Source organism: Triturus cristatus, chromosome 5_2 (genome assembly GCF_964204655.1).
Source record: "Triturus cristatus chromosome 5_2, aTriCri1.1, whole genome shotgun sequence".
Lineage (NCBI taxonomy): Eukaryota > Metazoa > Chordata > Amphibia > Caudata > Salamandridae > Triturus > Triturus cristatus.
The window spans coordinates 737,416,623-737,704,980 of record NC_140588.1 but is presented as its reverse complement, the minus strand read 5'-3'; the positions used below and the strand labels follow the sequence as shown (position 1 = coordinate 737,704,980).

Genomic DNA, 288,358 nt, shown 5'->3' with positions numbered 1-288,358 from the left:
GGATCCAAGATGCAGAAAGGCTGCGATGCGAGATCCTGCATCATACTTGAAGATCTCATCGAAAGTGGATTGTGATGCAAAGTCCGGCATTGAAGATGTGTCGTGCAGTCGGGGTGATGCGTAAGTTCAGAGGAGCTACGAAGGTGTGATGCGAAGTCCAGTGCCATCATCGAGGCTGCTGTCAACCAGGAATGCGAGGGCCTAGACTGAGGGTGCATTTTGCAATGGAGGTTCCGATGAGGGTTACGATGCAAGTCTTTGCAACATGGAAGACCCACACAGCAGCAGCGATGTGTCTGTTCTACTCTGGGTTGTGCAGCACAGCAGAGGAGCTGCATCAGTTCCGCTGGGTCCACAGTGGCTGGCATAACATCGTAGGCACACTTCCAAGGATCCAGGACTGGCATGGCACCACTTGTCAGGGTAGACTCACGGATGGCAGAGTCCAGGTGCTGGGGTCAAGGTAGTAGGAGCTTTCTGTCCCTAAGGCTCAAATCAGGAGACCAGCCAACTAGCCCTTGGAGTCACACTGGGCTCCTGGGTTCAGCAGATGCAGGTCCAGTCATTCTCACTCCGGCAGGATGGCAGCAGGCAGCAGGCAGCAGGCAGCAGGTCAGTACAGAAGGGCAGCAGTCCTTGAAAGCAGCAGTCCAACAGAGGGGCAGTCCTTACAGAAGCACAGCAATCCTTCTTCCTGGCAGAGTATCCACTGGTCCAGAAGTGTACTGAAGAGTTGGTGTCTCAGGTCTAAAATGGATACGCAGTTGTGCCTTTGAAGTGTTGAGAAGCTTCTAGAGAGGAGCGCTAGGTGGCGCTAGTCAAGATGGCCGCCCCTCTGTGAGGCTCCTGATGCCTGACCCCTCGCATCCGGCCTTTCTCCGTGCCCCGCTGTCCTAGCAGCGATCCGGAGGTCTCTATTTGCAGAGGGACCGAGGCACCACACTCGGTGCGACTTTCGGCTGTTTCCTTGCTCCCCGGGCCGAGCTCTGCTGACCTTGGTTACGAGGCTGTTGGGGACGCGACAGGCTGGTTCCGCGGCTGGCTGGCCATTGCGGGACCCAGGAAGGCTGCCTGTTGAGATGCCTGCTTGACCACTGCCCCAACACTGCCCCAACCATTGGTGAACCGGCAGGGTGCTGTTTCCGGAGCCGTGGGGTCCCCCCTGGACCTGCGGAGGCCCACGACGACGACGGCCGGGAGCGGGTGATCTGAGCCTGCGTGGGCTGCGCTGGGACCGGCTCCTGTGTCTCTTCGTGCCGCCGCTGCGGACCTGTACCGGCGGTGACCGGGCGGCGGCCCTTTGGAGAGCCGTGTGGTGGGATCCACTGCGGGGAGCGGCGGAGCCCAGCTGCCACAGGCCTCCGCAGCCGGCGTGGGAACCCATTCCTGTCTGTGGCCTCAGATCCCCTCCCCCCCTGCCACTGCCGGTGGGGACCCGCCGCGGATGTGCAGACGGCGCTCCTTTCTCTTCCCCCCCCAGCTGTTGACCGGACCCGGGGGCATCTGCCAGCTGGCCTGCTGCATCGGGCGCACCAGTGGACCTACGGTGAGGGGCTGCGGTGAGTGTGCCGGGACTGTGCCTGGGCTGAGGACGCCTGCAGGGTGGTCCGCGCCGGAGCTGCTCTGGTGAGGTGAAGGGGCGGCCCGGCCCGGAGCGGGACGGTGGTGTCTCCGGCGGCTTCCTGGCCTCCCCCCGCCGGGGGACGGCGGTGCCTTTGCTCTCCCTTTCTTCTGGCCCCTCCAGTCCCTGGCCTCCCGCCGGCCGGTCGATTGGCGGAGGGGCGTGGCTGGCCACCAATTTGCCTTGTTGAGCCCGGACGCTGGCGTACTCATCCCGAGCGCCATCATGGGCAAGGACAGGGGCGCCAAGTCGAAGACCACGTCCCACCAGACCACAATCGACCTCTTTACGACCCCGGACCCCCCGGGCAAGGGCGATGAGACGGCATCAGCTGCTAGCACAGACCTCGCCGCCATCCTGCAGGCCATCAACGCCTCCCGCGCGTCCCTGGAGGGGATGGTTGGGGAGGTGAAGGTGGACGTCGTGCTCTTGCGACAGGACCTCCGCAACGCCACAGCCCGTATCACGGAGGCGGAATCCCGTATTTCGACGGCGGAGGATGACATCCGGCAGCTCCAAGACCAAGTCAGGGAGCTCACGACCCACTCTCAGGAGCTGCATCGACGGGCGGAAGATGCTGAAAACCGGGCCCGCCGCAATAACCTCCGCCTGGTGGGCTTTCCGGAGGGGGTCGAGTCTGGTCGCACCGACGACTTTCTGGAGAAGTGGTTCAAATCTCGGATGCCGGTGGCCAGCTTGTCCACCTGGTTTGTGGTGGAGAGGGCGCACCGGTCGTTGGCGGCCAGGCCCCCGGTGGGGCCCCCCCGCGCCCCTTCATCTTGCGGATCCTCAACTTTAGAGACAGGGACGCTATCCTGAAGGAAGCGCGGTTGCAAGCCCCCCTGGCCTTTAACAACCACCCCATCATGGTCTTCCCGGACTACACCCGAGAGGTCCAGGAGCAGCACCGTTCGTACATGGAGGTGAAACACAAGATGCGCTCCTTGGGCCTCAGCTACCAACTCCAGTTCCCGGTGCGCCTCCACGTCATCTTCCAGGGCAAGACATTATTATTTGACACTCCCCGGGCGGCGTGGACCTGGCTCACCCAGGAACGGCCGTTGCGCCAGCCCGGGCGGGTGTCGCCAACCCAGCGGCCCTCGGCTCAGGACACAGCTCGACTCCCGCGCCCACGACGCAGGCGGCGCACGCAGTCCCGGTGACCCCGCGGCGGGGCGGCGACGGGGCCTCGATCCGTGAGTATGTCGGGGAGGAGACCAGGGGACTCATCCGCCTCATCTGGGACTTCTTCACAGGCGGCTGGGGGCTCTCGCCTCCGCTCATCGCCTTTGCCTGACCCATCTCCGACCCCCCTCCCCCTGCACATAGACCTCTCCGACCTCTCCCGCAGCCCAGCCATTTGACGTGACTTTTCGTTGTCCTCTGTCTCGGCGGAGGGTTCGAAGGCCTGGTCCCGCTGCAAGGGCCTCAATCTCAGACTTGGCCTCAGCGGCTTTCCGCTCTGGTGTAGTTACCTAGGACAGCACCATTCCATCCGTACTTCAGGAGGGGTCCACCACGCTCTTTACACCTGAGCGCCTCTGCTTGGGGCTTTGTAGTAGTTTGTTGAAGTTAGGGCGACAGATGCTTCTGTTTTCGAAGTGTAGGGTGGGGGGTCGGGAGGGGGGTCTTGTCGGTTGTTCCTCCTAGGGAGGGTGTTCCTTTTAGTTCAGGTTTGTTTTTTCTTGGGCCCATCACACAACAGCTTCTTGGGAGCGCCACTGCGCGGCTTCCCCCTGACACTCACATGCGCTCCACCCGCGCCCGCGCCCGCTCTCTGCCGGCCTTCCTTGGTTCCCCCTAATAGGTCATTCATGCTCCCCGGGGTGCTTCTATGCACCTTGTCCCTTCCCCGCGCGTCCCTGCTGCTCGGTGTCCCGCCGGCGCCCCCCTGGGTGTCTCGCCCCGCTGCGATTCCCACCCACTGTTCCCATGGAAGACTTAGCCCCCAAGGCTCAGCTGCGCATCCTATCCTGGAATGTTAACGGCCTGCTGGATCGGCTTAAACGCGCTGCGGTCCTTAAGAACGCCCAGCGAATGGGGGCCGATGTGCTCCTGCTTCAGGAAACCCATCTTCTCGGTGAGAGGTGTCTCTTTTTAGCCCGCTATGGGTATGACCGGGTGTGGCACTCTGGCTTTTCTCGTGGCTCCCGCGGGGTGGCCGCCCTGTTGCGCCGCTCCCTCCCCTTTGTCCTCACATGGGTGATCCACGACCCTCAGGGAACCAGGCTTGCTGTTTGCGGCACACTCGACGGTAGGCCGACCAGCTTCCTGTCGTTCTATGCGCCACCCTCCGGATTGTCGCAGGCGTTATCCCACGTGGATTCTCTGTTGGATGCCTTCCCGTTGGGCGATCTCGTGCTTGGGGGGGACTTTAACGCTGTCTTGGCCCCTCAGCTGGACTCTTCGGGTCCGGTGTCGGACTCCCGTGCGGCGCGGGCGAGGCAACTGGCGGGCTGGGCCGAGGCCCGGGCCCTCTGCGACGCCTGGAGGACCTGGCACCCTCACGCGTGCCAGTACACCCACACCTCGGCCGCTCACCGCTCTCATGCGCGTATTGACATGATTTTTGTCCCCCCTGCCGCCTGTGGGGGCATCCAAGATATCTGTATCCTCCCCAGGGGGATTTTGGAGCACTCTCCGGTCTTCCTGGGTCTGGGCCCTCCGCCTCACACGGCCCGGCTGATGTGGCGCTTTAACGCTTAGTTCCTCCAGGATAGGATGCTTCGTAAGGCAGTGGGCACGGAGCTTACCCAGTACTTCTGCACCAACGTGGGATCGGTCTCCTCGGCGGGCACCCTGTGGGAGGCCTGCAAGGCGACCATCAGAGGCGCGGCTAAGGCGCACGTGGTGCGACACCGCCAGACGCGGCTGTGGCAGCTCACTGCCTGTGAGGCCCGGGCGCTGCGGTTGGAACGGTCTCTCGCTGAGCTCGATGATCCGGCTGTGGACCGGCAGCTGCAGCTCCTTCGTGAGGAGATTCGGCAGCGCTCCCTTGAGGCGGCCAAGCTTCTCTGGCAGTCTTCGCTGGCACGGGTGTACGGCTGGGGTGACAAAAACGGTGCGCTGTTGCACCGCCTGGCCACCTATCCTAGGACATCACGCATCATTCCGGCGATCACCGATTCCGAGGGCGTGCTCCATTCCTCTTCCGTGGAAATAGCGGCTGCTTTCGCCCAATTCTATTCCCAGCTCTACTGGGCTCGGGCACCGGATCTTTTTCTGGCCACTCTGCTCGCGTCCAGTGACGTGCACCTCGCTCGGCTTCGACCGGACGAATGGGAGGGCCTGGAAACTCCCATTTCCCTTGAGGAAATTGGGGACGCGATAGGGCGTACGTCCGCGGGGAAGACCCCGGGACCCGACGGCCTCCCCCAGGAATTCTATGCCGCATATAGGGACAGCCTGGTCCCGCGGCTGCGGGACCACTATGCAGAGGCGATCGAGAAGGGCTCTTTCCCCTTAGAAGCGGACTTGGCCACCATTGTGGTTTTGCCTAAATCTACGCCGCCGTCCACCGACAGAGCAGATTACCGACCGATTTCGCTTATTAACACTGATGTGAAGCTTTACGCGGCGATCCTGGCCCAGCGGCTTCGGCCCTTTTTGTCGACTCTGGTCCATCCGGACCAATGCGGCTTCATGCCAGCGCGGGGCACTCGCCGCTGTATTCGCCGCCTCCACGTGGCCCTGGCTCACCGCCACCGCCTGACTCCATACCTCGCCCTCCTCCTTGCCGACTTCGAAAAGGCTTTCGACTCGGTGGGGTGGCCATAACTATTTGACGTCCTGGCCCATATGGGTTTCGGCCCTAAGTTCATGGGGATGGTGCGGGTCCTGTATGCCCGCCCCCGTGCCAGGGTCTTGGTTAACGGAGCGCTGTCGAGGCCTTTTCGGATCGTCCGGGGGACGCGGCAGGGGTGCCCGCTGTCACCCCTTCTCTTCGCGCTCACGATGGTGCCCCTCGCGGCCCTGATCAGAAGTGGCCACCTCCTTCAAGGCTGGGAATGGCCTGGCATCGAGGCTGATAAAATCGCCGTCTACGCGGACGACGTCCTGCTGTATCTTGGTGACCCGGCGCGTTCTGGACCTCGCGCATTGTCCATCCTGGGTCGTTTTGGCCGGGCGTCTGGTCTGTCCCTGAATTCGAGGAAGTTGGTTTTGGTTCCCTTGCACCCCTCCCGGGACTGTTTTGATTGGCAGGAGACCATCCCCCTCCGCCGGTTGTCCTTTAAATATTTGGGCATCTGGGTCTCCCTCCTCCCGGAGCTGAGCTGGGCGCTCAACGTGACCCCCCTGGTCAAGAAAGCTAAGGCAGACTTGGCGAGATGGCACCAGCAGCCCCTCAACCCGCTGGGGCGGGTGGCCCTCTACAAGATGATGATTCTCCCCCGGTTCCTGTATGTGCTGCAAAATACCCCCCTTTCCTTTCCGCGGCCTTGGTTTCGTGAACTAGATGGGATGGCGACGAGATTTCTCTGGGGGGTGGGAGGCCCAGGTTGGCTCTGTCGACATGTCGCCTGCCCACCTTCAATGGGGGCCTGGGCATGTCTAATCTCTACCTCTATTATCTAGCCACCCGCCTCCTGGTCATTCACGACTGGTTTGGGGGGGGATGGTCCGACCCGGCCTATAGGGTGGAACTTGGGGAGCTGGGCTTCTCCGGCGTTCAGGACCATCTGTATGGCGCCCCCATCCCTGCCTCTTGCCCGGATATCACCAAAGCTATATTCCTGGCCTGGCGAGCGGCGCTCCGTCACACCCGATGGACTGGGAGGCTGACCCGGGTCACTCCTCTGTGGCACGGGACATGGCTGCGGGAGGTCGCGGATCTGGAGGGCTTTAACTCTTGGGACCTACTCGGTATTTCCCAGCTGGGAGACGTTTGGCGGGGGGGCGAATGTGTTCTTATTCAGAGCTGCAGGAGCGCTTCTCCCTCCACACCTCCCAATTCTACCGCTACCTCCAATTGCGACACGCCATACGCACACACACCCCGCTGGACGTCCGGCTGCCGGACCACAGTCCCACGGAGGCTCACGTCATGCTGGGCAATTTAGGGAGGGGGGGCATCTCCAGGATTTATCGCTCCCTTGTCAATTGCACCCCCACATCCCTGGAGGGCCTTAAGGAACGATGGGAGGGCTGGGTGGGGCCCCTGGATGAGGCTGATTGGCGGGACGCCCTTATGGCTCCCCGCTTAGTGACGGCCTCCGCCAAACTGCGGCTTATCCAGGTTTACTACCTTCACACTGCTTATCTTACGCCGGCCCGCCTCCACCAAGCGGGCCTCTCCACTGACGCGACCTGTCCCCGCTGTGGCTCTGAGCCGGCTGATTTCCTTCACATGGTGTGGTCTTGCGCGGAGTTGGAGGGATACTGGAGGGGCGTCGAGTCTGAACTTACGGAGGTCCTGGGGTGGGAGGTGCCACATGAACCTAAACACTCCCTACTGGGCATCACTGATGGCTTAGATGGCACACGCCCGGAACAGCTGTTCCTCACGACTGCTTTAATGGTGGCCAAACGAGACATTGCAGCGGCATGGAAACAGCCGCAGCCGCCCAGCTTAGCTAAATGGGGCGCAGGGGTGGACTGGTGTGCGGCGCAGGAACGGACTCTTTACCAGGCGCGGGGCTGCCCCAAGAAATATCGAAAGGTCTGGGGGAAATGGCTGGGCAACGTACCTTCATAGGGCGACTTGGCGGTTGGGGGAGGGTTTCGGGGAGAGAGTGGATTTGTGGTGCTCCTTCTAATGTATTACTGTGTGGTGGTGGTTCACAGGGTCCAAAAGTTTTCTCTGTTGTGTTGTCTAAAACAATAAAAACTTGTTTATCAAAAAAAAGAAGCTTCTAGAGACATGCCTTTGAAATGCACATGTGTCCTGTCTTCCCTATCCTGGCTCCAGACTAAGTACAGGGGATATGCAGCCCTTAGTGTAGAGATAGAACACAGCCTATTCAAGTGTAAGTGGGGCTGTGCCCAGCTTCTCCCTTCCATCCTGCCAACGATGGCCCATTCAGACACACCTAAGCTCCCTTTTGAGTGTGGCTGTCTAGGAGGAATACACAAAGCCCAAATGTCAACTACACCCAGAGACAGGCTGCAGGCACCAAATGGCTAAAGCAGGAAAATGCAAACTTTCTAAGAGTGACATTTTCAATATTGATATTTAAAATCCGACTTCACTATTAGTTAGGATTTTTAATTATGATTCCAAAGACATCAAACGATTCCAAAGACACCAAACATGAATTGGTCACCTGCTCCCATTTAGAAATTACAGGCAATTAAAGGTAATAGGATAACTCCAGTGTTGACCTATGGGAGAGGTAGACCTTGCAATAATGAAAAACACATTTAAGAGTTGTAACTATCAGAGCAGGTATGTGTCCTTCTTTTTAAATACACTGCAGTCTGCCCTTTGGGATGTCCAGGGCCTACCCTAGGTGTGACTTATATGTATTAAAAAGGACGTTCTTCTGATATGGATTGCATTTCATCCCCATTTTAGTTTTCCTTTCGAACTTAGCATCTTTTTGAGATGGTGGTTTGAACATGTTTTTCACTAACACGACAAAATGCCATGTGTGCCTTTATTATGGTTAGACATTGTTGTCATCTCATCTGCACTGTTAGTTTCAGAGACACATACTAGAACACAATGTTCTTGCTTTATTGTGTGCTCGTCAGAGATGACTCTTTTACCCAGACTAAGTAAAGATATTTTCTGTGTCGTTGGCAGAATGAGATATGGCTGATGTTTTATTATTCAAATAGCGTCTGTTTTGAATTCGGTGAGAGGAGCTTCACACTGGAGTTGTCATGGAAGCTGCTGAGATCTATGAATGAGAGGCAACTCTGCAGGGCCTGACATTCATCCTAAGAAGAAAGATAGCTGTGCAGGCAGATGTGTGTAGGCTTGCACACCCAGTTGGAGTGCATTTGTTAATGCACTGAGGCCAGCTTTCTGAGACATTACACCAAAGTATGCGGTTAGATCATTCCAACTGGGTCTACCAGAAGGGTACTCCCACCATGCTCTCACTAGTGGGGGAAGATTAGTGACAGATAGAAGTAATTTTAGGAACAATTAACATGGTTGAATTGTTTGTATTTTTCATCATTTTAATAATGCATATAACAATGATGAGTCTCATCTGGCTAATAATCTCAATACTTACAAGAATTAGATCTTTTCAATAAACATTTTAAAATGTATTATTGTCTCTTCTGTTTGTGAAACCTTGGGCATGCAAAAGTGTTAAACAAAAGGGTTAGATCTGTTTCTAGGAATTCCTTGGAAATAAGAGTGGTCATGTTTGAGGTTGCTGACAGCATCTATAACTTTGGAGGTTTAGGAGTTTAGATGCGGTACTGCAAACTAGCCGAACCAACATTTACAGGTGATATAAGAAGACTCAGTACTTGTAATATGAAGTTTTGTTCCTTCAATCCACTTTTTTAATAAATTTGTCGGAACTGTGTAACATGGCACCACCAACGTTTTAGGTTTGGTACCTATTTAATGGTCTCCTGAGTAGTTTCCTGAGTGTGCTCAAGGGTCCTTTATTGCTTTTATATGGAGACGTCCATAGAAATGAGGGTTTATCCTCCTCAGGTTTATAGGAAGCACCTATTTATTTCTGTAGGTTGATCAAGCTTTATCTTTTAAAAGGATAGTCCCCTATAGTATTTCCTTCATTTGGATTCAATTTATTAATCTGACAGCGTAGCCAGTGATCATTGCTGTTAATTGTACACTAGCAGTAACTAATCATTTAAATAGATACAGGCTCGCCAATGGCGGTGGAGCTATTTCCTTCATGAGTGAGGCTCATGAAGCATAAAATGTGATTTTTTTTATATTCCTCGGTTACTTTTCCTGCAGTCAATGCAAATTCACAAATATTTCACACATATACAGAAGCTGCAGCTCCAGCCTCATATAGACCTTATGTATATTTAGAAATCCCGTAACCATTCCTGGAGCATCACAATTGTTTCCAAGTCACCCTCCCACATACCCATTGGAATGTAAGATTGGGCCCTCTCAGTAATGACGCAGTGACCTGGATGGTCTTAGCAGGCTACAGGCCATTTCCGAATGCTAATCATTTAACACAGCCAAAAATGGTTGCTCTTATAAATCATTTGGATAGGCTGTATCGACATATAATGCAGTTTGTAATTCATACATTAAATACTGCCCAGGCAAGGATTCCTCAAGCTGGACAGGCGCATCAAGCTGTGTGTTGGAAATGGATATTATTGGTAAGATCCCAGCCAAACATGATGGAATTGCATTTTGGATAGCACCAAAAACAAATTAGCTTGTGGCTTTTTTTTTCCAATGCGGTACCTCAAGATAAGTTTTGAATTCACTTTGTGTCTTACACTTGGTAGGGTTCCCCTAGTTGAGGAGTGTAGTACATGGGAAACAGTATGTGCTTGCATCCACACTCCAATGCACGTTGCCAAATCCTTAAGCATTCACTGAATGCACTCCAGGCTGGGGACTTCTTGGAGGAGATGCTGCAGCCAAGCTCTTTTAACCTGTTCCTTTCAGGAATTCCACTCCTTAATCCTTTTTGAAGCAAGTATAAGTCCTCGGTCTGTAGTTCCAAGTGTGCAAACATGAGAAGTCCTTCAGGGTGCAGACCATGGTTCCAGCAGGAGAACACTTCTTCTGGTAGTTTCAGGCAGCAATTTCAAATTCAGAACTGAGTTGCTCTGCAGGTCTCACCTATTAATTCAATGATCTGTGGCGACAAGCCTGGGAGCACCCCTGTCAAATGAGGTGTAGGATTTCACCCAAAAGCATGACCGCTTCCTTCAAAGTGTGGCGTCTTCTTGTTCCACAAAGCACTGCACTACCAAAATCCGACATCAAGTGGGCCTCTCCAGCAGGCTGAATTTGCAGCGGCTTCATCGGCTGTTGGCTTTGTACATATACTCTGTCATGCTGGATCTTAGGCCTAGTACATAATCCAGTACATTGTCCTTAGCTTCCTTGAGAGGCTTTTCCCAAGACTCTTTCACCAGGCACAATGGCCCTCTTACAAGGTGCCCAAACAATAATTCATAGGGGCTAAAGTCAAGCCCCGTTTTGTGGAACCTCCCTGTAGGCAAACAGTAGGCATGGGAGCAGAATATCCCATCTCCTCCTGAGTTTGTCAAACAACCCATTGATCATTACCTTAAGGGTCTGATTGAACCTTTCCACCATACCATAAGTAGGGGAGGATATAGGGTGGTGAACTTATAAGTAACACCACATTCTTCCTACATCTCCTTCAGAAAGCTAGCCATGAAAGGTGTGCCTCTATCTGAAACCCTCTTTTGTCAAACCCACTCTGGTGAACACACCAAGTAGGGCCCTAGCCACCGAAGGGGCAGTGATTTCCCTGAGGGAGTTTGCTTCAGGTGACATGGTCCACTACCGTCAAGTATACTTGTTCCCTGATGCATTTGGGGGGCCTAGGGGACCAACAATGTTTACCACCACTCTTTCAAAAGGAGTTGCAACTCTAGCAGTGGTATTTAGGGTTTTTCCCCTGCCTTGCCACTGGCCTGACAGATTGCACAGGAGCTACAGAACTCTTTTACTTTGGCAGGCATGTTGGGCCAATAGAAAGGGTGAACCAACTGTTTCCAAGTCTTATTCTGACTGAAATGACCTGCCAAGAGGATATCATGACTTAAGGTGAGGAGGAATTGAACTCCATCCTCCCAGTAGACTCTGTGGAATATACTGTCACCTCCTTCCTCTTACTTTGAGGCAGTCTGCCTCAAGCTCTCAAGGGTGGGACACTCTCTCTACCCCTGACAAAGCTCCTCTCTATAGGGTCCACCAGGTCCTGTCAATTCTGCCAAATCTGCCAGATCTCGCAGGGATGGAATCCCTACCTCAGAGATCAGATCCTCCCACTCAGGGTCAGATTCCTCTTGCACCTCTGGAGGTCCTTCAGGTGGTCACCAGGCCCATTGCCCTTTTCCTTATCATTGGATGTTTGGCCCATTGTTCCAGGGTCCAAGTGTCCAATATTTCCCTGGATAGTCTGGGACCTGGTCACAATCACAGCCCATACCCTTCAGGGAGATCCAGAATCCTTGAAGGGACCATTCTCTCCACCACTGACCATTCAGATGCTTCAAGATCATTTCCCAATAGATACTCTACTGGAAGTGCAGGAGACACAACTACCTTCTTAGGGCCTGTCACACCTCCTCATTCCAAACTCACCATTGCCATGGGATGGAGTTTGCCTCTGCTGTCTGCATACACACCAGGTATGATCTGCTCTGGAGAAACCAGTTTCTCTGTGATCATAGTTATACTGGCTCCTGTATCTCTCAGAGCCTCAACCTCAGTTTGATTAATTTAAGACCTCAGCCTGTACCTCTCCAAGGTGGACAGGGCTGCAATTTCCACCCCACCCAAGGACACTAAGGTTGTCTCTGTCAACCCCTTCCTCACCTCTGGGACAATTGCCACCCACACACCTACACTGACAATCCCCTGTGACTGCCTACCATTGGGGGGGCTTCTTTGTGTAGACAGCATCTCCATACTTGAGCTCTGGCTGATTACGGTCATAGCACTTCCCCACCTTTGAGGGATCAAAGTTCCTACTACGCTTTCCCTGATACCCCCTCCCCTTGAAGTTGGATTGCCCTCCCTTCTTGCGCAGGTGTTTATGGGTCTTGTGAGGACTCTTTCTGTTTTTGACTTGCTTTCTGAATTCTGAAACAACAATCTAACAAACTAGCCAAATCCTCACTCCTAACATCGAAATCACAGCTGAGAATTTTCCTCATTTTTCACAACTGAAACGAACTCCCTCTAACTCAAGCTTAATGCGGTGGCAAGTAACTCAGTCACCCCAAAGAGCATGCAAGATGATAATTCTGCACTACATGAGCTACCACTGCCCAAGAATAACTCTCACTGGTCTACTTTCAAACTATACCATCTTAATGACATCACCAATATTCTAGCGACCACCAAACTCAACAACCACTTCAATAACCCTGCCCCTAAAATTGCCTACCCCCACCTCTACCATACCATCGCACCTCTCTGGACCAAAATCATCAATGCTTCGCTAGCACAAGGTCACATCCCGGATTGCCTGGAGACGGGACAAATCACCCCCATCCTAAAAAAACCTACAGCTAACACCTCCGACCCCAACAACTTCCGACCAATAACCAACATTTCCATGCTAGCTAAAGACTTAGAAAAATGTGTTCAACAACAACTGAACCAACACATCTCGAACTTCAATCTACTGAACATCCACCAATCGGGTTTCAGACCTGGTCATAGCACAGAAACAGCCATCCTGCTCATAGTAGACGATGCCCTTCAAGCTCTTGACCCCAACGAAACCTGCCTGCTAGTCCTACTTGACCTCTGATCAGCCTTTGATATGGTCAATCATGACAAACGTCTAAGAAAACTAGAATACAGGATGGGTTTATCTGGGAAAGTCCTTCAATGGTTCAAATCCTTCCTGGAAAACAGAACACTGTCGTACATGGTCAACAAAAATCTTTCCGCTGCCTCACCTAACCTACTAGGAGTTCCACAAGGCTCTAGCCTATCCCCCACGCTATTCAACCTTTATGTCGAACAACTTACCGACCTACTACAGCAGGCGAACATCTCCTTGCACATGTACGCGGACGACACCCAACTGTACATCAAGATCTCCTCTATCGAAGAGATAAAGACAATGAATCTAGCTCTCGAAAAGACCGTCCAATGGCTAACGACCAACTTCCTCAAGTTAAACTCACAAAAAACTTGATTTCTTCTGTTTTCCCCAGCTAATAACTCCACGGTGACAAATGAGTGGATCAAAATGATCACTGCTCTGAACTGCACACCGACTCTGGTGGACTCCACCATATCACTTGGAATCACACTGGATAAGAACCTTAACATGCAAAGTCATATCAACTTGTTGGATAAAAATGCCCACTTCCACCTCAGCTACCTCAGAAAAATGAAGCCATTCGTCAAGAACTCGGACCTCAAAACTGCAGTTCAGTCCTTAGTTATCTAGAGGCTGGAATACGGATGTACCACCCTCTCAGGACTTCCCAAAATATTAACTGCCCCTCTAAAAGTCTGTCTCAAGGCTGCAGCAAGACTCATAACAGGATCCAGGAAATACGACCACATATCACCACACCTGAAGGTACTCAACTGGCTACCCTATGAAGCTCGAATCCACCTAAAGATGGCCTGTATCACTCACAAGGTGCTACACCACAACACCCCCAGTACCTAGCCCAAAAACGTACCTTATAGGGAGGAAACAGACACTCTGGGAGTGCAGACAATCTACTTCTGAAACCCTCATGTTTCAACAAGACCAAAACCTCCAACAGAGCTACCTCCGGAGCAGCGCCAAGAATATGGAACTCGCTTCCGCCATACATCAGAAAAATCTCCCCTACGCCTCTCTTCAAAAAGGAAGCAAAATCATTCTTCATGAGCAAATTCCTACCTTAAATCTGCACAATCACGAACCCAGCTATTCAACCTCCTAATTACATCTACTTTCGAGTCAATGAGACTGCGAAGCTAAGACCTACACAAACTCGAACTTGTTTTTATTGCTCAGAATAATGCAAAATGCTGCTATACACCCGAACCCTTTTTACTATATGCTGTTACTTTTATGCTTCGTTTTGGTTTACAATGTGTTTTCACTAATTGTTTTCACCTTGCTCTGTGTGTTAAGCGCTCTGATACCCTACCCTGGGTCTGGTTCGCGCTATAGAAAACTCTAAAAATAAAATAAAATAAAAAATAAAATAAATAAATTCCCATGGGCTTTCTCCTGGGGGGGACCTGTCCTCCATTCTTCTGGTCACCCCCTTGTCATGATTGCAAACCCGGGTTCTTAACAACTCATCAGTTAGCTTCCCCAGCCCTCTGGGGCTAGTCAGCTTAGAGTCCACTAGGTACTGGTGTAACTTCCCTTGTACACAATGAGTCAGGATGTGCTATTTCAGGAATAAATTGTACAGCCACTCATAAATCCGTACCTGTTTACCCCTAATCCAGACCTCAAGTGCCTTCACTGAGATGTCCACAAGTCCATCCAGAACTGTGTGTCAACTTTCTGAGTGTCCCTGAACTTCACACTGTACTGCTGTTGGGTTAGAACAAATCTCTTGACTAAACATTTCCTCAGGTGGGGATAGGATTTGACCTCATCCTCCTGTATGCTCAGGTGCCTCTCCCTCCAAGCTACTGGGATCAGTTCACACAAGAGTGAACCCTAATACTTGGAGTGGACCCCCTTCATCTCAAGGGCCCTTTCAAATATAGACAGCCATTTGTCAATGACGTCCCCCTCTCCATACATGGGAACTATTTCCATGGGCAGCTAACCTACCACCCCTGGACATCTCAATATCTTCTTCATTTTTGCTGCCATCATTTCTTTTGCTTTCACCTTCTTCTCCCGCTTCTCTCTTCATAGTCGCAGCTTCTTCTTCTCTAAAGCTATGGATGCTAACTGAGCTTCAAGTAGTCTCTTAGCAAAGAACAGCTCTGGTTCTGGTGTGTGGGAGCCTCACCTTCCACCATTAGCTGAGAGTATAAACCTGGTGCTAGAAGAAATGGATAAGGTTGTTAGAGGGGTCATTGTCCCCCTCCCATCACTCTCTGGAGCTATCTATGCCCAGGCCTTAAGGGACCTAATCAACTATGACTTCCTAACCTTGTTACTTTTAGTGCTTTGTGGGTCAAATTCAAATTTGTATTTTATTGTTTTAAACCTCATCACAATATAAAAATACAGGCCCGATTCACAGAACCAACTTAAGACAAAATCCTAAACTTACTACCATTTTCGTATTCACAGTATGCACTTACTCATTTTGGTATTCACAGAAGACACTTACTCACTTCTGTATTCACAGAAGTTAGGAGTCCTAAGTTTAGGACTCCTAAATGCCTTCTGTGAATACCGAAAGTCTTAAAATTAGGATTTTTCTCAGTTTAGGAGTCCTAAAGTTAGGACTCCTAACTTTACTACTACTAAATTGAGAAAAATCCTAATTTTAAGACTTTCGGTATTCACAGTAGACATTTAGGAGTCCTAAAGTTAGGAGTCCTAACTATACTACTACTAAACTGAGAAAAATCCTAATTTTAAGACTTTCGGTATTCACAGAAGGCATTTAGGAGACCTAAAGTTAGGACTCCTAACTTCTGTGAATACCGAAATGAGTAAGTGCCTTCTGTGAATACCAAAATGAGTAAGTGCCTTCTGTAAATACCAAAATGGTAGTAAGTTTAGGATTTTGTCTTAAGTTAGTTCTGTGAATCGGGCCCACAGTATATACAGATAATAGAATTATTCATAGATTTGACATCTTTAACCCCTTGTGTGCCCTTGACGGAACCACGCCGTCATGAGCCACGGGCGGCGTGTCCTCATGACGGCGTGGTTCCGTCATGGAGCGGCCGCTCCTCCCACGCGGCTGAAATTCCCCGCCTGTGCGGGCGAATTAGAGAGTGGGCGGAGTCGTGACGGAACCACGCCGTCATGAGCACAGCTCGCCCGTGACTCATGACGGCGCGGTTCCGTCATGAGCACCGCGCCACCGTGCTGCCCCCAACCCCCCCCCCAGCGCTGCGGCGGAATTCGTGCCGCAGCGAAGGGGTTAAAACAGTTATAAAAATGATTTGAAAAATGTAAACAAATTATAGCATACAAATTCATCTCGTGGGACTCTTATTAGCTCGATCAGATATTAGTTCTAAAATATATTGAAAATGGCTACGAGCTTCAACCAGGAGTTTATTTGGACAAACATAAAAAAACATGCACCATATCATAAACACCTCATCGACACAGTTCACAAGAGCCCGATTTATCGAATGTGACACACCAGTTTTTGGTTAAGTCTTTTAATGGTAGAGTCCTTCATCGCGGCATCAAAATGCAATGCCTGACTTTATGTTCTTATGTAAATCTCAAATATTTTGGACTCACATTATATTCCATACTAGCTATATACAGCTTATAAAGGGATATATGTGAGCAATGTGCCTTATCAGAGTCAAAACTCAATCAAGTGGTAGATTTTTTTCAGGAAAAACTTCAAAATTACTGGTGACCAAGACTGGAGGAGTTTAATGGAGCATTGAAAAAACTCCAAAACAGTCTAGATTTTCTTTAAAAGTGTTTTACCCTGAACCAGCCTTAAAAGTTTCCTGGCTTCAAAGCGCTCTCAGTGAGCCTTCAGGTGCTTGAAGCAGATTATAAACCCATCTGATAAGGTTTGCTAAAGCTCTTGAATATGCACTGACTATTGCTAATTCTAGTTGTAGTACTTGAACTGGTATAACTTGTCCTGTGGAAGTGATCTTGCACAGTAATTTCCCTTCTCTGAGATTTAAAATACCCCACCTTTTTATGGGAATGTGCTCTAACGAGTAGATGATTAAAATAGGGGTTATCTTAGTGCATTAAATTTCAAAGGAGGGCTGTAAATTGCCGCCTCCCCGAAGATAGGTAGAGTCTTTTTTTTGCACTAAGGTGAGCTACAGCTTGTAATTCGATACGTTGGAAGGGAGGAGCAGTTCCAAGTGACTGAGAAAATACTCTACCCAGGTAGGTGTATGTTGATACTACCTCAACTGCCTTTCCTCCAAACTTCCAAGTGAAGAATCTGTTATTTCTTCCTCCTCTAAATGGTAATATTTTCGTTTTTGAAATGTTTCCTTTTAAAAAACTGTTTTCTGAATATCGAAAAAGAGCTTCCATGTTGCGCTGAAGACCAATTGGAGTGAGGTCATAAATGACCATGTCATCAGCGTACATTATTAAATGGATTGTTTTAGATGATTTAGATGTTTGAGTCCTTTGTCCCCTCCTGTCTGGACTCTACACCATGTTGATGTTTTGAGGGCTACTATTAGTGTTTCTGGGATTCTGCACATACACAGACCTATGTGCAGGAAACCAGGACCTTAGTGTGTAGTGGTGTACCAAAATACCCACCTCGGTGCCCAGAACCCCAATCCGACAAGCAATAGTCTCTCATACGTTCTCTGTGCTACAGTGAAGCTACCAATGATTAGACATCCTAGAACATGCTACTCTGTCCCTCTCAGGATACGTGGGAACAAGAACACTCTTTCGTTCAAACTCTTGTACTTGTCCACAACATGAGGAAATAGAGCCAAGGAATAGTTTAAAATGTTTATTTAAACTAATGTGCTCTATAATGCTGTACACGCGCCAATACTAGCAACAATATGCATAAGATCAAACAAATCAGCATTGTTACAATTCCATATAGAACAAAAGGGGAAATCATATAATAATGATGGTGAGAACAGGACTATAGCGCCTTGTCACCCTCCCCGTGCTAGAAGCTAGTTTATTATATTTATAGAAGACCTCCAGGCTTTGTCAGGGGGACTTCATACCTCCGAGTTCAGATGCAGGAATTTACATCTCTGGACAAGCACAGCTCTTCTATTCTGGAAAGCGATTCTCCAAGTGTGTTAACATGTATGCAATGCAATATTAAAAGCACCAGATTTCCAGGTTTGCAGCTGTGTTTTATGTTATGGCTAGGGACGTGAGACTGACCAAAGCAAATCAACAGATCTCATTGTTTTTCGCCTTTGAACACGCTGTACAGACGAAGAGCAGAGTGTTCAACTAGATATGTGAAATGCAGACAGTTCTCATGTGAAAGTGAGCAGGCAAAGTGTTTACGAGAAATGTGGCCTGTAGTAACATGAGCATAAGCGGCAAAATGGCGGCCAAGCATATCTAACTTATGCTAACTTAGCAATGTCCGCAGGTGTGTCCATATCCTCAATTCATTAGCCTCACCAAGGTTGCCAGGACTCCCATATTCGCTAATTTTCTCCACAGGGTGGGCCTATCCATCTTATCAAAAGCTGTACAAAAGTCGAGAAAAAGACTATAGACTACCTGAGAATTACTGATCACATATTTATTGATTATAGTTTGCAGAATTGAATGTTTTCGGTCACTGAATGGTTTTGATGGAAAACTGCTTGACCATGGGGATTGCTCTCCTAGACGTGGGCCAGTCATTTAGATGGTCTAAGACGCTGGCAGCAAAGATCTTCCCTGTAACATCTAGGAGGGCAATTTGGCTAAAGTTACTTGGAGAGAGGCGGGAGCCTTTTTTCAGAAGATAAACCACAATACTTCCTAACCAAGAACTTGTAATATGGCCAGTTTTGTAGCAATAGGTGAAAGGGGGGAGGGCAGAAATTGACTCCATCCTTCTATATTGCTCTTTAAGACCTTTACGGGGCTCCTGTCTTGGCCCATTGCTACAGTAGCTCTCGCTTTCCTTATATAATAGATGATTAGCTTTTCTGTACTCGTAACGGGCTCTAGAAATATAGGAGTCTATATTGCCGGGGATCACCGTGTTAGTTCCGTACAATTCAGATAGGTAATCTACCCATTCCTTTTGTGGGACTGGTGCTGCAATTGGTGGTGATTTTACTTCCACTTGCTTTTTCAATTATACCCCAGAAGGCCTTACCGTTTTTTGCAAAACTGCCTCTTGTAGGTCCACCCAATTTCTGTCCATAATAGCTCTGTTATCTTTTCCATTTTTTCTTCAGGACAGAGATTTCTTACTTCCTGATCTGTGAGAATTGAATGGACTGGAGTCTAAATAGCTTGTTTAGCTTACCGGAGAAAGGTTTAGCTGAGGTGTCCTTCTTCCTTAAAGGACTATTTTTGGTGAGGACTGTCTTTCTCTGCAAAGCATGAAGTACGGAGGTATGGGTACTTTCAAAATGGAAAACTGGGTTGCCTCCTTTATTAATTTGTTTAGACAGTTGGGAGTCTATGGTTCTGTTGATTTCTTTATTGATAAAGATCTGATTCTCACTATTCCAGATAATTCAACCTTGTTTTTATTGTATTAATACGTCTTCTATTCCATTTGATAGAGAACATGAGGATATAATTTGTAAACTAAGTTCTAGCTCAAGAAAAAATGCGTGATCACTGCTTTGTACAAATTGTGTGGAAAAGTGGCAAAACGTATTGTATAAGTCATAGCTGCTGATAACATAGTCCAATATATCCCAGTCAGGCCTTGCTGTATATAAGATCCAGGCACATCGCCTTCCGTCTACCATTCAAGATTATTCCATTAATTCCATTGGTTAGTTCCAGCAGCATCTTCCCTTGTTTGTTGGCCTTGATAGAAACTGGCAGAACAGAAGTTGGTATGGAGCAAGAGTCTTCAAGCTCTGAGTTCCGGTATACTTTTAACAGGGCATTGGAGATTTTCACATTAAAATCTCCCATAAAAAGCACTTGCGCATTACTGCTAGTTTTTAGTATAGTTTCTATTTGTATGAATATATTTATGAGCAATACATTTTGTTCGGGCCGGGTGGAACATAAACAATGAACAGAAATAGTGATTTAGCTGCACAGGCTCTTTTGTCTTGATATGTTAACTTAAAACATTGCACATTGGGACCGGAGAGATGGATTATTTCAAAATCCCACCTCAAATCCTCCAGTAGTAGAATAGACAAGCCTCCCTTTGCATGGCCTTGTCTCACCCTTGTGGTCGGGATATTGAAGACAAAATAATTTTTGTAATCACATTATTCTAGCATCCATGTCTCTTGAGGGCATACTATTGCGAGATGATTACTCAGAAGACAGGATAGTTTTCTTGGGTTCAGTCCAGGAATGTTTCACGAAAACTGAGCTTTGCAATTCTGTTTTTGTTACGAATCAGGTTGCTTGAAAGCCATGACCATGGATTGTCATTTTGATTGTTAGTTATTTAATTTGCATTGTGGTTTCATATCCGTTTTAATCCATCATCAAGGCTTATTGCTAATTTATCAGGTAAATATTCTTTTTACCGAAACTGAATTTCATACGGAATCTTTAAAATAAAGTAAAATAGCTCAGAATAACAAGAGGCAGAATCCGTGGTATAAGAGGTTTTCTAAATGGGCTTTATTCCATCCAAAATGGCCGACTCGAGTCGCGGCCTTCAGGTTCCGTCACCACGAGGGTTCAGGAAGTGAAGTACAATACTTTATTGACAAGAAGTAACTTTTATAGGTCATACATTTACAATGAAACAAGTGCAAAAAGGCGTAACAATTGATAAGATAAATTAACATGGTGATACGTAATTGAAACTAGGCGTAATAAGGAGCAAAAAGAAACATGATTGGCTCTGATTATCTTACATAGGTGGATCTATACGATAATACTTAACATGGATGCGTGCGCAGCAGCATGACGTGTGATTGACGTGCAACTAGGGGGTGAAGGGGACTTGACATTTAGCTCTACATGTGGAGACGAGAAGTCTAGGGGGTCATGTCAACCTAATCCCAAATCATATCTAACATCCTATGTTTAGAGAACTATGTTATCCACAAGGAAGGACTCTCGGACAGAATCTATTCTATACTAACAGTATGTGCGTGTACAAGCGTCTAAGTGTCTATATGAGAAGCGAGGGGCAGAAAACTTTCCATGGCAACAGGGCTATGAATCACTTGCAGGAGGACGGAAAGGCTGAGTCCTTTGCTTGTGAGTTAAAGGAAATGTTTACCTAAATCACTAGACAGGAATGCATCGGCTGAAGAGCAAAATAGATAATTCGAAGGTGAAATACAGCTTCTTGGCAGGCAGGCGAAAACTGGCCGAGGCAGGCACCGTTAGCTGCACAGGGAGTAGGACAAAGTTCATGGATACAGATGCGAGCTCAAGCTGAAACTGTCAGAGACAGAGAGCAGGGAAAGGCTTTGAGGAAAGAATCGGGCCTACTTGCCTGAACTGTAAAAATGGAGTACCTTAGCCATATAAAGTCGGTGGCTTTTCATACTTAGGAATTGAATATCCAGCCCATTGATGGCGGATCTGACAGAGAACATGTCGACGGTAGACACACATATGTTTGCGTCTTGGAAACTGGAACTGGAGGGAACATACATGTACTTGTGACATGCACATAGAATCGTTGGGGTCCAAGATAGGGGACATAACTGATCAGGAAAATCCACATTTCCACATTCCCTCCTTGTCCCCTACTTGCCCTTCAAGAGATATCAATCTTCATTATTCCATCGATTTGCTCATGGAGCATCATTTCTTCTTCCTTCTTTTTCCGGCATTTTGAACGAGAACTTTGATATGGAATGCATGATGTGGCACACAGACCACAAATCGCTGGTCCACATTGCAGGCATAAACAACAACTGAAGAGCATAAGAAGGCCAATACCTAGGAAGGATAGAACTCTCCATCCCCAGGCTGATATCACACTCCAAAACCACCCGGACCACGTCCAAGTGCCTGGATTCTCGTGTATCTGGCTTACAATCTTATGAAGGCGTGTTATAGCTTTATATACAGATGGCGAATTTTCTGGTATGAATATGCAGCAGCTGGATCCGATTACCCTGCAAGCTCCGCCCCTATCGGCCAGGATGACGTCAAGGACAAGACGATTCTGGAGAACAACAATTCTCATCACTGATTGTTCCTCTGTCAGATTGCCTAGGGCGGCTATAGTCTCGTTTACTACAGCTTCAAGAGTCTTGGTGAGTCTGCGTATCAGCTTACTATTTGATATTGTACCTATATAGGGAAAGATACCTTTATTGAAATCTACATACTTGTCCCATGCCGTCTCAGTATAATCGACAACTGGGAGATCTCTACGCTCTCTTTTGTGTACTAAATGAACATTTCGATAATAATCAGGGGGAGCTAGGAAAACAGGTGGCAAAAGGAATGCTATGTAACAGGTACCATCCCAATCTAGAGGCAGACGCATATATGCCGTCTGACCACATATAAAGTAAGAATGGCGAGAAGCTCTAAATGAAGATTTCCCTTGATCACTATATTCTACTGTAGTAACGCATTTGCTATGGCCCATGTGTATGGAACCAACTTTTCTCACACATAATTCACCCTTAACTGGAAATACTGACATAGTGGGCAGAATTAATTCAACTTCGGATTTGACGTTCAAAATCATGAGGTTAGGCGTAAAATTACCTAATTTATACACTTCATTTTCTAAATCAGTTCCTGTTCTACTGGGGTGACCCTCCTTATTAGGGTGACAGACTTTGAATAAAACTAGATTCAGATTTCCCCATATCCAATGTTGTTGATAAACTGCTGTGTCTGGGTCTATGGAATTTAGTAAACTAAACCATGCTCCACAGGAGCCATTGTGTGTGAACGGATGTGGAAAGAGAGGCAGAACTCCTTTGTTATTCTGATAGGGAGGGAGTCGGCCACACACCCAACAATTGGTGGCATTACTAGTCTGATGGGAATGATGTAACATACTAATGAAGGTGTTATTGCGCAGCGCAAGTCTATAAGATAATTCATGTGGCGGTAGGTCACTAAAAGAATGTTCAGCAATAATATTATAAACATGTCTAGAAATAGGATGATATATGTGCAAAATCACACTCGTAATGATTATTAAAATACTTAATAAAAACAGAATTAATAATGTCCTCACACAATAGCTACGCAGTGATTTACAATACGCCTGTCGTTTCAACATTTCTCTGGTATTTTCTCTACTCAGGTCCAAGGGATACATGTCAGAGACAATTCAACCGCTTCACCTTGGAGAGGACTTAAACAATCAAATTGCTCGACTGTTTGGGCCTAAGTTTTAATTTATAGTTCTGAGAGTCATTCCTTTCAACAAAGGGAAGTTTTGAATCAGTCTGTGAGGGAGTGCAGGGCACAGTGTCTATATCCGAGGATAGTCCATGAAATTTCTTAACGTGACTGGAATGTATCCATCCTTTGCGGCCCTCCACTTTCACGGCTGTTCTTGTGGTCAGCAGGACTAGCTTCGGTGCTTTCCACCTGGGCTCCAATTGGGTTTTCCGATCGAAATTCCTCACAAACACCAGATCCCCCGGAGCAACGTCATGGGGTTTCACCTCAGTGTTGTCAGGAAAAGCTGCAGCTACCTGTGAACGACAAGATTGTAGTGCAGACATCAAGGAAGCCAGGTAATCTGTCAGCATATTACAATTAACATCAGTTATTTTACGTGGTACAGGCGTCCCCCACATATTTGGTGGCCTTCCGAAGATCACCTCATACGGGGATAGCCCTGTTCGAGAGTGTGCTACCATTCTTATGTAAAATAGTGCAACTGGTAAGGCTACTATCCAGTCAACACCTTTCTCCTTACATATTTTAGACAATCTGATTTTCAAAATTTGATTATGTCGTTCCACGAGACCTGCTGCCTCGGGGTGTCGGACACAGTGGAACTTCCACTGATATCCCAACAAAAGTGAGACATGTTTCATTAATTCGGATGAGAAAGGCTGGCCGTTATCTGAATATACAACACGTGGTAGCCCGTACCGTGGGAAGAATTCTCGAACTAACTGTTTGGCAGTAGTCGGGGCCGTGTAATCTGATACTGGGTACGCCTCAGTCCATCGGGAGAGAGCGCAGACAACTACAAGAACATATTTGAATCCTCGACATCGTTCCATCTGGATATAATCCATTTGGAGCACTTCAAAAGGATGATCAGGAGTCTGGAATCCACCCTGTTCTACGGGAACACTTTTTCCCGGGTTGAACTGACAACATATCATACAGGTACGGACCTTTTGTTTAGCTGCTGCTCGTAAATGTTTATTGAACCAAATGTGTTGAATGCTATCTAGCATAGCTTTTTCTCCTAGATGCGCCGGGCTGTGAATTGTAGCTATAATGGCTTGGACCATAGAGTCAGGAAGAAACCATACAGATTTCTCCTTCGTCATCCATCCCTGATCTGTCTGGATCCCTCCTAGTTCAGTCCATTTCTTTAATTCTTCTGCAGTAGCATGTGTCTGTATGTCAATTACGTCAAGTGCGGGATCCTTAATTGTCATACACTGTGTTGGTGTCTGAACTATTGGCTTTGTCATGTCTAATGTGCGATTCTGAGCAGTCTGTTTAGCTGTTCTGTCAGCTAAATCATTGCCTTGAGAAATGATATCAGTAACCTTCGTGTGTGCTTTACATTTCATAATCGATATAGCAGTGGGTAGATGTATTGCGTCTAACAAGGCATGAATGAGGGGTCCGTGCTGAATGTGGGCACCATGGGAGGTTAAATAACCTCTCTCTCGCCACAGTACGCCGAAGTCGTGTACAACTCCAAATGCATAACGTGAGTCAGTGTATACATTAACTTTCTTATTTGTGGCTTGAATACAGGCTTGTGTTAGAGCAATAAGTTCTGCTGCTTGGGCTGACAAAGTATCTATACAATTTGTCTCAATAACTTCAGTGTCTGTTGTGACTGCATACGCGGCCACTAAATCTCCTGTACTTGTTCTCATGCACGATCCGTCTACATACAACGTCAGGTCTGGATCTAACAATGGAACGTCTGTCAAGTCTTGTCTAGGTTTCGTCTTTATTTCAATGATCTCAACACAATCATGAGCTAGTGGGTCTGTTCCAATTACAGGTAATAGTGTAGCAGGATTCAATGTATTACACCGTCGGATCTCTATGTGTGGTTGAAACAATGTCAGTTCATAACCGGTAAGTCTTGCTATGGTCAAGTGTTGTGTTTGTGTTCGGTTCACAAGAACCTCTACTGCATGTGGTACTTGTACTGTCAATGGATGTCCTAATACTATGGCATCGCTTTGTCTGATTGCTAAAGCTGTCGCCGCCACTGATTTCAGGCATGCAGGCAAAGCCTGAGCTACGGGATCTAATGTACTGGAAAAATAAGCACATGGCTTGCGTGATCCTGCTTGATCCTGAGTGAGTACTGACAAGGCAGTACCTTCACGTTCTGTAACAAAAAGTGTAAAATGTTTGCTATAACATGGTGTTGCTAAAACAGGTGCTTGACATAAAGCTTCCTTTAGGCTTTCAAAAGCTTGTGTATGTTCCTGAGTCCAAGGGAGAACAGTCGATGTGGCTGCCTCCTGTGTGGTTAACTGAATGAGTGGTTTTGCTAGAAATGCGTACTGAGGGATCCACTGCCTACAATATGAAGTGAGGCCTATAAAAGCCCGCACTTCCTTTTGTGTCTGGGGTATTGACATGTTAGCAATTAACTGAATGCGGTCGGGTGTAAGCTGCCTTCCCTCCTTGGACAGCGAGTGACCAAGATAAATAACTCGCTGGACACAGAATTGCAGCTTAGAAGGAGACACCTTGTGCCCCTTGTCGGCTAGAAAATGTAAAACTGTCAGAGAAGCCCTTTCACATTCAGGTTCGCTTCTCGCGGTGATCAGCAGATCATCGACATATTGAAGCAGTGCAGTATTGACTGGCATGTGGATACTGTCAAGTTCTCGTTTCAGTGCTTGGCTGTAGATGCTGGGGCTTTCTGTGAATCCTTGGGGAGCGCGTGAGAATTTAAAGCTGCGCCCATTTAAACTGAATCCGAACAAATATTGGCTTTCCGGATCTATTGGGACGCTGAAAAAAGCATTCTTGAGATCAATTACAGTAAAGAATGTTGCTTCGGAATCAATTGCTGTCAATAATGATGATATATCAGGGACCACAGGAAATTGTGGTACAATGCACTTGTTTAGTTCACGCAAATCAATAACCAATCGGTATACTGGTGGGGCAGTAGGATCAGTTCGTTTAAGAATCGGAATTATCGGTGAATTACATACATTGGAGTCTGTTTCTACAACTACTCCCTGGGCAATTAGCTCATCAATGATTTTCAGCAAAGCCACTACAGCATCATGCGGTAACTTGTATTGTCGCATTCGTGGTAGTACCACTCCTGCTTTCAATGTGACTCGGTATGGTGTAATGTTCATGCAGCCAACATCCGTAGGGCCTTGTGCCCATAGATGTACTGGTAAAGTCTGTAGTCGGGGATCCATGTCCCTAGACACATAGTGACCTTTAAAATCACGTAGAAACAACCTTACTCCTTCCGGAGAACAACATATTATGGCTCCTAGTGCTTTCAGAGTTTTAATTCCTAACAGATTTTCTGGGCATGATTTAGTAAGCAATAAATCTGTAGTTCGTGTCAAAGGTCCTATCGTAAGTGGGAGAGGCTGTGATACTTCATTAACAATAGGTTTTCCTGAAAAACCAAGGGAGACATTTTGAGAGCCTGAGAGGGGTGCCCCTGGAACTTCACTACGTTTTATAGTTGTTCGACTTGCCCCTGTATCGAGTAAGAATTTTCTATCTTGACCTAACAATTCACTATGTACATACGGTCCTTCTTGATCTACAGGAATCTCGATGAGCGGTAAGTCAACTTCCCTCTCTAGGCTTGTTCATGCGTAACGCTGATACTCAGGATATTCATATTGTGCAGTCTGATACATTTGTCGTGTTGTGGTTTGTGTGGCAGTAGCAGGCAACGGTGGTGCAGCTGGCACAAACTGTATGGGCTGCTGTGAGGCTGGCATGGACTGTTGCTGAACTGGCATGGACTGTCCATGCTGCATAGCTCCTTGTTCATTCTGATCTTGTCTAACTAATCGTGGTCTCTCTTTTGCAATACCTGTAGCTATATTACGTTTCAGGACTGGACAATCGTGTACATAATGGCCTAGTTGCTTACAGTAATTGCAGGTTCCTTTTACAGGAGCTGCAGAATCACCAGAATGTGTCACACCCTTTTTGTGACCCTCTGCTGGTACTGTCTGAGAAACTAGCATTTTCATTTTTGTATCCTTCATGCGTCTATGCTCGTGTTCTTGTTCATCCCTAATTCTATTGTGATGATACTGTAACATTTGTAGCATTTGTGACGGAGTGTTACTTTGCCAGGTACTCTCGAATTTCAATATTCTATTCTTCACTGGAGGCAATGCATTTTCCACTAATTTTGTCACAAATAAATGTGGATATGAGTCACTACTTGCTTTTATACCACTGTTTATACCAAAACATTTTTCAAATCGAGCATAATAATCGCTTGTGTCTTCATCTTGCTTTTGTTTGCAGGCTGTGATTGCACCCCAATCTTCCTTTTTTGTAGTTAATAGACGTGGCAGTACCTGTACTAGTAAACCTGGTAACAGTTTAACTTTATCCCCGAGCCCTGAACCTGCAGTTCGGGCCCTTTCTTCCTCTGCTAATGCTGTCCAGTCTATCTTTTGGTCTCCCACTTCCCACTCTTTTTCTTTCAGTTTTTCATAGATGCCAGCAGGCAAAAGCACCTTTAATATCGTCATAATATCAGGAAAGGTGTACTCTCCCAATAGTAACATGTCTTTAATTTCTCGGTGGAAACCCGCTGGGTCTTTGTCATGACTAGGTACTACTTTCTTCATTTCTAATAATTCCATTTTTGATATGGGTGTGTAAACAAATACACGGTGAAACTCATTGTCTTCGCCTTTTATTGGGTGCACTTCTCGTAAAGGATTTTGTCTATCCATATAGTACGGCGTTCTTTCTCTGTGGGGCAGCGAGAGAGAATCCGGATTTACAAAAAGGACATACTGTTTACGTGACACTAATATCTCTTTAATTAGCTTGTTACTAGAACCTCTCCATCTGTTCGTGAGTAGTTCCGTTAATATATCAGGTAAAGGACCAGGGTCAGCATGTTGGCTCTTATATAATATAAGGAGTTGCTGAATCATATAGATTCCAGCTAAACGTTGTTCGTCTGCACTGAGATTAAAAAACGTGTGTGCTACGGTCTCATCACCGTATTTTTCAGGACTGTCAATCCAGTGAACAGCTGATCTGGCTAATTCTTGCTCATCCATGGAATCGAGGAGGTGGTAACCCCTTCGTTCTCGTAGTATTCTATCTGCGGCTTGAAACAAATGTTCAGGAGACTTCAGATTTATTACAGGCGTCGGATACGTTCTGCTATTATTTGGGCATACAGAGTGTATGGGATCAGAAAAACATCTAGCATTATCACAGGATCTTCCTCTGCCTACATAGGCTATGGTCTCTGACTGTCTTGCGGAATTCCCTGATTCGGACACTTCATCTTGCTCGAACTCGTCTGTTCCCAATCTTTCTTCATGAATACGCTCTATTTCTCTACGTATTTTTCGGCACATGGCTATTATACAATTTTGCTTATCGTGTCTCCCTTCTGATATATTCTGGCTCCATCTTGTAAGAATAAGCATTGCATTCGGGTCTACCCCCGGACGGTCTTGATTTCTGATCACACAGTTTATGAGGAAACGTAACAGTTCCCCCTGTATCTCTACTTTCTGGAATTCCATAGCTCTGTTAATACATCCTGGATCTCGTCCTGTTTGAACAAAATGGTATATGTTATCTAGATGCGTAGTCATTCCTGGTAACCTTGCTAAATACTCTGCGGCTCGCCTGATGCGTAATGATGCCAGGACCATTTCGTCCTCTTTACCAACCACCGGGTCATATCTACAATTTACAAGGAGTTCCTTAAGCGTACGTTCACTTACGAATTTAGGTGTACGTGAATGCGCTGATTCTTGAAAGACAAGTTTATTTATTCTGGGTGGTGTAAAGGTATTGCTAGCACCTCCCGTGGCCCCATCTGGGGCATCGGGTGTGAATGGGTTCGTTGAACGTGACACAGCAACTATGGGTGTCGATACCACTGTAGAATCGACTGCGGGGACAGATGTGCTTGCCGAAGCTTGTATCGGGACTTGCTGTGGCACGGGGTCGGATACCTGATCCTGACGTTGAACCCCTCCGCCAGACGGTCTATGTAGTGTGGCGTTAGCATACTCGGGAGCTGTGTCGTCTAGATATGAGGAAAGAAAAACATCTACTGCGGTTCTGGGATGCCCTTTTTGATGTACCTTAATTGGAAATAACGGGGGTGGCAAGTCTTTTGGCATCCCTGGAACAGCCTTTGGTAGTCCTTCGGCTAGAAGGGGATACATACCATTCATAAGAGCATTTCTTTGTCTATCTACTTGTTCTGACTTCACTCGGATACCTTCCTCAATTAATAGATTTTCTTGAACTTTATTTGAACTTTCTTTACTCCTCTCTTCTTGTCTACGTGCTTTTTCTGTACGTCTATGAGATTCTTTACGCCATAACTCAACAGCGTCTTTCTGTGACTGTCTGACCTTTCTTTTCCATAACTCTTCCTCCACTTTCATGATGCACTCTGCATCCCAGGTTCCCGCTGCGGGCCACCTTTGACTTTCCGGCAATCCCTTGGTATAATCTACCCATAGATCAAGAAACAATATGGCATCTAAGCCATGCTTGTGGTACATAAAATGCCCTGGAGTGTCCCTAGGAGGAATAGGAACTGCTTCTTCAAGCACCCCTTTTCTGGTAGTAATCTGTCTTAACTTCGAGAAGAGCGGCATATTGACAACTGATCTGATACTTACTCTTGAATTCACTTAATACGAAAAGCACAATAATGAACAGCGAACAAAGAACAATCATTCATACCACAATATGCAAGACATTTGAACACTTTAAACATTGAACATTAAACATTTTAACAATAACCGACAATGATGACAGTCTGCCTAACTAATCACCACGCTGAATTCTTGACAATAACTGAATACTTCGGAATACTTGATATACTGCTAAACAGTACATATACACTGCTAAACAGTGCAGACCGGATTTGTGTACCCAAATCCGTCTTGACCGGCACAACCTATGTGCGCGTCAACACGCCTCCTCGGCGATGGTACTCACCGAGTAGCTCCTTGAAACGGAAGGCCTCAGAGAATGGACAGGACTCGATGACTGCGGACAGCGGACCCTCTGGACATCGGGATTTCGGAAAACCTGGTGGGCTTCTGTATACCTCGGATCTTGCTCTCTCAGCTAGGCTCTGGTCGGGATACTTCGCACTTCTCACCGCCTCGTCTGGGTTGATCGCAGCCTCAGTCGCCCCCGCTTGACCGGAGGGAGCTTACAGGAAATCCTGCTGGTACGCGTTTATGGTCCGTCCAGCTGTGGCAGGAGACCGGGCCTGCAACGCACCGCCGGCGCGTGAGATGAGAAAGTGTCCCTGTTCGGGCGCCATTATGTGGTAAATATTCTTTTTACCGAAACTGAATTTCATACGGAATCTTTAAAATAAAGTAAAATAGCTCAGAATAACAAGAGGCAGAATCCGTGGTATAAGAGGTTTTCTAAATGGGCTTTATTCCATCCAAAATGGCCGACTCGAGTCGCGGCCTTCAGGTTCCGTCACCACGAGGGTTCAGGAAGTGAAGTACAATACTTTATTGACAAGAAGTAACTTTTATAGGTCATACATTTACAATGAAACAAGTGCAAAAAGGCGTAACAATTGATAAGATAAATTAACATAGTGATACGTAATTGAAACTAGGCGTAATAAGGAGCAAAAAGAAACATGATTGGCTCTGATTATCTTACATAGGTGGATCTATACGATAATACTTAACATGGATGCGTGCGCAGCAGCATGACGTGTGATTGACGTGCAACTAGGGGGTGAAGGGGACTTGACATTTAGCTCTACATGTGGAGACGAGAAGTCTAGGGGGTCATGTCAACCTAATCCCAAATCATATCTAACATCCTATGTTTAGAGAACTATGTTATCCACAAGGAAGGACTCTCGGACAGAATCTATTCTATACTAACAGTATGTGCGTGTACAAGCGTCTAAGTGTCTATATGAGAAGCGAGGGGCAGAAAACTTTCCATGGCAACAGGGCTATGAATCACTTGCAGGAGGACGGAAAGGCTGAGTCCTTTGCTTGTGAGTTAAAGGAAATGTTTACCTAAATCACTAGACAGGAATGCATCGGCTGAAGAGCAAAATAGATAATTCGAAGGTGAAATACAGCTTCTTGGCAGGCAGGCGAAAACTGGCCGAGGCAGGCACCGTTAGCTGCACAGGGAGTAGGACAAAGTTCATGGATACAGATGCGAGCTCAAGCTGAAACTGTCAGAGACAGAGAGCAGGGAAAGGCTTTGAGGAAAGAATCGGGCCTACTTGCCTGAACTGTAAAAATGGAGTACCTTAGCCATATAAAGTCGGTGGCTTTTCATACTTAGGAATTGAATATCCAGCCCATTGATGGCGGATCTGACAGAGAACATGTCGACGGTAGACACACATATGTTTGCGTCTTGGAAACTGGAACTGGAGGGAACATACATGTACTTGTGACATGCACATAGAATCGTTGGGGTCCAAGATAGGGGACATAACTGATCAGGAAAATCCACATTTCCACAACTTGATTACCCTCCCTTTTGTAACTTGCTACTTTAGTTTGGTGGTTTACCTTAAGTTTTCCCATATTTGGTCTACGTGACGCTATCGGGGGATTATTGCTTATGCCTACTCAATCAAACCTGTTTTTATGTAGATTTTTACTTTCTTGAAGAATTAAAGATGGAATCATGTTTGACCAGAATTCCATTCTTGCAGAAGTTGGATCATGATTATCAGGAAATGTGACCAGCTTTATTTCTGAAGAGGTAACGGGACTGTAGAGAGTGAAACTTATGTAATTAATTTAAGATCTTTTGTCGATTTAAAGGGTCTTGACCTGAGGCGAAGAGATCTGTTATCTCAAGTATGATATAAGAGTTTTGGGTCCCATTTAAGTCTTTTGCCTCAATACATTTACAATATTGATGAGCAATGACAGCTCTTGATTAGCTTAGTGCTTTTAAACTCTGGTGTAAAAGGATTTAGATTGGGCAAGAGGGAATTTAATCCTCAGTCTTGGACGGACGCTAGACTGGGTAATTTTTCTGCTACATTGATCTTTTCATCTTTTAGTCAATCTTTAGTGGAGGGATCATATTCTGCAAATCTTATTGTGCAGGAATTTTTCTTTGCAATTCTTCGATTAGCTCTACTCTTTCTCTTAGTAGTAATTGATTTTGTGTAGTAGTAGTTTGTAGTAGATCTCTTTCAGTTTTCTGTCCTCTGATTAAACCCGCCACTAGCCGCTTCGAAGTTGAAGGAACCATTATAGATTTTTCTAATTATAAAGACTTCTTTTTGAAGCAAAAAATCAAATAACCAGGTAGGACTTTTGTAGCGTTTTTTTTGTCTGTGTTTTGGTCTTCTTCTCTTGTTGGTTCCATAAATATTTTCCGAAGAGAGTAGACTATCTCTATATTTACCCTTTTCTTTTTTCCATCCCCGGTGCGTTTTTTAATTTGATGATAATTGAAATTTTTGGGAATGGAACATCCATTCTCTCAATGCCTTGAGTTGTTGGTTGATTTGGCTCCTCCCTTATTTTCGGACTAAGTCTGGGGCCTTTCATTGGTAAAATTATTTTGATGGTCCATCAGATACTGCAATGTTGTCGTTTACTTTTCCAAAAGATGGTCAGTATTAATCGTAGTTTTTTCAAGCAATGAAAGAATTGATTCAAGTATCTTTTGCAGAATAAATAATGCATCAGAAATAATTTCTTGCTTATTACTGGAGTGAGCAGGGGACAGTAGTAGAGAATCTGGTGAGTCGGATCGATTTTTTTCTATATTTGATGGATTACTTGGACCACTATAAAACAATTTGAGCATCTCTTTAGAAAACTTAACTTCACTTGTGTGCGGAAACTGGCTCATATATTAAGTCGGGTAATGTATAGTCTAGGCCAGGGTTTCATTTTTCAGAGACCAGTGAAAATTGCAGGATTGGATCTTTCATAGCAGATGGAACTGGCTGGTTGTTCCCTACATTAGCTTCCATCTGTATCTCCTGTCTTGAGGCCTCATTTTCTCCAGCATCATTTTTTTCAATTTGTTTGGCTCTTCCTGCTATTGTTATTCTATTTGTAGCTACTGCTGAAGGAGGCAGAAACAATTCAGGGATTGTATGAGATCCTGAAAGAGCGACTATATGTGCTGATCTCAGTTTGCTATCCTCCGAGATTGTGCTGCTCCTAGTCTCTTCATAAATATTGTACGGTCTCTCCGTTTTTTAAATGCCATCATTATGGACAACTATATTTATATAGGTATAGGTAAATTAATCCACCTGCCAATGTTTACTTCAATGTCCAAGACCGACTTGATAAAGCGCTGTAGGATGAGAGGGTGTGGATGAAAGCAAGGTGATATAGGAGGTACTGACATCTGCCACACAAGCCCCACCCCATCTTGCTGGAGCCGCTTTCACTCAGCCAGGCTCTACCCAATGCGATACAGTTTATCGATCCCCCCTACAATATCTCTAGTATTGTACTTACAGTTGAACTTGCTTTCCTCTTTCTCTATTTATATTGTCGGAGGCCTCTAAGTTCTTTGTCAGCTGTTATCAGAATCCTTTACCATCAAAAAAGTAGAGCATTCCTTTAAAACAGTACTGGGAATGTTGACACAGGAGGGTTGGCTGCTAAGGCAAAGTTTACAGTTGCGAGGACTGGCCTAGTGCTCTCCAGCAGAGAACAGGATGTCAGGCTCCAAGCCCTCCTCAGGCAGACCATGCAGGAGAAATCCTAGCCACACAACCACCTCCAGGGCTCCCACCACCATATCGCACTTCTAGGGCGCCAGCTTCCGCACCACGTTATCCAGCTCTCCAACCAGCCACTGTGGCAGGAGCGGATCCTCCACTCCCCTCCAGCCTGCCGGGAGGCACAGGCAGACACAGCCAAGCAGATACTGGTGGAAGCACTCAGTCTCCTACGGGTCTGGGAGATAGGGTGACTCAAGCAGCACAGCACTCTGGCCCTGGTGTTCTCCAACTCCAGGCCTGGTCAAGACCCGTGACCCAATCTCGCCTTCGGCCCCAGCCCAGAGAACACTCTGCATCCGCTGCACTCAACCGGTCAGCGGGTCAGCTGGGTGGGCCATTCAGCACAGTCGGTCGTTCCCTGCGTGGCCTGTACCGCTCCCTCCCACTTCAGCTACAGCCGACTCGGCTACAGATTCCATCTGCTGCAAAGTGGGATCAAGCAGCGGTGAGTGGCCTCTTCAACGGCCGAGATGGAAAGCAACCAGCAATCCTCCAGTAGCGATGAACAGGACGTCAGCACGTCAGCCCAAAGTGGGATGATCCAGACACAACATACCCGTGATTATTGTTCTTGGGGAACAAGAATATGCCACACTTTGGAGGAAGTGGTCATGCCTCAGGGTGGCACCTTGCATCCCATTGGCCAGGGGTGCCCCCCTGCTTGACATCCAGGAACACTAAGTAAATATGGAAACGTTGTCAAGCAACTCAGATATGTTGCCTGAAAACAACAAGAAGAAGGACTGTCCTGCTAAAACCGTTATCTGCAACCAAAAATGTGCACGATGAAGGACTGCACCTGCTGCGCAATCTGGTACTACAGACCTATGAACTTCACTAGGAATAAGGAGTGAACTTCCTGCAAGCTACAGGTTAACAGGGCCCTTCTGCATCATCCCGACCAAGAAGTCAACATCCTGGAGTAGGCCCAATGGACTTTTAAGGATTGGACCAGGTGCATAGTGGGAATTGTGGTCCCAACATCCCAAGGACCATCTCAGAGATTTTAGATCCTTGGATTGGTGTTTTGAATACGTTGAACCCACAAGACGAACTTCAGAAAGAAGTTCCAGAGGTTTGAAGAAGTTTGGAGCAACTTTTGGAAAAAGCTCCATAAGGTGACCGACCCGACGTCGAGTGTCAAGCCAACAATGTTGAACTACGACCTGGCCTGTACTTCAGGCTCATCCCACTGAAAGTTCCGGAGCTCAAGACTTCCAGGACTTGATGAGGGCTCATGCTGGACCAAGCCAACAAAGCCTCTGCAAATCTGGCCTGCTGGAGAGGCCAGCTCAACGTCAAGATAAAATCCTCCAGAACAGTTTCTGAGTGAGAAAGTAAAATTTTGACCGAGGCCGCTCGCCTAGTGTATCCAACCAGGGCTCCATCGCGGTTGGCCTCAAACTTTGACTTTGTCCCGGTCAAGCGCGACCTGATGTCCCAATTTGGCGCTATTGGTTTTAAAACACTAAAAAGGGTTTAATTCTTTAAATATACATATCTCCGGTTCCCTACATTGAATTATTGTTGTTTTGATGTCTATTTGTTCTTAAAAATATAACCTATTTTATATATTGGTGTTGAACATTTATTGTGTTTTGTGTCTTACTTATTTAATGAATTGATGTTTTTAAATGCTTTGCCCGCCTGTCTCCTAAGTTAAGCCTGTTTGCTCATTGCCAGCTACTATGGCTTGATTAGGGAATCATTTATTGAGACCTTGGCTGAACCTTTTATTGTTTTTGTGGCCTTATTACTAGTGGTAGGTCCGTACTTACCACTACTAATAAACCACTTTCCAACAATGTCCCACAATGAGGCCAACTGAAATGGAACTACCATAAATCCTTCTGTGCTGTGAACGTATGATACAGTATTTTGGACAATCAGTGCTACTGGAACTGAATGAACACTAGTCTCCGTCCTTCCGGCCGATATGGTTTCAGAGAGTACAGCCTGTGTACACTGTCTATGATGCTCATTCAAGTGTGAACTCGACTTATGCCTTGCTACGTAATTGTTGCAGTCTCCAGATATAGATATGCTTGTGCATCCTTTGTGATTGCATCGGCTGTATTGTCAAATGATGCTTCTTCCTTTGCTGCAAGATGCCTACTATGAGGCACCTTAGCTAATGCCAGATGCTCCTTCAACTTTAGGTGTCCTGGCATCTGGATTTCTCTTCTGATGCTGCACTCCCGGCACTATCACCTTGGCCTGAAGGGGCTTGTGAAGACTAACTTTGCTACTGGGATATTGATGTTTTTGACTCTATCGATTTGGTGTCTGCGGATGCAGGTTCCCTCCTGGGCCCTAACAACACTCTGGACATGGATGTTGTGTACACTTTGGAGATACCGTCCTCCACTTTGGATGCCCTCTAGACTGAAAGATTGGCCTGTTTTTTGTAGTATATGTGTTTTTTTAATTGCCGTTTTTATGAGCTGTGAGTCTGATTATGCTGTTCAGGTATTCATATAACATGCAAGGCTCATTACACAAACTTAATGCTATTGCTATTTTTTTATATAGTCGTATTCTTCTGACCACAGGGGGGTGTTCTGTGGATTACATTTTGTCTCCATTTTAGTTTTCCCTTCAAATTTAGAATCTTTTTTGAGATGGTGGTTTGAACATGTTTTTCACTAACACAACAAAATGCCATGAATGCAAATATTAAGGTTAGACATTCTTGTCCTATACTCTGCACTATTAGTTTCAGGGACACATTCTAGAACGCAATGTTCTTGCTTTATTTTATGCTTGTAGAAGATCACTCTTTTATCCAGACTAAGTAAAGATTTTTTACTGTATCTCAGGCAGAATGAGATATGTCAGTGTTTTATTATTTAAACAGCGTTGGTTTAGAATTTCAGTGAGAGACACTTCACACTGGAGTTATCAGGGAAACTGCAGAGAGATATGAAAAAGAAGTAGCTCAGAGGCCCTGACATTCATCCTCAGAAGGTAGGTAGAAGCACAGGCAGATGTGTGTAGACTTTCACACTCAAGGGCTTATTTACAACCCCTTTGTGCCTTCAGTGTGTCACTTTTAATATGGGAAAAAGTGATACATTGGCAGTGCAAGGGGCTTGCAAATAAGCCTCACAGACGGGGTGCATTTATTAATGCACTGAGGCCAGCTTCGGGAGACATTACACCAAGGTATTGAGTTATATAATTCCAACTAGGTCTGGCAGAAGGATATTTCCACCATGCTCTTGCAAGTGGTGAGGTATTAGTGATAGATAGGTGTAATATTAGGAACAATTAACATTGCTGAATTGTTTGCATTTTTCACCATTCTAACTGATAGGCTTATAACAATGATGTGTCTCATCTGTCTAATAATCACAGTTCATGTTTTACTTATAAGAATTAGATCTTTTCAAGAAACATTTGAAAATGCATTATTGTCTTTTCTCTTTGTGAAACCTTGGGCATGCAAAAGTGATAAACGAAAGGGTTAGATCTTTTTCCACAAATTCCTTGGGGAGAAGTGTGGTCATTTTCGAGGTTGCCGACAGCATCCATAACTCTGGAGATTTAGGAGTGCAGATGCGGTACTTTGAGCTAGTCGAACCAACACTTATGGTATGTTATGTTATGTTATAGTGACTTTTAGAGTGCAAACAATTACCCCTAGGTGTCAAGGCGCTAGCTCTCAATAAGAAAACATGAAACCTTATCCTTGATTCCTAAGCTAGGAAAGAGCCAAGCTTTTGATACTTTCCTGGACATAAACAGATTAGCGATGGTCCTGATGTGTAGAGGTAGTTGGTCCAGTCTTTTTCAGTTGAAACCATTAAGCCTCTTCCTCCCCAATTGGTTAATTTTAACCTGGAACCACCAATTTCTGAGCACCAAAGGACTGTAGGTTTCTTCCTGAGCTTCCTCGGTGGGGAAGTGAAAGATTGCCTCAAAAGATCTAGGCCAGCTCCATGAAGAGCCTTGTGGGTGAGATAGAGAGAGACTTGAATTTGATGTTTTGCTAAACAGCAGCCAATGTAAATTCTTAATGGCTTGCGAAACCGATTTATCTTTGGGAATGCCTGACCTAGTGCAGTTATCACAGCTTTTTGAGTGTTTGAAGGGATGAAAGGAAAGATCTTTTTAAGAATCCTTAGGGCGAGGAAAGCAGAGATCCTGACTGCATTGATCTGCAAACTAAATGTCAATTGGTTGTCCATTGCCACTCCAAAATTCTTTACCTTGCTTACTGGAGAAGGCAGGGTGGCCAATTCTGAAGGAGGCCACAGGTAAGGGTTGTTTACGAAAAATACAACCTCTGTTTTACAAGAATTGAGTTTCAAACAATTTCGGTTCATCCATTTTCCAATTGCCTCTATACAACCCTGGAACAAATGTACTCCAGCATAATTATTGGGAGAGGACATAGGAACCACAATTTGGATATCATCGGCATACAATGTAAGATCCAGCCCAAATGGTCTTATCAGTGCTGCCAAAGGTTTAACATAAACATTAATAAAGTGGGGATGAGTGCAGATCCCTGCAGAACCACACATGGCAAACAGAAAGGACTGGACAAAAAAGTGTCCAGGGCCACCACTTGTTTTCTTCATACAGAAATGATCTTAGCAGTTTTAAAGCCGAGCCCTCGATAACAACAGTCCGGAGACTGTAGAGCAAGATCTTGTGAACATCCATATCTAAGACTGCCAAAAAATCAAAGTGTACAAGCGCTGCACTGCAGCCACCATCTACAACCAATCTAATTTCTTCTGTGGTTTTAAGCAAAGCTGTTCTGGTACTGTGACCACTTCTAAACCCAAATAGGGTGGTATCAAATAACTGGTTGTCAAGTAGAAACTGTGCTAGTTGCTAGTTCACTGACTTTTCTATGACCTTTGCAGGTAGAGGTAGTCTTAAAATAGGCAGGTAGTTGTTTGGTTCATTAGGATTTAGGTTTAACTTTTTGAGAAGGGGATGACTTGATACTTCCTTCCATGGAGTGGGAAAGTGACCTGATTCAAATATTAAATTAAAGATAAGTAGCTACAGTTTCAACAGCTAACTTGAGGACTTTTGGAGGACTAGGGTCCATAGGCAAACCTGATTTAGTGGCTAAAATATTTGTGGTCGGTGCTGTACTGAAAGAGGACAAAAGTTGGTATGTGTAGGGCCTTCCTTAAGAACGACATAATGAGCTGGACCTGCCTGACTGATGATCATATTTTGATCAAACTTATTAAAGATCTGAACAACTTTGTCCAAAAAGAAGCTGGCAATAGTATTGCAGAAGACCTATTTATTGTTGGCAGATTATTCCTTGGGACTGAGACCAGATTAAAAACAACCTGGAAGAGCTCTTCTATTTTTTGAGTGAAATAGATGATCTTTTTCTTAACCCCTTCAGCGCGGCGCGGATTACCGCACCGTGCTGAAGGTTCTATTGAGCGGGCGGGGCCGTGACGGAGCGGTTCCGTCATGCGCACAGCGCAACCGACGCGCATGACGGAACCGCTCCGTCATGCGCATTGAAGGGGTTAAGCATAAGTGCTTTGTAGTTACCCAAGAATTTCTTGTATTTCTCTTTTTCTTCCTTATTATAATCTTTCCTCCTTAGTCTCTCTTGTCTTCTACAGGTTTGCTTCTGAAACCTGAGTTCTCAGAGAACCAGGGGGCTGAGGGCTTTCCTCTCCGAGAATGCAAAGTTCTAAGGGGCACGACAATGGATTAAGCTGAATGGACCCAATCTGTGTATTTCAACGTGGAATCCTCCATGTTTTCAGAGAATAAAGGCAGTGTTTCTACTAGTGTGTGGTTGAATAGGTCTGCTTTTATATTGTTCCAAGCAGAAGATATAAGGGATTGACATTTGGGTTTGTCAGGATAATTTTTCGATTTTAACATAATAGTGAACATGACTGCATGATGATCGGTCCAGTCTAGTGGTAGAGAATCTTTCATAACCACTTGAGGGTTATTAGTAAACAACCTAACAAGTGTATTTCCTGCTGTGTGAGAGGGATCATTGACTAATTGAGACAGGCCAAAGCCCTCTAGAGTCTCAGTGAGGGCCACTGTGTCAGTGTTTTCAGTATTTTATAGATGAAAATTGAAACCCCCAAGAACAGTGATGCCCCTTGAAGTTAGACCTTCCTCTAGAAGAGAGCCAATATTTTGTATAAAAATATTCCTACGTCCAGGGGGGTGATAGATTAAAATGCCACTGAAGTCTTGTGTTTTCGAAAGTTCGATATTGAATTTAAAGGCCTTACACTCTGTGAGGAACACTTGTTCAATGACACCTAACAGAGTGTCCTTAAGGACCATAGCCATTGCACCACCACGTTTCAGTGGCCTATCCACTAAATGTAAAACAAAATTAAGAGGGGTTGCTGCCACTAAATCGGGACCAGACACTTGTTCGGCCCAAGTCTCAGTGTCCCATGCTATATCAAGCTTGTACCTATCCATGAAATTGACAAACTGAAAATGATGCTTTATTAGTGACCTCACATTTAAGAGTGCCCTCCTAATGTTGTTAATTGAGGTGGCAGGGGTTTTAATGAGATTGGGGCAAGTATCGTTTTTACAATTGCATACAATCAAAGTTAGGGTGTCACCACATTTGGGGCAGACAAGTGTTTTTACCTGAGCATTACAGTAGGGATCAATGCTTAGACACCCCTGGATCTTACCTTTGATGTTTAGCGCAAGTTGTGGGTCGATGATGGGGGACCAAATGGGCAGGGGGGCTGGCACTGAGCATGGGCCGAGCATTGACGGGTGCTGACGGACTTGCTTTAGGCACGCTAGTGGCATGGACGGTCTTCCTGCCTCATTAAATCCCCCTCAGGACAAGGTGGGCATGGATGAAATGCCTGCACTTTGCAGCACGATGAAATATAAACAGGTGGGAGAAAGCAAGAATTAACCAGGGTCCAGCAACCCCATTTATCCACTCACCAGGCTCCCCTGCGAGGAATAAATACTGGTAAAATAAACTTAAGTTAAGGCAAAATAAATGGAGAAATGTAGAAATGTAAACATAAAACAATAAAAAAGGTTAAAGACCCTTCTAAGGTGGTCCCCAAGCATGAAGCATGCGAGTACAAGGAAATCAAAATGGGCTGTCAATGTGCTCACCAGATCTGCATGGGTGTGCATCCTACCTCATAAAATCCCCCATGGGACAAAGTGGGCATGGCCAAAATGCCCGCACTTTGCCTTGTATTATGAAGTTTTGTTGATCTAATCCACAGTTCTACTAAATTTGTAGGAACCGGGTAACAGTTTGAGCCCGGCAAAAAAAGAATTTTGCCAGGTTGAAATAGCAGCTTAAAACTTCACACACAGGCTGCAGTGGCAGGCCTGAGACATGGTGAAAGTGCTAATTAAGTGGGTTGAAAAAAAAGTGTTGCAAGCCCATTAGGTGCATTTAATTTACACGTCCTGGGCACAAGTAGTGCCACTTTACAAGGAACTTGCAAGTAAATGAAATATGCCAATTGGGTATATGTCAAGTCTACGATCTTTTAAGGAGAAAGCACAAGCACTTTAGCACTAGCTAGCAGTGGTAAATTTTGTGTAGTCCTAACGTCAGCAAAAACAAGGTCAACAAAACAGGAGTTCTGACGACAAAATATTAGGGGGTAATCCACGTCAAGGATGCCAAGTTTAACAGTATCCAGATACTAAGGACTCCAGAAAAGTAGTTGCAGACACAGATATCTAAAGTCTAGAACTATAGGAAAAGGAAAGAGGAAGTTAGTTGTGGAACATATAACCAGAGAAAGTTTGTTCCAGTCGTGGATGCAAGCTATGAAACGGAATGGCCACCTGACCAGGAAATACGGATATAGGGCTGTGGGCCAGAGCCAACATGGAGAATCAGAGGTTTCTAACTGATCTATGAAAAGATATTCTGTTACAAAAGTAAAAAAGGACCTGCAGCATAGATAGCTTTGTGAGAGTGGCATAGGAGTTTAAATATAGATGAATTATGCATAGATAGCCAGTGTAGAGACTGGAGGACCAGAGCCAAGGGAGAGAAGAAGGGCAAGTTAAGCACCAGATCTGCCACATTGTTTTGAAGTTGTTTCAATAGGGATTTGCAATGCCCATTTAAAGAGCATTGCCATAATCCAACATACTTGCTCGGGTGACAGTTTTGTGAAGGAAATCCATTGAAATATTTTGCGCAGTATGTGCAGGATCCCATGGCAGGTTCTGCAGACTGTGGTTACTTGATCTTTCATAGAAACAGAATTGTCAATGATAATCCCCAGTTTCCTAGCCTTGTTACTGGGTGGGTGAAGGAGAAGAGCCAAGATCCATAGGCCACCAATCCGAGCTCCAAATATTGTTAGCGGTACCAAAAAGAAGAACCTCTGCCTTATCTCCATTAAGCTTCAGACAGTTGTTTTTCATCCAACTAGCAATCTTGCGCATGCAATCCAGAAACCTGAGTCTCTTCTCTTTAATGTTCTCCAAAATGAAGATAATAAGCTGAGTGTCAACAGCATAATATACGATTTCAAAGCCACACATTCTTATATATGTGGTCAGTGATGTCGTATAAACTTTGAAAAGGGTTGGGTTCAGGGAGGACCCTTGAGCGGCTCCTTATATATAGAAACTGGGTCAGATTTGAAGAGGGGACGATGGATGGATTGAGTTCTGTCAGTAATAAAAGCCTGAAACCACTGCAAGGCCTTATTATGGATATCTATATCATGCATGCTTTGGATAAGTAATGCATGCAACACAGTGTCCAATTATCTAGCAGAGTGAGTGCCTCTGGTCTGCTCTTATTCAAGTTGCACCTGATATCATCAGTGGCTGCAGGCAATGCAGTTTCAGCGCTGTGACAAGCCCTGAAGCCACACTGAGAGGGATCCATAAGATTGTTACACTCTAGATAGGATGACAACTGAACATCAATAATCGCCACCCCCCTCCCTACACGAGTCAGCTAACTTCCGAGTAAAAGCACACAAAGTAAAGCACACACACAATAAAAATAACCCTTTCCTAGCTTTCTTCCTAAAATAGAATGCAGGATACAACAAGGTTCTGACAGGCTTGCTTGATGCATGGTTTTGAATCAGATAGTTTCCTTATTGAAAAGTTAATTATAAAAAGTTTCATTTCTTTACATTGAGGGATTTTTAATTCTTTTGGGCTTCTTCAATTCTATTAGCCTGTTACATCACAAGATCTTTGTAGCATGCATGTATTCCACTAACCTGTCATGTTTTCTTGTAATACTTGATCTTATCCTTTTTTCCCGAAAGCTCAGGAGATGAACTCTAGGTTACAGCCGAACATCTTGGCTCTGTACTTCCAGATGGAACCAAGTGACTCAAGGCTCAAGCACACAATGAAAAAAGCTGCACAGATGTGATGAGACTTCTTTCTAAACTGGATCCAGATGCTTCAGACACTGTTAGTTTCTTCTCTCTTTCCCCAGAAGCTGAAGCCAAGCATCTGCACTGTGCCTCGACATGGCTTTGAAAAACTTGACCCAGTCACACTTCCATGGAATAGAGGAGACACAGAGTTGGTGTGTCATGACAGATGACATGGGTGGTTGCCTAACCTTTTTAGTGCTCTGGTTGAGACATTCACGTCTTCTGTAGCACCTCTGTACATCCAAACACTAAAGGCAGAAAATCTCTCTGGTGCTTGATCCGTAGGGATTTTCTTTTTTTTACCCAAAACGCATCCTGCAAGGGAAGAACGTGTCCAACAGCCTGAGATTTTTTTTTTTTTGCTGTGATGCACAACGTGCCATGCACACTGGCATCACAACTGGGAAAACTAAGAGCGAGTGATCGCCCCTTTCCAATAAAACTTCTTCTCGGTTGATCCCTGCTAGGGGATCTCAGCAGAGATTGGGAGGTTTATCCTCAAACGTCTCATCCCAGAGGTGCAAAAAGTCCACTAGACACTAGGCACTTTTTTCTAACGAAAGGAATAGAGTGTGGACCAGTCACTCCTGGCATCAGGACGTTCCCCCTTCCCTAAAGGGCAAAACGTGTTTTTTTAACCCCAGGAGTCAGAATGGGAGACATCAACTGCAATTTCGCTATAATTTGACCTCCCCAGATGGAGGAGGCAGAAAACCACTAAAATACCAGACAGAATGGGGCAGATTTGCAAGCCCTTTGTGCCGCCATTGCATCACTTTATTTGACTCAACGGCGGCGCAAACAATGCGCCCTATTTACAACGTAATGCATCTAGGGAGGTGCATCACGTTGTAAAGTTCTGCGTCACATTATACCTGCGTCAGGTATAATGTTTGCAGGGGGGAGTTCCTACGCAGGAAAGCCTCATAAAAATGACGCAGTGAAATCTACAAGATTTCACTGCGTCACTTTTAGGACGCCACTGCGTCAAAACCTTACGCCTGCTTGAAGCAGGGGTAAGGAGTGATGCAGTGTAGTGGGAATAGGCCACAAAATGCATTGCTGGAGTTGCGTCATGCTTGCGACACAACTCCAGCAATGCGTGACTTTTGCCCCAACAGATGCGTCAGAATTTCTGACGCATCTGTCAATCCTTCCGCCATGGTGCACCGTATTGTAAATACGGCGCATCTATGGTGGCGCAAGTATTTTTTAGGGTGGCGCAAGGAAAGTGACGCATCTCTATAGATGCCTTACTTTCTTGTAAATCTGCCCCAATGTTTTTAGAAAAATAGGGTGGAGGGCCAGACCTTCCTGCCGTTAGGCCATACTCCCACACCTAAAGCCCCAAGAAAGCCCACTAGATATCAATATAGATTTTGTTTAAAGGCTGGCCTGTCCTGGCATTGGTATGTGTCCCCCACCCCAAAACTCCAACAGCCTTTCTGCCTCAGTGGCATATTGTGGGATTCCCCCCCCCCCCCCCCCCAATGTGTACTCCTCATGGAGCCAAAAGCCTGCTAGATATCAGAGATTAAAAACTAAAATAAGAGGTAGCATCCACTCTTTCCTTGCATTAGGCCATGACCCTATACCTAAAATCCCAAGAGTCTTTCTGCTTCCCCCTTTGAGGGTAGATTGGGGAATTTACTTATAATCTGACCTTCCCTAGGGACAGAAAGGTCATTAGATACCATGGATATTTTGAAAAGAAATAATTTTAAAAAAAGAATGGAGTGAGATCTGGCTCTTCTTAGCATTGGGCCATATGCCCACACCTAAAGCCCCAACAGTCTTTCTGCCCCCTAAGGAGCAGATTGTGGTATTTACCCCCCAGTTGCCACTCCCCAAGATGCACAAAGCCCACTAGATACCAAGGACAGATTTTTTTTAAAGAAAGTAAAAAAGATTGGGAGCCGTCTCATTCAGTCATCAGGAAGTACCAACCACCCCAACAACCCCAAATGTGTTTATGTCCCCCTTGGGTGGTTGATTGGGGCATTTACCCCAGTATACTATCCTGGTGTGACAGAAAAATCACTATAAAACAGGGCAAGACTTACAACAACAAAATGAATTGCTGGTCAGCCTATCCTACCTTTTTGGCAAATCCCTCATCCCTAAAGCCACAACTGTCTTCCTATCCTCTCTAGGGGGAAACTGGTGGATTTTCCCCCAGTCCGCCCTCCAAAGCCCACAGGATACCATTAATATAGTCTTCTTAAACATAATGAAGTGGAGGATTTGTCTTTCCCCATGCATTTCTAAAGCCCAAAAGGTCGATCTACCACCACTCTGAGGCAGCTTGGGGGAATCTAATCACAATCTGACCTCTCTGGGGTGGCATAAAGCACATAAGACATTAGGGGCTCTATTGCAGAATATGTCCTTGGGGTACACTGGGCATTTTCATATGTTCCTTGAACCTCCACCTTTTCGAGGCACGTAATTGTGAATGTTGGTAATGTGGTAGCACACATCACTGCATGATCATTAGGGGTGTGCCCTCATTTGCATAGAGGCCTGGCCCAATGAAAATGAGGGAACACTTTGACTTTGCACTTGTGCCATATTACAGAACAATTGATGGACCGAATGCAGAACAATGTCATACATTCACCCCAGTACAGAGATCTGGGCCTAAATCCATCGTTTTTTTGCTGACCATTCCATTCCAGTTTGTATCCAGCCATATGCAAATCAGTCTTGACCCTGCGCCCAATGGGAACAGTCCAGCCCGAACTGCCAGGCCAGGTCCTCCCTGGACTGGAAACAAGCATCCTAGGACCGGTTTTGGGCTTTCAGCAGAGTCAAAAAACTCTTGAGAGGCACACTAACTGGGGACTATTCACAAATGTAATTTACCTGTGAAAATGTACTCATGTGTAAATGTACTACTGCCCTTAGTAGATACTTTTGTGCTATTCACAGTTTCAGAGTGTAAGGTTATTCTTAGGTGCAGATTTACATGTCATCACCACATAGTAAACCCTATCACACCAGGATTTATGAGTGTAAAGTTACTACTCATACCTTTTCACACATAGGTTGTAGCATTCACCACTATGATGAAGATGCCCCAATGGAAATGTGTAGGGAAAACTATTAAAATGTATTATTCATTAAAAATATTTTAAATATTTTAACATTAAATATTAATGTAAAATTATTTTATATACCTATTTTCAATCTAGAATGAATAAAACAATGTTTTGAACCACATTAACTTCAATTGTGGAGGGCGTGGCTACGAGCGTCAAGATGGCGGTCACACCTTAGGTGTGCTCCGGACCCCTCCATCATCCGCTCAGCTATCCTCTGCCATCGGGACCGCATGACATCTTGTGCACTGTACCTGGCTGCCTGGGGACCTTGGGAGCGCCGTCGGGGGCGCTGGGCGCCGTCTTGTGACCGTGGGGGCTGCCCTGGACTCTGGCATCCGACGCGCAGTTCCCCCAAGATGGCGGCGGCGGCCGCCGTGATGATCACAGCGCTGCTTTGATGCATGTTTCCATGTAGCGGGACTTGCCGGACCGGTGGAGGATTGGCGGCGTCTGGCGACCGGTGGTGCCCGTGGCCTGTCTGCGCCCTGTGCCTGCTTGCTGTGGCCCTTCCGGACCAGCGTGCGGGGGATCGCTCCTGCCGGTGCTGCCCTGGTGCTCCTGCCGGCACTGCGGATCTGCTGGCTTTGGTGGCTCGCGGCTCCCTCTGTCAGCGCTGCGTGCGGCCGTGGGTGAGGCCCCCCCTGCTGTCCCCTGAGGCCCAGATTGGCGCTGCAGATTCCGTGGGCCCCGTCGCTGGCACGGCCCGCTGTGGCGGGGGGCCCTGGTTGGATCTGGGCCTGACTTGGCGGTGCTGGTGCAGTGGGATTCTGCTGGATTTGGATCTGCACTTCATTATGTCTCTATTGCTCCTCGGTACCCTGACAGACATCACTAGTGCCGCGGGCTTCCGCCTGCAGCGCTCGCTGTTGGAGCAGTATTCCTGAACTGCCCTGGCGATATTTACTTGTGTTGTGGGCGGCAGCCTGCTGAAGACATCCTCCCCAGTCACCCCCTGGGCCTTGCCAGCCTCCATTGGACTTGTGGACCCTCCTCAGCTTTGAGGCCCTCTGGGAGTGGTGGGTTTAGTGACATTCATGTGGATGTGGCCTACACACAGCCTGATCAGCCCTGCTGAGCCCTGGGCCCTAGCAGCTGCTGCGGGTGCTGGTGGCTGCCGGTTGGTGGTCTACGATGGGCGGAGTGTCCCTGCGAGCTGGCCTGGAGGTAAGGAGTGGGGGCGCAGTGGCGTCTGGGCTGGGGTGAGGATTTGGCCGTCAATCGGGTGGCAGGCAGGGTATGGGACCCCTACTCCTCCCCCTCCTACCTCCACTCCTGACACGCCTCCTACGACCGGGCGCTCTCGTCCTGTGGGGCGGTGGCGGCGGCGAAGCCTGTTGGACCTCCCCTCTCTGGGCTTGGGGTGTGGAAGGAATTGCTCGGCCGCCACTTCAGGCGGTGGTCACCCCCTAATCTGGCATGGTGGCTTGATGACTCCCTGGGGGCACCGAACATAGCTTTGTGTGGCAGCACCTGTGTTGCCTCCTAATCCTTTCCTTAGGCCCGCCCCGGGTCGTTGATCAGTGCTGCACTCCTGGGATCTTCTGCCTGCACCAACACAGCTGTGAGCAACGTAAAGGCCTGTCAGCCTGAGCAACGTAAGCACCTGCCCCCTCGAGCCGTAGCTCGCAATGTAAGGAGGAGATCACCGTGTCCGAGCGCTGAGCCCCTGTGACCCCCGCCGGGTTGTAGAGACTCCTGTGAAGACCTGAAGTGCCCTGGTTCGCTGCATCCGGACGAAGCTAACAGCGTGCTGCGCTGCGACATCGCCCCCAGGCTGCCCCTCCTGCTTCCCCCTTCGCTGGTGGTCTGAGGAGTCTGAGAAGTGCCCCCACGAAGCATCATCGTCCACGGAGTAGCCGGGACCAGGACGCGACGTGGGACACTCGTGGAAGACGTCTGCGAGCCCCCGTGAACATTGCCCCCAAGAACTGAAGGTATTTGTGCATTGTGCACCGTGGTACGACCCGTACCTGCTTTAGTACGAGCCGTACCGGCTCTGCCGTCCTTGTGCGGTGCGTCCCTGCCTCTGTACGGTCCGTACAGTGTAGAATCCATTGCCGGCGCTCACGCGGGAAGCGTGAGGTTTGGCAAGGGGCGTCCTGAACGTGTACGATGCGTACCAACGAAGGTACGGTCCGTACGGTTCACGTCCGTAGTACGCGTGCTCACGTGAGAAGTGTGGGAAACGGCAAGCGTACTCGTGCTCACGCGAGAAGCGTGAGAAACGGCAAGACACCTCCAAAACCTTGTAAAAAGCGTACTGAAGGCGCTACGAAGCGCACCGAACCTCTAAAGAAGCTACTCTGAGTAGAATCCTGCCATTTTAAGAACTGTGGACTGCCTACAAGCATTAAGAGTAACTGGAACCTTATTTGAAGTGATAGACTGTATTTTTGAAATCCTGCCTGAAGAAATCTTTTATATAAAGAACTCTATTTTGATATAAATACAACCTTGTGTCTTTGTGTGGTGGGGTGGTGATTATTGTGTGGGACAACTTGAATGCTTAACCTAATGCCCTCTGGAAATCTAGCCTGACTGCTCGCGCCACGTTACCTAGAGGGTGAGCAGGGGTTATTTTTAAAGAGGTAATCCTACGCCCTGACTTAGAGGAAAGGGTCCCTGCTTGTCGCAAGTGCATACCTGCGCTAACCAGAGACCCCGGATTCTAACAGACAGGATGGCGTTGAGGTCTTTGAAGTTGAGCACCCGCATTATGAATGGGCGGGAAGGTGCACCCGGCGCCGGTCTAGGGGCCAAAGACTGGTGGGCCCGCTCGATAGCGAATGAGGGAGAGAGAGAGTCCCCCGGGATCCACGACCGCAGCCATCTCTCCAGGAAGTCCACCGCGCGGCCTTGCTCTGCCCCCTCCGGAAAGCCCACCAGGCGGAGGTTATTGCGTCGGGATCTGTTTTCAGCATACTTCGCCTGACGGTGCAGCTCCAGAGTGTGCGACTGGAAGCGGGCCACCTGCCCTTTAAGTTGCTGAACATCATCCTCCACAGCGGAAATCCGGGTCTCAGTTTCTTTAATCCGAGCCGTGATGTTTCGGAGATCATGTCGGATAAGAGTCTACTCGCACCTCTGTGTTCTTACCCTCCACCGACGTCTGTGAGGCATGGATGGCCTGAAGGATGGTGGCCAAGTCCGCGGATGGAGGAGGTGCCTGATCAGTCACAGCTCCGGATGCCCCCACCTCCAAGGTGGTGAAGCGGTCCATTTTCATCTGGGTGGCAGGGGTCCTCACCAACCTGTCTGTCCTGCCCATGGCGAGCCCAGGAAATCACTGACTCGAAGACCCCACCCGCAGTTCCCACAATGGGAAGGTGACAGACCCACACGTGTGGGCCGGGGCTTAGCCTGAGCAAACAGCAGGCAGGAATACTCGGCCTGGATCAAGAAGCCACTGCCCGAAGAGTGCAGCCAAAGTAGAGGGAGAAGAAAGGAGCGAGGCAGCGGTCCAGAGCCACATGCCGATCCACCCCCCCAAGGCCACCAGACAGTCCGCCGGGGTGGCCACACAAAGCATCTGTAAAGGATCCGGGGTCGCAGCGGGTCCAGCTGCCTATGGAGAGCAGGTAGCCTTCAATAGTGAAAAACGAAAATGGCTGTAATTCACTATTAAGACCTGCCACACACATCAGGGCATGTCCTACCTTATGCCTACAATGCACCCTGCCCATGGGCCTACCAGAGGGGTGGCTAATATGTAGTTAAGGGAAGGTTTAGGGACTGGCAAGTGGGTGCACTTGCGCAGTCAGCACGACAGTACCAGACTGCACGCAGGCTCTGCAGTGGCAGACCCTAGACACATTTTACTAGGCCGCTTCTGTGGGTGGCACAACCAGTGCTGCAAGCCCACCAGCAGCATTTGTATTTACAAGCCCTGGCACTCCTGGTGCACTTTACTAGGGGCTGATAGTAAACCAAATAAGCCAAACATGGACACCAATCAATGTATACATTTTACCATAGGGAGAGCATATGCACCTTAGCACAGATCAGCAGTGGTAAGATGCCCAGAGTCATAAAGCAGCCAACACCAGGTCAGAAAAAATACAGGAGGAAGGCAAAAAGTTTAGGGATTACCCTGCAAAAAGTGCCAAGTCCAACACTGTCTGAAGCTCGCAAAAAACAGCGGTTACGCTATGAGAACGGTGCAATCATGATCTTCCCAGACTACACTCGCGAGGTCCAGGGCCAGCGCCGCTCCTTTGGGGAGGTCAAGCAAAAGCTCAGGGCACTTAACATCCAGTATCGGCTTCTCTTCCCAACCTGTCTGAGGGTGGTGTTCGCGAACAAGACGCTGTTCTTTGACAACCCGACGGACGCCTGGACCTGGGCAACAGAGGAGCGCCCCCTGTGTGCTGAGGACCGGGCCCTGGGCTTGGACGGAGCAGAGAATGGACCTGGCCGCCTGGCTCCCTTCACTCCTCAACCTCAGTGTAACCGTTCCCGCAGATGCCGTGGACAGAGGAGGGCCCACTCGGACTCCCCGCCGGACCATTCGCGGCGGCCCACATTGCTCTCTGAGGGACCATCGGCCGAGAGGCACGCTGACTCTTCCGGCCATTTGGGTGGCAGTGGTGCTTCACCTGGACCCTCGGTGATTGACCTCCCGGAATCAGACCTCTCCCGTAGCCCGATGCTCCTGAGGGACACTGCCTGAACTGGTCTCTGCCCGCCGGGTCTGGCTCCGTAGCCGGAGATGGTGCTTTAGCTCAGGAATTTCTTTCCTTCCCGATGGACTCTTAAACACACATCCGGACATGAGGAGGGGTCCTCCACGCTTCCCCAGTCCCAAGCGTTTTAGTTTGGTTGTTCACCTATTGGTGTTGTTAGGGCGACAGATGCTTCCGTTCTCGAAGTGTAGGGTGGGGGGTGGGAGAAGGGTTGGGGTGGGACCGTTGTCCCATGTTTTGTTATTGTTTCCTATTTTATTGCTGCACCAACACTCACGCGACACTCGGTTTTACCCCTATATGGGTCCACAAACCACGATCGGTCCCACACCACTCTTTTGCACCTACTCCGGGCCCCACACTTGCCGTCGGATGTTCAGGGACCGACGAGCCACTGCAACGACCTCCAACCCCCATGATTGCCCCACATCTCCGAAGGCAGCCCTCCATATTTTATCATGGAATGTTAATGGCCTGCTGGACCGTCACAAACAAACGGCCGTACTGCGTTATCCACAGCGCCTCAATGTAGGAGTACTTCTGCTTCAGGAGACACACCTGATGGGGAACCATTGCCCCTTCCTAGTACGATACGGCTATGATAGGGTTTGGCACTCGGGCTTCGCTCGAGGTTCTTGTGGCGTGGCCATAATATTGAAACGCACTCTGCCCTTTGTACTTATACAAGTTATTCATGACCCGCAGGGCACGTTTGTGATTATTTGTAGTATAATGGGGGGCACTCCCCTTAACCTTGTGTCCTTGTACTCACCCCCCTCGATGCTCGCCACGACACTCAAACAATCCACAGCTCTGTTGCCCACCCTCCCCCTGGGGTCCACGGTTATTGGGGGTGATTTTAACGCGGTCTCCACCCTGCTTCTCGACACGACAGGTCCCCCATCTACCTCCAGGCTGGCGCAAGCGAAACAACTAACACACTGGGCTGAATCCCTGGGCCTTTGTGATGCTTGGCCAATCTGGCACCCACATGCTAAACAGTTCACGCACACCTCCGCCACACACCACACGCAGGCATGCATAGATGCCATTTTCATTCTGTCTGCGGACTGCACCACGATCCAAGACGTCCGAATACTCCCGAGAGGTATTTCCGACCACTCCCCGCTGCTCCTTAGTACAGGGGATCCTCCTCCTTACTCGCGCCCAGTATGGTGGTTGAATGATTGGTTCCTTCAAGATAAGGATTTCAAGAAATGGTGGGCTTGTAACTGAAGCAACACTTCGCCAACAACGTGGGGTCGGTGTCTTCCCCGGGTACCCTGTGGGAGGCGGGCAAGGCCACTATTCGTGGATATGCCAAGGGCCACATCTAACGTCAGCGGCAGGCCCAACTGCTGCAAATTACTTCACTGGAGGCACAAGCATTGCGCCTTGAGCAATCCCCCTCTACCGATGGGATGCAGCTCATGTGCGGCGCCTCGCGAGCATTCGAACTGAAATTAAGCAGCTCTCGTTGGAGGCTGCCAAGCTCTTGTGGAGATCTTCAGTGGCCAGAGTTTATGGCTGGGGTGATAAAAACGGCTCAATCCTCCATAGGCTCGCCACATATCCCAGAGCGAACCGCATTATCCCAGAAGTGCTGGATCAAGAAGGGTCGATGCAATGGTCCCCGGTGGCTATGGAGGGAGCTTTCGCAGCCTTCTATCACCACCTTTATGCCAAACGAACCCCGGTACAGTCACTCGGCGAGCTTATGGACTCCGGAGGTGCCCACCTCCCTCAGCTGGATTCCACTGCTCAAGCCGATCTTGACCGCCCAATCTCCCATGACGAGATTAATGAGACTATTAATTACACCTCGTCGGGTAAGACTCCTGGCCCAGATGGCCTCCGCCAGGAATACTACACAGCATACCGTGAAGCCCTTGTGCCTCTCCGACTTGCATGCCGAAGCATTAGAGAAAGGTTCCTTCCCGCCCAAGACGGATATGGCCACCATCGTGGTCCTCCCGAAGTCACAACCGCCATCTCCCCACTGCGCTGACTACCGTCCCATCTCCCTTATTAACACGGACGTTAAACTGTACGCCGCGATCCTTACCCAGCGGTTGAAGCCTTACCTTACCAGATTGGTCCACCACGACCAGTGTGGATTCATGCCTCAGCGAGGCACCAGACACTGCCTCCGGCGGCTGCACCTGGCCCTGGCTCACCCCCAGGTGCTTTCCCCTTACTTGGCGCTCCTTCTCATCGATTTTGAGAAGGCGTTTGACTCCGTGGACTGGACGTACCTCGACGATGTGCTAGCTGCGATGGGTTTCGGCCCTCACTTCCGCCAGCTGGTAGGGGTTCTGTATGCCCGGCCTCAAGTGCGCGTCTTGGTCAATGGGGTTCTCTCCGAATCTTTCCCCATTCAAAGGGGGACGAGGCAGGGATGCCCCCTCTCGCCCCTTCTCTTCGCCTTGGCGATGGAGCCTCTAGCAACCTTGATTCGGTCTGAGCATCTTGTTCGGGGTTGGGAATGGCCGAACTCCGAAGTGGACAAGATCGCTCTCTACGTGGACGATGTCCTGCTCTTTTTAACTGAACCAGCCCAATCAGGTCCCCATTGTCTCCAGATCCTGCACTCTTTCGGGCAAACCTCCGGCCTCCGAGTGAATCCTAATAAGTCGGTCCTGGTCCCACTCCACCTCTCCAGAGAATGCTACGACTGGCAGTCCACGATACTGCTTCGGCGTCAGTCTTTTAAGTACCTTGGGATCTGGGTTGCTCTCCTCCCAGAACTGGGCTGGTCCCTCAATGTCACCCCGCTCGTGAGAAAAGCTAAGGCGGACCTCCACAGATGGCGGACACTACCCCTGAACCCCTTGGGGATGGTCACCTTATTTAAAATGATGATTCTTCCCGGGTTTCTTTACGTCCTTCAAAACACCCCTTTCTGCTTCCCACAGGCATGGTTTCGGAAGCTAGACACTATGGCTGGCGTTAAACACTTGTCGGATTCCATCATTCGATGGGGGCATGGGGATGACACATTTATACCTATACTACTTGGCGACTCGTCTACTGATCATACACGACTGATCCAACGGGGGCTGGTCTGACCCGGCCTATAGGCTTGAGCTAAATGAGCTCGGCCTGCTCCGAGTCCAAGCCCTAATGTACGGGGAATCCATCCCATCCACCTTGCCGGACGTCACGCGCTCCGTGCTCCTGGCCTGGCGGGCTGCCCTGAGACATACTCAGTGGACGCACAAACTCACCCACCACACGCCTCTATGGCATGGTACATGGCTCAGGGAGGTCAGTGGGCTACAGGGGTTTAGAACTTGGGATCTAATAGGGATCTCACAACTCAGTGATGTGTGGGCAAGCACTCATATGTGCTCTTTTGCAGACCTTCAGTCCCGGTATTCCCTGCACCCATCACAATTTTATAAATACCTACAACTGAGAAACGCCCTCCATGCACACATACCGGACGATACCAGGATCCCTGCACACAGCCCCCCTGAAGCACAAATCATGCTAGGCAATTTGGGGAGGGGGTTATTTCCCGCATTTACCGGTCATTGGTCAACCACACCCCGACCTCACTAGACCGATTTAAGGACCAATGGGTGGAGTGGGTAGGCCCGCTGGACGATGTGGATTGGCATGACGCCCTCATGTCACCCAAGATGGTCACCTCTTCCGCTAAACTCCGCTTGATCCAACTATACTATTTGCACGCGGCTTACTTAATCCCGAAGGGCCTACATCGAGCCAGCTTCTCCCCGTCCGCCTCGCGTGCGAGATGTGGTCAGGATCCGGCTGACTTCTTTCACATGGTGTGGACGTGTCCGCAACTAGTTCAGTTCTGGGGCACGATCGAAAGTGAAGTGACCGAGGTCCTGGGGTGGGAGGTTCCTCACAATCCACGTCACTCCCTTCTCAGGATTACAGATGGACTAGACGGGTCCAGAAATGAGAAACTGTTTTGTAACACAGCCATGGTTGTGGCCAAGCGGGACATGGCCGCATCCTGGAAGCTTCCCACGCCACCAGGTTCCGAGAAATGGCGAAGGGATGTGGATTGGTGCGCGGCACAAGAAAAACCTATGTATGAGGTGCGGGGTGTCCTAAGAAATACCAGAGGGTGTGGGGCAAATGGCTGGGTGCCGTGGTGCAGCTTATACTCTATACACGCTGCTTGTACTCAACGCTGTAAGGTGGGGTTTGAAAGCAATGTCTTTGCTTTGTTAAGTGCCTCATGTCACTGTTGGTGCTTGTGAGAAGTTGGCCTGATATATGATGTCACTAGTTCTAGTGTACACCTTGTATCAGTCCAAACAACCCTTATGGTGATTGGTTGTAAAGTCAACCTTATAGACCAGCTATCCTAGTGGTAGCATGGACAATAGCAGTCTTAGGCTAAACTCTGTATGGCATGTGAAGCCAGCTGTTATACCATTTGCAATCCCTTGAATACCAAATGAAAGGACACCACAACAGATATATATAAAAAAAAATGTATTTATTCTAGTCAAAATACCCTCAGCACTCTTTATGAGTTTCGAGGTAAGTACCACACAGTCTTATTTAAGCATACATAAGTCACACAGGTAAGTAATACAGTTAGGCCCTAGGGGCCACGCAAACCATATACTAAGTAAGTGGTATAAGGACCACTGTCACGAACACAGGTTAGGCCTAGGCCTAGGGAATCGCTGGGGCTACACTATACTACCAGTTACTAGGCAGTGGGAGGCCCACGGGATTCAGGTGCAGAGTGAAAACACTCACGCGTAATGCGTTAAAGTCGATAGAAATAGTGATGTTTAGAAATAAAGAGTTTTAGGACACTTCGAAAAGAGCTAGGAGTTAGAGACTTGGAACCTAGACCCTAGGATAGTCAATACCCTTGTGAGCACCGCAGTACTCAGTTTACCTAGCCCACGGGCTGCGGGTACATAGGTGTGAACTTGCGTTGGGTTTCGTCGTCGACTCCTATAGATGCCTGAAGAAAAGGTGCTGACAGGCAGTCAGTGAAGAGTGTCCGGTGGATTCCAAGGTTGGAATCAAGAAGGAGGGTACCTGCAAGCAGAGGGGACAGAGTCTAGGTCATCAGCCAGGAGCCGGGAAGGAACCAGGAAGGAACCAGGCGATGTCGTGAAGATGCATGTGAAGAGGTGAAGCTTGTCACAGCAGCCACGGGTACCAGGAGGTGTCAAGGACAACCAGAACCAGGAGGCGAGCTGTCCCATGAGGGCTCTTGCTGTTGGCGGCGTCGTTGTCGAGTTCCGACCCAACAAGCCTTGGCAAGCGCAACCCACGCAGGATGAAGGATTCGCTTCTGTTGCAGACCAGGAAGGCCTGAGGTGTTTCTCCTTCACAGGGAAGCAAGGGCCAGTCTGGAGGAGCCAAACCAGTGGTGGAAAGTTAAGGGTTTGTCGTCACTGAGGCTACTAGCCAACGGGCCAGTAACCGGACATACGCATCGAGCAGGGAAATACAGAACAGCCCCACGCAGAACTCGTGGAGTGTGGAGGGCTGATCTTCGGTGCAGATGGTGCTTGGGGTTAGTGCTTCTCAATCCCCAGAGCAAAACTTCGAGGATGCCTCAGAAGCTGCGCTGGAAGCTAGTAGCCAATTTTCCCAGGTAGCCGGTCCCACGTCTCTCGTCGCCTCCACGGATCTCAGCTTTGCTGTGGATGTGGATCAGGGTCGGAGAAGTCTGGAAGTCAAGGTGCTGGTTGGGCTCTGCAGTCGGTTCCTCGTAGAACTTGGGCAAAGCAAATGGCAGGTTGCTTGATGGTGCCTGTTTGCACAGGGTGGCCACTCCTTGGCCACAAGGGAGATTCTTCAGTCTTCTTCCGTAGTCGAATGTCGAAGGTCCAGAGTTTCTGTTCAAGTTGCAGTTTTTCAGGATAATCCAAAGTCCTAGGGACTCAGCTCCCACTCTTATACTAATCTGGGGGGCTGGGTTACCTGCTAGGTCCCTCCTATGGGTGGGACCAGGGAGGGGGGTGGTTACCCCCTTCCCTTTGTCCAGTTTTGCGCCAGGACTGGGGCTGGAGTGCCCCAGCAGTGGTTTGAACCGGACTATGCATGGGACACCTTGTGTGCCCCAGGCAGTGTCTCGTTTCTTTCATCCCTCCCTGCCCCAATACACTAAGTCCTGTCTAGGGTGGTGCTAGCACCTCCCAAGGCAGGAAACCTATTGTCCAAGCCTCCCTCGCTGGAAGGACTCCCAGCAGCAGGAGGTCACACTTGTGTCTGTGGCCGCAGCATCCATTTTGTGATGCTGGGGCTCTGGTTAACTTTAACCGGGTAGTAGGTCTTCAACATGTCTTCTCCCTCTAGAAGGGGGGAATACTATCCTCATCGCCAGAAATGGTGTGGGGGTAGTATTCCAAAGTGTTAGACACCTTACACGACATGTTTTGATAAAGCCAAACCATAGTTACCATAACCGCGAGGATTATAAGGCACTTTAAGAGTATATGGTAGGCGATATCATAGAACAGCTAGAAGGACATGGTTCCGAAACCTGCAGACAGGCTCAGCTCATGCTAGAGCACCATCTCACATGTTACCAAGCACTCTGCCTTCAAGATTGTTAAGGCCTGCCATAGGAGTGACTGAAAGGTTACCCATGTGTCTATATATAAGGTAGGTATAGGAATACTATACCTAAGCAAGGGTTGATTACACAACCTTGCCCCAGCTGAGTGATAAGCCAGTTGTGTCATGATGGAAGGCCAGCCAGGGGTGGCATAATACATGCTGCAGCCCCTGGTAGGCCTAGGGTACACCCATGCCCTGGGTACCAAAGGTACACTGTACAGGGCCCTATAGGGTGATCCTTACCAATTGGGTTATGTACCTAAAGTACATAGTGTGAATTTAGAGAGAGAACAGCTGGGCTGTGGGTCTGATCAGCAGGCCCACAGCCGCATCTAAGTCGAAAACCAGTGAAGCAAAAGCAAAAAGTGGGGGTGACCATAGGAAGCAGACCCTACTCTCCTACACAACCCCCCCCCCCCAAAAAAACTTAGGGGCATTAAACTAACCTTGAACAGTTGAGTCTTCATGTTCTAAGTGGAAATATCTGGAGAGTCCATCTGCATTGGTATGGTCAGTCCCAGGTCTATGTTCCACTGTGAAGACCATCCCCTGTAGGGAAATGGACCACCTAAGAAGTTTGGGATTTTCACCCTTCATCTGATTTAGTCACAAGAGGGGCTTAAGGTCTGTCTGAATCTTGAAGTGAGTGCCAAACAGGTATGGCCTCAGCTTCTTCAGGGCCCAAACCACAGCAAAGGCCTCCCTCTCAATAGCTGACCAACGTTTCTCTCTAGGGGTCAGCCTTCTACTAATAAAAGAAATGGGCTGGTCTTGACCATGTATATTTAGTTGTGAAAGAACAGCTCCCACACCCAACTCAGAAGCATCTGTCTGGACAATGAACTCTTTGGAGTAGTCTGGATTTTTCAGAATAGGTGCAGCGCACATGGCCCGCTTCAGGTCATCAAATGCCTTCTGACAGCTTACTGCCCACTGAACTTTCTTTGGCATCTTCTTAGAGGTCAAGTCATTAAGTGGTGTCACAATGGACCCATAGTTCTTAACAAACTTTCTGTAGTACCCAGTCAGGCCCAAGAAAGCTCTGACCTGTGTCTGGGTAATTGGAGGAGTCCAGTTCTTTATGGTCTGGATCTTGCTCTCCAGTGGGTGAACCTGACCCCCACCTACTAGGTGGCCCAGGTACACAACCTTGCTCTGCCCTATCTGGCACTTAGTGGCCTTGATATTGAGGCCTGCGTTTTGCAGGGCCTCTAAAACATTCCTCAGGTGGACCAGGTGATCCTTCCAGGTGGAGCTAAAGACAGCAATATCATCAAGATAAGCTGCACAGTAGTCATCCAGGTCTGTAAGGATTTGATTCACCAACCTTTGGAAAGTGGCAGGTGCATTCTTCAAACCAAAGGGCATTACCACAAATTGATAATGTCCTCCTGGGGTTGAGAAAGCAGTTTTGGCCTTTGCACTCTCAGCTAGTCTGATTTGCCAGTAGCCTTCTGTCAGGTCAAATGTACTCAAAAACTTGGCAGCTGCCAATCTGTCAATGAGCTTATCTGCCCTAGGTATTGGGTGGGCATCGGTCCTGGTGACAGCATTGAGACCTCTGTAATCCACGCAAAACCTCATCTCTCTCTTACCATCTTGGGTGTGAGGTTTTGGCACAAGAACTACAGGACTAGCCCAAGGGCTCTCTGAAGGTTCAATGACTTCCAGCTCCAACATCTTTTGTACCTCAATCTTTATGCAGTCCCTGACATGGTCAGGTTGCCTGTAGATTTTACTCTTCACAGGCAGACAGTCACCAGTGTCCACCTCATGGGTGCACCAGTTTGTCTGACTTGGGGTCAGTGAGAACATATGTCTATAGGCCTGCAGAACTTCTCTGCAGTCCTGTTGCTGATGGTTAGTGAGGCTGTCAGAAAAGACCACACCATCAACTGAACCATCATCAGGGTTCTGAGTCAGCAGGTCTGGGAGAGGGTCACTCTCTTCCTCCTGCCCCTCATCTGTAGCCATGAGTAAGCCCATGTCTGCCCTGTCAACATATGCCTTTAACCTGTTGACATGAAGCACCCTGTGGGGGCTTCTGGGAGTCCCAAGGTCCACCAAGTAGGTGACTTCTCCCTTCTATTCAACAATAGTGTGGGGTCCAGACCATTTGTCCTGGAGTGCTGCTGGGGCCACTGGCTCCAACACCCACACTTTCTGTCCTGGCTGGTACACAGTCAGCACAGCCTTTTGGTCATGCCAAGCTTTTTGGAGTTCTTGGCTTGCCTCAAGGTTTTTAGAAGCCTGCGTCATATACTCTGCCATCCTGGAGCGGAGGCCAAGTACATAATCCACTATATCTAGTTTGGGTGTTCTGAGAGACACAGGGGTCCCCTTAGAGGATGCCCAAACAAAAGCTCAAAAGGGCTGTAGCCAACCCCTTTTTGTGGGACCTCTCTGTAAGCAAACAGAAGGCAGGGTAAAAGGATGTCCCATCTTCGCCTAAGCTTGTCTGGTAAACCTTTTATCATCCCTTTTTTGGGTCTTGTAGAACCTTTCAACAAGCCCATTGCATTGTGGGTGATAGGGGGTAGTGAATTTGTAGTTTACACCACACTCCTTCCACATTGCAGTTAAATATCCTGACATGAAGTTGGCACCTCTGTCAGAGACAACCTCCTTTGGAAAACCCACTCTGGAGAATACTCCAAGTAGGGCCCTTGCCACAACAGGAGCTGTTGTGGTCCTCAGGGGTATGGCTTCTGGGTGCCTGGTGGCATGGTCCACTATCACCAGTATGAATCTGTGCCCAGATGCTGTTTGGGGGTCCATTGGTCCAACAATGTCTATCCCCACTCTCTCAAAGGGGACCCCCACCACAGGTAGTGGTATGAGGGGGGCCTTTTGTGGTGCCACCTGATTTGCCACTGGCTTGGCAGGTGACACAGGAGCAACAAAACTCCTTGGTGTCTTCTGACATGTGAGGCCAGTGAAAGTGAGGGACAAGTCTGTCCCAAGTCTTATTCTGGCCTAAGTGTCCTGCAGAGGGGAATATCATGGGCCAAGGTAAGAAGGAAGCCTCTGAAACTCAATGGTATGACCAACCTCCTAGACGCACCAGGCTTGGGGTCTCTAGCCTCTGAGTACAGTAGCCCTTCATCCCAATACACTCTATGGGTACCTTGAGCATTCCCTGCAGCCTCAGCAGCAGCCTGCTGTCTGAGGGGTTCAAGAGAAGGACAGTCTAATTGGGCCTGCCTCAGATCTGCCCTTGAAGTTCCCCCTGTCCCAAGAAACTCAACCTGGTCAGGTTCCATTTCTTCTAGGACAGTTCCTTCAGGGCTCTCAGAATCATCCTCCTGTGAGGGCTGACTCTCTACCTGAGGCAGGGGGGAAGGCACAGCCTTAACCCTACTGCTCTTTCTCTTGGGTTGTGTCTTGTCCCAGGATCCAGCACTTGTTCAGTGTTGCACTTTTTGGCCTGTGACCTAGTCACAGCAAGGACATGTGCATCTATTCCCAGCATTTCTGCATGGGTCCTATACTCCACTTCAGCCCAAACTGAAGTTTCAAGGTCATTTCCCAACAGACAATATACAGGAAGGTCTGAACTCACCACAACTTTCTTGAGGCCAGTTACCCCTCCCCAGGAGAAGTTAACAATTGCCACACTATGGGAGGTAGTAGCATTGCTAGCATTGGTCACTAGGTAATTCTCACCTAGCATGATCTGTCCAGGGCCCACAAAGGCAGGTGTCACCATTGTGACACTAGCACCTGTGTCCCTGTAGGCCTGAGCCATTCTATTGTTGATTAAAGGAGTCTGTCTGTACTTGCCCAGGTTACTGGTACCCACAGTAGAGGACAAAGCTATGTCCCCATCACAGATCAGAACAGCCTGAGTGGGTATTCTGACTAGGCCAGAATCCACTTCAGTTCCCAGGGTTAACCCTATTACACCCTTTTGCTGGGAACCACCACTTACAGCTGGACTAGGGGGTACAGTTGCCTTAGGGGCAGTGGTGGCTGGGGGCTTGTCCTTTTTGGTGCATTCACTATACCAATGGGAATTGGACTTACAATAGTTACACCAAGGTTTCTTTTGGCCATCTTTCTTTTTATCCTTTTTGGGACCACCCTCCCCCTGAGCCTTTTGGGGGCCTGGTGAAGACTTCTGGTCTTTTGATTTCTGCTCATTACCCTTCTGGTCTGCCTTTTTCTGATCACCGGCCTGGTTCTGGTTTCTCTGCTTAACTCTAGTCCTGACCCACCTATCTGCCTTCTTTCCCAATTCCTGGGAAGAAGTTAGGTCAGAGTCAATCAAGTGTTGATGTAGTAACTGGTTTTGACAGTTGTTAAGGATTTGTTCTCTCATTATCAAATTATACAATCCTGTATAGTCCTTAACCTTACTACCCAATAACCAGCCTTCCAAAGCCTTAGTGGCACAATCTACAAAGTCAGTCCAGTCCTGAGTCTGTGTCTTCTGGATATCCCTGAACAACAACCTGTATTGTTCAGTGGTTAGGCCAAACCCATCAATCAGAACACTCTTCAGGACAGTGTAATTGTCAGCATCCTCATCACTAACTGTGAGGAGCTTGTCTCTACCTTTCTCAGAGAAGGAGAGCCACAAGATAGCTGCCCACTGACTTTGGGGTACCTGCTGTACTTTGCAAGCCCTCTCCAAAGCAGTTATCCATTTGTGGATGTCATCCCCATACTTGTAGGAAGGGACAATCTTGCTCAGGTTTCTATTGTCATAGGTCCTGTCTCTATCCTTAGGGATAGTGCTGCCACCAGTGGGTTCTAACCCACTTAACTTTTGCTCTCTGGCCAGAGCAAGTCTCTCTTTGGCAAGGGCAAGTTCTTCCCTTTCAATCCTCAGATTGACTTCCCTCATTCTGGCCTGATGCTCTTTTCTCTGTGGAGAAGTCATTTCCCTGTGAGAAGAGGCATTGGAGCTATTAGAGACATGGGAGTGGATGGATTCCCTGGAAGGGGATCTTCCTCTCCTGCTTCTCTGGTCAAGTCCACTTGAGGGTCTGAATGTGGGGACCTCATTCAGACTCCCATGTAGGCTTAAGTTAGCCTGGCTAAGTCTCCTAACTTGGACCTGGCTGTCTACCTCATCTTCTGAAGTCCCTGCTGACTCATCTTGATCAGTATTGTGAGGGGAGTCTTCTGTAGAGGGCAGACCCTCATTGGTACCTAAGGTACCATCCGGGAGGCTCTCTGAGCATCATACTCTTCTAAGATCTCCACTAGATAAATGAGGGTAGGGTTTGAACCCTGTTTTAACTTTCTGGAGGTACACAATTGTCTCATTTCCTGAAAAGTTAGGGTATCATATCTAGAGGGTATCTTTCTAGGATATCCCCCTCCTGAGAGAGAATCATCTTGATCTCCTCTCAGAGACACAATCTAGTGAGGGTGTGGTGTGTGCACCTACCTACACTAGTTGTATCTACTAAAACCTCTCTAGTAGTTGTAGTCAGGGTGTGCTATCCCCTTCAACCTACAACAACTAGGTTCAGTAGAACTTAAGTATTTATAAGCTATGTTATATGTACCTGACAAATATCCTTGTGATCTTTCAATTTGATATCTCAATATTGCAATGGTATCACAACAGCAAGCTCAGATCCCAACCGCTGCCACCAATGTGAGAAGTTGGCCTGATATATGATGTCACTAGTTCTAGTGTACACCTTGTATCAGTCCAAACAACCCTTATGGTGATTGGTTGTAAAGTCAACCTTATAGACCAGCTATCCTAGTGGTAGCATGGACAAGAGCAGTCTTAGGCTAAACTCTGTATGGCATGTGAAGCCAGCTGTTATACCATTTGCAATCCCTTGAATACCAAATGAAAGGACACCACAACAGATATATATAAAAATAGAATGTATTTATTCTAGTCAAAATACCCTCAGCACTCTTTATGAGATTCGAGGTAAGTACAACACAGTCTTATTTAAGCATACATAAGTCACACAGGTAAGTAATACAGATAGGCCCTAGGGGCCACGCAAACCATATACTAAGTAAGTGGTATATGGACCAATGTCACGAACACAGGTTACGCCTAGGCCTAGGGAATCGCTGGGGCTACACTATACTACCAGTTACTAGGCAGTGAGAGGCCCACGGGACTCAGGTGCAGAGTGGAGACACTCACGTGTAATGCGTTAAAGTCGATAGAAATAGTGATGTTTAGAAATAAAGAGTTTTAGGACACTTCGGAAAGTGCTAGGAGTTAGAGACTTGGAAATAAGACCCTAGGATAGTCAATACCCTTGTGAGCACCGGAGTACTCAGTTTACCTAGCCCATGGGCTGCGGGTGCATAGGTGTGAATTTGCGTCGGGTTTCGTCGTCGACTCCTATGGATGCCTGAAGAAAAGGTGCTGACAGGCAGTCAGTGAAGAGTGTCCGGTGGATTCCAAGGTTGGAATCAAGAAGGAGGGTACCTGCAAGCAGAGGGGACAGAGTCTAGGTCACTAGCCAGGAGCCGGGAAGGAACCAGGAAGGTACCAGGCGATGTCGTGAAGATGCAGGTGAAGAGGTGAAGCTTGTCGCAGCAGCCACGGGTACCAGGAGGCGTCGAGGACAACCAGAACCAGGAGATGAGCTGTCCCATGAGGGCTCTTGCTGTTGGCAGCGTCGTTGTCGAGTTCGGACCCAACAAGCCTTGGCAAGCCCAACCCACACAGGATGAAGGATTCGCTTCTGTTGCAGACCAGGAAGGCCTGAGGTGCTTCTCCTTCGCAGGGAAGCAAGGGCCAGTCTGGAGGAGCCAAACCAGTGGTGGAAAGTTAAGGGTTCGTCGTCACTGAGGCTACTAGCCAACGGGCCAGTAACCGGACAGACGCGTCGAGCAGGGATATGCAGAAGGGCCCCACGCACAACTCGTGGAGTGTGGAGGGCTGATCTTCGGTGCAGATGGTGCTCGGGGCTGGGGCTTCTCAATCCCCAGAGCACAACTTCGAGGATGCCTCAGAAGCTGCGCTGGAAGCTAGTAGCCAAATGTCCTAGGTAGCCGGTCCCACATCTCTCGTCCCCTCCACGTATCTCAGCTTTGCTGTGGATGTGGATCAGGGTTGGAGAAGTCTGGAAGTCAAGGCGCTGGTTGGGCTCTGCAGTCGGTTCCTCGTAGAACTTGGGCAAAGCAAATGGCAGGTCGCTTGATGGTGCCTGTTTGCACAGGGTGGCCACTCCTTGGCCACAAGGGAGATTCTTCAGTCTTCTTCCATAGTCGAATGTCGAAGGTCCAGAGTTTCTGTTCAAGTTGCAGTTTTTCAGGATAATCCAAAGTCCTAGGGACTCAGCTCCCACTCTTATACTAATCTGGGGGGCTGGGTTACCTGCTAGGTCCCTCCTATGGGTGGGACCAGGGAGGGGGGTGGTTACACCCCCTTCCCTTTGTCCAGTTTCACGCCAGGACTGGGGCTGGAGTGCCCCAGCACCGGTTTGAACCGGACTATGCATGGGACACCTTGTGTGCCCCAGGCAGTGTCTTCGTTTCTTTCATCCCTCCCTGCCCCAATACACTAAGTCCTGTCTAGGGTGGTGCTAGCACCTCCCAAGGCAGGAAACCTATTGTCCAAGCCTCCCTCGCTGGAAGGACTCCCAGCAGCAGGAGGTCAGACTTGTGTCTGTGGCAGCAGCATCCATTTTGTGATGCTGGGGCTCTGGTTAACTTTAACCGGGTAGTAGGTCTTCAACATGTCTTCTCCCTCTAGAAGGGGGGAATACTATCCTCATCGCCAGAAATGGTGTGGGGTTAGTATTCCAAAGTGTTAGACACCTTACACAACATGTTTTGATAAAGCCAAACCATAGTTACCATAACCGCGAGAATGATAAGGCACTTTAAGAGTATATGGTAGGCGATATCATAGAACAGCTAGAAGGACATGGTTCCGAAAGCTGCAGACAGGCTCAGCTCATGCTAGAGCACCATCTCACATGTTACCAAGCACTCTGCCTTCAGGATTGTTAAGGCCTGCCATAGGAGTGACTGAAAGGTTACCTATGTGTCTATATATAAGGTAGGTAAAGGAATACTATACCTAAGCAAGGGGTGATTACACGACCTTGTCCCAGCTGAGTGATCAGCCAGTTGTGTCATGATGGAAGGCCAACCAGGGGTGGCATAATACATGCTGCAGCCCCTGGTAGGCCTAGGGTACACCCATGCCCTGGGTACCTAAGGTACACTGTACAGGGCCCTATAGGGTGATCCTTACCAATCGGGTTATGTACCTAAAGTACATAGTGTGAATTTAGAGAGAGAACAGCTGGGCTGTGGGTCTGATCAGCAGGCCCACAGCCACATCTAAGTCGAAAACCAGTGAAGCAAAAGCAAAAAGTGGGGGTGACCATAGGAAGCAGACCCTACTCTCCTACAGTTCTATTCATTGTCGTGTTGCTGGTTCTTTGAAAAACAATAAAATTGTTTATCAAAAAAACTTCAATTGTATCACATAAATAGTTCATTTAAATATATTTATTTAATTTTTAAATATTATTTCTTAAAGAATAATACAAATATCGCACCTACCATAATAGTTTTGTTTCTAATTACTAAATATTACAATTTGTTACAAGTTATGTATAGACTTAATTTAAAATATTATTTTATTAATTTTACATTTTTTAACAAAAGTTAACAGTAAAAGAAATTACAATATTTATTTAAAAAATCGAAATAGTTGTATTTATTTAACATTTCCTATGGATTGCTATTTTAAGTCCCTACCTCCATTGTTTTGCATGGGAGAGTGTTGCAGTAACTGTAAGTGGTCATGTGTTCTGCTGGTTTTACTCTAAGATTGAGCTGGACAACATATTCTTCTCTTTTGGTATTTTAACTTTAGAAGAAGTGTCATTTGTGCATAACAATGTGTTTTCTCTTTTGTAAGTGGTATTTGAATTTGCATGACCTTCCCTACCCCCTCCTTACATCTCCCTAAAACGCTTCGATATAGATGTGAGTATTTTTCATTTTCCAGCTACTCCCCATCTCCCTCCCACATTTACTGCTAAACCATGGACCAATGAGTGCAGTGATGTGGCAGAAAAAATATGGGTGGTGGAGGTCTCTACATGTAGGTTACCGAATAGCATTATGTAGCACATGAACACTGGTACTTCGGTAGACCTCCTCACATACTACAAATTTCAGTTCATGAATATGTCTCACACAGAATATGCACCACACAGAGATGGTGCACAGTCAATGAAGGCCCCAAGGATGCCTGTTGGGAGAGGGCATGGGAGCTGCAGGCACAGCATCTTCCTCTTCCAAGAGAGGCTGGTCCACCTTCAGTGAATGACAGGGCTGTGGTCTACACTTGCAGCATGTGGTTCAGTAATGTGTTCTCATCAGTACTGGAGCGAACAGTCTGTAATAGGATGTGCTGTCACCGGTCGGCACCGGGAGCACCTATTAGAAGCTGTACCATAGCACAAAGGGGGCCCAGCATCCAATGTGTAATGAAGGCATAAGAATTATACATCAGTTTTAATTATTAATAAAGCCCATTAAAAATATGTTTGTTTCTGCAGGTGGAAATGTACTTTTTAATGGGAACTTCAGAAAATGAATTACGATTTTACATAATATATTTCTATTAATGTAAGATTTATATAAAAATGTAATTTATTGTTTTGTAGCATTTTTTCTTATTTTGGATTTTAATTAAAATAAATATTTTTTACATTTCTTTCCGAGTTATTTAAGCTTTTTTATTTTTCTGTAAACTTTACCAAGCAGAGAGCTCCACCCCAACTGTGGAGTCTCCCTATGATAAAGTATAGGGAAAATGTAAAAATGTATTTAACTCGAAAATAAATATTAAAATCATTTGTATATTAAATAATAATGTAAATTCATTTTATATAATCATTTTATGTGTAGAACAAAATTAAAAATGATGAAGAACTGTTAACATAATTCTGAAATAAATCTTGAATGGATGGAAATATATTATATTAAAATTATTTTCCAACATTTAGGTTATATTTAATATGCATTAATAGTTATTAAAATTGATGAATAGTATTAATTAGAATTAATGTAGTGAAATTTTAATGAGAATTATTGTCAAGTCAGTTTTGTAATCAAAATAGGGTATTTAAATATGTTATGATAAATACTAATGATGTACTATTTTATGTATTTTTAACATGAAATCATATTTATTTGTATTTTAACTATTTAACATTATTTCCCATGGGGCTTCATTTTAATAAGGTTCCTCCATTATTTTGTATGGGACGGTGTTGCAGTACCAGTGGTTCTCATGTATGGTTCTGGACTTACTACTGTTCTTTTAAAAGTAACTTAACTCTGATTATGTGAATAAGCATCAAGTAGTAAACATACCCAAAGGTGTAAATTATTGATCAAAAGTGTAAATTACCATTCCGAATCAAACCCTACATATCTCTGACACAGGAAGAGTCAGGTGGATGTAATGGTGTATTACTTTTGTGGTTTGAAAATCCGGCCAAAGAGCAAAGAGCTCTATTTTTTTCATACTTACTTTCATTTGTTTTTTAATTCAACAATTATTTTCTTTGGGAAAACCATGAGCAATGTATACCAATGACTGCTTGCTGAATTCTGAATTCTGTCAACTGTTCCAGATTTCCAGGCTCAACTATGTTTTTTCCCCCACATACTGTAGCTAGGAAAAACCACAAAAAGTGGCAATATTAACTACCACTAAGAAATTTGTAAAATTGCTGTAGTAAAAATGTTTTCAAATGTGATTTTCCCGAAAGCTGGGAGGAGGATAAATCTGTTCTTGATGCTATTTCTTTAGAGTAGAAAACAAAAAAAAATCACTTTCTTGCACCACACTTTAAAAAAAAAGAAAAAATGTTTGCTACATTTTGGCTATTTCCCTCCAGGGGATTCCACAATCCAAGGGTACCTTTAGAATCAGTGCATAACTGTTGCCAGTTGTTTCAGGGTGAACCCACCATCACTCATTTTTGGGGACTGGCACTTACTTTTCGTCATCAGACTGTGACCCACAGCATGAGAGAGAAAAACACAAAAGGAGGAAAAGAGAAGGAAGAGGAAGATGGGAAAACAGTGACAAAGAGAGAAATTAGGGATGAAAAAGATCCTGCAGGAGTGAAATAAAGGGGCAATGCATGTAGGGTGGTGGAAGAAAGAGGTACGAGGTGGATTCAAGATTATGCAACCTTTATAATCGGCAATCCAAACATCAGTGCTCAATTTCTAAAATAATAAATGCCAGGGCCCTGACCAGGAGGCAACTGCAGATTGCACCACCCATTGCCCCTGTAATCGCTGCTAAAACAACTACTAACCATTTCTCTCGCGTGGAAGTGCGACAGTTCAGATTATTTCAGGTCCCCAAAGCTAAATGAATGGCTGCGGAGGCAGGTGTTAGTCATTTTTAATGTATGTTGTATTCATAAACAACCGTTGTTCTGCTTATCTCTAAATTAGATGAGACCCGCCACCATGTAGCAGACTGTCTGTCATAAGTGCGGTGTTGACAATTAAGTCCTGATACTGAGCACCCGAAACTAATTAAGTGCTGGTGCCTAGCCCCAGGAAACCACGGCTCAAATTAAGCACTGCTCAACATTTATCTAAGAAAAAGTTTGGTCACCTGCACTTATTATTTTACAAATTAAGCACCTGTTTAGAGTCCCCAAAATGTGGAAACATACATTGGAGAAGCTAATAGATCGGGCCAGGAACTACTTTGTGTGTTAATGTGCTCCTTGTGAAAGAGAATTCCAACACTGTGAAGTTTTCCAATGGCTGAAGTGGGTTGAACCATTGTCCTATGCTGTATGCGGCAGTGGGTGGAATTAAAATGTGATTGATACAACAGTAGACCAAAGGATCAGGAGGGCTGGCTAAAAACCCCTATAAGTAAATATACTATACATATAATTTTAACAAAAATCAAAAGGCTTCACTAATGCCTGGTCTAGTAAAGGTCACACAATTAGACTCTATGTCTTTTGTGGTAAAAGGTTATGAAGGCTTAAGCTCAAATTGCCATAAATATCAAAAAGGGCGAGCACCGAGGGATGGGGAGAGGGGTTGAGCCTCAGCACTTAAGGGGGTCAAATACATTGTCACTGAGCCAGTAATACTGTGAAAACTAGACAAATGCTTGTAGTAAAATGCTGGCAGCTTTAGGAAAACATTGGCGGGGGAGTTTCAGGTCTCTGCGAGAGGGGATCCCGTGTGTTCTACGGACACCAAATCCTGCAAACGACACCGGCGCGATCTTAATCTTCGGCTCCGAGTCATAATAATCTTTCTTAACGAGCTACAACCAGCAGGCATTGTTCTAAAATTAGAATTGTTATCTTCCCGTGGGTCCATTTCTCATGCTGAGATATGGAACGCGTAGTTGACCAAAAACTCTCCGACTGAACCACTGAGGGCTCTGGAAAAAGGAAATGCGAGCTCGGTGCATTGCCATTTGTTCAGTTCAGCGCTGCAGTCAAGGTCCATTCGCGGCAGAGCGCAGGCAAGAGGGCGTTGCCTGGAAACCGGCGCGCGGCAGCCAGCGCTCCTCATCTGAGGACGGGTGCCCCCAAGGTTCGGCATTGACGCTCGAGACTGAAGTGGGTGTGAAGGAAGCGTGTTTGGATGTAATCCAAGTGGAGCAGGAACCACCAGGTAAGAACTTACACTGTGTAAAGGCAGTTCCTTGCACGTGCTTGCCTTGAGAAGTTTCGACTAACGGATGCTGCAGCCTGCAACTAAGCAGTCCGTTCCCGTCGGGGTGTCCGTCCTTATTTATACACAGTAATATTCGTGTTTAAGAAAGTGAATGCGTTTCCTTTGAAATTCTTTGTGGTGCTGCATTTATTTATACTCTGCAGGGTCAACCCAGATAGTAAGAAACTGTGTATTGTCCTGTGAGATTCTAAAGCTCAGTCCGTAACATTTGCTGGACAATAGTACATTTAGAAATAGCCTGAGGTCAAAATATGTTCAGCAAAAGATACACAAACAATGCAGAAGCTGTTTTATTGTGTGAAATGGGTTTAGTAGCAAAGATAAGAGCTGTATTTAACCACAGTCACTTCCCTAGACCAGATAAGAATGATATCAGCGTTGTGGAGACAATTGAAATCTGAACATTTAGGATAATGGTTACACAGTATAAACATTATCATACATAAAAATACGCCTTTCTGGTGTAATTTACACTAGAAAAGCGTATTTTTTTTAGTGACAGTGAGGCTCATTGAGAGAAAGAAACAAACAAACAAACAAACAAAGAAAAAGAAAGAAAAATGTACGAACATTAAATAAGTACCGGAGAACACAAGAAACAGAAACAGAAAAATCGCGAACAGGAATAGAGAAGAGTTCAGAGGATCAAAGGGTGAGAAAGAGAGACGGAAAGAGAGAGGGCAGGAGGCAAGGGACACACTAAAAAAGAGAGGGAACGAACCGAGTAAAATTGCGACAGAGCAAGGGTCAAAGAGAAAGGTAGATTGCGAATGAGAGAGAGATTAAGAAGAGGAAGTGGGAAGTAGTAACGCATGTGCTACTTGAACAGCTGCTGAAATATGTTTATGAAAATGGCATGCAGTCTTCAGAATGAGGAACTGCGACTGCCCAGAAGGCAACGTTTCCTATAAATCCGAATGCCAACTAAGTATTCTGCCTGTAAATGTATCTGTTAGAGGTCCACGTGCAATTTAGTATGCTCTGTGCACTCAGTACATACCCATTTTAAGTGCACACGTTTCCTGTCTGCAGACAGTGGCTGACTGAGCTCCCCTGTGGTTACACGCACCACACCGAAGAGCACGAATACAACAGCCACTCAAAGCAGCGAATAACAGATGCCAACATGCGCTTGAAGGGAAGTGCGTTTCATTTCAGCATAGACTACAGCAATTTCCTTTTAAAGCACTCTAAAAAGTGTAACCTTTTTTTTTATCATTAAAGGGTTTAGTAATTTAGAAATATTTATTCCTTCTTATTCCCTGCATTCGAAAATAAGGTATTTTTCAATTTCTATTTGTTTATGTTGTTCCATTACCGCCCAACATGCTGCCAATCCATTGCCTAATTCAGTAACTTGCGTTCCTGCCAGGCCCAAGTTCATAAAATGTAAGTGGGCAGGGCGCTCATTTCTGTAGGGAGTGCCTGACCAGGCCACAGGAAGTTGCACCAATAACCCTAGCCTAGGCCTGACAGTAAAAGTGCTGGGTCTGTTTCATAGACTAACAATGTGTGGATTCACCCAGGGAACAAAAACGTATATTTTTTTTATAAATCCTTCTGTATGAAATGGTGTTTTTAGTTCATGTCTCATGTTCTTGAATTTGATTTTAAACCTTGAAGATACGCTTTTATAAAGTTCAGTGATAGATCAGTGTTTGACCTGTTGGTTGAAAATTCCTATTCTGGCAGGGTCATTCTAAATCCATTGAATGGAGCTCCAGCTTATATTGGGTAACACTTGTTATTGTTACAAAAGAATGAGTCACGGTTTCTGCTGTGATTACAACAAAGGTGTCTCCCTCAACCCATTAACAGTCGATGAAAAATATCTACAAATCACTGTTATGAGAGATTTCCCGCAGAATGTGCACCTTTCCAAGGTCCGTAAGCTAGGGCATGCTGCAGGGCCTGCTGCTTGTCAACTTTGGGTAAGGTTTAAAAAAAAAAAAAAGCTTTGCATGGGTTGCAATCTGCGATGCTAAACACTTGACAAGTTTTGCGGTTCTTTGTGGTAGTGAACCTGTTTCTAATGCATCTCAGAAAATGAGACGTGATTGGTTGAACTGCTGCTCCCTGGTGGCAGCCAGGACTGCAATTTCCCTCTAGAGTTCTTGATGAAATGTGGTGCAATTTAGGAAGTGCTGCTCATTGCAGTGGGCAGCTCTTCGCTAGGGGCATAGCTGCAGGAGGGTCGACCTGCTATGTTTGTGTGGGTTTTTCTTGTGCAGATTTTACACAGAGGTTTTATACCTTGTTCAGTTTTTGGACCAGGAATTCAAATATATTGTAGTGACTGGTTTACCAAAAAAGTAGTAAATCCAGACCCATAGAAATATTCCTTTTATAGAAGCAATTTTACTACTTTTTGGAATTCACAAACATTGACAGTAGTAGCTATGCCAGTCTTAGGTTTCCAGGCACACTGCCGGGAATCACACCCTCAAAAGGTGATGGGACAAGCGCTTGCAAATAGTCCAACCACTGGCAATCACTCAGGGTGGCATTCTGAACTATCGATTTCTTGCCTACTGTGCCACACTAAATAGAAGGACTGGTTTAGGGTTTGTTAGACTGAGTAAAGGCAGACAGGGTGGCTGAGAACTCACGTCTGCCACCCTACCTTTTATTCTGCCTGCAAAATTTAGAGATGCCTCTGCAGACATCTGTATGCATGGGAAGGAAGTTCCTTCATGGCGGACCGCTCTGTCAAACATGACGGAAGGCTTTCCATCTTTCTAAAGTTTGATTTTTTTTACCTCTCCTACTCTGTTGGTCTGTCAGAAGAAGGTTTCCACAGGCAGAGTACATTTTACTCTGTCAGTGTAAAAGATGCTGTCTGCCAGACTCAAAATCGGGTAGGTGAACCTTGAGTTTGGTGAACAGGATACTGGTGACCTGCCCACCAAACAAAAAATCAGCCCCAGAGTCCCTCTTAATGGAAATCAGTACTGATCCTGCTCCTCATGGGAGCAGTCCACCCTGAAGCTTAGTCATCTTACCCATTCACCTTGTGGGCTGCTACTTTTTTGTTGAGAACTTTGAGATTCACACCCCAAACCTCACTAACTAAGATACGCTCCTGCTCCCCTGCTCTGTGTAGGTGAAGGATGGTCTTCACATGGAACAATGCAGCAGTGTTGTTTTCTGTGACACTCTGCAAAAGGATGATCCTCCATGCATGGGCTAGCTATCTGGTTTCATGATACCATCTTTGGGTGTAAGTTGAGTGGCAAAACTTCACAATGGGCAAATGACACAGCTTTTCTCACACCAACTTAACACAGAAGCATAGGTGTAAATATTAGACAGCGTCTTATGTAGAAAAGATGGAAGTTAAAATGATGCACACTTCTCTGCCCTACTATGAGCTTAGGTGGATACAACCAGAGTGTTTAAAAGCACATTGTGAGGCCACATTGTAAGTGTGATGACAGCAACACAGTCTACAAAAAGAGACGGGTGGTGCAATCCACTTGTGACCACCTCCACTTGTGTGCTTCACTTGTGTCCGAGGTTAGTTGACTGATACATTAAGTGAGATGTACTGTGTCCTGTTGGGCATTAGAATCTAGTAAAATCTACCGATTTACAACAAACTTTCCCGTTTTGATAATCCACTGCAGACAACACACAGCCCAAGGGAGCCCTCAAGGAAGGGATTCCAATCCACACTCGAAGCTGGGAAGACAAACATTAAATGAGCCAAGGACCCATATTTTAAGGCACTGAATTACAGATTCTTGAACCGACCTTAGGCATTTTACAAGGCCTGAGACAAGTCTATCTTGGTCCTCTTACTATGGTCTTTTCATAAAACATCAGATCAGGCAGAAGATGGCTGTCTCTGAACACACATGAAATCCGAGTTCCCAATCATCCTGATGAAAGTTCCAGGATTACATTGTCTGTGTTCGCACTGCTCTCTATGGCTCGCTCACACAAACCCACTTTCCCTTCAAAATCAGCAGTGTTCCAGGCAGACCTAATACCCCCATTAGTTTTTTAACGTTCAGACCAATGGTTCGACATAGTTTACATATCCAGTTCTTCATGGCACAACCGAGTATTCCCTGACAGCCTTGAAAAGGGTCCAGTTACTTCTCTACTGAAACAAGTCACAGCAGGCCCAGAAGACCATAACAGATACTGCTGAAACACTGACCAGGTCCTGTGAATTTGTATTGAAGGCACATTTTCTCCCAACTCACAAACTACTCATTGAAAATCAACCGCCCAGGGAAGTGTCACTCTTCCTTTCATCCACGGTGCAGCTCTGAGAAATGCTTGATGGGCATTCTGGACAACATCCTACAAATCCTGGACTGTGGGGAAGGTTCTCTCCTCGCCCTATCTTTCTATATGTTGTTTGACCCATCAAACCACACAACACTCATCAATATCATAAAAGATCTATTGGGCTTTGATGGTGCAATGCCCAAATGCTTTGCCCAATTCTGCAAACTAGAGCCCAAAAAGCAAAGATCGTGAACTTCCCACCCACCCTACACCACTGCCGCATGGAGTTCCTCTAGGATCCAATCCATATACCACATGCTCATGCATATTTATGTCGATCAGCTTGGCAATTTGATTGATTACAAAGGCATTTCATTCTATCCATTTGTAGAAAAAAGCAGTGATATTTCAGTCTCTGCATAACAAGATACTGTTCGCTTCTCCAAATGCAGGGCAACTGTTCAGAGCTGAATGTCCACTGCTAATTAAAGCTGGACCAGCAGACAAGCATTCTCTCTTTTCTTTTAAGCTCATTGTTCTGTACCCTACCGATGGAAGGTCTGGATTTCAGTTATCACCTGTTTAGCTGCCATTTTGTTCCAGCACAGTCCTTCCTATTGAAAGATTTGCTTACGTTACAATTTACTGTGATAAGCAATACACACAATGTACATGCACAGTATTTTTTTCATAATGCATGTCACTGTGTGAGTCACTTTATTCCTGATATTTATAGTCACGTATAATTCCCGCCTCCAGTACATTGGCCAAGACACTTGTCTTAGTAATGCTGTATTCTCCTATCTGAGCAAAGGGCCTCTTTCTTTAAGGGAGGGAGGACATCCTGGACTGCTCTTTTTCAAGGATGGCAGCTTCTTTAGAGAGAGACTTTTTAGAGTTCTTAAGGCTGAAAGGAGAGGGCAAGATCTTAAATGTGGGCTCAGCAAATTCCAAAGGTGTGCCTCTTTGCACAACTAGCGGGCTCTGCCTTTATGCTTTTTCCTCATGATTCTGGTCTGCTGATTTGTTATGGTTTGACTGGACGTGAGTTTCAGCTTTTGGGAGAGTGAGTAATATTCCAACTTTTGAAGATATCAAGGACATTCTGCCCACTGTTATCTATAGAAGGGATGCAGAACTGTTCAAGATTTTTTATTGTTTGTTTCACAGGGTGCCTATGGACAGCCTACAGGAGATACATATCCCAAATTTGAAAATAATTTAACTTTCCTGTTCTGGACTTGTGAGAGTTGTATTAGAGCCATATATAAAATGTTACAGTAGTTTAGATAGGACAGAACCATTGACATTATGAATTCAGTAACATTGTTGGACATAAGCTACAGAAGTACCTTCCCGCAGCTGGATTTGTGTCTCTACTTGACAACAGGTGATGTCTGAATGAAAGGCAATGCTCACGATTGTAAGCATGACCATCACAAATAAAGTCATGTCATGGAATGTAGGCAGTCTTATTTTATGGCATTCCTGTTCATCTCCTTTAGAATCAGAATGGTGTTTTTGACCATGTGTATGCACTTAGTACCAAACGTAGCTTATTTGTAAACTTATACTATGTTGGATGATCTGGGAATTTAGGAAACAGGAGTTTAAGAGATTTTCCCATGATCCAACGATTGCATCAAGGGTGGAAACCAGAATTGGAATCCTAGATTCCAATTTCCACAATGAGCAAGTGAGTCACTAGATGACATCTGCTCGAGTAGTATTTCATATCAATTTAACCAACCTCTGACGGAGGAAAGGCTGTGTCAACTCTTTTCAGCTCTCCCCCCTTGACTCTCCTGTCTCTGAAAGGGCTATCTCACCAGTTCTATGGCTGAAAATAATTTCAGTGCGAGGCGGTTTAGTGCTAGTGTCCAACCAGGTTCTGCTGCCCTGGATACCTTTTATCACTTCAACTCAAAATATACTCTCATCGTGTGATGAAATGACAATTCATTCACGTAGACAGCATGATTAATATCCGACATCTAGATGAACCTTTGGTACACATGATTAGGTAATAGTTCATTCAGCTTTGAGAAATGATTCTAGATGTTGTATTCATTCCTTAAATAGGCAAATGCACATTCACACTGATCTGTTAAACACTATTGGCATGCACAGGCCTTGTCTGGACAACTTGCGCAATTGGTAAGCACGTACACTAGTTGAAATGTAGTGCCACATTGATATGATTGTACAGATTATTTGAACACCAATTTTTTGTTTGAGTTCTATCTCGTTTCTATAAATGAAAAAAAGGCAAGGAGGGGGTGTTTCAGAAAACGGCAGAGTGAAAGAAGAGAACATGACACCTCTGTGGAAAGTTTGTGTCATAACTGTTGCTCGGGGTGTGAAGTGAAACTAGCGTGATGAACTGTGGAACAGGACCTGGGGAAAGGCCACTCTCGGCAAGGCCTATCTTTCACTCACACTTAACGCGACATAGTGGTTTACCACAAGTATTCCAAAACGGCGAAGAACAATTGTTGTCGCATCTGTATTTATTGCCGAGGTACAAGCTTTCTGCTTCATGTGTTTTTCTACTGGTTGAAATTGTGATTAACCCCTTTTCTTCCACCTGTGAAAATATAGGTGGAAAAGAGTGTGGTAAATGTGAAGTGAAGAACCATTGACAAAGCTAACAAGACTGGCATGTTTTAGCTGCATGTGTTTTTTGTTGTACTGGACATACGTTGATTGTAATATGTTTTCATGCACCGAAATCACAGATGCAGGGACTCATGCATAAAGACATTACTTAGATCTAAATGACATAATGCAGACACACATACATAAACACACATACATATGCACAAAGACACAACACAGAGTACACCCAAACACACACGACATCAGACAGCATAGATGTGCTTGATGAGAGTCGATTATTGACACACGGAAATGTTGGATGGATGTAATTAGGAGTAACAGTAACATAAGGCGAAAGTTGAAATATGTAGGAATAAATAGAAGTAGATAGGACTGAGCAGGAATAAGTAGGTGTAACAATATAGGATGATAAATATGTAGGCTTATGTAGATGGAGGAGTATGAGTACACATAAGTAGAATAACTAAAGTATGTAGATGTACAAATAGGAGTATGAGTAAATAGCTAGCAGGCAGAATACGTAGAAGTGAGATCAAGAGGCAAAAGAAAATCAAATATACTTAAGTAGGAGTAAGAGTTGAAATAAGGGTAAGAAGTAATTAGTAGGTATGAGAAACAGAACTGGATGGTACTGAGGTGCCTAGGTAGGTGTATAAATATGTAGGAGTAAGCAGGTGTAAACATATGATTAGATGTCTATTGTAGCAATTAGGGATAAATAGCTAGAAGTAAGGATTCTAAATGAATAAGATTAAGAGTCAATAGGGGAAATAACAGATACAAGTTGGAGTGAAAGTGGTACTAAGTATTAGAGCAAGTGGCACTAGATGTAAGAGAAAAGGAGAAGGTAGAAATAGGTAGGAGTAGGTAGGAATATGAGTATGTAGTTGTAGGTGGGCATAGGAGTAAGAGTAGACATATAACTGAGTAAATTAGTAGCATATGTTAGGAGTTGGTAGAAGTAATTAAGAGTAGGAGTAAATAAAGTAAAAGTAGGCTAGGAGTAAGGAGTAGTTAGTAGGAGTACGGAAGAGTGCTTAGGGGCAAGTATTTATTTCCATTTTTGTGTGTTTCACTTAGTTACCTGAGGTATCAAATATCTATGGAATGGAATGTATAAGCTATATAATAATACTGAGCATTATTTTTACATAAAAGTATCTGATTTTCATCAAAGCAATGAAAAATGTTAGTGAGAAATTGGTTTGTTTGTGACTGGGGTGTTTTAGTCCTGCTCAAGCAACAGCTGCAATCTCTGTCAAGGTGAATCAGAAAAAGTCACCAAATCATCCTGTGCTTAACCTACTGGTAGCTTGGCAAAAGCAACCAGGCTTAATTTAGAGGCATTCTGTGGATTATTCAGCACACAAACAGTAATAAAGTAAAAATACAACACAAGAAAAATCCCACACGAATTGAGAAAAATGGAGTAGATATTAATATATTATTTGACACCTAAAAGACAAATATCCAGTCATTAGAACCGGAGTTATTAATTTTTAAAGTTTAAGATAAAAACTAGCCCCTAAAAGTTCAAAGCACCAACCGCAGACATCTATGCCCATAAGACTGGGTCAAAGTCGAAAACTATCACTGACAGCGAAGAAGCGCGGATCAGATACAAAGAGTGGTATGGTCTCTGTTAGAAATGGGGATCTCTAGTTGGCACAGGTAGGTACCTTTGTCCAAATAGGGACTCTTGCTTCTAGTCAGGATAAGGGGGATACACACTTTAGATAACCCCTGCTCACCCCCTGGGTAGCTTGGCACAAGCAGACAGGCTCATCCCAAAGGCAATGTGTAAAGTACTTTTACTCAAAACACACTATAATACAGTGATAGCACCACAAATGGACACCACACCAGTTTAGAAACATAAAGTATCTTTAATCTAAACTCAACAAGACCAAAACAACAAAAATCCAACATACATGTAATAAGAATATACATTTTCAAAAGTTTCAAGTAACTCGGTCCATAGAAAATATGGATGCGTGATTCTACTCAAAGTACCTGTAAATGCGTCAAAATTCACACGGCCAAACAGCTGCAGAGAAGGGAAGCATCGAGAAACAAGGAGATGCGCCAGTTCCTAAGTCCTTGGGGAGGCCATGAGACAGTTCTGCTGCACACATGAGAAGTGATGCGTCAAATCTGTACTGTAGGGGAAAGTGATGGTTCAGGTCCGCGGGTGATGCGTCGGGAAAACGTGGCGCACAGGTGTGATGCACGGAAATCTGGAATATGTTGGTGATCGATGCGGCGGTAGCAAGCGACGCGCCATCAGTCTCTTCAGCCACGATCCCACGATGCGTTGGTTCTTGCAGCCACGACAGGCGCTGCATCGTCTCTGCAGCTGCGCAGCGGTACGTGGAGATTCTTCTTGCACGGCGGTGCTGCGTTAGGAAAAACAGCAGTAAGAAAGGTGATGTGTCGATTTTCTCAGCTCTTCAGGTTTCTTCCAGCTCCCAACAGCAGGAACAATCTCCAGAGGCCCCAAACTGGAATAGGCACCTCCTGGCAGGTCAGAACTCTCAGCAGCAGAGTTCAGGGGAGCTGGCTTGTGAAGTCCTTGTGTCTCTGAGACTTCAGAACAGGAGGAACAGCAACTGCAGGCCAACCCCACACAGCACAAAGTAAAGTGCAGTACTCCTCCTCACAGCTCTTCAGCTCTTCTCCTTGGCAAAGGTTCCTCTTAACTCCAGAAGTGATCTAATGTTCTGGGGTTTAAGGTCTATTACTTATACCCCATTTTGTCATTGTTATCTTTGTGCAAGTGTCTCTGAGCCCAGTCCAAAGTAGTTCTGTTCTCACAGGAGGTGGAGACAGCATTGTTCAAGGGAGACAGACCCTATGCAGGTGCAAGGAAAACTTCTCCAACCTACTCTAAATGCAGCCAGGCCCCATTCAGCTCAGCTCTAAGTCATCCAGGAAGGGCCAGGCACACCTCAACCCCCCAGCGACTGTCTACAGTGAATGAACATCCCCAGCCCCTGTCACTCTAAAACCAGACAGTCAATCCACAAACAGGCAGAGGCACACAGAAAGGTTAAACAAGAAAAGGCCTACTTTATAAAAGTGGCATTTTCAAACACACAATTTAAAAACCATCTTTACTAAAAGATGTGTTATTAAATTCTGAGTTCAGAGAGCCCAAACTTTATTTCTCTATATTTTCTCAATGTGAAGTTACACCTGTAAGATTTTACAAAGTATCTCCCATTCTATCCTATGAGGCAGATAGCCTTTGAATAGTGAAAAACGATATTGTCAGTAATGTCACACATGGCAATCTGAAACCTTGGCAGCTATGAAGCACAGGTCTTGCTTCAGATTTGCTGAATTCCTTTTCCTAATAGTGCGCGGCTGATTGGGGGCCTTTGAGATAGTATTCATGTTCATTGCAGCACCCGTGTGCAAAACAGTTATTAATTTGGGGGTGGATTTTAATCAGTTTACCACGAGGACCACGAATCTCACTGTCCTCTGTCCTTAACTTTCCCCTTCCCTTTCTGTTTAAATAAAACGTTATTTACAAAGGCTTTAACATTTGTATAACTCTACAAATTGTAACGATAAGCAACACCATGGTGGGGATGGTTTTGATCTCGGTAGATATCTTCTTCCAGGGCTTAATATCTTGCACCCCTCCCACTGAGGCGGTATTTCCGATACTAAAACAGGTTACTTTTGTAATTGCATTTGGAAACAACTCTGCATTTTGGCTAGAGAATGCTGCTCTCAAAGTTAACTTTATGATATTGATGCTTTTTGTTCATTTGGCTCCAAAGTGTAGCAGAACACTTTACAGAGAACATTTTCTTCTGTTAGCACAGACTGAAGGGCTACCATTTTGTTTGAAGCAAAATCTTGTCTTCGGGCCTTGCCAGCGTGAAAATCACATGCTTGACTGCAGCAAACCATTTCACCCGCAATACAGATAGAGATTGTTAAATAAAAATCACACAAAGATCTCTTTTGTTTAAATGCCTCTTGCTACCACAGTCCTACAACTCGCTCACAATGTTAGTCATTTTTATCATTGTTATTCAACTCAGTGGTACTGATTTTAATCAACTCAGATGATGAGCTGAGCTGGCCACAGCAAGATTCAAACCTGTGATCTTCTGGTAGCTCTCGGGTTAGCCCAGCAGAAATATCAATTCAGTGAGCTGCCTTAACTTAATCTTAACTGTATCTGCTGTCTAAGTGTATCTGCTGGCTAAATAGCAAAAGGGGTTATTGCACCTGCTGTAGAGATTTACATTGAGTCGGCCTTTCTCAGGATTTAATAATGTAAAAAAAGCTCAGGTGGAAAATGCACCTGCTACACATATGTGTCAAAGACCTTCTGGTCGCAATTTTTAAAATTCAGGAAATAACTTTGGTGTTTAATTTGTGTTCATCAGTGCACCTCATACAACTCATAGATCACCGATGGAGCTCTGGAAAAAATGGCTCAGTGGGTTGAGGTTCATAACTTTGTTTAAGAAGCCCCATAGTCATCTTGTAGTCACAAGTTGTAATACTGATATATAGTTCTGTAGGTTAAGTTCTTCCTCCAGAAGCATATAAGCTGTGTGTAATAAGTTTCAATCTCTACGAGGCTAACAAACTGTTTTAAAAAAAAACTGATTTAAAATGTGCCATTTACTGCACCAAACTAACACAAGCTATTAAAAGGCAAAAATCATAAAATATATCTTGCAGCAATTTCTGCTATCTGTCCATACTCTTTTGGTATTATCACGTATTTTCTTCACTTTGCCTTTTAAAATTGTTTTACAAAGTATAATGTTTTCATATCTTGGTTAACCTCTTGGCAAACATGAAATGATATGGCAGAGAACATCTTCCTTTACCTTGTTGAATCAGATGTAAGGTCTGGCATTGTCCAGTTGTGTTGGCTGCGGGATTTCAACCACTGCAAGATGGTGGTAGCTATTTGGGGCACAATTCATATATAAACCATGCTCAGGCTTTGTCAACTTGCTTTGCCGACTCTTCCCTAGTAAGTAAAGACTCTCATTTGAGCTTCCACTTGCTGAAAATCCACAAACTCTGGCTGTTCAGTAATTTGGCCTCAAAAGGAGGTGCTCTACTGCAGCTTCAACTACTGTGAGAGGGTGCTAGCTATTTTGCGTACAATTCAATTGTAAACCATGCTGGTGGTTTGCCAACTTTCTTTGCCTACTATTTAACAAGTGCAAAAACTAACATAGTTGCTGATTAATTAATTTGTTGTTCTATATACACATTTACACTGTTTGGATAATAAAGATAATAAAGAGACCTGTAGTAAACTGAACAGAGTCTTTGGAAATCCTTTGAACATTGCCGCCCGCTGGTCGTTAGACAAATTAACTATTGCACAAACAGAATGCTGTATCCAGGCTCTGGTGAACATGTGAACCATCACACTGTCAGAGAGTGCCATAATTAGGCATCAGTGTACAAGTCAGCCACCCTGTCATGATATCTATGTTATTTGTTTACATAGGGAAGATCTATTGCAGGAATGCCAATTACTATGAATACTTGTACTGCCATAATTATGCATCTTAGGGCCATATGTATCAAGCCTTTTTACAGTTTGCAAACGGGCAGGTTCTCAAAATCAGCCCGTTTGCAAATTGGAAAAAGCCTTTTGGGATGTATCATCCCAAAAGGCCATCATAAAATAGAGAATTGCAAAATTTGCGATTCTCTATTTTGCGAATGCAATTAAGGATTTGCAAATTGCGATTCCTTAAATGCAATTCTGGAAGCACCAGAAATTTGCTATTTGGCCTTAAGGAATTGCAAATTACCACCAACTTCAAGTTGGTGGTAATTTGCAATTTTCTTTAAAAAAGCAAATTTTTTAAAAGTGCCATATGTCGCACATACATGCCCTTAGGGCATGTATGTGCGCAAAATGTGCACACATGCATATTTCAGGGGTGTAACAGGGTGTCCTTTTAACACCCTTGCAACCTTGAAATTGCATTCTCAATTTACGATTCTCTAATTGGTAAGCGCAAATTGAGAATGTCTTCCCATTCATTCCTTTGGGCCTCCTAGCCCATAGGAATGAATGGGAAGGTATTCCTTATTTGCGAATCTCAATTTGCGATTTGCAAATAAGGAATATGTAGGATTCGCAAAATATTTAGCAAATCCTACATACATTGCATTTTCCGATTCTCTAATTGAGATTCGCTAAAAATCGCAATTTGAAAATCGCAAAACTCTTTTTTGATACATATGGCCCTTAGTACTTATACTCAAATAGTGACTGTGTCCCTAGAATCTCAACCCCTGAGAGTGAGGAGTAAAACTTGAACCAAAAATGACATACTGACAGCCACAAGGTGGATATTCTTAGTGACATCTGTTGCAAGCAGGCCATTTGTGCTTTAGTGCCTTCCTATTTTCACTGTAGTACAGAGGTGATCCCCTGTGGATATGTAGTACACCTCAGGTTCACTATCAGACTCACATCACAACCCAATTTTCCAGTTATGACTCAAAACTACGTCATACCGTTACAGCATATAGGACTACTAAGTTCCCTTTTCTCTCCCCAATCCAAATGTGCTTGTTTCTATGCAAATGTATTGGAATATGGTTGTTGGGAACCATGTCGCTCTGACACTATTACGGCACAAGGTTAGTGGTTGTCCCCTCGCTTTCCTAGCAGCAGCTCCTCACCTGAAGTTGAATTCCAGGGATACTGCATTCTGTACTGCGTAAAATGTGTTTTCTTCTGTACACTTTTGCTTTTGGAACCTGTGACTTGCCCTACAAAGCCAAATTCTGATGACCAGTGGGAGATTTCCTGTCCAATGGAGTGCTCAGTTCCTGAAAGAATTATGTGCTGCAATCCTTTTCCTAATAGTGGGCGGCTGCAGTGGTGATTGTTGTCCTTTGAGATAGTATTCATGTTAATTGCAGTGCACTTGGGCGCTGCAATTAACATGAATACTATCTCAAAGGCCAACAATCAGCACCACAGCTGTGCACTATTAAGAAAAGAAATGCAGAGTCAACAAACACAACGTGTACTTTCAGAATCCTCTGAAAGCACACGTCGTGCTTTAGATGTGCTGCATTTCTTTTCTTAATAGTGGGCGGCTGCGGTGCTGATTGTTGGCCTTTGAGATAGTATTCATGATAATTGCAGCGCCCGTGTGCACTGCAATTAACATGAATACTACCTCAAAGGCCAACAATCAGCACTGCAGCCGCCCACTATTAAGAAAAGGAATGCAGCAAGTGCAGGTGCCACTTGAAATGACCGTTTTTCGTGCCGCTCGCATTTTAAAAGCGGTGGTGGTAATGGTCTCAGGATGTGCTTTGTGTGTTATGTGCGCACAAAAAAATGGGACACAACGTGCTTCTCGCGAATTCAGTGCGCGGGCGCGCGCACGCGCACCTTATTGGGAACAGTGATCAGGACATGTCACACACATCAGTACATGTCCTACCTTTCACAGACACTGCACCCTGCCAATGGGGGTACCTTGGACCTACCATAGGGGTGCCTTACATGTAAGAGAAAGGAAGGTTAAGGCCTGGCAAGTAGGTGCACTTGCCAGGTCGACATGGCAAGTTAAAACTGCGTGCAGACACTTCAGTGGCAGATCTGATATACCTTTTCAGGGCTACTCATGTGGGTGGCACAATCAGTGCTTCAGACCCACTATTAGTATTTGATTTACAGGCCCTGGCACACTTAGTGCACTTTACTAGTGACTTACCAGTAAATCAAATATGCCAATCAGGGAGAACCAATTGTAATAACAATTTACGCAGGAAGCACTTGCACTTTGACAGCAGTGGCAGAGTGCCCGAAGCATCTAAGCCAGCAAAAACGAAATCCAGCACAGCATCAAAAATACAGGAGGTAGAGGCAAAAAGTCAGGGGAAACCATGCGAAAGATGCCAAGTCTAACAGTACCGGTCAGCGCTTACCTCTGGAAGTAAAAGAAGTTTTTTCAAAAATGTTCTGCAAAGGTAAAGTTCCGCAGGGCAAGGCTGCAGGCGGTGTCCGAGGAGGAAGTATCGTTGTCTAGGAGCTGCTGGACTAAGTTGTGGTGTAGATTTCTATGCTCATCTCTTTTATGGAAGTTAAAAATCCCCAGCGGAATGAGGCAGGAGGATTTAGTAGATGAGCAATCCATGAGACCGCAAGCCCATTTGGCAAAGATTGCTCAACAGGATTTGCTCCTGAGCAGAAGAACGTAGCAGGAGGTGCTGCGAAGTCACGCTGACTGGCGATGCTCCTTGGACAGACAGACGAGCAGGTTGGTCCCAGTCTTCCCTCAGTTCTCAGAGCAGTGTTAGCCAAAAACCTTCTAAGTCCCAAATTGTTTCTGAGCATATTTAGCACCACCGCCAAGGGTCCAGGATAGGAACGGCATAATTTGGGGGGTCAGCAGTATCTCTTGCTGGATCCAGGTGCTTGTTGAAGATGCAGGGAGCCTTTTCTGTCCTTGAGACTCTGAGCAAGTGGCCAGCAAATTAGCTGTTGGATTCACTCTGGTAGGTCAGGCTGCAGGTGATGAAGCAGGGCTCAACCAGCAGAGCAGGTCTCTGAGGGTTCAACACAGGCTCCAGGCAGCAAAGCAGTCCTGTGGAATACACAGCAGGCCACAGCAGCAAGAAGTCTTCGAAGAGCCATTCCACAGGTCCAGAAAGTGAACTGAACAGTGGGTCTGACTGTACCCTTTTTATACATGGTGCCTCCTTTGAAGTAAGAGAAGTATCTAGGTAATTTCCTTTGAAGTACTTGAAGCATCCTGACTCTCCTGACCTGGCTCCAAGCTGGCTAAACAATGCATGGGTGACAAGTCCTTTGTGTGAAGGCAGACCATAGCCTATTCAGTTGCAAGTGGGGCTGCGCCCAGCTCCGCCGCCCTATCCTGCAAGTTGATGGCCCATCCAGGCCCTCCGAATCCCTCTATTGTGTGGCTTTATGAGAGGAATAAACATAGTCTTAGGAAGAAAGTCCGATGCGGTCCATGTAATGTTCGGCATTGAACATTTTCTTTCTAAGACCATCACAGATATTCAAGTAGCTGATGTTGGTGCCCTATACGGCTCCTGCATAACATGTGACTGTCTTGCTTAATACAGCAACATTTAGGATATAGTGAAATAGGTGTATACTCTCAGGCCCTACATTTAGAGCCTTGAGAAAGCCCCGGTCTACGCGTCAAGTAGGGGAAGAAAAATGTGTTGGATGTTTTCTCAGAGCTTGTGATTCTTACTAAAAGAATTTCATTGAATTGAGGACACAGGCAAAAAATTAAGAAACGTAATGCACTACTCCAGGATCATGGACTTGTTTTATATATTGAAACTATAACAACATACTTGATAATATTCTAGCTCTGTCCTTGTCTCCTCCTGTGGACCAAATAGTTTAGGGCAGGAAAATGGCAACTTTTTAAAAGTGGCATTTTTCAAAATTGTAACTTAAAATCTGACTTTACCATTAAAGAGAATTTTTAACTACAATTTCTCAGACACCAAACTTTAAATGCTTACCTGTTCCTAATCAAAGCTTAGCACTTATTAAACGTAATAAGGCAATGCAGAGAGAGGTAGGCCTCACAGTATTCAAAAGCAAATGTAGTGTTTTTTCACTACCAGGACATGTAAAACCTAAAAGTACAAGCCCAACCTTTTAATTGCAATGCACCCTGGCCTATAGCATACCTTGGGCCTACCTTATGGGTGACTTACATGCAATAAAAGGGGAGTTTAAGGCTTAACAAGTGGATTATATTGCAAAGTTGAATTGTCAGTGCAGATCTACATCTTCATGCTGCAAGTGCAGGCCTGGGACATTTTTTGAAGGGCTACTTAAGTGGGTAGCACAATAAGTTCTTCAGGCTCACTAGTAGCATTTAATTTACAGGCCCTGGGTATATGGTATAACACTCTACAAGGGCCTTATATGTTAATTATATAATTAAATATGCCAATCAGGTGTAAGCCAACTTTACGATGTTTAGAGGAGAGAGCACACACATGTTAGCACTGGTTACCAGTGGTAAAGTACATGGAATCCTAATGGCAACAAAAACAAATTTCCACCAAAAAGTGCAGGGTAAAAGTTAAAATTCTGGGGGAAGACCATCTAAGGCTGACATGCCTAACAATTTTAAAGAACAAATTAAATGCAGAACGAAACAGTCAATGGCAATTCATACTAAAACAGAAAAAAGAATACTTATATTGAATAATTAAGCAACCGACGATTTGGTAATTGTTCATTGCTTGCATTGAAAAAATCTTCCCAGTACCTTTAAATGGTTGTTTGTCCATGATTCCATTACTCATGATTTCATTAAATGGCAACAGAACGCTACACATGTATAATTATTGGTACATGCTCAAACTTGTTTTCAATAATAGAGATAAAAAATGTCATCACTCTGCAGATCCCAATTCTGTTAAGCAACGGTATGGCAATTAGGTACAACTCAGGCTTTTACCAAGACAGGTTTTCTCATAAATACTTAAGATAATATTGCAAACAATCATCAGAAACACATGAATATTGCAAGAACATCTCAGGGATCATATTTTAAGGAGCAGCACAATATGGTTTTTAGAATGCACAAGAAGAGAACATTTGGTGTTCCTAACAGTTTACTGGAGTTTTACAGATGATAACATTCTGCTATTTCATCACATTTGGCTGCTGTGCAGTGCATCACAATACCTATACAGGCAGGCAAAACAATCAGATGGGCTGGCACATATTCAGCATACCAGCCTCTGAGGACAAAGTGCCCCCTTTCAACAAACCTCATGGAGGAGGTCAAACAATAGTCTGAAAAGCCACTCAGTGAAAAACAAACGATAAAGGGACTCTTTTCCTTTACAGAACATGGGGAGCCATACCACAAAGCAAAAACAGCTGAAAGCCCTTGGACTTTCTCCACTTGTACCAGTGCACCACCCATCCCAATGATTGGTTAGCGTATATCAGCTTATGTATGTGTGCAGGAAGGGATTCAACGAGAGAGACTACTTTTCGACACCCATCAGTGCAAACAGAAAATGTGAGCAACCACTCAGCCAAACAAGTCATTTGCTGAAAACAGCTGCCCCAAAGCCCCTTTCTTTATGTGTATGTTCTTATTCTATTCCTGTAATGTGTGCCGTGTGCTGGGTGTTTTTTTATGTGGAATCTAAAGCTTTCTGTAGCCCGAACTACTTGAGACTGTGTATGATAAATTCAATAATTGAGAGTAGGTCTCTGGGCCCTTTTGGGCATTCTTCTAATGAAACTCTCCACTCTCTAAGGCACCATTGTAAGTATATTCCAGATTGCTGACTGGTGACACGTTGGTCCTTCCATACATTTGCTGCTTTGAGTAAGAAGAAGCAGTTACCCGTTTACTCTTGCTGCCTCTATTATTTTTAGTTACTTGTTTTAAGTACTGGGACTTCAGGGCATCTTTCCCTAATGTCTTCTATTTTCTTTCCTTCATCACCTGTTTTAGGAAACTTGTGATTTATGGCCATATTACGATGGCGGGCGATGGTCCCGCCAGGCCAATTAGGATGCGCCCGCCACACTAGCGGGCGCTTCCTCGACTTTAACATTGCGGCGGGCGGTGCTGTAAGCAGCACCCGCCGCAATGTTAAAGCCCATGTTGTGCATTGCCATGTGCATGGCAATGATGGGGAGTACCATAGGTACCCCCCAGTGCAGCCTAACCCCCGGGGGCCGCAATGGTCTGCCACAGTGATTTCCTGCATGCCTTTCCATGGTGGAATCTCTGCCATGGAAAGGCATTCCACCGCAGGCATCATAATATGGATGGCGGTGCCTGCAAGGCACCGCCACCATATTGTGTGCCTTTTCAGCCCGGCCGGCAATCCGACTGGCAGAAAAGCGGCGGACGGTCTTTCCATCTGCCGCGGTGTCCCTCGCCATACTAATATGGTGGGGGTGAAACAGGAACATTTGGTGGGCGGATTGCCACCACCAGGCCAACGGTGGCCACAGCTGCCCCGGCAGTGGTGTTCCGCCAGAGATCCTAATAGGCCCCTTAGTAGCTCACTGCTGAAGTGACCATTGAACAGGAATTTTGGAAATTATTTATACCTTGGTAAAGCCTACATCCTTGCAGCTTTTCTATAGCATTGTTTCCAGCGTCGTTACCATGAGATGAAGAAATGTCTATTGCCACTTTATTTCATCATTCATCCACAAGGTGGAAAGGTACTGCCGATCTACCTTTGACTGCGCAGAGCATTGCCAACTTTCAGCATATCATTTCTGGATATGTCATGACCAGTCAACTTCTATAATGACACTGTAGGCTTTCTGAGGTCTCAGTAGCAGGGACTACCGGAACTGCCGGAGGCCATCTCTCTCCCATGTAGTATTTGGAGAGATTTAATCCCCACATTTCGGCACTAAAAATTACTGTAAAAATTGTTGTTGAATCTTGCTACACCCTCATTTAATCTCCCTGCTCCCTTAGTGGCCTCCGCTACATGTATGATCATGTTGGATGAAGAAGAACTAGAATTATATTTAATTTGTGTGCATGGACATTTAGGTGCCCCAGGGCCATTTATATGGTCTTATACATGTTCAATCAGCTACATGTGTTTCAGATATAAATTGTAAGCAAAGTTACTGAATTATTTACCTTTACACTAAAGTTTGGTAGAAAACAAAAAGTGAAATTGGATCCTGAGGGTGCTTTGAAATGATTGTTAAGCACCCACAGATATAACATGTTAAATAATGTAAGTGATTCAGCAGTGTCCACATGACTGAGATTGCTATAAAATGTGTTTCACTGACTGTATAACTCAAACTCTTGGTAACCACTTACACTTTATATGACTCTGTTGATGAGTTGAGGATGAGATAGGCAAGAAAAGTATTAGTTGCAGCAGGTGACCACAAAATGAAACTTCTTAAGATTTCTGAGGAAGTAGGTCAGATAATGGCCACTCTATGAGTTCAATTAAATCAATGCAGAATAGACATTGGAGATAATGTGTTTGCAATTCCTCTTTTAAAAAGACACACTACACGGTTTAGTTCCACAAAATTATTGTACGATAGTGCAACAATGATTGACTAAAACCAGGTGCCAAGCAAAGTATTTTAGTTATTCATCAATTTCTTCATTACGGTTCACTGACAAAATATCGATGTCAAACATATAGATGTCAAAAATATAGATGAGAAAATATAGAATGCAAGAATATTGACTACCTATACTTAAATAGGTGAGTACAAAAATAACAGAAAAAAATATTGATGTTAAAAATATAGTTGTACAAAATATCGATTTTTAGATGTATATATAAAATAAAATCATAAATATTAAGGGGCCGATTCCGATCCTGTAAAACCCGGGTACGAATGGTCGTATGGAGCGTATACTCCATACGACTGGTACCTGGGAAATCCATCTTACAAACCAGCAAGTACGATTCGTACAGAAATACCATTTCCGTACGAATCGTACAAAACTACGTGCGGCGAAAAAATACCCACAATTCCCATCCGGGACATCGAATACGTGATGTCCGGACGGAGTAAGGCAGCGTTTTACGGACCAGCAAGTACGATTCGTGCCTACGACACTCCGTACGGCTAATATTTTACGGCAGCCAAAAACTCCCGGGAAATTGAGGACGACGCGAAGAAGGAGCACCGGTACGCGACGGACAGCCATGGACCCCATCCTGCGTGTCATCCCGGCCCTCCTAGCCTACGACCTGGTGCACCGAAACCGCTGCGCACGCCGCAGAAGGTCAGAACAACAGAGCGTGGGTACGGTCCATACCATGCGTACCCCTACATCACCACTACAATGGTAGGACGGACCATACCCACGCTCTGAGGCCGTGGGTACGGTCCGTCCCACCATTGTAGTGGTGATGTAGGGGTACGCGTGGTACGGACCGTACCCACGCCCTCATAGCGTGGGTACGGTCCGTACCACACGTACCCCTACATCACCACTACAATGGTGGGACGGACCATACCCATGGCCTCAGAGCATGGGTACGGGTCCGTACCACGCGTACCCCTTCATCACCACTACAATGGTGGGATGGACCGTACCCACGGCCTCAGAGCGTGGGTACGGTCCGTACCACGCATACCCCTACATCACCACTACAATGGTGGGACGGACCGTACCCATGCTCTGAGGGTGGGTACGGTCCGTACCAACATTGTAGTGGTGATCTAGGGGTACGCGTGGTACAGACCGTACCCACGGCCTCAGAGCGGGGGTACGGGTCCGTATCAAGCGTACCCCTACATCACCACTACAATGGTGGGACGGACCGTACCCACGCCCTCAGAGCGTTGGTACGGTCCGTACCACCATTGCAGTGGTGATGTAGGGGTACGTGTGGTACGGACCGTACCCAACCGATGAATGCGGGGGTACGGACCGCATCACCCGTACCCCTAGGTCACCAGTACATTTGTGAGACAAGGCGTACACGCGCCACAAATGTTGGTTTAGGGCCTGGTGCAGCATATAACCAGAACATTGGGGGGGTGTATGGCCAGGAAAGCAGTGTACTGCACCAAGGGTGCGGGTGGGTGAGTGGGTGGCTGCCTAGGATTCCCAGCAATGGACAAAGACATGTGAGGTGTGGGTGCAGAGGAATACCAGCAGTGGACAGAGACATGTGAGTGGTGGGTGCCTATCACTCCCATCAGTGGACAGAGACATGTGAGGGGTGGGTGCAGAGTACTCCCAGCAGTGGACAGAGACATGGGGGTGGATGTAGAGGACTCCCAGCAGTGGACAGAGACATGGGGGTGGGTGCAGAGGACTCCCAGCAGTGGACAGAGACATGGGGGTGGGTGCAGAGGACTCCCAGCAGTGGACAGAGACATTGGGGTGGGTGCAGAGGACTCCCAGCAGTGGACAGAGACATGGGGGTGGGTGCAGAGGACTCCCAGCAGTGGACAGAGACATGGGGGTGGGTGCAGAGGACTCCCAGCAGTGGACAGAGACATGGGGGTGGATGCAGAGTACTCCCATCAGTGGACAGAGACATGTGAGGGGTGGGTGCCTATCACTCCCAGCAGTGAACAGAGACATGTGAGGGGTGGGTGCCTATCACTCCCAGCAGTGGACAGAGACATGTGAGGGGTGGGTGCAGAGGACTCCCAGCAGTGGACAGAGACATGTGAGGGGTGGGTGCAGAGGACTCCCAGCAGTGGACAGAGACATGGGGGTGGGTGCAGAGGACTCCCAGCAGTGGATAGAGACATGGGGGTGGATGCAGAGTACTCCCATCAGTGGACAGAGAAATGTGAGGGGTGGGTGCCTATCACTCCCAGCAGTGGACAGAGACATGTGAGGGGTGGGTGCAGAGGACTCCCAGCAGTGGACAGAGACATGGGGGTGGGTGCAGAGGACTCCCAGCAGTGGATAGAGGCATGGGGGTGGATGCAGAGGACTCCCAGCAGTGGACAGAGAAATGTGAGGTGTGGGTGCAGAGGAATACCAGCAGTGGACAGAGACATGTGAGGGGTGGGTGCAGAGTACTCCCAGCAGTGGACAGAGACATGTGAGGGGTGGGTGCAGAGGACTCCCAGCAGTGGACAGAGACATGGGGGTGGGTGCAGAGGACTCCCAGCAGTGGACAGAGACATGGGGTGGGTGCAGAGGACTCCCAGCAGTGGACAGAGACATGTGAGGGGTGGGTGCCTATCACTCCCAGCAGTGGACAGAGACATGGGGTGTGTACATCATTATCAGATGACCACAACTCCATGGGTGAATGTACGCATCCGTAATTTGCGACTATGTCGAAAGTGCAATAACAACACATCACTGACAGCAGTGTCCCACTCCCATGAGGATGGATGTCTTTCCCCCACTGCATGACATACCACATGTGGGTGTGAGGACAAAGGACACATGCATACCCACCCCTGGCGGATGCAGTACAATACACACACAGAGATCATGCCACAAGACTGTATAGTCATGTCAATGCCTACTAAACTATGAGAGCCAAAGGGAACACACACTGTCACGCACATCCCAGGACTGATAGGAATGTACAGGTGCTGGAACAGCCACCAAGATGTTGTCTCTCATGGAAGGAATAGGGTGGAGTTCCCACAGATACAATGCCCACAATCGTCAGTCAGGTGCCCAAATACCCTGCAGAACAAGTACCATATGTGTGCTAGGCTGGGATTACACACGTGCATAGTGCGGAAAAGGGAGAATTACTCCCTGAAGGCATGGCAACATACTCAATACACAAGTACAGCGACTAGCAAGGATGGCACAGACGATGCAGCCGGAGACATTGCTGAGCAGGCATGGCCATAGTTGAAGGGATCCGTCACCAACAAAGGGAATGTATACACAGGTCAGCACAACAATTGTGCAACTCCCTGCAGGGAAGATGTCAGGTGCCACGGAGGGAGGGACACATCTTGGTACAATGTCTCAAAAACACAAATAACACACACAACCAAAGATCCTTTGCAGAGACCTTGTGATGGCACGCAGATCCCATGGCCCACCTCCTGACCATCAGACTCGAACCTTTGCCCGAAACATAACACATTACCACAACCCCAACTCCTGGAGCACTAGCACCAACATCAATACCTGAAATGCAATAGTGTGCAAAGTCAAAAGAAAAGGCTTTAATCAGCATAAGAAAAAAATTGTATCAACAACACTATATACAAAGGCCAATGGCCAGTCCAGAATAGAAGTCCTTGGGGGGACACATGGGCACGCGTCTCCCCTAGCTTGCCTGCACATTAGAACCCTCAGGTTCATCGACTGGGGGGAGCATCATGTGGGGAAGGACCAGGCACCGCAGGGACAGGAGGTGGAAGGGTAGGTGTGGTGGGTGCAGGGCTGGACGCCTCCACCACAGGGGGTGGGGCAGCGCCAAAGGTGGAGGTGAGCTCGGTGCTGAACACTTCTGCCAGGTCCAGAGTATCCCCTGCACCGGAAGAAACCATAGGCACAAAGGAGGGGGTGGGGTCAGAGGGATGGGGTCGGAGGGATGGGGTGCAGCGCTACTGGGGGAGGGGGTGGACGGGGGGGATCAACTCCCCTAACCGGGGAGCACCTTGCCCGTTTGCGGGCTGGTGAGCCAGTGGGGCTGAGGCCCTGCACAGCCAAGTAGCTCTCCTTGTCTGACTGTGTGGCAGGGGAGACAAGGGGAGTGTCTTTGGAAGGACTGGGTAGTGAGGCATGCGGACTCAGATTGTGGCTGCGTGTATGCCTGTGTGCCCCAGACCCAGTGGGTGTGCCTTTATCAGCCTGAGTATGCGTGCCAGGAAGTGTGTGCTTGCCCATACGTGTTTGTGTGCTGCCTGTGTCTGGTGGGGTGCGTGCTTGGGAATGTCTGGGTGTGCATGGGACAGGCATGGGAGTGGGAAGTGTGGATGGTGCAGGCGTAGGGGGGGGACGAAGCGCTGCAGGAGACTCACTGCTGCCGTCAGTGAAGAGTCCATAAACCTCAGCAACATCCTTTGGTCAGACATCGCTGCTGACATGCCCTCCATGAACAACACCATCTGTTTCAGCAGTCTGGTATGGCCATGGAGGACATTCAGCATCGATGTCTGGCCAACCTGCAACTGCCGCTGAATGTCCACAGACTCTGCAGTGAGGGCAGCAGGGGGGACAGGGGCAGGGGGTGCGGTGCCTGGCACGAAAGAGACACGGTGGTGCCCTGCATGGACAGAAGGGACCGGAGCAACTGGGAGGGCGGTGATGGGAATGGAGGAGGCGGTGACAGATGTTGTACTGCTGCCAGGTGTTGTAGCAGCCTCCGCCCCCTCGAGGAGTTCAGCCTCAGATCCGTCAGTGTTGTAGTCAGTGTCGCCACCAGACAGGTCCTCCGCCTGACTCCCCTCGCCCTCCGTGCCACTTGCTCCCGCAGACTCCCCAGCAGTGGTGGCACCGGTGCTGGATCCCTCCTCAAGGTCCGTGCAGGTGTCTCCCTCGGTGTCCTCCGATGATGCTGTGGGCAAGGTGAAGATACAGAAAATAATCAGTCACCTGTATACATCTGACACATGAGTCCAAACAAAATAGGTCACAGTGCATATCAGGAAAAGCATCATGAGTAACATCTACATTACTCCGCACATATGTAAGCCCTGCACTCCCCAGTTGGTTGACCCACCATGCCACTTGGAAACAAGGAAAATTAGGACACAACAGCAAATGACTTGATATCGAATTATACTGAGAAGCTAGTGTCTGGGAACAGTTGAGCACAGCAATACTATGAAGGCATGCCACCTCTTGTTTACTGTGAACGAAACAGTATTGGTGCACCCAAGGCTATATAACAGACCGCAATGCTGAAGGTGTCCCGCCAATCAGAGACCTGTGAGTACTTTGGAAACCCAAACGAAATACATTGTGATCCCTTGGGTATCACAACGCTTCACACAATCTACATGTTTAGAATGTGTGAATGTGCCACTTTGTGAACAGAACACACATGTGCCTGTATAAAAGAAGTCACACAAGGAGGCGCACACAAAACTACATTTACACAGTCATTGTAGGAGCTGCCAGCCTTATTCAAATTTACCACTGTTAGAAAGAAATGGGGTTTCAGTAAGTACATAGACATGGCCCCACGGCGGTCTGGATGACTTGACACTCGTAAGTTGGTATCAGCAACAACTAAGGACTTACCCAAATGCCACCACACTGTGGGAACATGGATATGTATTACTTTTAAAAAAGTGTTATTCGAACTGTGCCTTTCTTTAATATGTGCCAGCGTGTCCCCTGAAAGTGTAAAGGTGGTTTCTTGTGCACTTCCGTGGGAGACATCTGTCATGCAGGCACATTATTGTCCTACACAACAAAACATCAAAGTCAAGCATTGAAAACATGAAGACATGTTGACAAGTGTAGTGAGGGCCAGGGTACAAGACTTCTTTACTAACAACTTGAATCATGCCACCTGTCACATGGCCATCCGTACCATGATGACACAGTTGCCAACACATCTGACCCACTGTCTGTCATGTGGAGTGGCACACATGTCCAAACACAGGACAATGCATAAGATAATGGGCCTGCAATTGTGTCGGAATAAGGAGCACCTGCAGTGAGGAGACACACTCATGGCAAGCAAGAATGTCCACACAGATGTAACCACACAAAGAACAAACTACGTAGCATCTGGACCACACACTGGTGCCAAAAATGGATGAGCAGGAATCATGTATTTTAACTTTTGACACATGCAGCAAAGCACAAAATTTAAACCCTGCACAACATGACTGGGTCACTGCATGTTGAGTGTCTGTCCAGACAATTATGTTATGTTATGTTAAGAAAACTTATATAGCGCGCAGCTACCCGAAGGTGTCCCGGCGCTTGCTACAGTCCTCATAAAGTTAAAACTAAGAGAGTTAGAACAACCATGCTTTTAGCGCCTTCCTGAAAATAAATACGTCATTACAGTTTCTTAAGCCAACAGGAAGTTTGTTCCAGGCCTTAGCTGCCCCAACGAAAAAGCTTCTGCCTCCCCATCTGACTCTCTTAGAGGTGGGCACAACAGTGAGTTTGGCTCCAAATGAGCGTAAAGATCTTCCAGGCACATACCATTGAAATTGTCACATCAAATGGAGCCGACCTATATCATGGAGTGCTCGAAAAACCAAACACAGAGATTTAAAAAGTATTTGTTTTTTTACTGGCAGCCAGTCTAGTTTTTTGATTGTACTGGAGATGGAAGCGAATTTTGGAATCCCCGTAAGCAACCTGGCTGCTGCGTTCTGGAGCATCTGAAGTTTTTGAACGCTGCGTTCATGAATGTAAAGGCTGTTGCAGTAATCAAGTCTTGACATAATCAGGGCCGAGACCACTGTCTGCTTGCGATCTGCCGGCAATAGGGGCAGAACTTTCCTCAAGGTCCTGAGAGTATACGAGGTGGAAGAGACCACGGTGTTTACTTGATCATGCATATCAAGGTGTTCATCCAGCACCACCCCCAAATTCTTAACTTTCCTGGAGGGTGCTGGGAGAGTACCCATGGCCTCAGGCCAACAACCAGGTCACACACAGGTCATACCTGGCAAGGAGCCATAAGGTTTGGACATGTAGGCCTTGCCCGTACAAACCCCCCATACCTGACACAATGTGATTGAGACAGATCAAGAAGTTACACCTCTTAATCTGGGTTTACTCAAATGTGCATCAAGAAATCCCAAATGTACTCCACATCTCCTCGTGAGGCTGCCAACACATATTTGTGACAAACAACCATCAACAGATAGTTGTACATAGTCACACAGGCACTGCCCAGTGTGAGGATGCACAAGCCAAATGGGGTCACCCTGTCCAGTGGACACATGTAGCACACTTTACATTAATACAAATGAGGCCAGGGAACAATGCCACAGAGGCCAACCTATGCTGAACACACAGAGAATGGGCACAGTGTTGGATTCACACATGAATCAGAGGCAAGGGTGTCTCAGGGGACTGTAGTGGGCACACTGCTCCATGGTCCTGGAATAATCTGACTGTAACATGAGCAAATGTCCCGGCACTATGCATATCTCCCACTCATGCACATCATGTCTGAGGCCACAACATCGGTCCTGCATGCTGCAAGTCTATTAATTGGAATCCTCACACTCCTATGTTGAGACTCAGCATCAGTGCCAACAAATATGGACCCCCAAATGACTGAACAGGACAGGGCACAGGCAAGGTACCAACACATGTCACAGACCACCCCTACACATGATGCAGAAAGCAATGTGCACGTGGATTAACTGGCAGCCTAGATGACCATGTGCAATAGTGTTTACACACAGACCAGGGAACACATGTCAAGGAGGGGAAGAGAGGAAGAACATCACCGGTTGACTTGGGGGAAAAGGATATGCACTGCACATATAAACTCTGGCAGTGTATCCAGGCGACTGAGCACTTCCAAAAGCTGGTGACACACAACAAACACACATGTACCTACCCCCTTGCTGCTGCTGCTGTTTCTCCTGTAACGGCCCATCCATCTCAGGGAAGACCACCGCCAGGAAACGCTTCATCTGGTGGGTCAGGTGTCGGCGCCCGCCGCGGCGGTGTGGAGGTGAGTCCTCCAGCAGGACCCGGGCGATCCTCCGGGTCCAGCACCGGATGTCCTGCCACTGTTTTCTCACTTGTGCTAGGCGCCGACTGCGACCCTCCACCGATCTCACGGCCCTGACGGCCTGCTTCCAGATCTCCCCCTTGGCGCAGGCAGTTACCTGTGAGGATGACAAAGTGAGACAACATCACTACACCTGCTCCATGTCAGAGAGACACACATTTGAACATCTTTGAAATGTTGAACAGGGCATAGGATGCTGCCAAGGAATTGCATCTTAGTCATATGGACATTGGCCTCTGTGGAAGCCCTAATGCACTACATGGCATGTAAAGTACACAGGTGGCATGAGGGGTGCGACACACTCCATGAACATGGCACACACTGTGCATCACAAGAGACACCAGGCTGATGGACTGCACCTCCAAGCAGTTAAATGCCCCAGGCCACTGACGCAACCTCAGCAGAGTACACAGACACACACAGACACAGATCAATCACATGCCATTGGCAACAGCGGATACAAACCTCACTCTGCACATGTGCCACTTGCCTGTGGGGTGTCACAGGTGTGGGGCTAGCTCAGCAAGTCAGACACACAGCACGGCTTACTTCTCACATCAGATGGGTAGAGCTGTTGCCTCCTCCATGCAGCTGTGGTGCAACACTTCACATAGACACTCACCAACATGACAAGGAACATTCACACACATCAATGTCCAGGGGGCGTACACATCACTTGGACATTCTCACCACAGCTCCACTCAACTCACACACATCTGTGGGAACAGTCACCTGTCACACCAGGGGGACCACTGAATCACCTCAGGACAATAGACAAAAAATGCCACAAAGGATTAGCCAGGCTGAATGTGTCATGCACTATGCAGTGAATGTCACAGTAAGCACAATGCAAGTGAGGAGTGCACACATGAACTACATCATGCTCTGCATGGGAGACATAAGCCATTCCCCCCCCCCCCCGGGACCCACTCTAAACAACATTGCATGTCTGTCACACCTCGACACAATGCCATAAGTGACAGTCACAAAAAAGGTGCCCAGTCAAAGCTAGTAGAGTCAGCACTCACCTGCTCCCCTGGTCTCCCATACAGGCTGGGGTACTGTGGGAGTATGACATCCAGCAATGCCTCATTCTCCTCCTGGGTGAATGGCTGGGCCCTCTCCACAGACCTTGACATGGTGCCAGAGGAAGCACGGACAGCAGCAGTGTTGTCGACAGGAAACTTGTGCAGGCAAGTGCCCTCTCATGGGCTCTGGCTGACTTATATCTGTCTTGCTGAGGGGCATTCATTTGGAGGAGTACATAGTGATTGGTCAGATTCATTCGCATCTTACGTTTACTCCAATCCCTTTCCACATACACCAGCGACAGCATTTGCATCGTTCAAAATGTCAGAATCATGTCAAGTCAACAACCACTTTGAAACATTGTATTTTGTGGCCAACTGACTTTTCCAGGCCACCTGATGGAAAATGTGAACAGAAAACTCTGTATCCATGACAACCAGCATCCATTTAGTGCCTAATACTTGTCCCTTATGTGTTCCCTATGTAATTTTCAAATCCACACACAGGTACGGTGCGTTTCACACGTACCCCTATGGCACCAGTTGCACAGTGCCTTTGACACGTACGTGTAGGCACTGGTAGTACACGTACGTGTAGGCACTGGTACTACACATACCCGTACGTGTACTACCAGTGCCTACCCGTACGTGTACTCACAGTGCCAACATGTACGTGTCCGCAATGGTAGTACATGTACCCGTACGTGTACTACCAGTGCCTACCCGTACGTGTACTCACAGTGCCTACACGTACGTGTCCGCAATGGTAGTATACGTACCCGTACGTGTACTCACAGTGCCTACACGTATGTGTCCACAATGGTAGTACACGTACCCGAATGTGTACTACCAGTGCCTACACGTACGTGTCCGCAATGGTAGTACACGTACCCGTACGTGTACTCACAGTGCCTACACGTACGTGTAGGCACTGTGAGTACACGTACGGGTAGGCACTGGTAGTACACGTACGGGTACGTGTACTACCATTGCGGACACGTACGTGTAGGCACTGTGAGTACACGTACATGTAGGCACTGGTAGTACACGCACCCGTACGTGTACTCACAGTGCCTACACATACGGGTCCGCAATGGTATTACAAGTACCCGTACGTGTACTCACAGTGCCTACACGTATGTGTAGGCACTGTGAGTACACGTACGGGTAGGCACTGTGAGTACACGTATGGGTACGTGTACTACCATTGTGGACACATACGTGTAGGCACTGTGAGTACACGTATGGGTACATGTACCACCATTGCGGACACGTACGTGTAGGCACTGTGAGTAAACGTGCGGGTAGGAACTGGTAGTACAAGTATGGGTACGTGTACTGCCATTGCGGACACGTACGTGTAGGCACTGTGAGTACATGTACGGGTAGGCACTGGTAGTACACGTACGGGTACGTGTACTACCATTGCGGACACGTACGTGTAGGCACTGTGAGTACACGTACGGGTACGTGTACTACCATTGCAGATACGTACATGTAGGCACTGTGAATACACGTACGTGTAGGCACTGTGAGTACACGTACAGGTACGTGTACTACCATTGCGGACACGTACGTGTAGGCACTGTGAGTACATGTACGTGTAGGCACTGGTAGTACACGTACGAGTGTACGGTCCGTACCACGAGTGCTCCTACGGGCACACAACTCTAGTGATACGGACCGTACACACGCCCTCAGAGCGTGTCTACGGTGCGTTTCACACGCTCACACTGTTGATAGGATGCCCACACGAAAGGAATGGAGGTCTCAGACCCGCAGCAGGATGTACATCAAGTCATTGTCATTGCTGTCCTACATGTGCAGGGCCTAGGTGTGTCAGGCAGTGATATTGCACATGTCTCCTCATGTATTTGCACAATTGATGTGTGATGACCTGTGTACACATGTCATGTGTGATGGGGCACTATGTGGCCCACTTCCCCTTCACACTTTGCACATGTGTGCATGTAGTACAAACGTGTCACGCACAGCATCACTGGTATGGCACAGTCACCACCACCCGCAACTGTCCCCTGATGCCAGGGACACTGACAACTTACATTTAACGACCAGCGTGCACCGATGTGACTATGTCATGTGTGTGTCATGTGTTCCCATGAGCTTGCTGTTGGTGTCCCGTCCACTGCATCTGCTGTTCCTGCATCCAACATGTGTCTGTGTCTAGATGGGTATGGCACACATCTCCGCACACCATGCCACATGTGGATTTCCACATAACGTGTGTCTGTATGCATCGAACTTGATATTTTGACATGAGGACATATCTGCGTTGTCTCAATGTCTGTGTTTTCTGTTTTCACGTGTACCCCTTCATCGCAATGTGTGTGATCTGTACATTTGACCTACCATGTGATCTGTGCGTCTAGCTTGCCGTCAGCTGTCTGTATGAGATGACATCCTTAAAATGCTGAAATGTGGATGTATGTCACTCTTGTGATTTCTCTGGCTATTCACTGACACTGGCCCACAGCTCATTTCAGGGCATGTCATGTACACTTGCCAATCAACGGGTGTAGCTGGCTTTTCATAGGAGTATCACCTGGCTGGCATACGTGTCCTGGATGTATTGCACAGACCAGACTCTGTATTTAGCAGATGTGTATTAGCAGTTGAGCATGTGCTCAGTTCATTGACATTGATGTTGTTATGTTCTCACTCTTCGTTATTTATTCACAATTTCTGCAGGGCACCGCCTGTCCCCAGACCAATGCCAGACTTGGGTGCCATGAGGGAACGTAACTGCATACGCCGTTACAGATTCACCCAACAGTTGATTGAGGACCTGACAAACAGGCTGGCACCGCACCTCCAACCGCAACACAGTTATCCAACTGCGCTGACCCCCAAGATGAAGGTGATGGCAGCCCTACATTTTTTTGCCACAGGTACGTTTCAATTCACCATAGCTGATGTTGGTGGCATGTCCTAGACGATGTTCAGCCGTGTCCTGCATGATGTTTTGGCAGCCATGTTGGAGCACCTGGATGAATTCATCCATTTTCCGACTCCTGAGGAGTTGACAGGTGTCAAGGGAGATTTCTATGCCCTGGGAGTGATGCCCCATGTCATTGGGTCCATTGATGGGACACATGTGGCTTTTGTACCACCACAGGCACAGGAGGTCGCCTATCGCAACCGTAAACATTACCCCTCTATAAATGCCCTTGTGGTGTGTCTTGCCAACATGCTAATTTCCCATGTCTGTGCACGTTTCCAGGGTCAGCACACGATGCCTACATCATAAGGCGTAGCAGGGTGCCAGAAATGATGCTGCGGCTGCACAACGAACGAGCATGTCTTGTTGGTGGGTATACTCTGTTTGTCCTGTGTTTTGCGGTATCTTTGTATCTTACGGCATCTCCTGACCCACTTTTTTCCATGTTGTTTCCATGTAGGTGAATCTGGCTATCCCAACATGCCATGGCTGATGACGCCTCTCTGCAACCCCAGATCAGCAGCAGAACACCGTTACAACGATGCACACGGGCAGACCAGGCGAGTGATTGAGAGGACGTTTGGCCTCCTGAAGAGCCGATTCCGGTGCCTTCACAAGACAGGCGGGTCCCTCCCATATGCACCGGTGAAGGTCTGCAAAATCTTCCTCGTGTGCTGCATGCTGCACAACATGGCAGTGGAGAAGGCAGTGCCACTCATCCTGGAGCAGCATGAGCAGGTACATCCACCCGTGGAGGATGAAGGTCTTGGTCACGAGGCAAGTGAGGAGGAGGAGGATATCCGGAGTCAGCTCATACGCAACTTCTTCTCATAATGCTGAGTCACTGGGTCTGAGTGTGCACGCTTGGAGCCTTGTGTGGCATGTGTTGCAATGTGTGTGTCCAGCTGACTGTATGCTAAGTGACTTAGATGTGTGTTCTGATGTGTCACTCGAGTGATGATGTCATTCCAATCATTTTAGCTGTGACCCTAATTTTTATATTCGCATGGTGACAACATTATTCCTGTAGAGTAAATGACCATGTATGCGGATTACAATCTTTTAGCTGACTGCTTGTGTGTCTGTCATCCACAGGTTCTTGCACATGTTGTCTGGTCGTGTCATCATTGGCCTCCTGCTATTCCTCATGAGTATTGCAACGTGTGCTGAATCAGCGTTCCATGCACGGACATGTGGAAAAGTCATTTTGGGTGAGGATTGCAGCAAGGCATTTTGGGGTTGTTAGGTGTTTGGAATGTGTGGGGACTGCTCCTGTGCATGTTGGGTTACCATGCATACATGTCGACTCACCATGGGGCACATGACATGTAGCATGACTCCCATGAATTGATAGTCTACCTTCGTGACAGTCATCTCTAATGGTTAGTGGATTCTGATGAAGGCATCAATGTGTGTATAACTTCCCTCAGAAACATATGGGATGCTACGGGTGGACATGGTGTGGGACATCCCCATAACAGCCTCTATGGGGAATTGCAGCCTCTCCGTGTGCAGAAGGGGGTGTTTGGCTCATCCCCTTAACTTGTGTGCCAGGTCATTAGGATTTACTAAATCTGTGTTGTGAAGGGGGTGTCCAGTGTAGGTCCCACATGTTTAGCAAAATGACCTGTGTGTCTGTTCATATTGATGCTTTTCCCTTAGTGTGAGCCTGAGTAATAAAGGGGTTCCTCACCCTCCAAGGTGCCTCATCTCTGTCAATGCAGGTTTCTTGCCACTTTGCATGCGGCATCTCTGGCATAGTTTATAAACACAAGTATGAGAGGCAACACAAAACCAAAAGTATTGTATGGTTTCAAAGTGAAAACTGAATGCTGAGTCCACACAGCGGTTGAGTATTTTCATATGTTCTTTATTCCAAAATTCGGTGCAACCAAATCCGCAGCCAACGCGTTTCGCCTAAACATGGGCTTCTTCAAGGCAAGGTTAATAGAACGTAAGCACACGTAAAAAAATTCACATAGTAGTGTGACGAAAACAGCTGGACCCAGTATTGTGTCTTACTAGGTGATTAACCAGTGAGTATTGTAAGTCCGTTTGATGTGTAACTTCAAAGATGTACAATGCGAGGCTCTGACTGATCAGATCCAAGTATTCTATTGTCTTTTTCTGCATCCGAGCAACAAACTCCTGATTTCTTTCGTGGGCCACAAATCACTAGAGAAGCCCCTTATTCAAGGACGAAAATGAAAGCGTGTTGAAGAGCTAGGAGTGGTCCCGGCAGACCTGAAACAGCGAGAAAGACAGCTGTATGCTATGCAGCACAGATCCGTCCTCTCCCCTTTCTTCCGTCTTGCCTCTATATAACTTTGCAGCGCCCTCTCTAAGGTCTACGTGCTTCCACGATTTTATATACTGGGTCCAGCTGTTTTCGTCACACTACTATGTGAATTTTTTTACGTGTGCTTACGTTCTATTAACCTTGCCTTGAAGAAGCCCATGTTTGGGCGAAACGCGTTGGCTGCGGATGTGGTTGCACCAAATTTTGGAATAAAGAACATATGAAAATACTCAACCGCTGTGTGGACTCAGCATTCAGTTTTCACTTTGAAACCATACAATACTTTTGGTTTTGTGTTGCCTCTCATACTTGTGTATATATGTTATATTTATGGTCATCTAAGCAGCTGGCCATTTGAGGTGGGCAATACTCTCACTACTGCTAAGTGACAAGTCCAGGCTGTGCACTCATTTATAACCTTGCTGCTTTATCTTATAACTGTCTATCTCTGGCATAGTTGTCAAAGATTGTGCATATGAGTCTGTGTGTAGTTTGGCTACATGCATGCAGGTCTTCATGGGTCAGAATCTCTATTGTGCATGAAGTCCATGGTTGTGTATGTATTTGGGCATGTTGGTCCCCACGACGGGCCGTCAACGCCTTCTAAGGGTGTGTCTCCTGTGCGCGGCTCGGCCTTCTGTATCCTGATCCTGTGACACTCATCTTTGGTGATTGTGCATCCATTTTCTCTGGGTGTTCCATGGGTAACCGGACACTCCTTCCTTTACTTACGCCTGTTGCATTTGTCCTTTCTGACATCCTTGTCTTTGTGTGCTACTTTTGGCATAGTTTCAAGGACATACCACCTGCTGCTGCGGCCCCTGCAGCAAGGGCCCACAAAGTGGTGGGATTCCGCAACACACATGCCTCAAAGATGCTCCTCCCTGCCTACCTCCAGCCATTCATTTGGCTGTCATCACCTTGTCTGTGCCACTGTTGGGTACACGCGGTGCCAAAGGCAGGACCGTCAGCACATGCAACGTGCATATTGCATGACCCTCATGTCCATGCATGACCCACATCACACTACAGTCTGAGGTTGTAGCCACCCTCCAAGCAATGTCTATCCGAAACTCAACCGCCTGCTCTCAGCCATACCCTAAGCGCACACATGACACCTTTGCATGCTGAGTGTGCAACTCCAACTGCCTACACAGCGCTGCCTCTCCTTCCAGGCCCTGTCACACCAACCAGATCATGTCCCTCCTGCTCCACACCGGCTCCGTACACCAGCAAGGCCATGGGAGTGGGACTCAGGCCTTCAGCATGTGGTATAGTGGCGTCATCTGGCACATGGCCCAGGGCTCATCTCTCAGCGTGTCAATCTTCAATGTGTCCAGGACCCCCCTCTCCACCATCACATGCGCACACAACCTCATCATCATGTCGTATGCCATTGACACCCAGGTGCTCCTCACCCTCACCAAAGACCCAGCCATTGCCAGTTCCAACGTTCAAGAAGGCATGAGGTCCGTGGATGAATGGCTGAACATCAGCCACCTGAGGCTGAACTTGTACAGGACTGAGGTAAGCATCGGAGGATTGTCCCCTTACAGCTGGCTCAACTCCTTGTGTCCCACCCGCAGGGGCCCTACACAAGCACCCAGTGGCCACGCACACAAGATGTTGTGCATCAGGGTTTTGTCACTCACATTTGCCATGCAAATCACCATCATCTGTACCTCATGCTGCAGCACCCTCTGCATGATGCACATGATCCTCTGATAGATCCACTCCAAGGAAAGACAGACCATCCCCCAGGTCCACGACACCAGCCGTGTCAACTACTGCCCCGCCCTCTACGGAGCAAGTACATCCTAACTCACGGGAAAATTGTCCACATCCAGGGTGCATCTGCACAACTCAGCTTCAACATCCCGCGGCCCATCAAAATCACCGTCCACCTGAGATAGCTGCAAGGGATCACTGTGTGCTGCAGGATGACCTTCACACTCCTCACACACACTCAGGAGGCAGTCAACAACCCCAAAGCCCAATACCAACCGTGTACGTGTGTCATCCAAGACCCCGTTGGCCCAACTCAATGCATCCGAACTTGGCCTGGCCACCATTCTTCACATCCACAACACTCCAGCATGAAGGAGATGGTTCTCCCACCTGGCTAAACATACCTGGGACTCACTCCCCGGGAACCTTCACATGAGCCATGACCTGTGGGCCTTCATCATCGTCTTCCTGATTGGTGTGTGTGCACAGTACTTCAAACCCCCCTCAGTAGCTTGAGGCCATCACGGGTGAGTATTGGGCTCCCAGGCTGTTTTGGATGATACATTGTGACCCATGTGTGTCCTGTACCGGACTCAGATCCCAGGGTATGGATGGCTGGAGTTAGTTCAACACTCAGGCATAGTTTGACATTAACACACACGTATGTTGAGGACTAATGCAAAATGACGGCAACATCTCATGACAAAAAAATAGTTTTATTCTTGGTGGGGATGAGTGTTTTGGTAGATGACATAAGGTGCTCTAACGGGTGCATAGAATCCAAAGTTCACAGGGGGAGATGCTATCCTTGGCATTTGAAGGCATCAGAGTCAAGACCACAGTGTTGGTCATCATTGGTCAGACTGTGACCAGCAAGTCCATGTGGCAGAGAATGTCAGTGAATGATGTGCTGCTGTTGCGCATGAAGGCCAGGTGCCAGTCCAGGTGACCTGGGAGATGTGGATGGTCCGCTGCCTCTCACGGTCTTTTTCGTGGACGACCCACCTTCCTCCGGGGACCCTTAGATGCAGGCCTTGACGTTGTTTGGGACGCTCCATCGGACGAACCCCCCTCCCTGTGGCTGGTGCTGGGCTGCGCCTGGTGTCACAGGGAGGGTTGCCCATGTTGTCGGCGATCCGACGGAGTGAATGGCTTATGTCCCTTTGCACCGCCACGAGCTCAGCCAGTCTTGCCTCCATCCGTCCTTGGTGTTGTTGTTGACTGGCGTGTTGCTCGGCCTTCTGATTCTTAATGTCTGTGAGGGTCGCCACTACCTGACTGATGGCCCTGGTGTCACGCCGGTATGCCTCCATGATGTTGCGGACGTGTGACATACCGGTCCCTTCAGCTGGCTGGTCAGGTTCTCGCCTCCGCCTGCCTCCACTCCCACCACCACTGCCCACACGGGCCTGGCCTGCCGTTGTGGGCACATCGGGTCTACGGGACCCCTGAGGGATGGCAGTGTCGGTGTTGTCTGCCTCCTCCTGGGTGCCCGGCGAACCTTGTCCCTCCAGGTCAGACTGGCTCAGATGTTCAGTGTGGGCAGGGCTCCTGGGTGTCTCCTGGGATGTGGCAGGAATGGTGGTGGTGGATGGCCCAGATGTACCTGAAGCAGTCAGTCAGTCAGTCAATACTTTATTTCGGCTTTATAGCCATAAAAGCCAATATAACAATAAACAAACATTTACATACAAAGCCATAATATACAATTACATACAATAGACAAAAAGTGATTTTATCTCCATGATTAAGCAATACCAATTAAGATATAAATAAGAGTATTAATTTAATTAAAAAAACCACATTTTTTAAAATGAATAATACTATAAAACTGAGGTAGACTAGATAGTATAATACTGTAAAACAAGAGTAATCCATAATTTCTTCCCTCTGCTATTACAGTTTATAGCCAAGGCGTTTCCTAATAGTGTGTACATGAAATAGAAATCTACTTACACCAAACACCATCAATTGAGAGGAGTTAGATTTTAGTATGCGCTCCGCTACTTTGTATGACCCGACCCCCATGTTTTTGCAAAGGGGTTTGATCCAGCAGAGCCTCGGTTTCGTATAAGCCGGACAAAAGAAGAGTATATGGGCAACGTCTTCCCTTGCCCCTAGGCAGCACATAGTGCACACATCCGAACCATTTTCCCCAACCCACCTACTTGTATAAGTGCTGATCAATAATACCCCATACCTGAATTGTAAATAAAGTGATTTTGCTAGTGGAGGAGCAATCTCATCCATAAATTCTTCAAAATTAGGTATATATTTTATATCTAGGAATTTCTGGGTCAGTGTGCCAATCATAGATCCAAGGATTAGCTCACCATTAACGTAAGACCAGAAATTATCCTTAAGAATTTTTTGGGAAAACCGGGTCATATTGTAGGGCTCCTCCCAAAAATGTGAAAGCCCTGAAGCAGGTGCTGCAGGGGCTTGGATACCAGATGGGCCAGGTGGGTTGGGGTCATCCACGGAGTGTTGTGAGGTGTCGCTGCCGGTGGGATCAGGTTCCTCCCGAGCCTGGGACTGTGGTTCTTCTCCCCCATTGTAGGGGGAAAATCCATGACGTTGCCCTGTGTGTGAGAGAGAGACAATGTTAATGCGACATCCATGTTTCACACATATTCTATTTGCCACAGTTCCTCAAGGTAGTTGTATGTGCCTAGCATTCACATCAATGTTCACTTGTGGATGGGTATGTTGCAGGGGACTGATTGAAATGTTCTCCATGGTGTTTGACATGTCGAATTTGGCCTTGGATGCTTCTTTGGCTGTGGCTTGATCTTGTTGTGTCACATGTCCATTGTGAGAGTGGGTAACTCCATTGGCTGCCCCGTGGGTGTGTGCTTGTGTAAGGGGTGAGTGATCATCCCTCAGCCCGACGCTGTTCAACATCCACATGGCCCCCCTCACACAAGTGGCCCGCCCCCACCACCTCAAAACCATCTCCTACGCCGACGACACCCAGCTCATCCTCTCCCTCACCTAGGACCCTCACACCACCAAAAAATACATCCACAAGGGCTGAGGTCCATCGCCGACTGGATGCGGAGCGGCCATCTGAAACCGAACTCAGACAAGACGGCGGTCCTCATCCTGGGACACACACCCGCAGCCTGGGATGACTCCTGGTGGCCGATCGCTCTGGGGACAGCACCAACACCCACCCACCACGCACGCAACCTAGGATTGATCCTCGCATCCTCCCTCTCCATGTCCAAGCATGTCAACGCCATCTCCTCCTGCTACGACACCCTACGCACACTCCGCCGAATCGACTGGTGGATCCCGACCGAAACAAGTAGAACAGTGACACAGGCCCTCGTCAGCAGCTGACTGGACTACGGCAATGCACTCTACGCAGGACTCCCATCCAAACACCAACGGCGGATACAATGCTTCCAAAAGGCCTCCACACGACTGATCGACAACCCCCCCCCGCCACATCACCCCCCTCCTGAGTGACCTGCACTGGCTCCACATTGACAAGAGGATCACCTTCAAGCTCCTCACCCACTCACACAAGGCACTCCACAACACCGGACAAGCCTACCTGAACATCAGACTCAGCTTCTACAACCCCACCCGCCAGCTCCGCTCCGGCAGCCTCGCCCTCGCAGCTATCCCCCGCATCCAACATACGACCGCCTGCGGGAGATCCTTCTCCTACCTCGCCGCCAAGACCTGGAACACCCTCCCAACCCATCTACGACTGACCCAAGACCTACTTGCCTTCAGATGACTCCTCAAGATCTGGCTCTTCGAGCAGTAGTGGAAGCCCCCCATCAGCACCTTGAGACCCTCACAGGTAAGTAGCGCGCCTTACAAGTACCCTGATTTATTGTTGATTGAATGACGGGGCCTGCTGGTGGGTGTAGTGGGATTTGGCAGTGGGTCTCCCAGGTGATGTATCTGTCCCCCCATGGAGCATGCTGCCATGTCAGTGAGTGTGAGTTCCTGTCCTAGATATCTGAGCTGGTTGTGTTTGTGTTAGATTTTGCAGTTGTCACAGGAGGGCCTTGTGCTGGCTGCAGCAGGGCCAAGTGTCAGCTACCTTGTCAGTACTTTGCCAGTCCCTGTGCATTGCGCATGGTGCATGGGTATGTACCTGGGCCATATGGGCTGAGGGCAATGGTGTCTGTTTCTGAGTTGTACAATTTATTTAGTGATCCCCACCCTCCCAGCATCCCGGACATCCAGTCTTGGGTTTGTGGTTTGTGTAGGCTGGGACATGGCATGGCCTTGCTTTGTGAATGGGGCATACACATGTTAGTGGCATGAGCGTTGTTTTTGAGTGTGGTTGTGTCCGGTGAGGGCTTGGGGGTAGGTGTGTGCATTTGTTGTAGTTGGGGTGTGGATGCCATTAGCCCCATGTTACGTAAGTGTTCTCACCAGGCTCGGCAACTCCTTCGACTCCGTGTACTCCCACCGGCGGAAGCAGGGAACATCACCTTCTCCTCTCAGGGATGGTAATGTACCGGTCTGCGGGGCAGCCCACCTCCTATGATGTTACTCTGGGCGTAGTCCTTGTTCATTTTGCTCTTGACTGCCCTGCGCAGATCGTACCACCTGGCTTGGCATTCATTCCTGGTCCTTCTGATGGGCGCAACAGCATTCACCCGATCGACGATCCTCTGCCACAGGCGTGATTTTTCAGCTATGCTGGACTGTCTGACCAATGTTCCAAAGAGCTGTGGCTCGACTCTGATTACTTCGTTGACAAGGATGTCCAGCTCCTCCCTTGTGAACTTTGGATTCTTGTCTGTGGGCATGGTGTGGGTTGTGGGTGTGGATGGTTGTGGGTGTGTGGGTGTGAAAGTGTAGGTGTGTGTGTGAATGTGTAGAGGGGGTATGTGTGAAGGAGGTTGTGTGATGGTGTGTAAGTTAAGGTGTATGGGTGCAGTTGTTTGTGTGTGGTGGGGTACGGTGGCGGGGTACGGTGCATAGAAGTAAGGGGCTGGGGGACGGTGGTGGGGTACGGTGCGTACAAGTTAGGGGCTGGGGTAGGGTGGTGGGGTACGGTGCGTACATGTACGGGGCTGGGGTACGGGGCTGGGGTACGGTGGTGGGGTACGGTGCGTACACGTACGGGGCTGGGGTACAGTGCGGACATGGGGGGGTACGGGGCAGACATGTGGGAGGGAGGGGGGGACTGTACGACTCATATCCCGGGCACAAGTTTATCCGGATACGAGTGGTACGGCGTTCGATCCGTACGGAGCCTTTCCCATGCGCTTGTGTTTTTGGACGGCCGGTACGGATCGTACTTGGGCGCTCGGACTTCCCTTTTACAATTTGTATGTAAAAATGTCCGGGGACGTGTCGTAGACTTGTCCCGAAGTCATTCGTATGGATTTTTCACGTACAAATCGTACTTCGCCGTTTGTACGGGACTTGTACGATTCGTATGTAAAAAAATACGGATGCGAGTTGGACGGTAATTTTTTTTGACGGATCGGAATCGGCACCTAAGTGTATTAAATAATATGTCTTTTTAAACAAAGTAGATTTACTATACATCTTAACAAATATAACAAATAAACTTAATTAAGAATTAAACACACATATATAATAATAAAAATATATATATATTTATTTATAAACAATTACTAAACTATTAATTTTAATTAATTTTGAAATTATATAAAAATGTACAAATATATATACAAATAACATAAAATCTATTTTTTTTAAAACATTCTATTATAAATTAAAACATTAAGCTATTTAAAAATCTTTAAACTTAAATCTTAAATTCACCACTACAGTCAGTGCAACAGTAGGGAAAGTGTTAGATAGTGGAGGGGTAAAAATTACTATTCCCACTCCAATTAGTGCAACAGTAGTGAAAGTATTGGATAGCATAGGGGTAAAGCTTACTTTTCCCACTCCAGTTAGTGCAACAGTAGGGAAAGTGTTAGATAGCTGAGGAAGAAAATTTACTATTTCCACTCTAGTCAGTGCAACAGTAGGGAAAGTGTTAGATAGCGGAGGGGTAAAAATTACTATTCCTACTCCAGTAGGAGCAACTGTAGGGAAAGTGTTGGATATCAGAGGAATAAAATTTACTATTCCCACTCCAGTGAGTAGAATAGTAGGGAAAGTCTTCAACAGCAGAGGGGTAAAACTTACTATTCCCACTCCAGTTAGTTTAACAGTAGGGAAAGTGTTGAATAGTAGAGGGGTAAAAAATACTATTCCCACTCCAATTAGTGCAACAGTAGGGAAAGTGTTGGATAGCGGAGGGGTAAAACTTACTATTCCCACTCCAGTGAGTGTAACAGTAGGGAAAGTGTTGGATTGCATAGTAATAATTTTCAAACAAATAAATAGCTTTAATTAGAAATTATTTGGAAACAAAAACATTAAAACATTATCACATAAATTACCTTTTTTTAATTTCCTACCCTATAACACCACCTATTTCACAACCCACATCTAAATTGAAAAAAAAATGTACTTACATAATTAACATAATTAATTACCAAGAAAGAAATATTATAAATTAAAAAACAAATTAAAACTGTTAAAAATTAATAAAGTTCCCAAACTTTACTCCTATAACCCCGACAAACCACAGCTAAAATTAAACTATAAAAAATTGAATTACACAATTAAAACTTATTTCCAATTAAATAACTAATAGTATTTAACAACTAATTATAAAGTAAGTAAAATTAATTTACTCCGCACCCTTTACCCCTATAAAAGTAAAACCCACACACAAAAAAATATAAACAATTACCCTAATTAAATATCAATTATTTAATTAATATTAATGATCAACTAATTATTGATTAAAAAACATAAATTACTTCCCACCCTTTACCCCTACAAACTCCACAACCAACACCTAAAATTTAATTACACAATTTCCATATTTAATTTACAATTAATTGATTAATACTAATTAACACATTTGTATTAATTAATTAAAAATAAATTACTTCCCACACTTTAGCCCTACAAACATCACAACACACACCTTAAAAAATTACACATGCACCATAATTAATTAGCAATTAATATTGATTAACAACCAAGTAAAATTAATAATAAATTACTTCCCACTATTAACGCAAAAAAACTCAATTAAATAAATATGAATAAATAAAAAATAATTATCAATTTTTTCAAATAAATTACTTCCCACCCTATTCCCCTATAAACCCACAACCTGCTACAGAACTAAAAAATGCAAAATTTAATTAAAATACAATTGATAGCTACTAAAAGTTTACCACATATATTAAAAAACATAAACAATTGTTATACAAAAAACATATATTACATACATTTAAAATATATACTAAAATACATACCACTAATTGAAAAATCGATATTTTAAACAACTATATTTTCCAAACGATATAACTGACTCCTATATTTTTAAACAACGATATTTCTTTCCTTAAAATCGATATTCTTGACCATGATATTCTTGCTGTCGACATTTCCAACTCGATATTCTGTCTGCACTCCCTTCATTACATTGAGGTTGAAAAGGGATGTTTATTACTCAGTGAAAGAGAATCTGTATCAATGAATGTAAAGTAGAGAAGAAGATACACAAGGCACTTTGACTGAGTATTCTAGAGTTACACATTACTTCATTGATGGAAGAATGTGAAAGATAACATTTTTCAGATTTTCCAAGAAAGATTAATAGCTGTTTGCATTCCACAGTGAATTTTTGTTGTTTGAGAAATGTGCAAAACATTAGGGGTTCTCCATTCAGGTGTAAGTAGAAATTTGTAAACTGGACACACACACAGATTATGATTTTGCAAGTGTTCCCCAAGCATTCCTTCCTCATGGGGCAAAATGTTTGTGAGTCTATATTATATTTTTAATGGCCATTTGGATGGTATTCCAAGACCTAGTAGTACTTCTTGAAAAGGAATTCTTTAACATTTAATAGTCTAAAAGGCTGGTATTACCAGAAGAAAAACTCCGCAGGTGAACTACTGAGAATCTGCCTTGAAATTGTGGCTCCCCAACTCATGAGTTGGTATATGCTTTTAGGTTGAAGCTATTCTCCAAGGGTCATCAGCAGATAATTGGTAGGGGATATTATAGTGATTTAGAATCAAGGCAAGACGTTTTGTGTATATATTTAATACAGTAGGAGGGAGAGTTTAAATTTGTGACACCTCTTGTTAAAGCCTAGCAAGGTTGAGCAATTGTGTAATGTTATGCATTGGCATTAGTTTTCCGTGTATGATGAGAACCGGCTGCATACTGTGATATTCAGCCCCATTTTCTACTTGAGAATTTTATAGAGGGTAGAGTGATTCACTGTGTTGAATCCTGCGGTTAGGTCAAGGAGGATGAGTAAGCAATGTGTCATACCTATTTAAATGAGGATCGTAGTAACACTATTCTAACTGCGCAGTGTTTTTGATAGTGGAGTAGGTTTCCACAGCAGACAAAACCAAGCATAACTGCTCAATTCGTTTTTTGATGCACTTGCTAAAAAAGCACCTAAACATACAACAACGACCAGTCACTGCAGTACAATGGTCCTCACAGAGGAGGTGCTTATCTGCTTTTGTCAGGTTTTGTGGAGACTGAGGACAGGTCTAGTGGGTTAAACACACACACACACACGCGCACACCCAGACGTGCTCACACACACACAAAGCACACAGCATTTAATTTTTGTGACTCGCCTAACACATGCATTTGTACATTAAGAAAAGAATGTATGAGTAACTGCAAGAAGAGTCTGCCTGACAAAATTCCTATGAATGGGATAAAATTGGAAAGGTTTGGTGATGAAAGTATTTGAAATGATTCCTGTTATGCAAGTAAATGACATGAACAATTTGAAAGGCACACTGTAAAAAATTGGAATTAAATATGTTGTGAAGTATTTTTTTCAAATATTTCTGAATAAAATGTATACAAAACAAACTTGATGTGGATGCCACAACAAAGTAAACCTAAAACATTATTTTTTGAATGCATAAATACCAATTAAAGACAATCTACATGTTGTAAAATCACCATTTTTGGGGTAAGTGTTAGAAATGGGGGTCTCTAGTTGGCAATGGCTGGCCACTGTCCAAGTAGGGACCCTTCTTCCTAAGTCAGAGTAAGAGGGCTACACCCTTTGATAACCCCTGCTCAACCCTGTGGTAACGTAGCACGAGCAGCTAGGCTTATCTCAGAGGCAGTGTGTGAAGCATTTATGACCATACACAGTAACACAGTGAAGAACACTACAAAGGGACACCACACAAGTAGTTATAAAAAATAAGTATCTTTATATATAGACTTAACACAAGACCAATAACGATAAAAAGCCACAATACTGTAAAATAGGATTACTCTCCAAATGCTGCAAAAATAGTTCAAAGTGTGCAAGGAGGAGTTCAGTTCAAAGCAGTGGTCTCTGTGACCCTTTTACTTACAAAGTACCTGGATTTCGTAGCAAAACCAACAAAATGTCGCAAAGAAGCTGTAGCGATGATTTTCTGCATGCGAGGCCAGCGATGCGATGAATCCTTGCCGCGAGGGAGGAGACGATGTGCCGATCTGCTGATGCATGCGGGGACAAGGCGACAAACTTCTGCACGCTAGGCCGTTGATGCGATGACTCATTGCTGTGACGGAGGAGACTAGGCGACGATCCTGTTGCATGTGCGATTGGGTTGCGATGCGAAGAAATGGCCCTCCGCGAGGGAGCGACGATCCTGATGTGATGCGATGAAAATGGCAGACACCCGGCGTCCGCGCTGCGATGTCGTGATGCGATGATCTCAATGCGATGATCTGTGGGGTTAGCGAGCACTTGGCAGCCCGCAATCGTGCGATGCGATGATCTTTGGATTTAGCGAGCCCTTGGCAGCCCGCAAACGTGCGATGTGATGATCTTTGGTTGCGAGCACTCAGCGGCAGCAGCAAGATGATTTTCCAGTGCGCTTTCAGCTGCGGCGGCTCGCAAACGTGCGTTAGCGCTGATTTCAACACTCTCTTCTCCATAGTAGAACTAGAGGCCCTGGAACTCACAGGAGCCTCACCTGCAGATAGAAATCCTCGCTGGGACGAATCAGGAGGCTGGTGGTGAAGTCTGATGTGCCTGAGACTTCAACAGGAGGCTAGCTCTCTCCTAGCCCCAAACCAGCGCTGCAGGCCCACCAGCAGCATTTGGTTTACCAGCCCTGGGCACACACAGGCCACGCTACTAGGGACTAACAGGTAAACCAAATAAGCCAATCATGGATATACCAATTCACATGTCATATTTACACAGGGAGTATTCGTGCTATGGCACTGAATGGCAGTAGCACAGCGCCCAGAGCATCTACCACCAGCAAAAACAGAGGAGACAACAGCGAAAAATGGAAGGGAGACCCACGCCAACGGTGCCAGGTCTAACACTAAGATTTTAGCCTTGAATATGCCTCAGTTCCCCGATGTTCGTGTCTGTGGCCCCATTCTGCCAGCATCGTCATCCCACTTCTCTATACTGAGAGAATTGTATAGATACTAAAAGTATAACCTAGCTGTCCTTGCTAAAGTAAACACTGCATTTCACATAAATGTATCCCAGCAAAAAAACATTTCTGTAAATAAATATTGTACTAGTTCAGGTCACACAGGAATATATGAATCTGTGTTCAGAAAAGTAACCTTTTCTAAGATGTGAAAACAGAAGAGAGCAGCTTAATAATCAAAAGCAGATGGAAAATATAAACAAGCATTTGCCACGCAAATTGGTCTTGCATTTGCTAGAGTTTGAGCTATTGGCATTGCAAATTACAATGTTACTAAGTTTGTGGCATGCTGGCCTGGGTCGGATTTTGTGGAGGCACCAGTAGTGGCACTGTCGTTCTAGAAGACATCCTCTGACAACTTGGAAAAAACTTGTATCGGGAGCAGAAGAAATAAATAATCTGTGAAAGAAATACTGCATTATATGCCGGTGGCCTCAGGTGTTCTTGGGTAGAGCGAGGTTGAAATGAAAGACAAGGAGGGGTTGCATAATGGGCCTGGGTATATTAGCGGAGGAGTTCTGGAATGTGGAAGCAGGTGAGTGGACTGTAAGAATTAGTGGTCAGGGTGGACCAGTGGGTCAGGAGGTTATTTGAAAGGGGAGGGGCAAGATGTGCGGTCCCTTCATTACATTGAGGTTGAAAAGGGATGTTTATTACTCAGTGAAAGAGAAGCTGTATCGATGGATGTAAAGTAGAGAAGAAGATACACAAGGCACTTTGACTGAGTATTCTAGAGTTACACATTACTTCATTGATGGAAGAATGTGAAAGATAACATTTTTCAGATTTTCCAAGAAAGATTAATAGCTGTTTGCATTCCACAGTGAATTTTTGTTGTTTGAGAAATGTGCAAAACATTAGGGGTTCTCCATTCAGGTGTAAGTAGAAATTTGTAAACTGGACACACACACAGATTATGATTTTGCAAGTGTTCCCCAAGCATTCCTTCCTCATGGGGCAAAATGTTTGTGAGTCTATATCATATTTTTAATGGCCATTTGGATGGTATTCCAAGACCTAGTAGCACTTCTTGAAAAGGAATTCTTTAACATTTAATAGTCTAAAAGGCTGGTATTACCAGAAGAAGAACTCCGCAGGTGAACTACTGAGAATCTGCCTTGAAATTGTGGCTCCCCAACTCATGAGTTGGTATATGCTTTTAGGATGAAGCTATTCTCCAAGGGTCATCAGCAGATAATTGGTAGGGGATATTATAGTGATTTAGAATCAAGGCAAGAAGTTTTGTGCATATATTTAATACAGTAGGAGGGAGAGTTTAAATGTGTGACACCTCTTGTTAAAGCCTAGCAAGGTTGAGCAATTGTGTAATGTTATGCATTGGCATTAGTTTTCCGTGTATGATGAGAACCAGCTGCATACTGTGATATTCAGCCCCATTTTCTACTTGAGAATTTTATAGAGGGTAGAGTGATTCACTGTGTTGAATCCTGCGGTTAGGTCAAGGAGGATGAGTAAGCAATGTGTCATACCTATTTATATGAGGATCGTAGTAACACTATTCTAACTGCGCAGTGTTTTTGATAGTGGAGTAGGTTTTTACAGCAGACAAAACCAAGCAATTAGTTTTTTTGATGCACTTGCTAAAAAAGCACCTAAACATACAACAACGACCAGTCACTGCAGTACAATGGTCCTCACAGAGGAGGTGCTTATCTGCTTTTGTCAGGTTTTGTGGAGACTGAGGACAGGTCTAGTGGGTTAAACACACACACACGCGCACACCCAGACGTGCTCACACACACACAAAGCCGAAGAGAGCAGCTTAATAATCAAAAGCAGATGGAAAATGTAAACAAGCATTTGCCACGCAAATTGGTCTCGCATTTGCTAGAGTTTGAGCTATTGGCATTGTAAATTACAATGTTACTGAGTTTGTGGCATGCTGGCCTGGGTCGGATTTTGTGGAGGCACCAGTAGTGGCACTGTCGTTCTAGAAGACATCCTCTGACAACTTGGAAAAAACTTGTATAGGGAGCAGAAGAAATAAATAATCTGTGAAAGAAATACTGCATTATATGCCGGTGGCCTCAGGTGTTCTTGGGTAGAGCGAGGTTGAAATGAAAGACAAGGAGGGGTTGCATAATGGGCCTGGGTATATTAGCGGAGGAGTTCTGGAATGTGGAAGCAGGTGAGTGGACTGTAAGAATTAGTGGTCAGGGTGGACCAGTGGGTCAGGAGGTTATTTGAAAGGGGAGGGGCAAGATGTGCGGTCGATGGATATAGACACACACACACACACTATTTTTCTTAGGATTTGTGACCTTGTACAGTGTATAGTCTACAGCAGTAACACAAAGGGGCCGATTCCGATCCTGGAGAAACCGGGTACGAATCGTCGGACGGAGCGTTTTCTCCGTCCGACTCGTACCCGGGAAAAAGACCGTACAAACATGCAAGTACGATTCGTACGGAAACATCATTTCCGTACGAATCGTACAAAACACCGACCGACACAAAAATACATCCGAATGTGATCCGGGACAGCGCATACGCGACATGCGGACGGAGTTAGGCAACTTTTTACGTACCAGCAAGTACGATTCGTACCGACAGCACACCGGACGGCAATATTTTTACGGCACCCAAAAAGTGCCGGAAAAGCTAAGTACGCCGCGAAGCGGGAGGAAAAGGGGGCCCGGTACGTGCCGAACACCCCCCAGCCCCCCCACGGATGTATGCGCCGGACCCCCACCCGTGTATGTACGGTGCGGACCCCCACCCGTGTATGTACGGAGCGTACCCCCACCCCCGTATGTATGGAGCGTACCCCCACCCCTGTATGTACGGTGCGGACCCCCACCCCCGTATGTACAATGCGGACCCCCAGCGCGTAGCGCTGGGGTTCCGCACCGTACATACGGGGGTGGGGGTACGCTCCGTACATACACGGGTGGGGGTCCGCACCGTACATACGGGGGTGGGGGTACGCTCCGTACAAACACGGGTGGGGGTCCGCACCGTACATACGGGGGTGGGGGTATGCTCCGTACATACGGGGGCGAGGGTCCAGTGCGTACATCCGCGGGGGGGCTGGGGGTCCGGCACGTACATCCGCGGGGGGCTGGGGGTCCGGCGCGTACATCCGCGGGGGGCTGGGGGTCCGGCGTGTACATCCGCAGGGGGCTGGGGGTCCGGCGCGTACATCCGCGGGGGGCTGGGGGTCCGGCGCGTACATCCGCGGGGGGCTGGGGGTCCAGCGCGTACATCCTTGGGGGACTGGGGGGGTGTTTGGCGCGTATGCGGGCACATGTTTGGACGTCTCCATGGTTGCTATGGAGGTTCGCTCCGTACGGTGTTTTTAATATACGGTTGTACATTCGGACGGACGGGACGGATAGTACTTGCGCGTTCGGACTTCAGTTTCCCGATCCGTACGTGAAACTGTCTGGGGACGTATCGGACACTTTTTCCGACCCGAGGACGTGTCGGGGAATTTTCCCAATGCGATTCGTATGGAGTTTTTTACATACGAATCGTACTTGCCAGTTTGTACGGGACTTGTACGATTCGTACGTAAAAAAATCCGGATACGATTCGTACGGGGAATATTTTAAACGGATCGGAATCGGCCCCAAAGTTATGAATTACAGAACATGAGAAATCTGAGGTGCTAGTAGTGGACTCCAAAACCATAGCACTGAAAAACTATTTTTTGAACAAGACATCTGCTTCACATTCAGGGTAATGTGAAAGTTAATCACTGTAATGTGGTCAATGAAATGAGTTCTGTGGCATATGCTTCAATGACTCCAGGCCAGAAGAATAAATAGGCCTCAGGAGATAGTTCGGTACACCTTCTATTTGCATAAAATAATCCCAAGAGATATCACACGACCAAACTGCACTACTGGTTAGAGTGCAACAGACCTGCAACCTAATCAACACACTTTGCACTCATAAAAGGTGTGGTCACTCATTTCTAGACCCATAAACCCCTATGACTCGACACCTCTTGTACCACAAACCTCTAGGGCTATAAGCAGTGATTGTTAATCATCACTTCTTATTTAATATCTACAACTGGCTGAGCATTTGGCCTCCTCTACATCATAGCCACAATTTAAGATTTGCACTTGACAACTAACTAACTCGCACTGAAGCACACAGCCACTTTAATAAATCTGTATGTTTAAGGGGCACAACGATGTCATTGTTGGAGCAAAGAAGTATGACCACATTTCATTGGAGACCCCATGGAACAGCAACCTATCTCACCAAAGAACCTAAGGCCACAATCAACTCCATTAGAAACACAGAGAGCTGAAAAAGCATTCCTTCATCAGGTGTCCTCATTGATGCAAACCATCATCCCCCATAATGTAAGGGGGGGCGACTCCGCTCCCTTTAGCCATAGGGGCATCGAAGGTCAATTTAATTGTACTTTGAAAGACTCCCTTCTGCACGCCATTGGCGCTTCTTTTTCTAACTGAAAACATTGTACTCAGTTTACATACAACTGCATCGTGGCCTCGGTGTGGGGAGCTTAAACCCCCAGGAAACGAGCTCCTTGCGAGCAGCAATGGTTCCGGAGAGGGATATCTGTTGAAGCTCGTTAAATGAAACGGGAAATGCCCATCTTTCACCATTTCCCCCTTAGGTGATAACAACGCGTGAAGGGGAAGCTGATGCGACTCGATGCTGGTTACAAACATCAGCAGGAAACAAAAATATTAACTTCGAACACATTTTTTTTATACACTAAAACAGATGATTTCTTTTTCTTAAATCTACCAAGTCCTAGCCTTTTGTTTGAAAGTACGGTCGCTACGCTTTTGTGTGTGAAAATGTTTAAATAAAGTAAAATTCTGTTAACGTTTCGCTCACTGAGTAAGGAGGCTACCTAGTTCCTTTGCATACGATTTTATAATAAACATGATTAAATATTTACAAATGCATTTATTTTTTCAACTAGAGTTATTTTTGAAGCCACGTACTTTCACTGCTTTAAATTCAGACAGCAAGTAGGTGAAGGTATGGTTTAGACATGAACACCCTGTACACTTACGGCCTAATTTTCCACGAGTAACTAGATACTCCAGTCCATCTTTTTTTCTTTGAATACTGGTAATTGTTGTCATGAGTTTACAATGGAATCATCAAGGCTAGAAGTCCCAGAAAGTATAGAAAAACCCTGGAGTGGAGCAGCTCGTCACGTGTGGACCTGGCACCTCTATAGAGGAGGATATGCTCACTAACTGAAAGGCAAGTTTACCAGAGACACGGAATTCCTGTCCCAGTTTCCAAACGAACCGTGAGATAGAACCTTAGCCCAAACTCCACCTGCATAAAATGACACTGCCCAGAATACACCAGTGACCTTGGCACTGGGTGGGGCCTATTACGACTTTTTGGCAGAGCGGTGCAAACTGCCACACCACCGCTCCATCAAAGGTCACGCTGTCCTCTCACCAGATTACGACTTGTAAATAGAACGCTTAACGGGAAATCAGAAGCCCGACGGATGAAGCACTGGTCACAAGCCAGCATGTGTAACTTGCACTCCAATTTGTTGGCGACCTGGACTTCATTTTGCAGTGTGCCAGATGTACTCTTCATTCATATAGAAAATGTGGATTCTCAGTAGGTCGCAAAACCTCCTGCCTAATGAATTTTGACTAGGCAGGATGCATTCTACGGCCCCCTGTGAATGCCTGCAAAAACAGGGATAGAAGCCGGTAAGGACAGCAGACCTCACTCTCTGTGTTTGCATTCATTTCAAATGAGCAATTTTTATAAAAGCAGCCCTTTTGCTAAATACTTGTGGGCTCCTTTGAAACAAGCCTTGGAAAATACAATAGGTTTCGCCTATGTGATTAATAAAAAGTTATTTTTTGTTGGTAAGTTTTAACTAGGTGAGTAGTTGTGATATGTAAGTTACTGAAACTGCGTTAGAGTGCTAGGCCTTTTTATTGAGCAAGGCAATATATTGTGCAGTAACTGGTGGTAATATAAAGCTGGGATATTAGGTGAAGGGCGGAGGATTTAACAAAATTGAAATACAGCCTGTTAGACCTGGCTTGTTCAGCAGGTTTATCCCTAGACTTTTTGCTTTTTGGCCTCCTGTTTTGGACCCTGTTTTTGTTGGTTTTATGACTCTGGGCACTTTACCACTGCTGATCTGTGCTAAAGTGCATATGCTCTCCCTGTAAATTGTTTATGGTTTGGTGATTACATGATTGTCATATTTGATTTACTGGTAAGTCGCTAGTACAGTGCACTGTGTGTGTCCAGAGCATGTAAATCAAACGCTGCAATTGGGCCTGCAGCACTGATTGTGCCGCCCACATGAGCAGCCTGTAACTGTAAATGTATGTCAGATCTGACACTGCAGTGTCTGTGCGCAGTTTAGTACTGCTGTGTCGACCTGGCAAGTGCACCCACTTGCCAGGCCCTAACCTTCCCTTTTCTTACATGTGAGTCACCTCTGTGGGCAGGGTGCAGTGTTTGTGAAAGGTAGGACATGCCCTAATGTTTGTGGCATGTCCTGATAGTGAAATACTGCCAATTTGTTTTTCACTATTGAAGGGCTATCTGTCCCATTAGATGGAATGGGAGTTTATTTATAACATCTTATAAATATAACTTCCCATTAGAACACGATAGAAAGATTTAGTTTAGTATGCCTGAACTCAGAATATAAAAATGCATCTTTTAGTGAATTTGATTTTTATATTGAGTGTTTGAAAATACCACTTTTAGAAAGTGGGTATTTTTTTGCTTAGCCATCTTGTGTGCCTCTGGTGGTTTGTGGATTGACTGTCTGGCTTTTGAATGACAGGGGCTGGGGATGTGCATTCTCTCAGACAGCCACTGGGGCGGGTTGATGTGTGTCCTGCCTCTCCTGGATGAGTCAGGGCTGAGTCAGGGATGAGTCAGAGCTGGGCAGGGCTGAATAGACCTGGGCTGCATTTAGAGTAGGGGGTGGAGAACTCTTTCACACCTGAATGGGCCTTGTCTGCATTGGACAATTTTGTCTCCAGTGTTCAAAGGATTTTGTATTATAAAAAGAGGGGCCCAGACCCAGACTTTTAGATCATTCTGGGAATGAAGAGGAACATTTGCCAATGTGAAGAGCTGTAGAAACTGAGGAGTACTGCCCCTTTGCTCGTGCTGTCTAGGGTTGGCCTGCAGTGGCTGTTTCTGCAAAGGAAAGGAGAAAGTACTTTACTATGTGCTGTGTCCCCTGCTTGAGGAAGCTCTCCAAGGGCTTGAAAGAAGAGCTTGCCTCCTTTTCTGAAGTCTCTGGGACACAGAAACTTTACCATCAGCTCCCCTGAACTCCCTTGCTGGGAGTTCTGATCTGCTAAGAGGTGCCAGCTGCTGTTTGGGAACTCTGGAGGCTGTTTGCCACTGGGAGCTGGCAAAGTAACACAACTTCGAGAATCACAATGCATCCGCACCTTTTTCCGGTGCATGGCCGAAGAAATCGTTGGAGCGCCTGCCGCGGTTAGAGAAATCACTGCATGCCGAATCCCGTGCACTGATCTCTGAAGTCTAAGATCACCGAACCAATTTCAACGCAGGCCGTCCTATGCAGCTACAAGAACCAATGCATTGTGGGATTGACGCATCCCCAATCCTCACACATCGCATCTGGGTACCAGGCCTGCAAGAACACCGAGGTCGTAGTAGGAAACCGACACATCACCGCCCCGCGTGGCAGTAAGGCACCAACACATCCCCCCTGAAGTAAGGAACCGATGCATCACCTTCCCTGTGACAGTTTTTGTTTGTGTGCGCGATGCATCCAAGGTACTTTGTGTGAAAAGTGTTGCATCTGCAATTTGCTTTGAACAGAACTATTTTTATCTTTTAAGAGTCATATTTTGATTACTGTATTGTGGGTTTTTGTCAATATGGTCTTGTTTGGTTTAGATAAAGATTGCTTATTTTTCTAAAGTGGTGTGGTGTCAATTTGTAGTGTTTTCACTATATTACTCTATGTGTTCACAAATTCATTACACACTGCCTCTGAGATAAGCCTGTCTGCTCGTGCCAAGCTACCAAGGGAGGGGGTGAGCAGGGGTTATTTTAGAAGTGTATCCACCTTACCCTGACAAGGAAGAAGGGTCACTAATTCTACTTGGACAAAGGTGCAAACCCTTGTCAACAAGAGACCCCCATTTCTGACACAGCCCACAGCATTTTCCAAATACAAATGTGAGAAACATGTTTTAGTATGGTTGCGATTTAGGGGGTGGAAAGGGGCATCGTATAAGCTATGAGAACAGGAGTTAAATGGCATGGGAGCAACAAATAAAAAATCATACATCTCACAAGCACAATTGAAATGTGTGCTGACATGGGGAGATTACATTAAAAGCATTGAACAAACCAAAAAATGCAGCCGAATATAAGAAAAAAGGCCAATGACGCAGTCAGCATTGACTGCGTTACAGCGGTTTTTTTTTAGCCATGATGCACAGAAGCTCAACTTCTGTGCAACATGTAAGAATTTTGGTACGCCTGTTTTTTTGCCTTCACATTCAAGAAATCAGCTACTGATGTGCATACTGTTAGTCATAGTTTTCACTTTCAGATTAGCTGCAGGTAGTAGGGGGAGAAGCATTGTGGAAAGGCAGGGCATTGCTGGCAACAGGCAACCAACCCCTGTACCTAAATATTGGTGCTTGTAGGATCGTAGTTTGTTTCACGAGTCCTGTATTACATGGCTTATGGAGACTGATATTAAACAAGTGGGTAGCACAATATGCACTTCTCTGAGGACTCATAATAAGGCAATGTGGAGAAAAATTGCAAGGTCAAGTGCCTTTTGCATCAGGGGACAAGCAGCCCTCCAATTAAGTATTGTCAGAAAGGTGTAGTTTGAGTGATTTGATGTGGTGAGTGAGGAGCACACATGTGGACGACTTACTCATTCCACATACCAGCACTCGAGGAGCCATATGGCCTGGTACTCCCCGAGTCCCCTATTTACCTTTTGTACCTACAGCTCTTGTACGGATGGGGTTTCCCTCCCTCCTTCTGTGTGCCACCACATATGTATCTAGTGCGAAAAGTGTAACACCACAAGGTGCACAGGTATTGTATGATATGACCTAGGCATCTAAATGCCCGAAAGCGCCTAAGCGCAGGTACCGTCGACACGAAACACAGACATCCACCGCATAAGTGTTTGGGCACAAGGGCGCTGAGGAACCGTGTGACACAATAACTAATAGTATAAGTGTATGAGCGCAAAGAGGGTGATAAACCCCAGGCAAATAAAGCTTGCTTGCCCAAGCACAAAGGGCGCTTAGGTACCGTGTGACATGAGCCGACCACACTAAATGCCTAAGCGTTCAGGCCCAAAGGTGCCGAGATACTGTGTGATACAGTACATAAGTGATCATGAGTGTATGCGCACAAGAGGTGCATAGGTACTGTGTGACATGGCTATTTTGACGACAGACTCCTAATTCATATGTGTAACAGCGTCCGCGCGCCAATTGCATTCCTGACGGTGTGACCACGAGGCCCACGCTTTAACAAGCAGGGATATGTTCGCACTCGCAAGGCTTTGTTTGTGGAACTACAAGAATAGCTGGTAATAATACCGTATATATACCTTGCTAGCTAACCCAAAGCAGGCCTGTTTTGTAAAACTTTAAGTTGACATCAGACTTTCACTTCTGATTGCTTTGGCATAGCCTTAGTTCCCTTACATAAGGAACATTGCATGTGACTTTCAATGAGAGTGCCTAGCATAGTGCCCTTTCCACTGGGTGTGGAACCCTGAAAATCGTATTACTAATTAACAGCGCCTAGCATAGCGCCAGTTGCATTCACCTGTGGGACATTGAAATCAGACTTTCAATTCTGACCGCTTAGCCTAGCCTCGGTTCCATTACATAAGGAACATTGCATGTGACTTCCAAATGAGAGCGCCTAGCATAGCGCCTATTTGCATTAAGTGTGGGACATTGGAAAATCATTTCGCCAATTCAGCGCGCCTAGCATAGCACCAGTTGCATTCACCTGAGGAACATTGGACATCAGACTATCAATTCTGACCGCTTAGTATAGCCTCAGTTCCATTACATAAGAAACATTGGATGACGAACATGGAAATCAGATTTTTAGAGAGATTTAGGAAGCGCTAAGCATAGTACCAGTTTCTTTACATGAGGAACCCTGGCAAAGCACTATCGAATGAGAGCGCTCAGCGTACTATCAATTACATTACCTGCGGAATATTAAAATCAGACTTTCAAAAGAGAGCGCTTAGCGTAGCCCCAGTTGCGTTGTCTGCTGAACATTGTAAAACTGGCCATGACAGGCTGGGGTCCACTCGCGCCCAATGCAGACTGGAGCCAGATCACAAGATCTGCGCCGAATCGCACAGTGTGCCTTCTGACTGCTACCTTGCACCTTACTATTTGACCAGTAAATACAACCTCAGTAACATTGGAGACAGACAACTTGGCCACAAAAAGGAAACTCAGCTTGCTATGCATCATTATCAGTGATTTATTAGCCCTGGAAATGAGCCGATACACTCAAATACTATTTCGTAACACCTGAGAGTAACTCATAATGAAAATAAGGGAATTAGAATTTCACCCGGCGAACTTCTTATAAATGTTGCAAGAACAAACACCTTTCTCTGCAGCATGTTCATACTGGGCTCTCGCAAGACACCCACAGGGGATAGAAAGGAACACAGCCTTTAATCCATCAGGTTGGCAGTTATTCACGGACATCGGGTGAGGGAAAGCAGATCGAACATTAATCTGCATTAAAAACATATCCGGCAGACTTACATGATGTGTGCTTTGCACAGATTCAATAATAGCAAACAAAAGGGGGGGTGTATGTATGGCCACTAATATCACTGTATGTCCCCTGCCAAACCACTGTTAGACTATCCATAAGTTGACCTTATTGCTTGTTGATAAAGTCCCTATTTCAAAAACACTCCAACCGAGTGTTACACAAAAATGTCACTGACCCGTTGTGTACTAATGTTATGCGCACATCATTGGCATCCGCAGGCTGAGCACTACTGTGATGCGCTACCCCAGCACACATATGAACAGTACTGTATGTTGACAACCCAGCTGGCCTTCACATGCCAGCCCCCATTATTTCTATCCCATACACTGCCCTTGAGGGTACCTGGAACCTACCTTATGGGGTCTTATATGTAAGGAAAAGGAAGGCGTGGGCATATGCACTATTAGCAATTTCCAGTGGTGGTAAAGTGGCCCAAACCTATAGCCAATCGAAATAGGGTCAGGAAATGTGGGGCAAAGCAGTACATCACATATGCCACTCATGGTAAACCAACCATTGTCACAGTTCATATAGAGGGCAGATGCACTATTAGTACTGATCAGTAGTGGTAAGTTGGCCAAAACCTATAACCAACAGAAACGGGGTTAGAAAAATATGGGGCGAAGTAGACGATTCACAAGCATCCTCTCCTAGGTTCTTGTTTGGCTAGTCAGTATCACCCCAATGGCATTACACCTACCAGAAAGACTTCTTGCAATACTGGTCGACTAGCGCTGTGTCCTCATACCGGAGTTAGAGCAGTGACATCACCTACACACAGCGCTTGTTTTAACTATAGCACCAACGTCACACGAGCAGCTCCTTGAAGCTATGCCCGCAACTGTTTCTCACCCCATTAGTATGCAGCAGACTTTGTTGGTGTAGTGCATGGCTAATGCTGTGTCACCACAAACCTGCCGCCAGACTCAGGCCAAATGGTATTTCATTTACAAAATGCCAGAAACAAGATGACTGAGTGTATCAAACTGCATGAACTTGTGCATGTTGTTACCCACTTATCCCTTGAGGGTCTAGACTCCAGTATCCTCAAGTTGTGAAAGGGATATAAATTATATTTTACTACGTTTTGAAGTGGAGTCATTATAAAACGTAATCGGAACGCACTAGCAATCCGCTACTGTCGTCAAATCAGTGTAACGATTAAACAAATAAATGCGAGGTACGCGTGAGTTTTTATTTCAGCGTGAACTCGCTCAGAAGACTACGACTTATGTTTCTAATAAAAATCACCCAAACATGCACAGATGCCAGCATAGCAGGACGTATAACGCATTCACGCGCACACAAGCCAGTACCAGCACAGGCATTTATGCCTCTCCCAGTCACTAACCGTGAATTTGCAAACGTCGCTTTAAGTTGCGAAAAGGTTTTGACACAAGACAAAAAGGTTGCATGCTTGCAGGGGAAACAACCACCTCGAGGCAGAACTGCCTCCAACTGTCCTTCCTGAATGTAAGCCTTTGTGTCAAATACTATTAAAACTGATGTATTTCAAACAATTTTCTTTTCTAGTATTGGGAGAAAGGAGAGAGCAGGTTGAACCTGCCACTGAGTGCCTGTTTCTCTCCGTACCTCTGATGCCTCCCGCCACCTGCCAATTTCATTGTGAACAAGAGCACCGATCTTGGCGGGATTAGGAAAGATCGCAGAGATGAGCCGTTGACCTCAGCTGAGATGAGGCATGTGCGGAGTCTACTGCAATCAGGGGACACTTACAAAGGCAACAAGGCTTAGCCTTTGAATGCTCGAATACCACTATAACCACTAATAACCAACAGACGTACAGGAAACCATGCCCACAAATCGAGCAATGCATACACGACTCAGACCTAGCCACTTTTACGGTAGGGCGTACCGGATGATGTGTACCATGGAAGCACCTGACCGTCTGTGCCATGCGACACCTGCCCTAACCCTAAATCTCCCCAGAAGTTTATCTTGCATCTCCAGGATTGTTAAAAATATGCATTTTCTCATTACGAGCTTCCACAACGCTGTTCGCACGGACTTCCGATCAGTCTGTGTGCATGCTTCTGCCTTCCATACATTGGCTGCAAAAGTCAATTTCCAGGCAAATTAAATCTAAGCGGGCAGGCAGGACAGCACTACCGCATATGCATCTGATCTGTACGGCTGATCGTACAGCCTTCAGCTGCCAATGGAATAAATAGCACACAAGGCGCCACCCATGGGATCTATTAATCAGTAAGCGGTCCTTTTTGGTACAGTGAGAACAAGCTTCTATGGATGTTATGATGCCTCTATGAAACGGAGACATGTCCATGTGTGTGCCTTCCATGCGACCAGTAAATCACCTAATATTCCATACCCGCGTGTCGTTCTTCGTTTCTCCATTTTACGTGTCAATTAAGAAGTTTGCTTGAATCTAACATATTCCGTCCTTCACTATCTGATGAACCATTACTTGAAGACACAAATATTACCGATTAAACGTTAGTCGCAGACCAGACTAATCTAAGAACCAACAGTACAGACAGCGTGCATGTACTTACGTTGCCAAGCAAGCAATGCAGTTGAACACATGACTCGATGCACACTCTAAACACCTTCAATGCCCACCTGCCCCAAAAACAATGCACGCATTCCTATTCAAACCTGCATGCTTCAGCACCAAGCATTCAACACAGTTAGCAATCTCGCCGGCTCCCTGACCCTGCTGCGCGAGACACACAAGCTGATCGCTCCACCCCAGTGCACTTAACTTGCTCAATTCCACTTTGCAAAAAATCTGTCTTCCTTCAACTCGGTCAGTCCCGCATCACCGCCGATCCATGTACGCTCATGCCGCTCGCGACACGATCGGTGAAATCACATCACGACACCGCACCTGTAAAGACAGAACGAAAACAAATTACGGGCCGCCGGCGGCCCGGGTGCTGTGCCTGCGGGGAGCAAAGAACAAGAGACTGTTCTGCTCCCCGCTGCCCCCTTTTAAGGGGAGGCATGGGCCAGGCCGGACTAAACCGGTCATAACCCCAAAGTTGGGCGCCCTAGTGAAGCGGAAGCACTAAAGTGCTTCCGGTTCACGCCCCTTTGTACACCGCCTATGGGATCCTCCTAGCCCCCGGGGACCAGTGCGACCGTCATATTAGTGGCGCGTGCTATTCTAGCGCTCGGCATTGCCCAGAGACTAAGGGAAAAGCTTCCCATAATATTGTTTGCTGTAACACATAATATTTCTAAAGCACATGGAATAATCCAGGCAGTATCTGCTTCAGGTTTATCTTAAATATCTTCTCAAGAATTCAACAACTCTTATTCAAATGACTGCAACCATTCCAAAGTGAAGACGATGTTTGTTATGTCCCCGCTCTTTATGATCCCTCCTAGTGCTGCCTGCTATCATTCCTGACATCACATATGGGCAGGGGCGGCTGGTGGAATTTGAAACTGGTGGGGTGTATGCAGAACGAATCAACTTACGCGAACGAGCGAGCCCGACGGCAATCAGGTGGGTGCGGGATTCTCCCCCCTGCGAAGATTTTTTTTTTTAAATTGGCATCTTTTTGGTGCGATTTTCAGCGCTATTTCTGTGATAAATGGACTAAAAATTCAGTTCTTCTAGGCACTAATAAAAGAAAACTCATACATTATTTCAGAGAATTTCTGGGTTGCCAAGCAAGTCTGACTTCTGACGAGGGCTAGGGTACTAAGCAAGACTGCTTTGGCTCTACCCTTTCCAATAGAAAACACTAGTTAGCGATGTGAACAAGTTCAATGGACAAATCTGGGGTCTAGGGAGACTCCCTCTCCTGAGAAAGAAATGTAAAAAAGATTGGCAAATGGTGCATTTTAAAGCAAATGAATGCAGTGATAAAGCAAGGCTTATTAAGCAGTGGGAACGTATAGTCTTGAAATATTAAACATATTAAAAACTGCCCGTATCTTCTTGCATTAATTTGTTCAACAGTTACTGTAATATGTAAATTGTTCTGCATGACAACAACTTTAGCCCTTTAAAATGTATGCTTGCCCAGTGTCTTGCACTGCATGCAGCATTAACTTTGGAAAAATATGCTCTAACCAGACTTCGGGAAGCACCCACAGCTGCTGACTGTAAGCAGTCATATAGAAATATGTGCAGACAGGTCTTTAAGAAAGATGAAAAAAGTGGGTGCTCCCTATAAAGGAACATGCCAAATACATTTCTGTGATTCCCATAGTGTGCCATCAGACTGGTATTTTGGTTTCTCTCTGAGATGTAATGTTATCCACATAAATGGCACAGCAACTGACATACACCTAAAGCCTGTCAGTATGATTGGCTTTGTCACTGGGCGTTAGCTGTTTAAGATAAATGAGTAACAACAATGATTTCTTATAAATAATTAACATTGAAAATGTTTAAATTCTGAAATTCTGAAATAGTGAGTCTGTGGATTAAATAGCATTGAGGCCTGTGGAAGGAGTTTTGGCCTTCAATTATGTGTGCTTTATGTTAGATATATATCTTCTTTTTCTCTGCATATCTTGTCCATCTGCACATTTTCAACCCCCTCTCTTTCCTCTTCAGCATCCTCTTTTCACTCTTCCCCGAATGCCCTTCCTCACATCTCTGTCACTTCACAACCCCCAACATGCACTGCACTCCCTCAAATATAAGCACTTTAATTTCTCTTACTTTTGACTTATAAATATTTTGACATCAGTTTACCCCCTTCACACACATTTCCACAGAATTTCAGTTGCAAATGGAATACACAAATATTGTTCTGTGTGCTCTGCAGAGGCCAACCCACTGACAGGCACTTTGTTTGGCATTAGCCTTATCGCCTGTGTGCTCAATCAAAGCCCCTCATAAACACCTGACATGGCTCAAGCCTCAAAGTATGCACAGAAAAAAATACAGATAAACAACAACATTATAAAATAGCTAACTCGTGGGGAATGCAAGATCAAGTAAACATGTAATTTAAAAGCATGCACACACTTAGGTTACACTTTACCCTCTGTATAATTTCTATTGTCAATCTCTTTTCGGTTGCAAGTTACTTTCCACGCAGCTGTTACCGGAGCCATCATAAACAGCACGAGGGCTCTTTAAACCAGTGGCCTCTTCTCCAACAGTGTCTGCTCTGAATATTGCACACAATTAAGCCCAGCTGCATTACGGTTCAACAACTGTTTGTATTAAAAAAATGTGTCATAATGCAATGAAAATCAAAAACAAATCTAAACATGGGGAAGTAAACTCCCGCTGTATTATTATTTTCATTTTTGTTACGAAGTAGTGTTCATTAAGTTTTCGGCGCTGCGATGTCTGGAGAGAGGTGACATGGCGGATAAAAGCAGGCCTGTGCAGACCCTGCAGCACTAAGATGCTCCTCACAGACTGAAACCAAACATACTTTTCTGTGCTCTTTATGGCAGATTATGAAGTAAACAGAAAAACTCACTCCAGGCGAAAGCGTCAGTATCTCCACAGGCCCTTGCCCCGGCCTTGGAGTCAAAATTGCACCAGGCACAGCAGCTCGTACTCCTTAAGTGCTAACTAAACCCATTTAGTATTTTAGAAGTCTGTCACTCTGCGTGATGGAGCACGTGTCTTCGCAGCACTTGGCTTCGGGTGCCCTTTCTTTTCACGATTGCGAAATAAAGACAACAAAACAACACCTTTTTTAACTGGGACAATTAACAATATCCAGACTTTCTTTCTCCCCAGAAAGTTGCTGCTAAAATTACAGCCTCTTCCCCACACCCCCCTTAAACCATGCAGGCTCAGACAGTGGCATCTTGGAGACCACAAAGGGAGGCAGCAAATGAAGAGAACATGTTACTAATACATATGCCTCTCTCCTCTTTTTAGCCTCTCTCCTCTGTTTTCGCTCTTCTTCTCCCACCTCATTACTGTCTGCTCTATTCCCTCTCCTTCCCCCTCCGCTTTATCCCCTGTGTTCTCTCTGTCGCCCTTCTATGCCTCCTTTCTGTGTCCTCCTTATAGCGTTCATCTTCTCTCTCCTCTCTTTGCACTTTCTCTCCTCTTTTTCCTCTTCTCCTTCCTCTGTCTGTTTTCTATCTCGCTCCACTCCCTATCCTGTGCTTTTTCTGTCCTCCATTCACTGCCCCCCCCCACGTCCCACTCCCTTGGCCTCCCCATCACCCGAGTTACAAATGATCTGTATTATCTGTCTGTTCTCTATCTCTCTCCACTCCCTATCCTGTGCTTTTTCTGTCCTCCATTCACTGTCCCCCCCCACGTCCCACTCCCTCAGCCTCCCCATCACCCGAGTTACAAATGATCTGTATTATCTTCTATTTCGAATGATGGAGAATAACATTGAAATTAATTTGCCTCTCCGAGAAGGCCTTCACTACCTATCTAAGAGACACCCAGTGAGCTCCCAGAAGCCGAACTTCAGCTCGAAGCACCTCGTTTCAAAGTCTCTCTTTCCCATCTCTCTAGCGCTACAGCAACTGTATGGAACTGTCTGCCTTTCGAAACCACTAGTAACTGAAATCTTCTCACATTTGTGAAACACCTAAAACGTCACGCTTCCACCCAGGCGGGCAACTAGAGCCAAATTTCGGGGGGGGGGCTGAAAAAGATTTCGGGGGGGGGGGGGGGGGCTAAGTCTTCCAGCCATAGGCAGAGTGTCTGTAAGAAGGGGCGAAAACACAACAAAAGCCTCATTAACGTGTAAATGGTCTTTTAAAGGCCCGTGAAGTACTCAGGTGCGGCTGCAATTAGACGGACCCCAGCCCGCGAGGCTGTCTCAGCCCGGCTGACACACATGACGGGGGGGGGCTGAAGCCCGGTGAGCCCAATGGGTGTTGCGCGCCTGCTTCCACCTCTTCATGAACTAGCGCCTCTTCTCTTCTCTCTAGCGCTTAACCCCTTTCTACCCTTGTACGTTGATATGCGATGCCCCTATTGCAAGGTTCTGCAAAAGAGTTTCCTCACTTCTGTCTTTTTGTTAATTAAATCAAAAAAGTTCCTAATAATCTTGTGGTGCTGAAGCGCTACATAAACAGTTACACAAATAAATAAAAAGGAAAGTATGAGACATACATTTGATTTTTACATGATAAATGGTAATTGTGGTAGGAACGTGCATTCAAGCTCACTCTATCTGTATAGCTCCTTGATGCCTGAATCAGTCGCGGCTTGCAATACTCGGAGGTGGGGGGGGGAGTCGGGTGGGGGTCGCGCGGGGGAGTTTAAAATAAAAATAAATCCATGGCCGGGGTCCTGCGTTGGGGGCTGCTTGGCGCCTTCTGTTCTGCTCTGTCCTGGGCCGGTCCCGCGCTTTTAGCTCTTATGCGCCCCGAGGATTATCTTTGCCAAGCGTAGAACATTTTGCTCTTGGGTTGGCATCAAGGCAGTAGCAAAGAAGAAAAGTTGTCTATCTCAGTGGCAGGGCCCATCCAGGCATGACGGTATTTCTAGAGGGGGGAGGGGGGGATAATCCGAGGCCTGCTGTCTGTTGATTTGCTCAGCAGATTTAGTTAACACGCACACATTGTTATGCCTCCCAATCACAGTGCTCAGAAGTCCCCCGCGTAAAAGAGTCCACGCGTGATTGTGGACACCTCTGTAGTGCACACTGAACAGAAGCCTTTTACACCCACTGACCTGGGCAACAGAGTGCATGGATGCCCGTAGCTTTCCTCTGCTGCACGCACTATATTTCGTTTCTTTTCTTTAATGTCCAACATCGGATTAAGAGAACTAACATGACCGCCCGCGCCTTCTGAACAACAGCCCTTAGGCTGCACGGTGTCTCTGGCAGCCAATCCTGGCGCTGCATTAGCAGTGCCAGGATTGGCAAGGGCACGGAGACGCCTCGCCCATTCGAGACCGGGGGTTGCTGCATGAAGCAACCCTCGGCCTCTCGGGTCCCGACTCCCCTCTCGCTCTCTCCTGGTTCTTATGAGGTGGCTGTAGTGCGCATATTCCGGCTGGTCATAGCCCAAAATCGAGCATGCGCACTAGCGCTGCTGTCCGTCACCCTCCGTGCTGCCCAAGCCAGCCCCCCCCCCCCTTCAGCACCGATTGAATGCCTGCCTCAGCCTGAGCAGAGCGACTCGTGACTCAGACTCGCAAGTACTTTAAAGTATTTATGCACCACCCCTGCATATGGATGCCCCTGTCGTCTGAATAACAACACACCATTTGTGACAGCGGGTGGAGGGGAGGATGGTGATAGGGGGATGAGTCAAGCAAGGATATGGCAGAAGTACTTTAAACACATGCACTGTTATGTAGTGCAAAAAGAATAATTGATGGATGGAATGCCGAACAATTTACAACAATCCCCTCCGGTACAGAGATCTGTGCCTAAATCCATCGTTTTTTTGCTCACCATTCCAGTTTGGACCCACCCATATGCAAATCAGTCTTGATCGTTCTCCTCATGGGAACAGCCCAGCCCGAACTTCCAGGCCATGTCCTCCTTGGACTGGAAACAAGTATGCTGGGACAGGCTTTGGGATATCATCACTCATCAGCCAGGCTATCTTGACTCCAGTGGCGTGGTGAGCACGGGACCCACATCTGGGCATACCCATCCCACTCGAGGTAAAAACTACAAAAAGAGCAATTGATGGATGGAATGCTGAACAATGTAAAATATTCACCCCCAGTCACAGATCTTGGTTTAATCCATTTTTGCTCAACACACCACCCTAGTTTGGACCCAGCCATATGCATATGTTCGGGCCGGACTGTTCCCATGGGTACCAGGGTCAAGACTGATTTGCATATAGCTGGGTCAAAACTGGGGTGGCATGTTGAGCAAAACAGCAAAAAAGATTTATATTAAATGCAATAGATTTCACAAGCACAGTGTAAGCTCTGTGCAGGCGAAACCTATAAATATCACTTTCAAATAATGACTTAGGGCCTCATGTAGGTAAATAAATTTTACCGGTTCTTAAATACCGAGCCGTACCGAATCGGTAAATTAGAATCGGTAAGTTATATGTAGGTAAAAATTCGGTAACAGTTACCGATTCGGTAACATTCGGTAATCACGAATCGGAATTCACCGAATCGGTAAATACCGAGGTGGTATTTACCGAATCGGAAAATACCGAGGTGGTATTTACCGAATCGGAAAATACCGAGGTGGTATTTACCGAATCGGAAAATACCGAATCGGTATGTACGGATTCGGTAAATAAAATCACATGACTTGACGAAACAGCTAATCCTGTGCAACGACAGCCCACCCAACCAGGAAGTGCCCACACCCAGGCAGGTGTACATAATTAGCCGAAGTGGCCACACCCAGGCAGGTGTACATAATTAGCCGACCCTGGAGAGGCTTGGAGTGCAGAGGAGAGGCAGGGAGCCGTTGCATGTGCGAGCGGGTAAACGAACAGCATGTCCAGCCAGAGAACACAGAAAGACGGAGGGGAAAGGAGGAGGAAGCTGAAATTTAGCCCCAAGGAACTCCAGGTGCTGGTGGAGGAGGTGGTGAAGCAGCACCAGAAGCTGTTTGGAAGGCAATCCCTGCAAGTGCCTGAGGCGGAAAAGCGCAACATATGGCTGGCCATCCAGGCGCAGGTCAATGCTGTGGGAGTGACCCACAGGGACATTGAGGTCCTCAAAAAGCGCTGGTATGACCTGAGGATTGTAACCAAGAGGAAGATGGGCGACATCCAGAGGGAGGCCAGCCAGACCGGAGGTGGAACCAACAGGGCACCTGCCCTCACCGAACTGGAGGAGCTGGTGGCGGCCACAATCCAGCAGGAGAGCGTCGTGGGTCTTGGGGACGCCGACAGCTCTGCCAGAGCCGCAACACACCAAGGTAAGACGAAAGCACAGCAATGTAGCCCCCCCTACCCCTATCCCACATCCCCCATTGTGAAACGAGAATCACACTGCAGTCCACACGTGTCAGTGCAGACAGGCAATGCATTCCGGGAGATGTAGTCAGGGCAACACTAACCATGACGTAAATGTTACAGGGCAACAAGGCATGTCACGCACTCGAGGCACAAGGAGACAGAGGACATATTGGAATGTGAAATGTTTTATTGTGACGCTTGCAATGCAGCCCTTCGGGGACACTGAGCCAATGTTGTATTTCTGTCCACAGATGTGACATCATGCAGGACAGGGCATGCTGCAGGAGAGACGGCACACCGGCCACAAGTATCACCTCTAGCCAGCACAAGTACAGACCAGGGAGCAGGCCCACTGGCAGCCGCACCACCAACGCAGCCAGCCTCGCCGCACCCAGAGCCAGCATCACCTCACCGAGAGCCAGCATCACCACAACCAGAGCCAGCATCACCACAACCAGAGCCAGCATCGCCACTCATGTTCGAATCACCGGCCACATCTCCGCTTGCAGGTGTGAGAATGAGGAGGCGTCCAGCAGCCAGGCTACGAGCCTTAGACACCTCGTCAGACGACAGCATGGGCCCAGAAGACCGCACCGGGCCCCAGGAAGGGAGCCATGCCACTGTGCCCCACACCTCACAGGCAGCACAGACGGGAGCAAGAGGGCGCCGCAGGTCGCGTGTCCAGAGTCCACCAGCACCCACTGACGGCCATGGTGTCTTCTTGGGTCTCGAGGGCCAAATGTTGAAGCAACAGCGCCTGCAATCAAAGGCAGTCATGTCAGTCCAGAGGCACATGCGGGTGATGAGGACAACATTAGTCAACATGGACAGTAACAGTAGCGGCATGGCTGCGGGCATTCGGGACATGTCCCAGTCAATCCAGCAGTTGTGCAGCAAATTAGATGCTGACATCGAAGCACGGCGCCGGGAACGCCAGAGAAGGGACACTACCAGCAGGGCACTCAACCGTCTGGAAACTGCGACTTCTCTACTGTGCCGGCGCTCTGTGACGATGCAGGAGGGCCTAACACAGTGCTGCAGCGACCTGTCTCGGGGGATGGTGCAGGTGACAAGTGCACTAGGGGTGCTATTGACTAGTCAGGCGTCGACAACTGCTGCAGGGGATGCTGCGGAGAGCATCGACACCAGCAGCAGCATCACACCCCCCGTCCCAGAAGCACGCAGGAGCAGCAGGCGGCTTGGGGTTGGCTCTAGTGAGGATGCACAGGCCGTGCAATCCACCACTGCAGCGCATATGCGCAAACATTGATGTGGCCCTGCTAAGCCACTTCCCATTGGGTGACGTAACCCTGGACATACTCCTTGTATAGATGGTATATTGCCTGATTGGCCTGTTCATGTGTTCATGGCGTGGTGCCACATTAAAACTACGTCAGTACTTCTCACAACTCGCTGTGTCCCCTCACTTACTCAGAAATAGTTGCATGTGATCTCTGCCCGTCTCTCTCTCCCATCGATTGCAGTTGGCACTCTAGCTGCGTTGCCCTCTGGCTGGCCTGACTCATCCTCGTTGTCCTCAAAATATGTTAGTTCCACATCTGTACCTTTTTTCGTGGCAAGGTTGTGCAGCATTGCACAAGTGGCAATAATCTTGCAGCAGGTGATGGGTTTGTACTGGCGTGCGCCTCCGCTCTTGTGCAGGCAGCGGAACCTGCTCTTCAGTAGTCCAAACGTGCGCTCCACCACATTGCGTGTTGTTTTATGTGCCACGTTGTATCGTCTCTCACTCTGGGTTGCTGGGTGTAGGTAGGGAGTGAGGATGAATGACCGGCATGCATATGCACTGTCGCCTGGATGAGTAAGAGGGAACCATCAGTAACATGCCTCTATACACTATGATTTGCAGGTTTCAAGGGGCGTCACTGTTACTTACCTAGCAGGTATCCCTCTCCGAATTCTCCGGCACTCAGTCGTGTGTAGATCCCACTATTCTGGAAGATGTAAGAGTCGTGGGTGCTCCCAGGAAACTTTGCAACAATATCTGTGATGATGTTCCCTGCATCACAGATCACCTGCACATTGATGGAGTGGGTGGACTTCCTGTTCCTGTAGATGTGCTCTGTATCAGCTGGTGGACAGATTGGGATGTGTGTACCATCAATACAGCCGATGACATGGGGGAACTGTGCCATGTGATAAAAGTCTGTTTTTGTTTTCTGCAGTGCAGCCTGTGTGTTTGGGAAGCTTATGTAGTGGTGCATTCTCTGCATCATGGCATCCAGGAACTTCCTGAAGAAACGTGACAGGCAACTCTGGGATACCCCACCCACCGCAGCTATCACCACCTGATAACTGCCGGATGCCAACAGATGTAGGCTGCAGAGCACCTGCACATGTGGGGGTATGGCGTGCGCCCTTCTTATTGGCTGGTCCAGGAGTGGGTGAAGGTCCCTGATTAAGTCCATGATGGTTTCGGGGTGTAGCCTGTACCTCTCATGTATCTCTGCATCAGTCAGCTGGAATAGTGTGATGCGCTGTCTGTAGATTTGTTCCTCCCGTCGCCACACCCTCAGTCCTGCTGCCTGTAGACGTAGGCGCCTTGCAATGACGTACATGGCGGCCATGTTGTCCACGCTGTTGCATTTTGGGTTTGCCTATATGCATTGTTGATGGTTACCACCTGCTTTCACTCCGTGTTAATTACCGACTCTTATTTACCGATTTTCCTGGATTTCTTAATTACCGAGTGCTCCTACATGTCATTTTAAATTTTACCACTTCATATTTACCACTTCATGTTTACCGAATCGTTAATTATGTATTCGGTAAATCTGATTCGGTATTTTGGAATTCGGTAAATATGAATCGGTATTTACCGCCTCATATTTACCGACAAGTGGTTTTTGGACTCCTACATCTCACTTGTCTGAATACCGGTCGGTAACGGCATATTTACCGAAAATCGGCCGTTACCGACCGGTATTTGGCTACCTACATGAGGCCCTTAGGGAGGAGCAGTCAGGCATCCTCCAGCTCCTTCCTGATCCTCTGAGGCTGCCTGACACTATGCTTAAATGGGAATCTGTCCCAGGACTGCTTCTCCTTTGCAAATCACCACCCCAACTCAGACAACTGAGCAATGGTTTGCAACTGCAATTGCAGTCACAAGCCATTGATTCATAGAAAATAGCGGGTGTGCGTCCATTTATAATCCTCCTATTTGTGATTTAGAAGTTTTGCAAAAGTTACTTTGCAAGACAGAAAGCCTTATCCAACTCACTCCGTAACTTTTGTATATTCCTAAACACGCTTGCGATCACAAAGCTTGTAATTTTTGAAAATTGGAGCCATTGCAAAAAAACTTTGGATATCGGGCACCTAGTTACTAAACACAAGAGTATTTGTGTTTCTTAATTTGTTTCTCTGTGTGTATTTGTGCGTATGTGTATTCTCACACACTATATAACCAAAGAGCTCTTGGAACCGACATCTTCCATGACAGCAAAGGGAAGAGTTGTGCTTTGAAATGGATATTGGAGTGCAACCAATTTTATTCAAATGAATTCTTCATAGAAAAGGAGGTAAAAGCCGTATGTACTATTTGTTCTTTCAGCTGTAAAACATTTGGGCCTCATGTAGGAAGCCAAATACCGGTCGGTAACGGCCGATTTTCGGTAATTATACCGTTACCGACCGGTATTTTGGCTTTTGAGATGTAGGGGGAGAATTTCATGATTCGGTATTTACCGAATCGGTAAAATTACCGAATCGGTAATATTACCGATTCGGTAAATTTACAGATTCAGTAAATACCGAATCATGAAATGAGATGTAGGGGGAGTGTGTGGTGGGTGTGGGGATTCGTTATTTACCACCAACTAAAGGTTGGTGGTAAATGACGAATAGGTGAAAAAAAGCATTTTTGTGCACGTTTAAGTGTGCAATGTGGCAGACATACATGCCCTTAGGGCATGTATGTGCGCCACATGTGCACACATGGCCGAATCAGGGGTGCAACAGGGTGTCAATGTGACACCCTGCCACCCTTGCATGTGCTCCCCCATTACCGAATCGGTATTTACCGATTCGGTAATGAGGCATACCTTCCCATCAATGGGAAGGTATGCCTCATTACCGAATCGGTAAATACCGATTCGGTAATTACCGAATTTTTCCGATTCGGTAATATTTACCGACTCATTACCTACATTGCATTTACCACTTGATAAATACCGAATCGGTATGATTCGGTATTTATGAAGTGGTAAATGCCAGGCCACCTACATAAGGCCCATAATGTGCACAGTTATAGGCTTTCTACCTCAAGAACCAGAGGAATCATCTACTAAAGGTACATTAAGATGATGCCTCAAAGAAACACTACTCTTTGTAAAACAAAATAACATCAGCAATGCCCTCAATTGCAGTTGGATTCGAACAAAGGGGGTGGTACCTACCATAACACTAAACCTCTAAGTGACAGACATCTTCCACTTTAGGAATGTCATGTCACATGCTACATTGGGGGAAAGTGGTCCAGGGGACTGCTGCATGCTCCACACTGGCTGTTTTCATAATGTCAATTTTTTTATATAGTGTGCTGCTGTGTCTACATTCTTCAAATGTGAATGACGTTATTGAGATTTGCTGTCTCTCGTATGACTTCAATCTATATTAGCAGTCCTTCAGTAGGATTTGCAGTGGAAATCCTGCCTTATTAATATGTATACGACTGGTTGAAGCTTTGTCAATAATATGGAATGATCAGGGCTGGATTAAGCCCTTTAGATGCCCTAAGCAATGAGAAGATTGTGGTGCCCCATAAATATGTAATTCAAAATATAAACAATAATAAACGTTAAAATAAAATTGAGTTTTTCGAAATGAAAACAACTTACAGTAATATGAAAAATAATGTTAGTTTTTGTATACTTTCACTTTATTTATAGTTTCAGCTGCAGTTTTGCACCAAAAGTAATTCGGCAATGGGAAATTTCTGTGGTGCTCTCCCTTCCCTTAATCCCCTAAACACGTGCGTATTTTGCTTAATGTACAATCCAGCCCTGTGAAAGATGAGCTTGAGCTGCAACAGATTAGCGCAGCCTTTGCAGCTCAAAATAAGTATTTGATTGGCAAGTAATTACTGTATAAAAACAGCCATTGCTATAGTACATCAGTATTATAGTACATAGTTACATTTAATATTATGACTTTGTCCAAATCTTTTCATCCTTGGTATTCTGTCTGAGGGATTTCAAACTTAGAGTCCAATTTACAAAGAGTTTGGTATGAGTAGGCGTGACTAACACATAGTGCTTGTGGCTCCTTGCTGAGTTCCAAGAGTACATGCATGAGTATTTTCTAGCCCAGGCTTAATCCTAGCTTATTGAAGGAAAAACAGAAGGTGATGGGTGTAATGCTTCTAATCACTTTTTGCCATTGGTAATTACTTGGCTGTTCCTTTGGTAATTATTCAAATTCATCCATTTCGACCACAATGCTACTCTATACAGAGAACGGCCATTTTATGCTCAAGTATGAATAATGCAGCCCTAAATTTCAGATCAAGTCCCAGTTGCGGCCGGCATGACTCTCGGGTAGGGGGACATGGGGGGGGGGGTACCAAGGGGAGGGGTTTAATTTAATCATTAAAACAAAAATTAACCTACCCCTCCACCTGCCTGGTCCCGCGTCTTCTCTGCTCTTGTTCTCCTGCCTCTGACAGGAATAGGAAGCAGAAGCCGGCAGCCAGGCTCCCTTTCCTAAGCCAATCACAATGCTGCAAGCAGCGTTGTGATTGGTCGGGATGCCACCCAGCCAGGTGCTTATGGGGAGGCCAAGTTCTCCATGCAGGCTGCATTGCAGCCTGCATGGAGAAGGGCAGAGTACGCATGACTGGTTTAGGTGGCCTCAGGGGGCAGACCAAACAGTCTTTGCGCACTCGGGAGTGTGCAGGCACACCACTCCTCCCCTGCCCTGCCCATAGAGCAGGCCCGACCGCCCTCCCGCAACCAAACATAAAATGGTAATTACTCAAAGTTATTACCATTTTATGTTTCTGCTTCTCGCACTGCGAGAAAGCAGTGGGGTGACACTCCTCTGTTCTACTGGAGGAGCCGCCCCTGTCAAGTCCTTTCGAGACATAAAAACAAAAACTCATACTGGTTTCAGCCTGCTTGGATCTCATCAGTGATGCATATCTTGAGTCCTATGGTCCTATGGGCACGTCGCCCATGTCTGTGTGCACTCTTTGCGTTCTGTCATACTGAGGGGTATTCTGAGGCATGAAACCAATAAGAGCAGGAGAAAGGACAGGTAAAGAAGAGAGTGAAGCAAGATTGTTGAGTTTGTTGTTTATTTAACCGTTTCCCCGATTTTCGCTAATTAAGAGCATGTGCTTAGAGTTCCCATCACTCTCTATGGGTGGAGGTTTGGGTATTAGCACTGGAATCCACTAAATGTATCCTGGAGCTCAGAAGTATGCCTAATTACTACAAAAGTAAGTCACGACAAAATATTTTGTATCCATTCCTTTATCTCAAGTTTGAACCAATGAGAAGTCTTTCTAAAAATCCCACTTCCCCACTTACATGCTTTAAGATTTTGCATTGTTATGCTTGGAGTTTTTTCTATAATTTATGTTAGTTTCATTTTTGAGTCTTTTAGTACACTTTTATTAATTTGAGAAGGCAACATGGAAAGAATACTTCAGTGCAGTGTGGACAGAAACATTTTGATGTATTCTGTCCTTCCTCGGAAAGCTGAATAAAATAGTGACTTGATTTCATCCACTTAAATTATATTGCCATATTGGTCCAGATGATAGGAGGAGTCATACATTTCACCATGCATGGCTAAAGCACATAGGTGATCAGCATTTATGACTGAGAAGTTGATTACCAAATTCATCCAACCCAGCTGTACATATCTTATGAACATTGAAACATGAACGTATAACTATATAGTACCTGATTCACAAATAGTTTTCGATGAGTAGATACTTGGCCTATTTCTGTAATTCATGGGAACAGCAGGAGTGCTACAAAAATAAATGGCATCAAAATCTTTGTGAAGCAGAACCCCAGTATTCTCTGATATTCCTGGCATACTCTATGGGTGGTAGGCTTCCGCATTGAGGACCTCGTTTCCAAGTAACCGATGCATTGCTGCGTTAAAGCAGAGATGCACCAGTTTACTTGTGCCTACAGCAGAAACCCTTGCGCCACCATAGATGCACCGTATTTACACAATGGTGCACCATGGTGCAGGGTTCTTTGGCGCATTGCTGGAGTTGGTAGGAAAACTAACAGAACTCCAGCGGTGTCACAATACAGGGGCGATGCATCCATTTTCACGGACGCATCACCTATGGAATGGGGACCAATGTGTTAGGGCATGAATAGGTGACAAAGTCACCTGGCGCTCAAACATATTGGTCCTGGATGTGACGCATACAAGTGGGCATAGTGCCCACCTGTATGTGACATCATCACGTAATGTCACAAATTGTGACTTTACATGCACATACCTACCTTCTGTGGCCCAGTGACCTTGTGACTTGATTGCATATTGCAATCAAGTCACTTCAGCTGGTGGTGGTCCCTTGGGCATCCCTACACCTGGGTTTAGTAGGCGTAGGGATTGTGATGCCTTGGCAGCGCAGCAGCACGGAAGAAAAAAAAGTGGTAAATACCAATGCATCATGTTTTTGGTAGGCGTTACCATTGGAATGCCTACCTTGCATAAAATAAATCCTAACCTGCTGCAGCCGATTTCGACACAGGTTGTCACCGCTGGAATCTTTAAAAAAAGTGACACATTTGCATCCATTAAAATATGGAGCAAATAAAGTGCTGCCGTTGCGTAAAAAAAAGTGACACAATGGCGGCGTAAGGGGGCGCAGGGAGTTACAAATTGAGTTTTGAGGAGATAGTAACATTTAAGATGTAATTTTTTGTTCCCTAAATTTCATTATGGAAATGTTTCAATAAAATTAATTTCCTTCTTTCACATAAATTGGAACTTGTATACATGTGCCTTTTTGTATTGCCACCATTTAACGGATATAGGAGTTTGGTACTTTTTATGCAAAGTCTCATTTAACATATGGAAACATTTTATGAATTGGGAATATTTGTATGGGTGCTGTCAATGACAGAGCTTGGAAACATGTCAACATTAAACATTAAGGTGCCGATTCCGATCCGGGAAAATGTTTTTGCGTACGACTCGTATCCGTATATTTTCACGTACGAATCGTACAAGTACCGTACAAACTGCGAAGTACGATTCGTACGTGAAAAATACATATGAATTGCGTCGGGAAAATGGTCCGAGAGGGAGCCGTAAATTTTTACGTCCGAATAGCGTCGGGAAAAGTGTCCGATAGGGAGCCGGACATTTTTACGTGCAAATCGTAAAACAGAAGTCCGAGCGCGCAAGTATGATCCGTACCGCCTGTCCGAATACACCACCGCATGTAAAAGGCCCCGTACGGAGCAAACGCTGTAGCACACATGTACACGGGTAAACTTGTGCCGGGATACGAGTCGTACAGCCCCCCCTCACCCCGCACATGTCAGCACCGTACCCCCGTATGTCAGCACCGTATCCCCCCTCTGCACCATACCCCAGCCCCGCACCTGTACGCGCCGCACCCCAGGCCCGTCTCCCAGCCCCGCACCTGTACGCCCTGTACCCCAGGACCGTACCCCAGCCCCCCGGTATGTACGCGCCGTACCCCCAGCCCCCTGTATATACGCGCCGTACCCCCACCCATGTATGTACGTGCTGTACCCCCACCCCTGTATGTACACGCCGTACCCCCAGCCCCCCGTATGTACGTGGCGTACCCCAGCCCCCTGTATGTACGCGCCGTACCCCCAGCGCATAGCGCTGGGGGTACGGAGCATACATACGGGGGTGGGGGTACGGCACGTACATACGGGGGTGGGGGTACGGCGCATATATACCGGGGCTGGGGGTACGGCGCGTACATACGGGGGTGGGGGTACGGCACACACATGCGGGCCCTCTTTTCCTCGTGCATCACGGCGTACTTAGCTTTTCCGGCACTTTTTGGCTCCCGTAATAATATAGCTGTGCGGAGTGCTCTGGGTACGAATCGTACTTGCTGGTCCGTAAAACGCTGCCTGACTCCATGCGGATGTCGCGTACGCGCTGTCCAGGATCGGAATTGTATTATTTTTTAGCCGCACGGTGTTTTTTACGATTCGTACGGAAAAGTTATTTCTGTACGAATCGTACTTGCTGGTTTGTACGGTGGAATTCCCGGGTACGAGTCGTACGGAGAAACCGCTCCGTACGACCATTTGTACCCGGGTTTTACAGGATCGGAATCGGTACCTAAATGTAGTATCTAACCATTGGACCAATAGATTTTAGCCTGCTTTTTCTAAGTTGTCCTAATTATTGTTTTGGAGAAGGTATAGCAGCCTGTACATCTGCAATACGTATTATTAGGTCAATTAATACTGCTGTTCATTGTGAAACATGAATATTTGCTGAATACCAAATGGTGCTGCAGATTTGTTTATTTAACTTCATACAAAAAATGAGTGTTGAAATAGGTTATTCCTTGATCACTGATGCAGACAGTTTAGCCGCTATTGTGATTCCTCTTCTGGCAGATGCCACAGGAAAGGTTAGAACTTGGAATTCAAAATATACCTCAAAAAAAGCTTTGATAGTACATTCAATGGCTTCGCTGTGCCATGTTAACTAACTAGGCTGCTTAGAGTTTGGTAACATTTTGAGCACCCCAACACTCACAGAGAGTTATAACAGAAATTCATGGTCTATTTTTACGAAAAGTGTTGCACCGCTGGGGTTAAACAGTGATGTGACACTTTTCAGTGCACCATCCTTGCAACACCATGGATGCACGGTATTTACTGTACGACGCTCTATATTGCAAGGATTTACAGATACGTCAGGAATCCTTCCATATCTGTTGGCGCAAAAATGGCGCACTGCTGGAGTGTGTCTGGAAACAGAAGCAACTCCTGCAATGTGTCGTTTGACATGGGGCAAAGCTTTTCCTAGACTCACTCGACTGCCGCTGCTGAACCATGCGGTTTAAAAAAAACAAAAAAAAGGCAAACCAATTAGCAGCGGCATTCGAGTGCGCCCAGGAAAAGCCTTGGGTGTTTGGAGAAAAAAATTATTTACGCTGCTGCCCGGCCACGATGGATTGCACCATCTCGAATGAAAGGAGAGGCTCCGGTGGGAACGGCTCCACACCAGTGATGCAGCACAGCTGTTGGGGTGTAATGAAACCAATGACTCCTCTGGTGCCCTACTATAGGAAAGTACTATTGTTACAGAGAATATCTGCAGAGCCCACTGAGGGTTTGTGATGCTCATATTGGACTATACATTCAAGCAACGCCCTTTACGGGAGGGGATATCAACAGCATGCTGAGCGCGTTGTGAGACATTAAAAAAATAGCTTTTTGAAAAAGAGGTTGTTACCTCAAAATGTGTCACACCACAAGAATAAAAGAACCGGAGGAATCCTTGGTTTACCAAATTAAAAAAAACAAAAACGCATGGTTTAGCAGCGGCAGTTGAGTGCATCCAGGAAAAGCCTTGGGTGTTTGGAGAAAAAAATTATTTACGTGCCTGTCCCCTGACAGTGTTTGTCTTTGCTTTAATAAAGCACGCTACTGAAAAGAATTGGGGCTCGGCGCAATCTTTGTACCAAGAGGGATTGATTGTTGTCTGGATATATATATATATATATATATATATATATATATATACATACATACATACATACATACATATATATATATATATATATATATATATATATATATATATATATATATATATATATAGTCATCACATTCATGCAAGTGCTTAATTTGTATAAAAAATATAAGCTCCAGGTCCCCAAATTCTCCTTACGAGAGCACGGCTTGTTGCCACTGCTGGGGTCTGTCGGGGTTGCCCACTTCTTCAATCACTCAATTAAATAGTATTTGTATAGTGCTGCAAATCACCAGTGAGTGTATCCAGGCTCTAGGTTGCAGGTCTCAGTCAAAATTCCAGGCCATGAGTCACTTCCGGAATTCCGTCAATAAGGATGATGTTCGGAGGTGGAGGGTAAGGCCTTTCCAGGACTTGGTGTCGAGGTAGGAGAAGGAACGGCCTTCAGCAGATGAGTGGTGTCTGTGCGAGGGCAGCTGAGTGAAGGTCTGTGGATGGTTGGTGGAAGATTAGGTGGTGGTTGATATATGCTGGTCCTAGGTTGTGGAGGGGTTTTTAGGCATGTATAAATATCTTGAATTGACATATTTTCTGACGGAGAGCCAGTGGAGGTTCCTAAGGTGTGAGGTGATGTGGATCAATTTGCCATTTGGGCAAGTCGAGAATGAGTCTGGCCACTGAGTTCTGTATTGTCTTCAGTCTCCTCATGAGTTCGGTGGTGGTCCCTGCATACAGTGTGTTGCCACAATCCAGATGGCTGGTGACTAAGGCTTGATCGTGCCGGAGGGGAGCTATCTATAGATTCTTTGGAGCATGTGGAGTGTCATGTAGGTGTTAAAGAGAGTGGGGCTGAGGGATGAACCTTGAGAGATGCTGCTGATGATGCTCTTGGGTTCTGAGGTGAAAGGAGGAAGGCAGATTCTCCGAGTTCATCCTGTGAGGAATGATGCAATCCATATGAGGGTGTCTCCCTGGACCCGATGTGGTGCAGTCTCTTGATGAGTGTGTGGTGAAATATGGTGTCAAAGTCTGCGGAGAGGTTGAGCAGGATCAGGGCCGCCTTTTCTTCTCTGTCGAGGAGAAGGCAGATGTCATCAGTGGTGGCAATCAGAAGGGTCTCTGTGCTGTGGTTGGAGTGTAAACTGTATTGGGAGGCGTTGAGAAGGTTGTTTCTCTCCAGGTGTTCGGGCTTGAGGACTTTGGCGAAGAAAGGGAGCAGCGAGATGGAGTGGTAGTTCTGGATCCACGACTGATGCTCCTACTATGGAGTTGAGAAGAAATATAAATGTAAAAGCAGCCAGGTTGGAAAGAAAGAGACAAAGTGAAGGAGTGAGTTATTAAGTGACAAACTGCAGGACGAAGTGTTCAAGGCTCAGTAGGGCCACATGGCTATAGAGGAGGCTTCCTGGAATCACAGGACCATAAACTCAGCAAGAGGCATAATGGAGGAAGATGTTTTACAGGACGTTTGGCAAAATTGCACCACACTAAATGTGAATTTTTCCTGATTGAGATTGTACAGATACAAATGAAGGCATGTCTCGGGGGCCCATACAAAAGACCTTTATGCTAAGAGGCCATAACATTCAACACACTAGACTTCTGCAACCAGGGAGCACTTGGAGTAGTTCACTAGTACATATTCTTTTTAAGTACTGCACCGTCACTTTATTGCTAGCCCACAACTTCCTGCAAAGCTCAGAAAAAATGCACCAAGCACGAAGGGCTGACCAGTCTTTTTGCCCTTTAAGGCGGTGAATCCAGCTGACTCTGGGGTTGGCAGTCCACACACGGCTACAAAAGGAGATGCAGTGCACTCTTTACTCTGACCCGACTCAGCTGCCATCACAGGGGAGCAGGCAGCCTAGGAGCCAGCGGATGGCACTTGTTCTCTTTAAGTTCTGCACTTTTCTGCTAGCCCTTAAGGCTCTGTGGGGTTTCAAAGAAAGACCCAGAGTGCTGACACAGAGCGTACATCAGAGCATCAACATCAATGGCACAAAGCACTACACGAGTGCTGCAGGGCCATTAGTCCACTTTCCAGAATGACTAGGGAACAGGATAAAGAACTCTGACTATTTCTATTTTTTATACGAAAAAAATGAGAGAGCAAGGGAAATTCGGGTGCGTCCGTATCCCCAGTATAATGTTAGACTAGACAAATGTGGACGAACCCACTATGTTGGTATGGTACAATCACTATGGTGGTTAGTACATGGACCCATTACCCCTCACACACCAACCTGGTTGGTGTCATGCTTCATCACTGGGGTCCCAACCGGGTGGTCGAATGCCCCCCGGTTGTGCTACGACACCTGATTACAGCAGAGCTGGTGTGGTGTGAATGTGTGATGTGACATGAATTATTCTTAAAAATATCTCTGAGAGTCCTTGCCTGTAAACTTTATTAGTGGCGGCTCAGGATATGGTTAAAAAATGTGTAGTGCAACTAGTCGGAAATTGTTGTCCTTAGTTGACTATGTGAGTGGTCTACATGTTTCAGCCTGCGAAAAAGAATATGGTAGGGGATTTCTTCAGGACAGGTTAGTGAGGCTATTGAGTGGCAAAGTGGAAAGTGCCACGTGAATAAAAGAGAAATCCCTACACACACGCTAAGGTGTGTGGCCTAAGTGTCGACGTACTTACAGACACTTGTAAAAACCTGTGGGAGAAGAAAAGACAAGATAAGACATACATGTACATATTACTTTAAGCAACATAAAATGCAATTTCACGTAGGTGCTATAGTCATTGTCTGGATGACTAACACAGTGATTGTACCCTTTGCCTTGATGAAGTGGGGCATGCTGCATGCGCATAGTGACTTGCAGCATATAATGATCGCCCCTGGCTTATCGTGGCAAAGAAGCTGAAGAACTTAATGTGAGGTCCTGTAGGTTACTAGGCTCGATGTGGAGAGCAAACGCGGTTTGTGACATATAATCACGCTTCATGCTATAACGAGCCGGCTGTGGCCACTGTGGAAGGTGGTCATGTGGCGCGCTGTGTGGGTATTAGCCACACATGTGGGTGTGCCATGCATTGTCTGGAATCAGTAACAGGCACACGTGAATTTAAACATCAAAAAATGGCTTGACCAAAAACACACCTTACTCTTCACTATTGACACTCACCTTTTTTCACTTTTTAGTTATAGGTGGTGAGACTGGTGGTATGTTGACATTTTTGGTTTATAAATTGATGCACCATGACATTTTTTGACTATCAATGAGGAGTACATATGTGAGAGGGTTAGAAAGTATGGGAAACCCCTCCAGTGTCAATAGTGAAGAGTAAGGTGTGTTTTTGGTCAGGCCATTTTTTGATGTTTATGCGTTGAGTGAGGGGCGGCCTGTCCTTTTCTTTCCCCCTGTAGCTCCTTGTTTTGATGAACACGTGAATTTAACACAGGTGGTCATGTGGCGTGCTGTGCAATTTAAAAAATAATTAAAAACAGTGGGCTAGCAACGCATTTGTTGGAGAGCATATTTACACTATGTTAAGGTTTTGGGCAGCTGACCGAGGCTCGGGAGGGGTCTCATCCAATGTTCCAATCTAGAGAGAAGGGGGTTAAAGGTACGGTGAGCACAGGAGTCCATATGTGCTCTAGTGTCCTGAATAGGGGGTGAAAGCGCAACCTTACTTATTCTCGGCGAGTAGCCCGTCTTTGAACCTGCTCTCATCTCCTGTAGTCCCAGCTGGTCTGGAGCACCGGGAAACCGGGGTTTTTATGCCGCTGCGCCCTGTCTAATACGTGCCGTATGCTCGTGGAGCGGTGGGAGGCATTGTGCATGCGTGCACATGCTCCGTGTAGCATCCGGAAGCAGAAAAAGGCAGGTGGTTACTGCGTTTGCATGTGCAAGCGCGGTTGGACATAATGAGAATGGGAGAAGGTTTCGGCCATATTAGAATGGTCTAAAGGAGATAACACAAAGTACTGTGTTCTTTGTGCAATTGTGTTAGTGCGCAATGGTCCCAGTGTAAAGAACGGGCAACTTGGCAGGCAAAGGCCCTGTACAGGTGGCATGGAGGGCACAGTATTGATGGGTGTTAGGGACCCTGTGCCAATTAAGGCCTCTTGGCAGGCCTTGAACGTAAATGAGTGCAATGGGTAACCCAGGGTGCCAAAGAGCATGATTGTGGGACATTTAGTGCGTAAGCAGAGGATTTAGTTCAGTTTGTTGCCTGAAGGGGGTAGAAAATCCTGTCATGAATGGCAGGTGGGCATGTGTGTACTGTGCGTTGGTGAATGCATAGACCGGTGAGTGGGGCCCTGGCCACTTGTCATGGATGAGGACCCACAGGAGTGATGGTCTCTGCAGGACACAAGTCAAGGTGTGTGCTTAATGGATAGGGCTTATTGGGGGTAGTGCTATTAGTGAGAGGCTGGGCATCCCACGGGGTCTGGTTATCAAGGGTGGTTTTAGGGTTTCCAGAGGCTGTTCCAAGGGATGTTATAATTGAGGCCTGTTTTATGACTGGACAGGCGAAAGATTCTTCTTTGTTCCTTTTCCAGTGGACGGCTCTGTATGTTTGGTAGGTTGGGGTCTAATGCTTCAATGATGACCCAGTGCATGTCGTTAGTTGTGTGGCCTACTTCAAGGAAGTGGTTCGTCATGCGGGTAGTGTTTTTCTTACATCCTATTGTGCTGCGGTGTTCACAGATTCTTGTCTTGATATTGCGGTTGGTCATGCCAATGTAGGTGAGGTTGCAAGGACATATGATGCGGTAAGTCACGTGTTCAGTTTTGCAATTCGTGTGTTGTCCCAGTTGCCATGTCTTCCCTGGTTCCAGACTGAGGTTTCTTGGTGGTTTCAGTAATGTGGCACATGCTGCAGTTACCACAGGGAAAATGGCCCACCACGCCTGGGAGCCCCCAGGCATTCAGGACTGTGTTGGTTGGCTTCTGTTGTGGTGCTGGTCGTGTGGAGACTATTGCGTTTTTTATGGATCTCACTCTTTTGTTAGAGAGGAACGGGGGTTCCCAATTAGGGTTACCTGTCTTTAGTATTTTCCAATTCTTGCGGATGATGTGTGAGACTTTATGAGAGACGGCATTGAATGTTGTTACACATGTAAGTGGCGCTGGTGTCGGTTCCCGTGCCTGTGTCTCAATCAATCCCTCATGATTCTGGTTTCTGGCCCATTTTTGGTCTTTTTCTGTGATCCTTTTGGGATAGCCCCGCTGCTGCAATTTGTCACTAAGTTCTTTGGCTTGAGATTTGTAGTCCCCTATGGCACTGCAGTTTCTACGGAGCCGAAGGTACTGGCCGTAGGGGAGGTTCTCCCGCAGGGATCTGGGATGGAAGCTGGTGAAGTGGAGTAGGGAGTTGCGGGCGGTGGTTTTGAAATGAGTTTTGCTCTTCAAACCCCCTCATTCTGCTTCTATGTCCAGGTCAAGAAATAAGGTCTTGTGTCTGTCAAAACTATGTGTGAATCAGAGGTTGGGGTCACACAAGTTTAGCCATTCACAGAATGCCATGAGAGATTCGCTGTTTCCTTCCCAGATCAGTAGGATATCATTAATGTAGCGTTCATAAAATCTGATTTGGGGGAGTCATGGCTGGTTGTTGTCGAGTAGGTGTCTGGTCTTGAAGTTGTATACATAAAGACCGGCCACGATGGGGGCAAAAACGCTCCCCATTGATGTGCCGTACTTCTGTAGGTAGAGCCGGCCCTCAAACTCTAAGAAGTTTTCTTTTAGTGCAAGCATGGCACATTCCAGGACAAATCTTTTGGAGGTACGATGTTGCCAGTTGGTATTGTTGAGGGCAGATTTCAATACCTGTAGCATGTCGTCTTATGGGAGACTGGTGTACAGGCTTTCAACGTCAAGGCTTACCATGAATGAGGTATCTGGTAGGGCAGGGTATTGATGAGGCCTAGTAGGTCTTTAGTGTCCTTTAGATATGTGCTGGTGGACTGAACCAATGGTTGCAAGAAGTGGTCACAGTAGCGTGAGAGTGGTTCTAGTAAGGATCCTATTGGGTGCCCGGCAGGGGGCTTTTTGTTTTTGTGCGTTTTTGGGACTATATAGTATGGTATTTTCCCAGGAGTGGTGGTTAGGAATTTGGCTTCACTTGTTGTGATTTGTCCTGTGGTCACAGTTTCTTCCACCAGTGTGTGAATGCGGGTTCATTGGGCTTCACTCGGGTCGTGAGTTAGTCTCTCATAGTTTTTAGTGTGGTTGAGTAATGGGTCATATTCACAGCGGTAGTCTTCTTTGTTCCGGATGACGGTGCCGCCGCCTTTGTCAGCTGGTTTTATGACAATGGTGTGATTTGTTTTCAGTGATTGGAGAGCTTGACGTTCTGTGTTGCTTGTGCTTTGGTAGGTGTTGATTTCCTTCAGTGCTTTAATCTCTTTGAATCCTGTTTTTTCATACACAAATGCCGCTGGTGGTATGGCGGGATAAAAGTCGACTTGACTCCAAAGGGGGTGTCCCCCTGTTGCTCCATTTCAGGTTGAGGTGGTGAGTTTTCAAAGAATGCTTTCAATTTTCGGAAGAACTACGCTAGTTCACAATGCAACATGAACTTATCAAGTTTTGCTGTAGGTGCGTATCCAAGTCCTTTCTCTAGGACTGCAAGCTCCGCTGGTGTCAGGACATGAGTAGAGAGGTTAGTTACGAGGCTCATTGCGTGCGCGGGCCTGGTTGTTGGTCTTTCGATTTGCTCCTCGTCTGGGCTCCTTGGTGTGGATTGTCTTCTCAATGGACTTGGTTCCCTCTGCGTCTTCTTCCGCGTACTTGTGGGCCTCTTCCTAAAAAAGGTAGCCGTTGGTCCTGATTCATGTATGGTGGTGGTGGTCCAAAAGGTGGATTCCAGCCATATCCAAATTGTGGGTGCATTTGGGGATACATAGAAGGGTAATGCATATTAGTTCCTGGTGGGCCTTGGGCCCATGGTTGTTGCCAGCCCATGTTACCTCCTCTCCCTTGTTGTCTTCTCCGGTAGCTTCCCGTCCATGAGCCACTACTCCCCGATGAATCATCGTCAGAGGATCAGCCTGATGTGTTGGGTTTCTTTGGGGGTTTATAGTCTGTGTCTGCGTAAGGGTAGGTCTTTGTGTAGGAGAATTTCTTCAGATCCTTCTGAAATGTATTAATCTTGGTTTGTGTGAGACCCTCCTTATACTCGTTTATTTCCTTATTGGTTTCGTCTAATTTCTACTTAAATGAAGTTAGTGTTGCTTTGAAGTGAGCCTCGGTTGCTTGGATCTCAATAAGGAAAGCTTCAGAGAGACGTTTGGCTGTCTGGATAATCAGGATGATCCAGTCGCGTGTGCATTGCCACGCTATCTGGGCCCAGTCCTTGTGGAAGGTGGCATCATCCAAGAAGATCCGCGGGGCATTGGTGACAATTAGCCCTCTCAGGGCTGTGTTGTTTCTAAGATATTCGGTAAGGATAACGCCATGGAGTATTGTTCTTATGCGATTGCGTTTTTTCTCATTTAAGCTCTCCCAATCGTCAGTCTGGGCAATGGATGTTGCCATGTTGAAATCTGCCAGTAGGGGAGGGTTATCTAGAATGTTGTTGACACCGTCCAATGTGAACCCCAGGCCTTGATTTTCTGCCATAGTGTGTCTGCGTGCTATTCAAAACATTTTAGTTTAAAAAAATAAGTGTAGGCTCTCACAGCTGTGCGCTGCGAAATTATAGGAAAACAATGAGAGAGTAAGGGAAATGCGGGGTGCGTCCGTATCCCCAGTATAATGATAGACTAAACAAATGTGGAAAAACCCACTATGTTGGTATGGTACAATCACTGTTGTGGTTAGTACATGGACCCATTAGGTTTGTTTAAAAGACCGCTCACACACCAACCTGGTTGGTGTCATGCTTCATCATTCGGGTCCCAACCGGGTAGCCAAATGCCCCCCGGTTGTGCTACAACGCCTGATTACAGCGGAGCTGGTGTGGTGTGAATGTGTGATGTGACGTGAAATATTCTTAAAAATATCCCAGAGAGTCCTTGCCTGTAAACTTTATTAGTGACGGCTCAGGATATGGTTAAAAAATGTGTAGTGCAACTAGTAGGAAATTGTTGTTCTTTAGTTGACTATGTGAGTGGTCTACATGTTTCAGCCCGTGAAGAAGATTATAGTTGGGGCTTTCTTCAGGACCGGTTAGTGAGGCTAATGAATGGCAAAGTGGAAAGTGCCATGTGAAAAAAAGTGAAATCCCTACACACGCGCTAAGGTGTGTGGTCTAAGTGTTGACGTTCTTAAGGACACATGTAAAAACCTGTGGGAGAAAAAAAGACAAGACAAGACATACATGTACATATTACTTTAAGCAACATAAAATGCAATCTTACGTAGGTGCTAAAGTCATTGTCTGGATGACTAACGTGGTGATTGTACGCTTTGCCTTGATAAAGTGGGGCATGCTGCAAGCGCATAGTGACTTGCAGCATATAATGATCGCCCCAGGCTTATCGTGGCAGAGAAGCTGAAGAACTTCATGTGAGGTCCAGTAGGTTACTAGGCTCGATGTGAAGAGCAAACGTGGTTTGTGACATATAATCACTCTGCACGCTATAACGAGCCGGCTGTGGCCACCGTGGAAGGTGGTCATGCGGCGCGCTGTGTGGGTATTAGCCACACATGTGGGTTTGCCATGCGTTGTATGGAATCAGTAACAGGCACACGTGAATTTAACACAGGTGGTCATGCAGCACGCTGCGCAACTAAAAAATTATTTAAAACAGTGGGTATGGTTAGGCTAGCGATGCATTTGTTGGAGAGCATATTTACACTATGTTAAGGTTTTGAGCAGCTGATCGAGGCTCGGGAGGGGTCTCATCCGATGTCCCAATCTAGAAAGAAGGGGGTTAAAGGCACGGTGAGCACAGGAGTCCATGTGTGCTCTAGTGTCCTGAATAGGGGGTGAAAGTGCCACCTTACTTGGTCTCGGCGAGTAGCCCGTCTTTGAACCTGCTCTCGTCTCCCGTAGTCCCGGCTGGTCTGGAGTGCCGGGAAACCGGTGCTTTTATGCCGCTGTGCCCTGTCTAATATGTGCCGGCATGTGCCTTATATGTGCTGGTACGCTGTAATCAGGCGTCATAGCACAACCGGGGGGCATTCGGCCACCCGGTTGGGACCCCAATGATGAAGCATGACACCAACCAGGTTGGTTTGTGAGGGGTCTTTTAAACAAACCTAATAGGTCCATGTACTAACCACAATAGTGATTGTACCATACCAACATAGTGGGTTTGTCCACATTTGTTTAGTCTATTTCTAGTTTTTACCAAGGCAATATCTTTAGCAAGCTGGGTGGTAAGTACCCCCTCCACCGCAAACAGGACTCTGCGCTGGTCTGAGAAAGTAACTTTTCAACTGAACTAACCTGGTCCCTGTATCGGACCCACACTCCGCTTTTTGGTGCTATTTTCACTTAAATCTTTAGCATTGCATAACTCCAGTTCTGCTAATTAGATTGTTGCCATTTTGGTCTTGATTTATTTGCTAAATTTTGCTCCATGTTTTCTAATTTGTAGTAGGATTTTTCTTGTGTTTTGTCTTCACTATTTGAAGTGGGGCATAAATACTTTACATATTGCCTCTAAATTAAGTCTGCATGCTCTATGTCAAGCTATCAGAGGGTTGTGTTGTGTATCAATGGGGATATCCGAGGAACTCCCAGACTCGGGTTAATAGTACAATACAGTAATGAAATGGTCAGGTAGTATACAATAGATTGAATACACACAATAAATCACATCCACAGTACCGAGTTATTCAGAGTCCAATAGATCGGAACTCCAATTTATTATACAGTGTAATTTTTGTTTTCGTTTGTGGCAACACAGTTGCTCAATGCTCCTAAACTGGTACTAATATTTAAAGATATTTACTCTATTTGGTGCTCAGGGTACCAGTTTAGGAGCATCGAGCAACTGTGTTGCCACAAACGAAAACAAAAATTACACTGTATAATAAGTTGGAGTTCCGATCTATTGGACTCTGAATAACTCGGTACTGTGGATGGGATTTACTGTGTGTATTCAATCTATTGTATACTACCTGACCATTTCGATACTGTACTATCAAAGGGTTGAGTACAAGTTAATTTGGGGTTTGCTTGTTCCTCACATTGACAAGGCAAGTAGGGGTTCACCCCCCCTCAACCAGTAACCCAATTTTTCACAGGGCCGCAGTAGCTTTGCAGCAGCCACTCTTCTTCCTATTTTTTTTTCCGGTGAAAGGGTACTTTATTCCATTGGGGTGTGGCCCCTGTAACCCATGTGTATAACAGTTCTGAGTTTAAAACCACAGCTCACCCACTTTCTGACGACTGTAAGAATTTGGATGGTACATGTAGTGTCTTTCACCATCCTACCACTGCCCCGCCGGAGTTAATAATCAGATTCTCCACCACAATCCTTCTTGAGGATAAAGCAGTGTCCTCAGTGGCTGACTGCTTCTTGTTACAGGTAAAGCGGTGTCCTCAGTGGCTGTTCACAAGCCGAAGTGGGATTCATGTCATTCCCTTAGTCGCTGTGCACTCATAAGCTGTGGCTCTGGTGAGTTCCAATAGTCGCTCCTCAGCAACAGCATGAACCAAGAAGACAGTCTACCCCTTGCAGCCCCATCAATCTTCTAGGGCCTGCAGTGTTCTTTGTATGTCTCTCATCCAATGTCTTCCTGTAGGGATTAAGCGGGCTGTTTTTGTGCAAGGTGTCATCTCACACCCTTTCCCACCATTCAGTTCTGACAAGGCCCCCCTTTGATAGCAGGTGCACCTCGGCCTCCCCTAACAGTTGGATAAATTTATAGAACATCCATCTTGCTCTGTGACTGGCCTCTCCTTCCCTTCACCCCTCGCTTGAAGCAGATGAGGTTGTCCTACTACCCATGCGGAGAGTGATGTATTTATTGCTTCTGTCAATTTTTTAAGCCTTGCTTACAGTCAGGTATCTGTTGTTGAAGACATATTGTGTACAAAACAATGTATGGAATGGGTTTTGTGTGAGTCCCTTTCTCATGACTGGTTGGCTTTCTTACTATTTGAGTTCCCTGTTCTTGATTCAATGGATTTCCTCCTGCCCCAGGAGCATTACTGCTTTACCATCATTTTGATTGATTTTTAAATCCTTGCACGGTCACAACCCCAAATTCATAAACAACCTGATACTCAGAAACACCCCCTCTCGCAACTTGCGGTCTGTTCACCTCTGTCTCCTTTACACTCCCACGTTCAAGAGGAAACGTCTGGGAGGCTGCAGATTTGTAATTCTTGCCCCCAAACTATGGAATTCCCTCCCCTTGGAGATCCACTTATGTACTGATCTCCTGCAGTTCAGGAGGTCCCTCAAGACGAGGCTATTTGCAAAAGCCTACAACCGACCCCTCCATGTGTAACACACATAGCTTTCTATAGCGCCATGAAACCAATCAGTGTACGTGCGCTCTACAAATCCTTCTTAACATTAACATTAACATTGTGTGAGTTGTGTACTTCCATGGCTTACATGAAGGAACTGCTTCCCCTTTTACTTTAAGCACTTTCTCTGGGTGCACTATTTGTTTGCTGCTTTTGACCCCACCCCTTATGCTCCTAATGCATTGCTCTTTCACCCCTCCCCTTTCCAACCCTACTTCATGGTTTTTTATTAACCTTTATTTCACAGTGCTTCTTTTAACAGTGTATTTGTGAAATCTAAGCAACTGGTCAGTGCTCTGGGTCTGCTTTCTTTCTAGCTCATCCATTACTCCTCCACTTGTTCATTGTTCCCCTCCCCCTCTTTCCACCCTGCTTTGTTTTTTTATGTTTTATTTTTTTAATTATTCAAGCCAGTGTCCAGCAGCAGAGCTGTATTACCAGGCACTTGCTTCTTTCAGTTTGTGTGGCATCCAGCACACACTTTATTTCTAATGTACCATTCAATTATGGCTAAAATGAAACGGTAAATTAAAGTAAAAAAGAAAATTAAAAAATGGCCACTGGTGCGTCAGTACCCATCCACATAGATGCACATGCACGGACAACCATCTTGGAATGGGTTTTATCATAAAGAAATAACATTTCAGACATTTCAGACATTTCTGACCATGCACATGCAGTCGCATGGGTACTGATGCACCAATGGCCATTTTGAAGTTTTCTTTACGCAGTACAAACAAGGATAGGGAAAGCCTACAGTAGCAGTATACTTTATTACGACCATACACCATAAAGGTACAAATACATACAAATATAACAGTTAGCAGCATTATGTAAATATCACCTAATTAGGGCTTCCAAATTACAAAAATAAAGTGCCTATAGCTCTATGCTTCATTATATAAAAAAGAACTATTGGCTTTGCCAATGTTTGTTATTCTGTTAAGGCTTATTATGCTTATCCTATAAGAATCAAGCAAACACAAGGAGATGATGGACGGAGCGCTGAAACTTTTCAGACACTTACCTCCAGTCACAGATCTGGGTTGAATCCATCATCGTTCTTTAGCTGAATTCGCCACTCCAGTTCAGAACCAGCCATATGCAAATCAGCCTTGACCCTGTGCCTCATGGGAACAGTGCAGCCCGAACTGCCAAGCCAGGTCTTTCCTGGACCAGAAACAAGCATCCTGGGACCGGTTTCAGGGTAACACCCGTCATCAGCCAGGCTAGCATGAATCCAGTGGCAAAGTGAGCAAGGGACCCCGTTCTGGGCATACCCTGCCAACTTAAGGCAAACAAAGAATTCCATCATCTGTTATTCTTTGCATTTGTCACTCTGAGTGGGACGGGTATGCCCAGACGTGGGTCCTGTGCTCTCCATGCCACTGCAGTCAAGCTATTCTGGCTGATGAGGGGTCAAACCCTGAAACCGGTCCTAGGATGCTTTTTTACAGTCCAGAAGAACCTGGCCTGGCAGTTCGGGCTGGACTGTTCCCATTGGTCGCAGGGTCAAGACTGATTTGCTTATGGCTGGGTTCCAACTGGAATGGCATCGGGAGAAAGAAAATGATGGATTTAGGCCCAGATCTCTGTATTGGGGTGAACGTATGACAGTGTTCTGCATTCTGTCCATAAACTGTTCTTTTTGCATTTGTCACCCCGAGTGGGACGGGTATGCCCAGATATGGATCCCGTGCTCTCCATGCCACTGGAGTTAAGCTATCTTGGCTGACATGGGGTGAAACCCCGAAACCGGTCCGAGGATGCTTGTTTCCAGTCCAGGGAGAACCTGACCTGGCAGTTCGGGCTGGACTGTTCCCATTGGGTGCAGGGTCAAGACTTATGTGCATATGGCTGGGTTCAAACTAGAATGCCATGGGGAGCAAAATAACGATGGATTTAGGCCCAGATTTCTGTACTGGGGTGAATGTATGACATTGTTCTGCATTCTGTCCATCATTGGTTCTTTTTGTATTTATCCTATAAGAATCATCAGAGACCTGCAATCTTCTGAGACAATTTTGTTTAAGATCTGTTCCTGAATTCTGATATTGTGGTATGATAAAATATAAAGGGCTTTACGATCACAAAGCCTGAAATTTGCAAAATTGCAGGCTTTATGACCGCAAACCCTATAGTTACAATGTATCACAGGTAAGGTGCAGCAGGGGTGTAACAAAGGCCTCCGCAGCTCCCGCGGTGTAGGGGGCCCCCAGGCTCACACATACTGGAGGGGGCCCCTCAACCCCTAGTGATGTGAATGAGATGGGCCCCTTCAGCATTACTTGCAGGGGGGCCCCCTCACATTTTGTTACGCCACTGAGGATCAGGTACTGTGCAAGTTGCAAACGTCTCTGCGACTAACAATATATACTTTGTGAATCCTTATGAATCTTTAGGAACAGGGGGTGCAAAATAGACGTCCCACTTACCTGGCATTTCACGCCATAATATATCACTGTTACACAGCCTGAATAGAGGTGCAAACCTTGCATTGGATGCCGACCAATCAAAGGACAGCTTTCACTCGATGAATGTGGGCTGTGGGTGTTCTGGAAGCACATGACATTATGCCGATCTGTAGCCCTTAACCCATAATGGGCAGAGACAGCAATCATTGAAATAAAGTTGTCATTCAGTGAGTGTAAATGGAGGGTTGAGGTAAGGTGTCACTCACTGGCCTCAGTCCTTGAACTTGCACCCATTTCAGGACATTCTCAAATAGAAGTTGAGCGGCATCCTTCGAATCCGACAGAATGGTCACTTGTGCGCTATACATCCATCGCACAGCACAGATATGCATGCACTGCAAACCAGTCAGTGTGCAAAAAAGAGCGACAGCTCTGAGAACGATAGCTTTGGGGTCCATGTTCCCTGTATCTGCCCTCGGATCAGGGAACGTTAAGAAACAATTACAAGTGTCCATGGACGGCTAGACGAATACCAGAAGAACAGTGGAAGGGTTCATATCCAGTCTGCCTCTAATGATTTTAAATATTTACAGGAAGATGGTCTTTTTACTGGTGGGAAATTAGAAAGGGCAGATCGTGTGTCACGGGAACTACTCTGCAGGCATTAGCGCGAAGACAATTCAGACCTTTATTCAGCAATCCATCGTTGCGTTGTGTTCATTACACAACATTATGTGGTTAATGCAGAGGAAAAAGGGATGAACTGTAAATTATTTAAAGACTGTTACTGGAATTGGAACACTTAGAATACTCCTTTTTACAGCCTCGCCTGACAGATATTCTCGTCGCCATTCATTAACTGGATGGTAAAGATTATTTTTGTGTGAGGAAACAGACAGTAAGAAGAACGGTCGAGGCCTGCCACGTTTAGTACCCCCAGGGGCACCCCGCTTTCCCCCCTCCCCCAAATTAGGTTACCCAATGAAAACACAAGAAACAGTTGTAAGTGGGTAACAAATGCTGCAGGTTTATTACATAATTCCAGGATATGTAATAGGTGGGTTATCTTACGGGCGATCCAAGGGCAGGCGGCCATCTACTTCACCTGCCCGCCTGATGAGCCGGGCAGCACGGGAACGACCCGCAAGTGCTGCCCCCCAAGTGATTCTTTTTACGATCACGTGCCGTTGAAATTCTACTCACACCCCCCCTCTCGGGGCGGAGCGTCGCATAGCAAGCCCCCGGTTGTTCAGGCCCACAACCGCCCGCAGGCCTAGCGGGGCGCCGACCGGCTTCCGGGACCTCTCTGGAGGCTCCTCGTTTTGGCTCAGGCACCACGTGGTGCCGCGCAGAGGTACCCTTTGTACCGGCCTGCTTCCAGATCGCCCTGTAACTCCGCCTGCAACGAAAAGGAAAACATTACAACGCTCAGAAAAAACCCCACCCCACCACGCCTACGCCGGGTAAGCGGTAGGGAGGGAAAAAGGCGAGGTGGGCGACAAAAGAGGTCGCCAGTGAGGGTGGGGGAAGGCTAAATAGCCTCCCCCTCACACCTGGGCCCGGAAGTGACGCGCATTGCGCGTCACTTCCAGCCCTGACACGGAGGGGGGCACCAGTCTGTGTCCCTGCCCCCCCCCCGAAGGAGGGAGTGGGGAGGGGTGACCGGGGCCCCGGGGCCACTAAGGCGCCGACCGCCGAGTGGCCCCCTGTGGGGGCCGCGGTCAGCGGCAATGTTTGCAAATCAGCACTGGCGTTCCAAAACGGGATTCTCGTGAGGCATTGCGTCAGAAAGGTTGGAAGCGAGATGTACTGCAATTTAGGTTGGCCAAACCCATCTTTATCTCCATTTGGATAAACGGAATGAGGAAATGTACTGTGTGTCACTGTGATGAGATAAGTTGAAATTTTAAACTAATATTGAAGGTCACACTCTGGCCGGACCGTACTGGAATTAAAAGTCAGCCCGGGTGAAACCTGTTCAAACTGGACTCACACTGTAGGAAGCAGCGACTAGAATGATACCTGTTGTCATGGTCGAACCATAGCCACGCACCCAGCTCTGAGAGCAGCCCCTGCCCCCCCCCCCCCGCCCCCCCCCCCCTCATGCGACCCATTCGTAAAAATGCCTGCCTGGCCCCGCCCTCTGGATGCCAGTACTTCCAAACAGTGTGCGACACATATGGTGGGTGTTACTGTATTTTGCAGTATAACAACCATAGAGAACAACTTTTTACTGTAAAATCGTCAACGTACAGAAAACAGGAAATGCAGGTTAACCAAAGAAAAAACACACATTTGTAGCTATCGTTTGAAAGTTGGAAGTATTTAGCCGTGTTTTGGGGAAGAAGAACATAGATTTTCAAAGAGATGGAAGGAGTGTGTGGAGGTAAATCTGCCCAAAGACTCATGACACAGAGTGCTGCACAAGATGGCGGTTAGTGCTATGGCACCAAGCCTTGTACGTATACAGAGCCTGTAAAAGAGCAAATCAATCACCATAAGTGTGGAGGCACCAGTCACCAAGCAACGGCGCTCTACAGTGCAGCTGAAGCTTGTGCGAGCCCCAACAGCCAAACCAAGTCCTCCTCAGCCTTCCAAATACTCAGAGCCTATAAAGTAGCCAAACAATGCACTTGTGACCTCCAAGCTAAGTTGCCAGAAGAATCATTCTCCAGAGTACTGCATGGGCCTGCCCTCATCTCTAGATGGTGAATCAGCCTTCCCACCTACCATATCAGTAACCAGCCAGTGGCCTCCATTGCCAGGGCAATGAGCAAGAGGTGGACAAAGCAAGACCATCCTATGTTTGAGCCTGGTCAGATCAGGAAGGGCCAAGGCCCGAAAACTTGCCTCTGGTATGAAATCATCATTTGCCAGACACACACATTGCAGCACTCCATGTAGCCACATTCACTTCCAGACCATGCAAATACATACACCTTTCCTGCATAAGGAACAACAACATATTTGTAACCAGTATTTCTTAGACTAAATCTCAGCCCCCAAGCCATCCAGCACTCCTACTAAATATCATCTGAAACCTGAACCTACCCAGTGGGTCCCGCACAAAAACAGTGAAAGGATTCCGTGATACACTCCTCAACACGGTGAACATAAACCAGCATATCAACAAACCCAGTAATTCCAAAGGTAACATCTTCAACCTCATCGTGCCGTAATCACAGTCCACTGCAGGAATGCTATACAACTTGACTGGATGTACTATCTCACTATCCTCAAGTCCACTGTCCACAAGACTTGCATCGAGATCAACCAAAGGAAGAAAATTAAATGTTGTTGCCTCAAAGCCCTCAACCTGGATGCCCTCCTAGAAAATTCCATCAACCTTCCAAACACCTTCCAGATCACATCAGATGTCAACACCCACTGCTCTATAATGTAAGCTGAAAAAATATGTAGAACTCAACATCATGTTGAAAACCTAATCCTCAAAATCAAAGCTCTCGACAACTTTTTGAACGCAAGAACTCTGTACCAAAATGTGTGCCACATGCAGATAGGAAAACAAAAGGTAATAGACAAATGTCTCTGGGGACCTCTCTCAACTCAAATTACTCCCCTCTGTGCCCAGAGCCTTCAGTAGCTCAGCCCAAACTGCTATCAACAATGAGAAAAATAGAAGAAGAGTATATCATGAGACCATCAAGCACCCATCCATTTTCAGACCCTCTCTTGCCCCAGTCAGTTAACCAGTGCTGTACTATCAAACAATTCTTCACAAGTTTAACAAAATCAGATTCCTCACTGACAGCAAGCAAACAACATCAACTCTATTTCAAACCCCACATTACTCTGCCCTAAAATGGACAGTTTTCAACCTGCTTTTGCTTAGCTCACCAAAATCCCGAACTCGCTAAAAGCATCTGATATAAAGATGACAATTTAGCTTCATCCTTTGCACCACTCCTTAGCATTGTCAATGTGTCACTCAGCCTTGGAACCTTCCTGGATGCCCTCAAGACTGGATAAACCATCCTCCTACTTTAAAAACCAACACAGGACTTAGATGACATTACCATCTTCTGCCCTATCACCCATATGCACTTAGAATAATCACACAGCTACACCAGCAGATTAAACAAGAGGTCTTCCTAAGTACCATCAATCTGATGTGAGACCACATTGCTGTATATAGACAGCTACTCTTAAGTTGTCAATGATTACCTCCTCAACCATGACAGAAATGACCCCTGCCTCCAGATCTTGCTTGACCTTTCTTAAGCATATTACATAGTTGACCATCAAGTGATGATCCGCAAAACAACATAGGCTTCTTTAAAGCATTACTGCAGTGGTTGTTCTCCTCCTTCACCAGAAGTCAACAGTTCCTGACAATAGGGATCACAATATCCCAGAAACCACCATCTTCTGAAGAGTGCACAGGTATTCATCTCTTCTCATCATTGTTAACATCTTCATGGACACTCAACACTCAAAATCTCCTCAATCAATGACTCTCGGTGTCTCAAAATCTGCCCTGTGCTAATATAGAATTGGTTGGCAAATAACCAAAATCTCAACCATATGAAGGCAGAGATCTTCCTGTTCACCAACATTGCAGAGCAACCACAAATCCATCCTTGGATATCCGATCGGAATCCAGGTGTCTTCATCCCTCAGCAGGCCAACAATACAAAATAACTAAGATTCACCCTTTACACAGATCTCACCTTCAGAGGATACTTGATGAGGAAACAAATAGAACACAGTATCATGCTTTACCGCTTGAAAAAAGTTAAAGACTTATTTCCAGAACCCAACTACTGAACATTTGAATAAAAATTGCCAAGAAAAATAAAACAGAAGTCAAGCTTTTATTGTCTATGATCCCATGACATAGAAGAGCATCCCAGTTAATATCAAAACTGCTCTTAGCCACCCACAATTCAACAAGAAGTGGGCAAATCAAATCTTCAATGAACCTTATCCACCCTGTTGCACCTGCCCCTCTCTGCAGGGTCACCCCCAAAAATGTTGCCTCTTTCCCTGTACATTTTGCTGAATTCGTCTTTGTTGACTTTATGATTCTGTGCCCTTTACCACTGCTAACCAGTGCTAAAGTGCTTGTGCTCCCTCTATAAAACATGGTCAAATTGGCTTATACCCAATCAGCATATTTATCTTGCTTATAAGTCCCTTGTAGAGTGCTATACCATATAGCGGCACCTGTAAATTAAATGCTACCAGTGGGCCTGCGGCACTCATTGTGCCACCCCCTTAGGTATCTCTCTAACACATGTCCCAGGCCTGCAATTGCAGCCTGAATGCAGTACTGCACTGACATCTCGACTTGGCATTTAAACCCCCTTGCCAAGCTTTAAACTCCCCTTTTATTATATGTAAGTCACCCCAAACGTAGGCCCTAGGTAGCCCATAGGGCAGGGTGCTGTGTAATCACAAGATTGGGCATGTACATTTAAGTTTTACATGTTCTGGTAGTGAAGGACTCCTAAATTCCTTTTTCCCTGCTGTGAGGCCTACCCCTCAGATAGAATGATATTGGGGACTCCTTATTGCATTTAATAAGCTTTAATCCCTTATTGGAGCAGGAGTATATGTCATGTTTGGTACCTATGAAATTGTAATGGTATAAACTCTTTAATGGTAAAGTTGAATTTTTCATTACAATTTTGAAAGTGCCAATTTTAGAAAGTCACCAATTTCCTGCCCTCAGCCCTTTGTACCTGCAGACTGTCTTAGATCATATGACTGGGTGTTGCTGACAGGTAGACTTTGTGAATAACTCCCAGACAGTCACACACTAGAGGGATTAGGTGTGCCTGAATGGGCCATCTGCTGGCAGGATGGTGGCAGAGCTGAGAACAGTCCACTTACAGCCTGTGCTCTGCCTTCACACACAGGCTTAACAACCTTGTATGGTCACTGCAGCCAGGTTGGAGCTAGGGCAGGGGAGTAAAGAAATTCCAGGCACTTCTATAAGCTTCTCCCACATTCCAGAAGAAGGGCACTGGGGTATAAAATTCGGACCTTCAGGCCCTCTCTTCAGATCACTACTGGACCTGTGGAAGGACTCTCAGGGGACTGCCTGCTGCTCTGCCGTGACCTACTGTGCACTCTAACAGGCTGCTGGTGTACCCGGAGGGAGTGCTTTGCTGCTTGGAGCCTGCCTTGAATCCTCAGATGCCAGTCCTGCTGTTGAGCCTTGCATCTTCACCTGTACCCAGGATTGCCAGGAGCAGTCTGCTTGCCTATCTGCCCGAGGTGCATTGTCTGTCGTATTGACTTTGCAGCTTCTCCCTCTCCGTTCTTCTGCACAGCAGCAAATCTGTTTCAGCGGTCCTTCACCAAAGAGGTATCTGACCTTGTGGAACTGTCTTCTGCTACAGCACTTTGCTACATCCCGCTGCAGTTTTTTGATTTCCATTTCGGCGATTAAGTCCAAAACGTAGATGACGCATCTTCCTTGGATACCTTCTGTAGCCTTGCCCCCTGAACTTTACCATCTCAGACATTTTTCTTCAAGAGTTTTTCTAAGTCCAAAGGTAATCACTGACAGGACCATTCAACTTGTTATACCAGAACTGCGCTCCATCACTGTCAACTTTAACTTTTGAGTTTGACCCTGTTTCGCATGACTAGATGTCTGTAGTTGCCACTTTGATCTTTTGGTGCTAGTTTTTACTAAACATTTTACAAATTCACAACTTTGGTTCTACTGATTAGATGTTTGTTGTTTTGGTGTTAATTAATTTATTAAAATTTACTCTATTTTCATAGTTTAGGATTTGTCTTGAGTCATGTTTTTACTTTATTACTGTTTGTGTGCTGCAGAAATACTTTACGCATTGCCTTTAAGTTAAGCCTGACTGTTTTTTGTGCCAAGCTACAGAGGGTTAAGCACTTGTCAATTTAGTGACTTTCTGTGGTTCACCCTGCAAGGGATTGTGGAGGCTGCTTGACCAGGACTCATACCCCAGCCAACCAACAACTGAATTTCCCACACACCCATACAATGGGAACACTTCTGTTACCTGCCTCCCTATGAAGTACTGTGAACCATTACTCTAAGCTATGTACATTATTACTGTTGTTGCCATTCAGGAATCCAATAAATTCCAGGGCCCAGATTTACATACACTTTGCATTAGGGGTGTGCTACTTCTTTAATGCTAACCCAATGCAAAGTGTAGCTGTGAGATTAGATGTCCAAGGAAAATTGTGGTATCCATTGGATTGCAACCAAAAGCAATGCAAAGTTGCATTCCCATGCAACCATCCATGGATTTGGATGCAAATCCATATCTAAGTCTCTATTTACAAAGAACTGTGGACAGGTATTTGCGCCAAAATCCTGCGCCTTCCTGAGGCACGTGAAATGAGGAGAAAGGCTTTTATTTCTATTTATATGTCCCTCTTTTCATGTGTGCTGCTGCCTACAAGTTGTAAAATGCCTAAAGCACATTATTTGTACTGCATGGAACCATTTCCTGTACAAAAAACTATCTTTACCACAACGCAGGCACCTTTGCACAAGGATGTCTGCGTTGGCACATGGCAGCTAAAAGGGCACCAGTACAGGGAGACTGCAGTACACTGCCACATGTTAAAAGACATGGCTTGATCCTGTGCTCTCCCATTCACACAACACAGAGCAGCAACTTTAATTTCGACTCTGCGATGTATGGTTTTTTAGTTAATCTGAGCTCAGGTTCTTCTAGACTGTGTGCGCTTTCATCCGCACCTCTGGTTCGTACATGGAGACCAACTACAGGTTTAAAAGTACTATAGAAACGTCTATAAAATGGGATGGAAGTTGTTAGTACATTTTCATATATAAACTATATGCTAGAAACGGAGAAATTGATGAAGTGGTCCCAATGTGTTTCTCTATATCACTCAAAATGAAGACACAGAAGGCAGACAGAATATAGGTAATGCATAATGATTATTAATTGCCCTTTTATCTCATTGTATATCTTCAGACTGATCTGTGTGTATAGCTGTAGAGATGACAATCACCAGCTTTCCCATTGATTGACGATATACACGCTTGAAAAGTGTTTTGAAGGCCCTTTGTATATAATTTAAAATAAAATAATTCTTAATAATATGTTGAAAGCGGAGGTGCAAGAAGTTTCTGTAGGCCCATAACAAAACATTTGGGAGTTTTCTTAGCCCATTTTGCACAGTATACTGGGAAGGATTCTTCAGTTTTTTCAGTCTCATTTCACCTTCCAGCTTTTAGCTTCCCCCACAACACTCCCAGCCCACTCCAATGGCCTTCTTCCACAAGGCACCTACTTCTCTCTTTCATGATACACCACACATATTTTCTTAACTATCCAGATCAAAATGCAACATGTGGCCTTGTCAGGAAAAGCACAACACAATTTCTACAGTGCTACCCAGGTACAAATTAAGTCATTTAAATAAGCCTTTGATTTTTGGCTTACAGCTCTACTGATTCTGGGTATTGCTTTCTTAATTTTAAAACAGGACCTACGAAATTGAAAACACAGACTAAGATTAACTGAGATTTTTTCTGTCTGTGGGAAACAAAATGAATTGTCAGGTGCATTGACCTTTTCTTGGACTTGTGCCTGCACCTGTTGACAGAAAGGCCTACATCAGTATTTCACAGTGGGCCACGAAAGTGTACAAGACTGATGGCCTTCCCTCATAATCTCATGCAGTCTTAAAATGGGATGGCCCTGCAGAGACAGCATCATTCTGAAAAGCAGCAGTGGAGTCAACTATAATTGAATAACTACAGTTCAGTTAACTTCAATATTTATTAAAGATTTGGAACTCCAATGAGGTCCACATTAAAATGCATGTAAATTATTACATAAATATAATAAAACATAAGGAAACTTATTTCTTGGACCATCATACATTTTTGAAAGCTTACATAGCAGGTCTAGATTTTCTTTACATAGCATTAGTAGATGTTGTCATTTACCCTAATAGGCGAAATAACTAAGGTTTTCAGCAATGATACCATTTAGCTCATAGGCAAAAACAGAGGCACAAAAGACCTCTACCATAGCAAGTGACGTATGTTTAGGACCGTACTAAACAATAGCAGCTTCATGTAATTATAGAATAATATGCATCACATCAGTGCTAAATAAAAAATGTTTTCAAACATTTAGGCAGCAACACATAACTGCTTTGGCAGAAAATAGGGTTTGGGATTAGTGGCAGGAGGATTCAGATAACAAAGCATATCCCAGAGTGTGCAAAAAGCAATAAGTAGCAGCCAGTTCGTTTGCAAAAGTAGAATCCAAAATCCAGCTTTGGCAGAGAGTTCTGTTTAAAATTAGCAGCAAGAAAAAAAGGAGTATCAGGGTATATCCTAACCTGTGCAGAAAGCAATTCAGTAGCAGCCAGTTCATGTGCAAAATACAATCCAACATCCTGCTTCAATTGGGGTTTAAAATTCGCAACAAGAGAAAAAGTGGAAGACGAGCACAACGTATCCCAATTGTGCAAAGAGCAATAAATAGCAGCAAATAACTGTGCAAAATACAATCTGAAAAGGACAAAATATTATTACTCCATAAAAGGGTGACATAAACGGGGGTTAACAGCCCATTTCAAAGAATATATACAAATTTATAATATATACATAAACTCCACTACACTATCTATAGAGACCCCCACTGATTGGTTGAGGACAGTGAGTCAGAATTGTTGATCCTACTCCCTCAAATTTTTCATGTAATTTCTTATTCAGAGAAGTGTTGACCAATAAATGTCCAACTGAAGATGTCTCTTGTGACACAATCACTTGGTTGCTATGGTATCTCTCACCTTAATCATTGACATTAGTCTCGGTTCGACCTCTTGATGAGGAGAATGAGCACCCAATATCTGAGAGTATGCTCACTTCCTTTTGTTGGTCCAGCCAAATGAGTCACTTCTTTGAATTGTTTTTGTTTCATAATGTGTGCTGTCTTTTTGCATGTGTCTTAAACATCTTCTACTAGTCCGTGTCTGCTGGTTTCTGCCCTGACCACAGTTTCCAATTACCATAATTTCCTGACTATTTTGTATTATTGACAATTTATTTACAGCCCTTGGGACCCCACACAGCTCATCCCATAGCGATACACTTCAACAGTGGCCTGCACCACATCCATCTATTTATATACTGGGCCCCAATGCACAGCTCTGCCAGGTCATTTAACCCCCATCAGAAAGGAGCATTGCAGTTACTTAGACACTTGGCCTTAGACAGAGATGTGTCGTTTCAATTTTAATTTGTTGCTTGCCTCTCTATTGTTATATTTAAACCTAAATATAGGTCTGCCAATACGCCTTAATTCTGACCTGTAACACAGTAAATGTTCCTAATCAGAGACCAAAAACAACTCTGCTTGTGGTCTTCTTCCCAAAGGAGAAAGACCCTAAAATTTTAGAAGCAGAATCAAACATCTTCAGTGTTGCACTTCAACACTAACGTTGAAGTACTCTAATCTCTTCTATTATGGAGAACCATTTTGGAATTCACCACTGTTCTTGTTATTTCTTAATATCAACTTGCTGGACGTGACCCTCCCTGAATGGTCACCCCGAGACCTTTTTCCTTCATCCCTCCCATTTTTCTCAATTTATTTTGTTGGCATTAGGACTCTGTGCAGTTTACCACTGCTAACCAGTGCTAAAGTGCTTGTGCTCTCTGCCTAAAACATGCTAATACTGGCCTACACTTGACTGGTAGATTTAATGTATTTATAAGTCCCCAGTATATGGCACTATATGTACCCAGGGCCTGTAAATTAAATGCTACTAGTGGACCTGCAGCAGTCATTGTGCTACCTATTAAAGTACCAATTTAAAACTTGTCTTAGGCCCGCCACTGTGCAGTTTTAAACTGCTATTTTGACCTGGCAAAATAAACCTTTTGCCAGGTCTAAACCTTCCTTTTTAATGCGTATAAGTCACCCATGAGGGAAGCCCTAACAGCTAACAGGGTAGGGTGCACTGCATTTAAAAATTATGGCGTGTGGGTTTAAGTTTTACATTTCCAGGTAGTGAAACACTCCTAAATTAATTTTTTACTATTGTAAGACTTTGTGTATTCTTCCCGAACAGTGACATAAAAGGGATTAGGTATGGACAGGAGGGGCCATCCTGTCAGTGTAGTTGGGGGTGGAGCTGTTCCCTTCCCCACTTGCATTTCAAAGGAGCTTGCATCCAACACACTCAAATGAACCTGACACTAGTCTTTTCTTATTCTAGTCTACTTGGCACCTTGAGAGGGGAAGGGAATAACTTTACAGAGCCAAATGTGGGGGTAGTATAGAGAATCCCCCCACTTACAGGCTACCATCAGTTATAAATATTGGACCTCTAGAGCCACTCTTCAGTACTCCTGGACCTATGGAAGACTTCAGAAGGACTGCCTGTACCCTCAGAGGGTTGCCCTGCTGCTTGAAGGCCTTCCTTGGTGCTTGAAGGAGAACTTGACCATCACCTTGAACCCAGGACCACCAGAAGTTGCTCCAAGGGCTAGTTGTATTGCCTCCTGTGTGAGCTATCGGGACATAACAAGCTCCTGAGTCCTTGATACCTGCACATCTCTTCTGGGGTGAGTTACTACCCCACAAGTGGTCCTCCCCCAGGTCCTGGATCCTCAGAAGTGGTGTTAAAGGTACTGCTGCTGCCTAACCCTAAACTTGGGGCTTAGAAATGTTTTTACCAAATAGTGCCTTTTGAACCAAACACCGGGAGCTACCTGCCAGCAGACCTGCCCAAGGTGTATCGCCAGGTGGCCTGATTTCGTTATAGCTACTGCTACATTCTTCTCTTCAGCAGCAAATCCTCTCCAGTGGGACCTCCTGATGAAGTTTTTCGGCCCTGTGGAGCCCTCATTGGCTACAACCTGCAGCTTACTGCTACTGGAGATTTTAAACACTTCCAAAAAAGTGGCAAAGTTCAAAGGTAGAAAACTTCACTGCAACTCTGTCCAACGGCACCCCGACGATAACAACCCCTCCTCGGACATCGCCATCTGTCTTTCCCATTAAACTTTACCTTCTCAGGAACTTTTCTTCAAACTGTTTTCCAGGTCCAAAGATAAGTCAAGACAGGGCCCAATCCACCTCATGTATCTGGCCATGCTCCATCGCAGTCAGCCTTAACTTTTGATTTTGCCCCAGTCTCGTGCAATTGCATTGGAGTGTAGTATGTTTGCTGCAAAATTTTTAAATGAATAATGCACAAATTACAGTTAGGTGCGATCATTTCAGTTAATGAGCAGCAGAATGTTCACTCTGCAGTTGATAACGGAATGCTCAACATGGCACTCCACTTATCCTTTGCTTTTTCAGCCTGTCTATGTTGCTCTTGTTGTGCTGTGACATAAAGCCTCGTGACAAGGCAGGCACGCGTTGGCGCCTGCAATAGTAGCTGCAGCGTCTGGAGTGTTGGTGGTTCTCGGGGAAATGACGGCTATACCTGTTTTATTGCCAGCTGCAATTGTAGGTAAGTGAAGACAGTCAGAGGAGCAGTCCTAGTGTCCCGGACAGTGACTGGAGAATCAATAAAGAGTTCATTGTTGAACAAGTCACCCATAGTGTGCCAGCCATTCTCAGACAATATTGCCCTTGCCCCCTGCTCGTGTGTTACTGATATGTTTGGATGTTGCAGTAGAGGGTGGGCTGGAGCATAAAGCGGGAGCTTTGGGCTCGCCTCTCCAATGCCCGCCAAGCGGCCGTGGTGTCCAGGACCGGGATGATCCCCCCCCCCACGCTGTGCTATAGTAGTTACCTGTGGGAGAACGGTGACTGGGGGGGACGGGGTGCAAAATATTATTTTCAACCGCAATGTGTGGGAGGTAATTGTGTGGGTGCAGCCAATAGTGCACGTAATGTGCCTGAGCGCATAGGTAATATAATTGTAGGTCCGGAGCTTTGAACCCCCCTTGGATATAGGGTTGTGTCAATTCTTTCCAGCTGACCCACGCTTGGTGGCCCACCCACATGAGTGTGTTAAGCTGTGACTGTAATTGTAGAAAAAATTGTTGCGGTAGTGGGATAGCGATATTGAGGAATAGGTACAAAAAGCGGTTTAAGATGATCATTTTCTGGAACACAATGTGGTCCCCCGGTGATAATGACAGACGGATCCAGCGGATCACCTATTGTTCCAACTTAGCAAGGGCTCTCCCATAATTCTTGTGAATCACCAGCTCTAGATCCCTCTGCACCCAGATTCCTAAGTATTTACTCGGGTCCATCTGCCACAACAGGGGAAAGTCCAGTGGGAATTGTATGGTACTGGGTGTTAGCGGAATGACCGCTGATTTGGACCAATTTATATACAGTCCAGAGTGCCGTTCAAATTGGATGTATTCCCTTAGTAAGGGCATCCGATTTTTCTGCGGATTACGAACGTATAAATCCATGTCATCCCCATATAGCAATATTCCTATAGGCCGTGTCCGAAACTGAACTGCCGCCGCCGCTTGACATTGCCGTATCTTGCATGCCAAAGGCTCCATAGCTAGTGTACATAGTAGCGGCGATAGTGGACACCCCTGCCTGGTGCCTCTACCAATGGCCAGGGTATCCGTTGTAGTGCCATTGACCCGTATTCTCACGACCGGCCTACAGTATAATAATTGAATCCATCAGAGATATCTCTGTGGGCGCCCCATTCGTTGAAGGACAATAAACATGTTCCCCCATTCAACAGAATCAAATGCATGGGCCTCTCTGAGGGTCGGCGGAAGCACTCCCTGCTCATAGGCCTCTATATACATCATTAGAAGATAGGGTACCAGGGCATCGCTATATTCTTTATAGAATTCAACTGACAGGCCATCCGTACCAGGGGCTTTCCCATTAGACAGGGACCATATTGCTTCCTTAACCTCATCCTTAGTAAGCCGTTGCATGAAGTATTCCCTTTGCGCATCCGACAGCCACTCTAGAGCCACCCCACTCCAAATATTCTATAGTTTAATCATCAGGAGCAGGTTGTCGTGAGGCATAAAGCTATGTGTAGTGATCTGTGAGTACCCCCACTAACACTGGTGTGTCATAGTGCTCACCGCCGTGGGCGTCCACTAGTTTGACTTTGTATGCTGGGGTGTGAATTGTTTGTAGCCGTGCTGCAAGTGTGTGCTCTGGGCAGCCCCCTAACCATACCTGTGTGCTATATTCCTACGGGATAGGAATTTAACCTCACTATCTGCAACAGTGTGGTATTCAGTCATTTTCTCCCTGATTGTGGCCAATAGTGCAGCATTCAATGTTCGGGCATGTTCCTTCTCCAGCGACTGGATCATTTGTTCTAATTTAGTAAGTTGCTGGCAGATGTCTCGTAGTATGCCATTTTGTTTACTTATGCATACTCCTCGCACGGTCACCTTAAAGGCTTCCCACAACATGGACACTCTAGTAACTTATCCTACATTATGTTGAAAGTATTATGTGATGGCTATCCGCACCTCAACATTAAAAACCTGGTCTAGCAATGCCGCCGCTGGGAAGCGTCATGTGAATTGCCTTGGGGTATGTGTTTGGAGGTCCAGCACCAGGCGGACCGGGTTGTGATCTGAGAGGGTCCTAGGCAGGTGTTCGACACTGCACGTCCATGTACTGATCTCCTGTGTTGTCAACCAGAAGTCTATTCTGGACCATGTATTGTGTGTGACAGAAATGCATGTGATGTGCCTTCCTGTTTCCCCGGATGACTTAACCTCCAGATATCAATTATATTTTCCTCCCCATACCATCTTTAAGCACCCTAGTTGCCTGCCTACCATATCTATCTATATCAGTTGACCTGTCCAGTGCCGTGTCTATACAGGTGTTAAAATCCCCCCCTATATCACTGCCGCCGGTGGCAGCTCATGCAATTGCACCCATAATTGCGCATAGAAGGTGGGGTAGTCTATTTTGGGACTGTAGATGTTAACAAGTGTCAGTGTTGATCCATTGAAAACGCCCTGGACAATAAACAGAATGACCATAGGAGTCAGTTATGGAGTGGAGCAGCGTGACTGGGGTGTATTTGTTTACAAATAAAAATACACCCCTGGCATATGTCGAGTATGATGATGCTATACAAATGGATGCCCAAAGAGACCCCACCCTTCAATTCCGTGTATGCCGGCAGGTGTGTCTCTTGCAAGCAGGCTACCTCCATACCATGCCTGTCCAAGTAAACCATTATCTGCCTAACTCGCCGCAGATTATTCAGGCCTCTTACATTCCAAGTATGCAGGGTCAGGGGCCTACTAGCTTGAGTCATCATATATTGGTATTGTGCTGCTCTTCTGACATGTAGAAAGTTTGCATATTATAAATGACCAATGCCTCGTTACAACATAACGAGTGGTGCAAGTGTAAACCATACCCATTCCCAACCTAAACCCTCCCACCTCCCACTCCCACACCCCAACTGCATCAGAGACACACCCCTCCCTTAACTCAGTACACAAAACTCCCCCAGCTCCCCACCCTTTTAAGTACAGGTTGTGACATACCCATAGAGGTGGTAGAAGCCAGCTTCACGGGTGCCAAGTCACACCAGAGGGAGCCCATCGGCACAGAAGCAGCCAGCAGCCGACAGCCTCTCGCAGTGTCTGCAGGGCAGTCCTCACGTCCCTAGGTGCATAGGCCATGCCACCTCCGTCCAGGCCATCCAGCTGCACCCGCCTCATTTGTACAGCATCAATCCGGGAGATGATCGGTGTCAGGAGCCGGTTTAGGATACACAATCCCTTGCAAAGCACAGGTCAGCATCTCTGAGTTTTAATTATGGCAGTTGGCGCAGGATAATGTTGTTTGTCGAGTAGCGGCTGAAGGAGCTCGCCTAGAGTGTGGCCATCTTCGGGAACAGCTAGGACAACCCCCAGGTCAATTCTGTTTTTTTTTTCTGCTGGGCGGCCTGACAAATAACCTCATGACTCATGCCTAAAACAGGCACGCCATCAAACCCGCTCGTGTCCATCACCATGCTAATCGGAACATGGTGTTATAATAATCATTTATTATATTTTTCAGAACATGGTTCAGAGACATGGCACACAGTGGTGGTCCTCCCATACCTGCCTCTTGTTTGCAGAAGTAGTCAGCTGAGTGGGCAATGTGTGCACAGTTCCGTCTCTGCCACCCATGCCCTTCCACCTAGGACCTTCCACCTAGGCCCTTCAGCAGCCCGGAGAACTCTCTTTCAGTGCCACCATGCGCTGTACTCCCTACTCTAGTGAAGCACAGACCAGTGTAACTGGGTGGGCAGCGTATGGACCCGACCGCCTACCAACCACATCATACATTTATAGAAGTAGTCCATAGTGAGCACACCACTTTCCCCATATCTTTGTATGCTTTTGAGGGCAGCCCCAGGCTTGCTACACAGGCTGTTCCTAGTGCACACACCAGTAAATGTAAATGTGAATGTCCAGTATTTGTAAAGCGCGAACAATTACCCGAAGGTGTCAAGGCACTGGGGGCCGTCAGGAAGATTATGCAAGCTATTGCCCAGAGTCACATGGTGCTGGGCTGATCTGCCGCTGGCACCGGGGATCGAACCCTGAGCCCCCGGGTTCTGGAGTCAGTCGCCCTGGCCGCTGCGCCACACCTCTTCCACGAGGGATGGGGTACAAATAATTTGACAGGATGTAGAGATATCAGGGCAAGCACATAATTTTAAATAAAGCAGCGCATCCCATTGGATTGGAGGGAAGGCTGGTGCATCTGCGCAAATCTCAATTTATGGATGACTGAAGCAGATGAAAATTAACAGACCAAGCCAGATCCAGCAGGCAGGAGATGTGAACCCCAAGGTACTAAAAAGAATGTGTAAAGTATTAATGCATTATTTCAAACAGTAATAAAGTGAAACCACAATACAGGAAAAATCAAAATACCAATGAAGAAAAATAAATTCTAAAAGCACTTTAGCACTGGTCAGCAAAGGTAAAGTGTGCAGAGTCCTGATAGCCAACAAAAAGGGGTTAAAGAAACAGCAGGGCGACAGCAAATATTTTGGGGTTGACCCTGCAGAAAAGGCCAAGTCCAACACGACCCCCCTCCAGCCAAAAGCCATGGTATATTAATCAGTACCTTGATGTGCTTCCCTTCCTAGGCGATAGAACATGGACAAAGACCACATTATGCACAGGCATATGTCAGTTCTACTCCACTCTTAACGCAGTTGGATCCCTCTGTCTACACTCTCCTGAGCCACTGAAGTGACCCATGAGGAACCCTTCTCCTCAATGGTGAACCCCATCTGTGTAGCGCCTAACCTTAATTTGCTCAAGATGCAATCCCAATATGAAGACAGTATCAGCACAGCGAGAAAAGTGACTACCTGGATCAGACTTCTGCTACTTCATATGCCCCAAACCACCTATCTATGTCATCCCCACAACAAAGTCAGGCACCATGTCCATGGATATGTGGATCCTTTTTTACTACTGGACACTGTATTTTTGTAGTCAGCATTCCTGCTGGACTCCGATAGTTGTTTCGCCTTCAAGTCCAGCTCCTTTAGTCTCAGTTCATGAACCAGCAAAATGTTTCTCTCTTCTAAGGCTCTCCCTGCCTCAGCCTTCTTTTGTTCTGCCTTCATTGACAGTTTTTCCTTGGATAAAGCCATCTCAGGCTCAGCCCTTCTCCCCTCAGCTAAGGCTTTTTCAGCCTCAGCTCTTCTGTCTTTTACAGCCAGTCTGGCTAGCTGCAGCTTCATGTCCCTCTCAGCCAGTTTGTCCTTCAACTCTCCAGGAGACAGGGTGTGAAAGGATACACTGCTTCCTGCATGGGATCCAGCAGGGGTCTCATCTCTATGGGCCCTAATCTCTCCTCTGGAGCCACTGCCAAGTCATTTCCCTCCTCCTTATCATCCTTCACATTGATATCACCCTCTTGGTCCTCTGGAGCATCCTGCTAGCAACTTGCTTCCTCAAAATCATACAAGTCCGCCTGAAGGTCCTGTATTGTGGACCACTTCTTTCTAACCAACCCCCTCTCCTTGCAAAAATTCTTCAGCTCCCTCATATTTGAGTGCAATAGGTAGTTAAGATCCAGGATTATTCCCATTCTGGCAAGGTAACACAGGTGCAGCAACAAAAGAGTCCCACGTTTATGAAGGCGTGGAATCAAATTTGGAAAAATTACCAATAGAGAGAAACGGGCAATTAAAAAAAAATGAAATGAGAGAAAAAAGGAGAATAAAAAAAAAATGGAAATGGCCGCAAATTATTTATCTGCGATTTTCAGTGTAGCACAAAAATTACTGTATGACACTGCACAAACACAAGTCCTAATCTCAGCACCACCACCAATATGAGAAATTGGGCTACGGGTAGAAGGGGGTAAAAACGTACTCAATCAAACCCCAAATTAACCAGTACTCAACCCTCTGGTAGCTTGCAGAGAGCAGTCAGGTTGAACTTAGAGGCAATGTGTGAAGTTGTAAAGTTGTTTTTAGCAGAAATTCAAGCAGTAATAAAGTAAAACCACAAAGCAAGAAAAGTCCCACTCCAATTTAGAGAAATAGAATAAATTGTAATAAACTAAACGACCAAAATGATGAAAATCCAATCATTAGAACTGGAGATAAGCAATTTTAAAGATTTAAGTGACAATAGCACCAAAAAAATGAAAACGCCACTTGTAGCTTTCTCTTCATGTGAAAAGTCACAATTTCAGGCCGACTGCAATGGGGCGAAGGTCAGATACAGGGACCAGGCAATTCCTGCTGAAAAGCTGCCTTCTCAATCCAATGCAGAGTCTAGTTCCTGGTGGGGAGGGCCACGAGCAGCAGGGAAGCATCACAGATGGTCGTCAGTGTAGCCTTAAGAGCATGCCTGGCATTGTAGATGGTCTTCGCTGTATTGCGAACATCTTTTTGTCATCGCAATGGTTGGGATGGAGCTTTGCATTGGTGCTCCACCTGAGCGCTCAATGCTGTAGCTCGTAGTGGCAGGTTGATAGATCTTTGCATTGGCAGTCAGTGTGAGTAACAAGGTTGTGGCACCAACAGGCCCCTTCGCGGCCGCAAAGAACCTAAAAACTTCAATTCAACTCCATTGACACCACACCAAGGGTCCAGGATCTGAGGACACCTCATTTAGGTCAGGGGCTTGCTCCAGCAGGTTCTGAGTGTTGCTTCAGGTGGTTGGGAGCCTGTTATGTCCCCGTGGCTCTGAACGGGAGGCCAGCAGACTAACCCTTGGAGTCACTCTGGGAGTCCTGGGTTAAGGTGCAGGTCCAATCCCTCTGACTCAGGCATGAGGGCATCAGGACAGCAGGGCAGCAATCCAGGAAAGCAGCAGTCCAGCAAGGCAGTAGTTCAGCAGGGCAGAGTCCTTCGTTCTGGCAGAGTATCCACAGGTATAGAAGTGTACTGAAGTGTTGATGTCTGATGTCAAAGATTTATACCAGGTGTCTCCTTTGAAGTGGTATAATGTTCTAGAGGTTTCCTTTTGAAGAGCACAGGTGTCCTGCCCCCCCTGCCCTGGCTCCAGTCTAACTACAGGGGTATGCTATAATGTGTGTGGAGGCAGGACACAGCCTATTCAAGTGTAAGTAGGGCTCTGCCCAGCTCCGCCCTCCAACCCTGAAAGTGATGGCTCAAACCTTGCCACGCCTAAACCTTCTATCGTGGGTGGCTAACTAGGAGGAATACACAAAGCCCAACTGCCAACTGACCCAGTGATAGGCTGCAGGCACAAAATGTCTAAGGCAGGAAAATGCTGAATTTCTAAAAGTGGTATTTTGAAAAGTGAAATTTAAAATGCGGCTTTACCATAAGAAAAGGTTTTTTTTTTACAATTCCAAAGACACCAAACATGAATTAGTTACATGTTCCATTTGGAAGGTACAGCCTATTACATGTAATACGGTAAACCCTATCTTATCCTATGAGAGATTCATGTCTGGCAGTAGTTTAAAACAAATGTAAGAATTTTTCACTACCAGGACATGTAAAACTTAGAAGTACATGTCCAACCTTTTATATATAATGCACCTGAATCTACAAAACCCGAATTCAGGGAATGTATGTGGAAACTTGCATTCTGAGTGTCCCAGAACTGCCTACAGCTCAATGGCGATAAATTGGAGCTAGTGCTATTTGGCCAGGCCCACAAATACTGGTCGGATGACTTGTGGCCATCCAAACTAGACACCTCTCCTCAACCAAAAAAGGTGGTAAAAAATCTTGGTATCTAAATTAATGACAATCTCACAATGAGAGAGCAAGTAGGCTCCACATGTGGCACCTGTTTTGGTATAATGCACAAATTGAGAAGAGCATTTCAGTGGTTGCCTCTCCACACAAGCCGCCTAGACTATGGAAAGACCCTAATGCTAGCTGCTAATACATCTCTCTCATCAAAAGTACAGGTGGCTCAGAACACTGCGGCTCACCTTGTCCTTAAACTTCCTCCCTGCACTCCCTCAGAACCATCTCTAAAGCCGCTGCATTGGCTTCCTATTAGCAAACAAGCCATTTTCAAGCTACTATGCCTGGTATACAGATTCCTGACAGGCAAAGGCCAGACATATCTCCATAACAATCTCCTCCTCTGTCTGCCTGTCAGCATCTGAGATCCAAGGATCAACTCTTGCTCTGCCCACTCCGTATTCACACAGCCAGACAAAGCAGACAAACCTTTTCCTGTCTTGGGTCACATCACTAAAACAGAATTCCGCTACACATCGGCGCGTGCTCAATTTTGTTTGTTTAAATAAACTTTTTTAACTACTCCTCTCTTCTTTTCTTCCTTTCTCTAGGTCTGCACTCTAGTGCCGAGATACTCCTTTGGGGGTGATTCGTCAAGCTGTATTATGTATAAATAATATAACATTTCCTTGCGCTCTGGGTTGTCCAGGGCATTTATTTTGCCAGGTTGAAATTGCAGTTTGAAAAAATGCACACACAGGCTACAAAGGCAAGACTGAGACATGTTTGAACAGCTACTGAAGTGGGCGGCACAATTAGCACTTCAGATCCAATACTAGCATTTGATTTACAGGCCCTAGGTCCATGTAGTACCAATTTACTAGTGACTTAAAAGTACATTAATTATGCTAATTGGGTATAAGACAATTCAACCATATTTTAAGGAGAGAGGACAAGCAGTGATAAAGTGCATACAATCCTAATAGTCAACAGGAAATGGGTTTAAATACCAGCAGGGTGAAGACAAATTGTTTGAGGATAATCCTGGAGAAAGGGCCTAGTCCAACACTCCCCATCAAATTAACACTTTTAGGATACCATTCCGAAGCTTGAGCACCCTTAATCGGAAACTGAGAAGCCAGTTGAAGCTCTAGAAGTCCAGCCAAACTTTCCAACAGTTGCATGGACTAATCTAAATAGGTTGTCAGTTGCTCCTACTTTTATATGACTCAAAGATGAAATTGCTGGGTGCACAGAGCTAATCATTGTCCTTAGTTTTCATGACACACAGCCTTCCGGGACACTGATACAACTGGCTAACATATATAATAAGAATTAATGGTAACAGCCTCCTTTAGTCATTGGGAACATAATAGCAGCTACTGTTTTCTGAAGCTTTATCAGGTAGCAAATCAGCTGACCCTCAAAAACAAGGTACGATGTTGGAAAATACCCTATTCTGCAAGGAAATTACCACACTAGAAACCAGGATGAGTGGATTTTATTCCAGAATGGCTCAGATGATGGCTGAGGCCAAATCTATGTGCTGTGATTTTTCCTGTATCTGCAAGCAATTGGATTCAGCTGGCAGGAGATTAGAGTACCTTGATAGTCAAGTAAATCAAACCACAAGACCATGGGTCTGAGTCCTGGCAACCCAAATAAAAGGTCATGGATCTTGAAGAGTACTGGTGGTAACTGACTGTCCTTGGGCTCTGCCTGACCAGGCCCAGCACCAGTGCTATGCTGAAAACACACTTAGAAAAAAGTGAACACATCTACATACATTTGAGTACACTATGGGTTAGGGTACTCCTATGATTGGCATGACCTTCCCTATATGCCCCTAGTAGATAATAGGGCAGGGGGATCAAAACTACCTTTAAGTCCCTAGTATATAAAAGGGCATGGCAGTTTAGATGCCATCAGCCCTTTCTGCACTTGCATGTGTTCACTGCCAAGGCCTGAAGTCAGTTTAAAAGCAGCCCTGTGTTGCAGGACTGCTTTTAAAATGTAAATGGTGCCCAAACTCGACTTTAGTGTTTGTGGCACTTAAATTAATAAACTACAATATTGTGGCATATTCAGTAAACCCCAGGGTCTCCCCTAGGTCTCCCAGTGGTAGGGGTCAGATATTTATAAGGGGCACCCTTATAAAATAGGTTTTATATGCCTTTGGTTTAGTGAAATTGCACATTTCACTTCCCACATTGTAGTAAAGTGCTTCCCAAAATCGGCTTTTGTGCTAGGAGCACTGTGGAGTGAGGCTCTGCAATATTGTTACATATTCAGAACCCCTATGTGACCCAGGGTTGGCAGGGTCCTGTCGATATAAGCAGGGTCCTTATAAAATATGTTTTATAAGCCCTGGTGTTGGAAAAATTGCCCAAGGCATTTTCCCCATTGCAATTCCCCAGCTACATAGGTTAACATAACAAGAAGTTATTCTTTAATAATTCATGCCAGAAGAATCCCCAAAAATATAATTCAATGACTCACTAGAATGGTATTGATAAATCCAACAATATACTATTGTTGAATTTATCCTGCAATGTACAGATAAGAAATTATAAGACTTTCCTGTCTGTAAGCCAAAAGTCAGCCTTCCAGTGATCTGTCCTTATTGGTGGGAGTTAAGTGGGTTAGCCAGGCTGCTTTGATGAGGTGATAAGTAGCCTGCGGGTGAAGGAGCCATTCTGGGAGGAGATGGTTCTGCTACATAGGAATGGCAGAGTCAGGGGGAGGGGTCATAAACATAATCTTCAATAGAAGGAGGAGACAGGCAGGAGAAACCAGTTTCATTTACACCCCTACTCTTTGAGCCCAGCCAGACGGCAGGCTTAAGGAACGAATGTGCAGATGCCAGAGGGAGGGATAATTTGGAAATTAGCCATCCTGGAGGGATGGTTTAGCCAGCTCTTGCCTCTCTGCTGAGACTTCAGCACTATTGAAATTTGGAGAAATCATGCTTTCTGGGAGACAATTGTGCCACACTTTGGAGGAAATGGTCATGCTCAGGGGTGTCATCCTACACCTTATTTGACAGGAGTGCCCTCCTGTGTGACCCCAGGGAACATTGAATAAGCATCTGAGAGGGACAGTGCCTCTCAGATCTGCTGCTTGAAACAAGAGGAAGAAGAATGATCTATGCTGAGAAGTTTGATTTGCACCAACCAGGGCCCTGCACTGTGACTGACTGTGCCTGCTGCATAATCTGAAACTATAGCCCTATGAACCTAACTCGCTTCACAATGACTAAAGAGTGGACTCCCTGCAAGCTACAGGTTAGCAGAGCTCCAGGACCAACACCACCAAGAATCCCCAGCCTGAAGTACTACCAGTGGATTTGTAAGGGTTTTGTCCAAGCGGATTGCGGAAATTGAAGTCCCAAAACTTCAAGGACTATCTTGGAGCTTCCAGACCCTTGGAGTAAGTTTTGGACACTTTGGGACACTCAAGAAGAAGTTCCAGAAGTTGGAGGATTTTTTGAGCAACTTTAGAAAAACCTCAATAAGTTGACCGACTCAACCTGCCCTGTCAAATCAATGACCCTAAAGCGTGAGCTGGCCTGCCGTCCAGGTCCGTACCTCTGGAAAGCTCCAGAGGTCTGACTTCCAGAGTTTGACCAGGAGTTTGTGGAAACCCAAGCCGGCAAACCAGCACCGAATCTGGTCTGGTGAAGAGCATCGAGGGACACCACGAGAAAAAGCTCCATAAAAGTTTCTAAGTTCGAACGGAAAAAAGGTAATCGGAACCAACCACGAGAGCCAAACTGCCCACCTTCAACTGCGAATCGGCCTGGATCCTTGATTTATCCCGCTGGAAAGCTATGTAGGTATGATCGAGAACCTTCACTGAATCCAGACTGGTTTAGAGCTTCGGGGGACACCAGGAAGAAAAGCTCCAGAGAAGTTTCAAAGTCAGAAGGTAAAAACTTTGACCGAAACCTGCCACCGTAGGCAGGTCTCTATCGTGGTCGACCTGAAACTTTGACTTCGTCCCGGTCTACCGGGACTAGATGTGCCAATAGGCACATCTAGTCCCGGTATGGTATGTCCCGGTATGTGCTATTCAGTGCTGGCTGCAGTTTGTGTTTAACCACCCACATATAAGACATAAATATGTGTCAGCCATTAGAGCCACTGAGCTCTGGCTGGGCTGTGGTTTAAATGCACTGCAGTAACACATGGCAGGGGAAAACCCTCTGCCACGTAAGAAAAACTTAATTTTGTATATTGATAGGTCAACCCTAAAGAGTGCTTTGTAAGTCTACATGGCACGGTGATAATTTATCAAAACAGAGCACACTACATTTTGGGGTTAATGTGCCCTCAGTGAAATAAAATTCAAAAGCTATTTCACTGTGTAGGCCTTGTTATACATTTCTTTAGTTTAGATTGGATTAAAATCTTAATTCCATGTCTCTTCCTAAGAAAAGTCTAGAAAAATGTTTCAAAGTTATTTTAAATTTATTTCCCACTGCAGTCCAAAATCTTTCAGTTGAGAGCCTTAGCAATATAATAGAAGTTTCAGTGGGGTGCAATGCACCTCAAGTTGGTGCTAGATTTAGATGTTGCTACTCATTCTGTAAATGAGTGAGAACAGTTTACTCAATGAAGGACTGGAGGATGGAGTCACTGTGCCTCCGAGTCTTCTGCTGTGCATGTCTGTGGGGAGTGGAAAAAAGAATTCATGCCTGCATCAAAGGATAAGTAATCAATATTTCCTTGCTAACCTGTCTCATCATACTCTTCTGAGTTAAAAAGTATAGTAATGGATATGGGAGTAATGGATGGGCTCCAATAACCCCTCTCGCAGTTGGAACAGTACCCTTTTCTTGTGGCCAAGTAAAATGCTTCAGAGTTTTTACTCTACTTTAAATGGTGTTTGATAATTCTCCAGGTTACCTTGTCTGCTAGGATTGCAGAAAGGACTAGATCTGCTGCTTTTGGGTCAGTTGTGAAACATTTGAAGGAAAGTAGTCTAATGAGTCATCTGTTATTGATGGAATTTGCCAAGGTGAAGCTGTTGTACTTGAGCCCATGTTATATGGACAAATCTCACTGCTTTTGGTTACATTTTGTTTATAAGCATACTCATACTTGAATGGCAGAGACTCCTATGGTGTAAATTTGTGTACAGCCTACCTGGGGTAGTCAGGGGATAATCACCACTGCCACTCTCAGATTTATTTGATGGCTCCTTCAGCCCCTTGTGCGATCCTTCTCTTGCCAAGGAATGCAGGTCTAGCACTCGTTTTCTTCTTCTATGTTGGGATGGAGATCATATTTAGGTTGAGAAAGGCAACAAGCTTACCCCGGGGGGACCGCCCCAGGGGAAAAGGATTAAAGTATGTTCCACTTACAATTAGTCTATCTGCAACTGCTGTAGCTGGGTTAAATATTTTCAGGTTTGGCATGTATTTTGACTGGTTTCACCTGCAGTCCCTGTGTGAATTAATGCTCATCTATCTCAAAGCCTTGTGAACTGTAAGCCTTAATCCACCTTTGCGGGCAGTTCATGTTCTGTACCTTAGAAAGGTGCAATAACAATTTCAGACTTTCAGTTCTCTATCGCTTCCTCGATTGGGCATCTAGGCATCACCCATTTTCTGCCATGTGTCTTATGTACTAGAGAATAGAGTGGAAGAGTGCAGAGTGCTTGATACATGATAATCAGAATCATCTGTGGAGTCTAAACATTTTCCCTTTCCCATTCTCCGGTTTGTCCTTTATCACCAGGCCCGTTCACTGTATTTCATGACATAGGCTATCTCCATAATAAGGATGGACACTATCCAAATCTACTTATTCACAGATAAGTGTGACTCAGGACTGTACTGTGTTTTGCAGGTTGCAGATCAAACCAGTATGTGCTCTGACATGTATTGGGTTATCTCAGGTACATACATTCAAGGGCCTACATTTTAAACAACAGTTTTGAATGGAAATCTGTTGTAGGTCCCAATGTTTCAACAGTATCTCTGCAGTGGGTCCCAAAGTTTCAACTGCACCTTCATTGGGTGTGTTCCGCAGTTTGAACAGTCCAACAGTTTTCAAATGCCACTCTGCTTTTGATCCAACAGATTCAAATGATCCTATGCATCCAATTTACCAGTAAGATTGAAGATCAGAGATCAGGCACTGCCAGCGGAAATAGAAAGCTTAGAATTTGGAACCGATGTGAAATTTCACATGCCAGGCTGCTTTAATGTGCTGCCATCTTGTGCCTGTCTTAATGTTAACACTGCAGTGATAACATCTGAATGGTACAAGTGAGTATGAAATTAGCCAGTAACATACTGCTAGCTTATCACAATACAGTTGTGAAAGGCACAGCATCCATAAGTGAAAGGAGGAGAAAAAGTAGCGAAGAAATTAGTACATGAATAAGGTGACCAATGCAAAAGACAGCCTGAATAGAAGATTACACCACCCTTTAGTATAACATAGGGGCATAGAACATAAGCAAAAACTGCTGGACAAAATCTTGGAATGGCATATGTGAAAAGTGAATTTAGACAGAAAGGGACTCACGCAACACACACACACACACACGCACACTGTTAGAAATGTGGGTCTCTAGTTGGCAGAGGTAGGTACCTTTGTCCAAATGGGGACCCTTGCTTCAAGTCAGGGTAATAGAGTGAAGAGCTCTAGCAAAAGTCTGTTAACAGAACAGCTTTCAGAGATAGATACTCAGCTAGGACTTCTAGACCATGAAGTGAAATGGGCTGCTGAGGATTAATAGAGGAATTTGCTCATTAGGAAGGACTTAGCTTTTTTTTTTAATATAAAAGTAGATTAGACATTTCTGATGCTTGGTGGGAGCAAGTCCCAAATAATCTGAGGTAATGTGAGGTGATATGATGACAGACAGACAGATCAGAAAGCCTAACCTCTCATTTAATTTTCTGAAATAGGGAAAGACAGATAGGAATAGTGTGTGATGAGAAAGTCTAACCTCTATTATCATTTTCTGAATTATGGAAAGACAGATAGGAATGGATAAACAATCAGTTTCAGAGTGAGTTTAGGTATTTATGAGCATCTTGTCAACTCACGCAATCATAAGCATTTTGGTGAGCACACAAGCTTAAATTGTTATCAGAACAGTAATTGCCCCCAATACCAAACAAAAAAAGACCAACATCCAGGAAGGTGTTATCACTACGATTTTGCAAATATAAACTGCAGAAAGATTCATAATTTTCTTGCCAAGAAATTTGATAGGATATTGGGTAAATGGTTATTCCAAGCCAAATGCCAGTTGTTACTTTGTAGGTCTTTAATTCACTAGCATTACATCAATAGTACCTTGACTTCAAATGTAACTTGTAGGTGTTCTTTTCACCCTTACATATCTACATACATGTTTGGTATACACAAACCCCTTACTAGGATTGAAATTACTTTTTTCTATGTAACTGATGTATTTAAGGAAGTGAACTATGAGAAGGATAACTTCTGGTTCGAAAAAGGCGTGCAAGCCAAAATGTCTTTCTGCAAATAAATGATAATTTGCTGTGTCAATGTGTTCTTTGTGGAGGAATCAAGGCTTTGCTATAAATCTGTGGATGATTGTTCGATCGTCATGGAGTACTGGTTGTGCCAGGCATGATGGAACGTCTTTTAAGCAGTGTTTGACAATCATATATATGCACTGAAAAACCCAAATGTTACAGGGACGTCATAGCTAGGTTCACGTTTCACCCACACAAAATCCTAGAAATTCAGTAGTTATAGCTATATTTATGTTAAGAAACCACAACTTGTTGCCTAAAGTTACTTAACAGCGTGAGTTATAGTTCCTTCAGATAAGTATAACTATAAGCATAACTGCTGAACTTCTAAGGTTCTGTATGGGTAAAACCCAAACACAACCAGAACCTCCATGTAACCTTTGTTTTTTTCAGTGAATGTTTATGTTTCTTGAAGTAAAATACAATTAGTGTATGTTATTACAAGAACCGCTGAGCACGGCCTCCAAATGTACCCTCCACCTCATGTACCCCACCCCATGCAGCAGGGGTATGGGGTGTGAGTAGGTGATTTCTTTTTCCAATTGGGCTTTGGATTTGCGGGTAAATCCACGGAGGATCCACTGCCCAAGATAGCTATATCCTTCTTTCTTTAATAACTCCTAAACGTTTGAACAGATTTACCACAATTCACAAAAAGCACAATCTGCGGGCCAAGATCTGGCTTTCTACCTAATATGGTGCAATTCCGTTCAGCTGTTCGGGTTGTATCGACAAACTTGCAAAATACCTATAGACATTGCATGGGGAAAATTGATTTGGGACCCCCATTTGACGAATCACTCTAAAGCTTTCCACAGAGCAGCTAAAATGATTCGTCAAACGGCCAAAGTTATTGCCGAAACAAAAAAGATTTTGTTAATGGAAAAAACTGGTTCTACCTAAACCTACCGACATGCTATTGCCCGTAGGTAGAATTATTAACTTTGGCTTTGTGTGCCAAATCAGCACAAAACTTCCCCAAAAAATAAAGTTAATTAATTTTGGCTTCTTCATTGAAAGTTTGAAAGTTTTGCACAGATTTGCCAGAAGGTTATAACTTTACCCAAAAAGCGTGTTTTTTTCATTATTGGTGTGGTGTAAAGTAGGCCTGGGCTAAAATTTCGTTCCGTTCGCGGAAATTGCGATAATTTGACATTTTCGCGTTCCGCGAAGAGCGCGAAAATGTCAAAATTTCCGCTTTCCGCAGCTTGGCGATAATTTGTTTCTTGCTCGTGCTGTAAAATAATACATTCTCGCGCGCGTGCGATCGCCTTACCTGAATCCCTGCTTTCGCCGACAAGTTTTCTTGATCCGGTCGCGTTCTCCATGAGATGTTGTATTGTTTTTAGCCATTTGCGCTGCCTCGCGACAGTTCGCGCCCGCAGTGACGTCATGCGTCGCGCGATCACGTCTTTCTTCACGCGATCATGCACCGCGAGACAACTCAAAACAAGATGGCCGCGCCCGCGAGCAACCAGATGGGTAAGTTGGCGACCCGCAACCATGCAGAAAATCTCGCGAACATGCGGGAAAAAAACTTCCGCATCTTCGCGATATTTCCGCTTCTTTGCGATAATTTTAAACATTTTCGCGATAATTTGCGAAAGTGGATTTCGCAAATTCCGCCCACCCCTAGTGTAAAGCCATTCAGTAATTTGAGAAATTAGTGCTTAAAAGGGTGCTTGGTGGGAATGAAGGGGTTAACCACAGTAAAAAGTTAGTGGACCGCTGGTGTCCAGATATGTTCGGATTGGCCAACTTATCTAAACCAAAACAAGACCAAACTACAAAAATCCACAATACAGCACTAAAAATATGACTTTTTAATGGTAGAAATAGCTCGGTTCAATTTAAGTTGTAAATACGACACTTTTCTCAAAAGTACCTTAGATGCGTCATGCAAAACAAACAAAATGGCCGCAGGGAAGGTGATGCGTCAGTTACTTACACTCATGGAAGGTGATGCCTTGATTCCTTGCTCCGGGGGAGGTGATGCATCGGTTCCTTACTGCAGAGCAGGGGAGTTGATGCGTCGGTTCCTTACCAGAGAGGAGGTGATGCGTGTTTTTTTACTTCGTGGGGAGTTGATGCGTCTGTTTCTTACTGTGGCCCCCAACGATGTGATGCTTCGATGCCTCGATGCAATGTGTCAATCCGATATTATGATGTGTGGTTTCATGCAGCCGCACAGAAGGCTTGCGTCAGGATCAGTGCGGTGATCTCGGACTTCGGCGATCGTTGCACCCGATGCATCGGGCGGCGATTTCTCGAGCTAAGGCAGGAGCTACAACGGTTTCTTCGGCGATGCATCGGAAAACAGGTGCAGATGTGACATGCTTCTTCTATGCTGCGTTGTATTTTGAGCTACAAGTGACAAACAGTCTCTAGAGGTCCTAAACAGCAGCAGGCACCTCTATGCAGGTTGGAATTCCCAGCAAGGAAATTCCGCGGAGCTGGTGGTGAAGTCTTTGTGTCCCTGAAACTTCAGAACAGGAGGCAAGCTCAGTTTTAAGCCCTTGGAGATCTGTTCTTCAAGCAGGAGACAAAGCAAACAGCAAAGTCCTGTTTCTCCTTTCCTTGGCAGCAAGAATCCACTTCAGGCCAACCTCAGACAGAAAACAGCACCAGGCAGTATTCCTCCTCAGCTTATCCGGCTCTTCTCCTTGGCAAAGGTTCCTCTTGATTTCCCAGAAGTGATCTAAAAGTCTGGGGTCTGGGCCCCTCTTTTTATACCCAAAAATCCTTTGTTCTCTGAAGACAGAGATTGTCTGTACCCAGCCAAAATCAGTTCTGGGGCACTTTGCTAGTGCACAACAACCTCCATTGTCAGTGTGAGCTCTGGCTCCAGAGATACCACAGGGGGGCAGAGCCGTCATTGTGGAAGGCAGGCACAGCCCCATTCAGGTGCAGGTGCTACTCCTTCCACCACTCCAAATGTAGATCAGGCCTATTCAGCCCAGCCTGGACTCATCGGACTCTCTGGAGCCACTGCTCCTTCCCAGCCCCTGACACTCCAAAGCCAGACATGCAATACACAAACGTAGCAGAGGCACACTGGATGGTTAAGCAAGAAAATAGCTACTTTCTAAAAGTGGTATTTTCAAACAAAGAATGTAAAAATCAACCTCACTAAAAGATGCATTTTAACATTCTGAGTTCAGGCATACTAAACTTTGTTTTTCTACCTCATTCCCAAGGTAGTTACGTTTATAAGATGTTATAAACAAGCTCCCCATTCTGTCCTTGCAATAGTGAAAAACGAAATTGACAGTAATTCACTATCAGGACATGCCACACACACAAGGACATGTCCTGCTTTCACATAAAATGCACCCTGCCCACTGGGGTACCTTGGGCCTACCTTAGGGGTGACTAATATGTAGAAAAGGAAAGGTTTAGGGACTAGCAAGTGGGTGCACTTGCCAAGTCGACATGGCAGTACTAGACTGCACACATCTCTGCAATGGCAGGCCAGAGTTACATTTTACAGGCTACTTCTGTGGGTGGCACAATCAGTGCCGCAAGCCCACTTGCAGCATTTGATTTACAGGCCCTGGGCACACACAGTGAACTGTACTAAGGTCTAACTAGTAAATGAAATAGCCAATCATGAAAACACCAATCCATAGCAACAATTTACAGGGAGAGCATATGCACTTTAGCACTGATCAGCAGTGGTAAAGTGCCCAGAGTCATTAAACCAACAGAAACAGGTCAGAAACAGAAAAGTAAAAAGTCTGGTGATAAACCCGCTGAAAAAGCCAGGTCTAATACAACCCCCTTCCAGCCTAAAGCCAGGGTAGAATAATCAATCCCTTGATAGGCTTCCCTGGTTGAGGCGATAGAACCTAGACCTGGCCCACAACAGCGGGGGCACGTTCTGGTTCTTTGCCTTTCTGAACCCAGTTGGATGCCTCTGTCCATACTCTCAGGGCCCACTAAGCTGACCCATGGGGAACCTTTCTCCTTACTTGTGGACACCATCTGTGCAGCGCCTAACCTTAGCTTGCTCACAGGTATGTCCCAACAGACAGACAGTACCCACATGGCCAACACAGTGGTGTGGCCCAGCCCCCCCCCCCGGGGTGTGACTCCTGTCCCCCCCAGGGGCCACTCTGTTCTGTTCACCAGGACAGCACGCCACAGTGGCCACTGACAACTGTCAGTGATGAGAACCAGGCCCAAGGCCTTTCATGGTTCTCCAACCTCTGTGGCATCAAACAGCGGGTGGCAGTAGCCCCATGTGCCTGGCCCCCTTGGTCCACTCTCCCTCCTTTCAGGTCAGGTATGACATCCTGACAACGACCCACGAGTCCCAGGCCTGTACCTAGTGGCTGGACAGGAGACTGGGGTAGGCTTTCCCACACCCTGTCCTCTTCCTCAGGGCTCTGCACCCTCCCACCTTGAGCGAAGCCCTCTTCCATAATAGTCAGGGCACCTGTGGCAGGTGTCCTGCACAATTCTCCCACCAGTTCAGGGGTTCTATCCTGCAACTGGGATCCCAGCTTAGGGTCTGTACCCTTAGACTGGGCAGAGGTCATGGGTGAGGCTGCCCTCTCACAGCCCCCCTTACCGGGGCCCTGCACCCTCCCACCTGGAGCGGTGCCCCCAAAAGAAAAAACGGTAGGGACACTGTTAGCAGTTGCCCCTCCCTCCAGGTCAGTGGGGACACCCTGAACCTGGCCCTCCAACCCAGGGTCAGTACCCTTAGGCTGGACCTGTGCATGCCAACCCAGGACTTCTGGGGGAGTACACCAACTCCCACAAGGGAAACACACTCCTCTGGAGTTGTGTAAGAGTCTGCCTGCTGCAGGTCTCCAGCCTCCTGTCCACCTGACAGAGCATGAAGACCCCCCAGGCCAGAAGTGGTCTCACCAGGGTCAGTCCTGGGGTGCTCTGACCTCAGAGCTGGCAACCCCCGACCCACTGGTCCTTCCACTGGGGACTGTGTTTCCCTCTCACCCCTCTCTCTGGACTCATGCCCTCTCCCTACTGGAGAGGTGCTGCCAGACACCAGAGCTGGAGGAATGCTAGTTACAGCATTCTCCCCCAACTCAACTGACCCCTTGGGACCCCCCTCTGGTAAAGTCTCCCGGTACAGCCTAGACTCCCCACTTGGTGTTCCCTTAGGGAACCCTCCAGGCCCTGGCACTGGGTTTTGGGCACCTTGGGACTCATCACATTCTCACCCCTTCTCAGCAGACACAGGACGTGAGAACCTACACCCCTCCCAATGCACCGGGACCTACCTGGGCTACTAAGAACCTTTCCTACCACCCTCTGTTGGAAGATACCTGAGCCACCTCCATTAGGATCACCCTCAGTTGTCTTTTTAGCCCTGTGGAATCCACCAAAAGGTCTACCTCCAGTGTGATCTCCCTGGGGTCAGAGAGCTCACACTCCACCAGGTGTTGGCATAGCCCTGGAAAACAGGGACTTAAAATATGCTCTCCACCAATTGAATCATACAGCCCCACACAGGTGTTAACCAAGTTAGCCTTTGCCTTACCATTCAGTGCCTCACAAACTGTACCTTACACCACTCTTCTGAGATTGGCAAGACAGTGTCTGACTGTCTCTGTCACTCAACCCACACTCTTCTGGGTGGTCTCCACACTCACTCACCAGGACTTCTACCATGTGGGAACCCCTTTCCCTGCACCTCTCATCTAGAGTCAGTAGAGTGTCCGGCCCACCATTAGGATTATGAACCCCTGTGCCAGTTCCCCAATCCACTTCTGGGACACTGCGCACCACTGGAGCTACCTCATATTCTTGAACCCCCTGGTATATGCTAACCTCCTCCTTCAAGTCAGGCGCCACACCTCTGGGTGTGTGTACTGCTCCCTCAGCACTAGATAGCTCAATTTTGCAGCCACCATCTGAGCTGGACTCCACCTCCAACCCAGCCAAGCTCACTTCCTGAACTACACACATTTCGTCTTCTTGGGCTAAGGCCCTCTTGGTCTCAGCCCTCTCAAGCTCCTCATCAAGCTCTTTCAGCCTCTGTTCACAAGTGAGAAACCAGCCAACTTTTTCTGTTTCTTCCTCACTTTCAGAGAACTCTTCCTCCTCAGACTCAACTTGTATTGTTGACCCCCAGTGGGGTAACTCATAATGAAATAGGTACACCGCTAGATTCTCCCTGGACCTTCTCTTCACAGGCAGCCCCCTTTACTTGCAGAATACACGTAGCATCTTCAATATGTAGATGAACATGTGCCAGAAGTCAAGTTCCATTTTGCAACAACTAATTAGAGTCTCAGTATAAAAAAAAAAATACTCCCTGGAGGACACCAGAAAAAACTGTATGTGGTTGCATAATAATCTGCACTATACTAGTAGTGTACACCAACCACTGTATGTAAGACACCAATGCAAGTCCAGGATCCTCACCACTGACCACCAATGTTAGAAATAGGGGTCTCTAGTTGGCAGAGGTAGGTACCTTTGTCCAACTAGGGACCCTTGCTTCTAGTCAGGGTAAGGGGGATACACTCCTAAAATAACCCCAGCTCACCCCCTTGGTAGCTTGGCACGAGCAGACAGGCTTATCTCAGAGGCAGTGTGTAAAGCATTTATGAACACATACATTAATACAGTGAAAATACTACAAATGGACACCGCACCAGTTTAAAAAAATAAGTAAACTTTATCTAAACCAAAACAAGCCCAAACTACAAAAATCCACAATACAGCACTAAAAATATGACTTTACAGTTCAGTTCAATGTAAGTTGTAAATAGGACACTTTTCTCAAAAGTACCTTAGATGCGTCACGCAAAACAAACAAAATGGCCTCAGGGAAGGTGATGTGTCAGTTGCTTACACTCAGGGAAGGTGATGCGTCGGTTCCTTACCTGAGAGGAGATGATGCATCGTTTTCCTACTTCGTGGGGAGTTGATGCGTCTGTTTCTTACTGCGGCAGTACGGTGATCTAGGACTTTGGAGATCGTTGCACCCGATGCATCGTGCTGCAATTTCTAGAGCCGCGGCAGGCGCTGTGATGGTTTCTTCGGCGATGCGTTGGAAAATAGGTGCAGATGCGAAACGCTTCTTCTATGTTGCGTTGATTTTCAAGCTTCCAGCGACAAACAGTCTCTAGTGGTCCTAAACAGCAGCAGGCAATTCTATGCAGTTTGGAATTCCCAGCAAGGAAATTCAGGGGAGCTGGTGGTGAAGTCTTTATATCACATAGACTTCAGAACAGGAGTCAAGCTCAGTTTCAAGCCCTTGGAGATCTTTTCTTCAAGCAGGTGACAAAGCAAACAGCAAAGTCCGTTTCCTTGGCAGCAAGCAGTCACTGCAGGCCAACCCCAGACAGCAAACAGCACAGGGGCAGTATTCCTCCTCAGCTTATCCGGCTCTTCTCCTTGACAAAGGTTCCTCTTGATTTTCCAGAAGTGATCTAAAATTCTGGGGTCCGGGCCCCTCTTTTTATACCCAAAAATCCTTTGTTCTCTGAAGGCAGCGAGTGTCTGTACCCAGCCAAAACCAGTTCTGTGGGGCACTTTGCAAGTGCACAACAACCTCCATTGTCAGTGTGAGCCCTGGTTCCAGACACACCATAGGGGGGCGGAGCCATCATTGTGGAAGGCAGGCACAGACCCATTCAGGTGCAGGTGCTAATCCTCCCACCACTCCAAATGTAGATCAGGCCGATTCAGCCCAGCCCAGACTCATCAGGCTCTCTGGAGCCACTGTTCCTCCCCAGCCCCTGACACTGCAAAGCCAGACATGCAATACACAAACCTAGCAAAGGCACACTGGATGGTTAAGAAAGAAAATACCTACTTTCTAAAAGTGGTATTTTCAAACACAAAATGTAAAAATCACCCTCACTAAAAGATGCATTTTAACATTCTAAGTTCAGGCATACGAAACTTTATTTTTCTACCTCGTTTCCAGGGGTAGTTATGTTTATACAATTTTATAAACACACTCCCCATCTGTCCTATGGGAACAAGCAGTCTTGCAATAGTGAAAAACAAAATTGGCAGTAATTCACTATCAGGACATGCCACACACACAAGGGCATGTCCTGCTTTCACATACAATGCACCCTGCCCACTGGGGTACCTTGGGCCTACCTTAGGGGTGACTAATATGTAGAAAAGGGAATGTTTAGACACTGGCAAGTGAGTGCACTTGCCAAGTCGACATGGCAGTACTAGACTGCACACAGGCTCTGCAATGACAGACTAGAGTTACATTTTACAGGCTGCTTCTGTGGGTGGCATAATCAGTGCTGCAAGCCCACTAGCAACATTTGATTTACAGGCCCTGGGCACACACAGTGCACTGTACTAGGGTCTAACTAGTAAATGAAATAGCCAATCATGGAAACACCAATCCATAACAACATTTTACAGGGAGAGCATATGCACTTTAGCACTGATCAGCAAATGGTAAAGTGCCCAGAGTCATAAAACCATCAAAACCAGGTCAGAAACAGAAGGCCAAAAAGCAAAACGTCTGGGGATAAACCAGCTGAAAAAGCCAGGCCTAACATACACACTCTCACTCTCTGCGAATATAAGTCTGGTATACACGGCAATGCCAACAAATGCAAAGGCGCCAAATGGAAGGAAAAGTGAAGAAAAAAAGCAATACAAATGGTCTTCTCCATTAAAGCACCCATGATGTGGAACCATAACCCTGTGTCCATCAGAAACCATCTGAATACATCTCTTTAAAGAACAATACATCACGACGACGTAGCAGTTCACCTCCACTTTCAGACCCCAGCCTCCCCTCTAATCATATTTTGACTGTGCCTGTGCGCTTGACCCTGCACAGCCTTGTGTTCCGAATTGTCAAGGTACGCATGTACAAATACCACAAACATGCTTACATGGTAATGGCTAAGTGGCAAATGGCGCGCATGAACAACTAAGTAAGCACACAGTCTAAAACTAATGACCTGTGAAAGCCTCTTTTGCATGTATATAGTAAAAGTCAAAACAGCAGGGCATTAGCAGCTGACATAAAGGAAGACTGCTTGTATAGCCCTAAATCTCATCAGTCACAATAGCTATGAATCGTGATGGGATGCAGCTGGATGAGTCGGTGTACAGAGGATGTTCAGAAGCCTACCCTCAATCAAAACTGTAATGAGTAACCAAGTATAGCGTCACAGTTTCAACTGAACCAGGGCAGCATCTGTGAAATGCTTAAAATGGTTGTGACAGCCCACAAAATGTTTGGTGACTTCCTATTCTACACCACAGAATCACTGTAGAAGGGAACACCCTGGGCGTCTCTCAAGCACCACACGTGTGTCGAAGGGCTGAAAGGAGACACTGTAAAGGCATACAGGATCTCAGGAGATGATAAAGAAAGAGACAGTACATAACGAGAAAACAAAAGAGTGTTTCATGTTCTGACAGGATTATGAAATATAGAAAATGTGTGAACCTATGCCATATTGAATGTGCAATTTAAATGTGACCAAGACCTGAAGACAAATGGTAAGTCATGAAAACTAAATTTTGATGTGTGCTAAGGATGTGGCCAATATTAACGATAAATAGTAAAGCAGCCTTATTTTTTGTACCACACACACTTTGAATGGAATCTAAAGGCCTGATTTAGCTCTTGGCGGATGGGTTACTCCATCACAACAGTAACAGATATTCTGTCCACCGAAAAATAAATCCCATACGATTTAATGGGATTTATATTTCGGCGTTGTGACAAAGTAACCCGCCCACCAAGATCTAAATCAGGCTCTAATTGTCGAAGCACTCATAAACTCTGGAGGTATGATAGGCTAACTACCTCAAACTTTTGGACTTTTGGACTAAGACTCCATTTATAGACTAGGTATCTGGGCTACATTCTTATTTCCAATGGACTTCTAACATGTGTTCTTCTCTGATGTGTGCTTCTGCTTTGCTTCCCAATTTCCTTTGCCTGGTTTAGAATTGTCTATTTCTTGTATGTGATTATATGTAAGTGTAAGTGTGGCCATTTTATACATTTTCTTGTAGATTGGGACTTCATTGTCTGCATGTCCTTCTGGTTTGTGGTTTGCATTATTCTATCCCATTGATGGTTTGTGATGAAGTTCCCTGTCTGCCAAAATCTAAACCTGCCCCTATTTGCACCATTCAATCACCATCATAATATTACAAGACCAAGTACAACTACAAATTGCAGTGTCACTAATCTACTCCATCCCTAACGCCAGTTGCTCACACCATTCACTCACTATCAGTTTCTTTCAACGACACATCCTGCAGCGACAATCAATCACACTGCCACACAAACACGATATTAATTAAACACACCACCATCCATTTAATCATAACCACTCACTTCACTATGTGCTACATTAATGAGCCACTCACAGTACCATTCAGCTACTCACCCTTCAACTCAGTAAGATGAAAATCCATGCAAAAAATAAGAAACTTGCCATCATTCAATAATATACATAATACGTTATTAAACCTAAAAATGTTGTTCAATAAATAAATCAACACCCCACTTCTTCTAAAAGTCCATAACGAAAGCAAGGAAGGCAACAAAGGAGCGAGCCAATTCATATGACCAATTCACCGGCTACTATGTGGCAACAAGCTGTAGAGCCTTGCTTCCTACTAATCTGAAGAGCATTGCCCAATAAACACTGGTTGCCCAACCACAGATTAAAATTGGTTGGAATTACATTGTGTCTAACTAGTTAGGTAATGGCGACCATACCCCAATTCCCCGCATCTTTCATCCTCTGCCTTTACATTGATACAAGCTCCTCTCAAGATAACACATAATACATCAACAGTAATCTAGCAAGCTTTTAATAATAGGAAAGGGGTTCAGGGCTCAGCCACACTGCTGCAATACAAATGTGAACTACTACCACGCCGACAAAGATAGGATACAGTTTATGCCTGTTCTTGATAAACTGTGCATCCACCTCCAATATAATCAATTGAGGTGCGATACAGATCTGAGTGTTTAAGATCATACTCAAAGACTTGCTCCTTTTGAGCCTGGATGGTGTTAGCTTTGTACAGTCATAAAATATATGGACTGTCAGCCTCACTAACTCTGCTTCTCAGACAGTTGGAGTCAGTTCTTTTTCCTCAGCTAAACATTTTCTTAGGGGTATAAAATAAATTATACATTGTCTTACAGTGTTGGCTTTTTAACCCACAACAAAGCAATTTCTGCCACCCTAGGTCCAAAGATAGTTGAAAAAAAATATTGTTGGGGGTAATATCTAATATTCTTCCCCATTTCTCTTGCTGCAAATTTATGTCATCTGTATTAAGGTCGATGAACAATTTAAATATTGTGTTAATTTTGGGCACACCCAGGGTATTCAAAGACTGGACAATCTCTATCTGCTCTAGCAAGATATTACCCTTATTGAGTTTATTAAAGAAGTCTCTTGTTTGCTGATATTTAAAGAAACTTTGCTTAGGCAGCCCACACTTCTGCTACAAATCCACAAAAGACAAATTTGATCTGAAAGAAAAATTTCCTAAATATTTTATATGCCTGCATCGTCCAACCAGACGGTATTTGTCATGAAACACTGAGGGAAACAGTAGGTGATGGCAGAGAGGAGTATGAAATCTATACTGTGCCATGCCCCATTTGCCTTTCAATCTAATCCAGATTTTGTCTGCAGCTTTGATCATCTTGAACCAAACTTTTTAAAATAACTAGGTTCAAAAACGTTTTAAAAGCATCCTCTTGCAACCTCACCCAACGTTAATTCATATATGCGTGGCAGGCTCTCTGATCCAGAACACGTGCAGCAGGAGGCAGCAATGACAAAGTCTGTGTGTTGTGGCAATGTAAGATTTTTGTGTTGGACAGGAAGAATGGCGCTCAAGCTGAATTATGCGTCTGTATGATGAGCTGTGTGTGTGTATGGTGCCAACCGGTCGAGGGAAAACACCTTGAAACCTCCGTATAGATGTGAGTTCAGAAACCCACAATTTCAAAGCAAAACAAAGTCCTGGGCACACGTAATGAGTATCAAAAACGGTTCCGTGCGAATTAGTGTTCAAAACAGGATATTTGATCCACAGCAGATGAATAGTTTCCCGTGTGATTTAATGGATGAGGAAATACGAAAGCAACCAGCCGACACGTGTTTCGTCACATGCAGGATTAATCCTGTGACTTCTTCAGGGCTGCAACATAGCGTAGTGGGATGCTTTTGTCAGGTAGCCGGTGATAATTTCAAACCTGGCTGGATGACGTGCTCTGGATTAGGAGTTGGGAGGATGAGTGGGCGGATGTAGCGCCAACCTGGTGGCCGGTAATAGTTCCAACCCGGCTGGGTGATTTGATCCGAAGGAGCTAGGAGGATGAGTGGGCATCGGTATGCCAACCTAAAACGTTGCGTAGGCTTCTGGGCTTGTACGGCCCAGCGGGGTACCGGAAAGCGAGACGGCACCAGTTTTCACGCAGTTCTCTTCCTCAATAGGATTCGCCTCGACATACGGTGTAACCGCCTGCCACGTCAGAACACTGGACTGCCCTTGCAAATTTCACCGTTGCAGTACCCCGCAGGGCCGTACAAGCCCAGAAGCCTTCGCACCGTTTTAGGTCGGCTTACCGACGCCCACTCATCCTCCTAGCTCCTTCGGAGCAAATCACCCAGCCGGGTTGGAAATATCACCGGCCACCGGGTTGGCGCTACATCCGCCCACTCATCCTCCCAACTCCTTATCCGGAGCACGTCACCCAGCCGGGTTGGAATTGTCACCGGCTACCTGACACAAGCATCCCACTACGCTACGTTTCAGCCCTGAAGAAGTCACGGGATTACTCCCGCATGTGACGAAACACGTGTCGGCTGGTTGCTTTCGTATTTCCTCATCCAGTAAAACACACGTGAAACTATTCATCTGATGTGGATCAAATATCCTGTTTTGAACACAAAGTCTGTGTGTTGCAGCATGAATGACCAATAGTAATATTTAAAATCTGCCACAGCCCATCTCCCCTGTCTAACGGCATAGCTAGATGTTTTAGGATTCTCCTTACCCTTTGATATCTCAGATAAAATGTCTGTAAATAGCATCCAACTTCCTAAACCAATCATGCCATATATCCAAAGCATGTGCCGTGAATAAATATGAAACCTTTGGGAGCACCAACATTTTGATAACATTTTACTGCCCGAAAATTGTTAGGTGAAGATTGTGTATCCGTCCCAGATCCCGCCTAATTTTAGACAACATAGTATCACAATTTAATCGTATCATATTAACTACCTTTGGGGTAATATTTACTCTCAGATAAACCACACTATCAGTCTTTTGACAATATTGAAGGCAAACATTGATAGTGAAAACAATATGGATCATACCCTTGTTTAAACAATACCACAAAATCTTGCTAAAGCTATCTGCTTCCATTTCTATCCCCCGGGCATCGAATCCCCCTGATGGGCATCCAACAAGGTTGCAACTAAATTGTTTAAGAAAGCTGAGAAAAAAATTATTATAAAACTCTAAGGGAACCCTATTTGGTCCGAGGTCTAACTGACCATCCTCTCCTAACATTGCAACACTAGGTTTCTCCAGATATTGCTTAAAGGTTCACTGAGGTCCTCCTGATATGAAGCCCTATAAAAATCCGTAAATACCCTTGTAATGCTCTCTGGGTTATCGACTATCTGACCATGACTAGCCTGAATAGCATTTATGCCCTTCTGTACCTCCTTCTGTCAGCTGGTAGAGCAGGCACATTCACTACATTGTCACAAAATTCATAACCTTCTGCCTTATTTAGCTGGTGCTTCTCTGTGATACTTCTTGCATAAAGGCTGATCATACCAGCCTTAGCTGCTCCAGTCTTTTGAAGAGTGTCATACTCTGCTTGCCCTTCCATAATTATGCTTGCATGAAGTGATTCCAAACTAGCCAGTTCATGATATTGTTTCTTAATTTTATTGGCTCAGGCTTTCTGATTATGAATGTTAAAACTAAGGGGCTGATTAGGATGTTGGTCGGAAAGCCTCCAACCTCAGGTCGGAGGATTTTCGACCCACATCCATGGTTTATAGTCCGACCTCCTTATTACAAAGAAGGCGGTCGGAGTTTAATGAGCTGTAGGGATTATGATGTCGGTTTCTGACAGGCTTTTCACGTCTGGCTTCCTGACATGGAAAGCTTGTTGGAAATCGACTTTGGGGGCGCTAGCAGGGCCTCCTTTCCTCCGTGGCCTCCGGTTGTGAACTGAGCGGATATCTATGATACCCCCCTGTAAATCCCTGCACCGCGTTGCAGGTACCTGCCGTTTCTCTATGGGAACCAGTGCTGGGGGCAGAAACTGCCAACAGCACAAGCTGCCATAAAGAAATGGGAGAGTCGCATCATAATACAGTGTGCAGAACCGCCGACCTATGGTCGGTCGGTTCCCACACCCAAACGGTGTCTGGCGGACTCAAGTCTGTCCGACATCGTAATAGGACTCTAAGTGTTTTCCCTCAGCCCCAGCTTTCAGAGCATTCCATACCACTCCTGATGAAGCACTGCCTCTGTTCCTACTTAAGAAGACCATCATCCACACCTTCATATGTCTGATATAATCAGGATTCAGGAGTAGCACGCTGTTAAATGTCCACAAATGCCGTGGCCTGATCTCTGTGGGAAGACCGCATTCAAAGGTCACAGAATTGTGGTCAGAGAAAACCCTTGGATATTTCTCCACCCGTGCCTCTTTCAGGAGGCAAGATGAAACCAAGAAGTAGCCCAAGTGCACATGCTTTTTGAGAGGGAAAGCAAAAAATGTAAACCCTGGATCCAAACTATTAACCCTGCCCAAGTATTTCTGAGTCAGTGCAGCTCCACAAGATGTTTTATTGCCCAGAAGACCTTCACCTTCTGCCCCCCATAATCCTGTGTAAATGTCTGCACCATATCCATATGAAAGTTTAAGTCCCCACAGATAACAATGAGTGCCGGCCAAGATGCAAGTTCTACCACCAGAAACTCTATAATGCCACTTCATCAAAGTGAGAATCATAAACAGAGCAGGTAGTGAATTTAAATCCTAATATTTGGCCAGCTAATACCTATTTACCAGATTTGTCTGAAGCGCTCCTGCTAATGGCACACAATTTTCATTTATCTAAAATCTACACTCCTCTCACTGTGATCCCCTGTGTGGTATGCACCAACATGCAGAATCCTAGCATTCCAAACAAATGTTTCTTAACAGCAGGAATATTTGTTTATTGAAGGCAAAAATGTTCTACCCCCAATGTCCTCAGCCCTTTAGCCACCCTGCCCTCTTACCCCTATCATTCAATCCTTGGATATTAACTGATCCAATTTGTATCCTATACATATATTAATCCGGTGGGGGAGACAAGAAAACTTTCAGTAAGAAAGTGTTGTAAAAGAGACACTGTACCCTCCATAATGATGCACTTTCTCGAAGCCACACAGCCAAATCCATGGCTGCCCTTGATAAAGACGATAACAAGTCATTCCCATTAGACACTATCATCTAACCAACGTTTCTTCGCTCCTCATTTTGCATTTCATTTTCCACCCTCTGCCCCGACGTAGCCTCACCCCTTCCCAAGCTTCAATTCCCCACCCAAACTCCCCTCCTCTGATCCTTCCACACTCCCTAACTCCAGTTGAAACAATCAGACCCTCCAAAAATGTATGATAGAGCATGCACCTTGCGCCACTCCACCTTGTGCCACTGCTAGCCATAAGGCCATACGACCATAAAGCCAACAACCAAATCACCAACAGAGATGTAAAATTAACCTTACTTGTTCTAATACCCATCATAGATAGCCACTCCCCTAGCAGTTATGTCAATAAAATGTCACTCAAATGTTAGTTAAATGTCGATTGAATAGCAATGTAAATTTTCCATATATACCCTCTCCTTGGCCTCTGAATTGAACATACATATCCTTTCATTATAGATTGTTTTTAATCTTTCAAGATTGAGTACAAATGCGAGGACCCCTTTGCCTGGAAAGGTTTTATCATCTGACACAACCTCCATCTTCGCTCAACCAATATATGACAGAAATCTGGTCTCACAAAAAAGATATTGCCATCAGCTCTGCATTTCATCCATTTTTGGAAGACTGCTTGCCTCAGAAGGAAGTTGCCAAAGAAGACTATGAAAGTACTTGGCTTTGAACTGGAAGAAGTGTGCCCCTGATTTGGTTGGTACGGTGAGAGGGGGTACCTATATGGTATTTGTATCATATACTCTCAATTCCAACCTGGTATTATGGAAGGGCGCCTTGAAAGAATGTAATATAAAACCCTTACATCATTGCCCTCCACACACTTCTTGATCCTAGGAACCCTTTGATTGTTTCGACGTGGGCAGTTCTCAAAATCTGCCAGCTTCCATTGCATATCTGCCAGATGAGACTCATGCGACATGGTCTTTTCTCTCACAGAGGAAAGTTCAGATTCCAGTACAGTGGCACGCCCCTCCACCACTGAGATTCTCTCAGAGAAGGTTTTGGAGATCTTCCACAATGCCACCTGCATCTTCCTTGTGGCTGGCTGAGCCCTCTGACTGTCAGCACAAGTCTCTTCCCAATGAGCCATGATGCCCTGATAGATTGCCTCAAAGGTAGGTGGCTCCTTCCTCCATTAGCTCCTGAACAGCCCTGTTAGTGGGACCCAGTGTGTTTGTGACGAGACACTGAAATGTCAAGTAGCAAACACCAAAAAGATTCATTCTCCCACTTCCATGTCTGATCCAGGGTTTGCCACACTCAGCTCCCCTTTCTCCCTTCCTGTGGCCTTATTTGTACAGTGATTGACATATTTTTCCGTGGTTAGTTTATCAGTAGATATCTCAGCTTCTTTTTGTTTTCCCTCCAAGTTAGGCACTCTTCGGGGGTGGCATCAGCTCTGCCTCCACCTGAAACCCGCCTCCACCAGAAGATGCCCCGGACCCAGAGATATGCTGGGGTGTGGGCATTAGGGCCACCCCACCGTCAGATCTAGAATCTTTCCTAGAAGCAGGACCAAGTCCCCCTTGCCCAGAGAAGACCTATCCCAGGTGCAAATGAATCTCTTTTGTCGGCCTCCCGAACCACTGATCTCATTCTCACTTTAACCAAGTTGACAGCTCTCACTAAACTGTGATCCAGTGATGAGGGCTGGGGGGGCTGATTCAAAATGGATTCTCCTGCAGCTCCTTCCATGGCTGCTTCTCAAGGCCTCACTCCTTTGACCAGCTTTTGCACAATTCCTCCTGGTTTGAGCCCCCAACTGAGCCTGATGAAAACCTGCCTCAAATGCCAAGCCTCCCTGGACAGGAAGAGCCTCATGGAGACAATCTTTGAAGCTGCTCAGCACAGCTAAATTAGGTAACTTAGCCCGCTTGGCCCACTGAACTACATAACATCAATGGAACAGCGGCTGCGGCATTCTGCCTCCTTTGACCCCCTGTTAAGTCAGTCTCACTGAGAGGGGATGGAGAGTCCATTGCATGACTGAATCACACGGCCGACATCTTGCCTCCCCACAACCTACTAGCTGTCTGGGCAAAGCAGCATTATATGTTGATGCCCCTTGGCATGCCGTGTAGTAGAAATGCCTTGTAGTGGTGATGTGTTTAGTTGGGTTGGGATGCAGTGTGGCCTCTGTGGAGAGTATTTTGATGTTGAATCTGATAGAAACTGCCCATATTATGATGCAGTGAACACTAGCTATGTGTAGCGAGGAGCAAATCAGAGTGAGAAATAGGTTCACATGTGGCCATACCTTTGATTCCGGAGAGGCATTATGTTCCAGTTCTGGAGTGGATATAATTTTCCATATAGTGGTTACATACCATCTGGTAATGGGACAATTCATTTGTTAACAGAGACAGGTTTTTATTGCCGTCTTGAATTCCGGTTGTTTTTTGTCTTTGCTGATTGTTCAGACTCACTGTTTATGGGAATAGAGTGTTCCACCCGTGCATTTCTTCCAGTAAAGGGTTAATTTGCCAATGTGCCAGTGTAGAGCTGAGAGTTTTGTTCTATAAGCATCTTTGGGGTTGACTTGTATGCAGGGCGTGGCTGTCCCTTGGACCCCACACTACAAGCAGTATGTTCACACTCTTCACAGTGTCATTCACATACTGTCTAAAGCACTCTCATATCTCCACCGGACTGGTCGTCTCACGCTACTAGATAAGTTCTCTTACCCCTCACAGACTAGGAGACACACATAGCCCAAGCACACTCTTACCCTCCCAATTATTATAGTATAACTCATATAATAATGAAAACATCATGTAAAGAAGGAAATTGAACGCTCAAGTATTCATAGGCAAACAGTTGAAATCCACCATTTGTGTGAAGCCTGAACTGGCATAATGTTGGTCATTTTTAAATATTTATATATACTGTGGTCATTCTTAAAAAAGTGAGACCTATTAGCTGTACCACTGCTTTTGTGCTTGAGATTCTGTATATTTCCCATTTTTTTATTATGTGTGCCATGCTGGGTTGAGTCCTTTACGTGTGTGATTTTAAATTGCTTCTTCCTTTCATTGCATGCTTTGCCTCTGAAAGTGTGGTAGTGCTGGAGCTGCGACAGATGGATGACTTTCCAAGGTATATCTCTCTTTCTATCTTTGGTAAATCATGTACTCTTTCTGCACCACAATGATTTTACCTATTTAACATAGATTGCTTTTAAACAGACAAAACACTAGTATTAAGCATTAGTTGTGTTGCAATTGCATAGTCCCTGTCTTCCACAACTCTCCACGCTCAGCTTCTCCTCTCCTCTACTTATCTCCTGTTGGTCAAATGCCACAGTCTGGATGTGAGATGTGGCAGAGCTCCCAAAAATGGCCAAACAATCAGGCTCCTATCTGTTGAACAAAAGGATAGGATGCCTCCTGGCATCGTGCCATATCCCATCTTCTTTGGTCACCAATCCTTTTAGTACCCTGGGGAGTGGGTCAGTCTGGGTGGATTGTTCCTAATCTATACCCTCCTCCCCTCACTGGGACCGAAATGCCCAGTTGATACCAGATTTGTCTATTGGTTTTAACAAACAAAATAAATGGAGTGGTGGACATCCTCTTGTGGCACGGGTCAATGCCCCCATCTTCTTTGTGCACCAGTTCTTCAGCCCCTGTGAAGGGGCAGACTGGGGTGTTACCTTCTCATATGAAGTCTTAGGGGAACCTGAAATTCCCCTGTACTCCATGGATACATTTTTGTCAAACAAAACAATAGAAACAGAGTGGTGAGTCGGGCATCCAGAAACAAAGCATATCTCTCTCTGACCTCTATCCACCATATGCATTTCAGCTCCCATGGAGGAGCAGGTAGGGGTTTCACCCCAATATACCCCCTTTGAGGGACCTAAAATGCCCTAGGGACACCAGAGATCATTTTTGTTGCAATTAAAAAATTGAAATAGGCTGGGTATCCTGGCACAAGACCCACCCCTTACTGGACTCTTCTAATGATCTGTCTTTCAGCTAAGTTGGAGGAATAGATCAAGCTACTTCTCCCCCATTCTGTACTCAGGGGAGCTGAGACACCGCCTGTAAAGGACAGTTTGCTTTTGATAACTTCCTTGTGCTCTCTGAGCTATCTGTCTCAAATGTCACACTGGTAATAAGAGGTGTAGGTGGTCACACTGTGGTGGAGAGGGCCAGGCAAGCACTGCATCAATAGCTTAAGAACTTCCATTGCAGAGTTTCACATTAAAAATCTGTCAGGGTCTAAGATGACACATGTCAAATCATGAAATTCGTCTTCCTGTGTTACACGCTCCGTCCTTTTAATCTACATTGACACTCTTCGCCATATTTCCCCACACTTGTCGGTACCTTTCTAAGGCTGTGCTTCGCAAACCCCATCACGGCCCATACGCAGTATTTGGAGGGAACATTATCCAAGGAACCCTGACATATCCAAAGCCGATATGGAAATACTTATAAGTCTCATGACTGGTGTATTGTCACTGGCAGCTCTTCTTCCGGACAGGGCAAAGGCGATTGTGAATTTCTGCAGTAAATGCTCACAATTCTTTTTGGAAAAGCAGTTTGGCTGTTAAAGGTGTCAGAGACTGGGGATCTGAACGGCAGCAATTCTTCTGAGTAAAACATCGATCAAAATGCTTTTTTTGTATTTTCTTTGGGTTGGTAACCTCATATTTGGGCTAAAACGTATCTGAAAAGTGACATTTGCAACTAGTACGATTCATGCTTCTTTCGAATGTCGCCTTCTTTGCACTGGTGCTACTATTATTCCAGGGTTCAGAACTATAAAATAGTAGCAGTTATGTTCCATTAGACTAGCTTTCACCAATTGTTACAAATGCTCATTTATACTAAATGTTTGCACTTATTTGATAGAAAACCAGATGTGTAATTAATCAACACAAATGATGTCTCTGCCGGAGGACATGGACATGAGAAAACATGTGTTCGATTTTTGAGAGAGTACACTCGAAGGATATGCTTAAAGGTAGGTGAAATATTTTACACATACATTTGTGGATCATTTAGAGTGGTCCGCAAGCACACAAACGGGTGCAAGTGCAAGTTGCGCTTGTTTTTTCGTTTTTGCAATAAAGCTTGTCAGGAGTTGAGTGCAAATTGCACCCACTTGTGCAAACTGCCTGTAGTGGTGTGAGAGAGCTTAATTACACATGCAAAACAAATGAAATGTTATTTGTAATTATTTAGAGCACAAGTGTAAATCAGGCGAAAAAGTTGTTTCTAACTACTCAGTGCACAAGCGTAAAAGCGGTGCAAAATGACATCCAACACTGAGGGCAGTAATATATATTGTGTCCCAGGAGTGCAACGGGCGCGTGCACCCGTTTTTAGCGCACCTGAAGCACAATAGTATTACACAAAGGGCCACAGGCGCTGGTGCAACCCATTCCTGTAGGGGGATCTCGCTCCCCTCTTTAAAGTGTAGGTGATATGCTGCCTGCACTGTGAAGCACGGAGCTTTAAAGCTGTTGCTCTGTATTTCACTGAATGCGCTGGCAGCATGAGTTTGCTGCTGCCCACAGGGAGGGCAGCACATTTATTGTAACAGGGCGCATTGTCCGTATTTGTGCCCGGTGCACCTGTTAAAAAGTGCTCCGTGGTACAAACAGGAAAAGTGCGCCCTATAGTTAATACGAGCCCGGGACCAAATATTACTTGCACCAGAATTTTGCACCCGCTATTTACATCTTCTACTTCAGGACTATGGTGCACATGCATTAAAATTTGCTAAAGCGATCCCTTATTAGCAAAATATAAGGAATCGCAATTAAAAAAATGAGATGCATGTACCAGATCGGTAAATTTTAGCAATCCCTTAAAAATCGCAGAAAAAATACAGAATTCATGATTGCGAGTCGCTAACCCACAAACTAGCAAATAGTGATTTCTGTATTTGCGATTGTGCAATTTGCGTTTTAGGTATTAGCGATTTTGTAAAAAGACGGTTGCGTTAGAAGCAGGCTGATGACATCACAGCCAGGAAGTCATTCAGTCCATGCTTCATTCAGTGCCCTGAGGAGCTCAGAGGAGGAGTCAGAGCACTGAAGCTGAGCAGAGACACATCACCTTCACAATCCAGCTACAGTTCGCATAGCCAGGATGGACAAAAATGCTGCAGGGAACAGTGCCACACAAAGGAAGAGAAAGAGGAAGTTCTCGGACAGGGAACTCGAACACCTGATAGAGGAGGTGAGCAGCAGCCACGACAAACTGTTTGGCAAGATGTCCCTGAAGGTGCCAGAGGCGGAGAAGCGCAAAATATGGCTGTGCATCAAGGAGAGAGTGAATGATGTGGGAGTCACCCACCGCAGCATAGAAGACCTGAAGAAAAGGTGGTACGACCTCAGTAAGAGTGCCAAGGAGTGCATAGGCGAAAGGGTGAAGGAAGCAGCTGGCACAGGAGGGGGACCATCGACAGCACCCGCCAACACAGCCCTGGATGACCTTGTTGAGGGGACGATCGAGGCAGTCGTGGGAGTCACCCAATTGAACACTTCCGGCGCAGCGAGTACACAACAAGGTAAGATACATGCAAGCGCTAATACAATGCGTATTGTATATCCATGAACATACCCCCAGGCAAATCACAGTGTGCAGGGAGAAGTCCATTCCACATTTTCCCTCATACACATGGAGCACCATGGGAGTTGTAGTCATGTGAGCCAAGTGGCCATGGATAATCATCAATGCTCAGTTAAACATAACAACACTTCACGTCAGACAGTTAGTTTAAATCCGTGATTTATTATGTATAAAGTAGGCCATGTGAGAAACATATTTAGGAACAAACAATACTAACACTGCCCTGTTTCACACACAGATGCAGCTCAGGTGGACTCCGAGGACAGTGACCGGCTCATCATCTCTGAGACACCTGCAGAGATGGATGTAGGGACCCCTGTGAAGCCTGAATGTACACCACCCCCACCACCAAAACGCAGGGCACATGTACCCGCACTGCCAGAAATGGAATCAGAGCTGACTCCAGCACCCACAACAGTCCCCAGCCAGCCACGTGTCCCTTCACCAGCTCCAACACCAGCACAGCTCCGACTAGGACAACGGCGCAGGCCCAGGACCCGCATTGTGGCCGATGTAGAACAGGCTCCAAATGCAGGGCCGGACTGGCCATAGCGGGCACCGGGCAATCCCCCGGTGCGTCGCACAGGTGGGGGCCATTTTGGGCTCCTGGGGGCCGTTTTTGTTACAGGGCCGTTTTGCAGCATAGCTGCAAAATCGGCCCTGTAACAAAATCTGCCGAAAACCGGCCCTGGCAAAGAGCTCGGCGGCAACCCCCCTTCTTCCCCGGGGAGGGTGGTGCGGCGGCCGAGCACTTTGCCAGGGCCGGTTGTGGTTCCCAGTCCGGCCGTGTCCAAATGTATATGGCGGCGTTGAGTCGCAGATGCTTCGTGTGCAGCGCCTGCAGGGGAGACACATGGGCACCATCAACATGCAGATCTCCAAGCTGGCCAAAAACATTAGCACTATGTTGGACTGTGTGCGTGACCTCACTACAGTTGTTGTGGAGGGAAACCGACAGACAAACCATAGCCTACAGGAGCTCACCTGTGCCGTTCTTGCAGAACAACGCTCTAAGCCTCGGAGGCATCGGCAGAGTTTGCTACGTACGTCAGCTAATACAAGGGCCATAACCACACTGAGCAACACCACTGCAGTATTGGCACTGTTCTCCGTGGCTTTACAGATTGATCTGGGCCATTTCTGTGGGGACGTTGCAAGGGCCTTAGGGCAAGTGACCACTGCCGTGGAACACCTCCAGTCTGGGACTGTGATTGCCAGCAACTTAAAAGGGGAGGAGGGTAGTGAGGAGGCATCGAGCCTGAGAAGTGTGTCTGTGCCAGTGACCACTTACAGGAGGCGCAGTTTGCGCAGCTCAACATCCACAAGCACACATCAGGCATCATGCGACAGGAGGCTGGGGGTACGTGACAAGAGGCGCTAGCCATGTATATCCACCTATTTGGCCATGGTGGCGTAACCATGGTCCATTTCAACATTGTGATTGCCCTCCAGTGCTGTTGAATACTTTATTTTGACTTAATCAACCTATGCAATCACCGTCACAATTTTCAATACATCAATCTTTTGTTTGACATGTGCTCATGTCAATAAAACATAGTTTGTGATGGCCCATTCTTACCTACCTCAGAATTGATGTTGTGTGATGTGTGCACGTCTCCTCTGACCTTCAGCTGTGTTTGCCACATGTGCCTGTCGGTGTTGTGCGTGTGCTTGGTCGTCCCCATCATTGTCATTCTTGTCCATCTCGATTGGTATGCCTCTTCTTGTGGCAATGTTGTGCAGCATGGCACATACTGCCACAATCCTGCAGCAGGTTTGTGGTTGTACTGTAGAGCACCACCAGTCTTATGAAGGATCCTGAAGCGACTTTTTAGTATTCCCAATGTCCTTTCGACCACATTCCTTATGCAAATGTGTGCCTCGTTGTAGCGCTGTTCCTGTGGTGTTGCTGGATTGAGGTAAGGGGTCAGGATGTATTTGCGCAAGGTGTATGCGCTGCCACCTACAGGGTGGGAAGCAAAGGGTTAGCCGTAGTAATGCAATGACATTTGGTATGATGATGTAGCAAATAGGTATATGTATGTACCAAGTAGGTGTCCCTCTCCAAATTCACCGCCGAGCAGACGCCTGTGGATGCCACTGTGGCGGAATATATACGAGTCATGTGTGCTTCCGGGAAATTGTGCTACGATGTCCGTTATTATATGCTTAGCATTGCACACTACCTGGACATTGATGGAGTGGTAAGACTTCCTGTTTCGGAAGATGTACTCGTTGGCTGAGGGGGGACAGATGGGGACATGCGTGCAGTCAATGCATCCAATGACATGTGGGAATTGAGACACCTGGTAGTGCTCCAGTTTGGTCTGATTCAACTCCTGTGGGGTTGTGGGGAAGGTGATGTGGGTATGGATCATTGTCATCATGGCGTCAAGGAATTTCCGTAAGAAGCGTGAGAGTGCGCTTTGGGATACTCCTCCGGCTACCGCTACGACCCTCTGGAAAATGCCTAACGCCAGTTGGTGCAGGCTACATAGGACCTGGACGTGTGCAGGAATGGCATTGGTCCTACGGGTCTGGTGCTGCAGTAGGGGTTCCAAATCTGCTAATAGGCGTATTATCATTGCACGATTCAGATGATACTTATCATATATTTCTTCCTCATTTTGGCCCAGCAATGTTATGCACACTCGGAATACCCTCTCCTTTTTCCTCCTCCAGCGCTGCTGCATTTATCCTCATCCTCCTTGCAAGCACGTAGAGGGCTGCCATTGTGAATGGCTTACGGGGTCTCCTGATGCATTTTGAAAGGGTTTCAGATTGGTTGCACCTGTGATACAATTATTTTTTTTGTTTTCTCAACTTTACCTCCTGTTGAGATTCCCCTTATTTTGCTCTTGCTAAATAGCGATTTTGGTGAAAATCGCTATTAGCGAGTTTTGATGCATTGGTTAGCGATTCATTATTAGCTAATCACTATTAGCAGGAGCAGTTTTGGTTTTTGCTATTATATAATCGCTATTTTGCTAATCGCTAAATTTGCGGGGGTATTTTTTGCGATTATCTTGATTTTTCGCTATTGGGGTTGATGCATTGGAAAGTGTTGTTTTGCGGTCGCTTACCAGCTATTTTACAGAATCGCAATTTTTGCGAGGGCGTATTTTGCTTGATGCATGTGTCAGTATATTGGGATGGCCTTTTAACTTTGCACTCCCAAACCAGTCATGGTGTCAACACTTTTGTGATTATATCACCAATACGAATGTAACTGTTATAGGCAACAACAAGCACAATAAGACTTTTCTGGAAGGATTCTAGGCTTGCCAGATCAAACTCTTACACCCTAAACTTGTCCTAGTGTATGCTTATGTTTCCTGCCATCTTTCTTTGCCCAGTAACTGTTCTGTGTTCCAAGCTGAGGGTAGATACTAGAGCACGGTAGCCACTAGCAGAAATTGAATCTTGTTACAAGAGACCTGCCGGCATAGGGTAGACTTTCAACAGAATTTGTGAACCACGGGAAGTGAGGTTTTTCTACAGCGAGGCAGTGGTGAGAGTATTTTAATGGGACGGTAGAGCTGAGCTAAGTGAGGTGTTCGATCACAGTGACATGCATCCCTGCAGCTTTTTTAATTTTTAAGAGGTGTGAGTCAAGTCACCATATCATGCTGGCTTTTGCTAATATTTTTATTGTTATCTCTGGCATGACATCAACAGGTTATCTGATCCCACTTTATGTGCACAGGCCTGTGTCTAAGGCCTATAATCGCAGGAGTTAGGCACGGATGTAGAGTGGGGTGGAGAGGGTACTCTATCGCAAATGCACGGAGTACTCTGCTAAACTCCTGGTACATCCCCTTCATTTAGATATGGAAGAACCTTATGTATTCATTGGCTCCATTGACGGAATACTTAATTTTACAACCAAATGGAGGAAGGACAACAATCATCTGCCCTATTTAAGGTGGACGTTGTAATGCTTTTTTTTGCCTGTCCATCCCCACCAAGAAAAACACAGCAGTGAAACACAGGAAAAATCAATGACTCAACCTCCTGGGAGAAAACTCCCAGGGTATAGGGGTCATCAGTTGTCTTGCTTTTCAGAATCAAACTCCCACTGTAGGAGTTTGATTCTGAAAAACAAAAAATGTCAAAGGTTTGGTGGATGATCAGCAAAATCGATGACAGCCGTCCATCAATCATGCCTTTAGTTCATGGAACAGAACCGCTGTGATGGTGGTTCCCTTTAGTCTACAGATATGACTACAGAGCTGGCAGTCATTTCTAAAGTTGTCAGGCGCAGTGCCATGGAGACGGTGGAAGCCCCATTCTGGCAGACACTACTACGTCAGTAAAACTCAATATCAGGCTCTAAGTAGTTAACAGCTTTTAGTTCCACCGGGAGTCGTCAGTAACACCTATCTTGTTGATATTAGTCCCATGCTTTAAGAAATCAGATTGTTAAACTATGTTGGAGAGAGGAGTGGTGGTGATTTGATTGTTGGAATGCCCACACTGCCTTTGGTGTATTGCCATAATTAGCAAGACCTTCTTTAGAGAAATTACATAAACAGCAACACAAAAGTAAAAGGGCACTAAAGAAATAATCAAGATAAAAAATCTCCCTACTAATTTAGAAATGAGGAACATTTAATGAATACAATGAAACAGACATAAAGGCTACTGATATAGGTATCAGAAGTTATTTAGTAAAGTACCGTAGAAAACTCAGAATTCAATGTGATTCATTATAGTGTACTTGCCAGGAGTGAAGCAACAACTGATACTGAATGAAGATGGAACAAGTCTGCACGAATAATGATAACCCCTCCTCCCCTCCCAGCCCCGTCAAACATTATGGATGAACGACATTTATGCAACTTTCGTAGCTGGAAGCTGATGAACTACATTTGGGCATAGTGCTGCAATTCATTTCTATTCAGAAATCTTAAGCAAGGGAACTCTGGACAGTGGCGGATCCTTCGCTCTGGCGGAGTAGCGTTGACCCACTGCTTTGAGTAGTGGAAAGGAAAGTAAATATAAAATGATAATAACTTTTAGTTATTATCATTTTAGGTTTCCTTCCTTTGCGGGCGGGTGGATAGGGCTGCTCTACTCACCCCAAGTTGGATGGTTATGCCCAGACGTGGGCCCTTTGCTCTCCTTGCTACTGGAGTCTATCCTGGCTGATGAGGGGTGAAACTTCAAAACCGGTCCTAGGATGCTTGTTTCCAGTCCTGGGAGAATCTGGTCTGGCAGTTCGGGCTGGGCTGTTCCCATTGGGCGCATGGTCAACACTGATTTGCATATGACTGGGTTCAAACTGGAATGGCATGGGGAGCAAAAAAAGATGGATTTAGGCCCAGATCTCTGTACTGGGGTGAATGTATGACATTGTTCTGCATTCGGTCCATCAATTGTTGTTTTTGCTTTTGTCACACAGAGTGGGATAGGTATGCCTAGACATGGATCCCGTGCTCCCCATGCCAAGTGAGTCAAGCTATCCTGGCTGCTGAGGGGTGAAACCCCAAAACCAGTCCTAGGATGCTTGTTTCCAGTCCAGGGAGGACCTGGCCTGGAAGTTCGGGCTGGACTGTTCCCATTGGACGCAGGGTCAAGACTGATTTGCATATGGCTGGGTTTAAACTGAAATGCCATGAGTAGCAAAAAAAAGATGGATTTATGCCCAGATCTCCATACTGGGGTGAATGTATGACATTATTCTGCATTCTGCCATCAAATGTTGTTTTTGCATTCCTCTGCTCACGAAGCAGGGCATGGGAGGAGTGGTTTGTCCACCCCTAAGTGCGCAATGACTGCTTGGTCGGCCCTCTCGGGCCGCCCAAACCAGTCTGCATGGAGAACAAGCCCAGGCTCCCATTCCCTGGTTGAGCCTCCAGCCAGGACGCTCAAAACTAATCACAACGCGGGAGCCTGGGTGCTTACCAATCACAACACTGCATGGTCAAGGGAGCCTTGCTGTTGTTCCTGGCTTCCTGTCCCAGGCCACGAGGAGAGAGCAGGAGCAAGGAGTAGAGAAGATGCTGGAATGACGGTATGGTAAGTGTGTAATTTTTTATTCACAAAATGTTTTGTTTTTAATTGCGCTACCTCGCGCTCGCGCCCCCCCCCCGCATGTGCCCCCCACCCCACCTGCGTGTCATGCCGTGGGTCAGCGAGAGCTGAACAAGTCCAGACACCTTTTTCTTCCAGTTTGTGATTGCCTCACATTTGGCAAACCAGTCTAATGGAGCTGCCGCTGCTGTCCTTGTTCAGTTAAGCTTCACACTTTGTCCCCTTTCTCCAGATATGAAATCTTTTAAATCCTGCCTTTCAAGAGCAGTTCTATAATTTCTTCCCTGGTACTCCAATGATCTCCAAAATGTCATGGATGTCTACCTGTACGCCAGGCAACAGATTAGAACTGTGAAATTGCTTCTCATAACTTCTAGTCTGGTTGACAATTACATAATCAGGTTCCACTGATTTGCTCCTTTTCTTGCAAGGGGACACAGCTTCCTCTGTCTTAAAATCATTTTCTCTCTACCACTTTAGGGGAAAGGTTCCAACAATAATCAAGCAACCATAGTCAGGACTTTTACTCCTTTGTTCCTTGGGGTCAGCCAGAAGTAAACTTTAATTGAGCTTTGAACTGCCTGCAACTCCAAAGTATACTGGTAAAGCTGAAGATAGTCTCCTCATGATTCAACAGCTGTATAGAGATTCTCTTAGCAAGCAGATAGTATTCCTGTTTTCTTGTTCAGATCAGCTTTTTGCCAAAGTAAGGTTCTCGCAGTTTTCAAATGATGTACTTTGATTAGTGACAGTATCTGAGCCAATCAAATGAATGTTGACCCGTTTACTTTAGTTTTCCTCCAGTTTTACCCAATTCCTCTTCCTAAAAAATGTGGCACTTTTAAAGCAGTCCCACCGTACTTTGTGCTACAGGTCGGCAAATGTCAGTTGTAAGCGTTGTTTAGATTTCTTCATCTCTTTCTGTTAAACTGTGCCCAAAGCCAGCACATTCCTCCATAGAAATATAGTAAATCTTCGCCTTCTTGAACAGCCTTGCTCCAACACGCTGGTTTAAGGACTTCTTTCACTTTGGAAGGCCACTTCTTCTCAAAGGAAACACAGGTCGTGAAACCTATTGAGAGGCCGATGTGATCAGGAATCCAGCTGATCTTACAGCGGGACGATTGTGCTGAGAAGACTTAAAAGCTTGTCATTTGGCCACCTCAATTCATATATAATGAGAAGTGAAGGCCATCACTTACCTCTGACTCTGAGGATGCTCACCTCCATAAAAAAGATTAAGCCACCAGCTTAGACTGGTCAAAGCAGGCAAGTGATGTTACAAAAGACATGATGGAAGGGTAAATAATAGAAATATATTGAGGCCTTGATTTTTGTTCACTTATCCAGCTACTTACTGTATAATTGGAGTTTATAAAAGAAGGTTGTTAGGCCAAGTATTATTTTTAATCTGCTGTTGGCTCTTAATCATTTGACATCATAAGACTTATGAGCCATTGTGAGCTTTGCAGTGGCAGGTAGAAAAATGTTTTACTTTTCAGATTTATACGCTAAGCAGTGGTGCATAACTTTGTAAACCATATTAACAATTGACTTACAATGTTGTTTAATCTGTCACTTCAAATTCAAATATTGCATTGACTTCACTACTTAAGGCATGTGCCCAGCATGTGTTGCTGCATGCATGTATTTTTGTCTTTGCTGCAGTTTGTGCTCCAGATATAGGCGGATAAAACACTCTTTGGATGTGAGCATCAGGAATTTGACGTTTGTACATCTGGCACCATCTTTGCATGCAGTATTGTTTTCTTATCTAATTTCAGTTTAAGGAAAGTGCACATGGAGCTGTTTAGTAGGCCCCAATTTCAGACCTCAAATTACTACAGAACCAGAGTCCACAACTCAAAGAAAATTCAGGGGCCCAGTCAAAAAGAGGGATGTCTTACAAATGCTTTCAATGAACATTCACAAAGTCTGAGAAGAGAGCTTTGATAGTAAAATTCAAATGATAGATAACTGTTTAAACATGAGGCTAACACACCATCTATTTGCTCCTCTATTCCTCATTTGATTCATGCAGACAAAATTTGAAAGAGATGCACTTGATCTTTGCAATAATATATATTACCTACTGGCATTCGACAGTAGGTAGTTATAGTTACAATCCTAGTTCAATAGGAAAAGCATTTTATGTTTTGTCGAATGACTTCAACGCCATTTGATGAATCCTCGTGAAAATTTCAAAACTAGTTTGCCACTCACTTCAGCTGCTGTCTTGAAAGTTTCGGGGTGATACATCAGGCGGAGGTGAAGAAAAAGGAGGGGTCTCAAAACGCATTTTCCCATGTTCATTTCTGTAGGAAATTTAGACAAGGCTACAGCCCGAACTGCTGTACGGAATTACTCCAAATTTGGCAGAAAGGTAGATGTTGGTCCAGGAAAGTGCCTTTTGTGTAAATCTATTCAGTAGTTGTGGAGTTAATAAAATCTGAATGGCTGCTGACACTTTTTGAATGGCTGCCAACACTTCGAACCAGGAAGTGTTGGGAGCCATCTTGGGACTCAGCTTCAGAAAAAACTTTAAAAAAAAGTAAAGGGGGAAGGGTAGGAATACCTTGACCCCCTTGGCCTCTTGGGGTGGTCCCAGAAGGCCTCCGCCAGGGCAAAATAATTGCTTTTAAATACAAATTTCAGAGGGAGCTGCACTGGATCTGCAGCTCCTGCCAAAACAAAAATAAGCGCAGGCTTCGTGCTTCTTTACTTATCGGCCCCCAGGTGGGCCAGGTCCTGGGGGCATTTGCAAATTAATGAGGGGGTGCATGGGCCCCCCTGGACTTATAAATGCCCTGGGGACCATCACCTCCCCGAAGCTTTTGAAGTGTTATGGAGTAGGGCCTCTCAGACTCACCATGGGCCCCGGGAAGCACCCCGTCCCCGGGGCCATAATCAATTTTTTATCTGGGGGCCTCGAGGATCACCACCTTCCTGAAGCCAACTTAATATTTTTTAAATGGGAGGGTGCCACACGTCCCCCCTCCCAGGCTGTTCTTGGCCGCGGGGACCTCCACCTCCCAGGCCCTACATACAAGAAAGGAGGGGTGTCGCGTGGCCTCTCTCCTGGAGCAATAGATGGCCCTTGAGACCACCACGCCCCAGGCCCAGCTCCTGCCATGTACCGTGGCACCCACTCCCAGGACACAGCTGTTTGTTTTGGCTTCACTGGAGCTTTACCACTCCCGCCAAGCCACAGCAAACGCTCCGCTTTCAGAAAGCAGGAGCTCAGAAATCCCCTGCTTGCTGGAAGTGGAGCAGAATTGCTTGCGGACACAGGGAGCTGCATGTTTAGCAGTTCCCTAAGTCTGGAAGCTATGCCGGCTCTCACAGGAGGCAGAGAGCTGGCAGGAACGGTGGGGTCCAGGCCCCATGGTCCCAGTGAAGAGTGGGTGCCCTGGGGGCACCCACAGAAAGATGGCCAGAAAGATGGCCAGGCCCCAGATGACGGGGTCCGGGGCCAAAACTGGCCTATGGAATGGGCCTCCTGGTTCTCCTTTTCCTTTTTGAATAAGGCAAGGCCCTGGGGGGTGGGGTCACCGGGGCTGAAATCAACCCAGGGAAGGGGGCCCACATGGCCCCCTTTCCATATTAAAATAACAAGTAAAAAAAGAAAGGCCAGCCCTAGGGAAGTCACCAGAGGCCCTGCCCCCTTTATCAAGCACTCTGTAAATGGGCCTCCTGACGCACAACTGTTTGGGGGAAGAAGTTCCGTTGGCTGATGGGTGTCCTTGGGGACCAAAAACCCTTCCTGTTATCTCCAGTAAGTTCCACACAGCTGGATTGCTAGGAAGGCCACACCCCCTTTCTCTACCACTCTGCTAACGTGCATCCTGGTGCACTACTTGTTGGGGGATGTTGGCCCAAGAACCCCTCCTGTTACCTCCAGTAATTCCCACACAGGGGATTGCTGAGAGCTGGTCAGATTCCTTGCCCCCTTTCTCCACCACAATGCAAACATGAATACTAGTTAAAAAACCCTTAGAAAATCACTTAAAAAACAAAGGTTACAGAGACGTTATAGTTAGTCTCAGATTTCACTCGTACAAAACTATGTAAATTCAGCAGTAATTGTTACCTGAATAAGTATAACTTATGCCCCCGCAATGCACAGAGTTACAGTGTGCTGCATAGGAGTTTTACACACTTAGTGCAATTTCTGAGAATACAGTTTGCGAAAGGGCAAAAAGGACCCCAAGGACAACCTAGGTACAACCGAGATATGCCCTCACTGGAGTGGTCTGTGGTTCCCTCCCCTCCAAAGTCCCACTGGCAACATGGAGCTGTGATTTGGACTGCTGCTCTGTTTCTCATTGCTGACCTCTCTCCATTGCATGTGTTAAGCTAGTGAGTTAGCACAGATACTGAGAAGAGATTTTTAAATGTTATTGGGTACACTTTCCTGCTCTGCGGACAGCCAACACTGATGCACACCAGTGTAAATAAGAATCACGCCCCTGGTTATGTTATCCAGTGCCTAATATATCTGATTACAAATGGCATGATTCAGTGTTTTTTTCATGTGTAAATAAGACTTATTTGTGGAGAATATTTCAGAATGTATACGCAGAGATGTGACCTTGCACACAATACTATGACTGTCACATTTTTCAATCCAAAGATGAGCCTAATGAGTGTAGAAATTCCACAAGGAAGGTAGAATCTTCATGTTATAGCTAGAAGTGGGTTATGGGGCTAGGTCTGAAAATGACAGATGCTACCTTTTATGTAATGCATTGCCATTCAGACTGCTGAAAAATTAAATGACAATCTAAATCTTTTGTTTTGTTCTCAAGTTATGACCATCCACTTGTAAGTCTTAGAAAGCTTTCAGTTTCCTCTTTGTACTAATCTATATCTGGGATTCAAGCAAAGGCAGGCCTTGTAGCGAGACAGTATTTCAGCTTCTGATAGAAGGATGAAAGAAAGATTTAGATGAAAGTGTATTTTGCCAATTAAATCTAGCAATTGGCAGAATTAAAGCTGTGCACTGCACATTTTTGAGTTGCTCAGGCTGATTGAAAAATTGGGGTGTTTGCAAAACAGAAGAATAAACAATATGAAGATACAATTATCAAAACATTTTTCTCTAATGTCTATCAGAACTGATGGATTATGATTTAAAAGGAATTATTGGATGTTTATGAAAAAATATTTTTGATGATACACCATCACTTCCAAATTGCTTCTGATTTCATCTCTGCATTAATTTTCATCTACAAGCAGGAGGTGCAATACATTGCTTTCCTTTTATTTGGGACTCTCTGAAGGAGACACTTAACACATTTCACATGACTGTTAAGTGTAGGGTGCTACGCAAACAAATGATGGACGGAATGCTGAATAAATCATACATTCACCCCCAGTCAAGAGTTCTGGGTTAAATCCTTCGTTCTTTTGCTCACCACCACCCCAGTTTAGACCCAGCCATATGCAAATCAGTCTTGACCCTGGGCCTCATGGGAACAGTCCAGACCGAACTGCCAAGCCTGGTCCTCCATGGACCGGAAACATGCATCCTGGGACCGGTTTCTGGGTATTACCCTTCATCAGCCAGGCTAGCTTGAATCCATTGGCACAGTGAGCAAGGGACCCACGTCTGAGTATACCAATCCCACTTAGGGTGAAAAGTGCTACGCAAACAAATGATGGACGGAATGCTGAATAAATCATACATTCACCCCCCATCAAGAGATCTGGGTTAAATCCATCGTTCTTTTGCTCACCATGCCACCCCAGTTTAGACAAACCCATATGCAAATCAGTCTTGACCCTGTGCCTCATGGGAACAGTCCAGACCGAACTGCCAAGCCTGGGACCGGTTTCTGGGTATTACCCTTCATCAGCCAGGCTAGCTTGAATCCAGTGGCATAGTGAGCAAGGGACACAAGTCTGGGCAGACCCATCCCACTTAGGGTGAAAAGTGCTACGGGAACAAATGATGGACGGAATGCTGAATAAATCATACATTCACCCCAGTCAATTGAAATAGGATAAATTCATTGCTCCTTTGCTCACCATGCCACCCCAATTTAGACCCAGCCAAATGCAAATCAGTCTTGACCCTGTGCCTCATGGGAACAGTCCAGACCGAACTGCCAAGCCAGGTCTTCCCTGGACCGGAAACAAGCATCCTGAGACCGCATTTCTGGGTATTACCCTTCATCAGCCAGGCTAGCTTGAATCCAGTGGTACAATGAGCAAGGGACCCATGTCTGGGCATACCCATCCCACTTAGGGTGAAAAGTGCTACGCAAACAAATGAACGACGGAATGCAGAATAAATCATACATTCACCCCCCATCAAGAGATCTGGGTTAAATCAATCATTCTTTGCTCACCATGCCACCCCAGTTTAGACAAACCCATATGCAAATCAGTTTTGACCCTGTGCCTCATGGGAACAGTCCAGACCGAACTGCCAAGCCTGGGACCGGTTTCTGGGTATTACCCTTCATCAGCCAGGCTAGCTTGACTCCAGTGGCATAGTGAGCAAGGGACCCAAGTCTGGGCAGACCCATCCCACTTAGGGTGAAAAGTGCTACGGAAACAAATGATGGACGGAATGCTGAATAAATCATACATTCACCCCATTCAATAGATCTGGGATAAATTCATTGCTCCTTTGTTCACCATGCCACCCCAGTTTAGACCCAGCCATATGCAAATCAGTCTTGACCCTGTGCTTCATGGGAACAGTCCAGACCGAACTGCCAAGCCAGGTCCTCCCTGGACCGGAAACAAGCATCCTGGGACCGCATTTCTGGATATTACCCTTCATCAGCCAGGCTAGCTTGAATCCAGTGGCACAATGAGCAAGGGACCCATGTCTGGGCATACCCATCCCACTTAGGGTGAAAAGTGCTACGCAAACAAATGATGGACGGAATGCTGAATAAATCATACATTCACCCCCAGTCAAGAGATCTGGGTTAAATCCATCGTTCTTTTGATCACCATGCCACCCCAGTTTAGACCCAGCCATATGCAAATCAGTCTTCACCCTGTGCCTCATGGGAACAGTCCAGTCCGACCTCCCAAGCCAGGTCCTCCCTTGGTTGTTTGCGTATCACTGTTAAGTGTAGGGTGGCACTGTGGCTAATGGGAGAAGCTCCCCTTTCTTCAGGTAATTAAGAAGGTGATTAAACAAACGTTCTCAATGTCCAGGCCTTGACTACTTCGCAAGAACCAAAGTATTTTCCTCAACAAAGGCCATAATACACTGAGGTTGGACAACAACCTTGTTTTGAAGAAATACAATACTTGTTGCATAACTAACTGTACTATACCTGCAAGTGGATTCACAAAAATCTAATTCACATTTCCAGTCATAGGTAAGCAGTTTAAAGGATCAGTAATTGGTGGCAAGGGACAAGTCTTTTCTAAACTTGAGGAACACCAGAATCGGAGCATCGCAGAACAAATCTTCTAGATTCTTGCTATCTGTCATATACTGACAAAGACACTACCTTTCAGTGAACAATCATATCTTCCAACAATCTTATACAAATCAGTAGTTATTCTATCGAGTCTATAGGCTTTCCATGATTTCATGTGTTTCATACTTGGGGAGATTGCCTGTAGAATATGCAAGACGAGGTGACTGTTGCTGCTAACTTGTCAAGTTTGGGCTTATCATATTTCTCAGTGAAGGTCTGCAAATAAGAGGTTTGAGAGGAGCAGAAGGGAGTTTCAGTACATAGATAATTATAGATGTTTGTATTTTTATGTCAATTTCCTCCAAGATTACATTCAGACCTCTATCTTATAATATTTTAGCAAGGACATCTACCTAATACATTTTTACACTTGGAAAATTTCCAAGAAACTTCCTTGATCTATTATCACCGACTGCATGTTTCACTTTGATGCTGGCAATAGAGTAACATGCCTTGGTTCTTATTAATGAGTAATATTTAAAGCTTAACTTGTGCAGCGCATTTTGGTGCTGGGATTTTTGGATATTATAAATGATCCCATTGTGTTTGGGATGTCATTTTTAAGGCAATGTTTTTGATTAGTCATGTGTGCCTGAATATACAGAGATCAATGGTGGTTTGAAGAATCAGTCTTATATATCCAAGAAAATTGTTAATGAATTATTCAAGATTTGCAAAGGAATAGTGAAACACCATCTTCTATTCGTCTCTGGGTTTCAGTTGTTCGGACACCCATTGACATTGTCATGTTGCCACACATACAAATAAGAGATTTTTGAAGAAAAAAATTTGAGTAAACAGGAAGTTAGTCAAGCATGAATGGGATCGATGAGCACATGCATAAAATGTAATCACCATTGCAATGTGGAATTTGTGTCTGAAAACTGTTAGTTTAATATTACACAGAGGATCATTTATGCCTTTATGGTATGGAGAAGGGCTCTAAATATACGGTTTAGTACTGGATCAACTACCAGAATTAATTTACACTTAATTTATTTCTATCCTCCCCTCATTAAACATCTTCTAAACCAATATACTTCTACTGGGCCGTACACAATGAGAATGTTAATAACAGTTTGCGATGAGCACTTTGGTCTGTGTAATACCTCACTGTTTGATATTTTTATAGCCTAGTATTCTGTTTCCTTGGTGTTTTGAAGAAAGGTTTCTAGCTATGTTTTCCGCCATTTGCCATAGATGTATATCTCTTGTTGAAGAATCCCTCTTATCCGTATGTCAATACTAAACACTGACACTAATCCAACAACAATCACCACCTGCAGACTCTGCAAAGAGAGGAAAGAATTGCTTATCCACATTGCTTGTATCTGTCCAATTCTTCTTACAGAGCGCAGAGCCCTGATGTGCATTATTTTTAACTATTTTGGAGTTTGGTCGGGTAGACAAGCTGCAATAGCAGCTTTAAATCCAAAAAACATGTTACTTAACATCCATTTTGTTAAGTGTTTGACTCAATTTGAAAGAGCTCTGATGAGTTCATTGGCTGGAAAACCAAAAAACAACAAAGTCCTACCTCATCCTAATATCTGAGACATTGAAAATACATTGTATAACTGGTTATTCTGCCCAACTGTACACCATTACTTAGTTGGCACCTTAGCACGCTTGATCAACACGATGTGGACATGGGCCTTTTGTATCTTTTTATATTTACTTGTACTAACAATGAATTGCTTTGGTTTAATCTTTTGTATATAGTAAATAGTTGTAAAGAATATAATTATTCTAACAATAAACCCATACACCACATACTACACTGACATTATGCCTGCCTTCTGCCAGTTGAAATAATTCAAGATTTTTTTTCTATTAACAAGGTAAAATATACCGTCTTCAACTTCAAGTAGCATAATGATAATACCTTTAGATTGTAATCATATAACTCTCTCCCAAACCGCTATTGTCATCATCTTATGAGTTGATGTGCTGTTGAATAATGATGAGTTGTTCTGGGAGGATGTAAAGTAGCAAAAATAAAACATATAAAGCAAACAACCTCATAGTGAAACAATGGAACTAATTAAAATAGAAAAATGCTGAGGAGAATGTTGAAGGCTACTAGCTTCCACCACTAGAATTTCGAAACCAAAATATACAAGCTAGTAATTGAGAAAGTCATGTAAGCAAAAAGCCTATAGGGAGCAGAATATAGAAATACAGACTATACATACTCACATTGTATCAACCTGGGCAACCACCTAAGGTTGGCAACTGCAGTCAGAAAGTGTCACTCTCTGTCGCCTTTATTCAGCTGATTCATGTAGGCTTTCTAGGTTCTAAGGTTCAGTGATAGACTTTGACACATGATTCAAAGTGATCCCTATTTTCAACGGTGTACAAAACAGAATTTATGCCCAGGTTTGTGTAGCTGCTGCTAAAGCATGTGTATTGTATCTCACATAAGCTATTGGTACATGAAGATTCTGGACATCTCAACCATTGGGTACAAAATCTTTAAATGGTTTTGAGCTAATTACTCCTATGCAGTATCTTGAAGGCTAGGTCTCACAAATTCTTCTGCTCTGGTTACTTCCTTCATGCGATTCCATGAACTCAGCTGATTTTAAATGGTGGTGAGAATTTTAATGAGAGAAAATCTGCTTTTCAATACAGCATATGCAATTGTCAGATTGAAATCTTCTCACATGTTGTAAGCCCTTCTCTAGGTTCATGAGAGCATTGTTCATGGGGTGGACCATGTCCAGGACACAGTGAGCCCATTGAAGAAGCATTCTTCTATACTCAGATATTTTATTCTCTTCATTAGTCACTCTTATGTTAACCTTTGCCATCTTTATATCTCATAATGGTGAACTCTGCTCTTACAAGGTCATTGTAATTTTTAAATATTTTTACAGAAGCATCTCCAAATATGACATTTATTCCCAGCATGTATTACATTTGTCATGTCTATGAGTGGGGAGGATTCTGACTGAGATTGTTGAGGGTTCAGAGGCCTTTTTGAATACCTGGGTCAGTCTATCTTACTGCACACTCTACACTCTAATCAAATTGACAGGAGCACAGTGTGTCATTTAAGCCAGTAATGTCTGTGACAACCGATGTATGTGCCTTAAGCTTGCTGTCTGAATGAATGACTAGTACAAGAGCAATTGTATGAGCTGCTCTCATTTATTTATCCCTAATGTCTCAACAAGAGTTAAAAAATAGCACGCTGTTACAAGAATAAGTTGACCTCAGGATAAAAGATAAACCTTACAGTGTGTTGACAGGTGGCTCCCACACTACTCCAAATTGGCCGAAAAGAAATACAGAAGTCACTAAAGGTTCATGGCCAGGTTTGTGGAATGCTGACTTCTTGATGAGTGCAAGATCATAGACAAAGGGAATTTCTTATTTTCACCCATGTTCGCAATGATCATTGCTCTGGTTTTCCACTGTGATCAAATATACTAGGGACATATAGGTGAGTTAAATCGGGGTATGCCAATTTCATCATGGTGAAAGTGGGAGAACAGGCACTTTACCTCTTGTCAGCAGGGGGTAATACAAGGCAGTCAAGGCATTGATCTGGGGTGGTACCACGCAAAAGATGGCTATTGTCAACAATGTCTGCTGCCTGGTGCCTAAAGTCTAATTAGATAGAGTTACATTTTAATGACTATGTTAAAAATGTTTAGGCCCTGAGTGGAATTCATAGTCATGTCATCATGGTGGTTGCGCACAATCCTAAGACGAACTGAGAGGGATTCTGTAATTACCCCCCATCAACTATTTTATACCCAAAAAGTGACAGCTTGGCTAATTGAAAACATTTAAATCAATTTATGAGTGATACAGGCTTACGGGTCCCAATTTGGAAGCCCACTGCCTTCAGCAGAGTACAAGATGGAAGAGAATTTACTTTCTCCAGACAGTATATGTTTATTGCTGGCATCACCTGGATGGGAGAGGGGAGCACCAGACACTATGATGAGGAAAGAGTAGCCACACTTTCTGCCAGGGCTTTTACAGATATATTGGGCTGCAAATGACTCAGACATCAGCTGCCAATATGTAGACGGCAGGGAATATAGGGTGTGTCCCCCATATATGTTGTTAGGTAAAGGAATCCTGTGAAGGGGCACTGATTCTTTCCTCTCTTCCTGACATCTGGGCGGGGTATAAATTGTTAGGTGCAGTCTGCTCTTACCTCCTTGTACTTCAGTGGTGGGCATTCCACCTGGAGACTGTCCTGTTGGAAGGAGCACTGTGGCAAACAGAGGCCAGGCATGAAAGCTGGTCTGGCCAGGACACCGGAAAGGGAGTCAACCCAAACTGGTTACAAGGAAGCAACCCTGGAGTGCACATCCTCCATCTGCAAAATCAGTATTAAGATGGCTTGTTGTCCCATCATTGCTCATTGTTGTGGTCTCTTCTACCAATGAGGTGGTACTCTGCAAGGTACTCAGGGACTGCTATGAAGCCAGGTGTTGGTGTTGCTGAATTGCACCGACAATCAATATTGCATAGAGTCTGATCTGAATGAAGAATTACTGGATTATCTTGGTTGCCAAGTGCTTTGAGTGAGGGAAGGAACCGCCAACCCTGGAGGAGGAGAGGATTGTGGATGGGACTACTCTAATAGACCCTGGCGTAGGGTCAGTCCGATAGAGACTCGCTAAGCGAGTGCACCTAAAGAGTAGTGATACTGCCAGATTGGGTAGCGAGACCTGTGTCAGTTATACTTATCAGAACCGCCAGGCACATGCAAAGGTGTGCCCATGTGGTAGGACCAACTGAAGCCACGATAAGTGCCTGCTGGTGGCCCTTGTGCCCCACAAGTGGACTCATTGACCAGAGTACTGCCAAGTATGTTGTTGGGTCATGTCCAGTCCTGAAGATTAAGTGACCTGAGAGGTGCCCTGGTGATGCTTCATGAAGATTCAAGGTTGTGCCCTCAAAGCATTGTGAGCTGAAGATAGCACCTGGCTTCTGCGCTGAAGGATCATCATCTGCGAGAGTGTGGCTGAATGGGCCTTGGCCAGAGTGACTGAGTGCTAATACAAACTTGAAAGAGGGAGCACCTGCTGCACTCGTTAACCAACCTCAAACTCTGATCTTGGAAAGGGGGAACCTAATGAATGGGGGGTCCTAGAGATAGGTAGGGGCATAGAGGGCAGAGGCACCAAAACTCAGACCTATGAACCAGGTATTTATGCAGTATTGAGTGTGTAGTGGTATTCAATGTGTCCTTTTGTAAGAAATTAGGTTGTTGGTTGAGTACAGTGGAATCCTGTTCAAGTAACAACCACTATCCCTGTCAGGGTGATCCTCTTAAGTCACTAAATTATCCTGTGCTTAACCCTCTGGTAGCTTGGCAGAAAGCAGTCAGGCTGTGTAAAGTGTTCATGCAGCACACGAACAGTAATTATATAAAAAAATCACATAAGAAAATCCCATACCAAATTAGAAATATAGGGTACATTTAATAAATAATTTGACACTAAAATGACAAAAATCCAATCAGTATAATTGGAGCTATACATTTTAAAAGCTTAAGGTAAAAACTAGTGGCACAGAAATCAAAGCACCAATCGCACACATTTAGTCGCTCGAGACCCGGTCAAAGTAAAAACAAGTAAAAGTTAAAAAAAATGGTTGATCGTGACGGAGCGCAGGCTGTATACCAGCAATGGATTAACCCTGGTCAGTGTTTATCTATGGGCTTAGAAGAAATTTAGTTGAAAAATGTCTGAGAAGATAAGGTTCAGCGGGGCAAGGCAGCAGATGGTACCTTTAAATGAGGTGTCATGAGGTGTCATCATCGGGGAGTCTGGAGAATACCACATTCGGACTCAATCTCTTTTTTGGAAGTCAAAAATCTCCAGTGGTACAAAACTGCAAGTTGTAGCCAATGAGGGTTCCAAGAGGCTGGATACCTCTTCTGAGAAGGACTGCTGAACAGGATTTTCTGCTGTGGAGAATACCATAGCAGGAAGTGGTGTAAAGTCAGGCTGACCGGCGATGCACCTGGGGTGGATCGACGAGCAGGTAGGTCCTGGTCTCCTCTCAGTTCCCAGAGCACTCTTTTGCCAGAGTGCAGGCACCAAATAGGACATGAAACTTTCAACTTTTTAAAAGTGGCATTTTCAATATTGTGACTTTAAAATCTGACTTTACCAATAAAGAGGATTTTAAATTACAATTTCACAGACACCAAACATGAATTCCCTACCTGCTCCCGATATAAAGTTATCACATAGTAGTGAAAAGAAAGTGTGAGTTTTTCACTTCCAGGACATGTAGAACTTAAAAGTACACGTTCAACCTTTCAATTACAGTGCACCTTGCCCTGTGGGCCATCTACGGCCCACATTAGGGGTGACATATGCAATAAAAAGGGAGTTTTAGGGGATTATTTTGCCAGGTCTAATTTGCCCAATAGTAGCATTTAATGTACAGGCCATAAGTATATTATATACCATTTTACTAGGGACTTTGAAGTAAATTAATTATGCTGATTAGGTGTAAGCCAGTTTTGCTATGTTTTAGGGAGTGCGCACTTAAGCACTGGTTAGCAGTGGTAAAGTGCACAGAGTCCTAAGGCCAACAAAAATGAATTCAGAAAAAATAGGAGGGTGAAGGCAAAACGTTTGGGGGTGACCCTGTAGAGAGGCCCAAGTCTAGCACCTGTGTAATTAAGAAATTGCCTTTTCTACAAAACAAAGCACTGGACTGGACTTTGATCGTACTGCGCTGCCAGAGCGAGGTTTTACAAATTATTGAGTCTGAGAAACTTCTACACTAACCAGTCAAGTACAGAAAGAGACACACTTTGCCCAGATGGCAAAGCCATAGTAGGGTAGGCCCCAGGAAAGCAGTGGCAAAAGAACTCAATCCCCATGAAAATGGCCAAATAGCCCATTGCTGCCCCATGGCCTCCTGAATGGGGTCAGACGCAGCTGCATCAGTTTTAGCTCTGGCTTAGCCATTTCACTTTTTCAACTAAGAGAGTGGGCTATTAGTCAGCCCCTTCAGGTGGTGGTTACTTTGGGTCAATCTCCCTTCAGCTAATGCTTTCAAATAATGCCAGTGACAGCCTGGATCAGGCAGAGGAGTTTTCCTGTCTCACGGACATGCCATTGGCTATCAGGTGCATTATTCCACCAACTACTCAGTGGTTCCATTGAAATGTATCAGGGATTGTTTTCAGCATCTGGCAGGAAGTATTTGTTGAATGCATACTCCAGCTTGAAATTAAGACTTTCCTCACTAAAAGCAATACATTTTGAGTGATAAATAAATATGTGATGATTTATACGAGTGAGTAAAAGCAATTTAATAATTTTCAAGTCTTATTTTATAGAAAAGATTTTTGTGCCAAAAAGAGAAATAGAAATAAATGATTTTAATCAAATTCTTGTCTGACAACTATTTTTGTGCATGTGTATACTGAAAAGCCACATATGGGTATGCTCCTAAGCAACCCTTGCCCCCGGCTCATGGCTGCAATGGTGTGTGGCTGCAAGGACAAGGACGGGAATAGTATCATCCAACAAAATGAGTATGCAGTTCCTGACAGGGAAAGGGATACTGGGTTGATTAAGTGTCAAATAATGTACACTGAACGTAGGGAGGAAAGGGAGAATTCCTCTTTTCGGAAAAAGTGCCCTCAGACACCTAGCCAGCTAGGTGTCATACTTCATCATAGGGTGTGCTCCTCTTCAGGTTGGCGCTGCAATACCTGACAGGCACCCTAAGAGGGGCTCTTTGGCGGAAATCTTTTATCCCATGCCGTATTGGTGCAGTGGGTGTGAGGGGCCTAAAAAAGAGCGTAGATGTGTGTGAAGTGGGTCACTAGACTATGTGTAGATTAAAACAGGAAATAAGAGTCTACTCAAAACAATTTTAATGAACTTGGCTCCTATCCTGATTAAAAAGGAGAATGTAGCACACCCCTGCCTCAATGTTACAAGATATTGCGCATTTTCTGGTGGTCAACATGTTTCTTGCCCTCGTGTCAAGGTAGATGGCAATTCTTCAGGACCAAATACAACAGTGTGATCTACACTATTAGTGTTTGTCTAAGTGGGTAGAACAGATAAACCACAGACAGTACCCTACGTGTAGTACCTGCAAATCGGATTAGCCAACCTAGGAATACAAAACACAATGGTTATGGGGGAGTGGACGATAGTCAATTGCATTAAATTAGTTCACTAGAGAAAATGCAACATGTACTGTTCACAAAAGTGTCTGAACCGCTCGTGAAGGAAAACGGAGATAGAGCATGAGTACAGGAAGAGTTAAAACGGGTTTAGGCAGCCCGTACTCCTATGGTAACTGGAAAGAATGCCGACTCACCCTAATCGGGTAGCTGGCTCAAATCATCGACTCCCGGCATGGAAAGACACTCAGGAATGTAGTGTCCTAGAGGAAGTGGGGGTCAAATGGGTAAGCGGTAAAGATAAAGGTGTAATCAATCACAAACACCAGACCAGTAGTATGGTGGACACGTAGCATTGTGAAACCAACGTGGGGATCACGGGGGTTCCCGTTGGTATGTCATGGGTGCCACATGGGACACAACAGGTCAAATGCGGGCTCGCCGTAACAGCACAGGGGCAAGGAAAGCCTAAGTAAGGCAATCATGATCTCTGTGTGGTGGAGTCAGGGTGGCCTCAACATGTGATCACCGATGCCACAGCCCAGTACATCCCAAAACAGACAGCCCACGAGCAGCCGTTGTTGCATGTTGCACCAGGCACCCACACCCCAGGAGAGATGTGGGCATCAAGAAAACAATTGCAAGCCCACTCAGTTGTTACTTACGTGCGTTCACCACAATCCGTTGGTGGACCTACCCCAAACACTGCCAGGTCCGGGAAGTGACTGCCACACCTACGAGGTGCAGTTAAACTTCCGGCTCCGAGACGTGGATGGGGCATGGTGGTAGTGAGGTACTGGGTGTAATGCTCTAGAGTGCAAACTGTTAGGGTCATGCTACGCCTGGCTGCCATCTTGGTAAAGGGGCGTGCCATATAACGTGTCCCAGTCAAGATCTGAAAGAGCTCAAAGCAGACCATATATACATTTTGCAGCAGGCAAAGTCCTTGTGTTGGGTGGGTACTGGTCATGCCTTCGCTCAGTCAAGATTTCCACCCTCGTCTTTTTTGTGGTGCTCAAAATCCTCCGGCGAACAAAGCCTGAAGCTGTATCCAACAACGTTGCATCTAAATTGCACACTTCACCACTAGGCTCCACTAACTCTCAGGAGGTCTTGGAAGTCCAAACATTGCAGATTTTGTTAGAGAAGTCAAATGGACATTTTTAGACTATAGTACTCTATAGAATCTGCCTTAGTTGCCGCTACTGAAGAGATTTAAATGTTGGTAGATGGAGGAGGGAGGGAAGGCCGGGATTATCGTGCTTGATCTCTCTTCCACTTTTGACATGGTAAATCATTTGGTGTTTGTTTTTTGGAGTTAGAGGTGGGGCCCTGGCCATCCTTTGTTCTTTTTTATCCAACCGTGAGCAGTCTGTCGCTTTGGGGAGTTCTTATCAGATCTATTCTCTCTTCCCGTGGGGTGCCACAGGGTTTATCTTTATCCCCTACAATTTTCAACATCTAGGTCACCCCCCTCGTGAAACGTATTCGATCACACGGATTCTCAGTAGTTTTGTATGCCGATGACATGCAAATAGTCATGTCAATTTAATCTGGTCTGAGGTCACAGCCAACAAATTAAAAAATTGTTTGGTTCAGATTGCAGTCCGGATGCAGGAAAACTGCATTAAATTATACATAGAGAAAATAGAGGTGATCCTCTTTGGCCACATAATCGCTTCATGGAACACCTCTTAGTGGCCTTCCAATCTCGGCCCACTTGCATCTCCAGTTCGGAAAGTGAAGAACCTAGGGGTTCTATTGATGTACAGCTCTGCTTCTCCGACCAAATTAATCACATCACCTCTTCGTGTTTCCATCTTCTTGAAGTATTAAAAAAGGTTTTTCCTTTTATTCACCCAGATATGCAACAAATGGTCATTGTTGCCTTTGTTCTCAGTAAAATTGACTACTGCAATGGATTATGTTTGGGAATTCAGAAGCATTTGCAATTTAAGCTTCAATCATTGCAAAATGCAGCAGCTCACACACTTAAAAAAATACCCAAATTCATTCACTACCAGTTTGTGTGAGGGGCACATTTAAGGCCTTTTGCATGGTCCATAGGGCCATGTACAATACTGCCCCCTCTATTTTCTGAGACTTTTTTTTTAGTATACCCCCTCATCACAATCTTAGATCAGAAACAGTGAAATTAGTCCCAATCCCAAAGATAAAGAAAACCAAGTTGGGAGGTAGAAGTTTTTCTCACTCAGCAGGTAAAATTTGGAATACTTTGCCTTTCACTCTGAGATCTCAACCGAGTCTGGTTCTCTTCAGGAAATCTTTAAAAACTTGACTTTTTACCTCATGCAAAAAATAGTTTTCCTGTTATGCTCCTGTTATAGGATGCTAACGCCAAGACACCTCAGCATTTGTGTGCTTTAGAAGCCATTTACTTACTTACATAGTGTCCCATGACCACAGATATGAGGGCAGGACTTTAGCCAGCTGAGGCCCTCGGCAGTGTACAGTCCAGTTCCAGTTCTGACTAGTTAACTGGTTTTTGCAGAAAACAGCCAGTTTCAGCTTTTGATGTCCCAGTAATTACACAGCAGGTCAGTCACCTGACCCTAGGATTCCACTTCTTTGTCCGGGTATAAGTTGAAACCTATCCAGCTCTCAAACATCAGGTGCAGTCCATCTTCTGTTCTTCTGCAGGTCCAAGAAGTGTTCTGAGGTGCTGGTGATAAGGTTCACTTTTGTGCATGTAATTAGCTAGTGGGTGGGGGTAACTCGTGGTCACTCAGTTACCATTGATGAGAAAGTTCCCAGAGGCAGTCTTACCCACGTTTGAAGCACATCCTGTTTTAAACTGTGCAAGAATGCACTAATCAAGGGTAGGAGGAGAGTTGCTCAACTAGAGGAGTGTCTGGGAAAATGAGACGTCCCCTTCTCCTACACTGCACCAAACTGGTTTTGAAACCAGTTCCCCCTCCCACTGGGCCGGTGCCCAACTGGCTACGGACAGCATAAAGAAAAAGGCCTTCACTTCCTCAGTTCTCCCCTCGAACTTAACTTTGACTCAGCAGGTCTCACCTCTGTCCCTTTCAAATTAATGAAGTTCCCGGGATCTCCCCACCTCTCTTCCTGAGCTGATAAGTATTGCATGTACTACACCCAGCCCATCATGTTGCCAGGCCCAAGCCATTGTCCCTTTTCTGGGAGCAATTTTCACACCTCATTCCGGCCAAGTACTGGTGGGGCAGCTGTTGGCAGGTTAATGCAAATTAGCAAGAACTTCAAGTAGGAAAACTTTCTCAAAATTACTTTTCCGGAATATTTATTAAAAATCTAACTTCGCCATTGAATTGGGTTTTAAATACATGTTAAAAACAATGCACCATTTCTCTAGCAGTCTCGCTCGTTGTAAACCAGTGATAGCAAAATTAATATTTCAATCTGCACTTTAGTTTTCCTCATAAAACAGACAGAGCCTCCCACAGTGAAAATGGCTTTTGGAGACATGTCACTCTAGGGACAGGGCAAAATTAGATTTCTACATGTCACATTTTTAAATACCATGGATCCTACATTGTGGGATACAAAGCTTACTTAGTGGCAACTTATTATTACCTAAAAGGTTTTTCCTCTGTCAAATGGGTTATTTTGGCAGGTCACCTGCAGGTTTAAATTGAAAAAAGTCAGGCTACAATGGTAGGCCTGAAGCCATGTTTTCCTTTGTCACACTAGTGTATGATACAAAGTGATGCAGTTCACAGTTGACATTACACTTTAAATGCTAGTGGTGTATTTCTGCACTATATACTACGGCCTTATAACAAAGTTAAATATGCCAATTAGGAGTTAACCAATGTTTTCAAATTTTAGAGGTCAGAGCAAATGCACTGGGGCCTCATTACCAGTGCCCTAATGAAGAGAGTCAAAAAGCACAGAACATCAGTCTAAAGAAATGTGGATGACAATGCAAAACAGGGAACTTTCTCACACTATTTCTATACTCGGAGAAGAAAATACAAAATACCCATAAAATCCTTTGCTGGTTTAGCTGCCTCCTCTTGGCGTAGAAAGTCATCTTTCTTTTATAACCACAATCCTTTATACAGAAGCTGCATTCCTACAATTATCTGTGCAGTAGAAGGTTGTTGAAACGGCTGCTAGAATGCGCTAAGTCTTAGTCACTCTCTGCTGTAGCTCAGCCTTGTCTGCTCCTATATCAGAAGCCTAGCTCATCTTGATATCTGTACAGTTTGCTGTCACTGAAAGCTACATCCTACTGCCCTGCTTCTGGTAGTAGAGCTTCTATTTTCTAATACAGTGTAGAATAGTTCAGGGCAATAAGGTGCAGTGCATAAATAATACATAATGCTACAATACTGTACACTGTAACGCCCCACAATATACTGCAATTAATATAATACTAGGCAATTCAACATATTTAATGCAATACTATTGAATTCAACAATTATATATAATAATAAAATACTATACTACTATACAGTGCACTGTAATATAATACTGTATCATATAACAATACTATACAATGCAATACTATACAACATTATATAATGCAATAATATAGAACAACAACAAATTGTTTACAACCCAATTATATGCAGTGTTACGTTACTTTACTAAAAAGTGCAATACTATATACTGTAATATACTATAAATGCAACAATATTATCCAATGCAGTTGTATACAATGTAAAATACTCTAGAATTCTTCAGTACATTAAAATGCAACAACACTATGCAATGCAATGGTGCTCACTACAGTACAGTGTAATATAGTGCAAAGCAATCCAGTACATTAAAATTCAATATAATGCATTGTACTTGCCATGGTGTAGGGTCTGCATTGGCATAATCTTTATAATTTTCATTTTGCAACAACACTGCTGTTGTTTTAGGCTTCTGATTGCAGGATTGACTGCCCATATATTGATGGACTCACCAATTCATCCACCTATGCACCAATTTATTCATTTTGCACTCACCCATTAATTTTCCAGGCACTTGGCCATTCACATACTCATTCAGCCAATCAAATTCACCCAAGCACCAATTCGCACAACTCTCACTTATAAAATAGACAGACCTAAAGGCTTTACCAATGATTGTTAGTTTATAGATTCTTCTGTCTCTCGCTGCTTGAAAAGGTGGAATTGCCTTAAGAGGGACGTCAGTGAAATATGACTGGTTACATGCTTCCGGGTACCACCATATCTAATACTGAGACCTTGGGAGGAGAATGTAATGAGCATCCTGAACCTCTCTGGACAGATTAGGCTAACTGGAGGTGCAGAGCCAGGAGGAATTTCACAGAAGAGATGGCAGGTGCAGGTTCAGCGTGCATTCGATTTTTAGCCTATATTTGCGTAATTGATTATATACATGAACCACACTTCTTACCACATGCATTGGCAGCTGACACTTAGCTGTCTGAATCTGCAGACATGGACATTGATGAGAGACCCTGCACATTTACAACCAGTTAGTGTGGGATACACAAATATATTATGTCAAAACATCCATGGGCAGCAAAAAACAGTATCTGTAAAACTATAGACTTCAAACCTTTCAATAACAGAGTACACAGATTTTAGCAGATATTTAAGCAAATAATTTTAGTCCAGGAAACTGGATTAGTTAGGTCCCTTTACATGCATATTTCCTTTTAAAATGGAACATTATCTCAAAGGAGTAAACCGTTTCCAAGCCAACGAAGACTGCTGCTGATCATCAAGGCTGATTAGAATCAAAGAGGAAGGATAACAGAGCAACTCAGTATGTTGTGGATATTGAGTTATTACTCCCTTTGCAGAAGGTGGGTGGCAAATAAAAAAATTAAAAATCGAATGGCGGACTCAAAAAAGGCTTACAATTATTAGATTTTGCAAAACAGATGAAGCTCCGGACACTAACAGACCCCCAACCTTTGCCTTAAAAAAGACTCACAGTATTGGTCGGCATGACTTTTACCACTGTTTTCATCTGCTTCTCAAATAACAGTGTTATAGGATAATTGGAAGGAGCTATGGGCCAGATGTAGGACCATTCCATTTTGCGGGTAGCAAATTGTAATTTTTGTGACTCGCAAAACAGAATGTACTAATGTCACTTAGACAAATTTCGCAATTCCCAATGGGGTCGCAAATTACCTGAGTCATCAATATTCATAAACAAGGTCACAATTTGCAACCCATTGGGAATGGGCAAGAACACAGGGATGGTGGCCTGCTGGGGACAGCAGACCACCATGTCTGTGTTTACTTTATAAATAAAGCAACTTGTTTTTGTCAAATACAGCCCGTTTTGCTAAAGGAAAGTGGTCTGCATATAAAAGAAAAAAATCAACATTTTTCTTTTTCTTTTTCTTTTTTAAGGGCAAAGGGGAAGGGTTCCCCTGGGGACCCCTTCTCATTTGTGACTGGCTTAACACCAACTTTAAGTAGGTGGTAATCGTGATTGTTTTGCCACCACATTTGCGGGTGCAAAGCAATCAAACATACTACTGCGACTAGCTATTAGGAAGGGATGCCCTTGGCACGGCCCTTCCTCATAGAAACTCACAAACCGTATTTTGCGAGTCAGTTATAGGTTACCGATTCACAAAATAGAGTTTATACATACTACAACCCGTTTTTAGCATTAGCGGTCGCAAACGGCCCGATTTTCCTTTTGCGACAGCTAAAAACAGTCGTACATCTGGTCCTAACACTACATCCTCTGTTTAAGAAAGGAAATGTGGATGAACTCAGACTTGTTGGTTAAAAGCACCTCTAGACATAGACAGTACATGTATGCAACATGAGTGGGGAGAAACATGATGCTATTCTATCAGACCTGATTTAGATCAAAACGCACAATACCCACATTATGGCAGTGGCTTTAACGGGAATACCTCAGTTTTGTCTTTGTTCAAGGTATAACCAGAACTTTCGAGCAGAGATAGCCTACTCAATATCCTCTGAGAAGATAAGGATGTCGTCTGCGTATGCAGCTGTTTTAAAAATGTGGTGCCCAAATTGCAGGCCTTTGAGTTTCGAGTCCGCATTGAGTAAACTGAGTAATGGGTCAATAGTTAGGACAAAAAGTAAAGGAGAAAGGGGACAACCTTGTCTTGTTCGTTGGTGAAATTTGAAGAGGAAGTAGAACCATTTACATTAATGTTTGCTATAGGATTCACATATAGTGCAGGGATCATTTTAATGAAAGAGTTACCTAATTTATGGGACTCAAGCACAGCATGTAAAAACAGGCCAAGACACTTTGTCAAAATGCATTTTCCGCACAAGAGCATTCGCCGCAGTCGGCAACATGAAGAGTCTGGCTTTTTCCAGAATGTGACAAAAAGTACAAATATTATCCATAGCGAGACACTCCTTGACAAAACCTGTTTGGGAATTATGAATACGTTTGTAAATATGTCCATCCAATTTATTGGCTATGATTTTTGCAAAGATTTTAGCTTCCATGTTTACAAGAGAAATGGGCCGGACGTTTTTTGGATCAGAATAACCCTTACCCTCCTTGGGTATGACCACTATAGTAGCCTCAGCGGCTGTGCCTGAGGCCTTGCCTGACAGGGCATAATGATCGAAGACATTTTTAAGTTGCTTGATTATTGAGGATGTCAAAGTTTTATAAAAACAATCTGAAAGCCCTCAGGCCTGAGCGCCTTGCCTGAGCGAATGGCCATAATTGCTTTAACAATCTTGTCTGAATCTATTGGTTTATCCAAGGACAACCTTTCTTCGTCTGAAATCGTGGCCATAGGAAAAGAGCTGAGGAATTCCAAGCATTTTGATTTATCGCATGACGCTTGTGGGGTACATCATTATTTGTAAAACTCTCTGAAGACCTTGAGGATGTCTTAGTTATTGAATTTTTGCGAGCCATCCTTACCCTTAATGTGGGTAATTTGGGTGTTGAAACTATTAAACTTAAGAGTGGAGGCCAGTACTTTACCAGCTCTGTTGCGCAGTAATATTGTCAGGATTTTTGAGCATGGTCATCAAAGTAGGCTCTCTTACTGACAATGGAGTTAAAACAGTATTTTAATTGTTTCATGTCCTGTAAAAGAGACTTATTATGAGTGTCTATACAAATCTGCTTTCTTTTTGATTTCGTTCCCAAGAGACTGAAGAGAGGTCTTGATTTCACTATTTTGCTTCAACATTCTTTTGATAATTTGTCCTCTCATTGCACATTTAAAATTATCCCATAGTATTATTAGTGACTTAACAGTGTTTTCATTCTCCTTAAAAAAGATATTCATCTCCTTTGTAAGCTCCTTAATGTCATCCTCGTTCTCTAGAATCTCAGTATTTAGGCGCCATGTTCTGGTGCTACCTTTATCAGCAAGGCTATCAATAGACAACGAGATTGCAGCATGGTCAGAAATAATGATCGGATGTATCTGTGCATCCGAAGTGTCTTTTATGGTCTAAATCTTTTTTTATTAAGCAATGCAATAAACCGAAGTGCATCAGAACGGGCCACGCAGAGCCCACTATCAGTGCTAGTAAGTGCAGTGATATTAAAAGAAACAACAAATAAGAACAAATACATTCCCACCCACCACCCAAAGAGAAGGAGGAGGAATAAATCATAAAGAGAACCACCACCTACCCCCCCGGTCCATTACTTTCTATGTGGCGCTGTGCAGAGCTGGGTGTCGGTGGGTGGAACCAAGCCAGCCTATGGGTAAGTGTCGGTGTAGGTAAACGCAGGAGGCGTAAGTACCTGGGGCAAGTCAGCTCCCGGAAATTTTGAGGAAGCAGGGTGAGGAATGGCTGCCAGAGATCGCTAAAGGAGGAGCCTTTCCCCGCCAGGGTGAGAGAGATCTTTTCCATGCCTAGAACGTGCCACAATCGCTGAAGCCACACTGTGTGTGTAGGAGTCTGGGGGGTTCAATATGTTCTGGATGGCGGTGCCTGGCGCTTTTGCAATCTTCTTCCCGCGCCTAGATTTAAAAGAATAGGTAAGCAGGTTTGGTACCCCAGCAGGATACACGGCGAAAGTCTGGGAAGCTCCGTGTCAAGGTGCTTGTCCACGTCATTGAGTATTTGCGTCCAGTAAGTCCCAAGGTGTTCGCAGTCCCACAGAAGGTGATCCAGCGGTACCCCTCATCCCACATCCCCGCCAACAGTCAGGACTCTGTGTAGTGTCAGCTTGGTGGAGTTTCTTTGGGGTATAGTACCAATAATATACAAGCTTGGTAAATTTTTCAGTCAGGCCTATATGCGTTGCTGTGTTGCGCGCCCTATAGCAGGTTCCCTCACACTCTGTGGAACTAAGGCTACGACCAAGGTCCCTCTCCCAGCGCGTACGTCCCGCATGGTAAGTGTGGGCAAAGCGAGACAGGAGCATCTTATGCAAGTTTGAAATCAACTTCTTGTCCGAAGAACGCGTGATGAGCCACCGTTCATAGGGAGTGAGAAGCCTAGTCGCCTGCGCTCGGTTGTCAGGATGCATAGCCCAATGTCGCACCTGTAGGTAGTGCAGCCTTTCGGATTCTGGGAGGCTGTAATCGGCCCTGAGTAGCGATAAGGGGATGATGTCCCCTTTGTTGAATAAGAGACCCAAGGCTCGGCACCCAGCCTCCATCCACAGCGAGAAAGACTGCATGCCCATCCCCTATGCCCATGCGTATTGGTCTGATCCCAGACCCTAAGAGTGGTGCGTGTTACATGTAAAGCTTATAAGTTGGGCAGACGTTGGGTTTTCCAGAGAAAGGGAATCTTCATGAGAGACGTACCAGCGACCGCGCGGTCTTGAAAGAGACAATGTTTCTTGGATTCAGCTCCATTCGACCAAGTGTCGAAGCTGCGTGGCGTTGTAATAAAGCGTGAGATCTGGAATCCCAAGGCCCCCTTTGTTGGGTAGTAGGAAGCTGACTAACCGTTTCATTCTTGGTTTGCGCCCTTGCCAAATGAAAAGAGAATGTTCCGACTGCACCCTGTTTAGCCAGCCCACAGGGGGCTGCAAGGGAAGCGTCTAAAAGAGGTATAATATTTGGGGGAGGATTGTCATCTTTACAGCCGCAATACGCCCCAGCCATGAGATCGGATAGTGTTTCCATCTTCGCAGCTCGGTGCGGATTTGCGTGTGGAGTTGGGAGTAGTTGGCCATCCTCATGGCCTGCAGGGTTGGGGCCAGTTGTATACAACATCGTCGGACCATTGCAGGGAAAACCGGGCCTGGAGAGCTGCTCGTGCCTGAGGCGTCAGGGAAAGATTCAGCGCCGTGGATTTCGTAAGATTAACCTTAAACCCGGAAGCTCCGTGAAGGAATCCAGTTCCTCCAGGAAGCATAGCATATAGACTTATAGTGTGCGTGTCCCCTCCGAAGCGGATGCCCGTGATTTGAGGGTAGTCCCTGACTCTTCACGCCATAGGTTGCATATAGAGGGCAACAAGTAAGGGTGACAAGGGGCACTCCTGCCTCGGGCCTCTACTAATAGGGAAGGGGCAGACGTGTGTCCGTTGATTCGCACTGTGGCTGTGGGGAAGCAGTAGCAGTTAAGAATGTTTGTCCGCCTCTTGTCTCCTATGCCAATATGGACCATTGCCTGCTCAAGGTAGGGCCAGTTGACCCAATCAAAGGCCTTCTCCGCATCTATGGTCAGGAGAATGTAGCTCTCTGGGATGCGGGAGGCCTTTTCTATCGGCGCGTCTTTTAAAAGTGAGGCACCAACAAGGAGATAATCAATACAGGAAAAGCTGGAGTGAGGAGAGGAGAAAAAAGTTAAACCACTACCATTCAGGTTATGTAGTTTCCAAGCATCTAGCAAATGATGTGAAGTGCATAGGTTAAGGAGTTGTTTATGTGCTTTGGGAGTTCTAAACCTAAAAGCTGAATATCGATCCAAGATAGGATCCAGAGGGAGGTTAAAATCTCCCCCTACTATTGTTTTAGATACTTGTGGGATATCTGCTAGTATTTTGTTAATTGTCTGCCAAAAGTTAGAATCATCTATATTGGGAGCATAGATATTCATAACGTAGAGCTCCTGAGCACCATTAGTTAATCTAGTAAGTAGCCATCGTCCATTGATATCAAGTTCCGCTGTGATTATGGTTAAACCAGAGTTTTTAGATATAAGGGTAAGAACTCCATTTTTTTCTGACTAGCTTTAGAGCATGCTACATTTGAAACCCACTGCCTCTTCATTAACAGAGCCTCTTTGAAGCCTATCCTGGTTTCATGAAGGAGTACTAAGTCACCAGTGACCTCCTTGCAGTAATCTAAGATTTCAGCTCTCTTAACAGAGTGATTCAATCCCTTAGTGTTTAAGGAAACAACATTCATGCAGGGCATATAGCAGCAAAAGGGAAGTAAGTATATGTTTTAGTGTATTGGGCTCAGTGAGAGATAGAGAGGATTGAAGGGTCAGTTGCGATGAAGCAAACATCCCAGCAAACAGAAAAATAGGGAGAGAGAAGTTAGGGGAGAAAAAGCTAATGCGGGGATTCACACCATCTCCAGAAGATTCCAGAGAAGCGGTAGAGCCCCACCCAACCTAGATATGATTGTGAGAGGCATATTGCGTGGGAAAAAACGTGGTCGGAATGCAGCAGAGGCTGCCACAACCAGTACAGAAGAAACCACCGGGAAGCAGCATGTAGGCGAAAGGAGGTGGGCAACAACAAATGCAGTTTGATCTGACCATGAGTGTGATCCATGGGTGTGAAACATCAAATACAGAGAGAACTGTCCACAGGAATAGTATCAAAACATTAAATCATATTTGAATCTTCAATGTGTAGAGAGGAGTAGCACACACAAAGAATCCTAAGTGGTTGTGAAATCTGGTCAAAACATTACATACCACACACATATTTCAAACATGTTCTAAACCATATTATATCCCACACATAGAACTCAATCTGGGAGAACAAAACACCATACCAAACAGATATGAAGGAATCTATGCAGGAATAGGGACTGCCTGTATGAGATTAAACAATATGCATAGTGAAGAATTATGAATAAGGCTCTCTGTTTACCGTTTCACTGATTTTTACAGATATATACAGACAGAAAACATTTATATTCTTGTCTGTATTTATTTTTAAATGGGGATAAAAGCGGAAATCTAGTTGCTTTTTGAAATACTCTCTGCCATGACTACCAGGCTTATATCTGTGTGAATTGGTAGGTAAGGGAGCTAAAAAGAAAAGAAATTTAGTAAAGAGGCTTAAACAGCAGTGGATATGCACTAGGTTGATACTGTAATGTGAATATTTTCTTATAAGTGCACTAAATTATCTTCAGCGGGTGTTCATGGAATTGAAACCTGGCAGACATTCAAACATTAGTGCATATTTATTGGTTACAAAAAATGTGGAAATATACTAATTTCTGCTCCATTTTTTCACAAAACCCAAACTAAATATGGATAAATACAGTTAAAATTAGCAAAAAATAAATATGGATAAATACAGACTAAGGTACCGATTCCGATCCGTTAAAACAAATTACCGTACGACTCGTATCCGTATTTTTTTACGTACGAATCGTACAAGTCCCGTACAAACGGCAAAGTACAATTCGTACGTGAAAAATACATACGAATCGCCTCGGGAAAAGTCTACGAGACGTCCCCGGACAGTTTTACATACAAATCGTAAAACTGAAGTCCGAGCACGCAAGTACGATCCGTACCGCCCGTCCGAAAACACGAGTGCATGGAAAAGGCCCCGTACGGAGTGAACTTTGTACGACCCCTACCCCGAGTACACTTGTGCCAGGGGTACGAGTCGTACGGCCCCCCCAGCCTCCCACCCCTCCCGCGTACGTCCGCACCGTACCCCCACCCCCCTGTTTGTACAGACCGTACCCCCCACACCCATACGTCCACACCGTACCCCCCACCCCCGTACATCTGCACCGTACCCCCCACCCCCCCGTTTGTACGGACTGTACCCCCCACCCGCGTATGTCTGCACCGTACCCCATTGGGGTACGCATCGTACATGATGACACGTACAATGTGGGTGATGGCATGTACGTCGCGTAGCGGGCCCCCTTTTTGCCGTGCATCGCAGCGTACTTAGCTTTTCTGGCACTTTTTGGCTCACATAAAAATATAGCCGTACGTAGTGCTGTAGGTACGAATCGTACTTGCTGGTCCGTAAAACGCTGCCTGACTCCTTGTGGACGTCGCGTACGCGCTGTCCAGGATCAGAATTGTATGTATTCTTTAGCCGTACGGTGTTTTTTACGATTCGTACGGAAATGGTATTTCTGTACGAATCGTACTTGCTGGTTTGTAAGGTGGAATTCCCGGGTACGAGTCGTACGGAGAAAACGCTCCGTACCACCATTCGTACCCGGGTTTTACAGGATCGGAATCAGCACCTAAATGTCAAAAAAATAAATACCATAAAACCGGGAGCCCTAATTATGAACATGGATTCAAGATGGAGACCTGCAGCTGCGTTGAAATTGAGTCTCAGATGCAATGAATTAAGCAAGGTGCAAAATGACGGCCTATGTGTACAGCCACAGGGTTATGAATGACAGGATGTCTTAGTTAAAATTAGTTAAACAGTATGAGGTGATCCAACTGGCATAGTCCACTAAGTTATACACATCTTGGATAACCGAGTGATCGCTAGTAAATAGCCAGCATATGAACAGACAATGGGAAGTTCTAGATAGCATACCTAAAGATCCAACCTGAGGTCGGAATATCTAATACAGTTGGGGAGCACTGGTGGTGAGCTAAATCTTATATAAAGTGAGTGAAACATGCATAGTAAGCCTAGCTTAGCTATGTGAGCAGGACTCCCTATAGAAAGATACTGGGTGAGGAGAATATTATATGAACTATCATAAGAGCATACGAATGATTCCAGCAGAATATACCACAAAAATGGTAGAATCTATAAATGGAATTATTGTCCATAATAAAAAGCAATTTGCACTGTAGTTCGAAGACTACCCAAATGCAAGAAAAGAAACGTATTCTTGATTGTAGAGGACGTTATCTTTATTCTTTTGATCCAAAAACAATTTCTCATTCGACCAAACTGCCAACGCGTTTCGTCCCTCATGGGACTTCTTCAGGGCTAAAACACATATAAAAAGACTATTTACAATTCACTCACAATTAAAAGCATACTGTACAGAAGAACCAGACAATTCATCGTAATAATCCTCATATAAGATCATATTCAGTTTACAACATCCTAAATATTCAATATGCATAGTTATGGGAAGATCATTCTTTAGCCAACCAGAGTAGTATATATGTATTATGTATGGCTGGGAGAGAACACAAACACAGGTACTATTCATATCTTATGGGCAGACTACTTTGCAAAAAAAGTAATCAAAATATATGAGCTTTGTAAATAAAGTGTAGTCCGATTCAATATCACAGAACAGGGCACAAAAAAGAACAAAGGAACATGTTTCAATCAAAACTTATCACTATAATCGTCCTATGTGAATCATAGTATTATACTAATTCGTTAGACCATACCTCAAAGAGTCTGTTATTTTCTAAACATGAATTTCCTATATACAGGTTCCAACCACAGAAATTTTTTTTTATTGTGGATCTGTGAATAAACAAAATAAAAGTTCTCATTCAGGTGGTCTAAGTTGTCAACCATCAAATGCAATTCTATACTGTCCAGCTTACAAGCAGATTCATTGTTATTTTTCCTATGTACAATTACTTAAAATCTGCATGATCGGATAAATGTACTGAAAATTCCATATCCTATACCATCAATGTCGTAACATATTACACAACATTTGCACTATTTTGAAACACGTATATATATATATGTTTAGTCTTTTCCGACTACGCTGCAATTATGTCTCAACGCTAGAGAGAATTTTAATAATTACATACTCCCTAAGCAGTACAATAAACTAACCACAAAAAAAACAAATATATTAAAAATGACTTTCAAATTGTCTCTTGATCTAAGTGATATATCACATAACAGTCACGCTGCAATTATATATCAACACTAGAGAGAATTTTAGTAATTGCATTCTCCCTAAGCAGCACAATAGACTGACCGCAAAGGAGAGCATGTATATTAAAGATGACTTACAAATTGTCTCTTAATCGAAAAAAGTAGTGAATTGTAAATAGTCTTTTTATATGTGTTTTAGCCCTGAAGAAGTCCCATGCGGGATGAAACGCGTGGACAGTTTGGTCGAATGAGTGTCTGTATTTTAAAGAAATTGTTTTTGGATTAAAATAATAAAGATAACGTCCTCTACAATCAAGAATATGTTTCTTTTCTTGCATTTGGAAAGTCTTCGAACTGCAGTGCAAATTGCTTTGGATTATGGACAATAATTCCATTTATACATTATTTATTAGTGTTTTTTCCGGTGCAGGGCCATTTGTTTTGAATTATATATGGTGGTTTATGACTGCCTTCATGGGATGTATGTTGGTCACAACCCAGGACCAGTGCACCAAGTGACCACTATATTACTAAAGCCATAATACGCTGCAAAGACTGGTGCTGGATTGTTGTGCTCTGACCTTCGTTTCTTGTTCTCACAAAAAATGGTATGAATGCAGGGATATCTAGATATAAATGGTGTGGACAAAGCATCACATAGATGGCGTAACTTGCTGTTCGCCTCCAAGAGGTCATTAAAGACAATTTTAAGTATAAGCAAAACCTGAAGTCTAAAACAGAATGTGATGTAAAACAGAAAGCATTTACATGAGAAAAATATAGTGGTCGTAAAACATTTAGCATAACCATAGAGTTACATGTGAAGAAAGATCGAATGGGTCACCACATATAAGTGAAAGGATATGATCGGAAAAACAACTTTGGATGGAAAACAGTGTCCAGCAGGTCGGAAGCAGTGTTGCAACATGGAGGTGCTTGGTAACTCATCTGATTCCATCTGTAGTTCAGATGGATTATTCAGCAATGTTGCTGGATCTGATGGCTCCACAAAAATCTTGGTTTGACCTTTAAAAGTTATTCTAAACTTCAACGGATCTGAAATAAAAGGGGATTCCCATGTCTAGAAGTCTTTTCCATCAGTTTAAAAATCCCTTACGTCAAATCACAGTGTCTCTAGCATAATCCTGTAAAATGGAGATTTTGTTGCCTTGCCACTATATCATCTGAACCTTCCTCATGTGAGCTAAGATTTGATCTGTGTGTTGGTGACGCAGTGGATTAAAAATCAAGGGTCGTGGATTTGCCATATTTTTGGACTTGAAAGAGGGAACCCTATGGGCTCTTTCTGTCTCAAAATCTTTTTAAAAAGATATCTGTAAAACTTCTGGGATCCGGGATATCAAGAAGTAAGCAGCCGAAGGATTAGCTTTTTCATTGCCTTCTAACACCCAAAAGATGTGCAGGTTCCTCCTTCTGTTACAGTTTTCCTGCTCTGTGAGGTCCCTCCCTAGGGATGAAATAGACTGTTCTAAACTCTGAAGATGTGTAGCTTGGGAGTTTGTGAATTCTTCAACCATACTTATTCTTGTTTCTGCGTTTGATTGCCTTATTGTTAGTTCTTTAAAACCCTTGCGGATCCCCGCTACTTCCACTTGAAGAAGTTCTGTGTTGGTTTTCGTGCCCTGAGCTATATCATGTATGGTGTTAGGCTTAAGCAGGTTAGCTTCTAAAGTAGATGCGGAGTCAGGACTGCCTTTGACCGGTGATTGCAGGATTAGGGGGATTGCTTTGAGCATTTCCAATTTGCTTTAGAGACCCCATCTTTAATGTTTCCAGTTGCACTCTCCACCATTATCTCACTGGAATTGACAGTGATTGATTTGAAGAGATATCAAGAAAAAACTACTTGTTAAGAGAAGAACAGGCGTGCCCAGTAGCGTCACATATGCACCAGAAGTATAGGGGATAGAGAACAGCAGCAGGTGAGCTGATTCTTCAGCAGGCACCTTCAGTCCGTTATGCTTTATGACGTCTGTCTATATCAATTATGCTTATATGTCTTCATTTATATCCTCTTGCATTATGTATTGTAAGTCTACAGTGCTGGAAACGTTCAGTTCACTGCGATATTCTATGCTCTGCTATATGGCTCCTTCAATGGTTATTTCCTCTGCTCAGTGTTGATTTCCTCTGCTCTATGCTCAAATATTATAACCTCTATCTTCCTATTCTCTCCAGTATGACCATATACTGCGAGGAATATGAGCCAAGCAGAGATCTCAGCTCACAATACACAGTGCACACTGTTCACACTCTTAACATTCACATAACCAACACTCTTTAAACAGAGACTGTGCAGCTCCTTTTTGTGATTTCGAGCTCTGTATTGTCCTTATAGATCTTTTAGAATTCCTGGATACGTTTATTCAAAGGCTCTCTATAAAACCACTGTGTTGTTCTCCTGGTACACACCTTAGAATGCAAGCGCTTATCCTGCTCTGCCACGCTCTTTGTTGCATCAGAGACCTGACTCTGCCAGGCCTCAGATGCCTGGATTATAGGAATGGCTGAAATAGGCGGCTGCTGTGGATTGCATGACAGGCGTTTAGAGCAGACAGCAGCGCCACAATAATAATGAGGCAGAAGCAAAAGAAAGCTGCAATTTACAGACAAATAAAACTGCGCTGTTGCATATGAGCATGATCCTGCTGAGGAGGTGAAATGGATGCGATTCAGCCTGAGGAGAATTTCAAAGTGCTGCCATTTTTTGCCGCACTGAGGAGCCGCGCGTCAGGGTGAAAGGACCAATATCACACGAGAATATTCAGTGCTTTGAAAAGATATTAGGAATTCACAGCTTTGCCTGAAAAGGAACCTTTTCCAAGATGAGGTCCACAACCAACTTTCAATAGGTCTTTGAATGATATCGCTGACCATCAAGTCAGAGTGACAGGCCTCCATTTTGGTGTGATCGAGATGGAAGATGAAACCTGGGGAAACACTGCCTTTGGTGATAACCGGAGTATTCCCGAGCCACCTCCAGGGTTCTGAAGTCTTCCCCTACCTGCAGGTGTCTTTGTGTCCCATGGCAGGTGTCCAGGACGGTAAGCTGCACCGGAGGTGTTGCGGAGCTTAGAGGTGAGCAGCCATCTTAGATAACCCTCACTAGCTGGTTGCAAATAGCAATGACATATTTGTACAAATACCAACATTATAATTTTTGATGAGACATAAATCATGGGTCAGCTGGCACCTGGGAAAAGAGATACATTACAGCATCATCACCTACAAGCACTTTGGAAGAGGCTGAGTGATCTACCCTCACTGAGGTACAATTTATTCAAATAAAGTATAAAAGGATTTTTTAAATATTTGCCCATTGCACATTATATGCTCATTTGCTTCCCAGTCGCTCAATTTCAGACATTAGGAGGCTCAATAGAAAGAAGTATCTGCCTTATGCGATTTATTGGTTGGAAGTGTTCCCTCAGCAGCTTAGAGTTTGACTGGAAAAGCACAATGTGACATGCATCAAAACGGTTTAGGGAACGTAGGGCAAAATGTCAAGCACATATCCACCTTTTAAACTTTTGTTACAGACTAAGAAAAGAACCAGAGGGACAAGAAGACACTTTAAAAATGCTTATCTGGAACATAATCACCCATGCCCTGGAAGACCACGGGAATCACTGGTCAATGTATTTACAAAGTTTGAGAGACCTTCTAAATGCACATGAGAACTCACACAATATGTGAACAAAATCAAGCTTTGAGGTCCTTATAGAAAAACAGATAACCTTTGCTTCTAGGTTAAACAATTCTTTTAGAATTTTTTGAGAGAAAGATTGCACCACATTTTATCTCCTCATAAAACTAAGATGAGTCGGGTATACTTATACATGTCTCCATGGACCAGCCCTGAGACAGAAAAAGATTCATCTGGGCTTCCTCTTGAGCTCCACTAATAAACTAGGAGGTCAGCAAAGGAGTGCTTCAGATATGTAAGACGATTGCTGATTGAATCAGATATGATTTGACGGTGCTATTTTGGAAAGAAGTATCAAATTCAGAAGTCACTTTAAAATATGTTTATTTCCCTAGTGTTGTAAACATTGTTATGACTTAATTATTTGCAACAAACAAACGTATTCATTTATTTCATTCTACCACAGGCACACATGCATTTGTTTGGACACGATTAAAGTTACTATTCCTGCTCCAATTCCACAAGCATTGGATACATTTCATATATTGTTGGGGGACTAATTTATTATTGTAGCTCCAATCCAACAAATAGCGAGGAAAAAGCATAGATTGTGCAGGAAGTGCTTAGTTTTACTATTCAAACCCCAATCAAACAAACATTCTGGAAAGTGCATATATAATCTGGTCACATTTACTATTCAATGTAACCAAGAAGGATCACACCAGGGGTCATTGGGATTGTGATATGCAATGTATGGGACACAGTCAAGAGGGGTGGATCTCCCCACATGGGTATGCTAGCTACGCATGACTTGTGCGGGGAATGAAAAGAATCCTTTTTTATATATACTCCTCACACACTCTTGTAGTGCCATGCTTCATCATCGGGTTCGCCCTGACCCCTAAAGGTCAGGGTGGGCTCAACCATATTTCAGGGAGCACTTAGTGTAAGGGTGACCAGGGGGGTTAACTAGAGATTAAAAATCCCTCACCTTCTCCTAGGTATCCCTTTATTTGTGGAGACGGTGGGGAGACTAAAACAAAAACTTGTGGGTAATGTGGACTGTTATGGTCCTATGACCCTAGATTTTAGACCAACATGTTTCAGCCCTACTCTAAGACCTAACATGGTCCAGAGCTTTTATCAGGGTATCAGAACAGTACCTCTCTGGTTATTAGGTCAAATTTACAGCTGGCAGAGTAATGCCAAGCACTAATGTAGGGGCAGTGATAATACTTGCCCGTCAATGTTCTTTGTGGCGAATCACCTGCAATAGAAAAAATCCACAGCAGGTATTATGTAAAGCTCACATATGACATTTGCACCGGGTGAAGATTCAGATTATAACTGTGAATTTTAGGGAGGCATGCATATCCCACTGCATGCGTATTTATTTAAAAAAATACTCAATTGGAGACAATTATTCAAACTATTTGTGCACACAATTGTTAGTAACGAAAAACGTATACTCCGTCTCATGACTCAATTCATTCAGCCACACAAATTGTGTGGATATTCTGTTCTAGATCAATATATTAGTAGCCCTAGTAATCTCATTTCAGTGTATCATTACCATGCACATTATGCAGAGTGAGTAAGTTACATAACTCCCAAAAGAAAGCGAACACTATACAATCTTAACAAATGTACTATTTGGTCAAGTTGTCTACATAGCATAAACACACTATAATAATAGCGCAGGGGGTTGTGTACGATAATCCTCACCCACACTTATTGAGTTTTATACACCTCAGGAGCGTGGTGGGGTTCCCTTTAGTCACACACTACGGGCAAAAGTAGAGGAAAGGAATGCAAAGCAGGAGGTTTTAGAGGCAGAGGTTCACTAATTATCTTACCACGTAAAGTGCGAGCCTATGGACCGGCAGAGTCCGGTACTGTCACTTACTTCATCAAGGGTGTAGCACCGGCTACTTGTCTAAATTGCCCTCCGTGTCTCCTGGCTATCGGGGGAATGGTGCCGGGAGGCACCGATATTTAAGTGGCAGTGTTGAGCGGTAGGCGCTGGTTAGTTCTGTGCCATGTGATCCGTGTGTGGCATTACCAGCGTTCAACGAAAATGTTGAACTACAAAAAAACTTTGCTTGATGGGAAATGGAGTTTGTTATCCCAGGGACATAGAGTAGGGCTGAAACATGTTGGTCTTAAATCTAGGGTCATAGGACCATAACAGTCCACATTACCCACAAGTTTTTGTTTTAGTCTACCCACCATCTCCATGAATAAAGGGATACATAGGAGAAAGTTAGGGATTATTAATCTCTAGTTAAGTCCCCTGGTCACCCATATGCTAATCTCTCCTTGAAATATGGCTGAGCCCACCCTGACCTTAAGCAGTCAGGATGAAGCATGACACTATTAGAGTGTGTGAGTGTTATATATAAAAAAGGAATATTTTCCTTCCCCGCACAAGTCATGTGCAGCTAGCATACCCACGTGGGGTGATCCACCCCTCTAACCCGTGTCCCGTACATTGCATATCACAATCCCCATGAACCCTGGTTGGATACTTTTTGGTTGCATTGATTTATCTTGGGAGGACTTATCCCTCCATCCCCTTCACATTCGAAGGGCCCTCTCAACCCTCCAGATCCAGCAGGTTCTTCTTGTCTGGATCCTTTTGTTCATCACATGTACTATTCTACTGTGAATCCCAGAGACATTGGGGAAAGCGCATATATTGTGGTGGTTAGATGTATTATTCTAAATCCAACCAAACACATATATGGGAAAGAGAATATATTGGGTGTTTAAGTATACTATCCTAACTTTGATCCAACAAATACAAGGGAAAGTTTATATATGAGGGGTAGGTTTACTATTCTAAATTCAATGCAACAAATATTGGAATGAGTGCAAACATTGCAGTGGAATAGATTGGCTATTCTAACTTTAATCAGACAGTATTTGGTAACGTGCATATGCTTTAGGGGTCAAATGCACTGTTTTAAATCTCCAATCTAGCAAATAGTGGGGGAAGTGCACATTTTCGTGCAGTCAGTTATTATTCTAACTCCAATCCAATAAACATTGGGGAAAGTGCATATCCAAACCAACAGTGCATTCATTCACGGAGGTAGGAGGTCTAATGACCTATTTGAACTTTATTCTCCCAAACATTGGGAATGTGCAATCCAATCAACTTTGGGAAAAGTGCCTCTTTTGGATGCGGTACATTCAATATTCTAGCTTCGGTGAAACAGATATTGGGAATGTGAATATGTTGGTCAATGGGGAGTTTCTGTTACTATACTTACTTCAATTCCACAAATATTGGGCAAAGTGCACATATTGATGGGAAAAATTAAGGGTCTAATTACAGTGTTGGTCAGAAAGCCTCTGACAGCTGGTCGGAGTCTTTCCGACCGACATTGGAGGTTTAAACTCCGACCTCCATATTACAATGATGGTGGTCAGAGTTTAAACCAGCCGGGGAATCCTACTTGGTTCCGACGTGCTCAAGGAGCCTGTCAGCCAGGCGGAATGGCCTCATAATCCCTTAAGGATGGCGTTTCGACCGTCAAGATTTTGATGTCGGTTTCCAAAATCCTTTCCATGTCAGACTTTCTGACGACATGGAAAGGCTGTTGAAAAGTGACTTTGCGGGCCCCCTTGTCCTGCGGGCGGTTTCCACCCGCCGCACAAGCTCCCATAGTGAAATGGGTGTTTGCGACCGCACCATGTGCAGACGCTTTGTAATGAGGTGTGCGGAACCACCGGCCTATGGTCGGTCTATTTCCTCACCGAAACGGTGTTAGTTTGAGGCAACTCTGACCGACATTGAAATCAGGCCCTTTGTATTCTAACACTACTCCAAAGATCATTTTTGTAAAACATTATTTATTAATTATATAACAAATATGATTTTTAAAACTATTAAAATTAGGCTGACGTATTTTTGGTAAGAAACATATTATCTAAAATAAAATTTCATTGCTATTGATTTTTTTTACTAAAACTGGGGTTCATATAATTTTAGAATAAATGAAGTATAAAGCTAACAAACATATATACATACACACAAATACAACATAATCCCAATATTTGTTTTGGAAACATTATTATATATAACTTAAATCTTACTTGAATTCTGAAGCTCTGTGGGGGTTTTTAATTACATGTTTAGACATATTTGATAAATGCAATATCAGATACCAACTAATAGCACATTAATCTCCAGTTATTTAAATTCTTTTTTCTTTTTTTAAAGAATCCAACATTTTATTTTTATTTAAACTAAGGTGCCGATTACGATCCTGTAAAACACGGGTACGAATGGTCGTACGGAGCGTTTTCTCCGTACGACTCGTACCCGGGAATTCCACCTTACAAACCAGCAAGTACAATTCGTACAGAAATACCATTTCCGTACGAATCGTAAAAAACACCGTACGGCTAAAGAATACATACAATTCTGATCCTGGACAGCGCGTACGCGACATCCGCACGGAGTCAGGCAGCGTTTTACGGACCAGCAAGTACGATTCGTACCTACAGCACTCCGCACGGCTATATTTTTCCGGGAGCCAAAAAGTGCCGGAAAAGCTAAGTACGCTGCGATGCATGAGGAAAAGGGGGCCCGCTACGCGACGTACACGCCATCACCCACATCGTACATGTCATCATGTACGGTGTGTACCCCAACATTGCATATGTACGGACCGTACCCCCAACCCCTGTTTGTATGGACCGTACCCCCCACCCCCCGTACGTCCACACCGTACCCCCCACCCCCCGTATGTCCACACCGTACCCCAGGCATACCCCAATCCTTGCGTACACGGACATATACGCGGGTGAGGGGGTACGCCTAGGGTACGGTGTGGACATATGCGGGTGGGGGGTACGCCTGGGGTATGGTGCAGACATACGTGGGTGGGGGGTACGCCTGGGGTACAGTGCAGACATACGCAGGTGGGGGGGTGCGCCTGGGGTACGGTGCGAACATACGCGGGTGGGGGGTACGCCTGGGGTACGGTGCGGACATATGCGGGTGGGGGGGTATGCCTGGGGTACGGTGCGGACATATGCGGGTGGGGGGTACGGTCCGTACAAACGGAGGGGGTGGGGGGTACGGTGCGGACGTACGGTGGGTGGGGGGTACCAGTCCATACAAACAGGGGGTGGGGGGTACGGTGCGGACATACGTGGGAGGGGTGGGATGCTGGGGGGACCGTACGACTCGTACCCCGGGCACAAGTGTACTCGGGGTAGGGGTCGCACAAAGTTCGCTCCGTACGGGGCCTTTTCCATGCGCTTGTGTTTTCGGATGGGCGGTACGGATCGTACTTGCGCGCTCGGACTTCAGTTTTACGATTTGTATGTAAAACTGTCCGGGGACGTCTCGTAGACTTTTCCCGAGGCGATTCGTATGTATTTTTCACGTACGAATCGTACTTCACCATGTGTACGGGACTTGTACGATTTGTACGTAAAAAAATACAGATACGAGTCGTACGGTAATTTGTTGTAACGGATCGGAATCAGCACCTAAATATTTTAAATTAAAATTATTAATTGCAATTTAAAATGATCATCTTTATATGAATGTAATTAACATTAACCTAAAGTAAAACACCATCTCCCAGTCCCTAATAAATCCCAGAAATAAAAATAAATATTCACTTCTAAACATCTCATATGAAATTAACAAAAGTTATACAGCAATATCATATAAATAAATATTTATTATGAAAGTACAGCAATAGTATTTAAAATATTAAGCAAAAATGTATTTAATTATAAATATTTAAATATAAAACACTACCAATACCATACTCTAAAACAACCCACAAAACAAATCGAAACAAAAACAATAAATATATTACCAAAACCTATAGAAATACATTCTATCTAAAATTATAACACAAATACACATGACAATATCAATAAAAAGTATATGAAATGCTACAATATTTATTGTACTGCATTTTTAGCATCAATTCAAAAGTAGAAAATAACAATATACTTACCTGCAATATTATATCTCATGATATCTCATGATATTTATATAGCCATGAAATTTTGACCACAATATAATGGTTAAATTATATTTTGGTATTGATGCCTAGGTACCATATGCCTCATTCAAGAGGCCCTTTGTGCCACCAGAGTGTCACTTTTTAGGACGCGGCAGTGGCGCAGTGTGCTGGCCCATATTTACAAGGCCACAAATGCCACTCTGCGTAGCTTTCCATGGCCTTGTAAATATGGTCCTGTTTCACGCAGTATTCTGCGTGAAAGGGGTATTCCATCGGTGCTGCTGAGGGTGCTCCCATACAACACTCATGTAATCTGACATATTCCCAGATTTACAAGGTTTTGGGATTGCGCCAAATTCCTACGCCTCCCCAGGGAAGGCATACGGAAGGTGAAAGAAGGAGAAATACCTTTATGTCTCCTTATATTTCCTTTTTCTATGTGTGCTACATTCTGCAGTATGCATAGAAAGAGGAAAACACCTCTTGTGATTGTTTATGTGCAAGAAGGTGTCCCTTACCGCACCAAAACAATCAACCTTGCAACGCAGGCCCCTTTGCTCAAGGGTAACTGCATTGGCGCATGGCAGCCCATTTTGCGCCAGTGCAGAGAGAAAAAGACAGAAATGTGCCGTATCTCATAGATACACCGCATTACTACCCTTTTCATTTTACGCTTGGCAACGCAGTAAGATTCCTTGCGACGCTGCCCTGCGCCAAAACCTTGTGAATGAGGCCCTAAATCTTTGATGACTTGGACTGTACTAATTGATCCTTTCTAGGAAATTTATACCTATGACTTTAAAAATGTGTTTTCATATTATGTAATGAACATAGGTCTCAACAATGGTTAAGTATTTGTGGGCCTTTTTCAATGTATATACGGTCTTCTGTGCAGCAATATTTGTGAAAAGTGGAGCACCAACAACATTATACCATTTGCACTATCTATACCACTTATATGAGCGTGTAAATATATATGTATTCACTGAAAAAAACATAAGTTTTAGGGTAAGTTAGAGTTAGTTGGACTTTGCACTCGTACAAAACCCGTCCAATTCCCCCGTTATAGTTAGTTCAGCTAACTATAACTCGTGCCCCCGCAATGCACTACTGATGATGTCAAATATTACATCACTCATGACATGGTCAGTGACATCACTCATGACATCACTGATGACATCTCAAATGACATCACTGATGACATCATCCAGTGACTGTGTGTTTCTGTAAAGTTTTAATATATATAGGGAAAGGCATATTGAAGAATGAGTGGGTGTACAAGTGTCTGAATGGATGTTTTACTAGGTGCGTGACAGACTCTATAAGTGAGTGATTAAACATATCTTACTGAACGCATGGGTTAGTGACTAAACTGTGTGAATCTCTGTATTCGTCTGTCTGTTGGTGTGTCAGCAGCAGCATGGGTTTGTGAATAACTACATAAGTGTCTATATGAGTTATTGATTGGTTGTCTGAGTATCTGTATGGGTGCCTGAGTGTTTGTGTGGGTGGGGTGTGTGTGACTCTGTGCATAGATGTGTGAGTGGGTGATTCACTGGGTGCATAGTTTGAAGTGTGCATCTGTGATGGTCTGCATGGGTGGGTGAGTGTGTGTATGGGTGTGTTAGTGAGTAAATGTATATCTCAGTGGTACATGTGTGAGTAACTACATATATGAAAGGCAGTATATATGTGTGTTAGAGTATATAAAAGTGAGAGTGTGTGATTGTGAGAGTGGCTGCATGGATGAGTGTTTGCTTGTATCAGTGATTGTATAAGAACGTAAGAATGTGCCAGTATTTGTATGAGTAAGTGAGCCGGTGTGTGTATAACTGTATAGGTGAGTAAATGGGAGTGTGATTAATTATTTGCATGACTGACTAGGTGTGTGAGTACCATCGTGCGTTTTAAGTTGGGGGATTAAGTCCCCTTGAATCCTGAGGGTCCCTGGGGTTCAACTAGCCCACCATGTACCTCCAGTAAGCACCACAGAGCTGCGTTGCAGAGAGTTGGTCCGAGGACACGCCCCTTTTTACATCTCTCTGCAACGCAACTCTGTGACACTTACTGGATGTACCTGGTGGGCTAGTTGGCCCCCAGGGACCCTCCGGATACAAGGGGACTTAATTCCCCAACACTTCCTGGTTTGAAGTGTTGACAGCCAATTAGAATGCAGCTCGTGATTTGCAGGGTGCGCGGATCCACCGCGGCCATACATATCGAAAAATTTATTTTTGGATTTTCTCAGCAATTACTGAACGGATTTACACCATTTAAAAAAAAGGTGTCTTTCTGTCCCAAGGGCTACCTTTTTGTCAAATTTGGTGTAATTCCTTTCAGGAGTTCGGGCTGTAGCCGTGTCTAAAATTTCCTATGAGAATTAACATGGAGAAAACACGTTTTGGGACCCCCTTTTTCTCGGCCCCCGCTTGCCAAATCACCCCAAAACGTTCAAGATAGGGGTTACCTGTAAAGGGTCATAGGTTTTGAAAATTTCACGAAGATTCGTCAACTGGCGCCAAAGTTATTGCGAAAACAAATAATTAGTTTCCTGTGGAAACTAAGTCCTAACTATAACTACCTACTGGCGACCGCCAGTAGGTAATATATCTGCAAACAAACCATCAAAACTGTGTTTATTAATCTCTATGTTTCGCTCCTTGCTTCCATGATAGGTTCCACAATCTAGACGCGTTGTTTGCTAGCCTCTGAACTTAAATCCTGCCTGAATGGAAACTGAAGGATCCATTGCTTCTTTAAATGCGATATTCATAGAAGGTTTATGAGCTACGACATTAAAGAATATCCAGACTTACCTACATAGGATGCACAAATTGTTAACACTTAAACTGCACATTTCCGTGTTCATGCATATTTGAAAGTATATGTAAAGGTGGTACTCAATTCACTAGACTTGAGCACCTACACTATACCATCAAGATATCATGTCAATTCAATCAAAGCTCACAGAAATCCAGCGACATAACTGTCATTCCACACTCACTGTCCACATAGAAGATGATTATTGGCACTCACGACAAGTGTGAAACATAGAAAGATTCAAATATTAACTTGTTTGTTAAATTCAATGATGTGACATTGAATAGTAAGAGAAAGTATAATCAATTATCAGTGTGACTACTGTAGGTGAAGAGAGCACGTCATTCTCACCAAAGAGCCAAGTCCTGAGTGAGTATATATCTCCATGAGGGCTTTTAAAAAAAATATTTGACAGGCCCGTGAATTCATGACTTGAAACCAGGAATCCTGCACTGTAATGGGGTAAGCAGGGTCACACATAATCTGCCCATTGATGGTATGCTGCATTTTGTGGTTTCTGTATACTTGCCACTGTCTTTTCGTGGGACCAGTGGGATATTCATTCACTCTATTGCCCCTGTAAAATTTGTGAAGCCTGCAGTACTATAAAGGTTTGCCTTCGCTACATTGATTTTCTGAGAGTACAGTGGGGATAAAATGTCCTGCTGCACCGAAATCTAGTACTGCAAGTAATTTCATGGGTGGGTATAGCAGTCTATATCCCTATTTTAGACTCCCTAGTGAAGGAATACCTCCATTAATCCATATGTGCTTGCCACGGCTTGCCCCATGTTTTGTTGCTTAGTTTGAGCACCTACTTCTGACAATTATTTGTTTCTAATTGTTAGATTGCATAATTTCTATCACTGGAGATTTTGGAATATATATATTTTTTTTTAAAGTCTAGCAAAGTACATCAAAACTGTCAGTGGTAGATTGCAGTCAGTGTGTCACAGTCATGGGCTTTGCTTGCCTGAATTACTGGAGTTACTTGCAAAAGATTAAGTTCCATCTTATGTTCCCTAAACCTTGGCTTTAACTGTGAATTGAATAAGACATGATGCCTATTTGAAGTATCCAAAAATGTCCATGTGTAGTGTATTGCTTGAGTTGAATTGTGCTAAAGAGTTGTGTTGAGGATGTTAGCTCTTTCTGCATAAGCAGCTAGGGATGTCTGAAGATTGATATGCATGTTTATCTATGTCTGTAATTTTGCCTTTTTTTTAAGCTAATGGTGGTGTTTAAATAAACAGTTTCTGTGAAATGCATGGATTTAAAGCTAGTGGTTGTATGGATTATTGTTGTTATTTTCAGAGAACCCGTCTCTGAGGTCCTGTTCACTTTCTGTTCCTGTCAGTAGTGTGCCATCAATGAAACTACAGAAAATTGTTAGTTTGTTGTGGTGAATAATAAGGCGTGCTTGTTCCGTTTATGTTGTAGAAACACTGGCTTACTGTGGTGCAATCCTTGATTCTACTCCAGTTCTGCTTTTGAAGATAGATTTTCTACAGTGGTGGTAAATTTAATATACTGTACATATATGCTGATATTATTCTCTCTATTAGTGCATCTTGTTTTTTCCAGTTTTTGCCTGCATATTGCTACTTCGAGTGGGTGTTGTTTTAGCTATGCACAAATTCCATAGTTGGTAACAGTGCTTCTTCTAGAAAGGTAACAATGCACTATATTGTGTGTTGATAGGGAGTTGTTGTGTGATGTATAGGGCCTAGACCCCCATGTGTTTATGAAGGAACATGAATAAAGTAAGGTCTATCTCTCCTTATGCTCACTGATGAATGTATATCATGTTTTATTTACCATTAGGGGATGATGTGATACAAAGATTCTTATTCGGTAATCTATCTATATACAGTGAATGTGCTTTTATCCAGTCTATGTGAATATAAAGAAAGTCATTACCAGGGGCACAGCTTAGTCAGTGAGATTTGGGAAAGTTGGGGGGGGGGGGGGCGAATCTAAAATGTTGCTACTAAAAAACAGTGGGCCGCAGGATTGAGGGATGAGATGATCAAGGTTCAGGATGAACTGTTTCCAGGAGGAGCAGGGTACGTACTGGTTTGCCTAAGTGGCCTCTGTCTAGAGTGACACAGTGGGTGAAAATTGATGGGTGGAATGCTGCCGCAGTGATTTGCAAGCATTCATGCCATCACCTTTTGGTTGTTTTCCAGTAGTATGCCAAGAAACTGGATACTGGTGCAGATTTCCAAGCCTGCAACTGCCAATGTTTGTGAATTCCAAAAAGTAGTGCATTTCCACTCAATCAAGGATTACATCTGTAGGTGCAGATTTACTACTTTTTTGGTAAATTGGTCACTATATATTTTTAAGTTCCGGGTCCAAAACAAACAAGTTAAAACCTCTTTGTGAAATGAGAATGTCAAGAAAAAACATCCTGACTCAGGCACCCAGACTCAACTACCAAACCAAGAATGCATTAGAGGGCTGTCACACCCCAAACACCTCTTTGAAATTACGGCCATATCCATTCTCCTGGGGCTCGTAGTTCTTCTTGGGAACTCATGTGTAATGTCACATACAACACAAGAGTCTGAAGTCCCCTGCTCTGAGATGACTTATTTTAAATGTATTTTCACTGCACACACTTTCTTTATCTCTGCTTCAAGAATCCATGATTGTTGTCAAATCAGTGCATGTGGACAGGGCTCCATTGTGCTTGTTCTTGCCTTTTATAAATCATTTTATGAAGTGACCAATGTACTAAGCCTCTGTTGCAAATAGATGAGGGGTGCAGGCAGTTTAATAGGACGGGCTGAGCCATGTGTCTGGCTTGGCCCTAAAGGTCCATGCACAAGCCGAGCCATGAAAATGCTTGTCTTGTATGTTGTGTAAGAAACATCATGTACAAATATGATACCTTCTCACATCCTGAACTCAAGTATTTAAAAATTTGCTCATACGTGATAATAAAGAAAATGGAGGCTCAGTGAAAGAAAATATTTTCCTAGGATCGCACAATTTGGACAAACAGTGAAGCCAGAATTGATTCCATTTTATCTTGTATCACATTTTGAAATTCAGCCATCAGATGAAATTCTCTTTACTTCCCCCTCTCTCCCATTTGCATCAAAGGACACAGGTTTTTTTTTTGTACTTGGCTCACAGTGAAAAAAACTGTCACAGCCCCGACTTAGCCAACCAGAACTAGCTACCAAACCCAGAAAGCATTTATTGAGGGGGGGGGAGTGTCACTCTCCAAACACTCCCCCAAAAGCTACACCCCTGGTCATTACTTTAGTGAGCCACCTGGCCACTATGCCTCAACCCAGATTTGAAACAACTCACCTCATCTCACTGATGTGGCCGGAGGCTATAAATAAAAGAGATATAAACTGCTCAGGGTCTTTACCTGCAGTAGTATACCTGAGTTTCAGCTCTGTTATTTGTCCTGTGCTCCACGGCCAGCTCATGAGATATGGCGATAGCGCCCGCCTCAACTGCGCAGGTTCTATGATTCATGCACCATGGCAAATGACGTCAAAGCTGCACGTGCCCAGGTGCCACCTGTATCGCATCTTATCCGCAGCACAAACCAGTGGCTGCTCTTCACCACTTAAGTGAGCTAGTGAACTCCTGCTATTACTGTCCCCAGATGGAAGATGTGTGTAGACTGGCTGAACAGTTACTTTAGGTCCACCCACAAGATGGACGAAGTCGTCAAGCGCTCCTTGCTACTTAACCTCCCCAACACAGGTGCAGATGATGACTACAATGCCGCGGTCAGGGCCCTCAATGCCCACTTTGACCCTCAGCTGAACCTGGACTTTCAATGCTGTAAGCTATGCCAAGCCTGCCAAAGTGAGTGGGAGTTGATTGGCAAATGATATGCCTACCTTCGTGAACTGGCCGGCACCTGCACTGCTGATGACCAGCCAAAGTAAATCCAGGCACAGATTATCCAATGATGCCGGTCCAAGACTCTGTGGGGTCTGATATTGAGACAACCCAACATCAGTCTCAATAATATCCTCATCCCGGCACAGTCCCATGAGCTGTCGGTAGCGTGGGTCGCAGAAATGGACATAGAACTGGCCCATGGCCACAGCAGCAGCAAGTCACCTGTGGTGAAAGTGGAAACCTAGATGCAATGTTCACTAGAACACAATGCACCCGCCCCGAGCCAGCCACACCCATACCTGTTGCTGCATGGTGCAGGAACTGCAGACGAGAGGAACATCCAGCAGAAAACTATCCGGCCCAAGGAAGGATGTGCTGCAACCTTTGGCAAACCCAACATCTTTGCCAAAGTTTGCCAGGAAGGGCTGAGGGGCCGTGGGGCACGAGGGAGTACAACAACGGTGAAAGCCATTCGACAGCTTTCACTGACTGACCCAGAAAACCAGAGCACAGCTCCACGTAACACATGGCAAGGCAGCCCCTGAGATGAGACACCCCCCAAAGATGAAGATGTATTCCTGGTCTCGTTCACAGAGCACCTCAAAAGACACAGGAAGTCACAAGTGATGAAACAAGACCATGCGCTACAGAATTCCGCAGCTTTCAGGGATGGCCACCCATTGCAGTCGGTTCATCCCCAACCTAGCGACCATCACAGAACTGCTGAGGGCACTGACAAAGGCGGATGCTAAATGGTCCTAGGGCTGCCAGGAAGAAGAAGGGCTCCACCCCGTCAAGTCGGGTCTCCACAGCAAAACAACAATGGCCAACCTCGAGTCCATGCAAATGATGGAGCAAATTGTCAATGCCATCCCGGTGGGTCTTCGGCTGTACTGACACAAGAAGTCAACCCGGGACAAAGGGCACCAATTGGCTTCGCCAGCAGAATTCTGTCCACCATGGAAGACAGATATGCCCAGATCGACAGGGAGGCCCTTGCCATGAATTGGGCCTGTGGACACTTCCATCTGTATCTCTGTTATCTGTGTGGGTGGCCCTTCCGAATAATCACAGACCAGCAACCGGTTGTCCCACTGTTCAAGGGCACGGCACCACATCCTCCGCTAAGGATTGATCACTGGGTGATTCTGCTGCAGCACTATCATTTTGAGGTATTATACCAACAAGGCTCCAGGAACTCACCCAACTTCTTGTCTCGACCTCTACCACAAGAAGATTGCAGACCAGGACACGATGAAGGCCAGGCGGAGGCATACATATGAATGATATGACCAGGAGCATGCCCAAGAGCATTTAGTCTTCAAAAGATCAGTCAGGTGACTGCTAATGATATGGTGCTCGCAAAGGTCATAGCAATATTAAAAGAAATAGGGGCCTGGAACACATCCCTGCAGAATGCCAGCCAGTGCAGTGCCATTGACAAAAAATGGCTGATGCAACTCCGGAGAGTTAGGCATGAGATGAGCTTCACCCCAGATGGTCTTGTGCTATGGGGACACTGCATAGCTATACCGCAAGGTCTAACATGGTGGGTGGCAGAGCTAGCTCACGGAGGGCACCAAGGGACAGCCAAGACCAAGAACCATCTATGAGGGAAAGTGTGGTTCCCCGCATTGGAAGCCATCGTGGATGACCCCATGAGGTTATCCTAAACATGCCAGGTCACTTGCAGACCCTAAACGCCAGCGTCAGTACTCGCAAAGGAACCGAGTGACACCCCGTGGAAGAAAGGCAGCCTCAATTTTGTCTATTTATCAGATGAGACAATCACCATGGTACTAGTGGGCAGCCAATATAACATTGTGGAACTGATTGAATCAACAATGTTGTCCCAGTACTGGAGAAGGTCTTAGATGTGTTTGAGAACAAATCAGTACCGATAATGGTCTACCTTTTCAAGGACTCGAGTTCCAGGCATTCCACCAACACCTGTGCATTTGGCATTGATGGATTACCCCACAGTGGCCACAGGCCAATGGCGATGTTGAGTGCTTTCTGCGCACCTTTAACAAGGAACGGAATATTGTTGTCATGAAGGAGAAAATCCTTCAAACAGCCTTTAAAAAGCCTACATAGATTCCTGCGGAAGTATCAAGGAGCCCCGCATTGCATGACACAGTGTCCTCCCTGGTCTCACGTGTGAAGAGTGTACAGGCAGGATATGATCCCAGGGCACCCCGGGCGGTCCCCTCATGAGTATTACCTGGAGGGTGCCCAAGCCAGGTGAGCAAAGAATAACATGAAAGCCAGCCTGAAGAGGTAAGCAGGCCACCACTATCTGCAACCCGGGAACAAGGTGCTCCGCCGACCGGAGAGTTAGTTCTGCACACCCTACGAGTCAGGAGCATGGGGGATAACAATGGTGGAGGGCACAATGGTAACTGCTCGCAGGCAGCGGAAACAGTGACCCGGAATGTGTGGTGATTCAAGAAGGTGGAAGCCCCAGAGGGAGGTGAGAAGGATACTGAAGGGGGCCAAGAGAAAGAGGACATAAATGCAGAGGAAGGGGCTTCCAGCTAGCGATTGGAGAACGACCAATCTCTGGATGGAGTCAGTAATGAAAGTCGAATAACAAGCTCTCAGGCTGACACGAGCCAAGACAAAGTACCCAACAGTTCTTGGAGCCAGCACTACAACCTACGCCCAAACCTTCAGCTAAACCAGAATCTCAATGACTTTGTGTGCTGAACCCACTCCTGAGAATCAGAGTAAGTGGGTAGTAAGTGGGTAGTAGTTGTAGTGAGCCACCCGGACACTGTACCCTGACCCCAGATCCAGACACATCTCACCATCTGGCCAGAGGCTATAAAAACAAGCATTTGCATAGCAATAGGACTCGCATTTACTCAATACCTATTGCATTGCATTACAAACAACGGGGGGGCATGGACAACGGGAGTGCGGGTGGGGGGAGAAGGGGGCGAGAAGGTGCAAAGTAGTGCTCGTAGTCTAAATAGTGCTACACATACCGTACCGTGTAACATTCAAAGTAAAGGGACCAGTAGCCATAGGAGGGTACAAATTACAACATGCCCATAATAAAGAGGGACTAAAAAGCCTCATAATCAATCAGACGGCAGCATTTACAAAATACAATGACAAGAGCCAATTAAAAACATGGGCGGAGAGTGGGCGGAGCTTCTACGCCATACTCCATTACTGCATGACTCGCAAAACTAGCAAAAGACAGACAATTGATGGACGGAATGCAGAACAAATCAAAACATTCACCCCGGTCAAGAGATCTGGGTTAAATCTATCATTCTTTTGCTCACCATGCCATCCCAGTTTCGACCTGGCCTTATGCAAATCAGTCTTGTCCCTGTGCCTCATGGGAACAGTCCAGCCTGAACTGCCAAACCAGGTCCTCCCTGGACCGGAAACAGGCATCCTAGGACCGTTTTTTGGGCTTCACCCCTCTTCAACTTTTGTTTTTGCATTTGTCACCCGAGTGGGAAGGGTATGCCCAGACGTGGGCCCCGTGCTCTCCATGCCACTGGAATCAAGTTATCCTGGCTGAAGAGGAGTGAAACCCCGAAACCGGTCCTAGTGTGCTTGTTTCCAGTCCAGGGAGGACCAGGCTTGGCAGTTCGGGCTGGACTGTTCCCATGAGGCACAGGGTCATGACTGATTTGCATATGGCTGGGTTCAAACTGGAACGGCATGGTGAGCAAAAACACAATGGATTTAGGCCCAGATCTCTGTACTGGGGTGAATGTATGACATTGTTCTGCATTCTGTCCATCAACTGTTGATTTTTGCATTTGTCACCCCGAGTGGGAAGGGTATGCCCAGACGTGGGTCCCGTGCTCTCCATGCCACTGGAATCAAGCTATCCTGGCTGAAGAGGGGTGAAACCCCGAAACCGGTCCTAGGATGCTTGTTTCCAGTCCAGGGAGGACCTGGCTTGGCAGTTCAGGCTGGACTGTTCCCATGAGGCACAGGGTCAAGACTGACTTGCATATGGTTGGGTTCAAACTGGAACTGCATGGTGAGCAAAAAACTATGGATTTAAGCCCAGATCTCTGTACTGGGGTGAATGTATGACATTGTTCTGCATTGTGTCCATCAACTGTTGTTTTTTGCATTTGTCACCCCGAGTGGGAAGGGTATGACCAGACGTGGGTCCCATGCTCTCCATGGCACTGGAATCAAGCTATCCTGGCTGAAGAGGGGTGAAACCCCGAAACCGGTCCTAGGATGCTTGTTTCCAGTCCAGAGAGGACCTGGCTTGGAAGTTCGGGCTGGACTGTTCCCATTAGGCACAGGGTCAAGACTGATTTGCATATGGCTGGGTTCAAACTGGAACGGCATGGTGAGAAAAAAACTATGGATTTAGGCCCAGATCTCTGTACTGGGGTGAATGTATGACATTGTTCTGCATTCTGTCCATCAACTGTTGTTTTTGCATTCGCAAAGCTAGCAGCGCATGCGCCCTGACGCTATAGGCTCAACCTAAAAAGGGCGAAAAAACACTCAAGGTCTTTGCTCACACTGTTATACATGAGTGTTGACTCCATTATTTATCCTGCATTGACCACCTCAGACATCTTCAAGACAGGCATCACCACAATTACCAAGATGCACATTACCCACACTCGTTACCAAGAAACCATTCCCACATGCTCTACTATGTTTGTCACCAATGATTCTATTCTTTCTGGTTTAGTTCCTAGTCCAAACTCTCTTCTCGTCCCATGCCTGTGTACACATCCGGTACATCCCTTCAAATCTCTCCCACAAACAAAAGTGGCCATAGTGCCCTTTTTAACACTTTCTAGGTAACGGGCTTCTTTATTATGAGGTACAGACTTCCCAACAATGCCCTTTAATTAGGTTAACACGTTGTAGTCTTCTGCCAATCTGCCAATATTATGAACAAAAAAACTGATGATTAAACCATATTTGAGACACTGTAATATCAGCACACATAAATCTGCCGTTTTGCTCAGCAAATAAGCACCCATATAGATGTTTTTGTTCCGTGTTATGCTATACATTTTCCTGATTGAAACAGATGCAGCACACTCCGAGGAATTCACCTTTTTTGGGTTCCTGTCCTACACCCATTATCCAAGTGTTGTTTATAGGTAATGCTGGTGTCTTGTTAGAACATTTCATTAAGGTTGCTCTTGTTCTGTAGTGTTATCAACTGATGCATTATTATCGTAAGGACACTAGTGGATACAGATGATATCACTTCATTTTTATGCTTAAAGTCAATAGGGACATAGAACCTTTAAGGAGTGTATCATAAGCACCATGAACTGTGCGCTCATGATTGTAGATAAATCTGTTTAGAATATGTTGATTTCTAGCCATGGTCTTGAGGCAGATTTGCATAAAATTGTTGTTGTATAGGTGACTGGAGTCTTTAAAGTTTTTTTGATGTTCTTTCTTCTATTTCAAGACCCAAAGATGTCTCTTTCAAGTTTCTCTTACTTCTTCAAATGTGACTTCACTTTCTGTTGCAGTTGGCATGTTGTGCTCCTTTTCTGTTTTTGCTAAACCTCCATGTACCTTCACACACTTCAAATTGTAATTGCTTTGCTCTTCTGCTTCTATGCTCCTACCACTGCCTGAGATAGGGGCATGTGTAGTTTTCTAAGCTAGCAAACAAAAACGTGAGTTAGTCTATTGAGGTTATATCTCTGCATAATTTGATGTTTTTCTTTGATAAAAACAGAATTCACTTTTCCTCTATTGACCACGTTACTCGCTTACTTTATACATATGTTTCTACCGCAAGGCCCTCTATCCAGTCTTTCATAAAGTTGAAGGTACCTACAAATATTTTCAGTGCAGCTCCATATTTATTGTTTTCATTCAACATACATTTTCACTTCCTTTATCAAATATAGGGCTATGTTACGCGCCAGTCCCAATTGGGCCAGTAACCAGCCTTAATATCCTAATCGGGTTTTCAAGATCTTCTTTAACTGGACGGGTCAGGATTGCTTCACACAGACACTTTGCTATGTAGCAGGTGTTGTATTCGGGTAAAATACCGGGCAAAACATGCAAGTATCAATGCAGAAACACTAATTAGTGAATTTTATTGCCCCAATATCCCTTAACCAAACGTATTTCTGCCCCCTCCATTGCCAGTTCCCCTAGTTTCAATAATTACAGTGGTTCAGTGGGTGCATTCCATGTAGAAAACAACATCACTCATAATGGGGAACCATAGTAGGTATGAGTCCTTCATTAATCGAGGTCATTCTCAGTTTTTGAGGAGTTGATATCTGGCCAGCTGTCCTGGATCAGCTGCTCATCTGTAAGTTAGAGAAAAGAGCGAGGCTGCCAAAAGGGGGTCCCATTCCAACTCCAGTAAATCTAAGATTGGCATATAAGTGATGTATGCACCCAAAATAAGTTAGTAAAGCCCACTGCAAGGTGGATTGCACGTATACGTAACTCTTCAGGACTCACAGATCATTAAAAATAGAATTTGTATAAAAATAATAACCCTCTGTTCATTCTGAAACTTCCATGAGGCCACCCTGCTGTCGGCGTAGTCAGTAATTCGAATAGATTTAGGGTCTGGGCACTGAAGGGATCAACATAGAGATGTAAAGTTTCAGTTTCAAAGACACTAACGAGAGTTCTTGTTGTTCTAAGTAATATTGGGGAGAGTGAAGGATAGAAAGTGACTCAACAGAACTTTGTATCTAGTTGAATATAATGCACTGAAACAGCTTTGAACAGTATAGGACACACACCGGTTTTTGCATGAAAAAGGACACACATTTCACAGTAAATAGGTACAATTCATAAAACCCTTTAAATAATGAAGGGCGGTCGACTGTAATAATTCTGAGTTCACAAGCTGCACTGTTCATGAACAGGAACAACACAATTTGATTTCATGTGTTGCATCATGTCATGCACCCATTCCTAATCCAAAACATCCCTGGTTCTATATTCAATTCAAAATATACCTGTATGCCATACTATGGTGATTTATGTTAGATTCCAGGATAAAACACTCTGTTACACTATTTCACGGGTTTACTTTTGGCTATTTAAAAAAAAATATAGTAAAACTCATTTGCATCTTTAAATCTAGGTCAGAATGTATTTACTTATTTGTGCTATTCACGAGGTGTGATTGGATCGGCATAGCTGTCTATGTAAATTTCATGGAAATCAGGATACCATTCCCTGTTTAGTGTGCCTTTTGAATTCCATTGATAAATATTTCTTTTCACATTTTATTTCTGCAAATAGATTTTTTTTTCCTGCGGGGGAAGCCCTTCTCCTATGCCCCCACCAAAATCGGGGTAATATATTCTCATTTCCATCCTGGAAATTTACATCAACCCTTGGCTAGAGTAAAATACGACCATTTCCAGGCAACAAAGAAAAGAATGAGGAGTCTGTCAATGCCCACACATGTCCTTGTTTGTGGGCGTTCACCACCGTCCGAGCCTCACCACTCCTTGAAAGTACCCAGGAGCGCCTAAATTCCCCATTATCCGTGGATTTATGAGTGCATCCATCTCCGCGTTCATGGTGGTGGTCTCCGCACCCATAAAAGGTCTACGCCTGACAGGAATCCGTGTGTGAATTCCTGACAGGCATAAGTTTGTGAGCAGGCCCCATCGCATCTGTCCACGTTTTGGACCTAAAAATCTTTTTTACGTGGCACTTCATGAGCTATAGTGGCATGGACTATACAGGTCACTGATTAGGGGATCAATTCATACAAAGTCTCGTTCGATATGACTTTGTTACTTTTTATTTGGTACTCAGCTCTGCCCTTGGGTACTTTTTTCTGTCTTCAGTTACTCACTTCTACTTATTATTGAGATGTTCACTCGAATGTTCACTGCCATGTTAAATGAATACTTTTTCCTTGTTGTCTATTTATCTATTTATGGTATTGCTTTTGCCTTCTATGCCTAACTTGTGTCCCAGTACACTGTGCTAATCTTGTGCTAAATTTCAGTTCTGCCATCTGCTTCTCACCATGCGTTATTTCCCAAATCACCATCGTTCCAATCTCTTGTTCTTCTCACTTCATGTTCATGGAATTTTCTGTCTTATGTCTCTGTCTTCATATCTTATCATTAATTCCTTAATTCCTGGGTATTACACAGATCTCATTTTTCTCCCTGGTGACAAATATTGTGCATTGGCTTTTATTTAAAAAAGCTCTATTCGTGTTTTTCTTATTTTATTTACTCTAAGTTTCAAGAATTTATGAACAGGTTTATTGTTAGCATCCTTTTAACTATTTGCAATTTTTGCAGAATATATTGTCTATTCATTATTGAAACATAAAATTAAAGTAATAATATCTGTTTCCCAAATTTTCTTTCAGTTGTGGTTCCCCGCTGGCATATGTGGCTGCAGATTCTAAGCCGGAGGAAGACATTCTGAATTACAAACATCTTCGCAACGTCGACTTCCAAAGCTTCGGAACTCTAGAATCAGCAACAAAAGTATAGTTCACATAAGGTGATTCCTCAGAGTCATCACACACAGGCCATTGCAGGTGGATCCACTGATGGTGTTATCTTATGGCCTCTCCATATTACGGAAACTGTGAAAGTGACCTCTTTTGGCAAGTGCAGTCTGAAGCATGGAAACATGCATGAGAAAATCAAATCAATCCGGCCTGCGAGAACGATATACATTATAAAGGCCTGACCTAACCTGATTTTGCCAGAAAGAGTATGAAACATTTGTTCCAACATGAGACACATGGAAGTCACTGTGAAAAACCAGATACATGCCAGGAAAAAAGCCGGAACTTGGAAAACTGCATCTACCACCTTAACTTGACATTTTGTTGGGTTTTCCTTGATAAGCTATAGTATCTTAAATAATATGACAGCTTTTTATCATATACCTGTGTGATTTTTTTTTTAATAAAGATGAATGGAAATGTGAGTAATAATACTGACAATTGTGAGGTAGACCCTGGTTTCCTAAACTTTTTGTATGCGATCACCTACACCATCCTGCTGGTTCCGGGATTGATAGGGAACGTGTTAGCTTTGTGGGTCTTCTACGCCTATGTCAAAGAGACTAAAAGAGCTGTGATATTTATGATCAATTTGGCTATTGCTGACTTGGCGCAAGTGCTCTCCTTGCCGCTGCGCATATTCTACTACCTGCACCACACCTGGCCGTTCGGCGAGTTCCTGTGCATGTTGTGTTTCTATCTCAAGTACGTCAACATGTATGCCAGCATCTACTTCTTGGTGTGCATCAGCATAAGACGCTTCCTGTTTGTCATGTACCCCTTCAGGTACAGCCACTGCAAGCGCATGTTTGATGTGTACATCAGCATTGCCGGATGGGTTGTTGTTTGTGTCAGCTGCTTGCCCTTTCCTCTTCTGAGAATTAATAGTCACAATGGAACAAAAGATGAGGTGTGCTTTGTAGACCTTCCTGTGAAAGACATTGGTGTTTTCTATTCCGTTTTAATGGTCACCATGGCCGAGATCTTCGGGTTCATAACCCCACTTGTAATAGTCGTCTACTGCTCATGGAAGACAATCACCTCCTTGCAAGAACCACAGCCAATCGCCAACGACCTTGGTGAGAAGAAGAAAGCCTTGAAGATGATTTTAACCTGCTCAGTGGTGTTCCTGATCTGTTTTGCGCCGTACCACTTCAGTTTCCCCCTTCACTTCTTGGCAAAGTCAAATAAAATCAGAGACTGTTCACAGAAAAAGGCAATATTGACATTTCACCCAGTGGCTTTGTGTCTGGCCAGTTTGAACTCCTGTTTAGACCCCATCATTTACTACTTTACGACAGATGAATTTAGAAGAAGACTTTCACGGCAGGAAATACAAGATGTTGAGCTGCAGACGGAACTGTACTGTGAAGAGGGTACCCGAAAAAAATCCTTCAAGGGCTGAGTGGAAGGGACATTGATGTACTGCCACTCTGACATGACAATGTGGGCCATTTGAGGACGACCTCAAAGTACAGAAGTACTACTTATCGACAACGTGAGAGCACTTTCTTTAAAGATATTTGTGGCTTTTAACTTATGTGTTTGGAATAAAATATTTCTATTACCATAGTAGTGTTACTATGATAGATATCAGGTATGGTGCAGAAAGGTATGTAAAATGTCATTTTATGTTGGTATGCAGTGCTTAATTTGTCTAATCATTAGTGCCGGTGCCTAAAGATCTGCACTGCAGTCAATGGCAAGCGCAACTAAATATCGCCGCACCGAATACCAAGGCTGCGTAGTCTTGAATCCACCGCATTTCTCTTTAATACACTATCAAGCACTCCCTGCCCCTTATCTCACTCTTGCATATTCCTGCTTTCTTCCTTTAGGACAGTTTTGCCTCTTTCTCTTCCTCTGTCTTTCCACTTAGTTTGTTTTTCCCTATTGTGCTCTAGATAAACGTATTATGAGGAAAAATAAGTGCATGTCCCCAAAAATGAGTGCCGGTGGGCCCACGGCCAACCAGTGGCTAAAATTAAGCATTGATGTTATGTTAAGTTATGTTATGTTGTTGAGCCGAAGTTCTTGCAAAGAAATACAATGCAACAAGAGTAGATATACGCCCTTCTTATGGGAAGGGCGTATGAATGTGTAACGAATCTGGTGCTCATGTATAGCGCTCTGATACCCGATGTCTCTGGTCTAGTTTGCGCTATATAACCTCTAAAAAAAAAAAAAAATGGCTGGGGCTGTAGGAAAGCAGTACTGTTCATACTGGTGAAGATGTCTAGCCTCTTCAGAAGGATGGGAACATCAGTGGCATTAAAGGCCATGAATAGGTCAAACAGGACTTTGCCACAAGTGTCTCCCATATCATGCATTTAAGCAGGACAAAATAATTGCAAAGTAGGGCGGTTATGTACAACATTCCCTTTAAAAAAGAGGATGGTATATCGCCCCCCTTGTGGTATTCTATTAGCGAGCGATAAAAGATAATTGGCTAAAACATCAGTACAAAGTTTGAAAAATTCCACCGGGAGTTCATCTGGGCCACAAGCTTTACCATTCGGGAGATTCTTAATAACCTCAGTCAATTTTTCTTTGGAGAAGGGTCGAGACATGTCGACCCCCTCTTTGCTAGTTAAGGTTGGAATATTGCAGTCTGGTAAGAATCTACCCAGGGATAGTATGTTGATCGTCTGAATTTGTGTAGATATCTGCAGATAATGATCTAACAGAATTTCTCCCACCTTCTCTGATTCCCTATTTATAGTCCCCGAGATTGAGCATTTCAGAGCATTTATTCCATTCTTGGCTGCTTGTTCCTGTGCCTGCCAGGCTCAAAATTTTACCGTAAAGTTGCTTCCGTCATATACTTTTTTAGCCTGACTCGCCATGGCGCACTTGCGTAATATACTTCTCTCATCGCCTGTCTAGCGATGTTGAACGCATTTTTATTAGCCCTAGATGAATTCTTGAGAAAGCTATCATAGCTCTGTAGTACCTTATGTTCTAAAATTTGTTTTTGTTTTTTAGCTTTTAAACTATTTTTTGCATCTTTGCTTATTACTCTTCCTCTAATAAATGCTTTCATAGCGTCTCATACAATGCCCGACAGTGCAGTCTTGTCATTCGACATAAAAAATTCCCTTATCTCCTCTTTGAGATTTTGCAACCACCCTACATCCTGTAAATATTATTTATTGAGCACCCAGGGTCTGGGGCACATAAGGGGCTTACTCACTCCCGACTGAAAACCCAGTATGTATAGTGGTTTGAGTTCTATAATTAAAAGTTCGGGAGATTTTTAAAAAGTCTATATATGAAGAGCTGCAAAAAACCCTGAAAAGCAGGTGTATGAAATTTTCGTGCAGCAGGCAGCCATCCAGGGATCAACGAAAGCAAGCGTTTCCCAGCCGCGGTCGGTAGTAGGAGTACCTGCAGGGCGGTGACGTGGGGAGGGGGGTAGTAAACTATGGATTACGGAGATTTACAGGTAAATTAACATATAAATTAATAACATGAATTTCGTTGCGTGCACTGCATCGCATTTGGGGATGCAGTGCACGCAACGAAATTCGTTTTATTAATTTATATGTTAACTTACCTGTAAACCTCCGTAATGCACAGTTTACTACCCACCACCCTGCCCCTCCCTCTACCCACGTCACCGCCCTGCAGGTACTCCTACTACCGAACCGCGGCTGGCATTTCCTGGAAGTTCCGGATAACTTTTAAGGATTTTGGTTTAAAGGTTTTTTTGACTTAACCGAGGAATCCACTATTGAATCCTGCAGCAAATTAAAATATCCCCCAATTATCAGTTTGCCAGGATTTTGTAGTAGAAATTAGAACAGGTCCTCATAATGTGTAGTATTACCTTAAACTGGGGCATAAAAACTAACAAAAGTTATAAGCTTGACTTAACTGTAATTGATCATATTAAATTTGCCCATTTGAGATTAAATACTTCCCTGTTTTGGAGAAAGTGTTTTTAATGAGTAGCATTTGGACACATTTAATTATTTATTGTTAATTTTATTGGGGTAGCTGTAGAGCACTATCGTAGCTATGATGAGCAATAGATTAGTGTACATGGCAAAAAGTATATGCGACATGTACGAGACACGATAAAAACATTCAAATGTGCTTTCATAACAGCAGAATATCCATTGGTGAAAAATATATTTGAATACGTTGACTTATTTGAGCTGTTGACACATCAGGTGGGATAAAGAGCTAGTACCAGCTTTGTGGTGCCAGTTTTATCTCTGTTGACCATGTGAAAGAAATGACTGGCTTGTCTGTCGTTTCTGATATGGGGATGTGTTCTGCAATGAAGATGCGTACTACATTAAAATACCTTAGCAAGCAATTGCTCTTAAAGACTAAGGAGTTGCCCAATACGAACGTGCAGATATTTTAAAAAAATCTGTTGGTGACTTGAATAATAATGTTATAAGGTGCTTACATCTATAAAAAGATTGACTAAACAGTAGGTGGATTGTGTATTTGTGTGATGTTGGTACAGTTTTTTGTGGATTTGATCTTCATTTGGTAGACTGCACAAAATAATGCATTAGATTTGGCAATTTTCCTTTCCTACTTCCTCAGGAGAACTTATGGCATTCGTAGTTCTATGGCGACTCAACAATTGGACAGATTTTCCAACTAACAGGGGGCAAATGGAGAATGGATAGGAAGGCATCCTTTATTACCTCTTTTGCAAGGTATTTAAGATAGGTTTCAAGACATGATGGTAGGAATTGGTTTAGACTGATGAGGTAGATGTGGCTGTAGTGTGCAATGTTTTGTCACTAGAATAAGTTATTACAGGTTGAAAGCTGAAGTGGGTTGTAAATCTATGTCCTTTGAAATGTGTGATATAAATATATACTTGACACTTTGGCAGCCGCAATGACATTTATATGCAACATAAAAGGTGTCACCAGGATGCCTTTATGATGTATATAAACATTATTGTGTGGCTCCCACAGGCAGGCGCCCCTTCTTTTTAATTGTTTTGTCCACCAGACAGCTGGTGCTAGGAGGAATTTTCTGGTGCATAATATTTGCTAGGCACTGGAAAACACATGAATCAGGCAGCCTGGTGCTTACTTCTGAGTCACCGCATTATTATGTGAAGGAGGTCATGTATAACAGAAAAACATATCGGAGGAAGAATTTACCTCCCAGGTCCTTTCAAGCATCAATTTAGTGGTGAGGGCTATGGGAGGAAGGAAAAGTGGTTACTCTGCCCCCAGCTCCTCCCTGTACATACTCATCAGCCCAAAACATTTTTTTGCAAGAGTGGGGCAGTAGAATACGGAACAGGATGAGCAGCCAAGCTCCTCCCACCCTCCAGGGCACTCACCCTTCCCACCCAACTAAGAGGAGAAATGAACCAGAGGTAGGAGTTGGAAGGGGAGGAACAAGGATTGTTCCTAGCCACTCCCCTTCCAATCTTCACTTTCTAGCTAATTTCCTACAGCTCCTTTACTTCAGAATACTTCTTTGTCGATGACAAGTATTCTGAGAGAAAAGAGCTGTGTGTCTGTGCCCCTAAAAGGTGGCAGACATTTTTGGATTTTTTTCCTAGCTTAAGAATGAATCCAAACAGCATTGCCTCCTTCCTATGGAACAGAAACACAACACATCCTCTCACAATGCTTTCTCTCTGTGAGAAGTATTGTGAGAGGGAGAAACTGTGTGCCTGTGCCCCAAAAAGGAGCTATGCGCTGTTTCAGCATTTTCTTAGCCCAAGAAAAAAATCCCCAAAGTATCTCCCTTCTTTCTATGGCACAGTCACACAATTGTATGCCAAAGCAAAGAGCCAGACTTGGTTTGCATGTTTTCTTAGGTTAAGAAGAAATCCAGTACGTTTTGGTTGCTCTCTGCACCCTGACAATACACTTCTGTGCCTCAGGAAGGAGCCAGATGCTATTTGGATGCTTTCCTCAACAAGTAAGAAATCCAATAAGAATCTGGCTCCTCCCTGTGTCATAAACACATATCTGTGTTCTGGCAAGGAGATAGTCAGACTTTTCCTATTTTATGCTTTATACCTACTTCCAGTATGTGTAGGGAACAGATGTGAAACCCAAAGGAACAATCAGAATGCAACTTATTGCTGAAAAGCAGACTAAATTCAAAATTCAGTAAGAGGTAATTTGTGTAGATGTTTTGAGTATTTCTCAAAATAAGAAAATGCTGAGATGAAAAAATAGTGACTACAAGGTTTTTCAACTATAATGTTTTGCACAGAAGGCCAATTCACAAATTCAACTTCTTTTCAGGAAATCAAAATCCTTCAGCAGGGCAAGGCTGCAGGCTGTATCAGAGGAAGGCCTCACAAAGTTGAATACACATTGTATGAGGTACTGATGAAACCATTGGTTTTGGCGGGAAACGCTCAAAGTGGGAGAAATTCTAATTTTGTGCCTAGAGACGTTCTCTCGCCAGTCAGATACTTTTGCCACCTTCGCCCTGAAAGGATTTTGACCTTCGGACTTAGGGCCTGATTTAGATCTTGGCGGGACTGTGATTGAGTGGGCTTTTATGGCAGGCTTCCCCCCATACCTGGAGGTCCGCTCTCCTGGTTTAGATGCTGGATTTCAATGGGCGAGAAGACCGCCACCATCCAGCCGACTCCACCAGAACTTCGCTTCCCACCCCGGCGGAGGGATGGGCTGAAGGCGCCAGCAGCAACACTCCAGAAAGGATACCCACCATCGGTATTTGGATCTGGCCTGTTTCTAGGGGAATTCCGGTGGGAATCCCTCCCACTTCGACTAGGCAGAATGGGATGAAATGGTGTGTAAACTCACCTTTTTTGGGGCTCTGGATGCTGTTTCCTGATCTTCATCTTCATCCAGGTCCCACCCCGTCCTGCTACACCTTGACCACGACAGACCAGCATCACGATTTGACGGACCCCAAGGTAGGTGTCCGTGGTGTATGCGCCTATACATGGCATGGTGCTTGTATGTTGGTGAGGTACAAGGCAGAATGTGCATATAATGCTCACTAAACATATCATAAAACACTTATATACACAAACACAACATATATATGTTTTTAGTAAACTCAACATATATATGTTTTTAGTAAAAAAGAATCTATGTCACTTACCTGTCTCCCCACCACCATGGTTGCCCCCCAACAGGACTTCACCACCAGACACCTCCAACCCATTGGGAACATCCAAATTGGCTCTGCGTTACCCTGCCACCAAGACGGTGACAGTGGGACCTTTGCCAGCACTAAAAACCACCCCAGCCGGTAGTCTTCTCTGTTTGTGTATACATCTAAATAGGGTGGGCCGCTGTCGGCTTGACGGTCTTTCTGGGCCTGCCACTATGGCCGGATGGATGGAAGACCGCCAAGATCTAAATCAGGCCCTTAGTATCTTTTTTGATCTCAGAATCCTTAAGCAGGCCTAGGCTGCAACTGTATCTGGCATTTGCATCCAAGAGGCAGTACTTTCTCACCGAGGGACTGCTGAATTAGATTTTGTGCTGTGGAGAAGCCTAATTTTTTAGCACAGCGAGGTTGCCCCTTGGTTGGATAGGCTGGAGTTGTTGGTCTCGGTCCTCCAGAGGTCTCGAAGTCCAAACATTTTTCAAGTCATAGGTTTTCAGGGATGGTAGGAGAGATCTAGTTAGACACATCCATAGGTTCTAGGACCTCAAGAAGAGCACTTGGTGGTCAAGGCTAACTCCACCAGAGGCCATCAGCATGTTAGGTCCAGTTCATACTAGTCAGATGGGAACTTCATATAAAAGGCCTCTTGCAGCTTTTAGTAGCCCTATATCCATACAGTAGGATCAGACAACTGATTCCTGGAGTCCACTTCTTTGTCCTGGTACAAGAAGGAGTAGGTTGAGCCTTTCTGGGCTCCTCTCAGGGGACAGACAGCAAGTCAAGTCCTCCACCAGTCTTCCTTAGGTCTATAAATCGTTTTGAGGAAGGTGACTGGGAATGTGAAATTTATGCCTGTCACTACATAGTGGGTGGTAGTGATACCTGGCCCTTTCCTAACAAATGAGATAAAGTTTCCAAGGGTACCCAACCCACTTTTGCAGCAGGTCCTGTTTGCCCTATTGCTAACAATCCCACAGTGCCCCTCACTCCTTTTTTCCAAGATGGGGAACCCCTTCTCCACTTGTGCTGAGGTTGTGCACCCAGCCAGAGGTGTGGCCAAGTAATGAGTAGTCCCCTCCTCTGTTGTCACTTTAAACTAGATCTGGGGGCAGCTCTCCCCCCACTGGGGTTTGTGCCTGACTGACAGGGAAGACAAAAGCTGGGATCTTTGCAGCTGTCACCTAACATTTGCTTGTGACAAGAGAGGCCCTTTTGAAGTAAATTAAATGTATTGGTACACCCCAGCTCATCTTATGCAAGGGGAAGACAAACCTCCTCCCCAAATCTGAGCCATTGTCCCTGCTCTAGGACCAGTTTTCACACCTCCTGAGGGTTAATTTCCCACTGGGCTACTGTTGGAGTACTAATGAAGATTAACCATCCAGAAGCTTTAGGCAGGGGAAAATAACTTTCTAAAAGTTGCATTTCCTTAATGTTGATTTAAAACCTGACATCACCCTTAAGTTGGGCTTTTACTAAATATTAAAAAGGGTGGTTTAATCAAATTTCAATCCAGAGATAGCAGAATTAATATAAATAGCCGCTTCCTGGTATTTCCTATGGGCCAGCCAGAGCCTTCCTTCAGCTAAATAGTTTTTGCGTGCTAGTTATTTTAAAGAAATGTTAGCCTTACATTTCTACTCTTCCTTACTGTTAATGTAAATACCATGAACCCTTCATTGGTGGATTTGTTCATGCCCCCACCATGCACAGTGCAATAATGTAATTTCAGATGTCATCGGTGACGTTATCAATGATGACACAGAACAAGTCATAAGTGATGTGATATTTGGTGTTGTAAGTAGTATAAGGCAAGGGCGTGAGTTAGAATTACTTGAAATAACCCTAAATGGTGAATTTCACTTTTTTTTAAAGTTCAAAATGTTACATTTAAACTGAAATTTTCAACTAACTAAAACGTCTGTTAGCTCTTGTTTTGTTTCAGTCAATTTCTGAGTTGTTTTCTAATGCAAAGTAAGTTATGATTACCATACCCCACCTTGTTTTTTTAATAAATATTTTAGTTTATTTTTAATGTAATGTAGTATTCTATTGCCATACTTACTATGCCAATCCCTTGCGTTACAAGGCCTTCGGCCATGCGCGACATGGTATTGGCTGTGGGGTCTGGCCTGTGGCAAGGCCCTGGGCCACAGCACCAGGTGGATGACAACCACATGCATCTCACAGCCTTCGGCCATGCTCAGTTGAAGGTTGGCCACAGGACTTGGCCTGTAGCCAGGCCCTGTGCCCAACCCTCACAAGCAGCCAACTCTCACCACACACAACCTTCAATCATGCGCAAATAAACCATTTAGGCGGTTACTCCCACTGCCATGCACTCCCTTTGGCGGTGTATGGTATAAGCTAACAGCACTGCCAACTGCTCATACACAGCTAACCCAGAACCCAGCACAGACACTCACATTCCCCTTTTTATTTTTAAAAAGGCTTTCTGATCTCAAAATACTCTCACGGGAGCCAGCACAGCCCCTGCACTCCCATGGGGTTCTCACAGGATCAGGGAAGTGCTGCTGGATCCCGCAAGAGTCCCACGGGATCGTAGCAACACAATTTATTTAGCCCCTGGTGTCCCTCTGGGACCCCTCTAACATCCCGGGGGTGTAGATACTCCATACCCTGACCCCTTGCAACTGATTTGTTCAAAGTTGAGGACATGGGGACCAAGTGCCGCTGTCCTGAAATGGTGGGCACAACATTTCTCCTTATGTTGTGTTCAGCCAATCAGAGTGTAAGGGAGTGAGATGGCAGATGGGAAAAGAAGCCATCTCAGTCAATGAGATTTCTCTATTATTTAAAGTTGCATGCTTGCGGAACTCCAACAAAAGTCCTGCATACCCAACTATCCAAATATAAATACATTTTTAACCTTAATTTCTCAAAAACTACTGAATGGATTTACACCTAATGACAAAAAACACGGTTTCTGGGTAAATATCTAGTTTTCTGCTAAATTTGGAATAATTCCATTTAGCTGCACATCAAGAGATAAGATCTGATTAGTTGACACCACCTCAACAATGAGGTGATGACGGTCCTTTTAGGACTCAGGGACCCAATCCCCTGTCCTGGAAATAAGTATAAAAAAATATGCAGGGGGGCAGGGTAGGCATGGACATCTTTATTTTTTTAATTTTACAGAATGTGTGGTATCATAAAAAAACAGGGTGGGCCAGGTCCTGGGGGGCAACACATTTTGAATAGGGAAGGTCTTTCGGCCCCTGTCCCTGGACCTTTCCAGGCCTCGAGGACCACATCCCCTGGGGCCAAGTTAAGTGTGATTGCAAGGACATGTGAGCCCCACCTGCCAAAGCCATGCTTTGGCCCCAGGAATTATCATCCCCTGGGGACAGCTCAGCGACGTTGTTTCAGAGACCCCATCCCCCGGACACCATTGTTACCCTGCCCACAAGAACTTCGGCAGACAAGAATTCTGAGCTTCCGCCTGGCAGGAACAGAAATGCTCCCACTAGGTGGGGACACAAATGTTTTTCCCTGCTCGTAAACCTGCTCCCACCAGGGAAGAGCAATGCGGCTCCCGCGCCACCCGAGTTGGGGTGTGGGGGCTTGAGCCTCTCTCCGGAGCCTGAATGTAAAAAATGTGAGCACCAGGGCACCCCAATGAAAATAAATAAATAAATGGAGTGTTGCCAGCTCCTGCACAGCGTCCTGTAATGGGGCTTCTTGCAGAGAGCCAGTGAACTGTGGGGGCCCTGGGTCTTTCCCTGTGAGCCCAAACAATAAAATAGGTGTGGGTGCCCAAGTTGGGTACAGAGACACACAAAAAAAGTTATTAAAAAGAAATAATAACAAAATAAAAGGAATAATTAATGAGCTGTAGGAACCACTAATTTATTAATCACTGCTCTATACAAGCAGTGCACCATAATGCTCTAGGGCTTTTTAAAATGATTTTCTTTCTTCCTGGAGGCACCCTTAGAAGGGGTAGGGGCTAACCCAACCATTTTCTAAGGCTGTGGGGTCTGCAGGGAGTGCTGCAACCCCCAAGTAATATTTAAAATAAAACACAGTAAGACTCCTGGGTCATTGGATCCATGACCTCAGGACAACGTACCGTTTATTGTGAAGCATTCCAGGCTGGACCTGTATGCATTTCAGCTCGAGTGTAGGGACCCCTTGCAGTGGATTTAGAGATGCATTCTGTGGCCTGAAAAGTATTTAAAATAGACACAAAGACAATTTGATGTTTTGTTTTAAAAAAAAAGCTTTATTAAAAACATTTATGACAATCAATTTTATTAAACATTGCAATGTGTGAATTTATAAAATATACATTTCATAATAAGTATTGGTGACCCTTTGATTAAGTCAATAGGCCCAATTTTATATTTTGGTGTTCTGACCCTATGACAAAGCAAGTAGGTCTGCCTTACTTGAAATGGCACCCTTTATAGTGTTACATCACATATTGAGCCTTGAGCAGTGCCTGCCCACAGGCCAGGCACTGGGCCCAACCCCACACTGTGCATGGCTAAAGATTGTGCACTGCAGGGATATGGCGCCAATGGGCTGTGGCGCCAGGCCCTGAACCCCACCCTTCAGCCATGCGTGGTAGGGGATTGGGTGCCAGTAGGGAATTGGGCGCAGCAAGGCCCTGTGCCCAACCCCACAGTGGCTTCTGCATGGTAAAGGTTCATGATGTAATGCCAAGCCTTGTAACGGCCAACGCATAGTATTATATCTGTGATAAAGTTATTCATGATAATGGCATGGGTTGTAATTTCTGCCTTCCATCTTATTGTCATGTGATGTTTCTTGAAAAGATGACAGAATGAGTCCTAATTTAATCATAGTGTTACATGTTAAACCTGGCCATTTCTGCAGGGCCACATTTGTTGCCTTCTCCTCCCCTTTTTGCTGAATTAGTTTTTGTTGGCTTTAGGGCTCTGGGCACTTACCACTGCTAACCAGTGCTAAAGGTCCATGTGCTCTCCATGTTAAACATGCAAACATTGGATTATCCACAATTGCCATATTTAATTTACTTATATATCCTTAGTAGAGTGCACTATATGTGCCTAGGACCCAGTAAATAAAATGCTACTAGTGGGCCTGCAGCACTGATTGTGCCACCCACTTAAGTAGCCCTTTAAACATGTCTCAGTCCTGCCATTACAGAGCCTGTGTGTGCAGTTTTAAATCTGCCATGTCAACCTGGCATGTTAACCCTCTTGTCAGGCCCAAACCATCTTTTTAATACATATATGTCCCTCCTAATGGAGGTCCTGGCCAGCCCAGAGGGCAGGGTGCAGTGCAGTTAATAAGTTGGACATGTACTTTTAAGTTTTACATGTCCAGGTAGTGAAAACCTCTTAAATTTGTTTTTCACTACTGTAAGGCCTCTCTCTCCCATAGGTTAACAATGGGATTACCTTATTAAATTTTCTAGTGTAATTGTCAATTTGGAAAAGACAGATATTTTGAGTTTGGTGTCACTGGATTCCCAATTTAAAATCCCAACTTATAGTAAAGTGAGATTTCAAATTTTAAGTTTGAAAATGACATTTTTAGAAATTTGGCATTTTCTTACTTTAACAATTCTGTGTCTCTGCCTGTCTCTGAATACGTGTCTGGGTGGGTGTCAGTGGGGCTTTGCGCATTCCCTCTAGACATTTACACACAAAGAGAGCTGAGGTGTGCCTGTTGGGCCATTTACTTCCTGACAGACTATAAACAGGCTGATGGGTCTTCCTGGGCTGGATGGGAGGGAGGAGCTGACAATTGCACTTGAATAGGGATGTTCCAGTCCACACACAAAGAGCTGCATAAAGCCCATAGTGAGTCTGGAGCCAGGACAGTGTACTTCAAAGGCTTCTCTTTGAAGTATCCCCCTCTTCAAAGGCACAACTGAGTACTGGTACTGGACCCCTGCCATCACCAACTCAGTATGCTCTGGACCGGAGGACACTCTGCAAGGAAGAAGGACTGCTGAGCTGCTGAAAGGACTGACACTCTGCTGGACTCTGCTGCATTTGCTGGAATCCTGCTCTGCTGTGCCTGCCTTACAGCCTGCTACCCTTGCCTTATAGTGAGAAGGACTGGACCTGAATCTCCACATCCCCAGAACCGAGCGTCTTCACGGTCTTGCTGGCTTGCCTCCTGTTCTGAAGTCTCAGGGACATCAAAGACTTCCTTCAACTCTGCTTCGGCTGTTGGACTCTGCCAACTGTAAGTACTGCCCTGCCAAGAGGCGGCAATCAAGTCCTGGACCTTGCAGGGTGGGTTTTGCAGCTGTTCTATTTCAAAACCCCACGCATCGTCTGCTTTGTGCCAGTCGGAACTGAAACATTCTCCTTCGACACACCGTCAATTCGAGGACATCCCTGCACAGCTTAACAATGATGCAGGACCCGCCGATAACGCATCGCCTGCAGTGGAAAAGCTTTGATGATGATGCGGGACCAAACTGTGAGGTCTGATGATGGTGCATTGCCTTCTTCACAAAGAGGTCTGACGATGATGCACCTACCTCACTGTGTGACACTGAACCAATGCATCTTGCTCTCTCTGTTGGCATATCCTCTGGAAAGGTACTATTTTCAGTGGAGCCTGCATGGCTTCTGTATCTTACCTGCGCTCCTTCGCAGTTGGATAGCCCCGGTTGAAACTTTTTGACTCAACACTATAATTCAAGATATTCTTTAAAAATTCATAACTCCGGTTCTACTTTTTGGATTTTTGTTGTGTTAGTCTTGTTTTATTCACTAAATTAAGCTCTATGTTGCAACCCTGGTGTGGTTTTTTCAATGTTTTACTGTATTAAGTGTTGTACAAATACTTTACACCTTGCCTCTTAAGTTAAGCCTGACTGCTCTGTGCCAAGCTACCAGAGGGTGAACACAGGTTAATTTAGGGTGTGTATCTGACTCACCATGACCAGAGTGGTGGTCTCTACTTGGACAGGGTGCATACCTCTGCCAACTAGAGACCCCATTTCTAACAACAAGGTAGATGGAGTGCTTTGGAGATAGATTAAATCAAATGGAATGTGAGCTGTTGAATTAGGGGATGTTGAGACCAATGGGTAGATACATTGCATAAATTGTCAAAGAGTGCTTTGCTCTTCTTCTTGGCTTTAGAGATTGTCTTGTAGTGAAGATTGCATTTGGCTTTGTGAATGGAGAATATAGCTGCAGCATACGTTGTATTGAAGATTGTAGGGGATTCATTTGTTTGCGTGTAGTGCATTATGTCTTTAATTTCCTTATTAGGAGCTTGCTGATGTTAATTTCTAGAAAATACTGTGGATCTCTGGGTCTTGGTTTTATCCTTTCTGTGTGCATAAATGAGTGGGTATCAGTGTGGACTCATTGTAATTCACGTCATATAGGAGAGAGTCTCTTTGTGAAAAAAGAACACTATAGCAAGCTGTTGTGGTGAGTTCATGGGGATAATGGCTAATGGTGGATTAAGATTTTCAGCTGGCCTCTGCGTGAATAATATGGTCAGGTAAGGCGAAATTCAATGCAATGTTTAGTCTGGTGTAATGTGAGGGGTTGCAGGCGTGAGCAAACCAAAGATTATTCCATAATGCAGGGATAAATTATTGCTAAACCTATTAGCAGATGACGTATTGGGATACATTTGAGTGAAGAACATAGGTTGAGAAGGGAATAAATACATCATAGAGCAAGTGTTGTAGGTATGTGAAAGGGTTGATGGAACCAAGGTAGATTTTGAAGATAGTCATTGGGCTATGATGGTGACATCATCAACGAAGTTTAACATAGTTGAGGAGAAAAGAGACAGACTATGGTTGGGTGGATGGTAGAAAGTTAATGGTACATCAGAGACTTGAAAGAGAATGAGCAAGAAGAGGATTGATAGGTGATTGAGAGGTAAGATTTGGGAAATAAAGTGAGATCAATTTCAGTTTTGAG

General features: G+C 45.3%; 2 protein-coding genes across 2 annotated transcripts; both read left to right on the top strand.

Annotated features, from left to right (window-relative positions):
• Nucleotides 1-70,284: 70,284 nt before the first annotated feature.
• Nucleotides 70,285-274,913, top strand: GPR174 (G protein-coupled receptor 174). The gene is made up of 2 exons (XM_085606661.1): nt 70,285-70,489; nt 273,198-274,913. The coding sequence occupies exon 2, from the start codon at nt 273,754-273,756 to the stop codon at nt 274,747-274,749; it is 996 nt and encodes a 331-aa protein (XP_085462787.1). The 5' UTR covers nt 70,285-70,489; nt 273,198-273,753; the 3' UTR covers nt 274,750-274,913.
• On the top strand, nt 211,476-212,510 carry LOC146829204 (myb-related transcription factor, partner of profilin-like). Its single transcript, XM_085606445.1, has 2 exons — nt 211,476-211,896; nt 212,197-212,510. Exons 1-2 carry the CDS (start codon nt 211,476-211,478, stop codon nt 212,508-212,510), a joined length of 735 nt encoding a protein of 244 aa, XP_085462571.1.
• Nucleotides 274,914-288,358: the final 13,445 nt, after the last annotated feature.

Bases quoted from the DNA above. Each gene is read 5' to 3' on its own strand.
- GPR174 (XM_085606661.1), top strand. From the start codon at position 273,754: ATGAATGGAAATGTGAGTAATAATACTGACAATTGTGAGGTAGACCCT.
- LOC146829204 (XM_085606445.1), top strand. From the start codon at position 211,476: ATGGACAAAAATGCTGCAGGGAACAGTGCCACACAAAGGAAGAGAAAG. The intron at 211,897-212,196 runs GTAAGATACATG...TTTCACACACAG, and splicing joins CGCAGCGAGTACACAACAAG to ATGCAGCTCAGGTGGACTCC.